This window comes from Saccopteryx bilineata, chromosome 1 (assembly GCF_036850765.1).
Source record: "Saccopteryx bilineata isolate mSacBil1 chromosome 1, mSacBil1_pri_phased_curated, whole genome shotgun sequence".
NCBI lineage: Eukaryota > Metazoa > Chordata > Mammalia > Chiroptera > Emballonuridae > Saccopteryx > Saccopteryx bilineata.
The window spans coordinates 216,563,193-216,851,550 of NC_089490.1; the positions used below are offsets into that span (position 1 = coordinate 216,563,193).

The window sequence follows — 288,358 nt, forward strand, 5'->3', positions numbered from 1 at the left end:
CCCTCAGAAATCTTCTGATATCAAAGGAATCAAGGAACTGATTCTCATGTAGCCTCCTTATGGTCCTCAAATAGGCAGCTGACCATCAGATGAAGGACTGGGGAATATAGAAGGGAAAACTCCAGACAATATAGGGGAGGAAAGACAGACGCGGTTGGAGTGGGGTCTCCAGAGCCCCGCTATCGCCAGTGGCTGGGCTTGACCAGCCTTTGCAGGCATCTCCTCCACACTCCTAGCCCAGAGTGACAGGGAATGCTAAGAATCCTCTCGGCTCCTGCCTCCCCTCTCTGGAGCATTCCAAGTGCTGGGTTTTTTCCTCTTGAAATATCAGTAGTAGCATGAGAGAGGAGTCCACTGTGGGGTCCCACAGGCGCCCTCCCCAGCACACCTACCAAGCTGACGGATGAGTGGGAAAGATGCCGGCCATGACCACCCCGCCCCAGCTGGGACAGGCAGCGTTTCCTCTGAGCCTCCCTTTGTGATGAGGTCACAAACGTCTCAGCAACAGAGACACCGGCTGGGTCAGCCTGGGAGGATGGAGGGGCCCGGGCTGGGAGGATGGGCTGCAGGAAGTGTGTGCTGCACTGAGACCCCTCTGTGCCTGCCCAGCCATCAAGGGAAATTCTGATGAGAGCTGTGCTTCACTGTGCTGTGTTCCTAGTCCCCAGCACTGGGCAGCAACCCCTCGGTCCCCAGCACTGGGCAGTGACCCGGTCTCCAGCATAGCACTGGCTCAGTCTATGTGGGTGGAACTACCATGTGCTGGCCTATAGAAGGAGCCCACACAGAGAGGTACAGCCATTAGACAAGAAACCCCAAACCCCTGGGGTTCTCAGCTTTGCCCCAACAGCCGTGACTTTGGGTCAGCCCTGGCCTCAGTTATCTGACCACCAGGGCTTCAGAGGCACCTGACACTCATTCAATCTGCTGAAAGCAAGAGTTGAAAGAAGGTGTGAGATTACACCTCCCAACATGTCCGTGACTATGTGTTAAGTGAATGGGGGGAAATAGCTAAAGGGACGATTGTGAGGCTAAAACTTTTCTCCTGTATGAGTTTTGTCACCTAATGAAGCTCACTTCTCACTGGGATGTTTTTTGAGCATAGAAGTGTTTACTCACTTTGAGTCTTATGCACAATGTCTGACATAGAGTGGATGTTCAATAAATGTTCACTGAATTTTTTAAATCAATGGGATGATGTCATAGAGCCAGAAAGTAGAATGGTGGTTGCCAGGGGCTGGGGGAAGCGAATGGGGAGTTGCTTTTAATGGAGACAGAGTTTCAGTCTGGGAAGGTGAAGAAAATTCTATGGCTGGATGGCGGTGACTGGTGCATAACATTGCGCATACACTTAACACCACTGAGCTGAACACTTAAAAATGGCCAAGTTGATAAATTTTATGTTGTATGTATCTTACCACAACTGAAAAATGAAATTTAAAAAAGAAATTGGTGGATTATGGGTCAACAACAGAATGACCCATACAGGCTGCCAGGGTACAGGATCTTAGATTAAAAAAGGCCAAAAGCCTGACCAGGCGGTGGCGCAGTGGATAGAGTGTCGGACTGAGATGCAGAGGACCCAGGTTCGAGACCCCGAGGTTGCCAGCTTGAGCGCGGGCTCATCTGGTTTGAGCAAAAAAAAAAAAAGCTCACCAGCTTGGACCCAAGGTTACTGGCTCAAGCAAGGGGTCACTCGGTCTGCTGAAGGCCCGCGGTCAAGGCACATATGAGAAAGCAATCAATCGAGAAACTGATGAAAAAACGGCCAAAAAACTCTGCAACTCTCCATCAAGGGCTGTGATCTGTTTCCCCACACCTGAATACAGGGTGGACTATCCCTTAATTTGACCAGCAGAACAAAGTGGAAGTGACACTGTGTGGTTTTCACTCCTGAGTGTTGAGAGGCCTATAGGCTCCCACTTCTGGCCCAGGGAGCTCTTATACCACACGTGTGGCACAGCTGACGGCCAGCGCCAATTGGACAGAGAAGTGAGGTTATCTCGGAGCAGCCAGCTCCCCTCAGGCTGTCAGATGACATATGAGCTACCCAGGAAAGGCCAGCATAACACCCACTGAGCCCGCAGAGCCCTGCCCCGATGGCTGACCCACAGAATCAGAATCACAAGCAAAAAACATGGCTCGCCTGATCTCTGGTGGCGCAGTGGATAAAGCGTCGACGTGGGAACACTGAGGTCGCTGGTTCAAAACCCTGTACTTGTCTGGTCAAGGCATATATGGGAGTAGATGCTTCCTACTCCTCCCCCCTTTCTCTCTCTCTCTCTCTCTCTCTCTCTCTCTCCTCTCTCACTCTCTCTCTCCTCTCTAAAATGAATTAAAAAAATTAAAAAAAAAAAAACACAAAAATAACCCAACATGGCCCTTCTCGGCCAGAAGCTGCGGGGCAGGCTGTTATGACAACAGGTTACTGATGGGGTGAGGATGGCATCTACTGGGAGAACAAGCCACAGGCTCTGAGTCTCCAGTCTGCACCTAGAGATCTGGTCACTTGTACTGGCTAAAGCCACCTCCTGTTTGCAGCTGTTCAATGAGCTCTCCAAAGGGGTTCTGATCAATCTGTAAATCCTAAGGCAGAGAGTGACAAAGTCCAGGATGCTCCAACCCTAAGCCTGAGAGGCATGCATGGGGGGCTTTCTAGAACTTGCCGTTGACTCATGAGGGCAGAGGAGGAGGTAAGCTCCCCCTTGCCCTCGAAGGCTCTCCACAAGGCTCGCTCACTAAACAACACAAGTCTGACCTTGAGGGTTTGAACCAAAACATGAGGACACTTAGTGAGCCCAACATCTGTGAAATAAGCTGCTTCTCCTTGAAAGGGAACAGGAAGTGGACCAGAGAAGTCCAACCCACAAAGACTGTGCTTTTTGCTACACAAGGACACAAGTGAAAATAGGTGACATACTTACTTGATTTTATCAAACCTTCTCAATTCACCAGGTCCCCATGGGACCCAGCTGGTATTTGTGGACAATGACCACCAGCCATGATCCACACTGGCCTGTGTTACCATCCTGTTCTCAAGACCTTTCCTAGGCACTTTCCTAGGCACTTGTCCCCCACACTGGCCCAAGGAGCTAAGCCCCATGTCAGCAGCTGCCCTAAACACCATCCCATCTCTGTCCCTGGAACGTCATCTACACAGAGTTAAAAACAGATGGAAGTAGGCAGTTTTACCAGTAGCTGATTCTGGGACATTTAACCAGGCAAATTCTTGAGAGAGCAGACATTCTCATGGGGCAAACGATGGACTTAGGCCTTAGGATATACATGTTCAGTACGGTTCTGACTTCTCTGTGTCTCCATCGCTGTGAAATCAGACAGAGGGCCTGCCCAGCCCAGGACCTGTGCTGCTTCCTGGGTCGCTGCACCAAGGCTGCCACTCCCGCAGCTGAGCACCTGTTTGCCTGTTACCCCTAGATCTCACCTACAGGGCCTGTCCTCTCAGTTACCCATTCAGAGGGTCCATACAAAAGGAAATCAAAGACCATGGCTGAACGCCAATGTGATTGCCTACTTTACGTGGCACCAGACAAGGATTTTCTGCTGGATTTAGGAGTTGTAGTCATTCCAGGCTGCTCCCTGACATCCTTCATCGCTTCTTCCCCTCCCCATCAGCCACTCCTTCAACTAGCATCCAGATCCCTAGGGGGACTCCAGCTTCCAGATACCCACTGTCCCTCATTCTGCCTCTACATGGAGCTAGGTTTCTAAGCTACAGTGGAAATAAAAAAATAGCATGGTCCTGGCCAGCTGGCTCAGTGGAGCTTTGGCCTAGTATATGGACATCCTGGGTTCAATTCCATGGTCAGAGCACACAAGAAAGTGACCATCTGCTTCTCTCCCTCTTCCTCAATCCTTTCTTCTCTCCCTCTTACCCTCTTGTAGTCAGTAGCTTGATTGGTTCATGGCCCCCTGGCGCTAATGATGGCTCCACTGGAGCACATTAGCCTCAGGCACTAAAAATAGCTCTGTTGACTCAAGCATGGGCCCCAGACAGGGTTTCTGGGTAGATCCCAGGGAGCACATGCAGAAGTCTGTCTCTCTATCTCCCCTCTTCTCACTTAAAAAAAAAAAAAAAAGATAAAAAAAAACCACGCAGGATGTGTATGTTTGCACCTTTGTTTTTAAGCTGTGTGGGTCCCAGCAGAGCAATCCACTAAAGGCAGAGACACCTGTGCTCACAAGGGGAACACATTCGTCTGCATACTCTCAAAGCACCGTGTCCTCTCAAACCACCTCTGAACCAGACGTGAGGATCGCCTCAACTTTCACACACCTCTTTATCCCAAGGCCACTCACTTCGCTGCAGGCAGTCAGCAATCACTTCTTATGATTTATAATATTTATATTATTATTATGTAAATGCTAACTCTGTGCAACAATGCCAGCTGTCCTTACCCAGCTAAACCCTCATCCAATATTTCATTTTAAGACACAAGCTCCCATGTGAGGACCTCTTGCAGATTCTCGTTGCTTCGCCCCACTCAGACCCACCCCCACCCTGCTCTAAAGTGCCCTGGATGCCCATTTCTACTGAGATGAGAAACTGGAAACAAGAGAAAAACCAACAAGAGAATCCTCCCCTTCAACTCGTGCCCAGGAGCCCCGAGCTGACTGGAAGCCTAAGCCCTATTCCAGGCTTGAAGTCCTCCTCATGGTCTCTGTTATGCAAAGAACCCTCCACCACACAGCACTGAGTGTTCTAGAATTCAGAGAGTCCTGGGCTTTTTCCTCCTTTTCCTTGGTGAGAGACACTGCCTTCTGGTCATTTTGCTGCTTATGAATGCACTTCTACTAGGGCAACCAGGGAGGATGTGGGAATGAATAAAGATCAATCAAGCTGGATACTCATAGGCAACCCTGCCAACAACAATAATAAATTGTGATCGCCTGGGAGACCAGAGTAAGCGTTGGCGATCACCTTGGGTTGAATCAGCTAATCCATGCACATGTGCATCGCTGGCGATTTCCACTCCAGATGGTAAAAAGTGCATCTTCCTTTCTCCCTCACCCTCCGGACTCTTGCACCTTAGAGCTGACTCTTCCAGGCATTTGCATTGGATATACAATCTTGTCTTTGCCACTGTCTCTCCTGAATCAACTTCCTGTCCCTGTTGCCTTCTGATTTCATTTTAAGAAAAGCAGCTGTTACCTTCTCCTCCCCAACCTAAAAATAATTTTTTAAAAGCTCCACTCCCAGCTTTGCCTTATGAAGCATCCCCACCAAGGCACCAAGTGCTGCTGGGCGGGAGCAGAAGCAGAGAATGGCCGACAGGCTGAGCCTGGGCCCCAGACATCACACAGCAGTGTGCTAACTCATCACCAGCCCCTCCCCACCTTCCTCCTTTTCCACCAACAGTGGGGCCACTGCCTTCAAAGTTCATCATAAGAAAAACATATAACTCAAATCTTTTTTAAAGGACAAGCAAATCTAAATTTAATCCAACTTACCCTTGTTTCCCAGGAGAAAGGGGCAGAATGCTCATCTTGCCAAGTTATGTCCTGAAATGAAAATTTAAGAAATCTGAAATCCAAACCTGAACACCCATGCAAACATCCCCCCATGGCCTTGAGGGAACAAAAATTGAGGACAAATTCTTACTTCTGGCTGGACATAAGCCTGATGTTTTGATGCTCTACAGAGAATGTGCTGACCTTCACAGTCGGGCTGGACCCTACCTTTCCAGCTGAGGCTGCCAGGCAAGCTCCTCCCTGGCCAGACAGAGATCCGTGATGGCCTAGGAGGCCCCATGATGGACTCGATGGTAGGGATGTTGAATAGAAGGGGAAGGGGGCTTTAGGGTTCAGGACTCAGAATGATGAACCAAGGGGCCACAGGAAGATGATTAGCCTTTTGAGCCTCAGTTTCCATGTTTGTCAAAGGAGAATCATTCTCCCCTTGCATGGTTGCTGTGAGGACTAAATGGGGTAACATAATAAAAGAACACCAGCAACGGTCTGCCATTAGCTGATACATCTGAGCCCCTCCTCCTCCCATATGCCTACCAGAGATCTGAAAGGCATCAATCAACAAAATCAATGATGAAAACACCAATTTAATGCAAGTGCCTAAATATAACGAGAATTCTGATAACACTCCACACCCTCACCAAGTAGAACATGATGGAAAGAGCCCTGTGGAACAGTCATTGAGAATGTGACCTTGGATCCATTATGTCTGCTCCCTGAGCTAAACAATGACAGGAAAATGGCTTTTCCTTGGTGACCCCTCTAACCCACCAGCTATCTTCCTGTGCTAGCAAATGTCCCATCTGTGCCCAGCTTATATTGGGCGGCATATTTTCTACACCAAAAGTTGGGATATATTGGGTGAGACAAACTGTAATAAGATAAAATATTTTACGTTGAGACTGTTCTTTCATAAAGCACCCCAGGTAAATTATGTCTCCCCACTTTCCAGAGGTTCTCCCTGCCCCAGAGTTAGGTTCACTGACTCTTCCCCCTCTATGAGACAAACCCGTCCTGCAGACACGCCTACTTCCTTCATAGTTCCCACCTAACCTACCCTCTTGTCTGCATGTGTGCTATCTCTTGTGGTTGTCAGGCAAAACTTTAAAAATGTAAGGGAGCTGGGCCACTGCCCTCCCATTTGGAATTTCAGTTAAACCTAAGTTATTTTCAATTTACAAACTCTGTCCCTCCAAAAATGGAAATGGGCTGCCTGGAGGAATGTGAGCTAAACTTTGTGACCAGCAGAGGCTGTGGGCTCCTGCATCCTGTCCCTGTGTGTGTGTGGTGGGGGTGGGGGGAGGGCAGTTGAGCTACATGACCTAAGGTCACTACCGTTTTATGATCTCAGGACCCCGTAAGTTCCTCTCAGAAGTAATAAAACTAGATGAGCTTTGTTGTCAGCTGGGAAAAATGAAGGCGGATGATGCAATGTAAGCATCATTTAATGTTGATTTGGACTTGACAAAAAGTAAAGGGATGTCACTGGACCAGTGTGTTCCTCTAGCCAGAGGTGGGACAGCCCAAGGGCCACCTTAGTGGACAGAGGAAGTGTGTACAGGCAGGAAAGGACACAAGAGTGCTGGCCAAGAACAGAGCACACTGGAGCTGAACTCCTCTTATCATGTAACATGATTCCTCTTCAAAATATTATGTGGCCCTGGCTGGTTGGCTCAGTGGATAGAGCATTGGCCTGATGTGTGGATGTCCAGGGTTCAATCACCAGTCAGGGAACACAGGAGAAGCAACCATCTGATTCTCTTCTCCTTCCTCTCCCCCTTCTCTCTCTCTTCCCGTCCCACAGCCAGTGGCTCAATTGGTTCAAGTGTAGGCCCTAGCACTGAGGATAGCTCGGTAGATTCAAGCATCGGCCCCAGACAGGGTTGTAGGATGGATCCCAGTAGGGGTGCACGCAGGAGTCTGTCTCTACTCCCCTACTCTCACTTAAAATAATAATAATAATAATAATAATAATAATGCAACCTGAGTCTCTTTGAAATCTGCAAAGGTTAAAATAAGAATTTTGGCCTTGGAAGGTGAATGAATTCAAGCTAAGCAACAAAGATGCAGTCTGGGACCTGGTAAACCAGCCATCCCCAGTGGTCACAGCAGCCCATATGAGCAGACATGCCAAGAAGGTCAGACACAGAGAGAGGGTCACTCTGTGATTTCTCCCCAATTTGGTGTCAAGTCAATAATCTTTTGTTTGCTCCAGCAAGAAACTGAGTCAAGGGGCAAATTCCTTAGGTTTCTGCAATTCTGAGCTCATAAAAAATAATAAAACACTTAACAAAAATAAACATGCCAAACAAAAATGTGATTGAAGCTCTGATGTCAGCCACTGGCCGCACACCCCAGCCACAAAAAGCATAGGAGGCGGGAACAGGCTCTCCGGGAAGCAGGATGCAAAGTGCCATCAGAACTGCAGTGTACACACACATACTGCTTTCTTTCTTCTAATCTGTTTATGGTACGTAACCATAAATAGGCAACCAAAACATGGTTGGGCACATGTTTGTGGACAATCACATGTGTTTTCTGTAGGGTTCCTTTGAAGGCTCTCCCACCTGCCTCCCTGGCGCCAAAGATCTGAAACTAAGCCGCCAAATATGTCTGCTCTTGGCCAGAGTGGTCATCTTCAGTGTTAAATTCCGTTCCACAGGAGACGTCCCAACCAGAGACAACACCGAATCTCTGGACACAGTTCCTTCTCTGAAGCACAGTACAGGACAAAAACCAGAGAGCAAGTCATAGAGGGCCATGGGAGACACAGCTCTGGCCAAGTATCAGATGCCAGTGTGCACGTGGCAGGCTCTGGGGGCCCCCATGTGACTCTAATGACCTAGGATGGACACATGGCAAGTATCTTTCCTAACTGTCCAGAGGCCTTGTCTGGGACATGTTCACCCAACGCAATGTCACTTCACTTCTTAAAAGAAACAGTATTTTCTTAAAAGTGAGAATAGATATTCCCTGCTCACACCCTTAGAATGCATATTTGCAGGAATTTCCAGCATTTACGCCTCTATTACTTGATAAAAACAGATCCCAGGGAGTTTAAGATCTTTCTGGGCCCAGACATTTTTACTTTTGGAGGCTGCAACCAGTGGTGAGCGGAAGTAGGCCTGTACCCATTCATCAATGACTGTGGCATTGTTGGCAAAGCACTAAATGTACACATAAAAATGGTTAAAATGGTATAGTTTGTTATGTATATTTTACCACAATAAAAAAAAGTCTGAAAAGGCTACATCCTGTCTAATTCCAACTTTATCACACTCTGGAAAAGGTCAAATTACAGAGGCAGTAAAAAGACCAGTGGTGGCCAGGAGTTAAAGGGAGGCAGAGCACAGAGCATTTTTTTTTTTTAAATAAATTTTTATTAATGGTAATGGGATGACATTAATAAATCAGGGTACATATATTCAAAGAAAACATGTCTAGGTTATTTTGTCATTAACTTACGTTGCGTACCCCTCGCCCAAAGTCAGATTGTCCTCCGCCACCCTCTATCTAGTTCTCTGTGCCCCTCCCCCTCCCCCTAACTCTCTCCCTCCCTCCCTCCCATGTCCTCCCTCCCCCCACCCCTGGTAACCACCACACTCTTGTCCATGTCTCTTAGTCTCATTTTTATGTTCCACCAATGTATGGAATCATGTAGTTCTTGTTTTTTTCTGATTTACTTATTTCACTCCTTATAATGTTATCAAGATCCCACCATTTTGCTGTAAATGATCTGATGTCATCATTTCTTATGGCTGAGTAGTATTCCATAGTGTATATGTGCCACATCTTCTTTATCCAGTCTTCTATTGAAGGGCTTTTTGGTTGTTTCCATGTCTTGGCCACTGTGAACAGTGCTGCAATGAACATGGGGCTACATGTGTCTTCACGTATCAATGTTTCTGAGGTTTTGGGGTATATACCCAGTAGAGGGATTGCTGGGTCATAAGGTAGTTCTATTTGCAGTTTTTTGAGGAACCACCATACTTTCCTCCATAATGGTTGTACTACTTTACAGTCTCACCAACAGTGAATGAGGGTTCCTTTTTCTCCACAGCCTCTCCAACATTTGCTATTACCCGTCTTGTTGATAATAACTAATCTAACAGGGGTGAGGTGGTATCTCATTGTAGTTTTGATTTGCATTTCTCTAATAACTAATGAAGCTGAGCATCTTTTCATATATCTGTTGGCCATTTGTATCTCTTCCTGGGAGAAGTGTCTGTTCATGTCCGCACAGAGCATTTTTAAGGGCAGAGGGATACACTGTACCATACTATAATCATGGGTACTTCTCTCAAATCCATAGAGTATTTACTACCAAGAGGAAACCCAACGTAAACCATAGATTCTGGGAAATACTGCTGGTGTCACTGTGGGTTCACCCACTGTGACAGAGGCACCACTCAGGTTGGGGAGGCCGATAGTGGGGGAGTCTGTGCCTCTATGGAGGGGGGGAGGTAGATCAGAATTCTCTATACTTTCTACTGTTTTGCAAAGAACCTAAAACTGCTCTAAAAAATGAAAACATTTTTTCTTTTTTTAAAATTTTTTTTAAAATTTATTCTTTTTTTTTTTTTTTTTTTTTTTAGAGAGGAGAGGGAGAGACAGAGGGAGAGAGAGAGAGGAGAGACAGAGAGAGAGAAAGGGGGGAGGAGCTGGAAGCATCAACTCCCATATGTGCCTTGACCAGGCCAGCCCAGGGTTTTGAACTGGCGACCTCAGCATTTCCAGGTCGATGCTTTATCCACTGCGCCACCACAGGTCAGGCCGAAAACATATTTTCAAAAAAGTATGTACCCCTGGAAAGAAACGCCACAAAGGTAATAAATAGTCAAAGCTCATCATTTCTTAACTAATAATACATTTTGTGATCATCCATGCTCCTGAGGTTGTTTGCATCTGCTGCTTCCGCAAGATGAAGAGTACATCTGACACTACACAGTGGTGTCACACACGGCACCTCTGGGTGGCTCTGAGTCAGGACATCACCTGGGGCTTGATGGGCAACCCAGCAAGTGCTACAATGCAGGGCTGCTTTCCTGCCTCCCCCATTTCCACCACACCTCTGCTGCAGCCAGTATACCCACAATCTGCATTAAATACAACTTCTGCAATTCAATTTTTAAAGCACTTTGGCAATTTTGCTTTTGAAATGATTTGGTTACAAGTAATTCCTCTATAATTTTGGCTATGATTTCTGTGTAAAAGTCACGACTTTTCCAAAAGTATTCTAAAGAGAGAGATTCTGGCCTAACCAGGCGGTGGCGCAGTGGATAGAGCATTGGACTGGGATGCGGAAGACTCAGGTTCGAGACCCAGAGGTTGCCAGCTTGAGCGCGGGCTCATCTGGCTTGAGCAAAGCTCACCAGCTTACCAGCTTGGACCCAAGGTTGCTGGCTCGAGCAAGGGGTTACTCAGTCTGCTGAAGGCCCACGGTCAAGGCACATATGAGGAAAGCAATCAATGAACAACTAAGGTGTTGCAACGAAAAACTGATGATTGATGCTTCTCATCTCTCTTCGTTCCTGTCTGTCTGTCCCTCTCTCTGACTCTCTCTCTCTCTCTGTAAAAAAATAAATAAAAAATAAATACATGTTATCTTGTGTCATCTACCCTTTAAAAAAAAAAGAGAGACCTCTGGACTGAACATTGATTTCAAATGTGGTGAAACTGTATAAATATTCACTTTTCCTTTTGATGAGCTTGATTAGAGATTACTGAGCATTTCTTTTTTTTTTATAACTTTCTTTCCGGTTTTAGGGCCCAATGGGTGTTACTGCTGCGTCTCAAGCATGTGGAACAGAGGCAGCACCTGCGGACGTCTGTCTGCACTGTGTGTCCCTCAGGGCCCTTCTGTAATCAGCCCGAACAAACTGCGCCTCCCTGCAGATGCCCTCTCTAGGACACACAGGTATCTAGAGGGTATGGCTCTTTTCAGGTCCTTACTGGACTTGGGTTCACACTGGACTGTCCAGGACACCAGATTCAAGACTTTTGGAAGAGGTCCCCTGGCCTCACAGTTCCCAGGTGTGGCTGCAGATCTGAACTGCCGAGAGTACTATTTCAAGAGGCAGAACCTGTGGGTCCTACCGAACTTAGTTTCACAAAACCCTAGATATTATCCCTAGATAATTCTTATGTAGCCGTTCCACTGGGCAGCATACCTTAGTCCACTGGGCAGGTCAGTCTTTCAAAAGATGCTGACTCCTTCTTCACACTGGGAACACCTAGCCACATGGCCACTCAGGCTGTGCTTGCTGACCACCAGGGCTGAGGGTCTACCTCTGTCTGCCCAGGCCACGCCCCATGCAGAGGTGCCCTGGATCAATATTACTAGATGGTCTTCATCATCCCCAAATAGGGACCTCTCCTAAACCAGCCCTGGTCTAGGCTGCTCTCACACACCCACTCTGGAGCAGGGAAACCATGTCTGTGGCATTAGTATGATCAATACCGCAAGTAAACAGTCTCCTAGCATGCAGCAAGGTTCCAGAATAATGAGAACCATAGCTAAAGTTTCTTTTATTTTTCTTGGCATTCAAAGACTAAAGAAAAACTATGACAACTGCTGCTGACCTATATAATAGGTATGGAACCATAAACAGTCAACACTCTATCCATTAGACTCAGATGTGGTGCTTTGTCTGTTAAATCTCATCTCTCACCAGGAGGGCTGAGCTTCTAAAAGTTAAAAACCCAACCATGAAATGGACTGGATTTTTCTTTAGTGATTCAGAAACAGCATGAAGATCCAGGTACATGGCAAGGTGCTCACTGGAACTATAAATTGTCACTATACTCCTGTTTCTGGTTGACAGATGGTAGCATCTTGGCTTAAAGGGAAGATTTCAACTGTAAAATACCATACGCTAGAGAAATTAGAAATAAGGCAGAGCCTGTGGAATGGGACAGACACTCCCCTACATTGCTGACTGTCATCCTTGACTGAGGACAGGTGGCCTGGGCCTCCTGGCACATCCAGCAGGGAGCACATTCTTCGTGTGGGTGGTAATCATATTCTCTGATATTCAGTCCACAACAAAAGCCTGCATAGTGACGTTTATAGCTGCTTTATTCGTAATCGCCAAAACTTGGGAACAACAGATGTGTTTTGGTAAGTGAATGGATAAATTGTGGTACATCAAATAATGGAGTATTATTCATCACTAAAAAGAAGTGAGCTATCAAGACAATAGTCTGCCTATGGAAGAGAGATGGAAGAACCTTACATGCATATTACTAAGTGAAAGAAGCCAATCTGAAAGGCCACATACTGTATGATTCCAACTATCACATTCCGGAAAAGGCAAAACAATGGAAAGAATAAAAGGATCAGTGGTTGCCAGGGGTTGAGGGAGGGAGATGGACAGGCAGAGCACAGAGGATGCTCAGGGCAGTGAAATACTCTGTTTGATACTATCATGGTGGATACCTGTCATTGTCCATTTGTCCAAAGCCACTGACTGTACGACACCATGAGTGAACCTAATATATATGGACTTGGGGGACAACGATGTCTTGGTGAGGGTTCATCAGCTGCAACAATGGTACCCTCCGGTAGGAGGTACTGGTCGTGGTGGAGCTGTGCTCAGACAGGGGGTGTATAGAAACTCTCCACTTTCTGCTCAATTTTACTGTGAACCTAAAACCGCTTTAAAAAATTAAGTCTACTAAAAAATAAAAAGGAGTGGTGAGCAGGGAAGAAGAATCATTAAAATATGCTCTTACCAACTGCTCATTCTTAGGGACTAATACCATTTACATTATTTATGAAGTCGATGATTTTCTCTTTTGATGTGTCGTATATTTAACTCTGCTGATCAGAGGGCTTCCAAAAATGAGTACAGAACTGCACTTCCAGCAGCAGAGCAGCGGCTGGGACTGAGCTGCTGGCAGCTTCTACCAGGAACACAGACTCTGAACCAGCCTGCACAGACCACAGCAGCGAAGTGGAGCCACTGTGGTGACAGGGGAGCCCAGGGGGCAGTGGGGGAGAAGTCTAAGGAAATTAACAGAAACACAAGTAGGAAGTTTGAACAGGTCTGGTTTTCATGTATATTTTTGAAAGTTGGATATTTTTTCCAGAACTAAGGGAAATCTCTTGCTTAGAGTATCAAGTGACTCCTGTCAATGAAAGAGTGACTCCAGACCAGTCAGCTTGCTTTCAACTCTGTCCCTCCCTGCGTGCCAGTGAACTAGTCACTTAATTTCTCTGCCAAACCTGTTCCCTGGCAGCCACAGGAGCCAGGGAGGGGGCGTGTGTTGCTGCCTTAGCTCTCAGGGCTCAGGTAGTTCAACCCCATTTCTCCAGGGAGTCCCAGGGAGCAAGCAAAGCACCTGCCAGGTGCTGCTTCCGGCCAAAGACCATCAGTGTGAAGGGAGCCTCGGGGCAGGCCAGCAGCTGCCCCCCCCTCCCCCCTGCAGCCTGTGCAACTGGATCTGGACGCCAAGCCACATCTTTAACTCCTGTCCGGGGCCAGGGCTCAGAACCCAAGGTCAGGGACACAAAAAGCCACGTCCACTCTGTCATCTTTTCTAAAAAACACACAACTCTGCCAGACAGAGGTGGGAACCATAGTTGTACATTCCACCTCCCTTAAAAAGACAAGTCCATAATATCGAAAAGGAACTCTCAAATTTCCTTTTAGTTTTTCTCCCTCAAGGAAAAGGACGAGCTGCCGAGGCTGAAAGAAGAGGAGACCTCACGGGCCTTCCTCCATCGGGAAGCCAAAGATCCAGCCACACTCAGATGTGACCAAGATTTCATACTGGAGGAAAGTCCTGGAAGGATATTAGTAACTGCTTTCTAATGCTGCTTCTGCATTGTTTGCGAATTTTCACAGTAATCAACAGGAACATCATTTTATAAATGTTGTAATAACTTAGTTTGTTTCAGAAAAACAAACATGGGGGCTGGCTGGGAGGCAGGTGCTTTGCAGGCGAGTGGATGCAGCCAGGTGAGCTGGCGCAAGGGATTCCACACTGACACCCAGGGGCCGCCCCGGGAGCAAGGGTCCTTCAGAGTCCTGCCAAGGAAGAGCAGCCTCAGGCAGTGCCACAGGTGTGCGGAGTCAGGGAGGCCAGGCCTCAGCCCCAGAAAAGGATGTGAAGGCCACAAGCAGTAAGAGAGTGCCAATGAGTCCTTGGATTCCTGCAGGAGGAGATGCAGTTGGGGACATTTACAAGAGCAGCTGGTCATACTGCGCTGTTGAAGAGAGGGCAGAATTGTCAGGTTCCAGAGCCTCAATACTCTGCATTACTGCACGCAAAATCCAGGTCGGGCTGCTCCTACCCAGACCCATCTGCATTACACTGAACTTGGAAGAGGTAGGTCACAAAAATTAGGGGATATTTCAAAATAATTATGAAGCAATAAAATATCCCCCCTGATTTTTGAGAGTAGTATATATATTTATACACCAAGTGCCCAATTTCCAGGGTCACCTGCTTATGGCCCATATGGAATGGAGAATATGGCCAGAGCTCAGAACCCTATAACCAACTCTCCCCAACACACTCAGATCCTACTACATCGGTAGCAAGGACTTTGGAAGGGGGGGCAGGGGGCAGAGTGCAACACATTCCTAAAAATTCAGTGGGGTTTTTTTTCCTTCCTTGATCACACACGAAGCACCAGAAGCAGACTAGGGTGATCTCTAAACCCTTCTAAAATGCAAACTTTCCATCTCCCAAAGTAGCCATACCCCAAACTTTACCGCTGGGGGAAGAAAGCAGCAATCTAAAAACAAGAGGCCACACCACACTGTTAAAAGCATCTATTTGCAAACATGCATTAATGTTCTACCAGGCACCTGATCAATGTCTGTGTCTGTGCCTGAGAAACCTTGAGAGCTACTCATTTCCCAGGGGGAGGACCACATCCTCGAGGGCAATGCCTTGCTGCCTTGTGGCTGTGTGGCCAGGACTGGGTTCCAGGGATGGGGCTCTGTGCATCTCTGCTTTTGCTAAGGCAGAAGCACTCTGAGGGTGGACAGGAGAGATGATGGGGGACAGCAGGAGCTGGTGGCCTTGCCCTGAAGCTGTACTGAGATCATATGTTCCCATGGGGCATTTTTAAAGGAGCAGATGAAGATTTACGGAAAGGCTAAGCACCTCTAAGCTAAAATGCCTCTAGTTTTTAACATAACTGGTTTTGAGAAATACTTGCTCAACTGATTCCCAAGGACATAAGAACTGAAAGAAATGATAGGTTCCCTCCCGGCTTCAATGCAAGACAGCCAGCCCCCCTCTGCATCAGGGTAGCCATCCAGCAGGGGTAATCTAGGCCCTGGTCCTCTCCCTTTGTGACAGAGAAGCAAATACGAGCACACAGATGCACCCGTCCTATGCAGAGTGGCACTATCACAGAGGTAATCAACCACAGTGTGTGCACTGAGCCCGGGCCATACTCACGGCCACCAAGAGCTATGACCATCAATACACAATCAAATCTCTAGTCATTGGTCCTGCAATGCATAAGAATGACTAGGTGATGGTCACATTTGGAAGCTATATTTGCACAATCTCACTTAAAATGCTGCCATGTAAAATACAAAAATGTTACTGGCAATGGGGGAGTGGTATTCAAAGAAACTGGCAATGTCCTTGGTCCTCATGGTAGCTAAAAGGGGACACAATCTGAGGCTGGTGTGATTGTGGGTCAGGAGGCAGGCCACACCACACTGCAGACAGAACAAACCCAGTTTCAAATATATGCCCTGAGGCATATAATCCAAGTCCATAAAAATCCAGCTACTTTTCACATAGCCAACTCGAGGTTTAGCAACAGCAGGAATTTATTTACTGATAGTCAGTAGGGAACTGGAGGGCGCTAGGGAGCACTCTTTATTCTATGTGGCCCTGGACCATATCAGAAGACAGATCAAGTGGGGAGGGACCAAGTGCCCTAGTTGATCTAATTTAATGCCCTTTAGGACAAACCTGGGGCATTTGTCAGGGCTGATCTGTCCAGTAGCCTACCCAGCGGTCACCTACCACTTGTCCTTATCCATCACCTTTTGTGCCTGGGCACCAGCCCTCCTCCATGAATAGCCCTCCTCGTGGGCATGAGAGCACCAGCTCCACTTTGGTGCCAACCTTTTGCCAGGTTAGGGAGTACACTTTAAACTCCCTAAACCACAGAGCCACTACAGGCAAAAATACAGCCTGGACAATGTTCCATGTGCCTCTCCTCAAATTAGTGTCTCTGTCTTTCTGCCACCTGTGCTGAGGTTGGTCAGAGGCATAAGTGTACTCTCTGCCCCTTTTGCAAAGTTGAGTTCATTTCTGAAAAACAGGGCTAATTTGGTCTGGAAGGGCAGGCAGGTACCACAGTGAACAGTTACGTTTGTTTTTAAATCACATGGGATATACAAATTCAGAAACAGCTCAACGTGGCACTCAGTTAAGGAATTAAGAGTACTAAATGAACTTGGCCACATCTTTCTTACCAGTAACAGTTGGCCCTTATATGGCATGGGCTTTAGATGATGAGCAGGCCTGTGGGTATTAGCCAGACACCAAACAAAGGAAAACTGTCACTTGCCAACATTTTTAAGTACAATACTTACAGGTTTGTTTCCTCTCATATTTATTTCTGAATGACTTTTCCCAAGAGGAGCTGCCTGCATTTTCATCACCCAAGTCTGAGTACAAACCCTTCAACGTTTTTAGAGGGATGCATATTTGCACACTGAAAACGTTTCAGCTCTAGAAATGCACTTTATACTCTCATCCTTCTAGTTTACCACACCCTCTTTTTCCTGGCAAAGCCTTCGGAGTTTAAAGTCTGATGGAGATTTTTCTTTTGATATTGTCATAATAAGTCAATATTGGCAGCATATTTCTGCCCTTCACATTTCCCTCACATTAAAGTGGGCTTATGACCACAAATACTTTGTATTAAGTACATGGCTCAGTGCAACCAAGCCTGAAAATCAGATTTAAACCTCATTCTTAACTAGAATTCCTTCCACAGCCCACAACTTCCTCGGAAAAACTCTCCAAGCCCAGCTCCTCCTCCATGCAACCTCACAATCTTAATGCACGAACTTAAGGATTTCACTTCTTGCTCCTTTTGACTTCACTCCTCATGACAAAAATTGAGTTACAAAGGCCAAATAAGTACAGTGCAAAATCTAATGGCACAGAGCAGATTTTAGCTAAATATATTTTCAAGAAAAAAACCAAGTTTCTGAGCAGCATAGGAACAATCAGGCCCTTGTGACTTAGTAAGGGTCATTCCTGAAGTTTTCTTGTAGAGTTTGTGTGTCTTCCTTCAGAATGACCACCCTCTAAAAGTCTGAGTACACGCACAGTGTCTAGGTTTGGGTCTCAGGCATGCTCTTATATGTACCAAGTCTTGCTAGAACTCACTGAAATGTATATTGGGGCAACCATGCTCACCCCAAAACAAAGCTGTACATCGTGGTCACTAGGAAAACATCCTAGAGCTTTGGGTTTCGCCTCCTTATCTTGGAAGGCACCTCTTCCTTCTCGTTATCTTGCTTGGCAATTTCACTCTCCCCATAGAGTTCACAAATATTAATATGTAGAATTTGCTGAGTGCCTTCCTTGGCAGGCATGGGGTGGGTATTATTAGTCCAGGTCTATACCGCGGGAAACTGAGCCTCTAAAACAGGGGTCGGTAACCTTTTTGGCTGAGAGAGCCATGAATGCCACATATTTTAAAATATACTTCCGTGAGAGCCATACAACAACCCGGGTACGTTACACATTATCCAATAAAAATTTGGTGTTCTCCCGAGGACAGCTGTGATTGGCTCCAGCCACCAGCAATCATGAGCGGTAGGAAATGAATGGATTTAATACATGAGAATGTTTTATATTTTTAACGTTATTATTATTTTTAATTAAAGATTAGTCTGCGAGCCAGATGCAGCCATCAAAAGAGCCACATGTGGCTCGCTAGTCATAGGTTCCCGGACCCTGTTCTAAAAGGTTAAGTCACCCACCGCCACACACTTAGGGGTAGAGTGGATTAGAAACCACTTGTCTGGTTTAAGATTCCTGCTGTTTCCACTTTGGCCGGCCTCGCTAAAAGCAGCTGCCTTCAGCGCCGGGGCATCGCTGAAAGCGGTGCGGCCCAGCGGAGCGGGTCTCCATAGGGGGAGTGGGGTCTTTAAAGACCTCCTCCTCTCGCTGATTCTCCCCAAACATCCAGGGAACCCCCACCCCGACCTTCGGTTCCAGGAAACCCCCTCCTATCCACTCCCACTCCTGCGCCCTCTCCTCTCCATCCTCCGCTACCGCGACCCGCGTGGCGGCCCCACACAGGCAGGTGCCGCCAGCCGGAAGCCTCGGGGCACAGGGCACCGGGAGGGCGAGGGTCCTGGCCCCTCCCGCGCCTACCTCGTCTCCGAAGCGCACCACCTTCTGGCCCGTGGGCCCGCGCAGGCCTGGGAAGCGCACGAGCTCCTCGGGGTCTCCGGGTTCGCGGGGCGCCGGGGCTCCGGGACCTACCAGGCACCGGTCGATGATCTCGTCCTGCTGCGCGGGCGGCAGCCGCGCCCACTCGGGCCCGTACTTCTCGCGGATCTTCTCCTTGTCCTGCATGATCTTCCTAGCCATGGGGCTCAGCGACGAGAAGTAGGTGAAGCGCTTCCGCTCCCTCTCGTCCAGAGGCCGGTTCCCGCTCATGACCGCCGAGCGCGAGGCCGCGATCGCCGCCGCCATGGACGCCATACCCCGCCGGCCGCCGCTCCCTGCCCGCCCCTCCCCGCGCCCCCTACCCCGCAGCCCGGGGCCACCCCGCCCCCGCCCCGCCCCGATCCGCCCCCGAGCGCGGCGCCCTTCCGCTTCGGAGCCCCGCCCCTCACGGCCCCCACCTCCAGGAGTTAGTCTCCTGCGCTCCCATCCCCGGAGCCACGGCCCCCACCCCGGGGGCCCCGTCTCCCGGGCCCGCCACCCTCGCAATCCCACCCTTCACGACCCGAACCCCCGGGAACTCCGCCCCACACTTTCCACACCCCCACTCCTGGGAACCCCGCCCCCCTCACTTCTCCCCTTGCTACACCCTGCAGCTTCTGGCGTCGAGCGGACCCGCCCGCGTGGGTTCCCGCGGTGCCTCCACTTCCCAGGCTCCCCTTGGCCAGTTCAGAAGGTGGGTGGCACGTCCCCAAGTCCGTGCCCCGCGGTCTGACGGGATTGCCGGTGGTGACCACCATAGCGCCACGTGGGCACTTGTTTGACAAAGGAAACTTTTCTAGGTCTAATGTGTCTAAGAAAGCCTGACATCTCGGGACCCAGCCGCCTGCCGACTGCTCCTCTCCTGTCCCTTTCCCTGATGGGCCATCTTTTTCCTTCCTTTGAGTCGACCCAAGACACCGGGCCGTTGTCCCTGGCGACGTGAGCCGACAGAGGAGGGGTGGGCGGTGGGCAGCGAGGAGGCCAAAGGGAGGACCTGGGGAGACTGGACAAGTGTAGGAGTGTTAAAAGAAAATCAATACCCGCCCTTCTTAAGGAGACAGAGAAATAAAGTACCAGGTAGCTCATAATGTCAGGAGTTTGGAACAGCAGGGCCAGCACGCCTGTGCTGCGTTTTGCCAGTGCGGAGGAAGAGATCGTCTCAGAGATGCCGCGTGGCATTTCCTTTCTCAGATACCACAGAAGAAATGACAAGATTTATTTTAGAATCTCGGAAACCGGAACTCTCAGCAGGTAGATGTTTGCAAACAGACTGAAGAGGAGTGGCAAGTTTTCATAGGCAGAGAAGCAACTTCCCAACAGTAGGGGCTGTGTTGGTCATTTTGAAGTGTGCCCCAGATAACAAAAATTAAAGTTATACAGAGCCCTTATCGCTTTACTATCTGACCCATTTGAAGAAGACTGTAACAGGTCTCAGAAGAGAATTAAGTATCCACTCTTAAAACAACTGCATTTCAGCTGTTACTTCACCTTCAAAGTAACACTTGGATAATTCTGAACACAATTGTAGAAATAACTTGCAAAGTTCTATTTTAAACGTGAAATAGCCTTATTATTTTCTGGCCCAAATTTTCTAAGAAAACATTTTTGGAATGTCATGAATGTGACAAGCTCTATACTAAAAGACGTTGCTATCAACAGTGTTAGCAGCATGATATACTGAAACCCCACCAGTTGAGTAACCTGGATTGCACAGTATGTGAAGGGACTATGTATGAAGCCACAGGTGAGAAGAGCTTTTTGGTATTATTATTCTCTATTTAAGTTGCTATCTGGGCTCAGTGCACTAACCCTGAGTCCCACTGATTAGTACTGAGTCATTTTTTTAACATGTATTATTGAGATTTAATTAACATCTTCTAACTTGCTTTGAAATTCACATAGGAAAGGTTCTGTGCTGTTACAAACCTTGTCTCGTGTGTTTTTTGTTTGTTTGTTTTTGGTTTGAGAGAAAAATGAGAAGCATCAAATTGTAGTTGCATCACTTTTGTTGTTCACTGATTATTTCTCATATTTGACCAGGCTGTATGAGTCACTGGTTCACTCAAACCAAACCAGTGACCCCTTGCTCAAGCCAGCAACCTTGGGCTCAAGCCAGCAACTTCTAGGCTTAAGCCAGCGACCTTGGGATCATGTTGGTGATCCTCCACTCATGCCAGCACCTCAGGGTTTCAAGCCTAGGTCCTCAGTGTCCCAGGTCGACGTTCAGTACACACCACACCACCACCGGTCAGGCTACCTCCCGTGGTTTTTAAGGCAGTTGCAAAAAATTGTTGCTTTCAAAACAGCACAACTCAATTAAGTTTTTCAGATCGAATATAATTGATTGCCAGAGAAGTCATAATATAAATATGATTTGACATAATTCAAGGATATCAGCCAAAGTGTGTCAAGTTCATCGTCTGGAAGATAAAGAGTAACTAAAAGAAAACTATTTCCAGATTATAAGAAACTCAGGGAATTAAATGGCTCTGACAGATAACTTGGCTGAAATTGGGGAGAAATGAATACACATATTCACGTACCCCAGGGAAGAAATAAAAATAGACAAATTCCAAATATATAATAAGGTAAAAGAGTGGGATAGCTCTAGTGTTAAGAATTATAAAAATTGGTATGAATGAGCCATTTTAAAATGGAGTCAGAGCTGCTATCCCCGGACTGCCTTGTACATCCTAGTCCTTAACCCCTTGGAATGTTAAAACTGGACAAAATAGCTTTGGACTGGGCCTGAAGCAGCATTATTATATATCCTAAGCACCTGTAAGCAAAAGTAACAACAGAGTACCAGAAACCAGGAGGAGGAGTTGCAGTGTTCTCTTCTGAGCGTGAAGCCGGCTCTTGGTGTTACTTGTGCAACTGCTTTTTGCCATTGATGATCGTTCTTCTCTTCCTTTGGGAGAGTAAGAGGGAGAGAACGCAGTCTGAGTGGGGGGGGAAAAAAGTAACAAGAAAGCAAGTATCCTGACTACCAGACTGAAAGTTAAAAACATTCCTTAAAATTGTTACATTAGCATAGTGGTTTGCAAACTGCTGCTTGGCTCGGGAGCCACATGCGGCTCTTTGGCCCCTTGATTGTGGCTCTCTTACAAAACACCAGGTGCAGGCGTGCAGTTATGCGCGGGAGTGTCAGTAGGTCCTAATTAAGTTAATAACAATGTACTGACCTATACAGTTTAAGTTTAAAAAATTTGGCTCTCAAAAGAAATTTCAGTTGTACTGTTGATATTTGGCTCTGTTGACTAATGAGTTTGCCCACCACTGGGTTAGCATATCTACACCAGTGGTGGGACTCAGCCGGTTCGCGCCGGTTCAGCAGAACCGATACCTAATTTTTTGTTGAGTTCAGCGAACGGGTTGTTAAAATGGCGCTTGTAATTGGAGTTCTCTCTAAGGTGGGTGCTTGGGCAGCTGTCCAATGTGGAAATCACAAATCTACATTCCTTACTCTTTTTTAATCTTCATCTGTGCTGTTGTTTTCTAATTACCATACTACTGTTCATTCTGTCCATAGATGAAAAAAAAAATTGATGAACTATGCTTATAATATTTATTCATTTCATAAAACTCATTATACCTTTGATGAAATACTATATTTTAATTTCCTCGCGTTTGTTACTTCAGTAAACAAACATATAATGTAAAGAGAAAAAAGTGACCTGACGGGGGAGGGGGGGGTGGCACAGTGGATAAAGCGTCAGACTGGGATGTAGAGGACCCAGGTTCGAGACCCTGAGGTCACCAGCTTGAGCGCAGGCCCATCTGGTTTGAGCAAAGCTCACCAGCTTGAACCCAAGGTCGCTGGCTTGAGCAAGGGGTTACTCGGTCTGCTAAAGGCCCACGATCAAGGCACATATGAGAAATCAGTCAATGAACAACTAAGGTGTTAAAACAAAAAACTGATGATTGATGCTTCTCATCTCTCTCCGTTCCTGTCTGTCCTTATCTATCCCTCTCTCTGACTGTCGCTCTGTCTGTAAAAAATAAAATTAAAGTTAAATTAATAAAAAAGTGCCAAACAACCAGGGCATGACAAGCTGTCATTGGAAATATCTTAACAGTTTTATTGTTTTTTGTCAAGTATTATTTCATGTTTTCATTAACATTTTAAAACTCTTATAACATAATCTAGTTTTGTGTACCTCTTTAATTGTTCTTATTTAAGTATTAAATGCATGAAATAGTAAACTACCTTTTGGTATATCATTTTTTATACTTAAAACGGTCATTAGGGCAGAGAACTGGTTGTTAAATTATTTGAATCCCACCACTGATCTACACCAATATAAAGGCCTTCCTTCTATTGATGTAATTGTTACCCTTCTCTTCCTCATAAATCCCCCTTGCTTTGGCCTCCTAATTAAACCACTATTTGTGTTTCTGCCTTAATTAGTGCTGCGTGAATAGCTATTCTTTTGGTTCTCAAACAAATGTTTGTAACCTTTCACTTTGGCTTTTTAGTTTTAGGTTAACAGTGCCTTCTTAAGCAAGAATTTGGTTGGAGGCAGCCTGCCTTGTCCTTCTTTTTGGATTTGATTTAGCCAGTGGACTCTATTCACAAAATGAAGAAACTGGCATGTGGTCCCTGACTCTCTGTAATGTTGTACAACCTTGCAGCTGTCCACAAAGCATCCTGTATTCATCACTTCACTGAGGCACTTCATTGAAGTTCTCAAACTTTTTGAAGTTGGGACACATTTGAAATCCTACAAATAATTGTAGGCGCTCTATATACAAATTTCTGAGAAATATGTTATAATAATTAAGTCAACTATTAAAGAAAAAATATAAAGTCCAAGCATGCTTTTATGGTAATTAAATGAAATAAATATGACAAAATTAAATTTATTCTGACATTAAAAAACATTTTTATGTTATATTTTTTGAGTTATGCTTTTTAGAATTTGTAAAAAAAAAGGGGTTAAAAAATAAAAAAACAGGCCCTGGCCGATTGGCTCAGCAGTAGAGCGTCGGCCTGGCGTGCGGGGGACCCGGGTTCGATTCCCGGCCAGGGCACATAGGAGAAGCGCCCATTTGCTTCTCCACCCCCCCCTCCTTTCTGTCTCTCTCTTTCCCTCCCGCAGCCAAGGCTCCATTGGAGCAAAGATGGCCTGGGCGCTGGGGATGGCTCCTTGGCCTCTGCCCCAGGCGCTAGAGTGGCTCTGGTCGTGGCAGAGCGACGCCCCAGAGGGGCAGAGCATCGCCCCCTGGTGGGCAGAGCATCACCCCTGGTGGGCGTGCTGGGTGGATCCCGGTCGGGCGCAAGCGGGAGTCTGTCTGACTGTCTCTCCCCGTTTCCAGCTTCAGAAAAAAAATACAAAAAAAAAAAAAAAAACCAACAAAAAGTTATCTTTTTTTTTATATATAAATACATTCTTAGTAAGATTTAGTAAATTCAGCAGGTCCTCGCGCGAATGTGTTAAGTTTTTTCATTCTTGTGTTTATGAGAAACATGAGCCTAATGTGTCCAAGTGATTTCTTCAATGTTTGGGCATATATCTGAAAGGCAAACTCTCATTTCCTCGTCAATACATTGAAGAATTTCTCTCTTTTTACTCTTAATTGTGTTGAGTGCAGAACCCCCCCCCACACACACACACACACACACACATATCATCTTAACTTGACACCAAACAAAGGATAGAAGAAACTTGCCTCCAGTCTTTCCGGGGAACATGGAGGGTAGTGTAAACAATCCAGCACTACAGCTTAACAGCCATTTGCAACCTAATCAGGCAAGTGAGGTGGTGGGTTGGGCAGACTGTCAGCTTACAGCCAATTCCCCACACCTCTGCCCCCCAAAAATCTAAACTCCAAAAACCCGGTTGGTTTTTTGGTCCCCAACAGGCACATATTTCTCTGGAACACCATAGGGTGCACCTGGAAATCTTCTAGGGCTCATACTTTGAGAACCACTGCATTAAGCACTATGGAGAGAGGAGAAAAGCTGTGAGATGGAGAGAATACAGGGTTATATTTACTAGATCTGTTGGTGATGGGCAATTGGTAGTCCACACCAGGTTGGCTCTTTAGGAAGGTTGTGTTGGTTCCTGAAATGCTTTTCTGAGAAAATAGGGAGATACCACAACTAGTGCCTTTAATAAAACTGTCTCTGATGTATTGGATTGTGGCGTTCTTCCTGTACAGGTGTCAGTTCAGTAATTTTTCTCAGAATTATTCTTGGGTCCCCACTAGAATGTAAACCCCATGACAGGGAGAACCATATCTGTCTTGTTCACTGTTGGGAGCAAGAATGCTTGATTCAGAGAAAGGGCTCAACAATTATTTGTTGAATGAATTATGAATGAATGAGTGAGTGTTACAGAGTTTGCATTATTATCCCCTTTTTACAGATAAGGAAACTGAGGCATCAAAGGAAAAATCTCACCTGAGGTTATCACCCTTCATAGTCTGAGATGGAATTGAGATTCAGACAACAGCAGTTTCTTTCATTTGGTAAGCCTTTAACATTAATTTACGTATCTAAGGTTAATTATTGGCTGATTAATGATTAATGGGGTTCACGGCTATAATTTTTTAAAAATTGATTTTAGAGAAGAAGGGAGAGAGAGAGAGAGAGAGAGAGAGAGAGAGAAATAATACACCTGCCGCTCTACCCATCCCCACACCCAGTGGTTGACTGTTGTACGTGCCCCTACTGGGGACTGAACCTGCAACCTTGGTGCTTTGGAACAATGCTCCAACCAACTGAGCCACTTGGCCAGGGCTATGGCTATAATTTATTAAAGCTTTAATATTCTTCATTGGTGAAACACACCTCTGAATACACAAGATGATAACCAATACTTCCATTACACATCTGACAGCTTAGCTAACAGTTGCTATCCTAGAACCCCTCTCTCTAGCTCAGCCCCATTTTTTAAAACCTAAGGAGAGAGACACAAATAGCAAGGCTATCCCCCATGGTAGGTTGCCCTGAAGCACCTCTGGAGACCTGGGGGCTGACAGATTTGATGGCTTGGGGGAAAAGCCCAGAGGCAATGGAATGGGATGTGCTTGAAGTGGGGCATTGTCACCATGCATCTGCCCACCCCAGAGGTAGGCCAAGGGGCTTACACAAAGCTTCTGCTAAATACCTGTCTGAGCTTTCGTTTCTTAGTCTTTAAGATGAGAATGACTACACCAACTTCTAAGGTAGCATGTCAAATGAGAGAGAGGTGGCACCAGGGACAGACCCTCCCTGGGTCCATGTTGGTGAACCAGCCTCTCTCACGTCACACCCACTTGGCTCTGCGTGTGGTGTAGTTATCGTATTTACCCACATGCAAGGTCCCCTGGTGTTTATGAATGCTATTTCAGGACTCTCATCTTCTTAGTTGAAGATCAGAGAAGGGCTCCTTCTCTTTCTGCTGCCCATCCACACAGCTGAATGTCATGTGGGCTCTCAGTACAAAATGTCTGCTGAATGAATTTGTCTTCCCAAATAGTTTGTGATCCCAGCCCCAAACAGAGATACCCTGCAAGATAATGGAAAACCACAGGGTAAACTTTCCAGCCCTAGTCTCAGAGCCGAGTGACTGAGTGACCGGCTCTAACATTTGCCAGCCAGTTGCTAAAGTGAATGGTGAAATTCTAGGCATGGGGGCAAACAGATGACTGGGGAAGGCCATCTCTTGGTGACATGGCTGGGCCGTCTGCTGGTGGATAAAGCCATCCTTCCTTATAGACACTTCTCTTTGGATGCAGGCAGACTTCCTGAGGATGATGATTCTTCCCTACATCTGTTACTGGTTATTCCAGATGCTGCCCGGACTTCACTACCACACCCAGAGAGGATGAGCAGTGGCCAAGAGTGAACCTGGTTTATTTAGAAGACCAGATGGTACATGGTGTGATTGGAGGGCCATGTTAATGACCAAGACAGAGAAAGAAGGGAAAGACAAGATGATTTTACAGATTTACTATTGGAAGAAAAATATGCTTTGAATATTTTGAGGGGTGGAGTAATTTTTTCCAACTGTAGCAAGAAGACAACCATGGTCTGTCACAAAGTCTGAGCAGGTAGGAGGAACTCCCTATGTCTAAGAATCATCTTCAAGCAAAATGGCCTATGTGAGGCTCAGAAGTGGACTCTTCTGTCCACTGAAATCATAGTTTAGTAGCAAAGGTAACTGGCTTAGCTGCTCTATGAAAAATGCTAAGAGGCCTCTTGAAAACAACAACAAAAATCTTCTATCTGCCTAAATTTTTACATTCAGTAAAGCTGCTGAGAGTTTTAGTCCTCTAAAAATATAAACAACTCTAGAAGCAATTACTCATTTTTCCCCTTCACCTGAAATTCCCACCCCACAATCGCCAAATAGAGAAACCCCATTGTTAAGACCTGGCTCAAATGCCTCCATGAAGTCCTCATGATCACCTGCACCTGAAAGAAGGTAGGTAGGCACAATCGAGACAGTTTATCTCCTTTAGAGTTTGAGCTCAGATGGACTTCGCTGTCCTTGGAAGAACAATGCCAGCATTTTTTACTTACATGTGTTATGGGTTCGGTGTTGTGTCCTCTCAAATCTGTAAGTTGAAGCCCTACTCCCCAATGTGACAGTATTTGGAGGTAGGAGCTTTATGAGAAGAGATGAGCTAGCTTGCCTCTCACACTGCTCTCCACCATGTGTGGAAACATCTGCCTGAAAACTGGGAAGGAGACACTCACCACAGCAGGTCTGCCAGCACCTTGATCTTGGACTTCCCAATTTCCAGAACTGTGAGAAATGCAGGTTAATGTCACCCAGTAGGCCAACCAGACTAAGACAATGTGGAAATGGCTTTAAAGTCATGTAAAATCTTGGAGAGAAAGGGACATAAAAATGTTCGGTGAGAAGAGGGTCTAAAAGTATGTGGCAATGATTTACTGATTGAGAAATAAAGGAATTACTCTCTCCTCCTCTAAACAATCTGTTCTTGACTTCTAAACACTCCCAGATGTGGCATGCACATTTCTTTCCTCTGTTCATCTCTTCAGGCTGCCGTGACATATATTAAATGAGCTCCTGGCTCTCAGCTTGTGAATGTCTCCATTTTGAGATCTGTGATAGGCATCCCGGCTCCCCAAGGAGTTTAGTGGAATCCGCCAGAGCTCTGTGCTCAACAGTAAGCAGGAGTCCATTCCCTTACCTCTACCATCAGCTAAACTCAGGTACTTGGGGAAAACTGTGCAATTATAAAGACTGACTTTTGGGGATCTTAATATATTCATTCTAGTGTCCCTGCTTGGATTTAATCTATATCTTCAAATTGTTTTAACCTGAAATACCAACAAAATGCCAAAATGACATAAAGAATGGAAAAAACTATAGAAATATGAAAATTTTTTAAGTTTCTGGGATTGTATTTTATTTTTTTAATTTCTGTGAAAAGAGTTTGTGTAATAGATACATTAAAATCATCAAGGACTGTGAGTCATCTACATTTCCAAACAGAGGGATTGATGCTACTGACCACTGAGAATATGAAATGTGTGTGCTAGTGTCAGTGACCTTGACCCCTGTCTACCTCAAGCCACTCTGGCAAATCACCCTGCATACTTCTGCCAGCCTCCTCCTCCTTCACAAGCACTCAGGTCAGGTTGGTGTCTCCCTTTGTGTTAACACTTTAGGTCTAAACTCTCTCACTGGTCACCCTCCCTCCCTCCCAGCACATCACCAAAGCCTCGACTAGGTGAGTCCATCCCCAGTTAGCTCTGTGCCCATCCGTTCATTTCGCTAGAGAGCCTTTCTTCCTTGCGTCCACCTATCCAAATTCTACTTATTCTTGTAAGTTTGGTTTAAATGCCATCCTGCTGACCTTTACTGCATCTCCTCTCATTTAAATTGTGGTGGCTGTAGCATCCATGGCTACTATCACAATAGAGAGCACACCATAGTAGGTATTGCCTGTGTCATAAGGGCAATAGCAAAGTGGCTCCAACAATAGCTGAGTGACTCCAAGGAGGTTATATGGTGGCTACTCGCCCACCTGCAGATAAGCTGTCCCCAGGGAGCCTCCCCATCCTCTCCTCCCCTGTCCTTTCTCCCTTCTGGTCTAGGACCTGCAGGCTATCACCCTCCACAAAGCCAATATGAACTCCTTATGACCCCTAAAAGAATTGTGGGGCTTGAAACCCCAGAAATATGGAGAGCTCTGATTAAGCTGTTTTGGAAACATAAAATAGAGACCAGAGGAGTCAAGTAAACTACATTTCAGAAATATTAGTTATGTTCCTATGTCAACCGCCAGTAGCTAAATGGAATCAACTATTGCATGGTCTCTACACTACTTTAATCCAGAGTCAGTCAAAGTCAAGCTTCCTGTGTGTCTTCTTTCACAAATGTTCAGCTATACCTTGCTTATTGATTGGAAGGATTAATATGTTAAAATGGCCTTACTACTAAAAGCAATATACAAGTTCAATACAATCCCTATTAAAGTAGCAATGGCATTCTTCTCAGAATTAGAACAACTAATCCTAAAATGTATATGGAACCACAAAGCTCCCAAAGAGCCACAGAAATCTTGAGGAAAAACAAAGTGGGAGGTATCATGCTCCCTGATATCACTGACCCTCGGTGCCATATCTAGGGCATGTCTGCAGGCTCAGGAAGCTGAGACCATGGGAACAGAAGCTCGCTGTGGATATAAGGCCTAACGTGGGCAGGGCTGTGTGGTGCATAGGATTATTCTAGGAGAGCCAGGGATTTGCATCTTGTGAGGGACCAAAGCTGCCCCTCTGTGTCAAGGTGACAAAGATTCTTTGCTTGACCAGACTTTAGTCAGACTCCTGGAACATTTCATAGGCCCATCTGTGCACTTTATAAAACCAAGTTTCAGCAAGAACCCTAAGTCAATTGAACTACAAACTCCTACCTTCAGTATCTGATCACCTGGATATCTATCTACGTAGATTCCTCATCCCCTACCACCCCCCAGGTGACATTTGACCCCGTCTTCAGCAAGAAACCCTGTTGCGTCTGTTTAGCCAGACCCTCCCTTGCCCCTGATATTTTCTCTCAGTAATTTTCCTCTGCCGCCCTCACCCTGTTCCTTGGCTGGGAAGACCCATTTGCCCAGCAATATTCAGAATTGAGCCCATCTCTATACTGAGGTGTCTTTCCCTCTATTGCAATAGTCTTAAATAAAGTCTGGTTCACCACTCTGATCGCTGTCATTTCTGGTTCTTCTTGGACATAGGCCAAGTACTGTCTGTCCACCCAGGAAACTTCTTCGTGTCCTCTGTGGCTCTGGTCCTGGTGCCGCTCTCCTCTCCTAGGCCACTGAGCTGCGCTGCTGTCCTGGATTTGTCTCCACTTTTTTACCATCCCTTCCTCCTCTGTTTTCTTCTTCTCTTCTAAGGCCCAAGCCTGGTGTCCTCTCATCATCTTCTCTGCCAGCATTACCAAGAGCACAGACTGCCCATCTTCTAGCATTTTCCAAATGTGCTCCTCACAGTTCCCAGGAAGAGTAATGCTGTTCCTTTAGACAGTCTGCTTTTTCACCCAGCTCTCAGAGGTTGCTGATTTTGAGGACTTGTGAGCTACTTTTTAGTGTCAAAGGGAGAATAAAGTAAGGATCATTTGGGATTTCCTTGCAGCACAAGAAGGTTTGGAAGGGGAGAGAGAAGGAGCTCAGATGATGGGGAGGGAGGTGGTGAGAGGAGCCATAGGGCTTCCCACCACAATTTGTGTCTGTGCTGTGTGTTTGTAGAATAAAGCCCCAATGTGGTCTCTCCCTCCAGTCCAGGAAAAGGCACCACATACACAGCCAGCCTCTCACTCATGGCCAGAACAGGAGCACTGATAGAGGGTCGTATACCGTATGGCTAAGCTGCTAGAAGTTACAAGTCAGGGTAATAAACTGTTAAAAGATTATATACTATAGCCTCCTAACTTGAAAAAAATATATACTTTCATAAAGACGTAGAAGGCCAGGTTTGAATTTAAAAGTTCCAGAATCCTTGGAGTTCCACCTGAATTGGTGGTATAGGGTGGCAGAGCCCAGATACCTACTCCCTTCCCTGTCAGGAAAGACAAGGGCTATCCCCTGAGACAACTTTGGATCCTTATCAACAGGAGAAGGAGAGGGCAGGGACTTAACTTTGCATAAAAACCTTATTCTTATTTACTGTGCTTTTCCTGGCAACCACCCATAACTTTTCTCTCACATACCTTTCTTTCTTTTGTCTTTAGCTGAAGATGGTATTTAAGCCAGAGTTCTAAGCCACCTCAGAAAGTCACTCCTTTTTCCCTGGATATCTCCTCCCTGTGTATACAGGAAGGAGATATCCTTGTTTGTTTTTCTTTTGCTATTCTGTTGTTTATTACAGTAGTGGGGCTCAGTCAAGAACTCACAAGAGAAAACAATTATTTTTCCTCCCTTAGTTTCAATTCTTCCTTGTTTGCCTTTTATAGAAGTAGTGTTTAAAAATTCATCTCCCCTCCTCAATGGCTTCTAAATGCAAGCCAACTACATTATGTAGTTCTGGAAATAAGAGGGAACAATCTATTCCTTTGTTGGAAGAAAAGAATTGTATTTTATTATTGTTGGATTTTTGTAGAGATGGTTTATCAGATTTCAGTATAGCATCTTCCTAAGGGATTTTTTTTTTAATTGAGGTATAAGGGATTTTTAAGGGTAATTTCAACTATGCTCAGTATCTTATACGTGGCCCTCTATAGTAAGGACTGATTTTTAGAAACTGTATCAGAATAGGAGGACCCAGGAGAGCTACTGGAGATTTGTGAGACCAGGTAAGAGGCTGTCATTTCTATAACATAATGGGGGTGGGCATCTCAAGTAGGATAGTTGCAGTAGAACTGGGAAGACACAGACATCAGAAATCACAAAGAAATACTTGACAGACTTGGAAATGGGTTAAACATTAAGGACAAGGAAAAGGAAGTGGTAAGAGCCAACAAGTTTTGAGCTTGGGTAACTCAGAGAATGATGGGGCAAAGGGCAGAAATTAAGAATCAGAGGCAAGAACTAATTGATGGGGGAAGGATTTGAAGAGTTTGCCTACACACAAGTTGACTCTGAGGAGCTGGTGGCACATGCAGGAACAAAGGTTTAATAGCCAACTGAAATGCATGGTTAGAGTTGACAGGGAAGCTAGAAATTGCATAGAGATGATGGTTGAAACTATAAAGAGACATAGTCAGTGAAGAACAGTAGGAATAGAAAAAGGCCTAAAACAGAACCATGGATCCAACTGGGACATGAGAGGGCCAGGGCTACAGAGAATGAATCAGGAATGGGAAATGTGGGGTAGGGACCTGCCCTCTTCCACCATCCTGGGAATGCTACCGAATGATCTCTCCAAATATATCTAATCCAGTCATTCCTATGCTTTAAAATCTACCTTCAGAGGATGAGTCCTAATTTCTTAGTACAATGGCAAGACTGTTTGCCTATGGCTCCCCATCTATAAGCCATCCCAAGCTTGCCAAGCACTTTCACATCTGATTATTTTCTCTCAATTTTACTACTGGGAAGTCCTTCTATCCTACCTGGCAAGTTCCTACTCACACTCCAAGGTCCAACACACTCATCTTCTCTGGGTAGCCATCCCCCACCTACCAACTCCAAGCACAGATAATTAGGTCCTTGAATATGTCACAGCACTTGTGACTTTGTTCTTTTATAATTGTCACCATTTTGTATTATTATTTATGTGTTCTTTCTGAATCACACTTGAGATTGAACAATCCAGAATAGGGAAGCAAGAAAAGACACTTAATAAGAAAGCAGACAGAACAGAGCCGAAGCCAGCACAACACTAGGACCATAAATAAAGAGAAAGCATCGAATCAGAAGCTAAGACAGAACTGAAGACCAACAGTAGGTGACAGAGGAACACAGTCTAGAACTAGTAGATCTGGAAGCAGCAGAATTTGGACTTGGGAATCACAGTGATGTAGTTGGTGGGAGAGACTCCTTGGAGTCCTCCTTGACCTTCCAGAAATTCCATCCTCATGATATTGAGAACTGAATGAGACCTGACACACTAGTCTCTCCTAAGATTTAATAACATACTTTTCTAACTCATCTTGACTCTTTTCCTGATTTTTCCAGATATGATCACATCTCCAAGATTCCTAGTAAGGTCTGTGTCCAAACCTTCTATAGGATAGACATTGCTTCCAGCAATGAATGGTTCTATTCTCTTTTTGAACCTTCAAGTGCTAGTTAAGTAAAGGTTGAAGGTCTGTGTAACTTGACCTCTCCCTCATGAGATGCAGGAGCCCGCGAAAGAGTGCATAGCGGATGGAACAGCAAATCAATGTTTCTCTCTCTCATCAATAAATAAATTTTAAAAAATTAACTTTGATCATAAAAGTAGTGTCAACAAAAATATTTTAAAAATAGAGAAGATACAAACACAATATAACTATGTGAACATTGTGATTTGTACACTGGTCTGTTCTCCATGCATATGTATATATACGAAAAATAATTTTCATTATATAATAAAAGGTATTATTATTATTATTATATAATAAAAAATAAATTTATACTGTAACTTGCCCTTTTCACTTAATTATATCATGAACATTTTTCTAATTTTGTGAATGTAATTTTAATAATATAGTATTCCAAAATAAGGGAATTCATAATTTATTCAACCAAATCTATGTTGGGATTTTATAAGTGGCAAAAGGAAGGTCCTGAGGAGAACTCATTTTTCCTGGAACTTGACTTCTCTCTTCCCCAGAGGCTGGGCCTGGTTCTGTACCTGTGACACCATCTTTCTGGCAACAGGGCAGATTTTCTACTTAGGAATCTGAAAGTAGGATTGAGACACGGGTCAGATGATCTCTGAGCAGCAGAGATTGGGAGACTCCGATTCTTCAAAGCATGGTTGTGAGGAAGAGAACACAAACAGCCTGGTTTCCCTCTGGCCACCCCCTCATTTCAGGTCCTTTCCTGAGGCCTGGCTGTAATAAGCGGGACAGGTCTGTCTTTGTAGGAAACACCCTTTTGGCCTAAGTTATCTTGTACAGGTTTCTGTTTCTTGCCACCTAAAGGGTTCTACATAACAATAAAGAAGTAAATACTTTTAAGGAACCTGGTATGAATTATAAAGCTTGCTTCCAGAAAAGCCATGTCTACATTTTAAGTGTCCTGAATTTGGGTACAGAGGCTGTTTACTGGCTAGAGCTCTTGCTGGGAAGCAAGTCACATTTAGTACTATTAGGAGCCACCAAAGCGAATGTGGCAAACATTCATTTGCAAGAAATCAATAAGCCTTAGCCTGAACTTACAGGGCACATGCTGTCGTCTTCGTTGATGCATATAGTCACAAGACCCAGAGTACAAATCGAATATTCCTTTTAAAAAGCAGGCTGAGGCTAGGGTAATTTTCCTGACTAATTTAAAACAGAGAACTGTTCCTGTAATTGTGGTGATTCAAGCCCATTTGCAAAGAGATAGCAGACCCAGGGGTCTGTTGCTGTTATCTAAACTCATTTTAGCACTAAATGTTAAATCCTCCTTTCCTGGTACGAGATCTCCCCAGAGAAACAGAAAAGTGGAGGCAGGTTTCTGCTGAGCCTGTGAATGTTTGATAGTCATACCCATAGTATGGACTACAGACAGATATTACTGCCCTGCTGTTCCTGAGTCCTCACGTTCCCACCTTCTAGGAACTGCTCTTAATTCGCATCTACCTTCTCATGATTTCTAATCAGCTGTTTGTTTAGTTGCTGAGCACTCTGACTTTATGCAAAGCAGACTAAGGGAAGATAAAGACCCTTATTAATAAGGGTCTGGCACGAACTTACAAGTCAGGCTGCTTCTTCACATCCCTTTGAAAAGAGGCTCCTCTGCAGTTGTCAGCCAAGTGACACCTAGCAAGCAGCCTCCATTTTACAACAGATAATGAGTCTGTCTATAGCCCAAGGTTAGCAAAAGTTGGTGGATGCCTTCCCCCCCCACCTTAAAATTAGTTTGTTTATAACGCTTCCACACCAAATTAATGCACGTACATTGAGAGTAGAAGTTTCTGTCAGTACATGGCCTGAATCATTTGTCTACACTTGAGGGAAGAGCTCCCCCATGCTCTGCAGGGTGTCTTATTGAACCTCCCTACCAAGCTCTTTTCAAAGAAGCACATCAGATGCCAGTGGCCCACATCTCTCACCCTCTGACACAGCCCCTTTCCCTTGACCATAACTGCTGATTTCTTCCCAGGATACCATATTTCCCCATGTATAAGATGCACGTTTTCGAAAAATTTAGGATATAAAAACTGGGGTGCGTCTTAAACAGTGGTTGTAGATTTTTTTACTTGCATTTCCTACTTTTTTGCACTTGATTTTGCGCTCACTGTTGAAGATAGTGATTCGTCATCAGACACAGATGAGGACAAGCTAATGGTGATGAGGAGTGATGAGGGGTTGTATGCATTTTATGAATAAAACTTGAGTTCAATATCTTTATGTAATACATTTTTTCCCCAAATTTCGGGCCCCCAAATTAAGGTGCGTCTTATATTAATACATGGAGAAATACAGTAGTTGTTGAAGCTGGTAAAGACCCAGGCTCTGGAGCAGACTGCCAAGGTTCAAATCCTGGCTCAGCCATCTGCTGGTTGTGTGATCTTAGGTAAGTTTCTTATTTTCTCCTCCATTTTTCCACTGGTGCTCTTTCATTTCCCACTCTACATGTCTCACATAAGGGTTAGATGAGATACTACAAGGAAGTGCCCAGCACAGTGCTGGTCAATGTAAATGCTCCACTACACTAAGCAATTGTCATCGTTCACTTCTGTATCTTCTGATTCAGCTGTGAGTGGGCAGAGACCATATCTTTTTCAATTGTGTTCCCCAATATTTAGCTCAGTGCTGGCCCACCTTGTTCCTTTTTCCTTATGTTGGACGGCCACTTACAACCCTGAGAAAGGAGGATATAGAAAGGGCTCATAGCCTAGGCTCTTTCTCATCTGTTAGGTTGACATCATGTCCCTTGTTCCCTACATAATAGTCTGAGAATCATCTTTTTGCCATGGTCACAAATGTTTTCCCTAGACAAAAATTAACTATCGACATTTATGACTGAGAAAGTCAGCTATGTAGTGAGCTATAAGGCTGAAGCTATGGCATCAAAAGCATGGTTCTACAAGATCTGTTCTCTAATGATGCAAATTGCTACAGATATCGCCATAAGCAAGAAGAAATAGTAGAGAAACATATATGCATAGTAAAAATATAAAGAGATGCATGGAGCCCTGGCTGGGTAGCTCAGTTGGTTAGAGCATTGTTCCGATACGTCAAGGTTGTGTGTTCAATCACCAATCAGGGCACATACAAGAATCAAACAATGAATGCATAAATAAGTGGAACAACAAACTGATGTTTCTCTCTCTCCCCCTTCCTCTCCCTCTAAAATCAATAAAGAGATGCATAGGTATATGACCTAAAGATTTTAGTTCAAGGTTACCTCCTGGGGATGGAAGGGCTGCTGATGAGATTAGGGAAGAGTCCATGGAGGGCTTCCACTGCATTGGTGATGTTTCCTTAAGCCAGGTGGGGTCACCAAGGTGTTTGTGTATCATTTTTATACTCATTGTGTGTTTCCAATATTTTTTAATAAATTGAAAACAATAGCCAGAGATCATGAAGGCTGTTCATAAAAGAAATATAAATGGTCAATAAACACAAGATGAGATGTTAAAGTTGGGGGGAGGGGGTAGAGAGATAGAGACAGAGATAGACATTGAGGTGGAGAAAGAGATCAAGCAGGAAGAAACCCTAGACAACGCAGATAACAGCTCACCAACATGAGCAGGCAGCTCTGCAGGGATGGCTAGCTCTTTCCTTGTTCTTCTGGAAGGACTGAGCATGCAAGGTGATGACTCAGATGCACAGATGCCTCTAACTCCTTGCCGGGGTCCAGCCCCGGGGGGAATCCAGGGGTCCCACAGGAGGAGACGGCGTCGGCAAAATCGAGTGAGAGAGCCGAATTCTTTTCTTTCTCTTTATTCTCTCATTAGCATTTACTGCCAGGCATCTCTGCCAATGGCTGGTCTAACTTTACTTTTTATGCACACACACTAAGTTACAATCACATGGTATTTTGAATACATCATTGTTTTAGTTTCACTATGGTTACATATTTCCAGATAATAGTTAATTCATATCTATAAGCTACAAATCAGGTGGTAAGTCATTCAAAGTACAGTTATACAATAACTTGAATAGTAATAACAATATTGGTACAAACTTCTAAAAGATTAGTACTAATTAATAACTATTTTACTGTTGTTGTGAGTCAAGGGCGCAGAGAGAGAGAGCAGATGAAATCATCAAGGACTAGCAAAGGACCACCGCTTGCTCAGGCAAATAGCCTTGAGTTCATGTAGTGTCCTAATTCTTTTTTCACTAGACTACAAAAGGCTTGTTATTTAAGAAACTGACATAGCATTAAGAGTAACTTTTACTTAAAGATACATAGAGTGCACCTGCAAGATAGCTAGTAGCAACATAATATCAGAAGGCATTAATTGCTATTGCTGCTATGAATCCTACCACATTCCTCTCCTTATTCTTGGAAAATACAAAAATCTCATGAGAATGTTTTACTGAGAAAAGCCCAGCAACTGCCTTCAGTCACAAAACAAGTCTTTTAACAAAACATTCTTTACTTGCTAGCTCGCTCCCATCTAAGGCCATGCAACGGGCCACTCCACTACACCTTACCTAAGATTCTAATGTCTAGTTAAACTTTATTTATTAACTATATTTATACACTAGTTAAGTTCTAACTTTGTTCCTTCTAACATAATTAATAAGAAGAAATTCTACAAACTTAACCCTTTATGAGGGATATCATGGCCAGCCTCTTATGTTTATGAGCCTAGTTCAAGGGGCTTACAGGCTTTTCTGTGGAACTTACACCTTCTGTCTCATTTCCAAAGAAATTACTATGAATCTACAGGGAAAGCACGGTACTATTATCCCTGTGCCATAAATAATAGCACACACCCAGAAAAGGGGGGATATAAGGCCAGATTAATTCAAAAAGTCAAAGGGGGAAATATCGTTGTGCCTTTCCTTTGCGGTGACTTTGTCACCCCGCAGCCATTGGTCTTCACTGCGATGACTTTGTCAACCAGCAGCCATTGGTCTTCTCTGCTGTGACTTTGTCAGCCAGCAGTTGTGGGTCTTCTCTGCTGTGACCTTGTCAGCCAGCAGTCGTTGATTGGCTCCTGACAACTCCTGACATTAAAGACAGAGGGGGGGGGCTTTGAAGGGCTTTCCTAAGAGTGCTGAGTTTTGCTTGCCTTCTTGGAGGAAGGGGGGGAAAAAGAAAAGTTTCAACTATGTCATTATTTCTGGCCCTTATGCCCAACACAGAATGGTTTGAGGCGAGTCAGACCAGAACTGCATTATTCTTCTGGCCAGATTTTCTGTGGTTAGTTCCCCTGCACGTGGGATTCAAAGTGCAGAGGCTGTTTAAGAAAGGATTTTGTCGGGGTAAAAGCCTTTGTGGTTATACCAGATGTGCATGAAAAGGAGAAACTATTTTAATTTGGCTCTGATTTTTTTTCTGAAAGAATCTTCCCAAACTGGCTAATTAGAGATGATTTAAGAATTTGTTAGTTGGCTCACTACACAAAAAATAAATGTTTTAAAGCTGGAAGAAACTCTGTGGATCATGCTGTTCCATACTTTTCATTTTCCAGGTAAGTTAAGGGCAGAGAGATTAAGTGACTTGCTTAATGGTAGATGGTGGGGCTGGTTTGGAACCCAGGTCTCCTGGCTGGACACTTTGCAGCCTTTCATGAACCTTCCTCAGTTCTAGACCAGCCTCGGGGGATTCCTGGCTATGGACTCTCACAGGTTCCTCTGCCAGGGACCAGAGGACATAAGCATGTCCCACTTTCTTCTCCTGACTACATGCACATGAGACACCTACTCCAAGGCTGGCCTGGCGGATGAGGTGACCCAAGTTCATTGTTGGAAAGGCAGACGGGATGTGGATTTTCCCACATTAGCACTTAGTGCAATAACAAACTCTTAGTGCAGGATTACACATCTAATAAAAGAGGTATATTCCAAAATGCCAAATAACAACTTTGAGGTTTATGTCACCTGGACTAATGGGGATGTTTTATCTGCTGTGGGGTCTTCCTCGGGCAGAGTTCTGCCCTCCCCTGTGCCCTGCCTTCTGTTCCTAGCAGATTTCTCAGGCTGTATTGTGATGACGTGGCTTGTACCCCTGGGACTGGGAGCTACTTCGGGACAGGGTTTCTGTCTCACTCACTGTGCCCCAGGTTGTGGAACACTGCCCGGCCTCTAGTGGTTGCTTGAACCAAATAATGGCTGGATGGGTCTGAGATGATGGCACCACGTCGGCCAAACAGGAATATCACTTAACTCTCACACTCACCGAGCAAAAAACCATTTCCAATCAGGGGCACTGTGTCAACTGCCATCTAAGCCAGAATGCCTGAGAATGAAACGGGCCCTAATAATAATTACAATGGGACAATGGGCATAAATTGAGACTATTCTGAGCAAACTGGGGTGTATGGCCATCCTTTTTGTAACCTAATTTACCTCTAAAAATTATGCTCAATAAAAAAACAGATTAATTTAGTAAATGAATGAATTGAAACCACTAAGAGAGGTCTGCTGAACTTATTAATTACATTCTATCAAAACGTATTGGACAAGTTGGGGATGATCAGCCCAGAATTGCCCATCCCTTTTTTATTGTTGCTACCATGTGACTCCACCCAATGGCCACAAGTGGTGGATCTAAGTGGTCATCTGACCTAAGCTGGCCCAATCAGAGTTTTTTCCTGGAGATTCTGGGACTAGAACTGAGAGTATGGACTCTCTTTGTGCCAGATGCAGTTTGGTGCCTGGGGTAGTCTTGCACCACCAAGTGGGCAGTGTGGTCTGCAGACAGTGGGAGGAGCAGAAGTGAGCACAGACACAGGCCCCTCCAGCCCAGCCCTAATACTTTCAGAGCCTGGAGCAAGGGCACAAACAGAAGCTCACATACCAGAAATCAAATGTTGGGAAGTTATTGTGATAAGGCAGGGGTCCCCAAACTTTTTACACAGGGGGCCAGTTCACTGTCCCTCAGACCGTTGAAGGGCCAGACTATAAAAAAAACTATAAACAAATCCCTATGCACACTGCATATATCTTATTTTAAAGTAAAAAAACAGGAACAAATACAATATTTAAAATAAAGAACAAGTAAATTTAAATCAATGAACTGACCAGTATTTCAATGGGAACTATGGGCCTGCTTTTGGCTAATGAGATGGTCAATGTCCGGTTCCATATTTGTCACAAAGTGATATGACGTGTGCGTCCCACGTCACCGAAAGTAGTACTGTACATGAGCGCCGCCACCACATACAGTACTCCAGGAGTACTGTACTACAGTACTACAGTACTACATACTCTCACTGACCACCAATGAAAGATGTGCCCCTTCCGGAAGTGTGGCGGGGGCCGGATAAATCGCCTCAGGGGGCCCGCATGTGGTCTGCAGGCCGTAGTTTGGGGACCACTGTGATAAGGGGTCAAGGAACTACAAAACTGTTGATACTGGTATTTCAAAAATAATAGCCAGGCCCTCCCTTATCCCTCCTTCCTGAGGAGAGAAAAAAAAAAAAACAAGAGAAAGAGATTAAAGGGGCAAAAGTTATTAGTAGTTAATCATAGTTTAACTACTAGAGTTCTCTGGAAAGACTGATGCCACATGCTAGACAGAGCAAAGAAGGTAGAACTTATCTGAAAATCCCTTCCTCTTCTCCTATTTTGAAAGCCTTTAGGAGACAATGTTTACATATTTTAATTAAAAATTCCTTTAACTCTTCCTCCGCTCCTGGAGTCTTGAGAGTGACGTATACCTCTAGACCAGTGTTTTTCAACCAGTGTGCCGTGGGGAAATTAAACATGGGTCCCCAAACTATGGCCTGCGGGCCGGATACAGCCTGCGGAGGCTATTTATCCAGCCCACCGCCAGCCGCCTCTATCCGAACATAAACATTCCCCTCACAATCCCTCCAGCTATCAGCAACAGGAAGAGTGGAGGCACAGGGAACGCTCACTGACCAATCACCTTCTAGGATTCATCCCGACCACTAGTGATGAACCAATAGTAGGCCACTTCTCATCCACACCCAGGAAGGTCTACGCTCGGGCTGCTGTGCACTTGTCATTGTGTTCTGCAGCGAGTAGTTGAAGCTGCTACTCCTCCCCATGGTCCCGATTTCTAATCCTGGTCAGGACTGGAGGTAAACGTTGCCACCACTAGATGAAGCCTCAGCCTCAGCTGGTTATGTCTATCCTGACAGTGTATATAGATATTTGACCTTTTTCTTTTTAAAAGAGGCCCCTGCAGAGGGTGATATACAATGCATCACAATGTTATCTAACTTTAAAGCTAAAGTTTGCTGATCTTCTTTTGGATAATTTTTGGTTATCTGTTGCCAAGGAGTTCCCCATTCTGGCCAATAAAGCTATTTTGACATTGCTCCCGTTTTCAACCACATATCTATGTGAGCTGAGCTTCTCAAGCTTGACTGCGATAAAAACTAAAAACAGAGACTGAGAACTGTTGAGGAAGAGCTTCGTGTGTGTCTTTCTACCATTCCTGCCAGGATATCCCTTTTGTGTTCATCGAAACAGGCCCAGGTTTCACACTAAGAGAGTATAAATACATTTAGAAACTATATTATTAACTATATGTATAATATGTACTGTGTTAGAGTGTCATTTTGGTAGGTGGTGTGCCCCAGGATTTTGTAAATGTAAAAAATGTGCTGTGGCTCAAAAAAGGTTGGAAATCACTGCTCTAGACAAAGGGATCACGAGCCCACTCCCCTTGCTTAAAAAACCAGCATTCTGTAACATTTTATATGCTTTCTAATAATCATCCCTTCTGAAATTCTTTATATGTATAAAACTTGAACACTAAACAAGCGGGGACTAGCTTACTAGGTTTCCTAATAAGTAGCCCCAACACTTTTAGCACAGGTAATTTCATTTAGCTTCTCTCCTTATCCTAAGCTAACCATTTCATTTCCCACTCTTGTGGTGACAGGGACGGGTACACTAGAAGATTCGGGAATGTCTTTGATATATAAAACATTTACCACTACTGTGTTGATATGTAAAATATTTATCACTACTGTTATCTTGTGGTTTTGATGTGTAGGAATGTTTTACCATCCTCTAGATCAGGGGTCCCCAAACTTTTTACATAGGGGGCCAGTTCACTGTCCCTCAGACCGTTGGAGGGCCGGACTATAAAAAAAACTATGGACAAATGTCGGGAGCCGATCAACAACTGCTGGCTGACAAGGTCACAGCAGGAGAAGACCCACAACTGCTGGCTGACAAGGTCACAGCAGAAGATCAAAAATTGCTGATTGACAAAGTCACAGCAGAGAAGACCAATGGCTGCGGGTTGACGAAGTCACCCAAAGGAGAGACACAACGATACTTCCCCCTTTGACTTTTTGAATTAATCTGGCCTTATATCCCCCCTTTTTCTGGGTGTGTGCTATTATTTATGGCACAGGGATAATAGTACCATGCTTTCTCTGTAGATTTGTAGTGATTCCTTTGGAAATGAGACAGAGGGTGTGAGTTCCACAGAAAAGCCTGTGGGCCCCTTCAGCTGGGCTCATAGACACAAGAGGCTGGCTATGATATCCCTCATAAAGGGTTAAGTCTGTAGGAGAATTCCTTCTTAATCATGTTAGAAAGAATAGATTGTGACTTGTGACTAGGTAGGAGGCAGTGGCTGTGCACAGAGCACCTCTCGGCCTTCACTTAATTCAACATTTTTCCTCCCTAGCCTTTTCATGTGATAAGAGTAGAGAAACATTCCTTTCTTCTTGCTTATTTGATCTGTAGATAGTGGTACACTCTGAGAAGAATAGAGTTAGAACTTAACTCGTGTTGAAATATAATAAATAAGTAATATTTGACTAAACAATAGTATCTTAGGTAAGGTATTGTAGAATGGCCCATTGTGTGGCCCAGGATGAGAGCGCAGTCGGCAAGAAAAGAATGTTTTACTAAGAGAATTGTCTTTTGACTAAAGGCAATTGCTAGGCTTTCTCAATGAGATGTTCTCATGAGATTTATATACTTTCCAAGATTTTTTGATAATGAGAGGAATGTAGGGAAATCCATAGAAGTAATAACAGTTAATGTCTTCTAAAATTATGTTGCTACTAGGCTATCTTGCAAGTGCACTCTGTATATCTTTGGGTGAAAGCTATTCTTAATGTTATGTCAATTTCTTTATAGGCAAGCCTTTTAGAATCTTGTGAGAAAAAGTAGGACACTGCTTAAACTCAAAGCCATTTACCTGAGCAAGCGGTGGTCCATTGTTAGTCCTTAATGATTTCGTCTGCTAATCTCTCTCTGCCCCTTAACTCACAACAGCAGTAAAGTTAGTTAACTATTAGTACTAATACTTTAAAAGCTTTTACCGATGTTGTTATCGCTATTCAAGTTATTTTGTAGTTTGAATGATTTGCTACCTGGTTTGTAATTTATAGAGATAAATTAACTGCTATCCGGAAACATGTAAACATAGTGAAATAGAAGCAATGATTAATACCATGTAATTGTAACTCAGTGTGTGTGTATAAAAAGGGAGCTATACTAGCATTTGGCGGAGAGATACCTGGCAGTAAATGCTAACCAGAGAATAAAGAGAACGAAAAGAATCCGGCTCTTTCACTCGATTTCGCCGACGCCGTCTCCTCCTGTGGAACCCCTGGATTCCCCCCCAGGGCTGGACCCCGGCAGACAAATCCCTATGCACACTGCACATATCTTATTTTAAAGTAAAAGAACAAAACGGGAACAAATACAATTTTTAAAATAAAGAACAAGTAAATTTAAATCAACAAACTGACCAGTATTTCCATGGGAACGAGGCTCCTCTCACTGACCACCAATGAAAGAGGTGCCCCTTCCAGAAGTGCGGCAGGGGCCGGATAAATGGCCTCGGGGGGCCGCATGTGGCCCGCAGGCCGTAGTTTGGGGACCCCTGCTCTAGATAAATGTTGTAAGCTTGTTAGTAAATGACTTTAATACCTTTGCTCCCCCTCCTTTTCCCCCCAACCAGTATGTGACCATGTCTATATAACCAGCCTCAGAGCTATGCTGCATGATTTGGGTGAGCTATACCCCATGTATGCCTTGTTGGCTTAATATTAATATTAATAAAAGCTCCTCCTAAAATTTCTTCTGCAACTTACCTTGGTGTCTCTACGTAACCTGTGGACTACACTACTCGATAACATTATAATAACCATTGTCAATTATGACATGTTCTGTCCTCCTATCTTAATAGATTTCATAACAACAAAAGTGGATAAATATGTGTAAGAGTATAGGCTTTATATTTCAAAGTTGGCAAAAAGTAACATTAACTGAATTTAATCATTATCACACATGTCTGGGTGTTCTCATAGGCCCTGAAGTCTGCCTGAGTAATAATGAAAACCATGTCTCATAAATTATTAATTCCATAAAATTATCAATTCCATAAAATTATGCCTCTTGCCTCTATTTTAGCAAAATCATTAAGGTTGTTATAGTCAGGATTTTCACCTAATTTGTGCTCTAGTAATGATACAAAGGATTAAAAAATAAGATGTAACTGTAGTAATATATATAAAATTTGAACATATTTTCATGCCATATGATGTAAATGTAAAGTGTTTTAATTTGTTTCTGAAAGTTTTTATTCTAAATGTTTGATATCTATAAAATCAAAGACAATACACAAATTATAATTTATATATCAAACTTCTTTAAATCAAGCTTTTTCCTTTAGTTTTAAAATATTTTAATTTTAAATATAAAAATTATTTGCAATTCTAACATTCATCTAGTTGCCAGTATAAAGAATTGTGTTATCAGAACTTCTAAACTAACCATTCCAAGAATAGAAAAAGGGCCCTGGCCAGTTGGCTCAATGGTAGAGCATCCACATGGCATGTGGAAGTCCTGGGCTTGAGTCCTAGTCAGGGCACACAGGAGAAGTGACCATCTGTTTCTCCAGCCCTCCTCCTTCCCCCTTCTCTATCTCTTCCCCTCCTGAAGCCAGTGACACATTGGTTCAAGCATTGGCCCCAGGCATTGGGGATAGCTCCATGGAGCCTCTGCCTCAGGCACTAAAAATAGCTCCGTTTGCGAGCACAGCCCCAGATAGGCAAAGCATCAGCCCCAGATGGGGGTTGCTGGGTGGATCCCAGTCAGGGCATATGCAAGAGTCTGTCTCTCACCTCTTCTCACAAAAAGAAAAGAAAAGAAAAGAAAAAGTACAGATAGTTTCCAAAATCCTGAAGAGGAAAAAAATAATTACAAAAACAATTAGCTCAAAAGAATAGGGGGAAAAAGAGGAAAAGAAAAACCTGGAATAATGTTGGAGTACATATTAAGGCATCAATTCTGATTTTATATGTACATTGGTCTCAAGATAGATAAAGCAAAGTTGACAGAACACAAGTAAAATATAGACCTACCTATCTTAATAGTTACCATGTGTACCTGTTACATATGCCACACCTGTTGATAAGAACATGTGGACCTGGGACACAAAGCAAGTGAAAGAACACTTAGCACTACTGGGAAGGCACCTCACTGTGTAGGACTCCATAGCACTGACACTATGTGAGGCAGAGAATCTGAGAAGATAGCTTTTTACCAAAGGCATTTTGTTTTCATTTTCTTTTTTCAAAGATTTTATTTTCTCATTTTAGAGAGGGGAGAGAGAAAGAGAGAAGAGGGGTGGGCAGGAAGCATCAACTCCCATCTGTGCCTTGACCAGGCAAGCCCAGAATTTCCAACCGGTGATTTTAGCATTCCAGGTTGATGCTTTATCCACTGTGCCACCGCAGGTCAGGCTATCTAAGGCGTTTTGATTGCTCAAAAAAATCTTAGAAACACACATGAGTAAGCTCAATACTTTCTGGTCTCCTCATGTGACTAGACGTTAGAAAATGTGGGTCCACTCAAGGGGAATTGGCCTGAGTTTCTCTAGGAGAGCTGGACCTGGGCTACCATGTGCGTGTTAGCCATGTGAGGATGTCGATTCTGCTGATTCAGAGGTGGAGAAAGGAGATACAGAAAGGGAGATCAGATGGACACATATGGGGATAGATGGATGAAGATTGTTTGCAAAAGTCATGATTTTACTAGTAAGTAAAGGCACATAAGATGCTGGTGTTCATAGACAATAAGCTGTTTAAATCACAAATACAATGTCATTTGTTATGACAGAAAAATTTTTGAAAAATACATATTTTTGGAGGCAAAAAGACTGCAACGAGTCTGAGAAAATACACCATGTTTCTTATTGGATTAATCCAAATAAAAGCTCATTTATTGCCGACATAAAACTAAAGGGAAGGTAAAATATTGAATGACAAGCAGATTTTGTAATGTAATGAAAAAAAGTTATAAGAAAGAGTGAACCAACATGATGCTCAAAGGAGATAAAAAGGCCACTGGTAAAGGTTTATTGAATAGTCGCAGGAAAGAGGGTAGTGGGTTTTAGTTCACTTGGTTCAATGGCATACTGAAACTGCCTTAAAGAACTACTATAATCTTTGTTATATTTCTATAAAATTTGATACATATTTACATATACATACATACATATATTTAAATGAACTTCTGGGTGCTGGTAATGCTATTGCTTTATCTAGATGATTTTATAGGTTATAAAGGTGTTATGGGACCCTGACCAGGTGGTGGCACAGTGGATAGGGTGTCAACCTGGGATGCTGAGGACGCAGGTTCAAAACCCTGAGGTCGCCAGCTTGAGCGTAGGGTCACCAGCTTGAGCATGAAATCGTAGACATGATCCCATGGTCATGATCTTCAGCCCAAATTCGCTGGCTTGAAGCCCAAGGTGGCTGGCTTGAGCCCCCCAGTCTAGGCACGTATGAGAAGCAACCAATGAACAACTAAAGTGATGCAACTACAAGTTGATGCTTCTCATCTTTCTCCCTTGTCTGTCCGTCTCTTTCACACACACACACACACACACACACACACAAATACATTTTAACAGTGTTAACTGATTCTCCAACTCATGTTATTCTTTGATGTTGCATGTATTTTTATACTTTAAACCAGGGGTAGTCAACCTTTTTATACCTACCGCCCACTTTTGTATCTCTGTTAGTAGTAAAATTTTCTAACTGCCCACCGGTTCCACAGTAATGGTGATTTATAAAGTAGGGAAGTAACTTTTCTTTATAAAATTTATAAAGCAGAGTTACAGCAAGTTAAAGCATATAATAATAACTTACCAAGTACTTTGTCGGATTTTTGCTGTTTGGCAGAAAAATCTTTATAAAACAACTTACTATAGTTAAATCTATCTTTTCATTTATACTTTGGTTGCTCTGCTACCGCCCACCATGAAAGCTGAAATGCCCACTAGTGGGCAGTAGGGACCAGGTTGACTACCACTGCTTTAAACCCTTGTGAAGTGGATGGATAGCTAACACATATATATTTACATGAAGCAGAAGGTGCTATATTCACCTGAAAAGTTATTTCTACACCAGACTGGTAATTTAAGAGTTATTTTGCATGTCAAAATTGTTCTAGACCTATTAAGTCTACTAACTAAAAGACTGATTCAGAATCTATTTTCAGACAGAGGTATATTATTTTAAATTCTGAGCTTCATAAATGACAATTCTTAGTCTTAGTTGAGATTCTAAGTCTTAACAAATTTATTCATTCTTGGCTGATCTCTAGAGTGGCACTAAATAACAAGTTGATTTTTTATGGCTCCTGTGACACTAGATCCTCTAATAACATGGTGGCATCTGGTAGATGGCTGGAAGCAATCAGTCCACTCGCCAACATGCTCCATTGGTCACACTGAGTAAGTGGAAGTATACTTTGGGGTTAGGGCCCAGGGTGCTGGAGCCAGTCCCCACTGGCCTCCCCAACAGTCTTCACTGAGTTCTCACTTCAAGACGACAAGCCCCCGGCAGTATTCAAGAGCTGTGACAGGCCCTGGCCGGTTGGCTCAGTGGTAGAGCGTCGGCCTGGAGTGCAGGAGTCCCGGGTTCGATTCCTGGCCAGGGCACACCGGAGAAGCGCCCATCTACTTCTCCATCCCTCCCCCTCTTCTTCTTCTCTGTCTCTCTCTTCCCCTCCCGCAGCCAAGGCTCCATTGGAGCAAAGTTGGCCCGGGTGCTGAGGATGGCTCTATGGCCTCTGCCTCAGGCGCTAGAATGGCTCTGGTCGCAGCAGAGCAATGCCCCAGATGGGCAGAGCATCGCCCCCTGGTGGGCATGCCGGGTGGATCCTGGTTGGGTGCATACTGGAGTCTGTCTGACTGCCTCCCCATTTCCAACTTCAGAAAAATACAAAAAAAAAAAAAAAAAAAAAAAAAAAAGCTGTGACAGGTAAGTCAGTCCCTGTCCATCTGAGTCATCAAGGTGGAAATAACGCTAGCCCTAACTCACAGGGCTCTTGAGAGGGTTAAGTGAGGTAACACTGTATGTACAACACTTAGAAAAATGCCAAGAGTAAGTGCTCAAAAAAGTTAGCTCCCAAAGAGCCCCTCCCCCTAAGAGAGATGGCAGTAGGCCTTGCAGAGAAGGCCCAAGCGAGCATGTCACCAGGAACAGAGGAGAGGTGGCTGACAGGGGAGCCATCAGCCCAGCGCTGTGTACTCAGTGGGGAGCCCGGTGGGCAGACAGGGGCTCTGGAGTGTTGAAAGGCCAGCAGACTGGGCAGAGGTGGCAGCATGGATGGGGCCTGCGCTCTGTGGAGCAGCATCTCCACCAGGAGAGGAGCCTGCAGCAATGGGTGCAAAGCAGTGTGAGCCAAACCTGGATGTTTGAGGGTGGCGGCAACCAGGACCCAGGGCTGCAGGCAGCGGAGGACCCGGCTCTGGGAATCAGGCTGTCCCTGAAAGGTGAAAAAGAGCCTGTTTGGCTGGGAACTCAAGGTTGTTTAAAACTGGAAATGTCTGACTCACCTTGACCTGGCACAGATGAAAATTTCTAGTACCAGTAGAAATCGGAGCTTATAAATTTATTCAATCATAGAGAAATTATTATATTACTGTCAGATATATCTGCAGACCCAACTTTTGTAAACTGTTAACTGGTAAAATTTAGGCTTGCAAATTGTAGGACTAAGTGATTTTATATTTCTGGGCACATAGTCTGAAGAAAAGGGCTACCCTAATTCTAATCAAAACTAATTAATATTCAAGAACATACTTGATTTCACAATGGTACTTGGGGAATGAGGGGGAAAGTCTCCTGGGAAGCCATATTATTCTAGTTTGACATTTCTCAGATGTGGCTCCTAGCCCTCCTGCATGTGACTATCACAGATGCTGGCGAATGCAGGCCCCAGACCTAGCCCAGGCCCCCAGAATCTGTAACAGGTGAACACTTCTCAAGCTGATGCTGCGAGACTTTCTTTCTCTTTCCTCTCTCCCATTGTCTCCCTGTACCACTGCCAAACTCTTGTGATTTTTATCCTAAACCCCTTAAAACCTCATCTCTTAAAACCACAGGACTCCCACTCCCATTTCTTTCTGACACAGAAGTGTGGAGGGGGCTGTCTCTGTTTCCAGGGTAACAGCATCATCCAATAGAACTTTCTGCCATGATGGGAAGGCTCTGCATCTGCCCTGGCAGCATGGAAGCCCCAGCCACAGGTGGCTGCTGAGCACTTGGAGTGGAGCTAGTGCAAACGAGGAACAAGTATTTATATCCAATTTTAATTAATTTTAAGTAGCTTGCGATGTGGGCTGACAGTGATGAAACCATCTGGGATATTTTAGAGGTATACCGGACCAGATAGGAGGATGACGAACACGGTGGTGGTGATTTGGAAACTAGGGGAGGGCCAGTTTCTCTTAAGGAGGCCAGTTGGGTTTCTGGCGGGGGCTTCTGGGTGGAGGGTGCCTTTATGAAATAGGGATGAGTGGGAAAACAAACGGACTTTGGAGCAAGGCCCTGCCAGCTCAATTATGGATACCTTCAGATATGTTCATGGACACGGCCCAGGCTTGGTTGGTACACACTGCCTTTCTTTAGGTGGTTTTCCTCATCTTTGCTCTGATCCATGCAAATCTTCCTTCCAAATTATTGGGAGGCAAGTATCAGAGAGTTGGAGGTTAGTCTCCTGTCCCTCAGTTACTTTCCACACAGAAAGTTCCTAGTTTACAAGCAAGTTTTATCTAGAGGATCTTTTTACAGCCTTATAAAAGTTTGAATGTCTTGATTCATAGGAGTAATTCTACAAACAGAGCTTAATTTAGGAACTCAGACAAGTCCATTATATCACATTTATAATAATAATAAACACCAGAACATAATTTGGGATTATGTCCATGAAAAACTTACTCTAAAGCCTAACTAGGAACTCCCTTGGCTGTGCTATCCCATATAATAGTCACTCACTACACATGGCTATCTGAATTTAAATGAATTAAAACTAAATTAAAAGTTCAGTTCTACAGTCACACTAGCCCCATTTTAAGCCACCAGGAGCTGCCTGTGGCTGTCTGGTGGCTGCTGTACCAGAAAGGCAGATATAAAACAGTCCATCGTCACAGAAAGTTCCAGTCAACAGCTCCGAGATAACTGTAAGGTTCCTGTGGACAGCTAAGCTTTGGTGAGCTGATGGTGCAAAAGGCACGGGCTGTGGTTAGAGCGTGTAGATGACAGGAAGAGTGGTAAGGGGTGAGGTGGGCTTGGCAGGAGACAGGTTTTCTTTCAGGGCAGTGAGAAGCCCTGAGGGTGGAGCAGCAGCAGTTAATCAAGTCAGAGACAAGCAGTGGTCCCAGGAAGATAACAGAGGTCATGCTGGGAAGGGAGCCGAGGAGAAGTGAAGTGATGGGAGATGGTGCCCTGAAGTAGGGAGAGAGGTGCCAGCTAATGGGCTGTATTTGTCCAAGAGAGAAAGATCTGGATCCTGGATGACATTTCTGGATTCATTCATGGTCCCCCCTGACACACATTTCAAATTCTCTAGAGGGTAGAGGGGTCCTAGACTCATAACTAGTAGGCAAAGAGTTATCTGAAGGATTTCTAATAATGATAGTTTGAGAACCAAAACGCACATGCACCATCAGACCAACCTGCGAAGCATCTGGCCTGGGCAGAAATGCTCCTCCAACGTGCTGTGTCCAGTCTTCACCACTGAGCAGGGGATGAGGGGGGTGTCAGGACAGTCCTGACTTGGTGCCATGAAATCAGAAGGATAAGGGCAGCTAACAACATCAAAACCATACACAGACAAAAGAAACAAAGGCGTGTTTCCTCAGAGACCAGAAGGTTTTAAAATGAAATTTTAGGCCTTGGAAGGTTGGCTCAGCAGAACATCGGCCCAGTGTGTAGAAGTCCCAGGTTCGATTCCCAGTCAGGACACACAGAAGAAGCAACCATCTGCTTCTCTACCCTTACCCCTCCTCTTTCTCTTTCTTTCCCTCTCCCACAACCATGGCTTGAATGGTTCAATGGAGTTGGCCCCGGGGCTGAGGACTGCTCCATGGCCTCACCTCAGGTGTTAAAATGGCTCGGTTGCCAGCTATAAAGTAGTCCCAGATGGACAGAACATAACCCCCTAGTGGGTTTGCTAGGTGGATCCTGGTCAGTGCACATGTGGGAGTCTCTCTCTGCCTCCCTGCCTCTCATTTAATATAAAAAAAATTTTAATGTTAAGGATAGAAGCAAGCCTAATTCTAATTTTTAAAAAAGAAACAAATTAAGAAAAAACTTTCAATAGAGGACAACTTGTATGATGAAATGCTGGTTGATTTTTAGGTTGTAATTTTTCAATTCAGTAGAGGACGTGATAAGAGAGCTTTAAACACTATGGTATAAGAATAAATTCCAAACTTGAGACTCTCGAGAATGGAACTGGAACACCTGAAGGCCGGACCTCCCCAGTCGCCAAACAGCACTGATTGTAATATTTTGTTCATACCACAGTCAACTTGGCTGAGTATTTGGGATTTGGGGCAGAAGATGGAATGTTCTCCTAGAATACCTTGCAATCATAGAATTAAGCATTTCGGCATTTCTAATGACAAGATAATGACATTACTTGCATGAGGAGAAACTAGGCTATTTATATAAAAACTAAAATGAGGTCACTTGGAATTGGTAAACTAAGTTTTCAAGGAAAATATATTCTAATTCTGGGGTTTAGACATATTGTCATCTTTTAGAAAAAGCAGATAATTTATTTGGACCATTTCATTAATTGAAAAACGGGCATCTCACAATTTAAATTTTAAAGACTTGGTGATAAAGTGAGGAAAAGTCCTTGATAAAATTGAAGGATTTGAGCCCTGGCTGGATAGCTTGGTTGGTTAGAGCACAGAGGTTGCTGGTTCAATCCTTGGTCAAAGCACATACAGGAACAGATCTATGTTCCTGCCTCTGTCTCTCTCACACTTCCTCTCTCTCTAAAATCAATAAATTAAAAAAAAATTGAGGGATCTGACTTTAAGATAATAAGCAAAAAGAGGAAGAAGTAAAAAAAAACCTCATTCCTTTCCACTTTCTTTAACCTCTGCACCCCTGCCTTGCTTTGCAATCCCATAGAGCCTATAGGAGGCAGTCCTCTGTGGTTTTATGGTCCTTAGAGGACAGAAATGTACAGACACAAGGAGATTCTGTACCATAAAGTGCTAAGTTTTCTGAGTCTTGAGAAGAGCCTGAATTTGAATTGTTGGTCTCCCAGACTATGGTCAGGCAGGTAGGTCTTGGGGTCAGAGAGGACCAGCTGGAATGTTAGCACCCAGTCTTCAACAGCTGGGTGACCTTGGAGTAGGAACTTCCCAGAGCCTCAGGTCCCTCACCTGCTGGATGAAAATAACCACACTTGCCTTTCATGAGTGCAGCCTTCCTCTTAGGAGCAAAGTGACCCATGAATGTGAAGTCTGTGTATAAAATGAGATGTGCCTGACAATTTATACCATTCTCTCCTTCTCTGCTGGTTATCAAAAGAGATGAGAACACTAGCCATATCTCGGTGGCCGTTTTGAAGCCTATGTCAGTACCCAGAATGACATATGTCCAAAGGGCAAGTCCCACCTGGTTAAATGCTGCTTTCTACCCAGCCTTCCAGATAATCAGGTGAACGTCAAGCGTTATTAAATCCCCAAGAGCACAGATACCTTGAGGAATCTGACACAGAAACTAAGTAACAGAAAGCAATTAACAGTTTAACTCTTTAACAACAACAAAAACAAACAAAAAAAAAAGAAAATGATTTGGAAATGGCAATAGTTTAATGAACCCATTTTACTCAAGGTCATTTTACCCTGTCTGAAAAAAAAAAGAATTTTCTGAATGCTCTTATACCTGAAAGTGAAACTAGTTCACAAAATAAAAACATAATCCAGTGTCAAAAAAACAGCGATGCAGAGAAATCACCCGTTTATTTTTCCAACAGAGAGGAAAATAAAAAAAGAACAGGGTTCAATAATTCAGTGTTTGGGTCACTGGGAAATACTGTCTGCATCATTCAGTGTCCTGGCCGTGGGCTCCACGTGACACGGACACCTGCGGACGTTCATTCCCCAGTTCCGGTAAAGCCAAGAGCCTGCACGTGAAGATCGTTGAAAACAAGACTCCCCATCACAATGTGCATAAAAAGAAGGTCTTGGGGGGAAAAAAAATGCAGATCTTTAAAGGAATGAAAATACTCTTGTTCTGTCGTTGGTGTTCCATTTAGTTACTAATTTTTGGTTTTTGAAGTAAACTTACTTTGCTGTGAGGAAGGAGCTGCCCTCCTGAACAGTATAGCCTTTTTTCCCTCAAAAACCTGCTTTCATGATTTCTGTGATGGTTCAGAAAGTTAAGAAAATGATTTCAAGTATTCAATTCCTATCAAAAATTGGTATCAAAAGTAATAAAGGACCTAATTTCTTTATAATTCCACATTTTAAAAAATAACTTAAGCAAAAGGTCCGGCCCTGTACTTGTATAAACACCGCAGTGTGACTAGAGTTTCTTAAGACAACGTGGAGAGGAGTCAGTGTTTAGCACCTCGATCATTGATCTTAACGTCGGGAACGTCTCTGATACTGACGGAAGGATCTTATAAGAAGGTGAAATACTGAAAGAGAAAAACACAAAGAAGGGGTGTGAGCAGTAACACAATTTTACCCAAAAAAGCTTATGTTATGTATGTTATATACTGCTCACAAAAATTAATAGATATTTCAAAATGAATATGAAGTGATAAGAAAAAGCATTTTTTTTTATTAAACAACATCAGAAAAGCAAACGACAAGTCAAAGAAAGTTGTTCAATTATACAAATAAGACGCAAAACCAACTTTTATTTCATTCGTGAAAGTGCACCAAACAAAAGGCTGAAAGTTGCGCCCTGCTGGTTGGCTCAGTGGTAGAGCGTCAGCCTAGCGTGTGGAAGTCCCCAGCTCAATTCCTAGCCAGGGCACACCGGAGAAGCACCCCTCTGCTTCTCCACCTTTCCCCCTCTCCTTCCTCTCTATCCCTCTCTTCTCTTCCTGCAGCCAAGGCTCCACTGGAGCAAAGCTGGCCGAGGCACTGAAGACAGCTCCATGGCCTCTGCCTATGATGCTAGAATGGCTCTGGTTGCAACAGAACAACGCCCCAGATGGGCACAGCATCAGCCCCTGGTGGGCATGCTGGGTGGATCCCAGTTGGGTGCATGCTGGAATCTGTCTGTCTGTCTGTCTGCCTCCCCCCTGCAAAAACAAAAAAAGGCTGAAAGTACTGGAGTATCTGCACATTCCCTTATCCCCTAATTTTTGTGAGCAGTGTATTTATTCCTACTGTAATAGTCACTTCCCAACACCCCACATATACAATGTCAGACAATTATGACAAAAACAAGGAGGAACTGTGAGCAGAACAGATCCTCTACCAGGGGCCCCCAAACTTTTTACACAGGGGGCCAGTTCATTGTCCCTCAGACTGTTGGAGGGCCAGACTATAAAAAAAACTATGAATAAATCCCTATGCACACTGCACATATCTTATTTTAAAGTAAAAAAACAAAACAAGAACAAATACAATATTTAAAATAAAGAACAAGTAAATTTAAATAAAAAAAAAACTGACCAGTATTTCAACGGGAACTATGGGCCTGCTTTTGGCTAATGAGATGGTCAATGTCTGGTTCCATTATTTGTCACTGCTAGCCATAACAAGTGATATGACGTGCTTCTGGAGCCGTGAAGCGTGCGTCCCGCATCACCGAAAGTAGTACTGTACTTGAGCAATGCTGTGCTTTGCAGTGCCGCCACATACAGTACTCCAGGAGCACAGGATGCATTACTGACCACCAATGAAAGAGGTGCCCCGCCTTGGCCGGTTGGCTCAGTGGTAGAGCGTCGGCCTGGCATGCAGAAGTCCCGGGTTTGATTCCCGGCTAGGGCACACAGGAGAAGCGCCCATCTGCTTCTCCCCCCCTCCCCCCCTCCTTCCTCTCTGTCTCTCTCTTCCCCTCCCGCAGCTGAGGCTCCATTGGAGCAAAGATGGCCTGGGCACTGGGGATGGCTCCTCAGCCTCTGCCCCAGGTGCTAGAATGGCTCTGGTTGCAACAGAGTGACGCCCCGGAGGGGCAGAGCATCGCCCCCTGGTGAGCAGAGCGTCGCCCCCTGGTGGGCGTGCTGGGTGGATCCAGTCGGGCGCATGCGGGAGTCTGTCTGACTGTCTCTCCCTGTTTTCAGCTTCAGAAAAATACAAAAAAAAAAAAAAGAAAGAAAGAGGTGCCCCTTTCGGAAGTGCGGCGGAGGCCGGATAAATGGCCTCAAGGGACCGCAGTTTGGGGACCTCTGCTCTAGGCAGTGGGCTGAGGTAGCAGAAGACTCATGTTATGAGCTGCTTACAAGTTCAACCATAGTCTTTGGGGGAAAAAATTAAACTGATTGCATGTGACTGTTATGTACACATGCCCCATGGGCGTGCCTGTTGGACTCGGAGTCAGAAGACACGGGTTTCAGGCGCAGCCTCATTCCTTATTGGCTTTAGTCATTTCTCTAAGATCACTCCCCTTGCCTGTAGCAATAGGGACAGTATTACTCACAGAGCTACAGTGAGTGTGGAATGAGATCATATATATCAAGGGATGGTGTGAAATGTTAACTGCACAATGTAAGGTGGTGGTGGTATTCTTTCCTTAAAGAACTGTTGAAAGATTAACACTGTAAAATTACGTAAGAAACAGAAGGAAGACCTCTGACCTCATGGCCCTTTTATGAAAGCATGTGTGAAGTGGTAAACCTGCAACAAGAATATGGTGGGGAAAGGTGTACCTGCTAGAAATTTTTATATAAAAGCTAATGGAATATTTCAAGTTGAACAGGAGTGTACTACAGACATGAACTTCTCTGTTTTCAACAGAGTACAAATTACCCAGCAATTTTTAGAGTGGTTGCTAAGCCAGATAGATGTGAAAAAAAAAAAAAACCATGGAGAAGGAGCAGAAATAAATAAGGTCAAATAGTGAAACTTCTTAGCGAGAGAGACAGACAGAGGAAAGAGATGAGAAGCATCAACTCATAGTTGCGTCACTTTAGTTGTTCACTGACTGCTTCTCATACATGCCTTGATCAGGGGACTCTAGCCAAGCCAGGGACCCCTTGTTCAAGCCAGTGACCTTGGGCTCAAGCCAGCGACCTTAGGATCATGTTGATGATCCCACACTCAAGCCTGCAACCTCAGGGTTTTGGGCCTGGGTCCTCAGCATTCCAGGTCAATGCTCTATCCACTGCACCACCACCAGTTAGGGTAAACTTTCTTATCTTTATTATATGCAGCTTAAGTGTCTGTCGGTCGCCGATAGCTTATTGGTTGCTTGCGTAACTATACTAGCCAATGGGGTGAAGTTGCCACGGCATTCAAATAGTCCCGCCTTCTGGCATGCCACCTCACAAATTGAGGTTAAAGATTGGAGCAATTATTATGCTGTTAAGAAATCTTAACACCAGAAGGGGTCTTTGCAATGGTACAAGACTAGAGGTTCTCCAATTGAAAAATAATGTCATAATAGCTAAGTCTTTGACTGGCTCCTCTAAAGGTGAAATACATGTCATTCCAAGAATTGATTTGGCTCCATCTCAAACAGGGTTGCCGTTTCAATTGAGATGTAGACAATTTCCTGTAAAACTTGCCTTTGCTATGACCATCAATAAGTCTCAGGGCCAAACGCTTAAGCGTGTTGGCATTTTTTTACCTGAGCCTGCATTTGGACACGGTCAACTTTATGTTGCCTGTTCAAGAGTTCGTGAAAGAACGGACATAAAATTAAAAATAATTGATGGTCCTCTGCAAGGCGAGCTTAAAAATGATGGAAAGATCTACACAAGAAATGTTGTGTACAAAGAGATCTTTGACATGTGAATTAACATTTTATTATTTAAATCACCTTTATTTATTGAGCTAGCGGTGGCTCTTAAGAAATGTACTGCCAGTAGTTTCCTTCATTGCACTCTACTTTAAGCAATTAAGCAAGTAGAAGGGGGAAACCCCGTGGGGCAGTAAGCAAAGGGGCGTCCTCGCCGCCTGCCCTGGGTAATTCAGTTTGAATTAGCAGACACCTTTGCACAAATCATTTTAATTACAATTTATAATATCTAGAACAGCGGTCATTTCGTATGACCGCCGGGCTTTCTAGTTCTTTATTAAATATTAGAACATCTGTGAGATTAATTTCATCCCAACTTTACACACTCCTCTGTGATGCTTTTGGAAACAAGAACCAGGGAAGACTACAGTCAGCTGGACTCCCCTCACAGAAATAGTCAGGGGTCATTTCTGGTTCGCGATGACTGACTCACACGTACTCTCACCTAAATCAGAACAAAGTCCCACCTTCTCAGAGTCTAGCGGGAGTCAAGTGTGGCTGGCCATGCACACTTTCCTGGGAGAAGTCTGCAATGGGTCAGTTCAGTTTTTTTGTTTGTTTGTTTTTCAGAGACAGAGAGAGAGTCAGAGAGAGGGATAGTAGACAGGGAAAGACAGACAGGAACAGAGAGATGAGAAGCATCAATCATTAGTTTTTCGTAGCGCATTGCGACACCTTAGTTGTTCATTGATTGCTTTCTCATATCTGCCTTGACCACGGGCCTTCAGCAGACCGAGTAACCCCTTGCTCAAGCCAGCGACCTTGGGTCCAAGCTGGTGAGCTTTTTGCTCAAACCAGATGAGCCTGTGCTCAAGCTGGCGACCTCGGGGTCTCGAACCTGGGTCCTCTGCATCCCAGTCCGACGCTCTATCCACTGCGCCACCGCCTGGTCAGACAGGTCAGCTCAGTTTTCAAGTTCACTCCTGAAGAGTAAACCCAACAGTTTGAAATAAAGGGTAAGTTAGCCACGAGAAATGAGTACTGATTATATAAAAATAAGACATCTGCAACTTCCTTTCACCTACTAGTGTATTTTTTTTATTCATTATTCACTTGTGTCCATACACTCACCCTTTAAGGAGTCTTACACAACAACAAAATATTTTAACCTTTAAATTCATGGTGTAATAGCAACTCAGAAAAATGAGTACAATTCCAGTTTCTCAAATAGCTCTAAAAGTAGTCCTTTTCCTCCCTCCCTATCTGCAATATCTTTGCTGACCCCATCAAGTACTGACCTTTTCAAGTTCATCCAGCTTTTAGCAATTTTGCTGAAGGCCTCTGAACCAGGGGCTGTCATAGCTTCAAAGTCAACTAACTGGAAAAAAAAAATAAAGAAATTTAGGAATGCTATTAAATACAGAGGAGAAAAGCTTACTCTGACATCTGTTTGACTCAAATACTTAACACAAAAACTCAGATTGGAATTTAAACACAACCCACCGTTTTCCTTTCCCAGTTCAACGTACCTTCCCTTTGGGAATCTTCCCAGCTACTTCTTTTCCACTTGCCATCAACGCTCCCACGATCACTGAGTAAGCTATCACACTATCCAAATAAAGAACAATTACCAATCAGTCCACCTATAGTTACCGAGCTCACCGGGGATTTCCCATCATAAAAGATGAAATTTAATTTCTTTTAAGAATTCTTTGGGACATGAAACAGAAGATTACTTTCATTTGGTTTAAAAAGTATTTACTAATTTACTACTAAAAAGAGTATCTACTGATTTATTAATTTAAGAGTAAATGTGACCAAGAATATTCTAAAGAAAATAAGGGCTTCTTTTAATCAGGACATTTCTTTCCACTTAAGTTTTTCGATTCTTGTGAAATAATAAATTAGAGAATGTCTGTTTGTATTTTTAACAACTTCATGAGGCTTGGCTTTAACATGCATATCTATAACACACTTTGTAAGTGCACACAGATTAATTTTATCATTTAAGTGTTAAACAACGTTGGCTTCAGGGAAGCAAAGCCGCACTCATGCCCCTAGGTACTAACAGACTATGAAAAGTGATACACTGTATCAATTTCCTTTTGGCACATAACAGGCTCACTCTTGATTCTGACATCTTTATTACACACCGATGTGTGCCCCTGTGCAAGGCGTCCCAGGACCAAGATAATGAGACACCGCCTGCCTCCGACGAAAAGGACAGCTGGAGCGCAGGCAGAGCCCACACCCATGCGCAGCGAGTTGTGCCCAGGGCTCACCCACCAGGCTCACCTCACAGCAGGTGCTTGGCATTTTCCAGGGCCTGGGGCAGGGCAAGAGGCAGAGAGGGTGGGATATGAAGACATGAGGAAAGGCAGGGAGGTGTGGTGGAGGGAAGACCTTCTGTTGCACAGGGCAGATAAAGGAGGGTGGTGGCGAGGCCAGGGTAAACCAGGGTGGGACCAGGATGGGCACTGTACATGACAGCAGTGTGTGTGAACTTGAGCCAGCTGGCACACAGGACTGGGGGCACAGCGTGTGGAAGGAGGAAAGCCCGGAAGCGGGAGGCTCGTTAAAAAGGTTGTGCCAGGAGATAAGGGTCTGAACCATGGCAGTAGAAGGGAAAGAGAGAACTGAGGGTTAGGGGCAGAATCCACAGGGTCTAGCGCCTGAACAGAAGCAGGAACAGAGGGAAAGAGACGAGGGTGACAGCAGCACGACTTCCTTCACTGTCAGAGCTGCCAGCAGGCACCCAGAGTTGTTGAGGACCATGATGACTGCCGGGTGTGCACAGCGCCAGGGCAAGTGCCAGTGGCGGGTGAACGGTGCCACGTCCTGCCTTACACGCATCGTATACTCTGTGCACATGGCTACCGATAACTTGCTGATATTACAATATTTATGTGCCTATTTTGTTTTCATGCCTTTTTAATATTGTAATAAAACTTACTACTACATTTAGGTGAGATTTACTTTTAAAGTATTACTAAAGATGTACAAGTATATTATATTATTATTTTTTTGACAAAGAGCGAGTCAGAGAGAGGGGCAGATAGGGACAGACAGACAGGAAGGGACAGAGATGAGAAACATCAATTCTTTGTTGCAACTCCTTAGTGTTCAGTGATTACGTTCTCAAATGTGCCTTGACTGGGGGGCTACAGCAGAGTGAGTGACCCCTTGCTCAAGCCAGCGACCTTGGGCTTCAAGCCAGCGACCTTTGGGCTCCAGCCAGTAACCATGGGGCCATGTCTATGATCCCACACTCAAGCTAGTGACCCCACGCTCAAGCTGGTGAACCCGTGTTCAAGCTGGATAAGCCCACACTCAAGCTGGCGACCTCGGAGTTTTGAACCCGAGTCCCTGCATCCCTGTCCAATGCTCTATCCACTGTGCCACTGCCTGGTCAGGTTACAGGTATATTATTGTAGCCACCACATCTTAAATTAAAATACAATGCGTCCGTAAAGTCATGGTGCACTTTTGACCGGTCACAGGAAAGCAACAAAAGACTATAGAAAAGTGAAATCTGCACCAAATAAAAGGAACACCCTCCCAGTTTCTGTAGGATGATGTGGCAGCATGTGCACATGTGCAGATGATGACGTAACACCGTGTATACAGTGGAGCAGCCCATGGCCATGGCAGTTGAGATGTGGACAGTACAGAGGAAAGTTCAGTGTGTTCTGTGGCTCGCTAAATTCAAATCTGTGACCAAAGTGCAGCGTGAATATCAGTGTGTTTATAACAAAGTGCCACCACATAGGAATAACATTACTCGGATAAGCAGTTGAAAGAAACCAGCAGTTTGGTGGAGAAACCCCATTCTGGTAGGCCATCAGTCAAGTGACGAGTCTGCAGAGGCTATACGGGATAGCTACCTAAGGAGCCCTAAAAAATCTGTGCGTGAGCCCACATCGAACTGCACTGAATAGGTATGAAACTGGGAGAGTTTTCCATTTATTTGGTGAAGATTTCACATTTCTATCGTCTTTTGTTGCTTTCCTGTGACCGGTCAAAAGTGCACCATGACTTTACAGACACACTGTACATACCAGCAACAGCTTGCATGCTGACGCGACTCACTGTGCAGGCACAGGGTAAAGGAGTAAAAAGACAACGTGCTGACACCTCTTTCGTGTCAATGACAGCTACAGAATGCCTGAGGGATTCATAACAAGCCAGAATTTATTCACAGTAATAAAGATAATATGGAATGGCCAATGACTCAAAATATAAAACAGTAGGGCTAGAGGTCAATTAGTGGCCAAATACTGAGGGAGAGGGGCAAAGAAAGCAGGGTGACAGTCTGGGCAAGTGTCAAAATGAAAGGACAGGGAGCAGGACGTTGCACACGTGTCTTCAGTGCACACTCCCTGAAGGAACGAGCCTGCGCCTGCAGAACGCAAGTATCATACATAGCATCAGAACTGTCCTTCATGATGCTTTTGAGGATGCGGTAGATCAAGGAAATAATTTTGGGGTAGATTTTGAAATAAAAGGTGGGGGACTTCTTGTCATTGCTTGGGGTACTTTTGTACCCACACTTACAACAGGAAGTATAAGCAAAACCAGATAAACCAATCATGTTTTCAGTGTAAATAAAACCTCTTAAATGATAGGACATCACTCACCTGGATCCTCGAGAGAGTGGCATTAAATTATAAAAGTAATAAACTAAGGATAAGATTAAGTTGCAAACAGCATCCGCCTCCTAGAAGAAAAGACACATGCTCATGACCTTAAACACTAGATTGTAAACTAGGTTTCATCGGGACAAGACACAGAAGCATCACTACATCAGGAGGAGGACTTCCACATTCCTCTCTCACAAGAACCTACTCTCTCACTCTTGAATACTTAATACTCTTCTGTACTGTTTTGCTAATGAAAGGGAACATACAGTCTAGTCTAGAGTGGTTTCTTCCCAGCTGTTTTTAAAACTGTTAACTTTTCTGATAAACATAAAGAGCTCAGTTTCCTTGAATGTTATCTGCAATGTCAAAATAGACATTGAGATTAAAATAAAACAAAGCACTTATTAATATCAATTAGGCTTTCTACAAGCCCCCACAGATTTAGGTGATAAATATGCTTAATTACATATAAAAACTTAGTTACTTAAATATATGAATTCACTGAATAATGCATAGCACCTTCCTGGGGCCATGGGGACCCATTCCAGAACGCGGATGGAGTGCCCACCAGACTCTCAGCACAGTGACAGCTGCAGTCACAAAGGTGACATGTCAGATCCCACCTCCAAGGGGCCCCCTTGAGTCAGGGTGGGCACTGGAGGGACAAGATCACAGACCATAAGGAAAAGAAAGTCATTTTCATTATGGACCAAATTTTTTACTGAAATCGTGGCAAAGCCCAAATTTATGATAATATCATGTACAATAAATTTCTTTCCCCTCCCCAGTTACTGTAGGTAACACCTATGGGAACTATTTTGGTAAGATATTAAAAACTGTAGGTACAATGAAGCTGATCTCAAGCATAAAACATATAATCCCAATGGAAGGGCAGAGGCTTTAAAAAGTTTAGAGTCACAGGAAGCATAGGCAAAAGGAAACCAAACACCTACCCCAAACTCAGAGGAAAGGATGAGAATTTTCCCTTTTGCTGTTAGATCTTTATAAAGTGCATCTATTTCAGCGTGATATAATTGTGTTCTCTCTTCTGTGGTTTGCGTTTCCACAGAAAATAGTATGTTGCCAATCCTAAAAACACAAGAAGGGGTTAGAGGCCCCAGGCAAGCGTGTCAAAGGCATATGTTACACAACTGACAGAGCCCAGCACAGCAAGTAAAACAGGAAGCAAAGAGCAAGCTGAAGTGGCCAAGACACACCGAGCTCAGACCTCGCCTTGCTAACTACTCACAGATGAGGCATAGGCCACAAGTATGCAATCTATTTTTCAAAAATCATGGTATTTTGCTCAGTCTAACCACATGTTCTTATTATATAAGCTTAAGCTATTACAGAAGGAAACTACATATAGTTTTAAAACTATTTTTAATGCCCAATAAACATTTTATCAGACAGCTGCCTACTATGATTGGGGATCAGAGGAAAGAACTGAGCGCAGGAAGTTCAAGGAGTCCGCTGTTTCCTTCTTTCTCTTTTCTCTTCTTTTTTTCTCCCCCCCCTCTTTTTTAAAGCTTCTGCTGCATGTTTAGCTCCACGAAACTGTGGAGGATGCACAATAGGTATTTATTGTACAACATCCATAAAAGTGCTGAACATGGCCCTTAGATCCTAGAAAGAAGATGGCACAGCAGCTGTTTTTTGAGGAAGGGAAGCAGAAACGAGGCCACAGACTACTAGGAGACAGTGCTCAGGCCAAAGCACTGTTCATTGGGGTTCAAAAGAGGGAGATCAGATCCAACTTAAAAGACATGGAAGAACACAGGAAATGCTTTATGGAAGAAGAGGCCTGAACTTGGGTCTTGAAGATCAAGACAGGATTGACAGAGGCTCAGAGAGTAAGCAGTCCAGCTGAATTGGCAGGACAGGTTCCAACTGGAAAGTGGTTCAGGTAAAGCAGGAAATATGGGTCAAGGTCACATTATGGAAGGCCTGGCAGGAGAGTAGGCTTTGGGACCAACAAGCAATGGCAAGGTATGGACTGGGGAGTAATTTTTCAAGCTGGGGACACACCCAGTGGAGTGGAGCCTTAGGAATACCAGGGAAGCACTGGGAACCCACTAGGAGATGGGCAATGTAGACATCAGCATGGGCCCATGCGAGGGGTTTGAGGCCCTGGGCAAGCGAGCCAGAGGATGGGTGACACAGTGTGGAAAGATGCTACATATCAGGGGGAAGGAACTTTGCCTACTCTTACTCAGTAATTCATTTCTACCAGAGAATTCAATCTGAGAATACCTCTATCTATAACACTGGTGAGTGAAAAGGGAGGAAATAATTTTACATTGACAGCAAACCCTGGAATTCCTTTTGGGGGGAGAATGACCTTTATTGGGAAAGTACTTTGATAATTTGGTGGCTTGCAGTAGAGATGGAACCTCAAGGACATGGAAAGGTCACAAAATGTGGAAGCTGCCACACTAGGGTTTACTCAGGAAGGCCTGTTAAGTTTTGCCATGGAACCTCACAACGGGCTCCTGTGGTTTGAGAGTAAAAACCGAGGAAAAAGCCAGAACCCATGAGGCAGGGGGCCAGAGAACAAGAGTCAGAGCCTCGCCCTGAGCAGGCAGAAATCACCAGGCCTGCAGGTTGAGTGTGGGTGGGTGGGTGGGAGTGTGGGGGCAGGAAGGTTCAAGGCGAGTCCACTCAAAATTCAAGGAATATGAAGGCTCCTAGATGAAGCTTGGATTTTATTTATTTACTTATTTATTTATTTAGTATTTTTCTGAAGTGAGAAGTGGGGAGGCAGAGAGATACACTCCTGCATGCGCCCAACCAGTATCCACCCAGCATGCTCACTAGGGGGCCTGGGCTCTGCCCATCTGGGGCATTGCTTCTTTGCAACTGCAGCCATTCCAGCGCCTGAGGTGGAAGCCATGGAGCTGTCCTCAGTGCCCAAGCCAACTTTGCCCCAATGGAGTCTTGGCTGCGGGAGGGGAAGAGAGAGGTAGAGAGAAAGGAGAGGGGAAAGGGGGAAGAAGCAGATGGGTGCTTCTCCTGGGTGCCCTGGCCGGGAATCAAACCTGGGACATCTACACACTGGGCTGACTCTCTACCACTAAGCCTACCAGCCAGGGCCTTGGATTTTAGATATAGTTAATAAAAAGGTTTCCTATGGTGCCATTTATAAAGTGAAAAAATAGGAAACACTGTAAATGGTTAATAACACACACAAAAAAAAACAGTAGAAGAAACTACATCTATAAAGTGGAATACTATGCAATTATTAAAAATGCTTACAGGAACAGGACATGGTGAAATGTCATAAAGTCATGGGAAGGGAATAAAGAAACACATTATAAAACACTATAATATAATCTCAGTTTCTGAATAATGGTTTATTTTTTAATCTTTCCTTATCTGTGTATTCTAAATTTTGTACATTAAGACCACATTAGTCTCTCATATACATTAAAACCTGTATTAAAAAATAAACTTACAATGGCCTTCAATCTGCCGGCCAATCTGCCAATTTCACATCTTTTTTTTTTCATTTTACTAGTAGAAGCCTTTCCCACAATGAACTTTGAGAACTCAGAAGAATATTTTCCACAAATCACATTAGACATTATATTTACTATCCAGAAAGCGGTTAGATTTGGCCGATGGAATACTGAAAATGTAATGTGAAAAAAGTCACTGTTATAGCTACACATGGGGCCATGTTTCGATCTCAGGATACAACGAAAGCCTGCAATGCAGGCAGCTTCTGACAACAGCCACCTTCGCCCCACATTCAGGAAGCATACGTACTTGTCTCCAGTAATAGTGATTGTGAATCCATCATATTCCTTCCCTTGGTCTTTGAGGCTGGGGACTTTTGTGTTCACAGTGAACCCATCCTTCGTTTTAGTATTAAACTGCTTTCAGGGAAAAAAAAAATTCACGTTTCTAATGTAAAATTCACTGTAAATCCCCAACTGCTACAGTGCAGTGCTGACTCCAACTTCCATGTTTTTAGAAAGGGTCTCAGAAGTCGCTGATGCAAGGGACCCAGCAATTAGGGACAGATGACACCTCTGCCTGTCCCCAGACCCCAACACAAACTCTACATCCAACTTCCACTCGGCATGGCCCGTAAGTTGGAGGTCACAGAGGACCTCAGTACCACAGGCTCCAGGCCCCTGGACTGGACAGGGTGCTGCTTATTTCTGGAGCTCCTTCTGGGTTTCCTCTCACATTCATCTTAAATGGCAGCAACTCTGACTCTTAGCAAAAGAGTTGACCCAACATCCTATATATAACTCAAAGAAATGCTGTGTTCATGCTGTGTGTTCCTTCCATGCAGAGTCTGATTGCTCTGAAATGTTCACTATTATATTTGCCGACTGAGGGATTTCAGACACACACTGCAACTTTGCAGACCACAGACAAGTATACTGCAGGAATGACACCAAGCTCAGCACGGCCCTCAGGGGTGACGTGTGGGAATGCAGTTTCAGATGCTCGACTATCAGCTGCCCTGAGTAAGTGCAGTCTGGTATGCTTTTCTTTCTAAACATACTCACATATAAAACACTAAAATCCTTAAGCTGATTTTGTATCCTGCCCAATATATACTGCTCACAAAACTTAGAGGGTATTTCAAAATGAATATGAAGCGATAAAATATCCCCTAAATTTTGTGAGCAGTGCAGTACCATTAAATGCCTATGATGCTCACAGGAAAGCTAACGATTAAAAACTAGACCGTGCCAGTGTCTTCCTGTGTGGTGCATCCCAGTGTCTTCCTGTGTGGTGAAGCCGTTCTGCCCTCTGGGGGGCATTTGGTGGATTTACAGCAGAGTTTGGTGGCTACTGTGATTAGGTGAGTGGGAGCCAAGACTACCTGATGGCCCATTGAACTTTCTGCAGACAGAGTTCCTATCTGTAACAATCATTACACCAAGGCCTGGAACTCCTGTTACACTTACACACTAAATACTTGTTAAGAGTTTTAATGCACACTGAATTTTCCACCATTGCAGACAGCACACAAATTAAGGGAAAGAATGTATCATATTGTTTGGAATTTAACTGAGTGTGGTTTACCATTTCAGAAAACCATGTCACCAATGAGACCATAGCTCATGATACCTGCACCACTGTCATTTTACATATAGATCTCAATTGTGTTTCACGAAAATGTGCCTGAATGCTGGCATGCTGAATGTACACTATTCTATCCCAACCTACTTACACTTTAGAATTCCTTTACGGTACTACGTTGACTTTTAAAGAGTTGAGTGAGGAGTGTTCTGTAAATTTCATCTTAGCACAGCAAAGGGGACATCTGAACATGTTTACTGAGTTAATACATGGGATTGAGAAGACTGAGAACCACTCCTCGAGTTATCAGACCCTTGCGATAACCCCTGAGGTTGATCTGCGGAATCAGCTCCTAAGCAGGTAGGAGCCAGAGACCCAGTCTGGGAAATAGGCTCTCCTAAGCCTGGCAAGGCAGATGTGGACTTGGTACTGTCTTAGCTCATGGCTTGGACACAACCTGATGTTTCCTGGTTATTCCTTAGAAATGGATACTCTTCGTTCATCCATATAAATTTCTTAAATTTTATTTGATGTAAATCAGTCTTGTCTACTATAGCTGCAAGGAGAATGTTTATTCGTTTTATATCAAAGTCTAAATCTATCTGCTATTCACAGATTTTGGGGGAGTTATATTCATTAGTGGATAAAAAGCTCAAAATTCTTAATGGATTATATTTTAAAACAATACAATTTGTCCCCTGAAGTCTCCTTTCCTTGAATTCAAACAGTTCTGACGCTGTTGTGGCCACATCCACTCTTCCTTTCATCATTTGCCGGACACACCTTTCGCCCTTCCTCTTTCTAAATGTCATTATGTTGTAAGTGTCTCCTGGACTATAACTTTTTCTTTTCCACGTGAGAGGAGGGGAGATAGAGAGACAAACTCCCTCATACACCCTGACCAGGATGTACCTGGCAACCCCTGTCTGGGGCTAATGATCTGCCCATTTGGTGCCATATTCACAACTGAGCTATTTAGCACCTGAGGCGAGGCCACAGAGCCATCCTCAGTGCCCAGAGCCGATGTGCTAGAACCAATCAAGCCACGGCTGCAGGAGAGAAAATGTGAGAGAGAGAGAAGGGGTGGAGAAGCAGATGGTTGCTTCTCCTGTGTACCCTGACCGGGTATCAAACCCAGGACATCCATACACCAGGACAACACTCTACCACTGAGCCAACTGGCCAGGGCCTCCTGGACTTTCAAAACCAATCTAAGAATCTCAGTCTTTCAACAAAGGGATCGATTATTAATGACACGTTGAGATTTGACACTGCCATTACAGAATTTCCTACATGTTATTTTTTCCCTCGTCTTCTTGTAAGCTTTCCTTGGAATTGACTTTGTTTTCTTTATTCCATTTCCCTGCCTTCCAGAGATTTAGAAGAGGATACACCCTATCTGAATTCTTTCAGTGTTTACCTTTAAATTTTTAATACAATTGGTTAACACCTGAAAATGGCTGCCTTACATTTTGTCCTGTTTTATCATTGTTACATGTGGAAGGGCAGTTGAGTGCTAGTTACTCCTCTGTGACCAGAAGCAGGATTCCACTGTCTGCAATTTTAAGTTTCCTTCTGTTTCTGATATCACTACTTCCTCACAGATTTGCTTCTTATGTTTGAGCCCAATGCCTATGTTTTATTTTATTTTGGTTATTATTCAGTATGTTTATGTTAGCGTATTTGGGTAGTGTACTAAACTTTAAAACACTTACAGGATAGCCTGGCCAGGCAGTGGCGCAGTGGATAGAGCGTCGGACTGGGATGCAGAGGACCCAGGTTCGAGACTCCGAGGTCGCCAGCTTGAGTGTGGGCTCATCTGGTTTGAGCAAAAAGCTCACCAGCTTGGACCCAAGGTCGCTGGCTCGAGCAAGGGGTTACTCAGTCTGCTGAAGGCCCGCGGTCAAGGCACATATGAGAAAGCAATCAATGAACAACTAAGGTGTTGCAACGGGCAATGAAAAACTAATGATTGATGCTTCTCATCTCTCCATTCCTGTCTGTCTGTCCCTATCTATCCCTCTCTCTGTCTCTGTAAAAAAATAAATAAAAAAAAAAATAAAAACACTTACGGGATAATATTAATAAACATGGTATTTAATAACTAAAAAAGTACTGTAGTTTTATTTTTTCCTAAAAACATACTGCAATTAAAAAAAAAGGTACTGTGATTGATGTTAAACTTACCTTCATAATTGGAAGAAGGTCTTCTACTTTGTGCACCTTTTCTAGAGCTTCTCTGACTTCCAACAAGCCTTTAGGGTTATTAGCTCTGAAAAAGGGGGAGAGATGGAACTAAAATTACCGTATTTTCCCATGTATAAGACACACTTTTTTTTGAAAAATTTGGGGTCTATAAACTGGATGCATCTTATACAGTGGTTGTAGATTTTTTTTACTAGCATTTTGTGCTTATTCACAGGAATGAATTTTATGAGGAATAGAATCTGAGTTCAATAACGTTTTGTACTACTTTTTTTTTTCAAATTTCAGGCCTCAAAATTAAGGTGCGTCTTATACATGGGGAAACACAGTAATACAGAAATGTCATAATTACACTATCACCTCTAATTTAAATAAATCATCCTTAATTATGATGGCTCAATATTCAAAATGATGGGCCAGAACTAAAGTTTCTAAATAATGGGATGGTTTAATCCTAAAGAGGGCTAGGCTACCAATGAGAATTAAGGAAAGGGGCAGCAGCTCAGCTAGCAGGTAAAAGAGGGAAAAGCAGAATGGACAGACATCCTGTTTGGTCATCAAGCCTGATACTCCTCTTCCAACTCTGAAATTAGAAGTAGATGTCTTTTTCTTCTAAAGCTGCTCACATGGAAGTACCCTGCTAGGTTTTTGTATCAATTTTATATATTCACTTGGTGATAATGGACCACTCAGAATTCTTTTTTTCTCCAGTGTTATGTTCAGTTATATCTATTTTATCTCCCTACCTTTCACTTTAGAGAGAACGAATATTAAGGATGAAACCTCTTATAAAAAATGTCGAAGAAACATCCAGCCTCTTAGAAGAAAGAGACTTAAGTCACAATATTGTATATAAGATCAAACACATTCAGCTGAGGTCCGTGGATTTTGTTAAGTTATTATTAAAGAGAAGATGGTAAGACATTATGAAAGGATTTATGATTCCAAATATGTTGTAAAAATCTGATACGTTGTTTAGTTGGTCAACAGGCTTAGTCTTCAAGTTTCATAAATATAACAAATATATTAAATCATTACTAAGAAAAAAATTAGAGGATTACCCATGATAAATAAGAATTCTATCTTTAATAAAATGAAGAATTTTCTCAAAATATTCCAGGTATCTCATGTTAATCACCTGACCCCTGTAAGAAAAACAATTAAGAATTTTTACAAAAGAATATATTCCAAACAATCTCTAATTTCCAAGTTTATTCAAAAGAACAGCAAGAAAATAATGCAGCATAAAAGATTGGAATATTCACTTGTTTGCAACCAACAAATAGAGAGAAGCAAAGGATGGTCTTAGCAAGACTGTGCCTCAGCTCATGGGGCTTACACTGGTGGGAAAGGTACCAGACTCAGCCCCAGAGATGCCAAAATCCTCCAGTGCTTAAATGAGCTCAGACTTTCATGCTAGTTTCCCCCTATGGGTCCTTTCACTTTTTTTGCAACATGCCTTCTGCCCCTTAGTTCTCCTGACAGCATTCTCCTCTGATCTTCTGCCCGCTACCCGAAGCCTGATTTCTCACATTTCTATGTCCCTCCCCCAATTTTAAAACTCTCTCCAAGAACTTCCTGTACAGTCAACATGCTAAGGTACACATCCGACTGACACACACATGGACAAGAGAATGTATACACCTGACTGGTGTATACATGTACATGTACACATCCGACTGACACACACACACGGACAAGAGAATGTACACACCTGACTAGTGTGTACATGTACGTGTATATATCCAACCGACATACACATGCACAAGAAAATGTGCACAGCCTATAGGTATACAATATACACACACCCAACTGCTCAACTGCTCCCCGGACTCCCCCCAAAGCTCAAGTTCATAACAGTAGTACAGGAATCCACTCTCCTGCACTCCCCCAGCAATACCCTCCCCCAACCATGTCCACCCACTTTTTGTCCAGTTGCTACGGGGCTATTGGGACGCCCATGACCTGAGCCAGAGATGGAACGCTCCTGTGGTTCTATGCATCCCCATGTCTAACCCTCCATCAGCGCTCCTCAGACTACCTCTGCAATATCCTCTCTTCCCTCCAACTCACCCCCACACTGCACTCCAGACAGCAGTACTTGCTCACCAGAGCTATTACACCACTCTAACCACTTCCTTTCCCTCCTGGGCGCTGCCCTTTCTCACCCATCCTGCTACCCACAGCCAAAGTGATCCCCTGATTGTGCAAATGTGTTTCTGTCACTCCTCTGTTCACAATCTCTGAAGAGCTCACCATCACTTTCAGGGGAAAAAAATGCCTTCCCATGGAGTAGAAAGTGAGTCATACTTTGGGAAAAAAGTTACTTATAGTTTGGCCTCTTTTAGGCCTTGATTGTGGGTACCCCTTAATTGCAAACTAGTCACTATCACGATAAATTAGTCTTTTCCGACTGTGCCCAAATTGCTGTGGGTCCATGCCTCAATCACCTCTCTGTAATTCCAGTCTTTCCAAACAGCTCGGGACCACCTGAAGGCTGGTCAGTGCCCTTTTCTGTGTCCCCAGTATCTACACATGACCATCACATCTGAATACATCATACAGTTGTCACTGTCTGTCTCCTGCACTACGCTATGCACTTTCTGAAGTCAGAACTTACTATGTTTCTTAATCACCACCATGCAGCGCAGCACATGGACAGTGAACTTCAAAGAAAGCTAGTTGAGTTTCTCTATAAATGTCACAAACGACTCCATAAGAAACAAAAATATACAAGTCACAAGGGGAAAAATTATTTTCTAGATTAAAAAAAATCTATAAATGACATTTCCATTAAACTTAAATGTCAAAAGTATATAGAGTATTGCTTTCTGGATGCAAATTTTTGTATCTAGAAGTATTTTAGATATGACATTACTACCATATTTGCAGAATTTACCTATAATTAAATTCAATGGGTGATGTCCTTTATGATTTGTTCATCAGGTACTGAAGGGTGGCTGAGCACAGGAGGGGAGGTAAAAAGGTGAGCACTGCGCCCGCCTTCCTAAGCTGCAGAGCCTCTGGGCGGAAAGGAAAAGCCCCCAGTAGGCGTGGCCTGCAGTGTTACTGATCCAAACCCTGTGTGTGCTGGGGGGTTGGAGGGGGCAGCCCTTCCCCCACAACTGGCATGCAATATATCATGATAGTACAATAAATGTCACGTTCTCCATCCACCTAATAACTTTCTCTCATGTTTTAGGACTTGTTAAAATTAGACATTCTAGGCCCTGGCCGGTTGGCTCAGTGGTAGAGCGTCAGCCTGGCGTGCAGGAGTTCCAGGTTCGATTCCCACACAGGAGAAGCGCCCATCTGCTTCTCCACCCCTCCCCCTCTCCGTCCTCTCTGTCTCTCTCTTCCCCTCCCACAGCCAAGGCTCCACTGGAGCAAAGATGACCCGGGCGCTGAGGATGGCTCTGTGGCCTCTGCCTCAGGCACTAGGATGGCTCTGGATGCAACAGAGCGACGCCCCAGAGGGGCAGAGCATCGCCCCCTTGTGGGCATGCCGGGTGAATCCCAGTGAGGCACATGTGGGAGTCTAACTGCCTCCCCGTTTCCAGCTTCGGAAAAATGCAAACCCCTCCCCCCCCCAAATTGACATTCTAGGCACTCTACCCTTCCTCAAGTTCTGCATCAAAACAGAGCCGGAAGCGTGCGGAGGACCCGGGTTCGATTCCCGGCCAGGGCACACAGGAGAAGCGCACATTTGCTTCTCCACCCCTCCGCCGCGCTTTCCTCTCTGTCTCTCTCTTCCCCTCCCGCAGCCAAGGCTCCATTGGAGCAAAGATGGCCCGGGCGCTGGGGATGGCTCTGTGGCCTCTACCTCAGGCGCTAGAGTGGCTCTGGTCGCAACATGGCGACGCCCAGGATGGGCAGAGCATCGCCCCCTGGTGGGCAGAGCGTCGCCCCTGGTGGGCGTGCCGGGTGGATCCCGGTCGGGCGCATGCGGGAGTCTGTCTGACTGTCTCTCCCCGTTTCCAGCTTCAGAAAAATGAAAAAAAAACAAAAAACAAAAAACAAACAAACAAACAAAAAAAAAACAGAGCCGGAAAAGGGGCAGGGCAGGTGCAGCGCTCCCCTCTGCAGCTGGACCACTGAGCAGAGCGCGGGCACTAGCTGCAGGGCAAAGCGAATCTGAGGCCCTCGTGGAAGTCACCAGGAACAGAGCAATGCCCCCCCACCCTTGTCTCCAGGCCCATTGATATAGGATAAACTCCTATGACAACAACCAAGATGCACAGAGGGTCATACCTGATTAAATTGATGTGGTTGTTAAAACCTCTGCTGAGACTTCGTGCTGGCATCTGATCCAACCACAGCACTGGCTGGTCGGGGTCAGCAATCCTATAAAACAGAGCTTGTTAAAGATGAAGACCTTTTACAACCTAAAAAGGTTCAAGAGCATAAAAAATATAAAGACATCTTTGCAAAAGTGGGGTGAAAGCAATTGCTCAGACTGTTATATCTACAAACATGAAACACAAACCTGCAAATTCCAAATAGGTGTCCCAACTGGGCCAAGGAGGAAGTCAACAGAGGTTTACTAGTAGAGCAGTATTTTCTCATGAAAATGACTATCATCAGTTATCTAAACTATAGCTGGTTATCAGACACTTCAAATATCATATAAAGGGGTGTACACTGAATTCATTCAAAGGTAACACAGGTAATGAAAGGCTCTTTCAAAGAGACTGCTTTTCTTAAAATACTTCTTTTAAAAACGTGTTTGTTTTTGTAAACATTAATGGAGTGTATTTCACGAATTTGTGTGTCATTCTTGTGCAGGGGCCATGCTAATCTTCTATGTATCGTTCCAATTTTAGTATATGTGCTGCTGAAGCAAGCACGATGGAGTGTATCTCAAAGAATAATGATGCCAGCAATTTCTGACAAACTTTAGAGAGGAAAATATAATGCACAAGGCTTACTGTTAGTAAATAAAACAGATTTTAAAACCTGTAAGGTTTTAAAAAGGTGATGTTATTTTACAATGATTAGATCTAGTTTTTTTCCTTCACTTAAATGTAGTTACCGTCTCCACTTCACTGCGATGTCAAACATGTCCCTCCACTGCATTAGGCGTGTTTTTCCATTCATTCGGACCTTTGAGTTGGTCCACGTCCTCTGGACAGCCTGCATGACTTCCAGTGCTGCTAAGCCCATGGCTACCAGAAAGAAGCGTTGAGAAAACCGAGACTGTAAGTACACATTACAGGGACAGATTTGCAGTGAGTCTCGAGGATCACTTCAGTCATTATATAGCTGACCCATGAACAATGCAAGTTTAGGGACACTGACCACTGCATAGTAAGAAACCCAGGTACAACTTTAGATTCCCCCTAAATTAACTACTATTAGCCTACTGTTGATCAAAAGTCTTACTGATAACATAAGTAGTTGATCAACACATACTTTGTATGTAATGTGTATTACAGATTATTCTTAGAATAAAGTAAGCTCAAGAAAAGAAAATATTAAAATCATAAGGAACAGAAAAGACTTTTACAGTGAGTTTACACTGTAAAACTGTGAGTTTACACCGTCTGTTTACAAGGCAACTTTGTGAGCACCTATATCAATATTGTCTCACGTGATATAATGTATATGCTATACGTATCACTAACTCTAGACATCAAAAATGAAAAGCTCATGCCTGACCAGGTGGTGGCACAGTGGATAGAGCATCCACTAGGGATGGAGAGGACTCAGATTCAAAACCTTGAGGTTGCCAGGGTGAGCATGGGTTTACCTGGCTTTAGTACAAGCTCATCAGCTTGAGTATGGAATCATAGACATGACCGCAAGATTGTGTTGGCTTAAGCCCAATGAGCAAGGGGTCACTGGCTTGGCTGGAGCCTCCCGGTCAAGGCACATATGAGAAGACAATCAACGAACAAGGTGCCACGTGAAGAATTGATGCTTCTCATCTCTCTCCCTTCCTGTCTGTCTGTCCCTATGTGTCGCTGTCTCTATCACACACACACACACACACACACACACACACACACACACACACACAAAAGAAATAAAGAAAGAAAAACTCGTGAAAAAAATTTATATTATTTGCAGGCATAATGATTCATGCACTGATAAGGAAGAGTCAACAGTATGATTGCTTTATGGTAGCCTCGTGTAAACCAGGCAATTGTATCACAGTCGAAAGGAAACCTGTATAAAGTTTTCTAACATATTTACTGAAAAAAAATCAATGCATATGTGGACCTGTAGGCCAATTCTATAAAAAACGAATGACAAGTATTGGTGATTTAATAAGACCAAATGTACATTACAACCACAATGGCCCTACTAAAATGAAAATCTATCAGAGGAAGCTAGAGATACCCCCGAGGTTGCCCCCTCCCAACTCTGCTCCCTACTGAAGCACCTGGGGGTTCAAATTCTCCATCACGCCTACAGTTAAGGAAACAGCTCCCATGGATGAGCTGTCTGACCTATACAGTCACACCTTCACGCCTAGACTCTGTATTTATATCCACACTACAGCAACAGCACAAAGGCAATGCTGGAAGCAGCCTTCTTTCAGAACTCAGATGAATTAATCTACACACTTCTGTAATGGTCACATGGAGATTTGAATAAGCACAACACATGATATTTTTAAAAAGCACATCATTTAGCAACTCTTGCTCTTCTGTCAGAAAGATCTTCAGTTTCCGATAGTTTCCAAATACCTCTGTGTATTCTCTTGTTTGGCAGGAAACCAGGTGTTTCATATTGCATCAGTGATCCCAAACGGTCAGCTACACAAATCAGCTCCTGTACCTCAGACTTGTAACTCTCAAATGTCTGATGTAACACGTCTCTGGAAGAAACATTATGTACATAATAAAGATTTTTACAACCCACATAGGGTAATCAAATTTCACTTGAAAAGCAGTCACTTCCTCCACTGGAAAACTAATCAAGAGCCTATGACTACTTGATTTCTACTCCAGTGCTCTGCACCCAACCACACACAAAGTAACAGAGGCATCCAGAGAGTATACACACAATTACTGTCACATGCTTGTTATTAACACTGGGAACTGGTTTGCAATTCAGACTATTACTTGCTCTGTAAACTTCTCCAGATACATAACCTGCATGGACTGCCTTCTTCAACAGCAACCAAACCCCTGCACTATATCCATCACCCTTCTCACGATTATAGCAGGTATATATACTTGGAATGGTATGTGTGACCACTACTGTTTAGCTGTCAATCTGTTACAACAGGGGTAGTCAATCTTTTTATACCTACTGCCCACTTTTGTATCTCTGTTAGTAGTAAAATTTTCTAACACCCACCAGTTGTAGTAATGGTGATTTATAAAGTAGGGAAGTAACTTTACTTTATAAAATTTATAAAGCAGACTTACAGCAACTTAAAGCATATAATAATAATTACATGCCAAGTACTTTATGTCAGATTTTCGCTAAGTTTGGCAGAATAAATCTTTATAAAACAACTTACTATAGTTAAATCTATCTTTTTATTTATACTTTGGTTGCTCTGCTATCGCCCACCATGAAAGCTGGAATGCCCACTAGTGGGCGGTAGGGACCAGGTTGACTACCACTGTGCTAGAAGTTGTCATAACAAAAATTGCAATTCTAAGTACAAGTTGTGTTTGAGGTCCTGAAAACCACCCTTAGGTCGTTATTTACCAGGAGGACTCACAGGAGTTGGCTGTCATTTATTATGGCAAAAGGACACAAGCACCAATCATCAAAGGTGATCTGCCTGATTATCTTTCATAATCTCCCTGTTTGATTGTGATTTCTTTATAATTGTTTTTTCTTCATAGTTTTTAAAATACTTCATTTGGAGTTATTTCAGAGTCCGTATTCAACAATTCAAATTATCTGAAGTCCTTGAGGGTCTAAGTCTATTTGTTGTTTCTGTTGATTCTCACATTAATGACCTTATTCTGTGGGAATACTTGGCCTAAACTGGCACTAATTCCTTCCTAGGAAGAACTTGTATTTGCTGCTAAGATTCTGGGCATGCCTCCACACAGCATCATTTTAGCCCTTGAAGTTCACAAAACCCTCCTGCCTATGCCTCCAGGATCCCATTGCAGTAGCTGTTAGATGCACTCACCCCTCAGGACACTTTTGTCCTTTTAAACTTGCTAACCTTTTACCACCCTGGTTTGAAAACACTTTCTTTCTTTTTAGAGAGTGAAAGTTGATCTTTAGAAATTTTTCTTAATTTTTAAGGCACTGCAGACTGCCAGGAATCAGTATCTACTCTAGACCTAACTGTTTTGTGATGGGATAACTTTTTGGCATTTCCATTTTGTCATACTGCTGCAGTAGTTAGCCAGCAGTGTATTCTCAGACCTCGCTTATGTTAATCATTTTATTTTAAGAGTGTAACATGGCAAAGACTGCCAATAAGTGCTAGCACATCTGAAAATTGACAATTGCCCAAAATGAGCAGGGAAGATCGGGCTAGAAGAAATGGAAATACCCCAAAATAAGTTTCATAGTACTTTATTAACTAAAAGAAACATCTGCAGACATGTCAAATCCAAAAATAAATTAATCTGAAACATGAATTGAAAGCCATTTATCAATTAGTTGTTATCATGACAAACTTACAATTTGTACTTGAAAACAGTCACGTGAAGTACTTACTTTATGTGGGGCTGCAACCCAGGCTGCTCTTCATAGTCGTCTATGAGGAAGGGCAGACTTTTCGCCCAGTGGTCCTTAAAGCTTCCTGGCAGGTCCACATCGACGTTATACTCCGTAAGGGGCGTGTCAAGGTGTGCGTGAAGGTACCGAGAGTACTCTGCAGACAGGAAGTGAGACCTGACACACCCACATACTGCTGAAGAAACATTTTTTATGGCTAGTTGCCATTCAAACACTTTGTAACAAACTGTTATTTAATTACAAGAATTCTAAATAGAGACTCAAAATTTTATTAAGTCACTCTAGTTCTATGATAATCGGAGTAACCTGCCACTGACTTGAAGTCACCTGGGTGAAATACAAGTCAGTCAATGTGGACTACTTTGGCTAAATTTTAGCCACCTTTCCATGAACTGCACCAAAGAGCTCATTTTTCAATTCCAGAGTCTGGGACTCCAAGTTCAGTCAGACTGAGTCTGGTTCTCTGCCAATTGAAAGAAGATGAACTGCCTACATATATGATTTCATCAACTGACTGATCAGCCGCTGCTTATCACTAAAGCAGTGTAGGATAAACCTCCAGGAGACAGAGTGCCCTATCCTTCAGTCTACAGTTCACAAATCCAAGTTCTCTGAATCCAGGAAAAGAGAGGGAACTGTAATTTAGAGTACAGAGCTGTGTTGCCCAACAGGTAGCTCCCAGCTACCTAGCTATTGAATACTTAACATAGGGGTAGGGTGAGAAACTAAATTTAATTTTTTTATTTAATTTGAATTAATTTAAACTTAAAAATATATTTGATTCAATTATTAGAAAACTTCAAGATGTTTGGAAGAGCTAGATTCATACATATATGAATCTACTTTTTCAACTTTTAATTTTATGAAATCTAGCCTGACCGGTGGTGATACAGTTGATAAGAGTGTCAACCTGGGACACTGAGGACCCAGGTTCAAAACCTTGAGGTTGCTGGCTTGAGCACAAGCTCATCCAGCTTGAGCGCAAGCTTATCTGCTTAGCCTGAGGCCAGCAGCTTAAGCCCAAAGGTTGCTGGCTTGAAACCTATGGCTGCTGGCTTGAGTCTAAGGCTGCTGGCTTGAGCAAGGGGTCTCTGGCTCGGCTGGAGCCCCCTGGTCAAGGCATATATGAGAAGCAATAAAATAAATAACTTAAAGTGCTGAAATTATGAGTTGATATTTCTCATTTCTCCCTTCCTGTCTCTCCCTCTTTCTCTCTCTCCCTCTAGCTAAAAAAAAAAAAAATTTAAATTTAGAACAAGTATAGCCAATGAAAATTTAGTGTCCTCCTGACCAGACAGTGCAGACAGTGGCACAGTGGATAGAGTGTCAGACTGGGATGCAGAGGACCCAAGTTAGAAATCCTGAGGTCACTGGCTTGAGCGTGTGATCATAGATATGACCCCATGGTCACTGGACTGAGCCCAAAGGTTGCTGGCTTGAAGCCCAAGTTCACTGGCTTGAGCAAGGGGTCACTGGCTTGGCTGGAGCTCCCTGGTCAAGGCACATATGAGAAAGCAATCAATCAATGAACAGTTAAGGTGCAACAATGAAAAACTGGTGTTTCTCACCTCTCTCCCTTCCTGTCTGTCTGTCCCTATCTGTCCCTCTCTCTTTTACTCTGTGTCTGTCACAAAAAAGAAAGAGAATTTAGTGACCACATTGAGATGTAGTATAAGTATAAACTACACAGCAGATTTTGAAGACTTAGAACAAAAAGGTAAAATGCCGAATAAATAGTGTCCCCAAATTAATTTTATGTTGAACTAACATTGTGGATACACTGAATTAAATAAAATGTGCTGTTCAAATTCATTCTACCTGTTTGTTTTTACTTTTTTAATGTGGCTACTGGAAATTTCAAATGATATACATAGTTTATAATATTTTTCAGTCAGACAATACTGGTATGGAGGGCTAATGAAACAAAAGAGAAGAAATGGAAACTAAAACTTTGGGCTTTATATGAAAACAAAAACATCTTTACACATGGCAGTGAAAAGGTAAGACTGTGACTATTAAAGGGGTAACTCAAAGATTTGCTTTCCCCTCATTCTAATTTCATTTCTCCAAACTAGGTGAGAATTCTGATATAAAAGAAAGATAGCTCAGAGATGCCACCTTCATATTTTGTGTAAAAACCTCAGGAAAGGTTACTTTCCTGTCGCTCCTGTATCTTTAGGTAAGAGATAGTACATGAATAACCAGATGACCGTCACTTTGAGTTCAAACTATGTTTTTCAGACTTAACTAAATGTCTTTTTTTACTTTAGAAAGAAAATATATAGAAGATGGCAGAAAAAGCACTGAATTGGTCCTTAGAAGACATGGAGTCCATTTAGTCCCGATCCCACCACTAACTGAGGGGTGGCTGTGGACAGGTCACCTCGCCCCTTGGACCTTGCTGTCTCATGGAACGCAACAGAGATAATACAATTTCCACAGCCTCGCAAGTTAAAAGTCTACAGTTCTGCAATGTTCTGTCTTACCTCGGAGGTATCTCACTTTAAGGTACTCTGGGCTGGCCTTCTGACCTGGGAGAGGGTCGTTTAGCATAACTTTAGTTTGTGCCTTTATTCCTTCATAAAACTGTCCCATTGCCACGTGGCTGAGTCCTTTCATGTACTGGCACACCTCGTTATAGGGCTCCAGCTGCAGACACCTCTGCGGCACCGAAGGAGAAAATGCCGTGTTAGTATCAATACAACAAGAAAACTCTCAAGTGCTTAATTCTTTCATCTGGAATTAGAAAATTCCCTCCGGGCTAAATCAGACCAAATGCATGCTCTGTAAATGAGTCTATTGGACAAGGCAGTGGTTTTTCTCTCCTTTTGTGGAGGCATAAACACTATTCTTACCATTCTGCCCATTCATTCCACTGACTCCGTTGGAAAACAATCCAAGACCTGCAGTGACCATCTCCCTGAGGGACACCCACCTTGAAGTTCTTCAGGGCTTCCTGCAAGCTGCCATGGTGATAGAGCATCATGCCCCGGAGTTGGAGGGTCTGCACATGGTTCTGGTTGAGCAGCAGGGCCTTCTGAAAGCTCTCGGTGGCTGCTTCAAAATTGCCCAATTCTCTAGGGATTTGACAATAGTCATGAGCACAGTGGACACTTTAATAAATGTGCATAATAAGTTATCTCCAGAATATTCCATCTGTTAGTGAGATACCTTGGTGTGGGGCTTCCTTTTTAATTTTACCACTTTACCAACTTGTAGCCTGTGACACACCATCTCGTTTACTTTTTCTAGATCTCACCAGATTATAGGAAAACCAGAGCTCTTGACAGTCTTTGGGGGAAATTAATTTATGACTTATTCATGAGCTCTAACCCTTAAAAAACTGTGTATAAATTTTAGTATTTACATAGAAACATGTATTTCTCCTTCAGAAAAGAATGTAATGTGTTATAATCATAGAGGTTTAGCATCTGAATCAAATTCATAAGCTTAAAATTGTCTATTTTTCTGTCACCAAAGTTACTTTATTTAAAGTTTAGTATATTGCTATATAATTTAAAATTCTGAAAAAAGAAGTTTAGACTTGTGATCATTTCAGAGTAGAAATGGTTATTACTGACCAACCATTTTACATATTAAAATGTTTTCAAATAATAAAGTACCTTCAAAATATCCAATATATGTCAATTTCCTATAAATAATGACTACTTTTTAAAATGTAACAGCTTGTACTTACACAGCACTTTACTATTTACTGGGTGCTTTTTATGTAGTTTCAATTTTATTCCCAACAACTGCATGGGACAGGAAGGATAAATATCACCCCTTAAACCTAAAGCAAATCCAAATACACTTTCTTTCTTTCTTTTTTTTTTTTTTCATTTTTCTGAAGCTGGAAACAGGGAGAGACAGTCAGAAGACTCCCACATGCGCCCGACCGGGATCCACCCGGCACGCCCACCAGGGGCGATGCTCTGCCCACCAGGGGGCGATGCTCTGCCCATCCTGGGCGTCGCCATATTGCGACCAGAGCCACTCTAACGCCTGAGGCAGAGGCCACAGAACCATCCCCAGCGCCCGGGCCATCTTTGCTCCAATGGAGCCTCGGCTGCGGAGGGGAAGAGAGAGACAGAGAAGAAAGCGTGGCGGAGGGGTGGAGAAGCAAATGGGCGCTTCTCCTATATGCCCTGGCCGGGAATCGAACCCGGGTCCTCTGCACGCTAGGCCGACACTCTACCGCTGAGCCAACCGGCCAGGGCCAAATACACTTTCTTCAAGTCAGGATGACAGATGACAGAGCTTCTCTAGCTGTCCCATCAGTTAAATAAGATCTCAAATTTAATCTTTCCCAAATAAGGTATCTAACAGAATTTTGAAGGGAATTTCTGTTAATATCTTTCTTTTCTAACTTGTATAATCACTCTGAATAAGTCAGAGCACATATATTTTTTCAAAGCCAGAGTAGGAGTAGCTAGCTCTACTTCCCCCCTGGAGCCAGGAAGCCAGGGGCTAGGCAGAAGTACTCATTCCTGATAGACCAGGGGTCGGGAACCTTTTTGGCTGAGAGAGCCATGAATGCCACATATTTTAAAATGTAATTCCGTGAAAGCCATACAACAACCTGTGTACGTTACGCATTATCCAATAAAAATTTGGTGTTGTCTCAGAGGACAGCTGTGATTGGCTCCAGCCACCCACAACCATGAATATGAGCGGTAGGAAATAAATGGATTGTAATACATGAGAATGTTTTATATTTTTAACATTATTTTTTTTATTAAAGATTTGTCTGCAAGCCAGATGCAGCCATCAAAAGAGCCACATCTGGCTTGCGAGCCATAGGTTCCCAACCCCTATGATAGAGAGTATCAGAATTTTAACATTTCCACCTGTCTATTCAAGGAATCCTCAGACAGATCAATGTGATGTGAGTATTAACCTTAGTTATGGCCTAAAAAAAAAAAAAAAAAAAAAAAAAGCAACATCTATAATGCAATAGCTAATGATGTCGCTATTCTAAACAATAGCCCAGGGAAGACTCACATTTTGTAGACTATATACACAAACTAAAGTTGTTTTAAGAGATTAATAATACACATCATGCTATCTCCTCTGATACATGGGTTTCATTTCTATTCCGGAGAAGATGCCTTTGCAATTCAGAATGACTTCTTCTGGCTAAGACACGCAACTTCACTTAGATATCAGTATCATGTGAGGTTCTCTTGCTTCCCCACACTTAACCAGTGTTCTTCAATCACTGGTCCACCAGAAACTGTGTCAGTCCACGGAAGAGTTACCACCCTGATGCTTTATGAAGAGTATAGACACCAATGATCTTAGTTGAATTTGCTTATGCTCAGGCTGATTTCTGCCATAGCACTCCCTGTATTTTTACAGGTCCCCAAGTGCAAAAAGGTTGAGAACCACTGCTCTAAAACCCTCCCTCCTCCCCAACTGTTATTACTCGACTTACCTATAGGCCTGCCCCAGACTTTTATACGCATCGATAAAATCAACTTTCTGCTTCAAAGCTTCTTTGAAGGATTCAATAGCTTCCTATAAAAGCATATAGTAAATTATTTCATTTGCATAACTGTTAAAATGGAGCTTCACTTAAATCATTAAAGGACTTATATATTATACATGATCTCACAGAGACTTTTTTAGTAGGAGGACTTTTTAAAAAAAGAAAGAGAAAGTACAATAAACTATGAATCTGCAGGATTCAATTTCCATTACTATGATCAACAGCAGAGCCTTAAGTCTCTCCCTCTCAAAATGGGAAAACAGTTTCTCATTGTCCTTTTCATCAGTCTAATGATATCCCCGCAATTTCCATTACTATGATCAACAGCAGAGCCTTAAGTCTCTCCCTCTCAAAATGGGAAAACAGTTTCTCATTGTCCTTTTCATCAGTCTAATGATATCCCCTTCTTATTAATATAATTTCTTTAATTAATAAAAGCCCCATGGAACAAACCAAGGCCTAATGGCTGTGTGAGATAACTCAAAATGGTTATAACTAGCAGCAATAAAAGAGAACCAACAAAAGAGGGAAAAAAGCAAGCCCAAGGTGAACCTTGTTTACAAAACAAGCAAATAGGCTGGGAGATTGGCTATCTGAAGGACCCCCGGACCTCCGAGGAAAAAGAAATAGTGTAACAAAATAAAACAGAAAATGTACAGTTGGGGGCTCTGGGGCCTTGCGTCTACCAGCACAAAGCCAGGTCTGCGGCTAGGGGCAAGGGAGTAGGGAGGCCATGGGGGCAGTGGGCTTCGGGGACGAGCCCAGAGGAAACAGAGCAGGCCTGGCCACTGCAGGATTCACCTTGTGAAAACCACTCACATTATGCACCATTCTGTTTCAGAATCAACATCCCAGGCTTAAACCAGTGAATGTATTTTCCATTATGATTATTTACTTTAACAAAAATTAGGAAGACATTTCCCACAGTTCCCAAGGGAAAGATGTAACTTAATTAAGTTAATGGCTACAAAGTATCATGATCTCTAATAGCTTCAGTGGGAAAGACTATAAAACTTCTGTGACAATCACTTCATACCTGATTAGAAAGTTCACAGCAGAAAACTACTAAAGGATGTCACATGCCTTGCACATAGTAGGCGCACTCAATAAATACTCAATGATTTGGTAGGCACACAAAAGCATTTTGCAAAAGTAGTACAACCCTAATTCTTTTCAAAATGTTATTTAATCCCTGCTTCTTGATTGTCTCAGGAGTCGGGGATGGGGGTAGCAGGGCAAGAGAGGCTGGCTCTTTAAAATTCTTCAGAGGCAACAGTAGGACTGCACCTGCTCCTTAAGGAACCCAACTGAATACTGTTTGGTAGAATGATGACAACAGGTAAATTTTAATATTTGAGAACTGTTAAAGGCCTGTTAAAGGCCACTGTTAGTTGGGCTTCCTGTTGTGGTATAGTCCTATATTTAAAAAACTTTTACAACTATATTTTTAATTCAACAAACATGTATTGAGCGCCTACGATGTGCCAGGGTGGTGTGAGGCACAGGGAAGACAAAGATGAGCAAGTCATTATCTCTGTCCTCTAAGAACTTATAGTCAAGTTAGAAAGCTAATAATGTCTAACCAAGTTATTAGAATGTGAACTAAGAACTACAATAGAGTAAAAGTCTCTGGGAATAAAGAGAAAGAAATCACTAACCGAGCCTGGGGATACAGAACAGACTCCACCAAGGAAGTGACAGCTGAGCTGGGTCTCAGAGACTGAGAAGGAACTTGGTAAAGACAGAGGCCTCGTGGACAGGAAAGGGGACTGCGCAGCGGCAGTGTGCACAGAATCGGGAGGTATGGGTCAGCGGGAGTGCAGGCTGCATGGGCAGGAGTGGTGGAGAGGGAAGGGGTGGGAACCAGGCCAGTGTGGTCAGTTGGGCCCAGACAGGGAAGGGCCCTGACATGCTCTGCAGGCTGGCCAGTCCCAGCAAGCAATGCGGACTCGGGTCTGCAGGCAGGGGTGTGACCTCACAGACTAGACTCTCTAGAGAGGATCACCACTGTGCAACAATAAAGCAGACAGACTGGAAAGGGGAGAGAACAGAGCCCAAGGAGGGGGTGCTGTGGGATCCAGGCAAGAGATAATGAAACTCGAACTGAGAGAGAGCCTCAGGAGAAAAAAGAAGGGTCCAATTTGGGAGACATCTGTAAAGGCCAACTAAGACAGAACTGGGTGGGTGGCTGTTTGAGGCTAGGGGACAAAGGGGAAGGGAGGGTGTTAACCTATGTGATGTGAGGAGGAGCAGGAGGAAGGACAGCAGCGGGGGTTATGAGGCCAGCTGAGGCATATTAAGTCTGGAGTGTTTGTGGACGTCTGGTGGAGATGCCCGGGGACATCTGTTGTCCACTGCACTTACAGCATGCTCGGACGCCACAGTTCTTCAAAGTCTGATTTCTCTTCAGCTTTTAAGAGGCTTTGGTTTCAGGGTTCCTGTCTAATCACTGCACAGCTCTCTACCTCATTCTGCCAAAGAGGGGATATAGCAGAATCAAGATTTTAAGCCATTGGGAACAAAGAAACTACGTTTGAATGAATCAATCTCTAAGCATATGAACTGGCTCTGAATTCATTCATGTAGCGGATGCAAGCATCATCATTCTGTGTGGCCACCGTCCCTACTAGCTGGTGGCAGCCATTAGTGAGGCTGCTCACTGTCACCAAGAGACCAATCTCAGGTCACTATCGGAGTGAAGGCCAATAAAAATATGTGCTCAGAATACATAGTTTTTGAAATATCCTTGTAACATAGATAAAACAGGGAGAATTCGATAAAAAAAAGTTTGCTGGGTTTTTTCCCCTCGGAAAATCCAAAATGTCTGAAACATCTGCTGAATCGGGCAGCTCTGGAATCTGTCATGTAATATTGCCTAATGTATTTCTATTGTATTATATCATAAAATAAATAAGGAATCATCCACTTAATTAAACTATTGTTGATCTGGAGAGACATGTCAGGATATAAAGATAGCGCAACTCATTGGTCCATTTAATACTGTGTCTCTCTAATTAAGAAGAGAAGCAGAGATAGCTAAACTAAGCTTATTAATTTAATTAAGGCATTTCACCTCTGACTCAGATCTCCAATCTGTGTAACTGGGACACCCTCTGCTCCTTTTATACTTCGTGATGATGCCGCTGGGCTCAATGAGACAATATGTAAACACGCTGACCTCCTTGGACAGCAGATCCATAAAAGTGCAAAGAAAAGTTCCCATCTCTTACACACACTGACCTTGTGTTTATGAGCATGGTTAAAAGGAGAAAGGACCAAATCATTTTGGTAAGATTGGTTTTCCGAGGGGCTTCTAAAATTCAGACCATGAAAGCACTGTTCCTAGGTTCTCATCATGTGGATTTAGAATAAAACAGACTGAATTTTAGTCCTTGTCCAATCAGTAGTTAGTGCCTTTGTTATAGCTCTTTCCTGAAAAATTCTCATTTCAAAATAACACAAGAGCCTTGTCTACCTGCCTAAATCTGACTTTATAGTTAAAAGTGAAATCATTGTTTTGCAGTTGTTTACTTTAAAAAATATTTTTAACTTAATACTAACAGTTGGTATTTTTTATATTCAACTCTTTTTCTCTCCATGACCTTTTCAAGGGATAGCCTTTGAATATAGTGCTGTGATTCTGAATTTCAATTTATGGTGACTGAGAGAAGATGAGAGAAACAGAGGGCAGGTACAAGTAACTGGAAAAATCCACTCGGCAGCTGCTCAAAGTGCATTTTAGGCCTGACCTGTGGTGGTGCAGTGGATAAACCGTCGACCTGGAAATGCTGAGGTCGCCGGTTCGAAACCCTGGGCTTGCCTGGTCAAGGCACATATGGGAGTTGGTGCTTCCAGCTCCTCCCCCTGTCTTTCTCTCCTCTCTGTCTCTCTCTCTCTCTCTCCTCTCTAAAATGAATAAATAAAAAAAATTAAAAAAAAAAAAAAAAAGAAGCAAAGTGCATTTTAAATGATTGCTCTCAGAGCCCACGACTGCCAGTAGGAGCCCAGACGGATGAGACAGAGGCCTTGTTAGGACTTCCTCCACGTACCTGAAAAAGGTAGTGTAGGAAATGAAATTTTCTGCAGTGTAGGAAATGAAATTTTCAAAATTCCTTTTGGTTTGGTTTTTAGTGGATGAGAGTTACTATTTTTTTTTTTTAGTATACAAAACAGATTAAATTAAAATTTCACATGTAAAGTAATCCATTATAATTAATACCTGACTCATGTTTACAACTTATTATAAAGTACTTTTCACACATTATTTTATTTAATTCTCACAATCACTTCAAGAGGCAGAAAGCAGGATCACCCCTACTCAATAGATGTAGGAGGGGCTGAAAGAATTTAAGTAACCTGTCCAGTAGTGCAGTTCAAGATTCACAGCAAGAGCTCTAACCAAGGCCTTCCAACTCCAAATTCATTGCTCTGTCCTTGAAATTCATGTATCCCACTAATACTTATTGAGCACCTACTATCTGACAGGCACTGTCTATAACACAGAGAGTTTATAACATGTGGCCTTCTTAAAGGTAAACCTCCCCACCCTGACTGTATGTAATAAAATCATGTTCTTTCTGCCAGAATACCTTTCCCTACCACAGGGGTCCCCAAACTTTTTACACAGGGGGCCAGTTCACCGTCCCTCAGACCGTTGGAGGGCCGGACTATAAAAAAAAACTATGAACAAATCCCTATGCACACTGCACATATCTTATTTTAAAGTAAAAAAACAAAACAGGAAGAAATACAATATTAAAAATAACAAACAAGTAAATTTAAATCAACAAACTGACCAGTATTTCAATGGGAACTATGCTCCTCTCACTGACCACCTATGAAAGAGGTGCCCCTTCCAGAAGTGCGGCAGGGGCCAGATAAATGGCCTCAGCGGGCCGCATATGGCCCGCAGGCCGTAGTTTGGGGACCCCTGCCCTACCACATGCTACTGACACCATCCACAGCTTTCAACCTTCTCAGTGAAGACTCTCTTGGCCTCCTAGTCAGAATGAAGTGTTTTTCAGCTGTACAGACTACCTGTCTTCAATCGGGCAGACCTGATGTGTCCTGTACAAGAGTGCCTACTGTGTGCCAGGCCGTGGGGACAGAGAGGCGAAGGCCAGAAACCCAGAGCTCTGCCCTTGGCTCGCAGCCATGTTTCTGGCCTGCTCGCTTCTGGCATAAGAAAGCCTACTGCACAACAGGCTCTCAACATGTGCTCCAAGAACGCAGACTGAAGGGCAGGAAAAAGGGACAAGATGGAGGTAGTATTTCCGCCTGACACTTTGAGTCAGTTAAGATGACACCTTTCCTGTTTCCCTCAAGCCCTCCTCCCAAGAGCAGTCTTCAAGAGATAGCAATGTGATCCATGAATCACAGAGATAGCCCCAAACTGCTCCTGGGGGAACCCAACTAAGTATCACCACCTCTGACCTGGAACACTATCAATGTCTCTCAGTCCTCGGCCACCATTGTGTCAGAATCCACTTTCTAAATGACAGATTTGACCTCAACTCTGTATTTTCCCGCAAATCTAGGTTTTACAGCTCATCAGGGCCTACAAATTAAAGTAAAAAATGCGTAGCATAGTACGCTAGACTTTTTAGGTCCTCCCTTGCACCCCCTTTCAGGGCCTATCTCCCTCACACGCCCCACATTTGGCTACCACACGGACTGGCTGAATTTCCATGTTCCTCTGTCTCCCCTCAGTTTTCCTCTCCGCCTCAGCTCCTTTCTTCCCCCACCAACCCTACTTCATCATCAAGGTCCTGGACAAAGTCGACTTGTTCTCTGGAACTTTCTCCAACTTTAAATGAATCTTTTTTATCTGTTTCCAAAGCACTTTGTTCATATTACTTTCTTTAGTGTATTTACCATACGGTAGGTCACACGGAGAAGAGAACTTTGCAAACTGCATCCCTTGTATGTGTAAAGCATCATTTCTCCCTCCTCTCACCTTTTTTCCACTCCTCTTCTGCACGCCCTCCAAGTACCTGCCAAATAGTAGGAGCTCAATAAATATGTCCACTCAAACTACTTTCTGCAATAAACCAGATATACTTGAGACATCATTTGGGCACACGCCAAACTAAATTCTACTAAATTCTTCCCACCCACAAAAGAAAAAGCAGGATCATTAGACTGTACACGTAATGCACAACACTTTCACCTTCAAAAGTCCTCTGTGAAAGAAAGTTAAACCTTTGTATAGCATAGCTATAGGCTGGTTTTTGTTCAGTTCTAAGGACTGCTGAAAGTCTTCATGGGCTGTTGCATAGTCCTACAAAAAGCAGAGTGGAAAAAATAAAGTAGTATTCACTAGATATTTGAACATTTCCTACTTCTGATTGGTAGAGAAAATAATCCCAGTCTATTCTGTGCCCTTTTTAACTTAAAGGAAACATTTCATGACTTATAAATATTATAAGTGGAATTCTTATATTGGTTGTCGAAATAATTAATTTTCTTAAGAAATTGATGGGAAACATTCACAAAGCTTTAATTTAAGCAGTTTCAACTATAAAAAGAATATTATTTTAAATTATATTTAAGTCATTAACTGTTACAGAAACTTTAAAAACTATTTTCTGGTACTAATATTGTATTGAATACCTCTAAAATAATTATGTTATAGTCAACCTTCAAATGTATTATGCTGAGGTTTTAAAAATATTTCTTCTTTTGCATTAGGAAAATTAGTATAAAAATTACATAACCCCCAAAAGATAACTGTGGCATCATAAATACCACTGTAAGGATAAAAGATAATCCTGTTAGATTTGGGTCACCTACAGAGAGAAGCCACAGTCAGAGAAGCCATATTAGTTCAGGTCATAGTTCTTGGGTTTTAATAGCCAAAGGAATTCAAGTTTAATAATCACATTGATAATAGGCATACCTGCTTCCCTATGCTGACATTTGCAAGAAAGATTAAAGTATAATCTATGAACCAAATTTCTCTTCTGTTTCTCTCTTTCTTTTTTCCCTCTAGTCTGGAATCAGTTACTGCTGATAGCTCAAGCAAGACAATGTGTTTTTCGTATTTAGTATTTCTCTGTGGGTTCAATTTTAGTTAAAAAAAAGATGTTCTCATAACTACCTGTCTTACATTATCAACATATTACTATACAGCTTGAAACCTGAATCTACAGCAACATTTTGAAGTAGAAGAAAAAGTGAAATCTTTACCATCATGAAAGGAAATGTTTCAAGGCAAAAATTACAAACCTCTGATATGAAGTACAGGGTCCCCCGATGTCGGTACAACCGTGCAGAGGGCTGGAGTTGAATAGCTTTAGTAAGATCATTCACTGCCTCATTAATTCGTCCCAAAGGGGATAGAATCTATAAACCCAAAATGTAATAGGGAAGAAAATTTCCAATGATCAGACTTAAAATTGCCAACGTTCAGCACACCCCACTCAGTCCTACTCTCTCCACAGACTAGAATCCTTGACCCCATGTGCTAAGCAGTGAGGTTCAAAGGCAACAGGCTGAAAGGCACTCCTCTGTCCAGCCAATGGGGAGGCTAAGGAACTTTGACTGAAGCAATTGCCTTGTAATTGTTCCATTTCTGGGTTATCACAGATGTCGCTTTTCTTTCTTTTCTTTTTTCTTTTTTGTGACAGAAACAGAGAGAAGGACAGATAGGGACAGACAGACAAGAAGGGAGAGGGATGAGAAGCATCAATTCTTTGTTATGGTTCCTTAGTTGTTCATTGATTGCTTTCTCATATGTGCCTTGACTGTGGGGCTACAGCAGACCGAGTAACCCCTTGCTCGAGCCAGTGACCTTGGGTCCAAGTTGGTGAGCTTTGCTCAAACCAGATGAGCCCATGCTCAAGCTGGCGACCTTAGGGTCTTGAACCTGGGTCCTCTGTGTCCCAGTCTGAAGCTCTACCCATTGCGCCACCGCCTGGACAGGCAGATGTCACTTTTCTTGAAATGTGACCTTAATCTATAATTTCACTTTCAGATCAAAATTTGGCATGTCAGTATAAATCTGAAAGAACACTTGGAACCAATGAAACAGAGAAATTGTTGGACACAGAGAGAGCCCTCCATGGTCTATAGCTGTCTCCAAAGGTAGTAAATGCTACATGACTATTTCTAAGATTGCAGCAGGTGTTTTGGAAGCCCTATAGCATTAATTCTTAACTCAACAGTCATCTGAAAAGCAGGGGAAGAAATACCTGTCTGGAAAGCTCTTTGACCCATCAACTAGTTGTGTCTGGGCAACAGAGAAGCTAGTTCAGAATGCAAAAGTACACCAAAAACACTAAGAAAATCCCAAACGGGCATCAGTATTCATGCAATCAAGCTCAAGCATTTTCTCCTCAACAAATGTTCTTAAATTAGGGTTGATTTTCTTCTTATAATCTAGGTCATTTAAATCAAGTTTTACCAACTAGTTTCCTATTCTACAGAAACTTCAAAGCAGTAACAGAGAGAGGATTCAAACAGGCACATCACGAGTGACAAGAACGATAGCTCAGAAAGAGGAAAGAAACAAAATGTATGCCTGATAACTCAAAAAGCACAGTGGTCTGGGGTTATATTCTTAGAAGAATTGACATCCCTACCTACTCTGTTAACCACTAGGTACATAACTGAGTTATCACAACCCAGCACAGTAATCAACAGGTAGGATCATGACCCGAGCCACTAAAAATGTTTCATTATGGTCATGAGACATAGACTACTTCAGAAAGTAAGATTTCTCAAAATAGTCTCTGATATATATAAATGGTATGCTATACTTTAGCTGGAAAAAAAAGGAGGGGATAATATTTTAGAGATAATCGAAGACTACTTTTCTAAGTACCAATATCATTTCTGGGTATACAGTTAGTTTTTTTATTCACTATACAAAATTTTTAAATCTGCTGAACAAGTCCTCTTCTAAGTGAATGTAGACATTAAATTCATGCTTTATTCATAAAGGTTTCAAGAGAACATCCAAGTGATGGAGAGATAAAGCATCAGCAACCCTCCCCGGGGGAGGGTTGAACACAAATTTGCCACCACACAATTGCCCTGGGCACCAGCAGGCATCTGGGAAGTCACAAGCCTCAGGATTACAGCCCAACACAGACCAGGGATAATAAATGTTATAATAACTGAGAAAGAAAAGCAAATCCCCAATAAAACATAAAATTCTCTTTAAGAATGTGAAATATTATTTAAGACACTTTAATTTTGAGAGCAAAAACATCACACATAGTTTTGAATTACTAAAACACTTAAGTGCTTCCCTGCTAAGTTTCCTCTCCCAGAAGAGGAGAGAAAAGTAACTTTTTCCTTTCGTTCAACTATGAAATCCCATTTGATTAGATGATTAAAAGTTGTTTTATTCAGGTTAAATACATTAAACTCTAATTAAAGCATTTACATGGTGCAGTAAAATATGTACAACATGAAACCTGATAGTTTGCTACTAGTCTATGAACACAGAAAAATGAATGCATTTCATTTAAAAACATTCAAAGTGATGCCTTCACACATACTCTTTTCTCTGATTTAAACACCACTCCCCACCTTGTCCCCCAGGATGTGGTATCTGATCTGTCTCCAATCATCTCCTCAGGGACACCTTGGCAAGGCCTGCAACACCCCTTTCCTGTCGATATGTCACCCAGAAACCTGGCAGGCCAAGGCCACGCCTTTCTGGTCCTGAAAAGCATCTCCCCTTAGTGTCTGCTCTTATGGGTACTACCTGGAATTTCCACATTACTTCTTTGTCTCCAAGTCATGTTCCTTCAAGATCTAGCTACAGTCACCCTTACCGGAGCTATGACTCCATGTAGACAGGTCTAGCTCATAAGAATTATAGATAAGCGCGCGCACGCGCACACACACACACGCACTTGCTTCTAAAGGCTATAAATTTCATTTTGACCACACTGTCATATTAAGTTTTGCTAAGGTATATCATATATACAATAAATATCATGCGTAATATACTTTTCAATGAATACTGATAGTAATACTTGTCATAAATGTATATTTTAATGCTAACTGTTACTATTATATTTTAAATCAGGAATATCATTCGGCCCACAGTTTTCTAATAATTTCAACCATGTTTAAAAGCATTGAGTACCTAGGAGGAAAACACAATAAGGATAAGGGAGCTTTAAAATTTACAAGTAATAAAATAAGAGGAAAAAAAAATCTGAAATTCAATGAATCCAATAAGGACAGAGGGAATAAGAAAACCACACTCACTTCTGCTCGTTGCTCAAATACCTCTGGGCGATCTGGTTCCAAGGAAATTACTCGGCTCAGTTCAAACAGAGCAAGTTCAGCATTCTTAATGTCCTTGAAAAGGCATTAGCTTAGTATGAGACACACTGTTACTCAAAACCAGGTGGAACAGATTTTCTGAAATAATAATTTAGTAATGCTATAACTACTTATTTAGAAATAAATATGAATTCAGCTTCTGTACGACATGTCTGCCAAGTTAAGTAAGTCATATTACCATTGTTAAACTTACTCAAGTCTACCTACTATCAACAGAATGCTGGACCTGACCACCTGGCACAAGTTCCACAGATGATAGAATATTTCTTAAATTTAACCTATTTAAACACTGAATCAATGTATTTCAAGATATGAGAATGTGGAGACCTGCAGGCAAAAAAATGTGGATACCAGTTGGCTGCCCAGTGGGAATGTGGGAACAGAAGGGGCCAAGTCAGTCAATCAATCCCTTAAGCCTACACATTTCACTGCAAGAAGTCTAGATAGGTTCTCTTTAAAATTTGCACATTACTTTTACATTAAAAATATGAACATGCTACTTTTATATTAAAAATGCATTCATGATATAAGTAAATTTCATGTCCAGATGTAAAATTAAGAGAGATGAGAATTCACAAGCAGCTTATCTTTGACCTCTACTAGGGAAACTTCAGTCATTTGCTGATGTTCTGAACGTAACACTGTTACTGTCCTAGATGCCTGTCATTCCAAAATCTGAGTTCACTCTCAGTCCTCTCTATCAGAAGTATACTAATATCATGGAATTTCTCCAGTATGCCAGCACCCAATTAGTACAATTTTTTTCAATGGCAAAGATACAAAAGTGATGTTTCTCCCTCAAAGAATAATTCCATTTGAATGTTTTTCATACACAGGAAGAGAACAACAAAAAACTTTACATATAATGTTCTGGACTGAGCGTGTGGAGATCTGACCCTTAGACTATTTCATTATTTACTATGTAATCTCAGGAAGGCTTTATTTTTATATCATGATGCTTTTGTTAAGCAAAATATATTTATATTACTACCTTCTTCATGCATTCTTCAGAGAACTAAGGAAAACAGGGGTATAGAGTTACACCTATCTGAGAAAAGTATGCATAAGAAATAAATCTCATCAAAAAAAGAACTTTTTGTTCTTTAATTAACCTTTAAGAATTGTAAAAAGAACTCAAATTCCAAGTCCTACTGTACTGATTATGCCCAGTCTCTGCTTTTACCAATGAGTACTTTGTAGGAACTCAGTTAAGGTCTTATGCTTTTCTTGGTCTATGTCCAGTTCATCACAAAATAAAGTTTAAGCTGACAAAGACTGTCCTTTCAGAGTAGAAAATATGGCAAAATCAACCTCAGAAGATCCGGGTAGAAATTCCCAGTTCACCACTTCCCAGTCATCTACTTGACCTTGAGTAAATCCCCTGCAGCCACCTGTTCACTGGTGACCTGGGACAGCACCACTGAGTGTCCCACTAGAGCTCAACAAACAGTGAGCGGTTCTACCAAACCCTGGTCCAAGTCAGGTCATGTAGGCACTACGGGAAGTATAACTAGTCCATACTCACATGTAGGCCCTTCTTTCCATAGGCTATCCCTCGGCCATAAATTGCACTAACCAGATCAGGCTCCTCCTAGTCAGACCAAAACAGAAACACGTCAAAAACTATAAACAAAACAAGTCAGTTTCTGCTTAAAGCACGTTAACGCCACAAGTGACAGCTCTGCTTTAAGCTACCATGCTCCTAAATCGATACACAGTCCCCAACCAGGAAAGTCTGTATTCTTAAAGCTCACGACATGCAGTACACGTTGTGCATTAAAAAATACTAAAATAAAGAGAACCAACAATACTGAGTGCTAGTGCCTTTCACACAGAGGTTAAAATGAAACCCTCTCGACAACTCCATGACTAGCAGCATCAGCAAGCAAATCTTACAGAGAAAACGGAGGCTCAAAGAATAAACAGATGTGAGTACCCAACTGGGGAATACCCATCAGAGTTAGTCTCCTTTTGTATAATCAAGAAATAATCTGGAAGGAAAAGGCCCCCTCTGTGCCAGCACAGTGACGAACAAGACACTAGTTGGCACCAGTGTGTTGGGGATGAACAGTCCTTTATACTAATGGTCAGACCCTTTTTGCAAGCTGCTCTCGGGTGAACTGAATGAAATACCTCTCAGGCCCAAGGACAGAGCCTGCTGCCTGGCCATCAGCCCCTACACAGTCAGTGCTATGAACTGCCCACTTGCTGGGCGACATGCCTTCCAAATGTACGTAGCCTCTGTAGTTTTGACCTCATCTCTGAATTCTTCCCAGTATATTTAAGAAAGAAGAGTCAACAGCTTGTGGCTATACAATTCAGGGTGCAACTCCTGACACTGCTAAAGAATTTAACAGAACTGTACCGGACCAGGTACTTTACAGGCTAATCTACTGTTCAGTTCAAATTTGAGAGGGGGTGCCTGCCAGTATTGCAGAAAAAGACACAAGAATTTCAATGATCAGAACATAGAAAAGATAAAGGAGATGCCATGCATTGGAAAAAAAAAAAAGGCCACCTTAAACAAAATGAGGCCCATCTACATCATGTGGCAAACGGGTGAATGGCTGGCTGCCCCGGGGAGCAGACTGGCCTCATTCTGTAGGGGAAACTGGAAGGAACACTTAGGGGAAACAATTACAGATCTCTAGCTTCTCTTTGAAAATTAAAAGATTCAACAAAGACAGCCCACAGGACAAAACAACAACTAGCTCTAAGTATTGGCTGCCTCTTCAGATGAGGGGTGTAGATTCATCAGGCCACCCGGGGCCTCCACGTCACATCATTACACTTGCTCATTCAAGGCACCTCCCTGCCTTGCATAGAGTTTTGGATTTGTAATTTAAAACTTATATGTAACCAGCATGAAAGGATGCCCATGCCATTTGCTAAATGGGAAAAAAAATGTACAAGTGGCAGCTACTTCCTGTAACTGACATGTGATTGTGTGGGTCAGTACTTCACTGAGGAAAAGCTCTCCTGATAGTGAAAGTGATTTTCTCTCAGTGGGGGGGGATTACTACACATGCCCTCATTCTACTTAATATACTTGCAATTGTTAATAACAATTCCTTTCAATTGTTTAAAACAAATATGTATACATTTATAAACAGAAAAAAATATTTTAAGTACTATGCATTCTAGAAAATTGCATTATCAATAGAACATGCATTTAAATAAATAGTAAACAGAAAATTTAGTATAGGTTACAGAAACTTAGAAAATAAAGAAAAGCACAAAGAAGAAAGGGAAGGGCACCCTATCACCCTTTGAACACTAACATATCCTCCCGTCTTACAGAAAGGCAGAGCACACAGTTTGGCCACAGAGGCTATAGGTCAGAGCGAGAGGGGCAGCAGGGAAAACCTACCCATTGAGAAACTAAGGTCAGACTGCCTTCATGTTTTCCCATAGCAATAATCCCTGCCAGAGGATAAAACCGTCCAACAACAGCACCTCAGCCAGGCTGGGACAGGGGGCTGGGAACCCACATAGCTTATTCCCCATGATGACCTTCTCCAGTGGGAGGAAAACCTACTCAGATTTGCAATATCTCCAAATGATACTATCCGAGAAATATTTCTCCTAAAACTGAGAAAATTTTCATACCAGATGATCATTAGGTCAATCAGTAAAAGGTGTATTTAAATAGTTATTCTGCTTGTGTGACTATCATCTCCATGGTCAGCCATTCTGAAGTGATCCTCCTCTCCCCACCCAACACATCCACTCATGGAATCCTGCAAGTTTCACCTCCTGAATACTTCTGGTGTCTCCCTTTCTCAACCCAGCAGCCACTGGCTGCCCTAGTGAAGCCTTCCTCCCTCACCTAGGCTACTGCAACTGCCTAACCATTTTCCTATTTCCACCCTCTGCAGACTCACACAAAGAGTTACCTATCTAACACTGAAGTCTGACCATGTCACTCTCTTGGCTGAAATTATTCATTGGCTCTGAACACCTATAACAGCGACATTCACATTTTACTCTAGTCGACAGTAAGAAATACATTTTACATTGCAACCCAATACACACATACATATGTACATCACACACACACACACACACACACACACACACAATCAGAAACAGAAGTTCCATTAAGTCACATCCAGACATCCATACACAGTATAATCTAATGTTTTCCAATCTAATATATTTCATTTTTTAAAAAAGTGCTAGTTTTCATGTACCAATTAATTTCAGGCCCTTCAGGTGGCAAAAAAGCAATTTGAAAAATTAAGAGGTCACATCTAAATCCCTTTTCAGAAAATACTGATCAGTTTCCTGCCTTCCTGTCAGCCCCATCTTTCACTGCCCCCTCCCCCAACTCACACTCTAAAAGCCAGCACTGTAGAATAGATCCCTGGACAAATCAGGCTCTGCCAAGCTTAGTGCCTCTTCAAGCAATACCTGCCTGGAATGCCCACTCACTGCCTCTGTGTCCACGAAAGCCCTTCTATCCCTCAGTCTAAGCTCAACCATTCCTGACTCCTCCCAGTCTCCCCTAGGAAACAAACATGCTCCTTCTCCTTGTTCTCTACTATACATCATATGAACATTAGTCATTCATTCAGTATATATTTACTCAGGACCTGCCTATCTGCTAGAAATGCCATGGTAAGCAAAAACCAATACAGAAGGCAACAGATTCTTTCCTTCTCGAAACAGAGACAAAGAACCTCAAATATAAATGTTACATGTTGGCCCTGGCCGGTTGGCTCAGTGGTAGAGCGTCGGCCTGGGTGCAGGAGTCCCGGGTTTGATTCCCAGCCAGGGCACACAGGAGAAGCGCCCATCTACTTCTCCACCCCTCCCCCTCTCCTTCCTCTCTGTCTCTCTCTTCCCCTCCCGCAGCCGAGGCTCCATGGGAGCAAAGTTGGCCCGGGTGCTGAGGATGGCTCCATGGCCTCTGCTTCAGGTGCTAGAATGGCTCTGGTTGCAACAGAGCAATGCCCCAGATGGGCAGAACATCGCCCCCTGGTCGGCATGCCGGGTGGATCCCGGTCGGGCGCATGCGGGAGTCTGTCTGACTGCCTCCCCGTTTCCAACTTCAGAAAAATACAAAAGTAAAAATAAGGCCCTGGCCGGTTGGCTCAGTGGTAGAGCGTCGGCCTGGCGTGCAGGGGTCCCGGGTTCGATTCCCGGCCAGGGCACACAGGAGAAGCGCCCATCTGCTTCTCCACCCCTCCCCCTCTCCTTCCTCTCTGTCTCTCTCTTCCCCTCCCACAGCGAGGCTCCATTGGAGCAAGGATGGCCCGGTGCTGTGGATGGCTCCTTGGCCTCTGCCCCAGGCGCCAGAGTGGCTCTGGTCGCGGCAGAGCGACGCCCCGGAGGGGCAGAGCGTCGCCCCCTGGTGGGCGTGCCAGGTGGATCCCGGTCGGGCGCATGCGGGAGTCTGTCTCTTCCCGTTTCCAGCTTCAGAAAGATTAAAAAAAAAAAAAAAAAAGCAAAAAATAAAAAAAATTAAAAAAAATAAATAAATGTAGTTACATCTTCAATTAGTGCTAGAGAATAAGTGGTACTTTTGGAAAATGCATAAGGAGCTAGACAAGGTTAAGAAAGATTCCCTATGGAGAAGACACCTGGGCTGAGGTCTGTCAGGCTGAGACTGCTGGACTAAAGGGAACTGACTGCAAAAGTATCCGCTGGAAACAGGGAGCGTGGTATCTGTTACAAGACGAGGATGGAGAGGTAGGTTAGGGACCTTATTAAATACTTTTATCTTTAACCTAAAAGCAACAGCAAAGTATGTGTCTGCTTAAAGTATATGTGTAGGCATGGTGTGCATGTGTGTGGGTATGTGGAATGTATGACAAGGCAGGAGATGACAGCCACATCAGCCATCTGGTAGATGATAGTGGCTTGGCCAGGGTTTGGGCAGAGCCAGGAGAAGCAGAGGGACATAGGAGATACTTAGGAGGTATACAGGTAGAGTTGGTGTGTGGAGCATGTGGCCTCATGAAGCCAGTGGAGGGGGGGTCCGTTCATTGAGTGGACAACACTAAAATATTACCAGAGATTCTTCCACAGTGTGGATGGGAGTACGTGGAGGGATCAGGGAAGAACATGCAGTTGGTTTGGAACCTTTGAGTTGAAGATGCATTTCAGACCTCCAAGAGAATATAACTGCATTAAAGTAATTCTCTTATTACATCACTATTTTCCATTTATACCCTTGTCTCCCCAATGGAATACCATATCCTCAAGGGCATGTCATTCCATATTTGGGTTTGTGGCATGTGAAAAGTGATAAGCCTTAATACATGACAGCAATTATTAGCAACAAACACTATCCATATACAATGCAGCTAAGAAAATCTTAATGGATAGCAATGGCTATCAGATCAAAGTCAGCCTGGCTTGCCCTGTTTATCTCACATATGGCTAGCAAAATGGAGTACACTGATGGAAAGGCCAGACCTGGGGCTCATTAAGAACAGCTGTACAGCAGATAGTGAATGGCTTCTGGTGGGCCACCCGCTATCAGAGCTTTTACCTCTTTTGGGGGGCAATAAAAACTTCTAAACTTTTAAAAACTAGCCATTCAAACGTCTGCAACAGTTGAAATATGTAAACACTGGCAACTTCCTGAACTGGGTTATTATTTTGGTTCTTGGGATTTCACAGTGGCCCCCACTGGCCGAGGGCTGCAATGGCCCCAATGGAGTCCCTCCTAGCCCTCACCAGGAATCCCCCCCACGTCTATCCCTTACTACCTTACTACAGCAGTGCCTAATGATCAGTACCATCAATGACAGTTAAAATAATAAAGTCAATCAAAAATAAGATCTATTATTTAATTTAGAAACCTTTAATACTAGACTATAACCATGATCACAACCACAATAATTATATATCCTTCTACGCTTTTGGAGGAAATTTCTAAAGAAGAAAAACTAGACTAAATTGAAAGGCTCTATTCAATTTAGATTCTGTCTATAATTTTTTCCAACAGCATAGAAGGATGTATAATTATTGTAGTCATTATCATAGTTACACTCCAGTATTTAGTGTTCCTAAATTAAATAATAGCTTTTATTTGTTTTTTTGATTAATCAACTTTATTAATTTAGCAATCATTGGCTTTGGGTGTAAACAATAAGTCAAAACTCTTTATAAAATGTCATAATAAATTATATTTTTCAAATAAAAATCAATGTTTATTTCTAAAACTAAGTTGGGCTCAGAATATCAATTTTTCAAAGTATTTTTGAATATATAAGTTCTAATAATATTTATATTTTATAGGATTTTCAGATTTTAAATAGAAACGAATATTTCCATCTTCTAATATTACTTACATCATGCAAATATAAAATCATGGTATAATAAGATAGTTACTTTATTGGAATAATGTCCACTTATATGTCTCAATTCTTAAAAAATTAATTTTAAAGAATCCATAAAGGTCTAACTTAATATCTTCATCACATTACTTATATAGTGACTTCAAATTTTATAAATATTTATTTCTCCAACACAAGGCTGGATTTTTTTAATTAAAACTCAAGTTACTGGGTCAAAGACAAACAAGTAAAAAAAGTCACTACACAGTAATGTAACAAGGATGAAGTTTTGGCTAAGTTGTAGACACATATATGTATTTGCATAAAGGATCTTTATGGAATGTTTTAAATTTTTTATGCTAATATAAAATAAGAAACAAAGTCCTTTAATAAGTTCAGTTCCACCAGAATCAGATCACAATCTGATGAGCTCAAGATCACACAATTCATAGCAATGGCCAACTGCCTCATGCAGTTGTCACAGCACTGATGATCCCCAGCCTTGCATGGGGACCAAAGAAGAACAGGAATCAGGAAGTGGTTCCACTTCTCAAGAACATGTGGCTGATGAACCAGCACATGTGCTCTGTGGAGACAGGCAGAGCTGTGAAGCCTTGAGATTGTGCTCAGTTATAAACCCTGGGGCTTGAGGAATGTTTCTTCCCTTATAGATAAATCAAACAAACCAGATTTGGATAAATATTCAAACAAACACTCTGAAACAACAAAGATGATAAAACATCTAAATTTGTTCCCTGATTGTGCAGCTAAGACAACAAGAAGGGATAAAAGTTCTATATCAAAAGGTCATTCTGGACTTTACACAGCCCTCATGCATAGATCCAAATTTCACATTTAATGACATGTAAAAATGGTGATTCTAATAAAATCCGAGTCCCCGGGGCCTCATTGGTTCTCAGCTTCCTATCACTGGAATCAGTATGAATCCATGCTCTGAGGCTTCATACTGGAGCTCATGGGCTGTCCACAACAAACTCTGTTAAGAGTCAATGAACTCAGTAAATCCAAAAGGTATGTGTGTGACAGTTATTTCTGCAGATCTGTTATAGGACTTTTAATGTGTTAAAAATCAGAGTGTTTGCAAATGTGGAAGGTCTTGTGAGGAACAGGTACAGCACATGATGACAATGATTATCCAACTCTCCAGGGACACATAGTTCACCCCTAACTTGGACAGTGAAAGGCACCGCACACACTGGAAGAAACACTTCACGACTGCTCTGAGTACTGAATACACAAAGGTATTGTTGGGATAAAAACCAGTCTCATTACTGCAAGATATAGTGCCCCTGCATGTACCAATAAAAGAAAAGAAAGAGCAGTTAGATTCAAAGAACAATTATACTTTTAAGATACTATTTAAAGAGACTAAATTATATAAACTCTGATTCACTGAGAAGAGGAATTTTGGAGCAATTGCTATTAACAATTGCTACCACCTACTTGTACAGTTTCTTGATGAAACTGACTATCAAGAATTTGAAGAAATCAACCAAAAACTCTTACTTTCAAACAGAAAGCCTAATATGGAAAAGTTCTGTCCAGAATAGCAGGAACAAGTTTCTTATTGGGATGGTAAAAAGATTTTTAGCATTCAATATCAAATCTTTGTCATGGTCTTATACTATAAAGACAATGTGACAAATGTCACTAAGCCCTATATGAAATTTAAATTTGATCCGGTTTGATGTAGTGTGCCATGCAAATGTGGTTTTCCACACATGGCATGATGTGAAAAAGCTGGGAGGCACCAGACAAACAGTAAGAGAGAAATCACCAAGAGAAGCACCAGCAAGAGAGCCCAAGGCACTCGCACTCCATATAACAATGTTATAGATGGCTGTGGGCAGTGTCTGAACATATCACTGCTCCTCAGCCCCACTCCTGCCCCATCAATTGCCTGAATCACCAGAAAACCAATCCCACACATTCACCAAGAAAAATTTCCCCGGTGAAACAATCCACTGTATCACAGATTGACAAATATTCTCTATTAAATTTAATATATTAATATCTTTTCTCAGCACAAAGAAAAACTTACTTTCTGAACACAGAAGAGAAATATGTTTTGTAACAATCAACAGACAAATACAAAGGCATGTTATAGAGTCATTAAAAGCATAAGATTGTAGAGAAACAATGAAAAAACATTTTACTTAACTAAGTGAAAACACAACTAAAGAAAACTAAGTGAAAACACATGATCAGATTATAAAACACAAATGCATACTTTGAAAAAGTCATGAATAAAAAACTTGAATGGTAGAGGGGCAAAATTGGAAATATTTTATGATTTAAAAGTTTTTTATTTAACATCGTTTGCTATATTGCCTTCAACTACAGTGATAACATTTTCCAAAAGTTGAATGAGTTGATAATACATCTGCAAGCTCATACTGTTTTCTGCTGTTGGTCACCATAAGTTAGTTCAAATCTGCTCCTATAAATGTATCAGAACCTCTTTTTCAAACCAGCAACAAGTGTTAACTGTGTAAAAGTGTTTGCTTACCTTTTTATGAATATTGCTATGTTAAACAGAAAGGTGATTTTAAAACTATTTATACTCTACCCTTTGTACTTTAAACACCACTGAAGAATAGTATTCCATATGACCACACAAATACATGGCCCCTTGAGGGCTTTAAAGTAATAACTAAAAAATATCTCATAGACTTTTTTTGAGAGCAAAGATAGAATTATTAACATAACTAAATCTATGTTTAAAAAAAGGAAAACAAAAGCACAGCAAAAATTTCAAAAATTACTGTATTAGCACAGATAAATAAGCCAGAACGGTGCTTTGAGAAGCTAAAATTTACTGAGCTCTTACTACGTGCCAGGCACTGGGTTCTAAGTACTATACAGGATATTTTATTTAAACCTAACAAGAATATTTTTGAAGGTAGTTATTATTATCCCCATTATCCAGGAGGTTAAATTAACTTGTTAGCAAGCTGCTTACTGGATTAGAACCTGGGTATCTCTAACTCTAACATCCATGTTTTCTGCACTGTTTTCTACTGGATAGACAGATCATCAATTGATAATGGTCAAGTAGCTACAAAAATAGTTTTAAAATGATAGGACATTTAAAGCCAATAATGTCAGGCTCCATGAAGGGCCCTTAGCAACTCTTATAAAAGTGTAGTTTAGCATTTTACTTTAACTAGATGTGAATGCAGCTATCAATCACCAAAGGCCCAATGCTTCTACTTAAGAGTCTTGTATTTAAAGTGAGAAACAAATCTGTGACTGGAACTTAACCACGGAGAACAATTCCCTCCTGACAAGTAAACATCTGGAGCTCCAAGAATTATAGTGCCTACAACTCATGGGATATATCATGGTAGAGAGGAAAGTAGACAGACTGAAGCTAATGACTGTCTTTTTAAACTTGCATCTGAAGCCCACTCTGCCACCTGGCGGTGGGGAGACTGTAAGCAGATTGCCCGACCTCCTTAGAGCTTGTTTTCCTCACTGAAAGCAATACTGTGAAGACTAAATGAGGGAGGGCACAGGGCCTGTGCCAAGAAAGTGCTCACAGTCAGTGCTGGTTTCCTTGATTTTCATATATGATCTTAAAATAGATGGTTTATTATAGCACTTAAACTGCATATCAGTCCATATTTTTATGACTATAAGCTTAAAATTACATAATTAAAAAGAAAAATTACCTGCAGCATTGTCGAGAAATGTCTTATTGCTTCATCATAGAGACCACTGCCAATCAACACATAAGCAATAGCTATGAAACAAAATACAAAAATATTAAAGGACAGAATAAAAGATCTCAGACTAGAAACAGTAACTAAATTCTTTACTGAATCTTAAAAGGCAGCTCTAAGGACTAAAAGCAGTTAAAGAAAACCTAGAAGTTAATAAGAGGTAATTGAATTCCTCTACCACTCAGCACTTACTAATCAGTCTTCTGGTTTTATCTAGATTTAAATTATTAAAGCCATCTATAAAACATCTGTCTACAAGAAGTAATTATCTTTTTCTAAGTTCATTGTTCACTTTCAAATACCAAATAGCCTGTACGATGTTTCCTACCTACATGTCAAAAGAGCTAGCAATAAGCCTAAATGATATCCCTATAATATAGCAATGTGATTTTACTGTGAAGGTTATGAGAAATACCCAAACAGCATCACAAATCTCGATTCCTGGTGGTGCTAAATTTACTACCAATAACCTAATGAAAACAAAAAATAGAAGCTCAAATTAGTATATATTAATGTAATACTTAACTGCAAATAATTTACACCACTGCAATGAAATGGTAGCCTTTTTTCTACCTCTCCTATCCAAAATATAGTAAAAATATATACTACTCAAAATATACACTAATGAGTGAATAGTTTTGATCAAATTGTTCAGGTAAGTGGTATTTTGAAATTAGAGACACGGTGACCTCTTAAAACATGACAATATTTTAACTAAACTTTTTCATCTGTCCTAAAAACAATAAACTTTAATATTATATATTACATTTCCATCTCTAATAATTGCCCTGGCACCATACATCCCCAAATATACCTGAAATAAAAGATTCCTCATTCAATGTAATGCTATAGTGATCACATTTCTTTTTTTTTTTTTACTCAAATAAAGATTCATTTTAATTTTTTTTAATCTTATTTTTATTAATTTTAGTGCAGTGACATCGATAAATCAGGGTATATATGTTAAGAGAAAACATCTCCAGATTATTTTGACATTTGATTATGTTGCATACCCCTCACCCAAAGTCAAATTGTCTTCCATCAGTGATCACAAAACAGCTGTATTGTAGCTCTCTGGTTCTAGGATCTTACAGGTGTTCAAGAACATGGGCAACTAACACTTCTACTGTCAGTAAGAGCTTAAATTTGCTGACAGTTAAAAGTAGAAAAACAGTTAAATGCAGTGGAAACATTAAATGTAGAAACTTATATTATCTTTATAACTAATTTGAGAAAGTAAAGTTTCAAACATTGAGCATCATTATAATATAGGAGCTTCTGAGGGCATTCTTCAAAAAAAAAAGGCTGTTTTAATCCTAATTTCTTTGAAAAGCTCTACTTATTAAGGTCACACTCATATTCAGAATTATAATGGGTACTATTCAGATAGTTGTATCAGATAATAAAATAACCAAAGACTTCCTTGGTGGGGGCCAGTCATGTAAGCAGTTAAAACAACAACCAATAGGCCCTGGCCAGTTGGCTCAGTGGTGGAGCGTCAGCTGGCGTGCAGGAGTCCCGGGTTTGATTCCTGGCCAGGGCACACAGGGGAGGCGCCCATCTGCTTCTCCACCCCTCCCCCTCTTCTTCCTCTCTGTCTCTCTCTTCCCCTCCCACAGCCGAGGCTCCATTGGAGCAAAAGATGGCCCGGGCCCTGGGGATGGCTCCTTGGCCTCTGCCCCAGGTGCTGGAGTGGCTCTGGTCGCAACAGAGCGATGCCCCGGAGGGGCAGAGCGTCGCCCCTGGTGGGCGTGCCAGGTGGATCCCGGTCGGGCTCATGCAGGAGTCTATCTGACTGTCTCTCCCGGTTTCCAGCTTCAGAAAAAAAAAATAAATAAATAAAAAATAAAATAAAACAACAACCAATAAAAATAGTTACATGTATGAACACTTAATAAATGCAAGGCACAGTCCTGGGCACTGACACGTATTAACTCATCTACTCCTTAACTGCAGTGAGGCAGGTACTAGTATTATCCCCACCTGCAGACAAGCATAAACTGTCCAAAGACAAGGTGCAGTGAGTGAGACAAAGAAACCAGGCTCCAAACCAACATGCTCCCGGGAATTCATCAAGGCGGTACTGGTCTGGACTGCAAAACGGTTTGAATTCTTTGATGATTATGTGAACAGAAACTGAAACATAAACTTGTACCTTCTGAATGCCGGAAGATGATGACATATTGGAAAGCCAGGAAGTGGGCTCAGATGCTGGCTCTACCTCTCGGTGGCCATGTGATCAGGGGACCTCAATCACTTGTCATTACTCACTAGGGTTTGCTTAACAAGACTGAAGAAAATTTTCTTAGATTCCTTTCAGATCTAAATTTTTAGAATTTCCTACCTATCTTCCAATGATCAGTGAATATCTGCTGAGTGAACAATGAGTAAGTGACCCATAGAAACAAGTACAATTTCAGGAAGTAAATATTGTACTGAGTGGCACATTCAAGTTGTCCATGTCTAGGTGCTGAATTCCACTCAAATAAAACCAATTGCAGCTCTCAGATCTCTCCACGTAAAAGTACAAATTTTGCGGGATGCGGCCAATGAATGAATGTACAACCAAGTGAAACAACAAATAAATGCTTCTTTCTTTCTCCTCTCCTTCCTCTATGATCTCTAAAATCAATTAAAAAAACTTTAAAAAAATTAAGTGAACTTTTTTTTTTAAGAGATAGAGAGACAGAGAGAGGGACAGATAGGGACAGACAGACAGACAGGAACAAAGAGAGATGAGAAGCATTAATCATCCATTTTTCGTTGTGACACTTTAGTTGTTCATTGATTGCTTTCTCATATGTGCCTTGACCGTGGTGCTACAGCAGACCGAGTAACCCCTTGCTCGAGCCAGCGACCCTGGGTCCAAGCTGGTGAGCTTTGCTCAAACCAGATGAGCCCGCGCTCAAGCTGGTGACCTTGCATCCTGGTCCGATGCTCTATCCACTGCACCACCGCCTGGTCAGGCTAAAAGTGAACATTTCTTTGGGAAAAAAACAAAAATTATTAAAACCTTACACAAATATAAGTAACTATTAGGACCTAAATTTTCTTACGGAGTCTAAAGACATAAAGCAAAAACTGAGCTACTGGGAATTCTCATAAAGATCGTCACTAACCAGCAACTCCACATGTCCTGGCAATATGCTGATAGACATCATTTTTCCAAGGAAAAACTACTGTGCTACAAAACATCCTTGGTAAGCTCAAAACCTTGGTAAGACCACTCCAGGGTCTACCAAGATTATTCTTAGCACACACAACAGGCCTAACACATAGTAGGGCATTATTTATTATCGAATAAATGAATACAAGGCTTAACAGAATCAAAGGACTTCAGAAAAGTCCAAATCTGATGTCTTAAAGGGTAATTAATTGTCAAAGCCTACTCAAAGAATATCATCAAAAATTGATTAATACTCTCAAAGTAGTCAACTGTCAATTTTCTGCGGTAACAGAGGGAAAGAGCCAATACAGGGGCGCTCAGTCATAGAAAATGCGTGTGGCTGCAGAAAGAATAAAATGATCATGTGTAAATTAGAAAAGTTTTTCCGTAGGTGTTTAGAGTGAGCACATGTTCACAAGAAGTATGTCCAGTTGCCCTGTTCAGTCCCACATCCAATTCTGTTTCCACTCCTTCAAATCTGAGCTGACCAGGGGTGAGAAGACACCCTAAAAGCATATCAGACACAGGTAAAATCAGCCTGTTTTAAAACATGCCACAAACAAGCTAAACTGCACATCCCACTTGCAGATCTGAATAAACTCAACTTTTCTTTTTTTTTCTTTTTTTTGTATTTTTCTGTAGTTGGAAACGGGGAGGCAGTCAGACAGACTCCCGCATGCACCCTACTGGGATCCACCCGGCACGCCCACCAGGGGGCGATGCTCTGCCCATCTGGGGTCGCTCCGCCACAATCAGAGCCATTCTAGCGCCTGAGGCAGAGGCCACAGAGCCATCCTCAGCGCCCGGGCCAACTTTGCTCCAATGGAGCCTTGGCTGAGGGAGGGGAAGAGAGAGACAGAGAGGAAGGAGAGGGGGAGGGGTGGAGAAGCAGATGGGTGCTTCTCCTGTATGCCCTGGCCAGGAATCGAACCTGGGACTCCCACACGCCAGGCCGACGCTCTACCACTGAGCCAATCAGCCAGGGCTTAAACTCAACTTTTCTATACTCACATTCTTAGAACCAACAGTGACTGACCATTCTCATGAGTAAAATTAGCCTACACCTATTTTATTACACAGAAGATGAACATACGTATGACTCTCGTCTGCTTTTAATTTTATATAGTTCACACAAATAACTGTTTGATAAATTGCTACTCGTAAGAACTCATTATCATAATCATTAGTTTAATTATTAATTTCTATAGAAACACAGAGCTGGAACAGCCCTTCCCGGTCAGCCCATCCAGACCTTTTATGACATGATCCATGGACCCACACAACATCAAACCACTCACACTGGCACAGCCCGGTTCTGTCAGGCTCTATGCTCCTTCTGCCTCACCACCCTGCCCACGTGCTTTGCACTGAATCACAAATTCGAGGTACATACCACAGGAAAAGCCCCTGACTCAAATCTCACCTAACTCTTCATTGGTGCTCTCATTATCAGTAGCAAACGGGAATCTCTTCTGTTCTGCAATAGACTTGGCTTGGCTCTGAAATAAAAAAGACAAACATACATTTTAGTTTATCACACACATGAAGAGAAAACATAATAAAAACCTATATTTGAAAAATTAAAGCTACCTCTGGTTAAAACACAAGTACAAAGATAGAGGTTAGAGAGCATCGCAGCTTAGGAGTCACAGTTCTAACGTTACCCAGACGGAATGAAACATCTGAGAATTCTACCAGTAGGGGAATATTTCACACTTTATTTCCTCCAGTAAAACCTTGATGACTAGTGAGAAGCTAAACCAGCCCTTTCTTGTTTTTCTTTTAGGCTGGGAGCTTCCGCACATGGGATTCAGGGAAGGTTTCTTAAGCAGCACGTCAGGTCCTGGCCGGTTGGCTAATTGGTAGAGTGTCAGCCCGGTGTGTGGAAGTCCTGGGTTTGATTTCCAGTCAGGGTACACAAAAGAAGTGAATGTCTGCTTTTACACCCTTCCCATTTCCCCTTCTCTCTCTCTTCTCTTACTGCAGCCATGGCTTAAATGGTTCGAGCAAGTTGGCCCTGGGTCCTAAGGATGACTCCACAGCCTCGCCTCAGGCTCTGAAATAGCTCAGTTGCCGAGCAACGGAACAGCAGTCCCAGATGGGCAAAGCATCACCCTGTAGGGGGCTTGCTGTGTGGACGTTGGTCATGGAGTATGCAGGAATCTGTCTCTCTGCCTCTCTGCCTCCTCATCTCTCACTTAATTAAAAAAAAATTAAAATAAGAAGCAGCACATTTAACACATGAGTGAATCACATACAGCCATGTGTGACCAGACACAAATCCTCCTTTTTTGTCGGATGACTAAGGACAAGCATACAGATGCAAAAGCTGTTTCTGCTTAATAAACTGCTTAGAGCCAAGAAAAGGAGGCTATGGATAATTCTTTTAATACTTGAAAAGTCATTAATTTCATCAGCATTCAGTGAGAATCTATCATTTGTCAAGGCTTGGTGCAAATATATGGGAAAAGAACACAAATGAAATCCCGTGAAAAGAAGAAATCACTTAACAAGCAACATCAAGAGTATACTGAAGAGGATTTCTGATTTAAAACTTTTTTTTACTACATTAAAAATAAAACCAGTAACAGAAGTAGGCAGGGGTAGTACAGTTGGGACAAATTCAGTTCTTGATCAAAAAGAACAAGAGAATAAAGAATAAATAATCTAACTCCCATATTTTTAACCTAGGAAAAGTGCAAGGCCAAGATTGGTGGGCTTTCTCTCATAGGTTACTAACCAGTGCCATCTTAAACTGGAAATGCAACCAGTAGCAAATATCTGAATTACTATCAGTCATAAGCTCCCTCATAACTCTAAGAATCTAATCGCCTACCCAAGGTAGGGATTATCCAACTGCTACTAACTGTAGCAATGGCCAACTCACTACTTTATAAGATAGCCCAGTCTGGTCTTGGACAAGCCTAATTCAAAAGATTTTCCATATCAATTTGACCCCTATACAATGAGACAAAATCAGTTGATCTCTTGTTTGTAACTTCTAGTTGCAAACTCCCTTCCTTAGTTTGCAACTTCTATTTTCAGTAGTTATTACAGGAAAAGGCAAAGCTTTGCTTGAAAAAGTGTATCCTAAAGTGAAACTTTAAACAAAAGAAGAAAACAATATCTATGCAGCTGTTGAAGGAAAAAGCCTGGAGAAAAAAAAATATGTTAACCTTGGGCACTGAAAGAATAACTGAGCTCCATAGAATTAAGTGTGAACAGCAGGCAGAGCCTCCACCTGGAGGCAGTGAGGCCGGAAGAACACACATGCTAATGGGGACAGATGGACACAGACGATGCCTGGCAGGGCCCTCATCTGGACTAGAGAGGTCTCCTATACAGTTTCATTGGTACCAAAAAAAAAAAAAAGGCCCTGTCCGGTTGGCTCAGTGGTAGAGTGTTGGACGGGTGTGTGGCTGTCCCAGGTTTGATTCTTGGTCAGCGCACACAGAAGCACCCATCTGCTTCTCCACCCCTCCTCTCACTTTTCTCTCTCTATCTCTCTCTTCCTTTCCTGCAGCCATTTCTCAATTGGAGCAAGTTGGCCCTGGGCACTGAGGATGACTCCATGGCCTCTGCCTCAGGCACTAAAAAATGGCTCCAGTTGCAACAGAGCAAGGGTCCTAGATGGGCAGAACATCACCCACTAGTGGGCTTGCCAGGTGGATCATGGTCAGGGCACATGCAGGAGTCTGTCTCTGCCTCCTCTCTTCTCACTAAAAAAAAAAAAAAAAAAAAAAAAAAAAAAAAAAAAAAAGACAGCCAAAGACTGGTAAAATAAGATCATACTACAATCAATATACTTTCAAGTACATAAGACCCCTAGAAATAAGCCTCATTTATTCCTTGACAGTGAAATGTCCTAGGTCCAGAGTTTGATTCCTGGTCAGCACACACAGAATCAACCATCCAATTCATAAGTCATAATAAGTCAATGTGACCAAGTATCAGACGAACTACCTTCATCTTATACACATAAAACCACTTATCTCAACTTCTAGTTGATAAACAGAGGAGACCTCCACCTATGGGACTGTATCACAAAAACAGAAGTCATGGGTAGAAGATGCGTACCAGGATCTTTTCGGTGTTGAGGGAAAGCAGGGAGTCGCAGTGTGGTGATCCTCTGGACTCGCAGTCTGAGTCGTGGAAGTTCAGGAAGGATGACTCTGAAAAGCAAACGTTCCTTGTTATTCTCCTCACCTTGAATTGATGGCTCTTAGGTGCTAAACTATGAATTGGAATGTTAGAATCCTCAAAACCGCCTGACCAGGTGGTGGCGCAGTGGATGGAGCGTCGGACTGGGATATGAAAGGACCCAGGTTCGAGACCCCAAGGTCGCCAGCTTGAGCGTGGGCTCATCTGGCTTGAGCAAAGAGCTCACCAGCTTGGACCCACGGTCACTGGCTCTAGCAGGGGGTTACTCGGTCTGCTGAAGGCCCACGGTCAAGGCACATGTGAGAAAGCAATCAATGAACAACTAAGAAGTCGCAACGCGCAATGAGAAACTGATGATTGATGCTTCTCATCTCTCTCCGTTCCTGTCTGTCTGTCCCTGTCTATCTCTGCCTCTGTAAAAAAAAAAAAAAAAAAAAAAAGAATTCTCAAAACCAAAATAAGGACGAATGTGTATTCCACCTTCATAACTGTGTTAATGTTTTACAGTTCCCAAGTATTGTGCACACCCACTCGTGACTGCCCTCACAACCATTCTGGAAATGATCAAAGCCAGCTAGACTTTTCAGATGCTGAAATGAGGTTTAGCTACATTGGAACAAGAGGGCAAAAACAGTACTAGTCCAACACTAATCTCATTGTGCACATGGAATCAATACAGATGCTAAGAGCCTTCCATTAGCTCTCTCCTATCTGCAGCATTTACCAAATCAGGCCAGGAAGATCTAATGTTAAAAGATACACACTAAAGATCTAGTACCACAAATACAAATAACTCCTAAAATTCAACAAGAAAGACAACCCAATTAAAAAAGACGGTCAAAGGTCCTGAATAGGCAATTTTCCAAAGAATATATAAAAATGGCTGTTGCATTCATGAAAAGATACTCTACACATCATTATTGGTCAAGGAATGCAAATTAAACCATGAGGTACCACATCACACCCACTAGGATGGCTATAATTCATTTGGAAATGAAAAAAATCTCAAGTGTTGGCAAGGATTAGAGAAATTAGAAGCCTTGTGCATAGCTGATGGGGATGGAAAATGTTATGGCTACTGTGGCAAACTGTGGTAGTTCCTGAGAAAGTTAAACATAGAATTAGTGTATGATTCCATCACTCCACTCCTAGGTATATACTCAAGAGAACTGAAAACAGGAACTCAAGAACATGTGCACACATGTTCACAGCAGCACTATTCACAATAGCCAAAAGGAGGAAACAGCCCCAAAGTCCACCAACACATATACAAACTGAAGTATACACACACTGGGGTATTATTCAGTCTTTCAAAACAAGAATGAGATACTGATACGTATTACAACATAGGAGAACCACCTAACAAAAATTAAGTGAAAGAAGTCAGAGACAAAAGGTCACATACTGTATGATTCCACTAATATGAAATGTCCAGAACAGGTAAATCCATAGAAACAGAATGCACACTGCTGGTTGAAGGAGGAAATAGGGAAAAACAGCTTAATGCAGAAGGGGGTTAACTTTGGAGTGAAGTGAATTTTTGGGGGTGACTGCACAATACTGTGAATGTACTAAATGCCACTAAATTGTTCACTTAAAAATGATTAATTTTATGTTATGTAAATTCTGCCTCAATATATTATTTAGCCTGGCCTGTGATAGCTCAGTGCATAAAGTGTCACCCTGGACATGCTGAGGTTGCTGGTTCAAACCCCTGGGCTTACCCGGTCAAGGCACATACAACAAGCAACCAATGAACAACTATAAGCTGATACTTCTCACTTCCCCCTCTCTGTAAAATAAATAAAATATTTTTTAAGAAATGGAAAATGAATTATTTAAAAATGTATATGCTCTAACTCAGTAGTCATAAATGAGCATCAAATTACACTCAAGGAACTATGTGAGCAATTTAGCTAAATTCTCATGTGTGTCGGTCTTAACAACAGGAATCAGGACATGACATATCAAAGGAACCTAGAGTAGGGAGCAGCCACTGAAGTTGGCATGTTTCATTTCACAAGGCACAGGCAGGGCTGAAAAGGATAGGTAGGTTTAGACTGGGCTACAGAGAGGGAATGGATACATCAGCTAGAACGAGGGAAGTACACAAAAGTACAAAGGCAAGAACACGCTGAGGGGCAGTGAGCAGACAACCCTGGCTAGAGGTGGGAGTTGGTGCTGGAAAACAAAGTGAGGTTGGGAGGTGAGTAGTCAGACTGAGAAAGTCCTGGTCCCAAGAGCTGGGCTTTATTTAGTCTGACAGGAATGAAGAAACACTAACGGTTGTTGGTAATTGCTGAAGGATAGTGACACAATAAAGACATTTTGGAAGTATTTATATATTAATTTAAAACCTGCTTCTACCTTGTAAAAAAGCTAACATGTAAGACCTTACCATATGCTAAGCACAGTGCTAAGCATTGCATATACAATGCCTTATTCTATTCCAAAATCCCTCTTCTTTGTGGAATTAATTTTGGTTTCAATAAATAAATTACCTATATAATTTTAAGTGGCTGCTCAGTACTCTACTGCATGAAACTTAATCATATTTCAATCATTGGATAATTGAGATGCCCTTTCTTTTCTCCTTAATTTAAGTATAAGTATCCTTGACTTATATTTTTGCCAATTTACCCAATTAGACAATTAAATTAAATTCTAACAAATATCACTTCTGAGGCAATGGATTTTAAAAACAGTTTTAAGATCTTTTTTCATATATGTTGCTCCATTTCCCTCCCAGGTAGTGATAACTCCATTCCCACTGGCAATGTCCGAGAAGGTCTACTTCCTTCTATCAAAGTACTGGCATTCTCTTTATTTTTCTCACTCTGAGAATAGTATTAATAAGATTAAACTTTTGGTTTATTAGCCATTTATAAATTGCTTATATCCTTTGCTCATTTTTAAGTCATCTGAATCTATTCCAGCATAAGATACAGAGAATTTCTAATTATTCGTTTTCCAAATAGCTGGTTATCTTAGCATCACTTATTAAATTACCAATTTGAATGCAACCTATATAATACATTACAGTCACTGGGGTATGTCAAGACCTTTGTTGTTGTTTTTTTTAAGGAATCTTTGAGGTTTATATTGAACTTCTGCAGTAGCTCCAACAGATACCGTACTTCCCCATGTATAAGACATACCCCTTTTTCGAAAAACTTGGGGTCTAAAAACTGGGTGTGTTTTATATAGCGGTTGTAGGTTTTTTTTTTTACTTGCATTTCCTGCATTTTCACACTTGTTTTTGCACTCATTGTTGAAGACAGTGATTCGTCATCAGACACAGATGAGGACAAGCTAATGGATGGGAGTTTTGACACTGATAAGGAGTTGTATGAATTTTATGATGAACAAAACTTGAGTTCAATACTTTTACATAATACAATATTTTCCAAATTTCAGGCCCCAAAATTAAGGTGTATCTTATACATCGGGGGATCTTATACATGGGGAAATATGGTAACAGTCCATTCTCCACATAGACATTTACTTTTTAAAAAATGGAGTAATTCATGCTTATTGTAGAAAACATATAAAAATCCCCAAACATGAGGGGGGGGGGCGACAAGATGGCCATGGAGTATGCAGCCGTTCCAACTCCTACCCCCCAGAACCAAAGTGGGTTACAACTTAATTTTGAGAACAGTCATCTTGTAAGACCAACTTTGGACTAAACTAAGAGGATTTTATAGCCAAGGACCACCACAGAAGCCACACTGAGACTGGTAGGAAAGGCGGAGATGCGGAAAGGGCTGCCCTGCTCCCAGGAATGAGCAGCGGCCCAGAGAGATTCTCACGGCAGGGAGGGTTGCCCAGAGAGTTGTAGATCCTCGGCCCCAAGACCGGAGCCCCAGCCTACATCCCTGGAGCCTAGAAGAGGTGTACGGACTGTATTTAGCTGAGAAAAGAGCCTAGATACTGTTTCCAAGAAGGAGACAGAACTCTCAGACTCCGGCTCTGTCTTAAAGCCACCACACAGAAAACCTTGCTCACAGCCACCTACCAGGGGCTACAGGAGCGGGAAGTGCTGATAGAACTAGAGTTGCCAGAGGAGAGGATAATCTTGGAGGAACAGGGGGAGACATTTTGAGGGAAAGCCACCCTAACCCCTAGGCTGAGTCATTCCCCAAATCTAAAGTGAACATTTTTCCTGGGGGCAGCAACACCAGCAAAGGGAAGAATTTACCCCGCCCACCAGAGGCTCTCCTGCTCCAGTCAGAAAAAAGAGGCATTTAGAAGCAGGCAGCACGTTAGGAATACAGAAAGTGAGTGCTAAGGTCTGAGCTAAACCCCCCCCCCCCCCATGCTGCTGAGTACTCATCAGGGACCCGCGGTCTGGTGGCTCCGGGGCACAGCTGCAGGGGCTGAGGTGGTCCGAAAGGGTGCGCAGGAGCATGCCTGTAGAGGTGGAAGCCACAGCAACCGTGGCCCAGCGCTCCTGCGCAAGCTCACCCACGGCGCAAGCCCACCCTCAGCAGTGGAGGCCTGGACGACCACAGAGGTGGTCCAAGTGGGTGCATGCAAGCCCACCTGGGGAGGTGGAAGCCAAGGTGGGAGGTGGAAGCCAAGGTGGGAGGTCCAGGCTCGGGCATGAGCCTACCTACGGGCAGCAGAGGCCCCGCGGACTGTGGAGGCAGTCAGAGCAGGTGCGTGCAAGCCCACGCATGTAGGCAGAGGCCACAGGAGCACGTGTGCGAGCCCAACCATGGCACAAGCCTGCCCTCAGTGGCGGAAGCTGGGGCAACTGCGGAGAGGGTCCAAGCAGGCTGTGAGCCCCAGCATAGGCCTGGGTGACTACCGAGGCAGGCTAGTGCCAGCAGCGCCCAAGCCTGAACACAGCAGTTATGGCAGGTGGGCGGACAAACCACACATGGAAACACAGAGGCCACACCCACTGGGCTACTGTGACCACCCTTCTGAGTGCTGAAAAGTTAGAAAACAAAACAAAATAAATAAATCTCTGGATAGAATGACACCTGAGGTTAAGGGGCAAGCCATATCCAATACCATACCTAATTACTAAACAAGTAATCAGCAATAAGAGACAGCAGAAAGCAGATCTCAGGGGAATGTGAACTTTTAAATGAACTTCTCCCAGGCCAAGAGTAAGATAAAAGCCAGACTAGGAGTGCAGCTGATATTTACAAGGGCACCTGGGCCCAGCAGCCACAAAATCTGGATTGCCTGTAGCTCCAAAAAGGTTGATAAGAGCCAGTCATAGGCAGTAACCCCCCCCCACACACACACACACACTGATCTGCACCAGACTCTGGCCAGGGAGGTCCAGGGCAGGCACACCCAGAGGTCAGGTATGGAGAGCATCAGTTCAGGAACTAATAAATCCTTGTTAGAGTGGTAGCTTAAGGAAAGGCTCCTCACACATGACCCAGTTAAGAATAGAAAACGTCGACAGGAATAGCAAAATGAACAGTGACAGCAGATAAGTAGCCCACAGCAGATTACAAACAACAGCTGATGCCAACCCAAGAAAACCTAGAAACAACACAACTGAAAATTGGAGGCAGACAATACCAACCCTAGACTCAGCTAGCTACACAAACAATACATGCAAAGGAGGAGTCTATACACAGACAAAATGGGAAGACAGAGAAATGCAATCCAAATGAATCAACAAGAGAAATCCCCAGAAAAAGAACTGAATGAGATGGAAATAACCAAATTAATGGATGCAGAGTTTAAAATAACGATTGTTAGGATGTTCAAAGATATTAGAGCAACAATGGATGGACATAATGAGCACCTAAATAAAGAGATAACATGCATCAAAAAGGACACTGAAATTATAAAAAGAACCAGTCAGAAATGACAAACACAATATCAGAAATGAAGGCTACTCTAAAAGGAATTAAAAGCAGGCTGGATGAAGCACAGAATCGAATCAGTGATTTAGAGGACAAGGTAAGTGAAAGCACAGAAGCAGAACAGCAAAAAGAAAAGAAGATAAAAAAGTCTGAGGAAATGCTAAGAGAACTCTGAGACAACATGAAAAGAAACAACACCCACATAATAGGGGTTCCTGAAGGAGAAGAGAAAGAACGAGGGATAGAGAACCTGATTGAAGAAATCATAGCTAAAAACTTCCCTAAATTAATGCAGGAAAATGTCAACACAATTCAAGAAGCACAGAGAATCCCACTAAAGAGGAACCCAAAGACACCTACACCAAAACACATCATAATTAAAATACCAAAGCTAAGAGATATAGAAAGAATACTAAAAGCTGCAAGAAAAAAGCAGTCAATCACCTACAAAGGAGCTCCCATAAGGATGACATCCGACTTTTCAACAGAAACACTTGAGGCCAGAAGGGAATGGCAAGAAATATTCAAAGTAATGCAGAACAAGAACCTACAACACCAAGACTTCTTTATCCAGCAAGGCTATTGTTTAAAATCGAAGGATAAATAAAAGCCTTCCCAGACAAAAAAATCAAGGAATTCATTACAACCAAACAAATGCTGCAAGAAATGTTAAGGGGCCTGTTGTAAATAGAACAAAGGGGGGGGGGGGAATCTAGTAAAAGAGGAATTTAGATTTAAAGAATAAAATGTAAAATGGCAATAAACAACTTTATATCAATAATAAACTTAAATGTAAATGGATTAAATGCTCCAAAAGACATGGGGTAGCTGCATGGATAAGAAAACATAACCCGCACATATGCTGTCTACCAGAAACACACCTTAAAACAAAAATACACATTGACTGAAAGTAAAGGGATGGAAAAAATATTTCATGCAAATGAAAATGAAAACAAAAAGATGGGGTAGCAATACTTATATCTGACAAAATGGACTTTAAAACAAAGGCTATAGTAAGGAATAAAGAAGGTCACTACATAATGATAAAGGAAGCAATCCAACAGGAAGATATAACCATTCTAAATATCTATGTGTTGCCTGACCAGGCGGTGGCGCAGTGGATGAGTGTCGAACTGGGATGCAGAAGGACCCAGGTTCAAGACCCTGAGGTCACCAGCTTGAGTGCGAGCTCATCTGGTTTGAGCAAGGCTCACCAGCTTGAGCCCAAGGTCGCTGGCTCGAGCAAGGGGTCACTTGGTCTGCTGTAGCCCCGGTGGTCAAGGCACATATGAGAAACCAATCAATGAACAACTAAGGAACAGCAACGAAGAATTGATGTTTCTCATCTCTCTCCCTTCCCTTCCTGTCTGTCTGTCCCTATCTGTCCCTCTCTCTGTCTTTGCCAAAAAAAAAAAAAATTTAAATACCTATATGCCTAATATAGGAGCACCTAAATATATAAAGCAAATTTTGATGGATATAAAGGGCGAGATCAACAGCAATACTATAATAACAGGGGATTTCAATCCCCCACTAACTTCACTGGATAGATACTCAAGAAAGAAAATTAACAAAGAAACAGCAGACCTAAAGGACACATTAGATCAACTGGATTTAATAGATATCTTCAGAACCTTTCATCCTAAAACAGCAGAATATACATTCTTTTCAAGTACTCATGGTACATTCTCTAGGATAGACCAGATGTTAGGACACAAAACGAGTCTCAATAAATTCAAGAAGACTGAAATCATATCAAGCATCTTCTCTGATCACAATAGCATGAAACTAGAAATCAACCACAACAGAAAAACTGAAAAACACTCAAACACTTGGAAACTAAATAGCATGTTATTAAATAACAAATGGGTTAACAATGAGATCAATGAAGAAATCAAAAATTTCCTTGAAACAAATGAAAATGAACATACAACAACTCAAAATTTATGGGACACAGCAAAAACAATCCTGAGAGGGAAGTTCAGAGCATTACCGGTATACCTTAAGAAGGCAGAAAAAGCTCAAATAAACAACTTAACCCTGAATCTAAAAGAACTAGAAAAAGAACAGCAAGTAAAGCCCAGAGGAAGTAGAAGGAAGGAAATAATAAAGCTCAGAGCAGAAATAAATGAGATAGAGGCTAAAAAAAATATATAGAGGATCAATGAAACCAACAGCTGGTTCTTTGAAAGGGTAAACAAGATCAATGAACCTTTAACCAAACTCACCAAGAAAAAGAGAGAGGACTCAAATAAAATTAGAAATGAGAGTGGAGAAGTAACAACTGACACAACAGAAATACAAAGGATTGTAAGAAAATACTATGAAGAACTGTATGCCAAGAAATTAGACAACGAAGGTGCAATGGAAAAATTCCTTAAAACATATAATCTTTCAAAAATCAATCTGGAAGAATCAGAAAACCTAAACAAACAGAATACAGCAAATGAGATTGAAACAGTTATCAAAAAACTCCCAACAAACAAAAGCTCTGGGCCAGATGGCTTCACAGGCAAATTCTACCCAATATTTAAACAACTAACTCCTGTCCTTTCCAGCTATTTCAAAAAATTCAAGAGGAGGGAGAACTTCCAAGCTCCTTTTATGAGGCGAGCATAATTCTGATTCCAAAGTCAGGCAAAGACAATACAAAGAAAGAAAACTATAGGCCAATATCCTTGATGAATTTAGATGCTAAAATTCTCAACATAATATTAGCAAATAGGATTCAGCAATACATGAAAAAAAATCATACATCACGATCAAGTGGGATTTATTCTGGGGAGGCAAGGCTGGTACAATATTCACAAATGAATCAATGTGATTCATCATATAAACAAAAGGAAGGAGAAAAATCACATAATAATGTCAATAGATGCAGAAAAAGCATTTGATAAAATCCAGCACCCATTTATGATCAAAACTCTCAGCAAAGTGGGAATACAGGGAACATACCTCAACATGATAAAGGCCGTCTATGACAAACTCACAGCCAACATCATACTCAAAAATTAAAAGCAATCACCTTAAGATCAGCAACAAGACAGGGGTGCCCCCTTTCACCACCAGGAGTGGTCAACATAGTTCTGGAAGTCCTAGCCACAGCAATCAGACAAGAAGAATAAAAAGCATTCAAATTGGAAAAGAAGAAGTAAAACTATCATTATTTGCTGATATGATACTGTACATAGAAAACGCTAAAGTCTCAAAAACCAACTGGACCTGATAAATGAATTCAGCAAGGTGGCAGGATATAACATTACTATTCAGAAATCAGAGGCATTTTTATACACTAACAATGAACTGTCTGAAAGAGAAATTAAGGAAACAATCCCCTTCACTATAGTAACAACAAAAAAAGAAAGTACCTAGGAGTAAATTTAACTAAAGAGGTTAAAAATTTGTACTCAGAAAATTATAAAACATTGATAAAAGGAATCAAGGAAGATACAAACAAGTGGAAGCATATACTGTGTTCATGTATAGAAGGAATAAACATTATTAAAATGTCTGTATTACCCAAAGCAATCTATAAATTCAATGCAATCCTATTAAAATACCAATGGCATACTTCTAAGATATAGAACAAATATTCCAAAAATTTATATGGAACCAAAAAAAGAACACGAATAGCCCCAACAATCTTGAAAAAGACAAATAAAGTGGGTGGTATCACACTTCCTGATATCAAGTTATACTAGAAGGCCACTGTACTCAAAACAGCTTGGTACTGGCATAAGAACAGGCATATAGATCAATGGAACAGAACAGAGAACCCAGAAATACACCCACACCTTTATGGACAATTGATATTTGACAAAGGAGGTAAGAGCATACAATGGAGTAAAGACAGTCTCTTTAACAAATGGTGTTGGGAAAATTGGACAGCTACCTGCAAAAAAAATGAAACTGGACCACCAACTTACCCCATTCTCAAAAATAAACTCAAAATGGATAAGACTTAAATATAAGTTGTGAAACCATAAGCATCTTAGAAGAAAACATAGGCAGTAAGCTCTCTGACATCTCTCGCAGCAATATATTTGCTGATTTATCTCCACAGGCAAGTGAAATAAAGGACAGGATGAACAAATGGGACCGTATCAAACCAAAAAGCTTCTGCACAGCAAAAGACACCATGAACAAAATAAAAAGACAAACCACACAATGAGAGAACATATTCAACAATATGTCTGATAAGGGGTTAATAACCAAAATATATAAAGAACTTGTAAAATTCAACACTAGGAAGATAAACAATCCAATCAAAAAATGGGCAAAAGAAATAAATACATACTTCTCCAAAGAGGACATATAGATGCAAATAGGCAGATGAAAAAATGTTCAACATCACTAATCATTAGAGAAATGCAAATTAAAACCACAATGAGATACTTCACACTGGTCAGAATGGCGCTCATTAACAAAACAGCACATAATAAGTGCTGGCAAGGATGTGGAGAAAAGGGAGCCCTCCTCCACTGCTGGGGGGAATGCAGACTGGTGCAGCCACAGTGGAAAATAGTATGGAGATTTTTCAAAAAATAAAAATGGAACTGCCTTTTGATCCAGCCATTCCACTTTTAGGAATATATCCTAAGAACACCAAATCACTGATTCAAAAGAAGAAATGCACCGTCATGTTTATGGCAGCATTGTTTACAATAGCCAAGATCTGGAAACAGCCCAAGTGTCTGTCAGTGGACGAGTGGATTAAAAAGCAGTGGTACAGGCCCTGGCCGGTTGGTTCAGCGGTAGAGCGTCGGCCTGGAGTGCGGGGGACCCAGCTTCGATTCCCGGCCAGGGCACATAGGAGAAGCGCCCGTTTGCTTCTCCACCCCCCCTTCCTCTCTGTCTCTCTCTTCCCCTCCCGCAGCAAGGCTCCATTGGAGAAAAGATGGCCCGGGCGCTGGGAATGGCTCCTTGGTCTCTTCCCCAGGCGCTAGAGTGGCTCTGGTCGCGGCAGAGCGACGCCCTGGAGGGGCAGAGCATCCCCCCCTGGTGGGCGTGCCGGGTGGATCCCCATCGGGCGCATGCGGGAGTCTGTCTGACTGTCTCTCCCCGTTTCCAGCTTCAGGAAAAAAAAAAAAAAAAAAAAGCAGTGGTACATATATACAATGGAATACTATGCGGCCATGAAAAAGCGGAAATATTACCTTTTGCAACAACATGGATGGACCAGGAAACTATTATGTTAAGTGAAATAAGCCAGGCAGAGAAAGAAAAATATCATATGACCTCATTCATTTGAGGAATCCAATGAACAATGTGAACTGAGGAACGAAATAAAGGCAGAGGCAGGATCAAAGGGACCAGAGGGAAAGCTGACAGAGGAAAAGGGGATAAGACGATGGGATCAGAGAAGGGAAAGAGATTGGTGAAATTATATATACATAATACAGCGTTATAGAGAGCAGAAAGGCAGATCCTGGAGGGAAAAGGGGGGTGTTGGGGTGAGGGGGTATGGGGGATGTTGAGGGGAACACAGTTGTGGGAAAAGATGTATTCGGTGGGACACTTGAATCTATGTAAACACAATAAATTAAAATCAATTTTTAAAAAAAGAAAAATCCCCAAACATAAATAAAAGTCATTTAGAATACCTAGGTCCTTTAAGATCCACTGTGAGCATTTTGGTGTCTGTAATTAAGAGTGATAATTCTGAAATCAGGCAGCCTAGGTTTGAGTTCCTTTCCTCTGCCAACTTACTGGCTCTTGTCACTGGTTTGGGCTCTTTGATCTCCCGTTTATTTGTAAAACAGAGTCAATAACAGTATCCATCTCACAGAAAGGGTTGTGAGGTTTAAATAAGGAAACTGAACAAGAGACATTGTTTTGTAACCTGCCTTTCCAAGTTAGCAATGTAAATAATTTGCCATGGGATTAAATTTTCTTCTACATTATTTAAATTTAAGGTAGTGAGATTTATCATTTTTAATATTTTTAAATAAAATTTCAATTCTCTACAATAAACTTGCATTTTGTTGTCTCTAAACTTTCTAGTCCCTTCTCATGATGTTTAATCTGATTTCGGTGTCACATTGTTTCAATTACTGTGACCTTACAAGAAAAGCATCCATTTAATGTAAAGCCAAGGCTCAATAATTTTTTTTCAAAAACTTGGAAAAAAACATTGGATAAACATTCTTCAGATAAACTCCAGCCATTCAATAAATCTCCAAAAAAAAAAAAACAAAAAACATATCCCTCTATGATTTTTACTGCAAATATATTAAAATTGTAAATTAATGAGGAATACTTGACCTCTTTACAAAATTGAATCTATTTATTCAACTCTTTTATTAACCCATATGAAATGTTGTATTTTTTTTTTTTTTTTTGTATTTTTCCGAAGTTGGAAACAGGGAGGCAGTCAGACAGACTCCTGCATGCACCCGACCGGGATCCACCTGGCACGCCCACCAGGGGGCGATGCTCTGCCCATCTTGGGGCGTCGCTCTGCCGCAACCAGAGCCATCCTAGCGCCTGAGGCAGAGGCCACAGAGCCATCCTCAGTGCTCGGGCCAACTTTGCTCCAATGGAGCCTTGGCTGCGGGAGGGGAAGAGAGAGACAGAGAGGAAGGAGAGGGGGAGGGGTGGAGAAGCAGATGGGCGCTTCTCCTGTATGCCCTGGCCAGGAATCGAACCTGGGACTCCTGCACGCCAGGCTGACGCTCTACCACTGAACCAACCAGCCAGGGCCGGAATGTAATTTTTATATAAAATTTAGACATTCAAGTTTGTTGTGATTTTAAAAAATTGGTTGACCGTAATCACTGATCACTACATATTTGTTGAGCATGTACCGTGTCCCAGTCACTGCCTCAGCCTCAATGGCTGTCAAAACCAGAAATGACCCTTCCTTATATACAGGGATATGGTTCACTGGGAAAAACTGACAGTCACACAAAGAAATATAATATGACAATAGCTTATGGTCTATGAGTTAGAGCACACTGCTCTATCTATTGCACCACCACCTGGTCAGGTTCATTTAACATTTTTAAACATCCAGTTGGAAGCTTCTGTATGTGCTATAGGTTGAGATTGATGTATTTTACAACATAAAGATTTTATTCTTTTACCAAAAAATTCAAATCAGGAAAGCTGGCTGACTTTATCAAGTGTTTTTGGATATTTCTTTTAGATAATCATATGATTTTTCTCCCTTGACCTCTTAAGGTGGTTAATCCAATTTTTTTAAAAAGCTGAACCATCTTCGTACTTCTAGAATAAATTAATCGATCAAGGCAGTATTCTCTTAATTGCCTGCTGGCTTAAGTATACTAACATTTTACTTAGTTTTATAAGTATGTTATAGTCCTCCCCTCATTGTATTAGATTCTGACATCAGTATTTTTCTGTCATTTAAAAAAAAACCATAGTTTGAGTTGTAATTCGAGTTGTCTAGAACAAGAAATATTTTTTAATGTAAAAATAGTTAACTCATTATGGCTTTGATTATTTTACAATAACCGAACCAGCTATATTTGAATGGTGTAGATTTCCATGGAATTAGGAAAAGCATTTCCCTTCTTGCTTAGGTCATACAAGTAAAATTTAATGGTAATTACTACAGAAATAGTCTCAAAGCACATCAGAGAATCTCATTTTTTTCTTCTACATCATCTTCCTGGACATTTCTTTATTGCTTCACATTTAAACCTTATTAGCAGAGATTTCTACACAGTTTTATCTTAATTTTGAAGGCTATAAGAAAAGGTTTATTTTGGCTTTTCGTGCCTCTCTTGTGCACACATCCCCCATTCACAGTGTACATCTGCATCTACACTCCTATGTACACATAAGCCTTATCAGGTTTATCTATTTTATTCTTTTTACATTTTATTCTTTTTAAAGAACCTATTTACCAATTCTGTTGCTGCTATGTGTTTCATTTATTCTAGGTTGGTTCTCTTTAATCCTTTCAATACCCTTTATTTCTCATCTTGGTTCTCAAGTGAAGTCTCCAGTTCATTTATCATTTATTCCCTTTCTTCTTTAGTACTAAGAAGCCATGGAAGGCTTAAGCAGGAAGCAGGATCCCTGGCAGGTGTGTGAGAAGACAGGACTGGAGACCAGAGCAGGGAGGCCAGGTGGGAGGCCGTGGCCAGTTAAATGAGAAGAGTCCAAACAAAGGCTGAGTCCACTGGGCTGAAACGGAGGGTCACAGTCTAAAGAGATAAATGAAATCAAAACAACAGAGCTTTGAGAAAAATTAGGCATGGCATGTGGGGAAAGGCACTGGCTTCTGGTTCACATAGCTAGAAAATGATTGGTGCCATTAACTAAAATCGAAGGTTTAAAAAAAATACTTGAAGGACAAGAGTAAAGAGGAACAAATATATGGTGACCGAAGATGATTTGACTCTGGGTGATGGGCACACAACCCAATCAACAGTTCAAATGCTATAGAGATGTTTGCCTGAAATCTATGTGTTCTTATGGACCAATGTCACCCCATTAAAGTTATTTTTAAAAATAAATAAATAATGGGAAAATGAATTTGAGGGAAGAGCTACCTTTGGGTTTAGGTCAGCAGCCTGTGATAAGCTGAACTGCAAATGATCCTGCATGTAGTTAGGAAATTCCAGACAGGTAAGAGCTGTTGATCTGAATTTATAATCATTACCTTAGGCTCACTATACACATGGGGGGAAAGCTCCATGTTAACTGACACATTCTAGGTCAAAAAATGAAGAAATTAGAAAAACCAAGACTTGCCACATCTGTACTTGAGGACACCACATCAATAAAGGTCCAGGATACATTTGCCACCACTCCCTCTGCCAATGCTGGGTGCCAGTAATAAATGGCTTAGGTACCACAATGCCATCCAACTTCGTTTCTCCACTCCTCACTCACAGCTAACTTTACAAAGAACAGTTTGGTGATGAGACAAGAACCAGGAGACTCGGAAAGTTTTCTTTATCGCTTACCTCTCCCTTAACTGCCTAAAAGAATTCAGATGAAGAGCCTGTGGCAGCAGGAAGAGAGCTAACAGCCGATATAGCTACAAAGAGTACAAGCCAAGTGTCCTGAACTGGAAGAGACTCTGCAAAATCTGTTAGTTCAAATTCCTGTGTCTCTTTGTGCTTGGCATGGCAAGCATTTCTCTGCCAAACATCTGTTCTTCCCATCTCCCTGAGAAATGCCATCTTGCCCTCTGAAGTCCCAGACTGCTGCCCCTTTCTCCTTAGCTCAGGATGGCATAAGTCTCCACTGCCTGACCGCCTGTCAGGCATCTAGCTAGCTTCATGGAGCCCCACATACGTACAGACAAAATTAAATTTCTTCTCCTGTTAATCTGTCTAGTGTCAATTTAAATCTTATGTCAGCCAGAAAAGCCTAGAAGGGTAGAGGAGAAATGTTTCCTCCCAGCAGAGCTGAATAATAGGTTTAAGAGAGCACTGGAGACATGGAGGCCGATCATATAAATATCTCCTTTAAGGAATTCTGTTGTAACAGGAAGCAGAAAGATGTCTGTCCTATCTTTGTTGCTTGTTTTTTCAAGATGGGGGCTGTTACATCCACATGTATGCTGATGGAAGATGAGGGAGTAATAAGCTGTGCACAGAGTGCACTGAAGGTAAAAGCTGCAGGATGCTGCTAGAATGGTGGGGAATGTGCAAGTTCTTTATTGGTCAAATAACAGGAGGGCATTATTTCCTGGTAAGAAGAAGGTGGCACTAGAAGCAGCGAGTATTTGTCATGCATTCATGTCCACCAGTGAAAACAGAAAGCTTGCAAACAGTAAACCCATAGCCAATCCTGAAGGAAAACGTTTTGTAAGAATTCAGCAGGTGCTGGCTTTGGCTGGTTGGCTCAGCGGTAGAACGTTGGCCTGGCGTGTGGAAGTCCCGGGTTCAATTTCCAGCCAGAGCACACAGGAGAAGTGCCCATTTGCCTCTCTACCCTTTCCCCTCTCCTTTCTAACTCTCTCTTCCCTTCCCACAGCCAAGGCTCCACTGGAGCAAAGTTGGCCCGGGTGCTGAGGATGGTTCCACGGCCTCCGTCTCAGGCACTAGAATGGCTCTGGTTGCAAAGGGGCAACGCCCCAGAGGGGCAGAGCATTGTCCCCTGGTGGGCATGCCGGTGGATCCTGGTGGGGCTCATGCGGGAGTCTATCTGACTGCGTCCCCACTTCTAACTTCAGAAAAATACAAAAAAAAAATCAGCAGGTGCTAGGCTGTGCTCATCACCTGATCACCTCACACTTGTTATAATAGCCTGCAGAGTTTACCTCAGCCAACCTGTGGGTCGCGACTCCGGCGGGGTCGCGACCCACAGGTTGAGAAGCACTGGTTTACCTGGAAACAAGGATAACTGAGCTTTTTCTATAGACAGGTCAGAACCTGGAAGTCAGGCGCCAGATATTTCTTGACAATTCTAGTCCCTAGGTATAGGATAACCTGGGAAGAACAGACAGCATTACTGTAGCAAAGGAGCTACCTAAAGGCCAAGCAGCTGTTGTGTACCATCAACCTGCACTGCCTTTGCTTTTTATCGACCTCTACATTTGTAAGACAACCACAGTTTAGGACACTGAACATTACCTTGCCCCATGCAAGGTAACATTAGAATGTAATAACAGAAAAATTTCACCTCTGAAGAATTTATAGCCTGACCAGGCAGTGGCGCAGTGGATAGAGTGCCGGACTGGATGCAGAGGACCCAGGTTCGAGACCCTGAGGTCGCCAGCTTGAGCGTGGGCTCATCTGGTTTGAGCAAAAGCTCATCAGCTTGGACCCAAGGTCACTGGCTTGAGCAAGGAGTTAGTCTGCTGAAGGCCCACGGTCAAGGCACATATAAGAAAGCAATCAGGCCCTGGCCGGTTTGCTCAGTGGTAGAGCGTCGGCCTGGTGTGCAGGAGTCCCAGGTTCGATTCCTGGCCAGGGTACACAGGAGAAGCCCCGATCTGCTTCTCTACCCCTTCCCCTCTCCTTCCTCTCTGTCTCTCTCTTCCCCTCCCGCAGCCAAGGCTCCATTGGAGCAAAGTTGGCCCAGGCGCTGAGGATGGCTTCACGGCCTCTGCCTCAGGCACTAGAATGGCTCTGGTTACAGCAGAGCAATGCTCCAGATGGGCAGAGCATTGCCCCCTGGTGGGCATGCCGGGTGGATCCCGGTCGGACGCATGTGGGAGTCTGTCTGACTGCTACCTCGTTTCCAGCTTCGGGGAAAAAAAAAAAAAGAAAAAAAGCAGTCAATGAACAACTAAGGAGTCGCAACAAAAAACTGATAATTGATGCTTCTCATCTCTCTCCGTTCCTGTCTGTCTGTCTGTCCCTGTCTATCCCTCTTTCTGACTCTCTCTCTGTCCCTGTAAAAAAAATTTATGTGCTTCTTTTATTCCAATAAAATATTATTCATTGGCACCTAAGAGGTGAAAGTTACCAAAAAACAACCTGAAGCCTGACCAGTGGTGGCACCTGGAACACTGAGGTCAGTTTGAAGCCTCAAAGTCACTGGCTCTGAGTGCGGCTCATCAGCATGGAGCAGGAAATCGTCCACATGACCCCAAAGCTCACCAGCTTGAGCTCAAAGGTAACTGGCTTGAGCAAGTGAACACTGGCTTGCCCTGGTCAAGGCATGTTCAAGAAGCAATCAATACACAACTAAAGTGAAAGCAACTATGAGTTGATGCTTCTCACCCTCTCTCTCCTTTCCTGTCTTTCCAGCCAAAAAAACAAAAACAAAATAAAACAAACAAAACCAAACTGAAAAGGATCTGCAAGGCCACCTTAAAGAGACAGAATGGCTTTTCAACAAAACGTGGTTGTAACCTGATCTAAGTTGTATTAATCCACATAAAAATATTAACATGTAATGGGCTGTATAAAAGAAAAGGAGTTGGTCAGCTGCACAGAAGGGAAAAAGAGGCATGCAAGCAAATTAACTGGTGCCAACGCTAAAACAGAAGAGGGTGGAGGGTGCCGTGGCCAACCAACAGCAGCTGGCCTCGTTCACAGAGGCTGTTACTTATCCTGAGTTGTACACTGGGTCAAAAACGTATCAGATGCCTGACGGGGCACATATTTTTAAAAACTGAGAACTTTCTCATAAACCCATACATACTGTCAAATGTTTACTGGGAAAGCTGAAGCATTTCTGACAAGGGAACACATAGTCACTCACAATATCCCAAACACAAGAGGGAAAGTCACAAGGGACATCAACTGGTTGGTCTTTCATGTAGAAGAGGCAATGAGCAAAAAGGATGGGCCATCTGAGACAGGATTCCCCGTGTGTCAGGAAAGAAGGCCAGCACCACTGCACCACGCTGGTTCCTGAATCAGAAATAAAGCCATACCAAGCATTTCAAATGAACTTAGGATAACATGGAATGAGAAATCTTAAAGAAAAGATTAGCAAGCTTAAAAACAGATGTATGTCACTTATTGATGGGGGTTCCTTCTGGTTACACAGTTGTTCAATTTGTGAAAATTTATGGAGCTGTATACTGGCAACACATTCATTTTCTGCATAATTTCATATTTCAATAAAAAGTTTTCTTTAAAAAAAGGTAACAAAAGAAAAATTTTGAAAAGCATTAAACTAAAGTGGAAAGTATAAAAATTCTGCTATTTCAATAAACTTTGGGAATGTTCTACCTGCAGAGAATAAGACCAAAATAAAGCTAAGATGACCTCCTTAAAACATCACATTGTGAAAAGGGGAAGCTTTAAAAGTTGGTCATTCAGCCATTATTAAGTGTGATGAAGTCAAGCCATGTCTACACACTGCAGAAGACTTCCTGAAAAGTTTCTATACAGCAAGTGCTCTGCCACTTCTGGTCGTCACCTTCCCTTCCCTGTAGGGTAGATGCTAAAACCCACACCATGTCGCCATGTATCGTTTGCCCTTATTCAAAGGGAAAGAAAGTTAACCCTCATCATCCACAGCTGAACATGTCTACCAGTGCACAGATCTAAAGGTGCATGTCAATCTTTTTTTTTTTTTTTTGTGAATGTCATTCTTAATGACATCAGCTCTGTATGAAAAAGCTAATGGGTGTGCAAATGCCATGGCCTAGCATCTTCTCAGGCTCACACTACAAGAAGCGAGTACTCAACCCATAGGACTTGCTGAAAGACGCAGCTCAGTCAGGACCAGAGGCGATGCCACTGTGGCTAGAGCTGGGCAAGAAAACAGTATATGACTTTCTGCATCACTCTGTACCTCAGTCCTGCGTTACTTTACACTGGCAAGAGCTTTGCCACAAAACTACATATGATAAAAATACAGGAAATCAGGGCCAAGGCAAAAAAGGACTAAGCAAATACACTAATAGTAAGGGTTACCACAGTTGCCATGACTAAGCATAAATTGTGGTTCTTTAACTTCCTCGTAGCCAGAAGAAAAAAAGGAAGAAGTCCTTATAAAAGTTCCCCTCTGATTCCTTATTACCACTGCGGCATTGCAGTGATTTAAGTGCTGTGAGAAATCAGACAGACCTCATTTATTTAAATGACTGATTCCTCAATTAAGAAAGATACTATACATACTGACAATATTTAAGTCTTACGGACTGTCAAAAACAGAGCTAGATTGCTAGTTACTTCCTTATTTTTTTGCAGTTAACTCCCAAACCAGACAGACAGACACTAAAGCTCTTTCCTCCACAAAGAACTATGGGGAAATAACCTCAAATCTGGGGTGATTAATTTCAACAAAAAAAAATTATTTCAGGTTGTAAATTACTCACTGAACTTGACTGAGGCACTAAACATGGATAGTCACCAGTTAGAAGGAGCTTATTTGAAAACTCAAATATAAAGACAAAGTATGAGACTACCTCACTTAGAAACAGAAGAAAAGTCTCAAGAAGGTAAGAAAAAGAACAAAAAAATCACAAAAATTCACTGTTCTTATTAATACTGTATTTTATTTCTTTTACTGATTTCAGTGAGAGAGGGAGAGAAAGGAACACTGATCTGTTCCTGTATGTGCCCTGTCTAGGGATGGAACCGGCAACCTCTACTGCACAATAAAAATGTCTACTTTGGGAGGATGCTCTAGCCAACTGAGCTATCCAGCCAGGGCAATACTACATTTTCAAAGAAGAAAAACAAAAGGTTTCTTTTTCTTTTTTTAAACAATTAGATTTTAATGTATCAACTCTGTAACATTTGGGTGTCAGATATCCTAACATCTCTCCAAATCTCACTCTTTCCAAGTCCCTGCCCAGGTCACCTCTCAAGGGTATGTCCCACACTGCTCTTTATTCTTCAACATGCTTGTCACTAGGTTATTGTACACTGCCTTCTCTCCACCACCAGGGCACAGGCTGCCTGCAAGGAACTCAGTCACTGTGGGGCAACCCCAGGGTCTTAGAACAGAGTGATATCTAGTGGCACACAAAAAGCTTTAAAAAAAAAAGCTTTTCAGTGAAAGAGCAGACCCATTCTAGCTCTAGAGGTCAAAATATTAGGGTCAGTAAATTATTAGGCAAAATATTAGGGAAGCATCCTTTCCCATATATAGTTATAAAATTCTAGAAGTTATTTAAGAATACAACCTTCAACAAACAGTATAGGATTTTATCATTAATATTAGTAAGAAATTACACTAATATGCAAATATTACTGAGATAAGGCATAACCAGTCCAGAGGCTAGGTTCAACTCCTGCTCGACTCGACTGTGTAACCTCTCCTAAGTTCCCTTTGCCTCAGTTTCACCTTAGATAAAGTGGGGATAAAAACAGTACTGGCTTCATACTGTGAGGATACAATAAAAATGTGCACAGTGTTTACAAATTTAAAACTGAGGGAAAGAGTTGGGGGCAAATTTCTGTTCACTATCTCTTCTCACAATTCCAAACTAATAACAGGGCAAAAATAACAAGGAAAATTTATTTTTATTTGAAAAATATGTACATTACAGTGTTAATTTTTTTTAAGAGTAAGGTTATTTTCACTACAGGAAAAGAGACAATAAGTTTGTGGTTATATATATTTTGCAAATAAAAAGCGTAATGTAAAAATGTGCACTTTTAAAAAATGATCTGGAAGTAAGGGCCTACGGACAGTCAAGCTCAAGTGGAGACTCCAGCACCAGGGTTCACCCACACTTGCCATCTCCGCAGTTGGGCCTCAGTGGGGTCTGCCCACTGACATCTAGCTGCTTCTGGGGCCTGGAAGCCACTTGCTGGTGGTCCACACAGCATGGCCAGCCACTGCCAGTGCGCTATTCAGCCCGATGGGCTCCCACCAGCTGCTGTCTTTGGCCCTACAATCACTGGGTTTCTGTCCTAAAGAAATACATAGACAGCCCATCAGCAGTGTTCATATTTAGACCCAAGCACGCATCAGCTCATCCCTCTGGATCTGAAAGCTGTGGGAAGGCTTCTGAAAAGTGGCTGTACTCCTGTGTCTGCCCTTTGTACAGGGACTGGCTTTACACAAAGAGGCTTGTGGATGCCCAGGCCAGCGTGTGCCAACATTATGGTGAGGTCAGGTCTGTATGATTCTGAAGAACTGAGTAGTTCTGGATCCTGGCACTAATGTAAACCCTTATGTTGATCACATATTAGCTCTACATACAGAGGATGAGCCCCTCAAGCTGCAATATGGTTAATTGTAAATCCTGAATTTGTTCCTATATCTGTTCCTCTTAGGACAGAGAGGGGCTAGGATAGGTTTCACAGGGTCCAGTTTCTACTTGCTTGTCCAGGATAAGGAGGAAGAAATGAGACATTTCAGGAATCTCCACAACAAGGTCACATACTACAGCCAGTAAAGCCATGGGAAACAGCTAGAGCCCCAAGGAGCACAAGCAGTTGCCTCTGGGAATTATCTACAAAGGCTGACGAAGAGTGGCAAAGCCACTTTAGCGCCTGTCAGCAGCTCCTGGGACATGTGTGTCAGCCAGGGAGGCTGTCTGAAAGACTTGTGCCACTCAACTGCAACAGTACATTTTAAATTCCAAGGTAAGGAAGAGAAGTATTACATGGGGGAGATAGAAAGAAAACTCGAACATTTCAATAAATTATGCTTAAAGCCTCACCCTATGTGTTCATCCTCTGAAGCAGAGGACATTAGGTAATGGGGTCCATAAGTGAAGGAATGGGGGAATGGACAGGATGATTCCTCCAAATGCCTTGTTTATGAAAACCTGCATCTTTATCTGGGAGGAAAAGCGCAATACAGGTCAGAGCAGGCTCAAATGAGGACTTACACACTGCATAAGCGTGATGCCACAGAGCGGAATGAGCCATCTGGATCAATAATATTGTTGTAAGGTACCAAAAAGCTGAAAATTGATATTGATATTCTGGGAGGAAAGGTCAGGCTCCCCTGTCCCGTCCCTCCTTTAGGGAGGGAGAAGAATGTAGAAGTTTCTGGCTTACAAGAACAATGGGTCATTCAGTTTCAAATCTAAAATAAAGGTTAACCTAGAAACTTCTCTTTCAATAGGAGACAGAATTTACATATCACCTTGTACTGATTGTAGTTTCTCCCCCTCCCTGGAATCTTGAGGGTAAAATACCTCTAGGCTAGTGAGGGAAGATGAACCCTGAAAGATTTGTAAACATCTTTGATTGTGTTACCTTAAAAGTCTTAATATCTCTGTGTATCCCCTAAACAAATGTTGCCAGTTGTACCATGATGTCATGCTCTCCCCCACCCCGTGATCAGGGGTATATAAGCAGCCCCTGAACTATTTTTGGGACTCCACAATTTGGGCTTGCAGATGCCTGTCGGCATATTAAAATTTCCTCCTCTAATAAAACTCTTCAAAATTCATCTGGACTGGGTGTCTCTACATGAACTCGATGAAATGAGGTACAGTGCCTTTCAGACTCTGGAATACGGTACTTTATAACAGTATCAATTGATTTCATAGTGCAACTCAATTTGTATCTTCCATTGCCCAGAATCTGGGTCTCCTATAGCCAATCTAGGAGGGAAGGGGAAATGAAGATTTACACAATACATTCTATTTGCTAGTAAAAGCTGTAGGTGTGCTTTCCTACCTACAACCACTTAGTGTTGAAGATAGTTTTATCTGGAACCTAACCACCTGAGCTTTACAGCTGTGGGACCTCAGGAAAGTGATGGTGTCACTATGCCTGGGTTTCATTTGAGACAAGGAGCTACTTACTATTCAATGAGGTAGTTACGGGGTTCTGATGCAGGGGTCTCCAAACTTTTTACACAGGGGGCCAGTTCACTGTCCCTCAGACCATTGGAGGGCTGCCAAATACAGTGGTCCTCTCACTGAACACCAATGAAAGAGGTGCCCCTTCCAGAAGTGCAGTGGGGGCTGGATAAATGGCCTCAGGGGGCCACATTGTGGCCCGCGGGCTGTAGTTTGGGGACGCCTGGCAGAGGCTAATCAACCTGAAGCCCTTACAACAGCATGGAGCACACAGCAAGCACTTGATATATATTAGATATTTCTCATTTTCTTCAAAGCACTCTTGTGAAGAAAATCCTATAATTAGGCAATAGTGTCTCCAATTTCCAGAAGAGGCAATTCTGCAAAGAGAGGCAATTGGAGTCACAGAAAGCGACAAAGGTAAAAAGCCATTCTTGTTTCCATTATGCAATGCTGGCCCTGTTTTTCATGCTGTTACTAGCCAAGGCCTGCTACACAATACACTAGTCACATACCCCTCAGTGAGTGAGACTTCCTCAAGGAAGCCAGACTGTGCTAAAAGGAAATCAGAGTGTGCTAATCTTGGTATCTCATCAGCTAAAAAATACTATTGTCTTCCAGGTACATAAAATAAAGAACACCAGAACACCGCTGTCAGGCCATAAAAGCAGCATCATAAAAGTGAGTTGGGTGGAACCAGACCTTTTAAAGGGAGCCTTAAGGCAATTCACATGCGGGAAGGAGGAAGGGGGAAGGAAAGGGGGAAGGGGAGAGGAGGGAAGGGAGGGGGGGAACTGAAGGGTGAAAACACCCACTACAGAACTTCAAAACAAATAGGTACACAGGTATCCTGCCCCTACCGCATCTGTCTTCACTTATTAAACTGAGGCCACCAACACCCAATCTTAATGAATGAGCTGACCCAGTTCCACTACGCACACAGTTCTGACACACTTACACAGGCTCAAGGCTTGCAGGGCCCTTTTTACCTTCTGGGAAACACCTGACAGATCACATGTCAGTCTTAACCGGAAGCAAGATATCAACATGCAGAAAAAACGGGCTGGCCCTTTTGGTCCTTTCTTTCTTCCAGGGATCGTATTTTTAGATGCTGTGTTTAATACAAGCCATCAGTCCAGGAACCTGATTTCCAGGCCTAACATGAGCCAGACATCCTTGCTCCTCCGTCTGTCAGTCCCTCCCTCGTCCCCACGGCACACGCAGAGGCCGGGGCGGGGACAGGGGCTGCCCCGGCCACCTGCCATGTCCTCCACCACTCTTTCGACAGTTGCTAGGACTCCGGAGAGGCCGCCCTGGTCCGGGAGCATGCTGTCAGCTCTTTCCTCTGTTCCCCGGCCTCCCTAAGACAGCGCCTAAGGGGGAAGGCGTTCAGCGGCGAGGGTGCGGGCGGCGGCCAGCGGCCCCGGCGTGACCACTCGCGGAGCCGGCTCGCGCAGGCACACGCCGCGTCCGGCGCCAGAGAGGCCCGGCGGGCTGCATGTCCGTCCCCGGGCCCGCAGCCTCCATGGCCCCGCCGGCCCCGCCAGCCCCGCGGCGACCCGGACGCCCGCCTGCCGCCGCCCACTCACCGCCGCACTCGGCCGAGTACTGATCTCCCCAGTCCGCAGACTGCGTGCTGCAGCCTCCGCCCGCCGGGGCCTCCTGCTGCTGCCGGTGCTGCAGCTCCTGATTGAGCAGGGACAGCGGCGTGTAGTGCTCGGTGGCCAGGGCGCCCAGGCGCGGCCCGGCGGGCAAGACCCCCAGCAGCAGCAGCACCAGGACACGCCGGGCAGCGCCTGCGGCGGCCACAGCGCCTCCCCAGCAGCAGCAGCAGCAGCAGCAGAAGCACCAGCAGCCGGCAGGTGCCATCTTCCCGCAAGGCGCATGTGCGGCAGCCCTCGCCGAGCGCAGCGGCCTCCCAAACTGCACTTGCGGCGGGCAGGTGGGCGATGGAGAGAGGGTGGAGGGAAAAAAAAAAATTGACATTGCCTTTCGGGAGTTGTAGTCCCAACTGGGCCAACTTCGGGGCCCCTTTTGAGTCTCGGGACTACGAGTTCCAGCGAGCACCGCGCGGCGCAAACTTTCAGCTCCTGCGTCCGACGTCTTGGCTGCCACTGAAGAGGAAGTTCTGGGCCTTAGTTGAGTGGAAATGAGCGCTGGTGGGCGGGGTGGGCAACGGCGCCGCAAGAGGAATTCTGCGCGGGTGACCGCAAACAAGGGGAACACCGAGTATGTGTCAGCGACAACTCCTGCTGTTCCTGCTTCGGCCACCTGCACGTACAGGTGTATCGAATGCAATCAAGAGGCCAAGGAGTTGTACCGAGACTATAAGCATGGCGTGCTGAAGATAACCATCTGCGTGAGTTGTCAGGTGTGAGGTGTCTTTGGGGAGAAAACGGCCTGGCGAGATTTGAGGACCAGTTTTTTTGTTTGTTTGTTTGTTTTTTGGATGATAAAAGTTGAGTGTCAGGATCTTCTAGTCCAGTCTTCATTTGGGTGTTTGACAGACCCACCTTTGTATGAGTACCGATAGTGATAGCTCACTGCCGTACCTTGCTGTTCTCCTATCCGTCAGGTTTGCTGGTGAGACCCAACCCGGCGAACGGGTTCTCGGCCGGAGTTGGATGTCTTGTTGGGCGGAGAAATTTAAAGATAGGATTGGGTTGCCATCTGGGTTCACACCAAAGCTATTTTGTTTAGCCTCCCCTTGATAGACAAGGGTTACCGTTCTTACCCTCCATAACCCATATTAAATGCACTATGCTAGACGTTGGTGTACAAAAACCAAAAATGGAGTAAGAATTATGCTCTCAAGGTGTTCAGTCTATTTATAGAGAATGAGAAATTTAAAAAGTGACAAAACTGAGGACATTGGCAAAGAACCTGTCACATAATAGGCAGTCAATAAGTTCTTGTCCCGTTTCTGATCTGGTGATTAGAAAAATGGCCTCTAGTTATATTATACAAGGGAGTAGACAAAGTGAATGTGTACCTATTTAATCTGTTGTCAACTGTTAAAATTACTCAGGTTCTTGCACCCGTAATTTATGTTTTCAAATGGTTTCCCTCACATGGAAAAATTTCAACCCTGGTTAAATCCAAAATATTGTCTGATCTGTTCCTACACCTTTGCAGCTGTACCTTGTTGGGTAAAATTTTACCTTAACATTCATGAGCCCTAACCTCATATAGGCCCGTTATGTCATTAGTCCATTCACATTCCCAGTGTTCTGAACAGTCAAAAAATGCCTACTCTGCCCTCAAGTTTCCCATATATTCTCTCCTGCTTCACGAATAAAACAGGAGAACATACAGCACCTTTGCAACCACATAAACCCAGTACTAGCATTTGTTACTCATATGCTCTGTCTTCCATCCTGTTACTGAGGCTGAACCATTGGAATGCCTGTCTAAAGGCAATGTCTCTACTTGTGCTCTGGCTCCTGTCCTCTCCATTTACTGAAGGATATCCCTGTATTAGTACCCTTCTGCTCTCTGCTGGGTCATTCTCACCAACATCAGTACAGTACTATTATTTCTTTAAAAAATAAATTCTTGACCCCACTTCCTCCTTTATCCTGCTTTTTTTTCTCTCTCCCTGCCCTTTGACAGCAAAACTCCTTTAAGAGATGTTTGTACATGCTATCTTTATTCCCCTCCTAGTTTCTCTTGAACCTCCTTCAGACTTTTTTTCCACCCACCCTTTTATTAGAAACTTATTCTTGCTAAGGTCACCACTGACTCTCACTTTGCTGGTCCGTTTTCAGTTAACTATCAGCAGGATTGACCTCATTACTTTCCTCCTCCTGGAGAAGCCAGATGCACTTGCCAGAACATGCTTCTCTAGGTTTCTTCTTATCTCACTGGCCGTTTTCTCTGACTCTCCTTTCTGGTTCTGTCTTGCCTCCCTGCTTGCTAACCCCAGGGCTCAGTTCTTGGGCCTTGTTCTGGTTACTCTCTTTCCTTTGAAGAGCCCCTTCTGGCTCATGGCCTTAAATACCATCTATATTTGACAGCCTCCCCTCCAAATTGAAGTATACTCCAGCCTGAACCTCTCTGCCTTGAACTCTAAACTTAAGTAATCTAACTTTTCCATTTGAAGTTTAATAGTCATCTCAAACTTTGACAGTTCATGGAAAATACCATTTTAGTTCCTAAGACAAAAAAAAAAAAAACAACACCCAGAGTCACCCTTGATTTTCTCTCACATTCCTTATTTAGTTGCTCAGAAAATCCTGTTTGTTTTATTTTCAAATTATGTTCAGAACCCACCACCTCTGTTGCTACAACATGGTCCAAGCTGCCATCTTGTCTCAACTCGACTATTATCATAACTTTAAACAGGTGTTCCTGTGTCACCCTTGCACCTCTTCAGTCTCTTCACACAGCAACCAGACTAATTTTTTAAAACATAAATTACATGATATAATTCCTTTGGTAAAACCAAAGATTATGTCTATTTTATTCATTAATATACCTGGATCACTCAAGACTGCCTGACACATAGTAGGTACTTGATAATTATTGAATGAATGAACCATTTCTAGGTTTTTATAGTCATATACTTTGCCATTCTGCATGAGGCAGAGAACACTAAGTTATGTGTGGTCTAAACTTAATGACCTTTGGACTGGTCCAATTAAATGGTTCATCTGAAAGATGACAGTGACATAGCAGTAAATATAACCTTTTGTCCAAAGAAAAACTGTTATCTATATGCTATCTATGTGCATCAAAGTAATCTTTTATAATATAAAATAATTTTTGCTTTTCAAAATTTCTGGCTTTGTTAACAAAATCCCTTTCCCAATCATCAGCTTCTCTATAATTTTATTTATGGAAAAATAAGATAATTATTGGACAGCTGTGTAGGTCAACAGCTACACCCTTTCCCCACACACACCAGTGCACACTCTTACCCAGGAGATATATTTTAGAGTTATATTTGGAATGATGAGTAGTGGTGCAGTACATTATGGATTCAATATTGTACACAGTTATTCCCTAATGAGACAATATGTAACGTCCTTGCTCTTATGCTAATGCATAATAGCATCACACAGGAAATTCATTTAGTTACTGCTACACTCTGAAAATTATAACAAAATAATCTTCATAAGCTTTCCAAGTCCTGGGATTAAAAAATAAAAAGCTTTTAGACATCAAGATATTGTTGTGAAAAATTACCCAAAGTTTCTTGGTGGTATTACTGCCAGTAACTCATACATACTTTGGTCTCTTCCCTGCATATCTAGAGTCAGCAGTACAGTCAGCCTGATCTCCCATCTCTACTTTTATCTTAAGCTCCCTTTCCTTTGCTCTTGTTTTTCTGGGGCCATTCCTCCCAGCTTGCCTTTGTTTCCCTAATTTTCCTCCATCCGGTGGAAGAATGCCTCTTGCTTTTAGCTATTCTCTCTGCTTCAGCTTTTCACAGTTTATGATAATTATGCTTAGTACTTTTAATATTCTGTAGCACCTGGCTTATTAAGGGCTCAGATATTTGATAAATTTATTATGATAACAAAACAGGACTCTTTTGCGATGGTCCTAAGTGTCAGTTCCATTCTGTACTGCAGTATCAGCTAACACTTCAGATACTGGATGAACAGATGAGTAAGACTACCCTACTCTTGAAGAGCTTAAAAAAATTTTTTTTAAGTGAAAGCAGGGGAGGCAGAAAGACAGACTCCCACATGTACACGCAAACCAGGATCCCCCATCAAACCCCTTATGGGTGATGAAGAGCTTAAAATCTAGTGGTTCCACTTTTAACATATGTGTTTGCATACTGTAGAGCTAAAACTAACAGATCTGAAAATGAGTGGGAATAGGGATGGTCCTAGAAAAGATGGAAAGGAAGAAGCAGCAAGAATATTCATGAAAAAAATCAGCCAATTTATATTCTTTCAGAGAGGTGATTCATTAGGGAATTGGAGAACACAGCAGAAGAAAATAAGTCATGTCCATGTTAAGACAGCGGTGGTGGAAGCACTGTTGGAGTTCCCAGGGTACGCATGGTCCCTGTGCTGTAGCAGGCTTTTAGGGGACAAATTTCTCTTTCAGGATACTTGTCTATTAAGTAGCAAATTATATGAAATGGAACGATTTTGCCAAAACAACAACAAAAAAATCCTGAAAAACTTATATACTGAATTTAGCTATCTCCCAATAGGATGTTTTACTTTGTTGTTTGTATGTATGGTTTAACACCTTATGCTCAAGGTGAAGGAAGCTCTCAAGAAAAAAAAAAACAAATAATACAGTCAAAACAAGGAAAGATTAGGCCTAAACCAGTAGGGAGGGCACTAGCAGACTTTAATGAATTCTCAATGCAATGGAAGATGGGCATAGCACGTAACGTCTCACATAATACCAGAAGCTGCCTCTTCTATTTGGGACATATCACCCTGTGCTCATGCCATTATAGCACTTAAAGTGGCATGTTTGTCTTCCCCTTCTAAACTGTGAGGTCTTTGAGGATAGAGACTTGGGTCTCAAGGTGAATATGTAGCACCTTGGAAGTGCCCAGTCCACAGAAATGGCTAAAGAGTGTTATTTTGAATAGTCACTCCAAAAGCATTTGTCACACAAGTGATTGCAAAAGGAATAACTGTGCTGCTGTCTCCTGCTGCTGGTTTTTGCTTACCTCCTTCTAAAAATTGTCCAGATCCCATCGCAGACTTGTGATGTGTCTGAAGATGGGTTTTAGAGAACTTGCAAAGGACAGAGAGAGGACCCTTAACCAGTTAGCAGTTTCATTTTAAAATAAGTAGCATCTCTGGTCTTCCATTGTCATTCATTGAAGAGAGGAGGTGTTCTCCATGTGGGTAGTACATGGAGGTAATCTAGAAAACAGCTCTTTGTCCTGAATATAGAATTTCTGATTTTGTGACTTCTGTTTAAACACTGGCTTACTCTTTGCTCAGCTAAAAAGCTGCAAGCTTATTAACCTCTTATGCCTCAGCTTTATTAGGTGGATTTAAATTTGAGGCACTGGCACATCTCTCTTCATTGGTTCACTTGATGGCTGAAAAAACATACCCACATCTTGTAATGAATGAAGTGGAGAAACTGTAACTTGGAAGTGAATCTGATCCTTCCTTACATTTGGAGTGCAGGGTTAATATTTCAGTGCACTTCATGTTCCTTTTACACTTTGGTGTAATTAAAAGGCCATCCTTGTATGTTTGCATACCCATCACTTCTCTTTCATCCTCTCAAAAGTTTCAAAATGTTTTGTGGTTGAATTATAGACGTTATTGATGTACCTTTGTAACTAATACTGTTTCAAGTTCATTTCTAATGAGTTTGTTCCTATACACGTACATTTTATATGTTCTAATAGTGTTGGGATTTGACAGCATTGTAATTACATGTCCAAAAAAACCCCCCTACATTTAATGGGAATTGCTGAGAGCCCAGGAAGCCTTGATTTGGATAACCTGGAACCAGGCTGCATAACCCAGCTCCTCTCACACAGCCTGGCATTCTCTGTTACTACTGTAGCAGAGACATACTCTTAACTTTCCCGGAAGGAAAAACAGCCTTCTCCCGGTACCTGCAGCCCTGGAATGTTGGCACTGTGCCCTATTCTTTACCCACTTGTAGCTCTCAGAAGCTCTGGGTGCAGGATTACTTTTCTGAATCCTTTTCTCCAAATCACTTTTCAAGAACCACGAAGTTGGGGGTCATCTGGCCAACAGGCTGTTTAATTTATCAATTAAAGTAGATTATAAACTCATAGCCATTCCTACAAATTGAATGTAGAATTTTCTGGGATTCTTTTATGCTAAAATCAGTCTTTAAATCAAATAATCTTTTTAGCTTCTTAAATATGAGATTAAAAGATTAATATTCTATCCCAGAAAATTATATTTAGTCCGGTTTGAAACTATGTCTTGTATTGATGAACAGTTTATATCAGGGTTCCCCAAACTGCGGCCCCCTGAGGCCATTTATCCGGCCGCGCTGCGCTTCCAGAAGGGGCACTTCTTTCATTGGTGGTCAGTGAGTACTGTATGTGGTGGTGCAGCAAAGCGCGGTGTCACTCACATGTAGTACTACTTCCGGTGACGCGGAATGCACGGGTCACAGCTCCGGAAGCGTGTCGTATCACTTGTTACGGCTAGCAGTGACAAACATGGAACTGGACATTGACCATCTCATTAGCCAAAAGCAGGCCCATAGTTCCCATTGAAATACTGGTCAGTTTGCTGATTTAAATTTACTTGTTCTTTATTTTAAATATTGTATTTGTTCCCATTTTGCTTTTACTTTTTTTTTTTTTGTATTTTTCTGATGTTGGAAAGGGAAGGCAGTCAGACAGACTCTCGCATGCGCCCAACCAGGATCCACCCGGCACGCCCACCAGGGGGTGATGCTCTGCCCATCTTGGGGCGTTGCTCTGTTGCAACCAGAGCCATTCTAGTGCCTGAGGCAGAGGCCATGGAGCCATCCTCAGCGCCCAGGCCAACTTTGCTCCAATGGAGCCTTGGCTGCGGGAGGGGAAGAGAGAGACAGAGGAAGGAGAGGGGGAGGGGTAGAGAAGCAGATGGGCGCTTCTCCTGTGTGCCCTGGCCAGGAATCGAACCCAGGACTCCTGCACACCAGGCCGACGCTCTACCACTGAGCCAACCGGCCAGGGCTGTTTTTTTACTTTAAAATAAGATGTGTGCAGTGTGCATAGGGATTTGTTCATAGTTATTTTTATAGTCTGGCCCTCCCAATGGTCTGAGGGACAGTGAAGCCCCCTGTGTAAAAAGTTTGAGGACCCCTGGTTTATATCTCAATGGAAGTTTATTTAAATAAATGCTGATATGGCCTTACTGTGATACAAGGTACTCTGCTGTTTTGAAACCCTTAAGATTTCAGAATGTATGAATTTGCTTGTTCTAATATTATTTTGCATTATTTCAGAAATCCTGCCACAAACCTGTAGACAAATATATCGAATATGATCCTGTTATAATTTTGATTAATGCTATTTTATGCAAAGCCCAGGCCTACAGGCATATTCTTTTCAATACTAAAATAAATGTAAGTGGTGATAATTTTTTTATTTTCTAAATTTACTTGATACTTTTGCATATTAAATGAATTACAGTAATTTTGAATCAAATTAAAGAACATTTTATTTTAAAAATCCTATTGAGGGTGGGTTTTTTACTTGACAATGTGTGGAAGTTTTTAGAAATAAGCAATAAGTTTTGTTTCTTTTTTAATACGCAGTGTTTAGTGAATATTTAATGATCACTGGTAGGAAACTGACAAGCCATAATCCGGATTGCCTTTTAGTTGGTTACCTGTTGAAACAGACATCAAATATCCTGGTAGGGAGAGAATACACCTGTAAGAAATACATTAACATTAAAATAAAAATATCTGAAAATGTAATTTATTGCATTTTGTACTCTGCTCTTGGGGAATGCATGAGGTGAATAACAACGTTGAACTTAATCAGAGAAGTCCTAATTTATAAAGTTGGATTTTTCAACATACATAGTTAGTGTTTTGAATTGTGAATTCTTTAATAGTTTGGGTTGGACTGACAAGTAAAATACAGGACATCCAATTAAATTTGAAGATCATATAAACAAGTAATTTTTAGTGTATGTCCCATGGAGCACACATATACAAAATATATGTGTGTGTATGTGTGTAGGTGTGTGTATCTGTTGTTTATCTGAAATTCATATTTAACTGGTGTCCTGTATTTTTACTTGCTAAATCTGGCAACTCTAAGTTTGGGATAACATGGACAGCAATAGTGACATTTATTTATTCCTGGGTCCCTCCCCCAAGTTAAATAATCAGGGCAGTTTTTAAACTGAATTACTACAGCATTGATTCTCAAACTTTGCTACACATTGAGATCTCCTGGAAGGGAGGGAGGGGGCACTGGTTAATCCTTCCAAGTCAAAGCCACAACCCAAACCACAGAAATCAGAATCTTTGGGAATGGAATCCTAGTGTCAGTATTTCTCAAACCTCCCAGGTGATTCCACGGTGCAGCCAAAACCAATGTGCCCGCTGAGCTCCACCAATGACTGTCCCTGGACTGCGGTGGGTCTGCACACCTGTTTCTACTTTGTATCGATAAAGTTCAACCCTTAGGAGAAAAAGGAAAAAAAAAACAATTCTTGTTGCCTAGTATTTTGTTTTCGCTAAAATTTCACACCCTTTAGAATTTCCAGCTGATTTGTACCTTTTACTTGCTGTCTTTGAATATATTATTAATTATACTCATCCAGCTTAGAGACATTTTTTTAACGTTTCCATTGATTGATAGAGAGGAAGGAGGGGGGGAGAAAGAGAGAGAGAGAGAGAGAGGGAGGAAGGGGAAGAGAGAGAGGAATGAAGAGAAAGAGAAGCATCAACTCCTGGCTGTTCCACTTAGTTGTACCATTTAGTTGTGTACTCAGTGATTGCTTCTCATATGTGCCCTGACCAGGGATCGAACCCATGATCTCCGAATGCCAGAATGACACTTTATCCACTGGGCACTGGCCAAGGCCTATAGGCATTTTTTTTTAAATTCATGTTCCAACTAATAGTTTCTCATGCAGTATCATGGAACCTTCAGATTAAATCTTTTCTCTTTTGCTACTTTCACCTACCCATAAGGCACATAAATTTCGTGCTTGATTCTGTCTATAGGACAAATGTTGAAATTTTAATGGAGGCTGAACTACTATTTAAAGTTGTTATTCTTAGCTAGGGGTTCACATTCAGGTTCCCCCTCCCTCAAGAACGGTTTCAAAGTATGCATATCAGAATGTCTTCCAAAGACCCTTAATCAAGATTGGGGCCTAGACATTGGTGTTTTGAAAAATCTCCCCATTGCTAATTGAGAACCACTGGTTGATAGATTGAATACAAGTGCACACCTAAATGGGCAGTTCTGAATTTGAAAAGCTACTAGATACGGCATTTTTCAAACCCTCAAATACATACTATGTCTGTACCTATTGGTATTAAGTACAATTAAGTACTCTTTTACTTAATTGAATGGCAGTGTCTTTTTTGACTACCAGATGCATGGAAAACTCTGCATATTTTGTTTGCTCTGTGAAGCATACCTGAGGTGGTGGCAGCTTCAAGATTCAAGCCAGAACACCGATCCTGATGACTTTATCAGATATGCTAAGGAGTGGGATTTCTATAGAATGTTTGCAATTGCTTCTCTAGGTAGGAACAAGCCATGCTTTCTGTTCTTAGTTAACTAGTACTTGCTCTTATAACTAAAAATAAGGTGTATGGTAAGAGAAGCTAGTTAATCTAAGACTTGAGACTTAACTTTCAGTTCTACTACTAACCTGCTAAGTGAATTTGTCAAATTATTTGCTTTCTTTTTTGTTCCCACACATGTGGTATTGAAATACCATCAGATTAAATGGTCTTTATCCATCTGATGGATATTATCAGATTAGTTTCATAAAATATTTTGAGACATAATATTGTTGATAAATCCCTAAATTTAAGTTCTAATTTTCCAATTTGAAAATGACCTGGGCCTCATCTTTATTAAAACAGATTGATAATTACCAGATATTAGCCAATGTGTTGTCCTAATGCAATGTATTAAGGGAAAACTTATTTGGCTGCATACAGGGAAATTGACTACTATCCAAAATTCTTTTAAGATCTGGAATAGCATGCTATTCTTCAGATTTGAATTCATAACTTAGGTCAGAAGTGTTGCATTCATTTCTGTGACTGTTTAATTACTTACAGGTTTCCATGCTTCTCTGCTTCTAGAATTCTTTATCGTGAAACATTATAATCCACTCCAATGTCATTTCTGGACCGTCTGCCCTCTTTTATCCTCTTCTCTATCTGCCCTCACTCCCTTAGTCCTCTCATTCAGCCCCATAGTTTTTTTTTTTCTTTGTATTTTTTTGAAGCTGGAAACGGGGAGAGACAGCCAGACAGACTCCCGCATGTGCCCTACCGGGATCCACCCGGCACGCCCACCAGGGGCAACACGTCGCCCCACCCACCAGGGGGCGATGCTCCGCCCCGCCGGGAGCAGAGCCACTCCAGCGCCCGGGGCACAGGCCAAGGAGCCATCCCCAGCGCCCAGGCCATCCCCGCTCTAATGGAGCCTCGGCTGCGGGAGGGGAAGAGAGAGACAGAGAGGAAGGGGGGGGGGGTGGAGAAGCAAATGGGCGCCTCTCCTATGTGCCCTGGCCGGGAACCGAACCCGGGTCCCCCGCACGCCAGGCCGACGTTCCACTGCTGAGCCAACCGGCCAGGGCTCACCCCCATAGTTTTAAAATTCATCTAATATGCTGAAAAATCCCAAATGTACACAAAAATATACTTGAACACATCACCTAAGCTGAAACTAATATAATTTTAAGCTTTAAAACAAAGCCTCGCCTGACCAGGCGATGGCGCAGTAGATAGAGGATCGGACTGGGATGCAGAAGGATCTAGGGTCGAGACCCCAAGGTCACCAGCTGAGCGCGGGCTCATCTGGTTTGAGCAAAAAGCTCACCAGCTTGAACCCAAGGTCGCTGGCTCCAGCAAGGGGTTACTCGGTCTGCTGAAGGCCTACGGTCAAGGCACATATGAGAAAGCAATCAATGAACACTAAGAAGTCGCAATGTGCAACGAGAAACTAATGATTGATGCTTCTCATCTCTCTCCGTTCCTGTCTGTCCCTGTCTATCTCTGCCTCTGTAAAAAAAACAAAAAAAAAAAAAAAACAAAGCCTCTTAAAATTTCTAAAGATAAACTGCTTTATGAACTCTGCTTATGAATACTTTCTGAAAGGATAAAAAATTTGCACTCAAAGTTTGTTGAAATCAGGAAGAGACATTTTTAATGTAGGTCACAGAGCATTCACAATTTTGTATAATGGGCACTCAATAAATAATGGAAGAATGAAAGAAAAAAGTCTTCCTATGTATCTTAAGACGAGCCCATTATTCAGATTTAAAACCCTCCATTCTTCTGTTTATTCTTTTTTTTTTTTTAATTTTTCGATTGATTCAAGAGAGGAAGGGGTGGGAAGAGAGAGAAAGAGAAGCATCAACTCATTGTTTCACTTACTTCCATTTACTTCTGTACTCATTGATTGCTTCTTGTATATGCTCTGATCTGGGGTTGAACCCATGACCTCTGGCACACTGGGTTGATGCTTTAGCCACTGAATCACCCAGCCAGACCCTCTTCTGTTTATTCTTTTTGTGAAGATCTCCAGCACTTTACGATGGTCAGATAGAATCTTACTTCCAAGAAGGAACTTCAGAAAATTGATGATATCTCTGATGGAGTTTCCTTTTTTTTTTCAGTGAATGATGAAATACTGTGTGAAAGAATTGTTGAAATATATTTCTGAAATCACACCCGCAGGATTTGACATAAAAAAAAAAAAGGAAAGGAGAAAAAAATAATCTTGATAAAGCACTTCTTAATGAAGTCAGATAATGTTATATTTGGGGGTTGTGGCTTATTTGTTTTATTGGAGATATGGGGTTTTTGTATTGGGAATTCATGTTTTTGTTTCCCATTTCCTTCTTAGAACAAGTTGCCTTTTTTATTGGCATTTTTACCTTTCTATGGGTAGAACGACCCATCACAAGGAAAAAGAAACCCGACTTCATTTTGCTGCTGAAAGCATTGTTGTTATCTAGCTACGGGAAGCTCTTGCTGATCCCCGCTGTTATCTGGGAGCACGAGTACACACCGCTGTGCCTGAGACTCATTAAAGTATTTGTCCTTACATCAAACTTTCAGGCAATAAGAGGTATGTTTGGGTTTTATTCTGTCCTCTCAGCTTTCTGCACATACAAAAGCTGATAGCCTTATTTCTAGATCACAGTTTTTATGTAATCCATTAAACACTGGAAATCTTTTTTTTTCTTTTTCTTTTTTTAAGTAAAAGGAGGGGTGATAGATTCCTGCATGTGCCCTTACCAGGATCTGCCCAGTAACCCCCATCCGGGCCAATGCTGAAATCAGCTGAGCTATTTTTAGTGCCTGAGGCTGACATGCAAGGAGCAGCCAAATCATCCTTAGCGCCCAGGGCCACGCTTGAACCAGTCAAGCCACTGCCTATGGAAGGAAAGAGGGGGAGAAGAGGGAGAAGGCAGGGGAGAGAAGCGGATGGTCACTACTCTTGTATGCCCTGACTGGAAATCTAACCCAGGATGTCCATATGCCAGGCCAATGTTCAATCCACTGAGTCAATTGGCCAGAGTCTGGAAATCTTTATAGAATATGACAGTGCCTAACATTTCTATAGTGCTTTGTACATGGCGTATTTAATATGTGTTCAATTTAACCACAGACTATTTTGTTTTCAAAATGTTTTTATATGCATTGTCTCTCTCCTGTGAAGTTAGCAGGGTAGACTTTATTACCTCCATTTTATGATGATTTGTCCAAATTTATGTGGTTGGGCAGTTGGCAAGCCAGGACAATTCCTGCTATAGAGATAAGCCACCCTGTGAATCTTCATTTTCCTACACATTGTGAGAAGTGCTATTAAATGAACTATTACCTGAGACTTTTTATCATAAAGCTCATCATCTTGTCATCTGTAAAACTGAGAGTATCAATTTTTTTCTGCTATTCTCTTTATGACCTTAGAATCTCTGTTTTCCCTTTGATATGAATGGGAATCAGTCTTGATTTCAGAAGTGTCTTTGTTATAAGCAAAATCTTTGGTTCTCTCAAAAAAAGTTGAGAAAGTGGAAGTATAGGTAGCAGCATAGATTAATAAGAACAAAGAGAGGTTTTCTAAAAACAGCTTTACAGAACAATTCCATTCATTCCACATAATTTACATATTATTTAATAATTACAGTACCATGTAATTAAACTCTGGAGAGCTTATTTGTTGCCTTTTCTTCTCTAGTGACACTGAACACCAGCCGGAAGCTCTCCTTTGTGGCCATCATGAGTGGCCTACTGCTGGAGAGCACCATGGTCTACTTCTTCAGGAGGATGGAGTGGGATATTGGAAGTGACTGTGTCATCTATAAATCTCAAGACTTCTGAAAAGGTACACAAGCACCTTGGTGTTCCTGCATTCAGACAGGTATCCTTCCCCAATTAGACAGATGTCATTGTAAATAAATAGGGCCCTTATATAACCATCCCCTGGCTCTGATTGCCTCTAGGACATTAGTACATGTCTCTCAGGGTCCTTCATTTTTGTCATCCTCAGTGACATCTATGTGTTTCTTGCATCTAGAGGCCTAATCTTACAATTTCTCTTAATACCTCCACTTCAACTCACCCCTATGAGGTTCTCAGACTCTGAAGCCTGTCCCATTCACAACTTCTACCCTTTCCAACAGTTCTTCTCCCTCCCTCACACTATTCCTGCTTTTTGCTGCCATTTTTACGTCTACTCCTATGACCTCTAATTTCTACTTCTGACCAGCCTCACCGCTCTTTTAACCACACCTGCAACCTACAGGCAGCTATTGAGCTAATCTCCATTAGTCCCTTGAAATCCATCAGTTTCTTGCCCATCTATCAGACATACTTGTTAGTGCTGTTCATGTGAGTCTCACCATCTGTTTTCTCTGTAAATCATGGTGAGAGTTGCTTGCACTGGCCATCCCTGCATAGGTACAGAACCCCAGCTGGCCCTCTGTTCTGTGGTCAACTTTAGGGAACCTCCTAGCAAACGTCCCGAAAGCAGTTGTTCTGAAATCCTCCCCATGCTCCGTACTCCTGTGTCTGCGCTCACTTGGCTGAGAACCGAGGCTGTCACAAACTCCTAGTGCTTCCTTCTTCACGTTGGAGCTTCCCTGGCTGGTGTCTCCCTGCCTCCTTTCCTCCCTGCTGGCTCTGAGCGTGCCCAGCTTCCCATAGGCATCCTCCATCCATCCTGTCTGTCCAAGTCAAACTTCTGGGTCACAGCAGTCTTTGTCAGGATGTAGGATTCTGGTGTGGACGCTGGCCGGGAGGTGGGCTGGGGGTGCGGGGAGCATAGAAACAGAACAAAGTGGGCTGCGACCGACCGGGGTCCCTGGGAAGGAAGGCATCCTTGGTCACTCTTTCCTTGCCCATCACATGGTCCTTGTAGATGCGGCTCCAGACCTTCTCCACTTCCCCTAAAACACAGTCCTCCACTCCTGTTGCCCCAATCCACCTCCATGCAGAATCCTTTCCTGATAGCTTTTTTCTGGAAATGTCCCTTGTCAGATATAGCACAGAGCCCAGCTCAGCCCTTATCATCTGCTTCAAAGTGACACCTCCCTCACTGGCCTTCAGCTCTTACTGGTGCCACATAAGTCCTCGTGGGGCACCACTTTGGTGGCCCTCCAGACCTCTCATCATTTCTGTTGCCGACACAGGAGCTTCTAGTCTCTTCCTGAGCAATGTCCTTTCATTTTCTTTAAGCTTTCACATCGTCCTCTATAATCTGGTCCTAATTTCTTCTCCACAGATCTGTCCCTGCCCATGTTCTCCGCTAGTCTCCTCATCTCAAACATGGGTCTGTGCTCTCCCTGGGCCTGGAGTGGCCTTTTCTCAAATACAGCCATCTTTGCTTCTCAGTGGTATGAAGACTTTCTCAAAACTCAAGTCTGTAGTGCTCGCTCCTTCGTCAACCACCCAGTGTCCAACACCAGGCCCAGGGCCAGCCCAGCAGTGGTCGTGTGTGCTGGGTCTCCTGAGACAGTCCGGTGGCAGACACTTTGCCCCCATATGGTTTCTGGTTAGGGAAATAAGGTGACCTTCCTTTAACAGCCATCTGAAACCTTTATCCTCCATTATGTTTATACCTGTTCCTGTTTCATACTGAAATTCCATGTGCTTGTGCCTGACTCCCCTTAACTGGTTAAAGTCTGGTGCCAGGAGCAACCATGACTGAGGTTACTCTGTCTCCTACAGTGCAGGGCCTGCCCTAATAAGTATTGTTGATTTGATTTCAGCAGAATGTGCCATTCCAAATCCAGAGTTTTATTCTTTACTGTGTGTGGCATGACCAGCTGCATCTGAAAAGGAGAGGATACAAATACAACCAAGCTCCTCAATTTTTCTGTTGAATAAAATGAAGCAAAGATTTGGATGTACTTCCAGAAAAAGTTGTTATGGTTATGGCATTGGAAACCCCAACCCTACTACCCGTCATCCCACAGCCCCACATGCAGGAAAGAGGTAAACCACACATAGATACAGACACATACAGAAAATCTCACACAAACACTATGGGGACTGACATCTGCAGTAAGTGAAAATTTCTACCTTATAGACCACTTCAGGTAAGCATTTAAATTAAGAGAGGAACGTGCATTCATGAGTCACACATAAAAATCTGTTTCATTCCTGTGGCATGCTTATAGCTTTTAATTTAAATGTTAAGTTACTGGCTTTAAATAATACCTTTAAAATAATATTTTGTATTATTACTGTAGGAACACTTTTCTCAATAAAGTCAGAATAAACAGAGCTTTTATAAAGTTACAATTCTGCATCTTCCCTTTAACTAAGTTACCTGTCAAATTGGCTGATCCAGAAACAAATAACTAAAAATTGAATTGTACACTTTATAAGGGGAAATTCTATCTCAATGAAGCTGTTCTTAAATAAACATTACCTTTCCCCCTGTCTCTCTCCCTGTTTCACTCATTATTCATTTATTCATTGAAGAGATACTACTAAGCACCTGCTCTGTGTGTGTCAGAAACTGTGGACACAGTGGGAATAAGACACGCCCCTGAGCAGTGATGAATTTAGAAATATGAGGAGTTAATTGCAGTACAATGTGATAAGTGCTTTGAAGGGGAAGCAGAGGGTCCTAGGGAAGCACAGAGTACGAACACCTATTCCAGGCTGAGAAGTTGAGAAAAGGGAAGGAAGGGAGATTCCCAGCACCCCTGGTAGAACAGCAATGCACTGGCAACCCCAGAGGGCAGAAAGCCAGGGAGTGTGGACCATGGGAGTTTTCACAGCGATGCTAGTAAGTCACCTGAAGGTCAGGTTATGGAGGGCCTCTTGGGAAGTAATTTATCCCAAGGATAATGAAACCAACAGAGTTAAAGAGAAGCATCCAAAATGAAAACAAAACCAATCGAGATATCACAGAACAGCCACAGGATGTTGGTCACCAGATGGAGCCTGTAAATGTTAAGGTTCAAGGGAGAAAACATGGTTCAGAGGCATTCAACCAAAAGGAAAAGGTCAACTGAAAAACAAGGAGTAGGCCCTGGCCAGTTGGCTCAGCAGTAGAGTGCCAGCCTGGCATGTGGAAGTCCTGGGTTCAAGTCCCAGTCAGGGCACACAGGAGAAGCAACCATCTGATTCTCCACCCCTCCCCTGCTCTCTCTCTCACTCTCTCTCTCTCTCTCTCTCTCTCTTTTTCCTTCTTTCCCCTTCCCGCAGCCATGGCTTGAATGGTTCAAGCCAGTTGACTCTGGGTGCTGAGGATGGCTCCATGGCCTCACCTCAGGCGCTAAAATAGCTTGGCTACAGAGCAGCAGCCCAGACAGGCAGAGCATCGCCTGGTATGGGGCTTGCTGGGTGGATTCCAGTCAGGGCACATGCAGGAGTCTGTCTCTGCCTCCCCACCTCAAAAAAAAAAAAAAAAAAAAGACGTAATATACTGATCATAACTTTTAAATCTTTGATCTTTAACTCAGATAAGTGAGTTATAAATGCATATTCCATACATCTCCAGTCTTTCTTGATCACTATAAAGGCATTTGTTAATCTTTTTTTAAAAAAAGCAAGTGTTAGATGCCCCTTGGTGGCAGTGAGGTGCCATGAGCAGTAGTTAGCTCGGCCATGGCATGTCTGGTGGAGGAAGCTCATCTGGTCCAGCTCTGATCTTAGACTCCATTCAGTGTATTATTTACTCCATCACTCCTTAGAGCAAGAAAAGAAAGGGTGAGACCAGGAAGGAGGCGGAGAGGCTGCCTCCCACTGGCCAGTAGGGCCACTTGAAAAAAGTGACCAGTTCTTGCACTGCCCACCCCAGCGGCTCTTCTTCTCCTTGTACTGTCAGGGGCTCTACATTCTCAACAGTTTAGGAAAATTTTCAGAGATACAAAAAAGTTGTACAATGAAAACACATACCCACCACCTATACTTTATAATTCTTAAATTTTGCCCTGACTTAAAAAAAAAGTTTAAATACATATATGTTTCTGAGAAGCAGAGCTGCTCAGTGATACTGGGAAGTTAGAAGGTAGTGGTGGTGCTTGTTCCTAGAATAATCTGTGTCTTCCAGGCCAACCCTCTCCTGCCCCCCAAACTGAGATGTGGTCTTATCAACAAAAGTATTTATATGAAAATTCACTTGAAGGTATAAAATTCAAATCCCTTTTAGTTATCCCTATTTTCTACTGAAAAGCACCATGCCCTCAGCCATCCTAGAAAACGTGCCTCATTGTCACAGACGTGGGTCACACAGTGGCTACATGACAGAGGCCACTGGTGGCTCTTCAGTTTTCAACATAGCCAAGAGCCAGAAGTACTCAATTTGTGAGAGCACTGTACAGACATGAATAAGGCACATGAGAAATGGACAAGTGGTCTTTTGTTTAAAGATTTTCTATCAGAGTGTTGGAGCCCTTTGAGCTAACTTTGGAGGAAAACATCATAGTGTATATATGAGCCAAAGAAAGAATATTTTTAGATATTTACAAGACAAAAAACTGACTAAAATGTATTTAAAGTATTTTTAAAATTACAGTCTTATATGAAGAAACAAGCTTAGAGTGGTTAAGTGGTTTTCAGCTTCTTTATATTTGGGGACCAATGCAAATAGGAGAATTATTTCAGGGACCACTAAGGCAGAAATCACTGAGCATAAGCGAATTCGACTAAGATCATTGGGTCTATAATCTTCATACAATACCAGGGTGGTTAATGCTCAGGGACAGGCATGAAATTTCTATGAAACTGACTACTTCTCACCTCCAAAAGTGGGAGGATAAGTTTGTTTTAAACTACCAAGCATGTGATCAGTTGTTATAGCATTTGAGGGAAACTAACATATATTTGTATGAACTTTATATTTCCCACCCCCACCCCCAAGCTATTTCTATGTCACGATGGGATATCATCTTTGAATCTGCTGGGCGAATATGCTGTGCTAACCCTTTCAACACAACAGGATTTAGGATGCATGTCCTGACGGGCTCTCGGAGTCGACTTTAGTTGACAGGCATCTTCTAGGATTATCATGAGGATTAATGAGTTAATAATTATAAAGCCCTTAAAATAGGTCCAGGCATAAAGTAACAGTATATAAATACTTGTTAAATAGGAATAAACAATCCTGTTTTGGATACTGAGCTTTTGTGATGCTCTTCCTCTATGGGTCCATCAGGACCCAGAGAACATTTTAAATTCAGTCTTGGGTTAAGACATTTCCCTTTAGCTTGTGTTCCCAACTGTATAATGAAAGGGTGCTGTTAGATGTGTTAGATCTCAAAAGGATACAACACAACTTGAAAGGCTCACAGCTGACCCACAGAGGGAAGAATGAAATAAATTGCTCGTGTTCTCCTACAGCTTCTTCCCTCAAAGACAAAGGACTAATACTCGAACCTGGTTTTAGTCATCTGAGTTCCCTACTTATTTAAAACTCTCTTGTTCTTCATTTCTAACTGAATCTGAACAGTAAATGATCCCCTTTTCTTAACAAGGGAAAATAGACACAGGAGTCCTCCATTTGACTAGGAGTAGGGGCCAAGGTTTTAGTGCAAATTCTTTCACTAGATGCTCATGTGACCTTGAGCAAATCCCTTAACCCAGTGTTTTTCAACCGCCAGTCTACACACCAGTCCACCAGAGATGCTACCTATATGCATCGTGGCAGTTCTGGAGGAGCGGGGGGGGGGGGGGGGGGGGCAGGAAAGCGCTGCTCAGAACCAGAAGGCCCCGGCCTGAACCAGGGGCAGGCTCCACACCCAGCAACATGAGCCCGTTCCCAGAGCACTGGGTCTCATGCCATCCTGGGGGCTGGGGGCCTAGGCGCTGGACAGGCAGTCCTTTGGCTGCTGCAGCCCTCTGAGTAGCAGTATTGGCCCGGCTGACGTGAATCCGTGTTTCCTGAACTTTGTGCACAAGACTCTGGTGCATCTTATCAAGATGCAAGGCCTCTTTCAGTAGGTCTGCCTGGGGAGATGGTCCCTCTTTAACATGTTTCCAGTGCTGCGTATGCTATGGACCACATTTTGAACACTAGATCTCAACTACATTGCATCAGAGTCACCTGGAGGTCTCTATAACCATACACATGCCCAGGCCTCACTGCTTAGTAAGTAAATCAGAACAAGGCTGGCGGCCCCGATCCAGGCTCAGTATGTTCAGGGGTGAGAGCAGCAGACTTGTTTCAGCTCATAGTTAAGCAGGGGCCCAGCCTCAGAGGAACAGGTTTCTAAAAATGATCAGACTTCTCCGGTTTTACCACTTTCCATTTCTTGTCCCCACTGAGCTTGTCACATGCTGAAGCTACCCTTACTTAGCTACACTTCCTTTTTTTTTTTTTTTGTATTTTTCTGAAGCTGGAAACGGGGAGAGACAGTCAGACAGACTCCGGCATGTGCCCGACCGGGATCCACCCCACACGCCCACCAGGGGGCGATGCTCTGCCCCTCCGGGGTGTCGCTCTGCTGCGACCAGAGCCACTCTAGCACCTGGGGCAGAGGCCAAGGAGCCATCCCCAGCGCCCAGGCCATCTTTGCTCCAATGGAGCCTTGGCTGCGGGAGGGGAAGAGAGAGACAAAGAGGAAGGGGGGGGATGGAGAAGCAAATGGGCGCTTCTCCTGTGTGCCCTGGCTGGGAATCGAACCCGGGTCCCCCGCACGCCAGGCCGACGCTCTACCGCTGAGCCAACCGGCCACGGCCTAGCTACACTTTCAACACAGGAAATAAGCAGGAATGTGCTTCACTCTCTGCACCTCACCCCAGTTCCTGACACAGGGTTGTGTACACAGCAGGCTGTCAACAAGCCAGCGCATGAGGATGTTTTACTTCCTCTCTCTGACCCGAAAGAGGCACTAATAAGCAGTGCCTTCTTCAAGAGGAAGAAGAGGAGCAAGGGGTCTGCAGTATTCAATGGCGAACAGCCCTGAGACCTCACCGTAAACAGCCCATTGCAGACACAACACTTCCAAGAAGCCAATAGAGTAAAGCTTCTTTCAAATTCTTCACAGTGAGAAAACAAACTGTAATTTTCTCTCTATATTTGAAGAGATTCAGCGCATTCACATTATGAAAACTGACGATTCTGAATTCAGACCAAAATAATACACAACCACAAACACAGAGTTCAATGTTTTATCCTCATTTTTAACCTACAAAGTGTAACATGTTCATAAAGGATTTTAATAAATATATTAAGGCTTAAGGTGATCACTGTTGTGAGTGAAGAAGAGGATTCACCTTGTAACATACTAATTTAACATTCAGATTCTTTTAAAATGCTGTCTGCCACCTCACAGCGAATGACATGAACCGTGAGCCTGCCCAGTTTCCCTCTACTCAATATAGCTTCATATCCTCTTCATATCCTGTAGCTAATGGGCAGAGAGTTACATAATTTTTGACAAGTTAAAAGAATGCAGTTGATTGATGTGACCTGCCATGTTCACTCTTTCAGTAAAAAGCTTTGAGCCACCCGGACAGTTAGTAATAGATTACAAATAAATAAAGCTCAACCAAGAGGCTCAGCAAACAGCTGAGAAGGCTGCCGCAGGCTGAGGAAGGGAGCGGCATTACAATGTTAGCTTTACTACATCACCAACTGGAGACCGACCCCACGACAGAGGGTGTGGACCATCTACCACCTGTCAGGACATAACAGAAGTCGTTCCCCCGGACACACCGTGAAGATCTTCTCAGTATCCTTGTGTCACATTCTCACTCTGAGTCCTGGCAGCAGTACCTCGGTACCAGCGTGTCAAGGACATCGCTGAGCACCTCTAAATCACCTAAGCGGAAATGGAAACAGGGCCTTCAAACAGACTGCCACCAGGTGTCCACCAAGAGCTCCCTGCCTATAGAACTAGCTGCACTGGTCCCAGGTGCATGGGGACCGCCCCCAGTGGAGGAGCAGAGGCGCCTCCTTGCAAGAGAAGCAAACTCTGAGAGTGTGTCCAAGAGTAGCCTCCTTCCAAAGACCCTCTAGATGGACTCCAGAATCCAGTTGCTGCTAGAGAGGGGAGAGGTGGGTGGTAACAGGTCCCTCGGAGGGCCTCGTTCCCTCCCATCATGGAGTGAGTTCTGCTCCTGGAAATAGTCCTCCTCGTCATCGAAGAAGCCATTCTCCAGGGCATACGTGCCATCTGGGCTGGACGCTGCCTGGCATGCTCCCTTGTATTCCTGAATAGACTCGTAGAGGCTGTAGAGTTGGCAGAGCAAGGACATGTCCAGCTGTCGAAGGCCAACCTTGAAAGAAGGGGTAGAGGCAGAAACGAGGTCAGCACTGGGTTTCACTTTAGTGGAACATACAGTCCCCGCCTGCTCAAGCCAGCACATTCCTCCCACACAACCATGACTTAGAACGCCACTCAGGTGCTCTGGGAGGCCAGTGTTGAAATCCCCTAAATGTGTGATTCCCATGCTTCAGACATTACTCTGCGTGTCAGGGAAGGGTCACACCTATAGGCATGGGCCCCAGCCTGCAGTTTACCTGGCACACTCTGTGACACAACAGCACTGCACATTCTGGTGGCCCCAGCCGGTCCCACTTTGGATGCTATGCTCAATTCAGAGAAGACCCTGCTGTGAGAGTCACTGTCAGCTCCCTGCCCCATAGAGCCCCCATCCTCTGACCAGCTCAGCCTCCAGGCTCTAAAGAGAAGTGGTCCAACTCCCTCTCCTCCTGCCAGGGTCAGTCTTCCACTGAAATGATGGTGGGATCAGTCCCCGAGCAAGCGCCTAAGCCCAGCAGGATGGGGGCCTTTAAGAGTCTCCTGGAGACTATTTTTATAAGTGTGACAGAACAAAGACCAACCAATTAAAAGTCATATATTCTGTTTATCTTCAAGGTCCTCCCTTCCCCACAGCCCATCCCACAAAAGAGCCTAGTCAGGACAGAAAATGCGCCATTTCCATCAGTCACAGAGAAGGGTTCATCTACGTGGGCATGCCAGCATAGCTGACACTTTCCTCAGCATGACCATGGGATCTTGTTAACCACACAGATTCAGATTCAGAAAGTCTGGGGCCACCAGTGACAGTGACCCTGAGCAATGCTGCCAGGAAGAAACTCTAAACAAGATGCCAGGAGACCTGCCTTCTGCCCTTGAGCAAGCCATATATCACTTCTATGCCTGGGTTGATGACAAAACAGAATAATTTCACCTGACCAGGCGGTGGTGCAGCAGATAGAGCGTCAGACTGGGATGTGGAGTACCCGGGTTCGAGACCCCTAGGTTGCCAGCTTGAGCGCGGGCTCATCTGGTTTGAGCAAAGCTCACCAGCTTGGACCCGGGGCACTGGCTCAAGCAAGGGGTTATTTGGTCTGCTGAAGGCCCACGGTCAAGGCACATATGAGAAAGCAATCAATAAACAACTAAGGTGTCACAACGAAAAACTGATGATTGATGCTTCTCATCTCTCTCCGTTCCTGTCTGTCCCTGTCTATACCTCTCTCTGACTCTCTCTCTGTCTCTATTAAAAAATAATAATAATTTCTCGTACAGGGCTATTGGGAGCATTAAATGAAATATCATCATTTTAATGAGCAGTCATGGAACACTTCCTAAATCCCAAGGCCTGGGTTAAAGAACTGCAGAGGCATGGAAACACGGAAACATACACACAGGGAAACGGAGAAAATGTCAGAGGATTCAGTCTTTACAATTACCCAGCAATGAGCTCTTCCACTTAAGATGGCCTGACTGTCACATGAGGGAAGCTGGGGCCCTGGAAAGAAAGGTTCATCTTGTCACAAGACTGGGTGTTAAATTCCAGGTTACCCTTCAAACTCTTCAAACACTGTAAATCATTAAGCAAGCACTGTCTCTCTCTCTCCACTACATGTTGCTAACATGCTCAGCCGAAGACTTCAAAATACAGAGGCAAGTTCTTTGGTTTCTGTAGCTATTCCTCATTATTCTAGAATACCTGCTACCCCAAAACTCCTAAAAGGAGTTTTGTCCCCCAAGTAAGGGATATGGTCTCCAAGCCCAGCTCTACCACTTTCAATGGCTTTGTTTAGGCCCCTGCACTCAACCTGCTTATAAAATGAGGGAGGTAGATACGGCCAGCTCAAATGCTGACTAAGTGTAGTAAACCACTGATTCTTTGTCCTAAACAAGTGGCATGCGTCTAGGGGAGAGTTGCCTGAGCTGTTCTTAGAGGGCAGACCTGGCTCCATGGCATCCTATTCACCAAAGTACACAGGCAAACCAAGAGATGCCCAGGCTGCCACAAGGACACATCCAGGGGTCAGACACCATCACTCTGGTTCCCGATTAGAGTTTGAATGTGCGTGTGTGTGTGTGATAATCAGGATTGGAAAAGTGGGTACCTGACATTTGTGTTTTAAAAATGACTCAGACAATTCTGATGCCATTCCAATGAAGAGCCAGTGTTGACACAAAATACCTTTCTGTCTTTCCTGGGCCACTTACACTCATTCTCCTGTGAGCACTGAGTTTCAAGACAAACAGGCAGAATAGCAGGAAGAACGCAGGCTCTGGAATCACCAGCCTGGGTTCAAATACTGGCACTGCCCCCTTCCCCCCGAACCCCCAGACAAATCGTTCAACTCCTAAGAAAAGCAACAGACAGCCGCTTCTCTCATAGGTGTCAATGTTATTTTTATTCTTCTTCTCCACTCTGTTAACCTGCAGAATGTCACCTCAAGAAGGAATGGCAGGGAGCCTGACCAGGCGGTGGCGCAGTGGATAGAGCATCGGACTGGGATGCAGAGGACCCAGGTTCGAGACCCCGAGGTCACCAGCTTGAGTGCAGGCTCATCTGGTTTGAGCAAAAGCTCACCAGCTTGGATTCAAGGTCGCTGGCTTGAGCAAGGGGTTACTCGGTCTGCTGTAGCCCCACGGTCAAGGCACATATGAGAAAGCAGTCAATGAACAACTAAGGTGTCACAATGAAAAACTGATGATTGATGCTTCTCATCTCTTCATTCCTGTCTGTCTGTCCCTGACTATCCCTCTCTCTGACTCTCTCTCTGTCTCTGTAAAAAAAAAAAAAAAAAAAAGAATGGCAGGGACAGACCTGTCAGGCATCAGGGCCCCGTGGGCCGCCACGTACCTCCCTTCCCTTTCAACACCGAACCTGAAGTAGAACCACCTGGTCACCTTCAGTACAGGCCGCCAGTGCAGCTGGATAAGATGAAAACCACCCAGTGAGCCTGCCCCGTGAGTGGTGACTAAAGACTCTCAAATAGGAAAGGACCTCGATGTCCTTATTCAAACCCCCAAAGGAGGACCTTCCAGACCAGTTCATTCAAGTGTAATTACTCTTTGTACAAAGTCCAGGATCTGCCACATGTAGGTTCTAGAGACCACCTCATGCCAGGTGTAACTGTTGCATATATAAACCTAATGTCTCTCTTTCATAACCACCTTTTAAATACTGGAAGATAGTTTTGATTCTATTCCTCTAGCCCTTGAGGAAAACTATCTGTGTTCTCCAGCTAATAGCCTCAGCTCCTTCAGCTGTTCAGGAGGACGATCTGGTCCGTTAACCATCCAGACCTTCCCTCTGGACTCGCTCCAGTTTTCCAGGAGTCCTCTCCAGTATCCAGATCTGAATATGGTAACCAAGCTACAGATTCTGACTCAGCCTGTCTTTTCTTGGATTTATTACAAGAAATATAAACTTTAATAACATTAGTCATACCCTCCCAGAGTCAAACCAATATTTGCTCAAAGAGCCATAGAAAAGATTTGGAATCCTAGAGCTCATTCTACTGAATCACTCTAATACCAGTAGGTTGCTTGGGTAATCCCAAGACTGTCTCCCATGTTGGGAAGGAATAGTGGAACAAGACATGAGTGGCAGGGGGCAGCATGCCATTGGACCCGCTCCGACTTTCACCTTCTGGAACCTGGGCCCCATGGCTCCACAATCCTCACTGGTTTCCAAGGCTCTGACTTGCCATGATGTCGTACTGCCCCAAGACAACATGGTCCCAAAGCTATTCCTTTTAGGTGCATTTCCAGTGTCCCAGACCTACCAGGCCAGAGTGGGAACCTGTCCTGGACCCTCTGTGTTGCAGCAGCCGGTGACTCACAAACCTGCCTTGTCACTGGGCGGAACGCTGGCCTAGAAACGGCGGTCTGGCCCGCCTAGGAACACAGCTGGTCTGGCACACACCTACCACCCAACCCAACAGATGCCAGGCATTTAGACTGATTCAACAGAGCTTTAAACAAACGTACATGCACACACACGCCTACACACCTCTCAACTTCTCTGCTTTCTTTAGGCACTAAACTTCCTTGAATTGACCAGAAACCCTCCAAATGAGCTAGAAGGACATGAGGTAAACAACTATATGAACAAACGTAGCCTCCCAGCCAGGATACCTCTGCCTTGGCTGTGCAAGTGTAAACACTTGCACTTGAACTTTCTAATGGGAAATGGCAAATCCCTAGATGGCATTCTGTAGCCTATTCTCCCCTACCTGCACCTCATGCAATGGGTCAGGTTGAGGTCCCCTCACCCAGGTTGCTCCCCCATCTGTTCCCACTGTACCTGTTAAAGCCTTTTTGCTCACCTGGCCCACACCAGGCTCTCCTCAACTCTGTGGACTTTGATTGGCTCAGCAATACATGTCCCTGACCACACCTCCTCTGCCTGTACCATGGCATTTATTATTCTTTGCCTTATATGACAGTTTGCACATGGGTCTTCTTTCTCCTAATGGAGGATGTATAGCCAGTAGCCACGGCCATCACAGCTGCCAGGCAGGTGCAGGTTCCCATTAGATTCGGACAGACGGTAAAGAAACTGTGGAGCCGAAAACTGGTGAGCTATTCCTTTATTCTAGCCTCACACCCGGCCAGCGAGTAAACACAAATATATGGGGCACCAAAACCCACTCACACATTCTTCAATTCCACAACCAGGAGAATCCTTTCCAGTTTTTCCTAGAATCAAAGCCCCCCCCCCCCAGTCTCAGTCCCCTCTGGTTCCCTATCTTCTCTCTGCACAAACTGGCTTCTTCTTCAGCCCCCTACCATCTTGGCTGCCTTCTCTGCAAAAATATGGCCTCCTGCCCTGGCTAATTGGCTCAGTGGTAGAGCGCTGGCCTAGCGTGCAGGAGTCCCGGTTCGATTCCCAGCCAGGGCACATAGGAGAGGCGCCCATCTGCTTCTCCACCTCTCCCCCTCTCCTTTCTCTCTGTCTCTTTCTTCCCCTCCCGCAGCCAAGGCTCCATTAGAGCAAAAAGTTGGCCTGGGCGCTAAGGATGACTCCATGGCCTCTGCCTCAGGCGCTAGAATGGCTCTGGTTGCAACAGAGCAATGCCCCAGATAGGCAGAGAGCATCGCCCCCTGGTGGGCATGCTCTGTTATTATTTATTCAGTAAACCGTTGGTGAGGATCTACTATTAATATATGCCAGGTCAGGTGCAAGCGGGAGTCTGTCTGACTGCCTCTCCATTTCCAACTTCAGAAAAATACACACACAAAAAAATAATATATATATATATATATATATATATATATATATATATATATATATATATGGCCTCCTTCTCCTTCCCTTCTTCTTCTTCTTAAAACTTTTAGGTGTGAAACCCCTTTTCCAGCACACATTAGCATGACAATGGCCTTTCCCAGGTAATTAGCCTTTTCACAGATCACAAGATCACATATCTGGGTAGCGGCCATTTTTAACAATAAAAGTGAGCAAAATCAAGTAACACAAATTTTACAAACTTATTTGCCCAACAGAGGACAAGCCTGTGATGTAGCAATACACTTCTGTGGGATCCCCAGAAGCCAGCACAGAGCCTTGCAGAGCAGACACTCAGGGGGACACCTGGATGGAGAAACCTAAGACCCCCTCCCCAGGGAACCTGTGGCTGCAGAAGCCGCTGGCAGTGGGGTCGTGCTGGGATCGGCAGTCATTTGGCTATGTCCCTTAGGCAGCCTCAGAGGCAGCAGACTGAACAGGTTGGCCTTTGTGCCCAGGCACTCCAAGGTACCCCTGAGGAAAGCCTTAGACTACATGGTTTTAACTACATCATTGAAAAAAACCCCACCTCTTGACAACTGGTGGTAGCGCAGTGGATAGAGCATTGACCTGGGATGCTGAGGACCCAGTTTCAAAACTCTGAGGTCACCACCTCAACTGCAGGCTCATTTGGCTTGAGCACAGGTTCGCCAGCTTGAAAGCGGGTTACCAGCCTGAGCAACGGATTATCAACATGACCCCATGGTCGCTGGCTTGAGCCTCCCAGTCAAGGCATGTAGGAGAAGCAATCAATGAACAACTAACATGCTGCAACTATGAGTTGGTGCTTCTCAAATCTCTCCCTTCCTGTCTTTCCTCTCTCTCTCACAAGAAAAAAAAAAAAAAAGAGAGAGAAAACAAAACTTGCCGGATGGGAGCAAAAAGCACAAAACCAGATTTCCTCCTAGTTGAGCTGTGTGTGCTGGGAGATTTCAGCCCAGAAATCAGTCTCTCAACACTGAAGTATGAACGTCGGATGTAGGAAGGGGACTGACAGACCATCCAAGAAAACTAACCTGCAGAGTAATGCTTCAGGCACCCACTAACTCCCACCACTGTCCCTAATCTACCAGCACAGGGAGCCTGTCATCTCAGTAACGTGTCCCCACATGTCCCTGAAGGACAGCTGATCCCCTCATTCACAGCTGGATTCAGAAAATACAGCTCTTTTTTGAAAAGCACACATGGGAAAAACTCAGGCTCATTTTACAAAAATCCAGAATTCTGAGACCCTGTGATTTTCAGCCCCTACTCTAGACCTTTAAGACAAGAACCCATCCATCCACTCACTTTCTGAACTGGCAACGTGGTTCCTTCCTCTCTCTATCTGGGCTTCCTGCTTCCTTCTTGATCTTTCTCTTGTCTTTTCCCACAGAGCTCCCTGCACCCACCCGCGGCACACGCAGGCGCTCACCAACATGCCACCAACAATGGGCCAACAACCCAGAACTACCCTTGAAGTGATTTCAAAACTTCACAATAGGGCTAGCCGCAGACATACACCTCAGAAAGGGCGGTGGTTCCGTCGGGTTTCGGGTCACAATGTCTTTGGAGGTTGCTGTGGGGAAGGGAGTTCTTCCTAACTTTTAAAAAATCACAATAGAAATATTAGCACTAGAAAACAAGGCTTAGAAGATGAAGCAAACCTTTTAAGGGAAATTTTGTTGATTCTAAACAGAAGACAAATACCATATGATCTTATTTATATGTGGAATCTAATGAACACAATAAACTGATGAACAAAACAGAAATAGAGGCAGGGACACATGGAACAGACTGACAGCTGTCAGAGGGGTGGGGGGACTGGATGAAAGAAGGGAAAGGGATTAAACGAAAAACATATATATAACAGACACAGTCAACAGCGCAGTGATAGCCAGAGGGAAAGGGGGAGGGGACCTTTGGAGGTTGGGATAAAAGGTGTGGGGGGATAAAAGGTGTGGGGGGAATAGCAACAGTAAGAGATGATGCTAGGGGCAGAGGGCACACGATGTGGTGTGCAGATGGTGGTTTGTTGAGTTGTGCACTTGAAACCTATATAGTTTTGCAAACTAATGTCATCCCAATAATTTCATTAAAAAAAAGTATCATTAAAAACTTTAAGGTACTTAAAAAAAAAATTGCCTGACTGGTGGTGGTAGAGTGGATAGAGAGCATCACCTAGGATGTTGAGGTCCTAAGTTCAAAACCCTGTGGTCTCTGGTTTATGCACAGATTCACCAGCTTGAGTGTGGCATTAGCGGCTTGAACATGGGATCATTGACAAGAACCCATGATCAAGCCCCTTTTGGGCTTGAGCCCAAAGGTCACTAGTTTGAAGCCCAAGTTTGCTGACTTGAGCCCACAGTTGCTGGCTTGAGCAAGGGGTCACTGGCTTGACTTGAAGCCCCCTCCCCCCATCAAGGCACATATAAGAAGCAATCAATGAGCCTGACCAGGCAGTGGTGCAGTGGATACAGTGTCAGACTTGGATGAGGAGGACCCAGGTTTGAGACCCCGAGGTCGCCAGCTTGAGCGCAGGCTCATCTGGTTTAACAAAGCTCATCAGCTTGGACCCAAGGTTGCTGGCTCGAGTAAGGGGTTACTCGGTCTGCTGTAGCCCCACGGTCAAGGAACATATGAGAAAGCAATCAATGAACAACTAAGGTGTCGCAATGAAAAACTGATGATTGATGCTTCTCATCTCTCTCCGTTCCTGTCTGTTCCTATCTATCCCTCTCTCTGACCCTCTGAGGACACCCTTGTTCTCTCAAACCTAAATTCCTGTTCGTACCAACGCAGCCCGTTTCCTCTTGTCCTCTCCTAGACACAGATGAAGAAAAGCCATCTACCATTTTCTTTGAGAAATGTCTTTGTACATTCTTTTACATTTTTTCTCCAATTAGAGAAACAAAATATCCTAATATATTAAAATTAAAGGGGTCATAATTCTATGAGCCTGTCTTCCCTAATTCCACGTTCTAAAGCAGCAATCTTCAAATATTTTGGTATTGGGGCTTTATACTGTTAAAAATCACTGAGGATCCAAAAAACTCTTGTTTAAAACTACCAATATTTACCCTAAGAGAAATTAAAACTGAGAAATTTGATTAACCCATTTAAAAACAATAATATACCCATTGCATAATAACATAACATTTTTATGAATAATAACATTTTGTAAATCTTTTAAATGTTGGGCTTATCTACTTCTGCATTTGATCCTTTGTGGTATATTGTTTGGTTGAAGTAAACGAAGAAAATCTGTCCTCACACAGATATGAATGAAAAAGAGCACTTAAAAGACTTTGAGATAACTGTGGTTATTCTTATTTGACTCTCTCTTTTAGTTGGCTGCAGTATGGAACTATGAACTTTTCATAGTTACTTTAAATCCATCAGTCTTACACTTTAAATGGAGCTTTTAACCATGCAGGACTGTAGTATCAAGCATTATTTATGTGGAAAACTGATTTACTGAATTATGCAGATATTCCAAAGGTTTATAAATTTCCTACAGTTTATATATATGTGTATATATATATGTATATACACACACATGTACATATATATATATATATGCTTTTTGTTTGTTTTTGAGAGAGAGAGACAGAGAGATAGGAAGGGAGAGAGATGAGAAGCATCAACCCATAGTTGTGGCACTTTAGTTGTTCATTGACCGCTTCTCATATGTGCCTTGACCGCGGTTCCAACCAACCCAGTGACCCCTTGCTCAAGCCAGCAACCTTGGACTCAAGCCAGAAACCTTGGGCTTCATTCAAGCCAGTGACCTTTGGGCTCAAGCCAGCGACCATGGAATCATGTCTATAATCCCACGCTAAGCTGGAAACCCCACGCTCAAGCCAAATGAGCACACTCAAGCCCGCAACCTCAGGGTTTTGAACCTGGATCCTCAGCATCCCAGGTTGATGCTCTATCCAGGGCACCACCACCAGTCAGGCTCCTAAGTAATATTTTAAAAAATTATATTTGTCAATATGACTACCACATAATTATGGACTCCAAAAGGATCTAGGGATTCCTAGATGTCCCCAGACCAAGAACCACTATTTTAAAGGTATCCACTTTTACCAGTTTAGTATATGTCCCTGAAGATACTATGCATATCTAATTTGTTTTTTAGCTATTGTTACCACTTATACAAATGTATATATGTGTTGTTTTATAACTTTTTTCACATTATAAACATCTGCCCTTATATATGGTTACCACATTCTTTTCCACAATCATATAGTATTCTGTCACTATTATATATTATATAATGCTATTATATATGACAGCAACACCTTCATTTACAAGTACTGTTATTTACTTGTGTGACTATTTTTGTAAGATAAATGAAATTGCAGGAAAGAAGGCAGAGAAGGGAAATGGGGTGCTTTCCTTCTAATCCTTCCCCAGTCCTGGGGCCACAAGCAGCAGACCATTCATCAAGGATTTGTATCCAAGGCCTAATGGTTTGTTCCCAAAGATGGGAGTGCTAGCATGGATGCTGCTGGTGCTGAAAGTCAGGTGGAACAGGAGGAAAAAGACAAGTTATTAATAACATCTTGGATCTCAACACATGTTTGAAGGTTAGCTTGTATTCTGTTGTTTTCCTGAATGACATTCTGTTAGAGTAGGTGCAGCCCTGGCCAGGTAGCTAAATTGGTTAAAGCATCGTCCCAATACACCAAGGCTACAGGTTTGATCCCCGGTCAGGGTACAGACAAGAATCAAACTGAATGCATAAATAAGTGGAACCACATGTCGATGTTTCTCTCTCTCTCTCTTTACCCACCTTCTTTAAAATCAATAAATTAAAAAAAAATTAAAAAGGGCAGTTAAGGAGGAAAATCTGAAGCTAAAAGTCAGAAAACCAAGTTCTCAGACTGTGGGGTGGTCAGCAATGGGAGATGGTCAAATGAGGAACCCAAACCTGGGAACTTTGGTTAGAGCTGCCCACACTTATGCGCCAAAAGAAACTTCCCAGGAGCCCTTGGGAAAGAAGCGACCATCTGCCAGCCAGTGAGATTTCACCACGTCATATTAGCTCGACCACCCTAGACAAGACCCTTTAAATATCCTCCACATGGGTCACCCTATGCAACTTCCCTGGCCTCCATATCCCCAGGACCAGGGAACTTCGTCGAGCGGGAAGCACTCTGTACTCAATAAAGCCTTTACTATTCCATATTCCACACTCTGTGGCTACGGCCCCTTCCTTCTTCCTCGGTGGGGAAAAATACCTTTACATTTTGGTGCCAAAAACCCAGGAGGAGTTGAAGTCCACAAGGACCGCTCCTCTCCCCTTCCCCTCTGAGAAAGAACCAGGATCTCTGACCTTCCACCCACTTCAACGCATGGTGTGGTAAGTCCCCTACCTCCAGCCTCCCCTCAGTTCTTTCTGCCAAGAATCCCTGTCCGAAACCGCAGCTGTGTCAGGCACCTCTTTCTGTTCCGAGTGCGTGTGTGCCCGTGGAGACGTCCTGAGCACACCCACTTTACCTTATCCGTGGCCAGAGCTTGAGTTGCGGGACGCCAATGCTCATCTCTGACCACTCCGAGAACTGAAGATGGCCGTAGAGACACAGGAATCTAAACCTAATCCAAAAACACTCCTGGAGTGCCTTATCCGAAATCTCTCCCTCCCTAAAGAAGAAGAAACTGTTCTTCTCCACTGTGGCCAGGCCACAGAACCCACTAGATAATCAAACCAGGTAGCCTCCTGAAGGAACTTTCGGTTTTAACACCCTCACCAATTTAACTATCGCCAAAAGAACTGTGAACTGGTTGGAGATCCCTTACATACAGGGCGCTCCTGTCCTAATCTCTGTGCCACCAGTTCTACACACAGGCCCTTTTTCCGGCCAGAGAAACTTCACCTAAAACCTCTGTTCCTAATCTTTCCTCCTTCGCCTGACTCCCAACTCTCTCCCCCTCCTGCCTGACCCCCAGGGGCACCCCTCTCTCAGGACCCCTCTCTGGTCCCTCTGCGGACCTCTTTGCTTGGGTCTCTTCCCTCTGAGAGCCTCCTCCCCTCCCTTTTCTCATTCACCTGCAATTACCAGTCTCTCTTTCTTCTCCCCTGCCGGCTAGGGGCCCCTCCCTTCTCCACTGTGTTCTTAAGCCCCTCCTTTGTCAGGCCATTCTCAGCCTGCCACTGGCTCCTATACCAGTTTGCAGGACCCCAAGGCCCAACCCCAATTTTCTTACGGGAAGTTCTGGCCCTGTCCTACCTCTGGCTCTGGCGTTTTCTGCCAGATCTGGGTGCCGGGCTCCCCAGGAACCCACTTCCTCCTCTTATTCTAACCCCTAAACCGCCATCCAGGACCTGTGAACATGGCATTTAAAGTTTTTAATGGTCACGGCTAGTAGGAACAGGCCAAGACTGTTCGCCAGGCCCGCATGCAGCAGAAGATAACACTCCAAACCCAGACTCTTGTGGCAGCCCTGAGGCTGCCAGAGCAACAGGGGCAAGACACAGAAAGTGCCCAACCCAAGTCCAAGCCACAGTAAAGATCCCCACCAGCAGCTTGCTTTAAATGTGGCAAGCAGGGTCACTGATAACGGCAGGGCCCCTGCCAGCGGCTGCCTACTGAGCCCTGCCCTAATTGCAAACAGCCCAGTCACTGGTGGAGCTATTGCCCCCTTTGGGCAACAGGCTTTTCCTCAGCGTCTCTACGTGGAGGACAAGCTGCCCAGATGGGAGGCCAGTCCAGCCAGATGGGCCCATCGCTCGAACTCCTGGGACTGATGCCCTGGACTTGGAGACCCTCATTAGCCTCACCAAACCCCAGGGTAATGCCACAGAAACGGGTAAGTCCATCTCATTTCCTGTGGACATGGGGGCTACCTCCTCTGTTTTGCCACCACACTCTAGACCTCTAGTTCCCTCACAGGTTTCGGTTTTGGGAATGGATGGGACCCCTTCTTTTCCCCTTCTTATGACACTCCTGATGTGCAGTTTGGACGGAATCCCCTTTTCACACTCATTCTTAGTTATACCATCGTGCCCTGTACCCCTCCTTGGTCGGGACATTCTACACAGTCTTGGAACCACTATCCAGCTAACAGCATCTTCCCACCTACTCCTACTATTCCTCAATACTAAGTGCTCCCCCATAATCAATGCTACCCTCATTTCTAACCATGTCTCTCACCTCAAGCTTAACCTCATGCAGGATCGCTAGCAGTTTGGAACCACTGGGCCCTACCTGTCTCCAGCTCACCAAAAGGCTGGACCCTGCAGATCCCCCTATTACTCCTCTTTTTTTAAATCCTAACAGGACCGCATCCTCGAAGTTTCTCCAGTCACGGTCTAACAAATGTTCCTCCCAACTCCCCTTAAAACCACCACCTTCCGATCTCCCCTCCCCACGACGCCCCTAATCAGCAGGAAGTAGCCAGATGAATAAGCGGCGCCCCTAATTAACACAAAAAGATCGGAATGTGGGGTGGTCAGCAATGGGGGACAGTCACTTGAAGAACCCAGACCTGGGAACTCAGCTAGAATCACCCACATCCAAGCACGCCAAAAGAAATTTCCCAGGAGCCCTTGGGAAAGAAGTGACCATCTGTCAGCCAGTGAGATTTCACCACGTCATATTAGCTCGACCATCCTAGACGGGACCCTTTAAATATCCTCCACATGGGTCACCCTATGCGACTTCCCTGGCCTCCATGTCCCCAGAACCAGGGAGCCTTGTCGGGCGGGAAGCGCTCTGTATTCAATAAAGCCTTTACTATTCCACACTTTGTGGCTACGGCCCCTTCCTTCTTCCTTGGCGGGGGAAAATACCTTACACAGACAATACATAGAAAACTTTATGTCAGCACCTAGTGTTTTCCAGAAAACTGACAGAAAAAGCTAAAGAAAGTGGTTGGTGTCCATTCTGTTTTACGCTATTTATTTCCCCACAGCCTCACCACCATTATGATCATTTGTTTAAATCTTTGTTGGTCCTTTAGGTAGAACATGATACCCTGTTGTTTTAATTTGCGTATCTGTGCTTATAAGGGATGTTAAAATAGCTTGTCATTTCTCTTTAACTATGTTGAACTTGGTTATTTTATCTCCAATTCTAAGCACAGTCAACAATATAATAAAACACCCTCTTTCCACATTCTCTAGTCTCTATATGTAGTTCCCGGTAATCTTCCTCAGCCCAGCCCCTCTGGCTGGGGCCCCGGTGTCAGCGGGGGTCATCCTCACCTGGAGAACACTGGTCAGAGGACAGAGGCCCTCCCTTCTCCACTCCCCCACCCACCTGGCCAAGGACAGCACCTCCCTCCCCAATCTTAAAGACAGGATCCTCATGCCTGCAAAACTAGGTCAGCCCACGGCTCTTAGGGCTGGTCAAGGAAGTGAACAGAAAGTGCTCATAAAAACTAAAAAGGGACTTTGTGTGATGGGTATGCAACATAATTGAATGACAAGATAACCTGGACATGTTTTCTTTGAATATATATACCCTGATTTATTGATGTCACCCCATTAAAATTAATAAAAATTTATTTATAAAAAACAAACAAAAAACTAAAAAGGCCACAGTCTTAAAAAAAATTTCTGTAGAGCCCTAAGGAAAGCCAAAGGTTTTTATGTTTCCAAAGTTCTTGAGACATCTGTTAACTGTGAAGGAATGAGCCACGGGATAGGAGCAACCCAACCAGCTCTGCCTACTTATCACTTGAAAACATCTGGAACACGCGGGCAAAAAATGGGTGATTAGGAGGCGGAAGCTCTGAAGAATAAAGTTGGGCAAGAGGAATAGATATCTGACCCAGCCAGTCCCAGGGCTGGTTTCCTGTTCATGGAGTCTGTGGTCTGCCCAGGATCGTGAAAAACTACACTTTTCAAACTGGGTTCTGAAGTTTCCATGGAGTTAGGTGGGCCTTTCAGGAGCAAAAGCACAAATCATTCAACTGCTGCTCGGTGGGAGTGAACGCACCAGGGCTGCAGCCCTCTTCTCGAGCACACTCTGGGCATCCTTGCCCAACTGGCCTCTAAAATCTAGAGGAATGCTAGACCAGGGCTCCGAGCTGGCACTAGCTGGTTCAAAATCCTTTATAAATGGGGAGGTACCCTATGTGTCAGCAGCTGGGGCACTTTCACATTCAATTTAACAGACAAGTGACTTTAACCAAAAGTGGAGGGAGGCAGAAGGGTGTGCTATTGTAAGATACTTATAAGTCAGGAAAAATATTAATTTACAGTCTCTAGAAATAGATACAATAATAGCTAAATATGAAATGGTATGAAAAAATATCTTTAAGTCCTTTATATCTTCAAATCTTGGGGGTGTAGGTAATGTAAGGTCGGTGGATAGAGGGTTGGTCACGTGGGTAACTCAGGCCCGCCCACTTTGGCTAGGACTGCCCACAATCAAGCCCGCCAAAGGAAGCTTCCCAGGAACCATTTGGAAAGAAGCGGTCGTCTGCCAGCCAGTGAAATTTCACCACGTCATAGTAGCTCCACCTCCCTAGTGGGACCCTTTAAATATCTGCCACGCGGTTTAATCTTTGCAACTTGCCTAGCCTCCATTTTCTCCATCTTTCTTTCCTCGGGGCCAGGGAACCTTGCCGGGCAGGGTGTGCGCTCTGTACTCAATAAAGCCGTTTATTATTCCACACTTTGCGGCTCCGAGCCCTCTTCCTTCCTTCTCGGCGGGAAAAAAAATACCTTACAGGTAACATCAAAGGTGAATGAAACCAGAGCCTGACCTGTGGTGGCGCAGTGGATAAAGCATCGACCTGGAAATGCTGAGGTCGCCGGTTCGAAACCCTGGGCTTGCCTGGTCAAGGCACATATGGGAGTTGATGCTTCCAGCTCCTCCCCCTTCTCTCTCTCTGTCTCTCCTCTCTCTCTCTGTCTCTCCTCTCTAAAATGAATAAAAATAAAAATTTAAGAAAAAAAAAAGGTGAATGAAACCAGACCAGTGACCCCATAGACATACACATGGTTTCACATGCACAAACTATTATAGAGACTTACTTAGTTTTTTTCTTTTTTGGCATAGATACTGGGATGGGGGCAAGTACTGCATGGGGTAATTATAGTCTAAAATTTTTAAGAACTACTGTGGACAGTCTGATTGTTGATGAACGGAGCTCAGTAGCAAATCTGTACCATTCTTCCTTCTCTGTTCCTAATGCCTTGCACAAAGTGGGTCTACAACAAGTATAGCTGTGCACATGTCCTCAGGGGCACCACGTACCCTTCTCTAAGAAGGCCCTGAACTTCGCCCATGTGATTTTATGACAGAACAAACTTCTTCTGCAGGTGCCGTAAGGACCCAGAAGCACATGAGGGGAAGAGAATTATACTGCTATACCAAAGGGGCCCTTCGTGGCACTTAATTCTCATATTCCATTAGGGGATCTGGAGCCTAAAGTAGTGAAGTAAGTGGCTTGCCAAAATTATATCATAATTTCATAACCGAATTCAAACTCTTGATGCTCAAGAGTTCCCCAACTCTTAAAGAGCTTGTTAAAAGTAGAATCTCCCAGATTCTGATCCTGGAATGATAGGAAGGGGCCTGGTAATCTGCATATAAGAGCAGCCTGAGAGATTCCAGGGCTGGTGGTCCATCCTCTGAACACCACTAGGATAAAGAATGCTGGTGGGAAGGCAGCATTAAAGGCCACTGGATATCCCTAGGCTCCAATGATCCACATCAAGAACACTGCATTGGGAGCTAAGGCTCTCATTTCAGATGGCGTTTCACAGGCCTGATTTGCAGCTGGATTTTTAACATAATCCTCTGAAAGACCACAACCTCCTCACTTAAGACACTGGTTTCACGTGTAGGAAAAGAACTGCACTCTGCTGGGATGTGCGCTATTCAAACTAATGCATGGCTCCTGGAATAGATAGAGTTCAATGGACAAGCTCATCAGGCACGTGGCTATCAATTAAAATGCAGAGAAGCTAAGTAGTGTTGGTCTCACATTCAAACATTTTCCCTCAGATTAAATTCTTCACTCAGAAGTCATTTTTTCTCAGATTTAATTATTTGCTCAAATCACTGCACTTCAGGAACTCAAAAGTTCTGTGTGGGCGACTTCCCACTTGTGCACAGGTGTATGACCAAAATAATTGTTTAGTAGTTTGAAGAATAAAAATAAGTATATAAGCGAAGCAAAGAGGTTCTGTGTCAAAGCTATTAGAACCTGTTGCTGCTGATTTGGGAAGTGGAATCCAAGAATTGCCAGTGATGCCGCCTCTCCAAGGTCTCCTGCCTGCAAGTCTGAGGCTCTCTGTCTGCCTCTGCACTTTTGTGTGCCTATTTTGGGTATCTAAGCCTGATGTGCTAATGTCACCAGGCTGCTGTGCGGGACAGTCTATGTTGACATCTGTGTGAAGAAAGGTGTGGCGTAGGAGATCTGAGAGTCAAGGGTCTCCTTCAATCACATGCAAGGATTTGACATGCCTACCAAGATCTGAAGTAAAGTTAGCTTGTCAACTTAGGTAAAAATCTTTCAAACTATATGGTCCTCTGGGCAAAGTATTTTTATATAGAAAGAGGTCTGTGGTAGATATGCAGTACTTTGGCTGTCCAGGACTCTGCAAACTATCCTTTCTTTGGAGAATCTCTAGCCTCCTACATGGTCACACCATCTTAGTGAAATATGATTCTGCCCTCAGTCACAATAAGCTCGCTCATGCTGGCAAGGTTACTTGAGCTGGACACACCGGTATCCTTCCTCACAGTCTATCCAAACTGGAACAAAGAAGTGTGGCCAAGACAGTGGGGAAACTGAGAAGCCATGTTCCAAAATGTAGAGAAAAATTAAAGGGGGTGGGGGGACCACAGAGTGGCCTTCCTGGGTTCTCCAGCAGCCCTGTTCTAGTTTGTCTCTGCATATATCCGGCCCTGCAACAAGACTCTTTCCAAGAGCTAGTTCAGGTTGAGTTTCTATTCTACTACCATAACATAATCTTTGGTCATGAACATGAGAAGTGTTCTATTGCTATAAAGATGCCCACATGTCCCAGATGGGAAATGCTCTTTAACACCTAATGGTTCCTAGGCAACTTTATGTCCTCTACAGCACTGTACACCTGATATACACCCAAAATAGTCTCTAATGTTTAAAAAGAAAAAACCCAACAAACTCAGCTTCTTGTTTTAGTAGACTTTTTCGGGCCTATACAGTAATAACCCACCTGAGTGACCCTCACAGCTTTGCAATGGACCCATTGGGGGCGGGGGGACTCATAGCTGTACAGAATTTCAGAGGAGGGACAGGAAGTGCTGAAACTATCACTCTTAAAGCAGAGTAGGGTGTCCCCACCAATCACAGGACAGAACCTCTGCCCACACAAGCTCCCTCTGCCCTCACATTCCCTGGACACCAGCTTCCCCAGGTTTCATGCTCACTATCCTTCAATCCATTCCCTCTAGGCCAGAATAGCTCCTCTAAGTCTCCAGCTTCACATTCTCAAATGTTTAACATACTCTTCCACTGATGTAATGGCAAACCACCTTCACCCTAAAGCAGCCTCTCTTCCTGACTCCCCCACTGCTGCAAGAAGTCCTACATCCCCAATGATAGATTATCAAGGTTATCAACACCATATAATGGCATACTATGCAGTGGCTGGAGACATTATAATATACATAGTGACCTGAAAAATGTTTGCAATATGTGCCCCCCCAAAACAAACCAGAATGTATAATGTAATCCGCACATGAGTGAGTGAGTGTGTGTGTGTGTGTGTGTGTACATATCCATGCAGGCAGTATAATGCAGTGGTTAAATAGGCCTTTGGAGCTGGACATATCTGGTTGAATGTATGACCATAGGGGAGGTACCTAAATTTTGAGTAACTTTTTAAAAAATACAGACTTTGAATATCTATCTTATGGAGAAGTAAAAAAGATGATGTATAGACAACATAGACATTGTGTTTACAAAGGAGGAATCCCAAAATATTAACAGTGAGTATCTCTAGGTGCTAGGACTGTGTATAATTATTTTCAAAAATGTTTTATTAGTTTTGGGAAGAGAGAAATATTGACTTGTTCCATTTATTTATGCATTAATTGGTTGATTCTTGTATGTGCTCTGATCCTGGATAGAACTTACAACCTTGGCATATCGGGAACGATGTTCTAACCAACTGAGCTACCTAGCCAGGACTGTGAGTAATTTCGAACTGTTTTGCTTCACTGTATTTTCATAAAAAGCTAAAGGCACCCCCGATTCCATTCCATCACTTTCCCCAACTCTAATATTTAATCAGCAATTCCTCCAGATTCCACTTCAGAAAAGCACCCCTATAAGGTTGTTGTTCCACATTTATAGGTCCTCACACTGTTGGAAGTTCTCACCTCTTCTGTGCACACCTGGAGCATCTCGTGCTCCCTCCTCCTACACCCTGCTTTCAAATACATGCCTCAAACTCCAACTCGGTGCCATGCTACTACTTCCTGAGGATTTCCACCACCCTTGCCCTACTGTCAGACCATCTGGATCTCAAAGTGTTAACTTGCCTCCCCACGCTTTGGGGGAGGGGGGCAGTTCCTGCTTGCTGTTACTGTCCTATGGCCCTTTTCCCTTGTAAAATCCTGTTGCCTTCGGAGGTCCCCAGTGCCCGCTGCTAGAAGTCAGCCCTATTTCTGTGCTTGCACAGGACTTTTTAAAATGGGGACTAATCACATTCTGCCATGAATTCTAGCTGCATCCGTTCACACATATTTGACCTCAGGCCTTCAAAGTAAATAGATCAACACACACCATTCTGAAATAATTTAGGAATGAACTCCCAGTTAACTCACAAGGCCTCCAATGGGAGCCTCAACTTGAGGTGACAGCCCAGACCCCAGCCCCGTAAAAAGCCTAAAGAGGACAGTACTTCCAAAGACCCTGTAACATTTCTCAAAGGGACTTGTCAAGGCCTGTAGCCCTATCTTTTCTTTATCTCAGCTAATTATCAAACAGACCTATCCTGGCTGTTTATTTTCCCTGCGCTTCAAAGAAACTCTGCGAGAGGTCTGGCCCAAAGCAAAATTACAAGATTGGGGCTGTACTTGAGTAGCACCAGGAGGGACCTGGAAAATTACTTTCCAGGCAAGGCACACTGCCTTCCAAGCCACCACAGCATGACTTAAGAGCCTGTTTATAAACCAGAGTCACAACAGGAGTGGCACTGAGGTCTTCCTGTCTCTGTTCTCCTAAGAAATTTAGGGGTGGTGGTGGTTATCTTCCTATTAAACCCCCACATTTACCCTACATCCAAGTTCATACTGTCAACATACTAGGCACAAGTTTATCTAATTCAAATGCAGCAGTGGTTTCTATTAATGTTTATTAATAAATAAAAATGGCTGATTCGGAATCTAAGTCATTCTGGAAGAAGCTTAAAGAATCCTCTGAGAGAATTGAAAATCAGGTCAAAGCTAGATGCAGAGTGGAGAGATAATATCTAATTGATTAGAAAGTGTTAAGGCTGCTTTTCTAGATTTGTTTTCAGAGCAGATACACTTCTTTAAAAAGAAAAATGCATAAATTGAATTTTTCTAAACAATATTTAATTTTGCCTATTTAAAAGATTCTTATGATAAATATTTTGGCAAATTTATTCTTGGGGGGGCAGGTTTCATATACAGTATTAGATTTCCTAAACACAGAAAGTATTTACTTGTGCCGGGAGGGGGAAAGGACCGGCAGTAGGTGAAAAAGGGGCAGCCAGGGGGGTCATGGCCAGCAAGAGGGTTAAAATGGAGGCAGTTTTTTCTGTTCTGGGCTAGCCTGGCCTAAGCCCGGAGAAGAAAGCTGGGAAAAGGGTCACCGACACCTAAATCCTTGCCCTTGCCCTGCTTTTGGCGTTACCCTGAATCGTGTGTCCTGGTCCACAAATACCTAATGTACCTCTCCAGGACTGGGGAAAACTAAGCCCTACAATTTGGGGCCCAGACACAACCCGAAGACCCGCACGGGCTCCCCCCAGACGGGAGCACACAGCTGCCGGGCGCAGAGAGGGGTTAGGGACGCCTTCGCCTCCACCACCATCTGCCGCGGCCTCTCTCGAGGTAATCGGATTCTGCACGCGCCGCCTGGGGGACGGGGGAGGGGGAGAGGGCTGCTCCAATCTGCTCTCTACACTCGCTCGGACCAAGCTGTCCTCCCAGGGTAGGAAAACCCCATCGCACACCGTTCTTCACCCCGGGGCGCAGTGAGAGCAGTTCCCAGACCTGAGAAGTCTGCTGCTCTCCGAGGGGGGTGACAAAGCCGCCTCCCGCCGCCGAAGTTTCCGAGCCAGCGGGATAGCGCGCGGCGGGTTTTCGAAAGCTGCCCTTTGTGACTGGGGACCGCCCCCCCCCCACCGGCGATGGTCCAATCGTGGGCACAGAAAGAGCAAGTAAAAGGGGTAATTGAGAGGACAGTGCCCATCTTTCCGCGCCGGCTCCTGAGGCGAAAAGCCAGAGGGGCGGGTGGGCGCGGGGACTTCCGGAGCAGAGCCCGGGTCCCGCGAACCGGCCCGAACGGGAAGACTCCCGCCCAGCCTGCGGAGCCCCCTTACCATCTCCTTGCGGAGCAGGGCTAGCGCGGCGTCCAGGTTGGGCGGCTTAATGGTCAGCGCCGCGCTCCGGGCTCCGCCGCCGCCCGCGCCCCCCCGGCTCAGCTCGTCCTGGATGCGCGATTTTTGCGCGTACAGCCGCTCCAGGTGCCGCCAGCCCCCCGCCGCGCCACCACCCGACGCCGAGTGCAGCAGCCCGCTCAGGCTCTTGGGCAGTGGGGGCAGCCCGTCCACCCGCAGCCCCCGCGTCACGCCCGGCGCCCCCCGCGCCGCTTCAGCCCCGCTCATCGCGCTGACCCCGGCCACGCGACCGCCCGCCGCTGTTGAGCCAAGGATCCCCCCGGGCGCCCCCTTCCCGGAGGCGCCCCACCCACTTCCCGCCCCGCCCCGCGCCCTCGCCACGTCGAGCTCCACCCGCCCGGCTTACTTCCAAGCCCGCCCACTTGCCCCGACCCGCCCCCACCCCTGTGTTCATCCTGGTGCCTGGCTTTCTTCTAACGCCACCCCCTTATCCTCTGCCCCCCGCCCCCCGGTGCGCGTCCCAGCTCCGTGTCTGCCTCGGTTCTGTGTCCGCCTTCGCTCACCTCCAGCCTCTCGGGGGACTCCCCCTCTCACCAGCCCACGCTCCCAGCGGGACCGAGCCCTGCTCCGGCTGCTCCACTCCCGGCCAGGTTGGCTCCCGGACTAGCACTGAAAGCTGTTCGTGGTGACGGAGGGGGTCCCACTTCTGATGCGCTGGATGAGACCGACTGGTCCTGGGGGTCGGGGGGAAGATGCTCCCGCTCGGGGCTGGCAGGACGGCGGAGAAAAAGTCGGGGGCAGTGCTGGCGATCCTGCCTGCGGTCGCCGTCCCCGAGGCCAAAATCCAATGGGCGGGACCCGCCTCCCCGCGAGGGCGGAATCCAGACTCACCGCGGGGAGGACTGGGACAGCCAGACACCCGCAAGCCACTCGTTCGCTTAGGCGCGCGGGCCTTTTCAGTAAATGGCACGTCCAGCCGCAGGGACAGCAGCCAAGAAGAGCGCCAGGTCCACTTTGGGACTTAAGAGCCAACGTGCCTTTCAGCCTGTCCTTGAACGCACGAGCAATTCCAAATGGAAATGTTAGTAAAGAAGAGAAAAGGATTAAATCTCCGAAAGTATCCATCAACTCTGAGGCAGAAATAACTCTCCCGACTCACACACCTTAGAGGGAGAGACTAGAGAAACAGGCTCTCCCCCTTCTAGGAAAAATGACAATGACAGCTACAACCAGATGAGAGACAGAAGAAGTCAGGAAGTAAAGACCAGTTTGCAGACACAGCCCTACCGCATATAAATACCAATGCCATACACTCAGAGTGCCCACTGGTTATTGGTTTTAATTATTAAACGGATTCAATTGTTCTAAATACATTCAATAGGATCATAAAATGCAAAGTGTTCTGACACTTCATACAGCGAAGGTAACAAGCCCTGCACTTTTGGCAGGGGGCTTTCCCTGTCCAATTACCGCCCACAGAGCCCACCCTAGAACCCTTGTTTTTAACGTTGGCAGATGTCTCCCCCAGCCCCTTGCAATTGGATGAGAGGGACAATGAGAAGCCCCAGCTCAAGCAGTGTGAGTTAAGGACATCAGGTAGGCTTCCCATCTCACCCACGGCCCAGATTTTCCACCTCATCAGGTGCCTCCCCTTCCACTAATCACCTAGTCACATTTCCGGATTTCAGGTATTCCTTCATTCGCCTATTAAAACAGTGGGTGTCTTTGGGAGAGTGACAGCTTTGCTTGTGTAAGGGAGTAAGGGAGAGGAGGGGACAGAAGCATTTTGATCTTTCTTTCACACCCCGGCGGAAGTCCTTTAATCCCATTGGTCATGTTGCTGGCTGAGCAAACGTGAATTCCAGAGATCACAGGAAGTTAGTGGTGGGAGGCTTGGCTAACCATGGTGCAATGAGAAAAGAAGTCATTTCAAAGTATCAGGACACTGAAATCATTTTAAAGCACATACTTGTGAGGATAATGGATAACATAAAGGATAAAAAGGATGAGGGCCAGCTAGATAGCAACATGAGGTCCCTGATGGCAGGACATGAGGGACAGTTTGATGCCAACTACACAATTTTAAAAGCAGGCTCTGCATTCTGAGAGACACTCAATGAGGTGAACATACTGAAATAGACATCTTTATATCAACAAATAACAAGTCAGTGTAAATGGTAATTTCTATAGAATTTCTGTGTTACTGATTAAGACTTTATTTGTATAAACCAAAAATATAATTAGGCTAAAGCCCACCAAATGTTGTGACACCATGGGAAGTGTCAGTGCCTTTTAAGGTTCATGCTTGTACTGGGAATGAAGTAATAAGTAACTTGTGAAAGTATGTGTATTGCTTTAATTCAATTTCAAAACAACAATATTGTGATCTCAAACCAGAAGCCCAGCTATTTTCTATGCAGCCAAATCACTTTTCTTTTCTTTTTTCTTTTTTTTTCTTATCTCTTCGTTTGGTTTGGTTTGGTTGTTCACATAGGCTCTTGGAAGTCAGAAAATACAGACTTCTGATCCAGTGCTCTATTCATTAACTCACACCTGTTCTTCAACTTGGTAGATCAAGGATGGGAACATGAACCTTGGGGCACAGACCTCAAAGTGTCAGGAGTCTAAAGCATCTAAAGCAGTGTTTTTCAACCGGAAGTGCACTGTGAACTTGTGACCTTTCAAAGACTCATTGAGAAGCATTCTCATCTTCATCCTGTCCTTCCACTGATGCAGCTTCATCTTCATTCCACCTCTACTCCCTACCCAGTTGGTGTGTGCTTTCTGGAACATTGCAGTGTGTGTGCATGTGTGCGTGTGTGCGTGTGTGTGTGTGTGTGTGTGTGTTTATAATTCTAAAAGTTTCATAACTCAGGTTGTTAAAAGAATAGAAAGAACCTGAAAATGCACATTAAATGTCCTAATACCTTTCTTGTTAGAGTTAATGACCTTCAACTCCGGTAACTTTGGAGAAGTCTTTCTTGTCCACAATAGTCATTTTTCACTTGTTGCAGTAACAACTTAGAATACTTTGAAAGCAATTGTGCAATGTATTTGGCCTAAATTTTAGCAAATGTATTTCATTGTAGATTCTTTTACATTATTTTAAAATTGTTGTTTTGTCACCTCAATGTTAGTCAAGGACCAGGGCAAGGCTTTTTTTGTAGCTGCTATATAGCACCTGGTGCAATGCTAGGCACCTAGTGAAATTTTTTTTTAAGAATTTAGGCAAAGCGGTGCAACGCCTGGCCCCCATCCTGAGTGGCCACTACCAGCCACCAGATTTCCAGAGGCACCAGGCTCTTTTGAGCTCCTCCCCCACCTCCTCCTCTCTCCCTGTCCCTCTCCTCACCCCACCCCATAGACTGGGCATGCTGTAGCAAGCAGAAGCAGTTCTTTGCCGGGGTCCAGCCCTGGGAAAGAGCCAGGGGTCCCACAGGAGGAAAAAGCGTCGGTGAAATCGAGTGAGAGAGCCAAATTCTTTTCTTTCTCTTTATTCTCTAGTTAGCATTTACTGCCATGCATCTGTGCCAAATGCTAGTACAGCTCCTTTTTTATACACACACACCAAGTTACAATTACATGGTATTAATCATTGCTTCTGTTTCACTATGTTTACATGTTTCCAGATAACAGTTAATTTATATCTATAAACTACAAATCAGGTGGCGAATCATTCAAAGTACAATTAAAAAATAACTTGAATAGCAATAACATCAGTAAAAGCTTTTAAAGGATTAGTACTAACTAATAACTCAACTTTACTGTTGTTGTGAGTCAAGGGGCAGAGAGAGATTAACAGACAAAATCATTAGGGATTAGCAAAGGACCACCGCTTGCTCAAGCAAATGGCCTTGAGTTTATGCAGTGTCCTAACTTTTCTCACAAGATAACAAAAGGCTTGCCCATTAAGAAATTGACATAACATTAAGAGTAACTTTTACTTAAAGATATATAGAGTGCACTCGCAAGATAGCTTAGTAGCAACATAATTTCAGAAGACATTAATTGCTATTGCTTCTATGGATGCCCTCCCATACCTCTCATTATCTGAAGAAAGAATTTTTGGGGAGGTATACAAACCTCATGAGAGTGTCTCACTGAGAAAGCCCAGCAACTGCCTTTAGTCATAAAACAATTCTCTTAGCAAAACATTCTTTTCTTGCTGACTGCGTTCCCATCCCCGGCCATGCAACGGGCCATTCCATAACACCTTACCTAAGATTCTATGTCTAGTTAAACTTTATTTATTTATTTATTTATTTTTTTCATTTTTTTTCTGAAGCTGGAAACAGGGAGAGACAGTCAGACAGACTCCCGCATGCGCCAACCGGGATCCACCCGGCACGCCCTCCAGGAGCGATGCTCTGCCCACCAGGGCGCGATGCTCTGCCCATCCTGGGCGTCGCCATGTTGCGACCAGAGCCATTCTAGTGCCTGAGGCAGAGGCCACAGAGCCATCCCCAGCGCCCGGGCCATCTTTGCTCTAATGGAGCCTTGGCTGCGGGAGGGGAAGAGAGAGACAGAGAGGAAAGCACGGCGGAGTGGTGGAGAAGCAAATGGGCGCTTCTCCTGTGTGCCCTGGCCGGGAATCGAACCCGGGTCCTCCGCACGCTAGGCCGACGCTCTACCGCTGAGCCAACCGGCCAGGGCAAACTTTATTTATTTACTATATTCACACACTAGTAAATTCTAACTATATTCTTCTTAGAGTGTTCCACTATTTGCAGATCAAATAAGCAAAAAGAAAGGAAAGTTTCTCTACTCTATCACATGAAAAGGCTAGGGAGAAAAAATGATGAATTAAGTGAAGGCCGAAAGGTGCTCTGCACAGCCACTGCCTTCTACCCATACACAAGTCACAATCTATTCTTTCTAACATAATTAAGAAGAAATTCTCCTGCAAACTTAACCTTTTACGAGGGATATCATAGCCAGCCTCTTATATCCATGAGCCCAGTTCAAGGGGCTTACAGGCTTTTCTGTGGAACTTACACCTTCTGTCTCATTTCCAAAGAAATTACTACAAATCTACAGGGAAAGCACGGTACTATTATCCCTGTGCCACAAATAATAGCACACACCCAGAAAAAGGGGGGATATAAGGCCAGATTAATTCAAAAGATTAAAGGGGGAAGTATCGTTGTGCCTTTCCTTGCGGTGACTTTGTCAACCCGCAGCTGTTGGTCTTTACTGCGGTGACTCTATCTTCTTTTGCTGTGACTTTGTCAACCAGCAGTTGTGGATCTTCTCCTGCTGTTACCTAGTTAGCCAACATTAGTGGATTGGCTCCCGACAGTTCTTTTTTTTTTTTTTTTTTATCAAAACAGCAAAATACCAAAAAGGAAATTGAGGGAGCCCAGCTCTTTCCTACTCAAGCCACACATGAGCCTTCCTGACACCCATAACCGTGTGCATTACACCACATGAAAAATAAACAATAAACAGCCATAAAAAAAGAAAAAATAAGAATATATGATTAGAGGTAAGTTCTTGAGTATCTACTATGTGTTAGTCACTGTGCTAAATTCTACAACAATCCTTTGAGCAGTACAAACATTCATGTATGTCCTTGTGCCGTCTGACCAGAGTATGATTGTACATGTACTTCTTCAAACTCTGGGCTGGAGCAGTAGGAGACAGCCTTCAGTCGGAGACAGCCTTCGTCTTTCAGGGTGTCACTTACCAAAGCCAGTCCCTGCAACAGCCTCAAACGATAAGCCACAACGAAAATGCTTCGTATGTCAGCACACTACAAGAAGGGAGCGTGAACGGAGGGACCCAAGGGTGATGTGCATTGAATGTAACAAACCACTTTGCCTGCACCCACGTTTTGAGAAATACCACAGTTTGAAAACATTTTAAATCTAAGAAATAAATAAAAATACCTATAAATTGTCCTAAGAATATCATCATATGTGAGTACATATTTGAGATTTGCTAATAACAATACTTCTTTATTTACAGATGGGAGGTACAAGAGAATTGCATGAGATAACAAAAATTTTTATTTTAAAAATGTGTAAGGCAACATTAAAAATGGCAAATGTATGTTCTTGTTGTTTCCATATATTGATTATCAAACAAACATGATTTTAAGTTAATAAAACTGTAACTGGAACTAATTTCATTTTTTGAAAAATAAAACTCACTCCTGGGGATCAGCGAGCATGAAAAAAACTCACTACTCAAAGGGATAAACACAAAGATGGATGAGGTTCAAGTCCATGACTTCACCACTTTATTTAGAGAGGTCACAATGTCACAGAAGTAGAAATCAAACATTGTGGCAGTCCCAGCAGAGACCAGTTTCTTCTGGGTTTCAAACAAGGCCCATCAGAAATGGATTCACTTAAATAGTGCTTGAAGGCTAAGTAGACTTTGATTAAGTGCAGCCAGACCAGCAAGGGTGAGAATAGTTGCAATTGGTTGGAAGGTGAGCTGCCTTTGGGCGACAAGAGGCAGAAAGACTAGAACAGTAGCTTCCACATCAGATCAGGCAGTGTTTCAAACTGAGTACTGAAAAGTTTGGATTCTATTTCTTAGGCAATGGGGTGCATTTTGAAGCAACACAATCTGAGCTTTAGAAAAATCATTCTGGGCCCTGGCCAGTTCACTCAGTGGTAGAGCATTGGCCCAGCATATGGAAGTCCCAGGTTCGATTCCCGGTCAGGGAACACGGAACGACCATCTGCTTCTCCACCCCTCCCCCTACCCTCTCTATCTTTCCACCCCACAGCTATAGCTTGAAATGGTTCAAGCAAGTTGGTCCCAGGGGCTGAGGATGGCTGCAGGGTCTCACCTCAGGCACTAAAGTAGCTCAGTTGTTGAACAGCAGAGCAGCAGCCCCAGATGGGCAGAATATTGCCCAGTAGGGAACTTGCCAGGTAGATCCCAGTCAGGGAATATGTGAGAGTCTGTCTCTGCTTTCCCACCTCTCACTTAATAAAAAAAGAAAAATCATTCTGGTACTTGTGCAATGGATAGGTTGGGGATGGAGACAGAGACTAGAGCTGTGATGGTGAACCTGTTTGTAAAAACTGTCCACTTTGTGCTGGCGAGGATGTGGAGAAAAGGGAACCCTCCTACACTGCTGGTGAGAATGCAGACTGGTGCAGCCACTGTGGAAAACAGTACGGAGATTCCTCAAGAAATTAAAAATCGAACTGCCTTTTGACCCAGCTATATACCACTGTTAGGAATATACACCAAGAACACCACAGCACTGTTTGAAAAGAAGAAATGCACCCCCATGTTTATGGCAGCATTGTTCACAATAGTGAAGATCTGGAAACAGCCCAAGTGTCCATCAGAGGACGAGTGGATTAAAAAGCTTTGGTATATATATACTATGGAATACTACTCAGCCATAAGAAATGGTGACATCGGATCTTTTACAACAACATGGATGGACCTTGATAACATTATACTTAGCAAAATAAATCAGAAAAAACTAAGAACTATATGATTCCATACATAGGTGGGACATAAAAATGAGACTCAGAGACATGGACAACAGTGTTGGGGTTACAGGGTGGGGGGGAGGAGAGGGAGGGGGATAGGGGAGGGCACAAAGAAAACCAGTTAGAAGGTGACGGAAGACAATTTTATTAATGTCACCCCATCAAAATTAATCAAAAAAAAAAAGAATGTATCTCATGGCTAATTCAGGCAGTTAGAAGAATAATATAAGGATGCTAATTAGACATGGACAAGAGTGTGGTGGTTACGGGGGGCGGGGGGAGGGAAGGAGGGAGAGGGGGAGGGGGTGGGGGAGGGGCACAAAGAAAACTAGATAGAAGGTGATGGAGGAAAATCTGACTTTGGGTGATGGGTATGCAACAGTATTGAATGACAAGATAACTTGGACATGTTTTCTTTGAATATATGTACCCTGATTTATTGATGTCACCCCATTAAAATAAAAATTTATTTATTAAAATAAATAAAAGAATACCAAAAATATTTCATAAGTAGCAAGAAATGTTGAGAGAAATTTTAACAGAATAAAGTTAGAAAGATGGACTGTGAAAAAAAAATACAACAACAACAACAGCAAAACTGTCCACTTTGGCCTGACCTGTGGTGGCGCAGTGGATAAAGTGTCGACCTGGAACACTGAGGTCGCCAGTTCAAAACCCTGGGCTTGCCCAGTCAAGGCACATTTGGGAGTTGATGCTTCCTGCTCCTCCCCCTTCTCTCTCTCTCTCTCTCTCTCTCTCTCTGTCTCACTTCTCTAAAATGAATAAATAAATAAAAATAATTCAAAAAAATACAAAATAAATAAAAATAAAAAAGAATAAAAACTGCCCACTTTTGCAGTGCTGGTCAACCTGGTCCTTCCCGCCCACTAGTGGGTGTTCCATGTTTCATGGTGGGTGGTAGCGGAGCAACCAAATGGCAGTGTGATTGGCCCACCATGAAAGCTGGACCACCCACTAGTGGGTGGGAGGGACCAGGTTGGCCAGCACTGCAAAAGTGGGCGGTTTTTATAAAAAGGTTCGCCATCACAGGACTAGAGACAGGGAGAGGAGTTGAGAGGCTAATGCATCTTTGAATGGAGAGGACATGAAGGCCTGAATGGGGCAGCAGAAAGCAAAGGTTAGAAAACAGAAACAACTCATTTACTTTATAAAGCACTTTTTCATAGATTTTCCTCACTGACCCCACAAACTCTGAGAGATGAGTATCACTCAGATGAATGAATGAGGAAGCTCATCAAAGGTTGTTGATTTGCCCAATTTGCTTAGCTAATAAGCAATGGGACATCACCACAGGTCTTGTCTTCTTATTAAGGAGATACCAGGGGCAGAATCCAGGTAACTGGTTGTGTAAAAGCCAACCAGAGATTGCACTGAGAGGTGATGGTCAAAAAACCCTTGAAATGGATGAGATCATAAGGTAGAGAGATCTCAACCAGAATTAGAAACACTTTGACTCAATAGCCCATTGAAGTAATAAAAAAATAAAAAAAAGGCAAAAGAGACTGCAGAAACCTAGAAATTTTTGTAAATAAATTAAAACATTTGGGAAGAGCCTGATCAGTGGTGACACAGTGGATACAGCATTGACCCAGGATGCTGAGGACCCAGGTTTGAAACCCCGAGGTTACCGGCTTGAGCACGGGCTCATCCTCTTTGAATGCAGGCTCATTGGCTCGAGCATGGGGTCATGGATATGATCCCATGGTCATTGGCTTGAAGCCCAAGGTCACTGACTTAAGCCCAAGGTCACTGTCTTGAGCAAGGGGTCACTGGCTCAACTGGAGGCCCCTGGGTATATGTGAGAAGCAATTAATGAACAACTAAGGTGCCACAACTACAAATTGATGCTTCTCATCTGCCCGCCTATCTCTCTCTCTGTCTCTAAAAAAAAGTTAAAAACACATTTGGGAAGAATCTGCCACAAGCTTTATTTCCTTAAGTGTAAGAGCAGACACCTAGCTAAGGAGGCTTGACTGGACCAGACAAAGCTCTTTGGGAGATGAGAAGAATGGAGGGATTTAAACAGTCACAACTCTGGTAGAAGAGGAGTTGGGAAAGTGGAGTAGACTAAAATTCCAGAAGTATTTGTGAAAAACAAGGCAAGAGGAGACTAAAATTGATAGACAAGCTAGTGGGAAGGGAAAAAGCACTAAGAGGAGGGAAAAAAAATGCTTGTATTATTATCACACATTCCTATTTCTCTCCCTCCCTCCTTTTTTCCCTTCCCCTTTAATGTTTTATGCCAGGCAATGAGCCTGATTCAAAGATATGTCAGTTACTCTGAGAGCATGAATAAATAGTTTTAAGAACATGGTAATTATTTTTGTTAATAAAGTATCAGCCTCTCCTTAAACATCTGAAATGATTTGAAGGTCATACTTGGTAAAAACCTGCCATTCCAATTTCAGATCTTTCTAATTTTAGAAGTAATTGTCCTGCATGGTGGCTCCTAATGAAGATGTGTTATTTCATCTTAACAGAAGTCCTTATTTAGTTTTAAAAAATGCCTCTTCTAGAGAGCATTTTTACTATTTTTTAAAGACTTTCTTCATTTTAGAGAGAGAGAGAGGGAGAGGGAGAGAAAGAGAGAAGGGAGAGGAGCAAGAAGCATCAACTCCTATATGTGCCTTGACTAGGCAAGCCCAGGGTTTTGAACTGGCAACCTCAGCATTCCAGGTTGATGCTTTACCCACTGTGCCACCACAGGTTAGGCTAGAAAGCATTTTCTTTTTTTCTTTTTTCTTTTTTGCATTTTTCCAAAGCTGGAAACGGAGAGGCAGTCAGACAGACTCCCGCATGCGCCCGACCGGGATCCACCCGGCACACTCACCAGGGGCGATGCTCTGCCCCTCTGGGGCATTGCTCTGTTGCATCCAGAGCCATCCTAGCGCCTGAGGCAGAGGCCACAGAACCATCCTCAACGCCCGGGCCAACTTTGCTCCCATGGAGCCTCAGCTGCGGGAGGGGAAGAGAGAGACAGAGAGGAAGGACAGGAGGAGGGGTGGAGAAGCAGATGGGCACTTCTCCTGGGTGCCCTGGCCGGGAATCAAACCTGGGACTCCTGCACGCCAGACCGACGCTCTACCACTGAGCCAACCGGCCAGGGCAGAAAGCATTTTCAACCGTTACTATCCTGGTTAAACACTGTTCTCTGAAGTCATCTGCATGGCTGTTTTTCCTCCCAGGGAAGCACCTATCACATCCTGAGATATCCCTTCTTCCAGTTAAATTGTTAACCTCCTGCAGATCCTACAGCTCTTCTTGAAGATATGGTTTTGATTTACCCTAATCACTCTCCTCCAGACACCTACTGTTTGTCAGTATTTTTCTTTAAAGTTAGAGTTCATATGTACATTATTTTTTGCTCCATAAGATACACCTCCCCCTCCCCAAAGTGGAGAGGAAAATGCCCATGCATCTTATGGAGTGAAAAATACGGTATTTTATTAAAATTTAAAAAAAAAATTTTTTTTTACAGAGACAGAGAGTGAGTCATACAGGGACAGACAGATATGAACGGAGATGAGAAGCATCAATCATTAGTTTTTCATTGCGCATTGCAACACCTTAGTTGTTCATTGATTGCTTTCTCATATGTGCCTTGACCGCAGGCCTTCAGCAGACTGAGTAACCCCTTGCTGGAGCCAGTGACCTTGGGTTCAAGCTGGTGAGCTTTTGCTCAATCCAGATGAGCCCGCGCTCAAGCTGGTGACCATGGAGTCTCGAACCTGGGTCCTCTGCATCCCAGTCTGACGCTCTATCCACTGTGCCACCACCTGGTCAGGCTTATTAAATATTTTAACACACCATTTGGTTCAGAATATTTTTTTCTTATTTTCCTCCTTCAAACCCTAGGTGTGTCTTATGGTCAGGTACATCTTATGGAGTGAAAAATACAGTAAGTAAAAAATTCCACATGTATTTGATCAGTTTTCAATAGTTTGGGACTATTTCCTCCACCTTCCTATTTTCCTACTTCTTTTGAAGCTTAAAATCAAAATTGGGAATTGACACATCATACTTTGGAATAATAATGAATTTTAATTCAACTTTAGTTTTAACCATTTTTAAGTAAGTAGCACAAGGGAATAATAGGCTAGCTTCTTAAGTGTTAAGATAAATATATGTTTGTGTAGGCCTAGGACATTTCTGGAAAAACATGTAAGAAAGTGGCTGGCTCTACACTTCTAGGGAATGGGAAAGGAAGGTTCTGAGAGGGAGAGTTTAAATCTTTTTCTTTACACCTTTTTGTACTATTTGCATTTTACATTAAATATGGAATAAAAAGCATGATTACAATTTTATCCTTTTTTAAAATTTTTATTGATTTTAATTTATTGTGTTTACATAAATTCAAGTGTCCCACCGAATACAATTTTATTCTTAACTATATTTAGTCAATGAATAATTAAATGCCTCTTTTTATATGTGCTACAGTTAAGTTGAAAACTTATTTTTTGTGTAGCTGGATTTTTTAACCTAAGTGTAACATTTTGAATAACACGTATTGAATTTCATCTTGTTTTATTCAACCACTTGGACCACATCAGGGAAAAACTTTTTGAACTTGGTTCTTTAACTTAATACCTATATTTCCTAGAAATATCTCATCTGCTAAATTAATAAGTATACCACTTAAGGTGATTATAATAGTTGTAAAATCTAATATTTCTAAGGGCCTAATATGTCTGTGTACTGGGGTAACTGTCTTGTTTACTCTTCATGACATTCCTTTGAGGGTGGCATGATTGTACCCATTTGTGGATGATGGAACCAGAGTTAAGAGAAAAAAATTAACTTGCTCACATTCACACATGTCATCGTGGTAGAGCTGAGATTTGAAATTAAGGGCTGACTCAGAGCCGGTATTCTTTTTGTTTTTTAAATGTGATAAACACATAACATGCAATCCATCTTTTTTTTTTCTTAAGTAAGAAGTGGGAAGTCAGAGAGACAGACTCTCACATGCACCCTTACCAGGATCCACACAGCAAGCCCCCTATGGGATGGTGCTCTGACCATCTGGGGCCGTCACTCCATTGCTTGGTAACTGAGCTATTTTAGTGCTTGAGGCGAGGCCATGGAGCCATCCTCAGTGCCGGAGCCAACTTGCTCCAAACATTCAAGCCATGGCTATGGGAGAAGAAGAGAGAAGAGAGAGGAGGAAGGGTAGAGAAGCAGATGGTCTCTTCTCCTGTGTGCCCTGACCAGGAATCAAACCCCAGATATCCACATCCTGGGCTGATGCTCTACCACTGAGCCAACCAGCCAGGGCCACAACCCACCTCTTAATACACATTTAATTGCACAGTACAATATGTTTAACTATATGTACCTTGCTAAGCAGTGTTCTTAACTACAGAGTATCCAACTATTCAATGAAAAATGATAAACAGAACAGGGTCAAGTACAGAAAGTTGTGCCAGAGACCCTCTTCCAGTATGACAACTGTTGACTCACATTTCTTGTGTACATTATTCTGTTGCTCAACAGTATAGTATGTCAAGAGCTAAGTGTGCTCAAAACTGAGCTTCCCAATGTGATAGCCACTAGCCCCACAGGGCTACTAAGCACTTGACATGTGGCCAGTCCAAAGTGAGATGCACTGTAGGTACAAAATACACACTAAATCCCAAACACTTAGTATGAAAGAAAGCACTGAGATATCTCACTAACAGTTGTTTATGTTAAAATAATATTTTGGATATATTTGGTTAAATAAAATGTTATTAAAATTAATTTTACCTCTTTATTTTTTATAAATATTTTTTATAAAAATAATTTTTATAAATTATTTTTTAGTGGTTTTTTATAAGACCACTAAAAAACTTATTACATATGAGGCTTGCATTTGTGGCTGCTGTTATATTTGTACTAGACAGTGCTGGCCTAAAATAAGTCCTGGACCCTCATGGGCTTACAATTCAGATATACATATTAATACATAAAAGAGTTAAAAACAATGGAAAGCATTATTGAATAATGTAAGTATTGAAACAGAGTGCTACAAACTCCAGGAGTTCACAATGGAAACCATCACTAGAGAAAGGCCTTGTAGAGGAAACTGGACTTCTCTAGGTCTTCAAGGAGTTAAAGAAACAGGCTTTCTAGGACGTAGGCCAAAATGAGTGACACCTTGGAGATGAAATGTAGACCTGTGAGCAAGAATGAGGATGACAACTGGGGTAGAGCAGGTAATGGAAGCCCAGGAAACCAAAGAGTACAGATGGGATGGATTATCAGCTATCAACCCCAATCTGGGGCTCTTGGACTTACTCTTCGACATAAAGGAAGCATAGATATTTTGGGGACATGAATGATGAAATCTGTAGGTTGGATTTTTTTTCCATGAAAAAGACCCACATATTTATTACTAAACCAACCTATTATTGCAGAAACATAGAAACAAAGTGAAAATTCATCCCCCCCCTAAAAAAACACATGTGCAACTGTCCAAATGGTGATTATATTTTCCATGTGATGTGTTAAAATGCTAGTGACCCTAAAACAGCCTAAATATGCGTGCCATCTCCTATGTGATCCCTTACGGACAGTCCTTGGTTCTTCCTCCGTATCTCCTCTTGGAGTTGTATCCGATTTTATTACCAGTTTTTATCTGAATCCTTTGGAATAGGATGATTCTACTATCATTTCTGGGCCAGGAATTGCATGACCCTTAAAGTCTCGTGAGAAGACATGGTGAGGAACAGTCAACCACACACACTACAGTAAAAGAGAAGAAGAGATAGGGAAATCTGTGTTTTAGAGTGTTAACATGGCCAAGGTTCAGAATGGGTAGAATGGAGAAGGGGAGGAATTGACACACTGAAAAAAAAGAAAACAACTATCAGGAAGCTCATTTTAGTCCGTGCAGGAGATACAACTGGCACCAGACCAAGGTCCTAGCTATGAGGATGGAGAAGTGTAAAAGATATTTAAAAAATAAAATAGTACTTGATGACTGGTTGTGAATAGAGATTTGAGAATTATCTTCAGAGCCTAGCTAGCTCTGCCTGCTTTCTTTTTTATCCTGAATACATGAGAGTGGAAAGTATGACTATCGTGGTTGCTGGGACTGTCACACACAATAAAAGCCGTTCACTTGGCAAGATTAAAACAACCCATTCAAAAGCCCCGTAAAAACCACCAGCGTTTCCAAGAATCCTCTGGTCAGAACACTGCAAATCCTGTCCTGATATCGGCATCACTGAAACCAAAATCATGGAGCTCCCCAAATTGGCCCTGCTCACTGTTTAAATGAATATCAAATAATGGGGTTAAAATTCACTGGGCAGAAAGTGGAGGAGGACTGAGCTCTCAGAACACACTTGCTGGAATCCACACAAAGAGCAAAGGAGAGCTGGCATGTAAGCAGAACTGGAGCCTCAGACAGAACTAATTCAGACAAAGTCATCAGTGTTCCCAGCAGGCATTGGAGTGAGAGTGAAAGGTATTCTATTTAGCTCTACAAGTTCACCAAACTGAAGGGTTGAGTGGTGCAGGCCAGCAAATAGGTTACTACTTTTTTTATTTTGCTGGTGGGAAGTTTGGTACCAAGGTTTAATTGATCATTTTTATAGATTTATGTACTCTGGGAAAATTTCTTACCAATTATTTGAAAATAACTTTAAATAATGGTTTAACTATCATGTTTCCTGGATACCTTGAGATCTACCCTACTTATTTATTGATTTCCCTTTAATGACTATTCACTTATTTTTTTAATTTACTACTACTTATTAAACATTTACTATGGCCCAACCACTGTGTTATGTGATAGGAATACCAATAAACAATTTCTGTCCCCAAGAAGCACAGAAGGCCAACACATAAGCTCAGCCATTATCTAAATAATTGGTCCCATGACTGAACTACAGGGGTGGACAAGCCCAGTTCCCTGGGAGCAATGGCAGGACACTGAAGGCTCAGACAGGACAGCGACATGATCAAGTTTTGTAATCCATTCTCATTACTCATGAGTTCTGGATTTGTGAGTTTGCCTACTTGCTAAAATTTATGTGTGACCTCAAAATTGATACTGTGGTACTTTTGAGTTTATTTGTGGGCATGTACAGCGAAGTGAACACACAGTCCCTTTGGTGCCTTTGCTTTGTGCCCGATTCCTGCCCTGGCTGTTGGGGGATTTCCGTGCCTTGGGTAGAAAGCTCCCTGTGTCAGGGAGCTTTGCTGTCAGGTCTGTGACACCCACTAGCCAGGCCAGTTCCTAGGCCTGCTGGAGGACAGCGGAGACCCTGTGCTTCTAGGTGTCAGTTTATCTTGTAAACTAATGCTCTTGGAGAACAAGTGGCCCTGTGAGTTGAATGTATTACTTCCTTTTACACATGTAGAACCCTTTTTAAGCTACACGATGGCAAAAGTTGTGCTTTGCTCACCATCAAACCACCCTCAGCACCTAGTACATTGCAAAGCACTTGATAGGTCTTGGGAAAGGTTTGTAGAGTCAATCTTAAAAGTGGGACTTTAAAGCTAGTGAGAAAGAAAGGTGATGTCATGTCAGGTGCAGCGGGGAAAGGATGCCAGGGGGACAAGGAGGACTTTTCTTTATCCCTTAAATTGCCACTACCAATTTCCATCATGGAGCTGGGACTTTGATGCCTTGTTCTCTGTATCCCCAGGGCCAGATTCGAACCTGGCACCTAGAAGCCACTTAGAAATTATTTGTTGAATAAACTATCTCTTGATTTTGCTCGGTAACTCTCCCAGGTTTGGTAAGAGATATAAGGAGGATTCCGCATCAGTCCCCCACTAAGCAAACTTCTACTCTCCAGTATCAGCAACCTCTCTCAGAAAGTGAATGCTCTAACTTCAAATTTTTATGTTAGGACTTCTGGCTCTGGCCATGTGGGGTCACTGTACCAGAGTTGCTCTCTCACATTAAACAGCTGGAAAACGGAACAAAATCTAGGTAACATCTGTTTTCAGATATTGAACAACAGGTCTCAAGGGACTGCAGTCCCCCTGATGGAGGAGTGGGAATCCCAAATGAGGTGGGTCAGGACCGCCCTTGCTTTCTGTCTGGAGGCACTTTCCAAAACCCAGGCAGGACAGAAAAGACAAACTGAAATTTGGAGAGGCAGAGGCAACTGGGACTCCTTGAGCAACACGTCAGAGAGAGCTAAGCCAAGCGGTCCAGAAATCTGCATGAGGCTACCCTGAAGTCTTTGTTGAACACCTACCTAGCTGCACAGGCACGGGATGCAATGGCAAAGAACTACTGGTAAAGAGCTGTCGGCCAAACAATCACAACAATCACCTGAGCATCCATGGGGCTGAGGGACACTGAGTTCCGACACGCCACAGGGAAGCACCCAGGGAATACCCAGTGCAGTCAGGGGAGAAACCAAAGGTTAACTTCCCTGTAGATAGTAGGACTGTACTAGCTCTAGGTAACTGCATATGTTGCATTGAAATTAACCAGTATTCCAAGAAGGCGCTTACTTCTTAGGACAATGAAAAGTCCTGTTTCTATTTTTCTTAATGTTCAATCATACAGCTTAACTATTTTCTACATGTTCAGAGCTCCCATAGACAACCTGACACAACCAGTCTGAGAGTTAAAGTTAGCAATTTATGCATTTTATTATGAAAATAGATAAAATTAGAGCTTATCGAAAGAAGGATAATTTTAATAACTTCTGTTTGTGCAACACTGAATGCTTTTTAAAATAAAACACAGCCTGATCTGTGGTGGCACAGTGAGTAAAGCATTGATCTGGAACGCTGAGGTCAAGATTCAAAGCCCCAGGGTCAAGGCACACAGGGAAGCAACCAATAAACAGCTGCAGTGAAGCAACTACTTCTCCCTCCACCCTCCACTCTCTGTAAAATCAATAAATAAAATAACTATGTATTTATTTATAGAAATGTAAAATATAAATTAAAATTAATTTTAAGTGACATTATAGATAACACAAAGAAGAAAATAAAAATATAACCATTCTTTGTTCTGTGGATTTTAAAAAAAAATTTATTCATTTTTAGAGAGGAGAGAGAGAGACAGAGGGGGAGGAGCTGGAAGCATCAACTCCCATATGTGCCTTGACCAGGTAAGCCCAGGGTTTTGAACCAGCAACCTCAGCATTTCCAGGTCAACACTTTATCCACTGCACCACCACAGGTCAGGCTGTTCTGTGGGCTTTTTAAGAGCACTTTCCCTTACATTATCTCATGTTCTCATCACACCAACTGATTAGCAGAGGAGTGCAGATTTTTATTCACATTTTACAGATGAGATTAAATGCCTTGCCTGAGGACACTCTGCTTAATGGCCAGGAGACCAGATCTGGGCTCAGACACTGTGACTACAGGTGCTTCTAAGCTCTGGGTGCTGTAGTTTCCAATGAACTGTTCCCAAACAGTTTTCAATTAGATTTTCTAGTAAGGTAGAAAAGAGGTCAAGAAAACAGTTCAAGCATAATCAGTAAATTCTTTTTTTATTGACTTTAGAAAGACACAGAGAGGAAGTGGGGAGAAAAGAGAAAGAAAGAGAGAGCGAAGCATTCATTCTTGGTTCCACTTAGCTGTGCATTCATTGGTTGCTTCCCATGAGTGCCATGATCGGGGATGAACTAAGAGGGGTCCCCAAACTAAGGCCCGCGGGCCACATGCGGCTCCCTGAGGCCATTTATCCGGCCCCCGCTGCACTTCCGGAAAGGGCACCTCTTTCATTGGTGGTCAGTGAGAGGAGCATAGTTCCCATTGAAATACTGGTCAGTTTGTTGATTTAAATTTACTTGTTCTTTATTTTAAATATTGTATTTGTTCCCTTTTTGTTTTTTTACTTTAAAATAAAATATGTGCAGTGTGCATAGGGATTTGTTCATAGTTTTTTTTTTTTTTTTTTTTTTTTTACAGAGACAGAATCAGAGAGAGGGATAGACAAGGACAGACAGACAGGAACGGAGAGATGAGAAGCATCAATCAGTTTTTCATTGCGCATTGCAACACCTTAGTTGTTCATTGATTGCTTTCTCATATATGCCTTGACCGCGGGCCTTTAGCAGACCGAGTAACCCCTTGCTTGAGCCAGCGACCTTGGGTCCAAGCTGGTGAGCTTTTTGCTCAAACAAGATGAGCCTGCGCTCAAGTTGGCGACCTCCGGGTCTTGAACCTGGGTCCTCAGCATCCCAGTCCGACGCTGTATCCACTGCACCACTGCCTGGTCAGGCTCATAGTTTTTTTTATAGTCTGGCCCTCCAATGGTCTGAGGGACAGTGAACTGGCCCCCTGTCTAAAAAGTTTAGGGACCCCTGAACTACAACTTGGTGTGTCAGGCGACACTAGAACCAACTGAGCTAACCAGCCAGGGCCAATAAATAATATTTTTAAGCTTAAATAGTTAAGGGAAACCTTTCAGGAAGGTAAAATAAAACAAAAACAAAACAAACATTCAGGAGTTATTTTAGCCTGAATCAAAGAAGCAGCTGGGTTTCTTGTCACTTTCAGGTAGTAGATTTTGTGAGAGAGAGCGGAGGACATCCTAATTGACATGCCACACACTGACCAAGTAGAGTTCCATTTGGTGAGAGAGCAAGGTAGCCCAGAAAAATAATTACACTGGGATAATTGGAAGATGCAACTAAGTAAATGGGGAGGGTGTATGAAATTTTATAAATCTAAGAAGAATAAAGAATTCTCCTAAATCTACTGGGGTTTTTTTTCTTTTTTAAGCTGATGCTTTGAAATTTTTTAGTTGTTATTTTGGTCATTCTTGCTTTTGAGAGTAGCTGACCTCCTTCCCAGACTTTGACTTGTCTTTTTAGGTACTTAGAGCCTAAAGCACTCTCTGGAATTGTAAGGTTGCCCTATCAGCCAGAGAAGTAGCAGCAGAGGAAGTCAAATTTACACAGGAGGCAAAAAGGTTTGTTTTCTGCCTCATCCTCACCCTGTTTGCCCTTCTCATTTCAAGATAAATTTTCTGCTTAAACAAAAAACAAAAAGCAAACAAACAAAGGGCCAGCAACTTGATACTAGATTCAGTGTTTACACCTAAGAAGGGAAATGGGAGGGATCACCTATTCTTGGACAATGGGATCCTCCCTGCTTGGGTTCAGGATCCCCATGCTTCACTCCCACCATGCTTCCATTTCTAAGTGGAATTTCTGTTGAGGGTAAGTGGTGTCTTTGTTTCCAAAGCATTCTAAATTATGGACTATCCAAAATGCATATCAGCTTACCATGCATATATTAACCCTCTTATCTTGAGCCATCTAACAAGGCCTGGTGTGAGCACAGTAAATGCTGCTATCTGGGCAGATTTTGCTGCTACCAAGAGATTGTCAGGGTCCAACACAGGTTGCACCAAAACATCTCACAATGGCATATTGATTACTTTGAATTAAATTACTTGACCAGCAGCCAGTGCCAGAAGGGAACTTAACCCTCCAATGTCTCTCTGAATGCAGGAAATAAATCTCCCACTTGAAAGGTGTCCTCCCCACACCTAGAAACACCCTTAATTACTAGAGTAAACAACTAGCCAAAGCGTCTGTATAAACAAACCTTGTCTCTTTTCCGATTTACTGTCTTGTTGAAATTCCTTATTAATGAATACCCAAATCTTGCTTGGGTTCTTGTCCAATGAGCACTACCACTTTTTCATCTTGTCAATGCTTCACAAATTTATTGCTTCTCTAATGGTTTGAAGAGATGCTTAGTTTGGACAGTTCTTTGAGCTTCATTTTATGCTCTGAGCATTTTAGTATGATTCCCTGTGCACATGTATTAAATTGGGTTTTTTTCCAGTTGACCAGGTCTTATGTCAATTTCATTATTTTATTATTAGTTCAGCTGTAAGAACTGAAGAAGGGTAGAGGGGTGAATCCTTCCCTCTCCAACAAGATCGTGTCCCAGAGCTAAAGAAAGTTTGTTATAAGGTTTTCTCTCACTTCAGTCTGATGATGTGGTCCATCAACCATCAAGATTAAGTCTTCATTTTTCTAAAGTTTCTGATAAATCTATTCATTCATGAACAGAGGTTAGTTTCCCCTTCTTCAGGTAATAGGAGTATCAGGATTCAAGGTATTACACTGATGAATGAAAATATGCAAGGAAGGAAATAACAAGATTTCATGTGTGACAGTCCTAGTTGCTGAGAAATATTGCATATTTTTAACAAGTAACAAAAATTGTCCAGCATAAGGGGCCATATTATCTAAAGGAGACCCTAAAACCCAGGTGCAGAACAAACTTGGAAGACTCACACTTCTCAATTTTAAACTACAATAAAGCTTCAGTAATCAAAACTCTGAGGAACTGACATAAGGACAGACATATGGACAAATAAAATAGAACTGATGGCCCCAAAATAAATTCTCAAATCCATGATTAATTTGTTTTCCACATAGGTGCCAACACCATTTAATGACAAAAGAACAATCTTTTTAGCAAATGATACTGGGAAAACAGTACATCCACATGCAAAAGAATAAAGTCAGGCCTGACCAGGCGGTGGTGCAGTCTATAGAGTGTCAGACTGGGATGCAGAGGACTCAGGTTCAAGACCCTGAGGTCACCAGCTTGAGCGTGGGCTCATCTGGTTTGAGCAAAGCTCACCAGCTTGGACCCAAGGTCACTGGTTTGAGCAAGGGGTTACTCAGTCTGCTGTAGCCCCCCGGTCTAAGCACATATGAGAAAGCAATCAATGAACAACTAAGGTGTTGCAATGAAAAACTAATGATTGATGCTTCTCATCTCTCTCCATTCCTGTCTGTACCTATCTATCCCTTTTTCTCTGTTTCTGTAAAAGAAAAAAAAAAAGAATAAAGTTGGGCTCTACCTTACACCACACACACAAAGTAATTCAAAATTAATCAAAGAAAACCATAACTTGGATCAAGGACTTAAATTTAAGAGCTAAAATTATAAAACTCTTAAAAATAAATATAGGGAAGATCTCCATAACCTTCGATTTGGCAATTTTTTTTTAAATTAGAGAGAGAGACAGGGAGGGAAAGAGAGAGGGAGAAGAGAAATGAGAAACATCAACTCATAGTTGTTTTACTTTAGTTCTTCATTGCTTTTCATACATGCTTTTACAGGGAGGATGTAGCTCAAGCCAAACCAGTGACGCCTTGCCTTGCTCAAGCCAGTGATCTTGGGCTTCAAGCAAGCAACTTTGGGCTCAACCCAGTGACCTTGGGACCATGTCTACGATCCCATGCTGAAGCTGGTGACTCTTTACTCAAGTTGGCAAGCCCATGTTCAACCTGACCAGCCTGCACTGAAGCAGCAACCTCGGGGTTCTGAATAGTGTCCTCAGTTGACACTCTATTCACTGTGCCACTACTGGTAAAAATAACAATGTATTCTTAAGTATGACACCAAAAGAAAAAGAATAATTGTACTTCATCAAAACTGGAAATGTTGTGCATCAAAGGACACTATCAAGAGACCTAAAATACAACCCAGAGAATGGGAGAAAATATTTACAAATTATATACTTGATAAGGCTTAATATTCAGAATATGTAAAGAACTTCGTTTCAACAACAAAAAAGACAAACAATCCAATCTAAAAATGGGCAAAAGACTTTCTCCAAAGATATGCAAGTTGAAAATTAGCACATGATAGTGTGCTGGATATAAGGACCAAGAGACGATCAGAAAATAAGCAGGGCACTAATGGAACAGGGAACTTAAGGGTTATAGCAGATCCTGCTCCTGTTCTGTTAGGAGTAACATGCCCAAGGTCATTCAAGAAGCAGAGACAGATAGGGACTCTGAGAGGCTGAGAGAGAAGAAAAAAAAAAGAAAAAGAGACAAACATTTGCATTCTATTGGTTAAAAGACCCTTATCAGAAGTTTAGGTTTGGAATTCGCCAATGAGCTAGACCCCAGCCCCTGTTGCTATGCTATGTGCAGCCCCCTTAGCAAATAGGTTACTGCCACATCTGCTTCTGTATTAGGCTTGCTTGCTTAGCTTATAAAAAGATTTAGCTGTGAGCGCTAGGTGCGATTCCCATCTGTAGCTCCTTGTGAGCATGGTGTCTCTGGACACCTTGGGAATTTGCCCCTGCACAGGTAAAACTGGCCAATAAAGTTACATCTATACTCCTGAAAGTCTCCGACATTTGTTCTTGTACCTGGTGGATGCTACATCTCTGGGGGCTCGCCTGGGATTTCCCTTGGTGCAGGTTTTGGTTGGAGACCAGAGGGACAGCTCGAGTTGAGTAAGTACTCTTTGAGGATCCTCATTTGGTTTTGTTTTTGAGCTCTGGAGCATATAAACTTGAAGTAGTAGGTGGGACGCCGCTGGTAACCTACCCAGGGCTTTCAGAACAGGATGCCATTTTCTGAAAGGAATTGTTAACTCTAGGAATTAACTCTAGAAGTGACCGGTCACATTAGGAATTTCTGTGCTGCGCTGCGCTGCGTTTTGTCTGTGTGCGAATGCCTGAATTGAGTGTGAGACAATCTTTTACTCTAGCCTTTTTTTGCTTATTGGTTGGGGTATTTTGATAATTGTTTTGTTAATTCTTGAAGATTTAGAAGCAGACAAAGCGGGATACAGAAGAATGGGAAACAAGAGTCTGTACCCGGTTCTCCACTTGATGGCCTGCTAAACAACTTTTCTGATTTTCAGAAAAGAGCCCAGGGGTACAGAGGGCCACCTCTGGACTGAGAGACCCTCCAGACCTTGAGTCAGTTAGAATGGCCCGCCTTCAACGTAGGGTGGCCCACTGAGGGAACTTTTGATCTTCCTATTGTGTTTGCTGTCCGAGCTATTATCTACCAGGTGCCCCATCCAGACCAATATTTGTATATAGATGTGTGGGTTGATATTGCCACAGATAAGCCAGGGTATATCAGAAAGTACATAAAGAATGGCAAGAGAGAGAGAAGGGCAATATGTGTTACTGCAAGTAACCAGAGGGCAGGGAAAGGCAGTAGGAAGGAAAAGGAGAAGACCAATTCCCCGGTACAGTCCACTGTACCGTCATCTAGAATTTACCCTGTCTTGCCTGAACCGCTGGAGGATCCCTTAGACCCAGTAAATTTCCCTCCTCTCTATTGGCGGCAGGGAGAACCTGATTCCACGCAGCAGGACGTAAGTGGATTTTTGAGTCCACCACACACCCGAGGAGGGGCGATATATTCGCCTTCTCCTTCGGTAGGAGACGCCGCCATCTTGCCTTTGTCTCCTGCAGGAGGTGCCGAGGGGAGCCGGCCATTTTACCGCTCCGGGAAGCGCCGCCGGCACCAGATGCTGGTCTACGAGCGCCTCCTTGCTTCATCTATGTGCCTTTTTCCACCAGTGATTTCTACAATTGGAAGCAGGAAAATCCTCCTTTTTCTGAGAAACCACAGGGACTAATATCCTTGCTTGAGACAGTTTTTAGGACCCACCAGCCAACGTGGGATGACTGCCAACAGGTCTTACAAACTCTTTTTACTACAGAAGAAATAGAATAATGAGAGAAGCAGCAAAGGCAGTTTTAGAGGACAGGGGAACGGATGGGGAAGTCGAGAATGTCCTTCCCAAACAGCCCCCAACCTGGGACCCGAATACCTCAGGGGGAAGGGAAGCACTCTTCCAGTACCGCCAGGCTCTGTTGTGGGGTTTAAAAGCAGCAGCCAGTAGACCCACTAATTTCAGTAAGGTAAGTGAGGTTATCCAGGTAAGGGAAGAATCCCCCGCCGCATTTTTAGAGTGGCTAATGGAGGCCTACCGGGTTTATACCTCTATAGATCCAGAAGCTGAGGAGAATCGCAGGTTAGTAAATATAGCTTTTGTGATGCAAGCTGCATCAGACATTAGGAAGAAGCTTCAGAAATTAGAAGGATTTGAAGGGAAAAATAGAAGTGAGCTAATTGAAATAGCTCAGAAAGTATATATAAATAGGGATGACTCAGAACTAGGGAGAGCAGCTGTCAAGATCCTCATTGCAGCTCATAAGTCAGAGAAGAAGGGAAAAGGAGAGCAGCAAAAGGGCAAAGAGAAAGGTCAACCACGGAAGCAAATAGGCAAGGACCAGTGTGCCTATTGCAAGGAGAAAGGACACTGGAGGAGAGATTGCCCAAAGTTACGGGTTAACAGTCAGAAGCTAAAGCAAGATCCAGAGGTCTTGCTCCAAACCTTGGACTGACGGGGCCAGGGCTCCATTTCTGTCAGCTCCCAGGAGCCCATGGTCACCCTAACAGTCGAAGGAAAGCCAATAGACTTCCTGGTTGACACGGGAGCCACCTATTCAGTTTTAAAGAAGCCACAAGGACACATACAAAAAGAAAATACAAAAATAATAGGGGTAATGGGAAAAGCAGTAGCTTATCCACGGACCACCGCAAGAATCACAAATTTAGGTAGAGACACTATTACTCACTCATTTCTAGTTATTCCAGATTGTCCTTATCCTCTCATGGGCCGAGATCTCTTGCAGAAACTTCAAGCCATGATAACCTTTAAGCAAGAGGACAGCAGTTCCCAGGAGGGGAAGGAAAAAGTCAGTCTCGAGATAACGGTGCCCATATCTGAAGAATACTTGATGGCAGTCCTACAGGAAGGTAAGGACGAAGTCATCGGGTTCCCAGAGGAAATACAGGAAAAGGTGCCAGGGGTGTGGGCAGAAACCAACCCACCAGGCTTAGCTGCTCATCAGCCACCTGTCATAGTGCAGTTGCTGAGCACTGCTAGCCCCGTGCGGGTAAGGCAATATCCCATACCAGCATGAACTAAGCAGGGCATAGCACAGCATCTGAAGCGCTTACTAGTGGCGGATATCCTCCGGGAATGCCAGTCAGCCTGGAACACACCTTTGCTTCCAGTCCAGAAACCTGGGACCCAGGACTATCACCCGGTGCAAGATCTGCGAGAAGTAAACGCCTGGGTAGAGACTATTCACCCAACGGTGCCAAATCCCTACACTTTGCTAAGTTCATTACCCCCTACTTGTACATATTATTCAGTACCGGACTTGAAGGATGCTTTCTTTTGCATTCCATTGGCCCCCAAGAGTCAGGAGATATTTGCTTTTGAATGGAATGATCCGGAAAATGGACTAGTGGGACAGTATACATGGACCAGGCTTCCTCAAGGGTTTAAGAATTCTCCCACTATCTTTATTTATTTATTTTTTTTAATTTTTTACAGAAACAGAGTGAGTCAGAGAGAGGGATAGACAGGGACAGACAGACAGGAATGGAGAGATGAGAAGCATCAATCATTAGTTTTTCATTGCGCATTGCAACACCTTAGTTGTTCATTGATTGCTTTCTCATATGTGCCTTGACCGCAGGCCTTCAGCAGACCGAGTAACCCCTTGCTGGAGCCAGCAACCTTGGGTTCAAGCTGGTGGGCTTTTTGCTCAAACCAGATGAGCCCGCGCTCAAGCTGGCGACCTCGGGGTCTCGAACCTGGGTCCTCTGCATCCCAGTCCGACGCTCTATCCACTGTGCCACCGCCTGGTCAGGCATCTCCCACTATCTTTAATGAAGCTTTGTGTAAGGACTTGCAGGGGTTTCAAGCTGCCCACCCTTTAACTGTGTTGCTCCAATATGTGGATGACCTCCTCATCGCTGCAGCCGAAGAAGAGCAATGTAAGACGGCCACCTTAGCCCTACTCCAGGATCTCCAGCAGATGGGGTATCGAGTCTCTGCCAAGAAGGCCCAGATTGTCACCCAAACTGTAAGTTACTTGGGATATAACTTACAAGGGAGACAAAGGACATTATCCAGTCAAAGGATTCAAACTGTGTTGCAGATCCCAGAACCCACTAACAAAAGGCAAGTGCGAGAATTTCTGGGAGCAGTAGGATATTGCAGACTCTGGATATTAGGATTTGCAGAGCTGGCCAGGCCCTTCCACGAATTGACGCAGGGCAAAGAAGAACAGTTTATTTGGACAGACAAGGAAAAGAAGGCTTTCCAGGCACTGAAGGAGGCCCTAGTAGCTGCCCCAGCATACCAGATATGGCCAAACCTTTCCAGTTGTACATTGCTGAGAAGGGAGGGATAACCTTGGGAATCCTCAGCCAAGAGCTTGGGCCATGAAAGAGGCCTGTAGCATACCTATCCAGGAAGCTAGACCCTGTAGCGTCTGGCTGCCCAACCTGTTTAAGGGCACTTGCTATTACCTCAATCCTAGTTAAGGAGGCCAACAAACTGACATTGGGTCAGGACATCCAGGTTATTGGAGAACACTATCTAGAACAAGTGCTGCGTGCCCCACTGGATAGGTGGCTCTCCAATGCTCGATTGACACAGTACCGAGCACAGTTATTGAATCCCCCAGCAGTGCAGTTCTTGAAGACGGCAGTCTTAAATCCTGCCACCTTGCTACCGTTGCCAGATCCATCAGTGGTCCATGACTGCAGACAGATATTGGACACTGTCACAGGGCCAGACCGGACCTCAGGGACCAGGCCTATGAGAAGGCAGACCTCATGCTGTTCACTGATGGAAGAAGTTATGTCCGAGATGGACAAAGATATGCAGGAGCAGCTGTAACTACCCAGGACAGTGTCTTATGGCAGAGAGCATTACCAAAATGTACTTCTGCACAGCAAGCAGAGCTAATTGGACTTACACAAGCCCTCCAGATAGCTGAGGGCAAAGTGGCCAACATTTACACGGACAGCAGGTACGCCTTTGCCACTGCTCACATTCATGGTGCCATTTACAAAGAACAAGGCTTGCTAACGGCAGGGGGAAAAGAAATTAAGAATAAAACTGAGATTTTAGCCCTGCTCGATGCCATTTGGCTTCCCTCTAAAGTAGCCATAACTCATTGCAAAGGACATCAAAAGGGGGACTCTCCAATTATTCAAGGAAACCGTTTTTGCTGACATTGTTGCCAGAGAAGCTGCAAAAGAAGGAACTGCAGACATTCTACTGCTTTTGCCTCAACTTGTGCTGCCTCCCAACCCTAAGTATACTCCTGAGGAAGAGCAAGAGGGAAAGCAATTAGGGGGTAAAAGAAATAAGCAGGGGTGGATAGAACTACCTGACATTAGACTCTACCTACCCCAGGGAGTTATAGGAGAGATTGCAAAGGAAATCCATGCAAGTTCCCATCTAGGGCAAAATAAGATAGAACAACTAATTAAGAAGTACTACAGGGGACCCCAGATTAGGGATATCATGCAACCCATAATTTCTAGATGTAAGGCTTGTGCTAAGGTCAATGCTATAAACAAGAAGCTCCCCCCTTTAGTTAAATATAGGGGAAAGTGCCCAGGAGAGTTATGGGAAATAGATTTCACAGAAATGACTCCAGGAAAGGCAGGATATAAGTATCTACTGGTGTTAATAGATACTTTTACAGGATGGACGGAAGCCTTTCCCACCAAGGGTGAAACTGCTTCCACAGTTTGCAAGATCCTGCTAAGAGAGATCATCCCTAGATATGGAATTCCTATAGCCATAGGATCTGACAATGGACCAGCTTTCATCTCTAAGATTTCCCAGGAATTAGCTACGAGGCTAGGAATTGATTGGAAATTGCATTGTATTTACAGACCTCAGAGTTCAGGACAAGTAGAATGAATAAATAGGACATTAAAGGAAACTCTAATTAAATTAAGAGAGGAGACCGGCGAAAACTGGGTAGAGTTACTCCCTTTTGCCCTGTTCCGAGTTAGGTGTACACCTAACACTAATAGATGGACCCCCTATGAGCTTATGTTTGGACAACCCGTTCCACTGGTACCCCAGCTCACCAGAGAGGAAATAGAGATGTCTAATCATACTTTCCTCAAGTCCCTACAGGCATTGCAGCAGATTCGGAGAGAAGTAAGGGAGCTGCGGGAACAGAGAGCTGCAGCATTGGAAGACAACACCCAGAGGTTGTCGCCACCGGACCCTGGACAGTGGGTTTGGGTTCTCAATCACCATCGAGGGAACCTAGAGGCGCGGTGGCAAGGACCATTCCAGGTGTTGCTCAGTACCCCTTCTGCAGTCCGGATAGCAGAAAAGCCCTATTGGATCCATCTCTCCCACGTGAAATCAGCCCAACCACCTGACGAAGGATCCTGGAGATGGCAAGTCAAACAGACCCCTGGAGAGCCTCTAAAGCTCACCTTCTCCTCCACTTAGGACTGATGACTTTTTATTATTTACCCAGCAAGGGACTAGAGTTGCAGGAATGGGTTTTAATCAGGACAGCAGATGGCGCAGTTATAGCACAGAATAACACCTGGGATAGTAGCACCTCCATAACACTCCAAGCTGATTTATCAAAATTTTTTGAAGAAAAATTCTGTGATTCACCAGCTGCTTGGAGACATTCTGATTCAGCCAGGAGCCTGCTCTTAGATAACTGGCCTAGCTCATACACTGCAGGTAGTAAGTGTGCACCTCATGTTAAAAATAGGGCTTTATGGTATACTCCACACTATGCCTGCCCTGAACCCTCTTCCGGACAGCGCCGAATTTGCGGGTCTCACTCAGATTATTTTTGTAAAGCGTGGGGTTGTGAAACACTTGTCAGTGAATTTCAATGGAGTCCACCGAAACCAGACCCAGATATAAGTCTCTTTCGATTAGGAACTAGATTAGGGGGAAGAAGGCCCAATGATGGTTGGGATGAAGACTGTGCTAAAGATAATTGTAACCCTACTATCATTACTATTAAGAAGCCTAAAGACCCAAGTTGGAATTCAGAAAAAACCTGGGGGCTAAGATTATATGTAACTGGACATGATCCTGGTACCTTTTTCACCATTAGAAAGCTTCCTACAAAGAACAGACCTTTCCTAATAGGAGTAGGGAACGGGCTGCCACCTAGGCCCCCTGTCAGCCTCCCAGCAGCACTCACTCTGGCAGCACCAAAACTCCCGGACAGTAAGACAGGCCTAGACCAGAGCGGAGCTACCACGACTCCTACTGTAGACTCTTTCCCAATAGAACCAGAGGAGCAGGACCATAAATTGCCTTTTTACACTCCCAGCCTGTTACTGGAAAGACCACACCACCAAGAGACGTATGCCCTAGATTTATTGGATAAGGTATTCCCCTACTTTAACAAGACACAACCTGAAATTACAGAATCTTGTTGGCTTTGCCTTAGTCCCAGACCCCCTTTTCTATGTAGGGCTTGGAGCCAACACCTTGAGGGAAGGGGAACTGACTCCTACTACAGTAACCCTTATGAGGGACCGGAACCAGGATCAGATAAAAGATTGTGTCTCAGAAGGATCTCTCACTTTAGCAGAGTTCCACGGGAAAGGAACCTGCTACCTCTTAGCAAATTTCACCTTAGGTAATTCCAATTACAGTGACTATTGCCTTAACCAAGAAACCCTACTCACCACCCTAGAGGACCCGAAAGTGATGAAGGCACCTGAAGGACTATGGTTTGTGTGTACTCAAGGCATCTTCAAGTGTATAGTCCCCACTCATCCTGAACTTTGTGTAAGTGCTTACATTATTCCACAGGTATATCTGTATGGGGGAAATCCTGAATTCCTTGTTGCTCCCCCGAGGCGGGCAAAAACAAGCTCCACTTCTTATCCCTATCATAGCTACCATAGGAATTGTAGGGTCAGCAGCAGTAGGGACAGCATCCCTCATTCAAGGGGAACTTACCCTCAGACAGCTATCCAAGACATTCTCCAAAGATATTGCGCTTCTCCAAAACCAGGTAATATACCTCGAGAAGCAAATAGACTCCCTAGCCGAGGTAGCTCTTCAGAATAGGAGAGGACTAGACCTCCTCCTCCTTGAGCAAGGAGGACTGTGTGCTGCTCTAAGAGAAGAATGCTGTTTTTATGCTAACCACTCTGGAGTGTTTAGAGAGAATATAAAGATACTTGCAAACAGATTAGAAAATAGGAACTTAGAAGAAAATGACCCAGGATGGTATGCCTCTATGTTCAGAACCTCCCCTTGGCTAACCACTCTTATATCTACAATTGCTGGGCCATTACTGATACTTTTGTTAGCTCTCACTATTGGGCCTGTAGTTATTAATAAACTCCTTACATTTATTAAGGAAAGAATCGAGACTGTAAAAGTGATGGTTCTGTCTCAACCTACCTACACCATCCTTCCTTTTGATGAAGAATCAAGGGTTTGATTTATGCCCTAATAGGAGTAGGGAATGTAAGGACCAAGAGAAGATCAGAAAATAAGCAGGGCACTAATAGAACAGGGAACTTAAGGGTTACAGGCAGGTCCTGCTCCTGTTCTGTTAGGAATAACATGCCCAAGGTCGTTCAAGAAGCAGAGACAGATAGGGACTCTGGGAGGCTGAGAGAGAAGAAAAAAAAAGAAAAAGAGACAAACATTTGCATTCTATTGGTTAAAAGACCCTTATCAGAAGTTTAGGTTTGGAATTCGCCAATGAGCTAGACCCCAGCCCCTGTTGCTATGCTATGTGCAGCCCCCTTAGCAAATAGGTTACTGCCACATCTGCTTCTGTATTAGGCTTGCTTGCTTAGCTTATAAAAAGATTTAGCTGTGAGCGCTAGGTGCGATTCCCATCTGCAGCTTCTTGTGATCACAGTGTCTCTGGACACCTCAGGAATTTGCCCCTGCGCAGGTAAAACTGGCCAATAAAGTTACATCTATACTCCTGAAAGTCTCCGACGTTTGTTCTTGTACCCGGTGGATGCTACACTGGATACCTTAAGTCATTAGGGAAATGCAAATCAAAACCATAATGAGCTACCACTTTACTCCTACTAGGTGGCTACAAATTAAAAAAACAAACAAACAGATAAAAAGCGTTGATAAAGATATGGAGAAATTAGAACACTCATATATTGCTGGTGAGAATGTAAAATGGTGCAACTTCTCTGGGAAGTGGTTCCTCAAAGACTTAAACATAGAGTTACTATATGACATAACAATTCCACTCCTACCTATATACCCAAAGAATTGGAAACAGAGTTTTAAACAATACACAAAGATGTACATCATTGCTCATAGCAGCATTAGTCACAATAACCAGAAATAGAAACAACCCAAGTGTTCATCAATAAATGAACAAATAAACAAAATGTGGTGTGTACAATGGAATGTTGCTCAGTCATAAGAAGGATTAAAGTTCTGACACATACTACAACAAAGATTAACCATAAAAACATGCTAAATGAAATAAGCCAGGCACAAAAGGACAAATAGTCTATGATTCCACTTATATGATATCTCTAAGTCATAGAGACAGAAAATAGAATAGAGGTACCAGGAGCTGGGGGTATGGGGAGAATGAAGAGTTATTGCTCAGTGGTTACAGAGTTTCTGTTTGGGATGATGAAAGGGTTTTAGAAATAGTGGTGATTGTTGCACAACACAGTAGATGTAATTATTATTATTGAAGTATACATTTAAAAATTGTTAAAATGGAAATTTTTATGTTTTATATATATTTTATGTTTCTTCTTATATATATACATATGTATATGTATTTTTTTGGTAATACATGTGTGTGTGTATACTTATAACCAGAAACATAAGAGGTGAATGAAGTTTGGCTACTTTGGCTGCTGCGGTGATTGCACTTGATGGGTAAAGCAGCTTTGCCACCAGATCAAAAAAGATATTATAGCCCTGGCCGGTTGGCTCAGCGGTAGAGCGTCGGCCTGGCGTGTGGGGGACCCGGGTTCGATTCCTGGCCAGGGCACATAGTAGAAGCGCCCATTTGCTTCTCCACCCCCCACCCTCTCCTTCCTCTCTGTCTCTCTCTTCCCCTCCTGCAGCCAAGGCTCCATTGGAGCAAAGATGGCCCGGGCGCTGGGGATGGCTCCCTGGCCGCTGCCCCAGGTGCTAGAGTGGCTCTGGTCGCGGCAGAGCGATGCCCCAGAGGGGCAGATCATCGCCCCCTGGTGGGCAGAGCGTTGCCCCTGGTGGGCGTGCCGGGTGGATCCCGGTTGGGCGGATGTGGGAGTCTGTCTGACTGTCTCTCCCCGTTTCCAGCTTCAGAAAAATACAATAAAAAAAAATATTATAGAAAGTCATTCTCCTCTGATGATCCCCAAGAAGTTGAGTCTCATGTACAAATATGTAAAAAGGCTTATGATAGGGAGGGCAAAAGGGGTGAAATGCTAATAGAAAGAGACTTTGCATGGGGCATGGGGGGCATGATGTCGGGGGTTGTGGTTGTTATATTGAGTGGGACACTTGAAACCATGTCAACACAATAAATTAGAGGAGATGACGTCAGAGTAATGGCGGGGTAGGAAGCGATACCGATAAATCTCCCCCAAAACTCAACAAGATCTTCAACCAGAAACAGAAAAACCTATACTTGGAGCTTCCAGATGCTTCGCAATACACCCAAAGGTATGATTGAGTGAAAAATTGGCTAAATATAGAACCAAACCCCGAAGGAAATAGGGAGTAAGAAGTGCTCCGCCTTCCTCACTAACCTAAACAGGGCGGCTTTCTCTGGTAACTGTGAATATAGAAACTGAGGCGGGCAAAGGGGGTGAATAGATCCAGGCCGCCGTGGCACAAACGGCCGAACCAGGCTGTAGCACGCAGATCCAAGCCAAGGAAAATCTGATCCTGTGGCAACCCGGGCAATACAAGCTAACACTCGTGCCAAACCCAAACAAAGAAAGACAAGCGGAGCGGCCATTTTACCCGGTCTCCTGGTCGGTGCGCAGTTAGTGGGCGAGAATTTCTTCCTAGGCCCCGAGAGTGGGTGCCCGTGTTGCCCCACAGAGAGGCAGGGTCAGAGGGCAGGGTCTGTGGGCCAAGGGCAGAGTCTCTGGGCAGCCCCAGCGCCCTGGGAAAGCCGCGCACGGGAGGGAGCGAGAACTAATTCCAACGGTGGAAATTTTCCGTGCTGGGGGGTTTTTCACTCAGAGGGAAACGCGGCTGGCCTCATATCGTGGTCTGCGCGCGCAGCTAGGGAGTGAGCGATTCCTCCGAGTGCCTCGGCAGTGCGCGCCCGTGTTATCGCACAGAGGGGCAGAGTCAGGGGCCTTTGTGTGGGCCAAAGCGGAATCTCGAGCCGCCCCAGCGCCTTGCAAAAGCCGCGCACGGGGACGGGGACGGAGCGAGACTCAATTCCAACGCTGCAACTTTTCCCTGCGGTTAGGGGTTTCACTCAGAGCGTGAGACTGCTGGCCGGATATCCTGGTCGCAGACAGTGAGTGAGAGTTTCCTCCAAGCGCCCCGGAAGTGGGCGCCCGCTTGTGTTACCGGACAGAGTGGCAGAGCCAGAGGTCTTTGAGTGGGCGGAAAGCCCACCTGATTATGCTAGCAGCTCTGACTGACTGAGCCTTACCCAGAGCCCTGTGCTGAGTGGAAATAGAGTGGGGAGTTGCCAGCTCTTTGAGCCTCTTACTATCCAGGCAGAGGCAGCAGCAACCCCATAGCTGGATTATCAGGCTACTAATTGAGGAAGGAAAGACTAGGAGAAAGGCTCCAGGAACACGGACTCTCTCACGGTTGGAGCCTATAAATGCTAATGAGCTTCGACTGCCAACAAGAGTAAAGCACAATACATGACATTGCCATAGAGACTTATCAACTGCAAACCTCTACCTGAGCGTGCCAAAGGGGCAGAACCCGGGGTACAGAGTCACCGACCAGGAAGAGGGAGAGAAAAGAAAAAGCTAGAAGATAACCTCTCAAAATCAAGAATAATCTGCAGACTTTATAACCTATCCCATTTTATTATATTTGTTCATTTGTTTCTCTTATCTTCATTCTTGATACTTTTTTTTCCTCCTCCAATTTGGCCGATTAACTCTCTACCGGTCTTACTCTCTCCTCTCCTTGAACTACACTACCCATAAGTGTTACATCTCCCATTATCTTTTCTCTTCTCTTCCTTTCTCTCTATGAGGGTTGCACTCCAAAACCCTTAACTCTCTCTCTCTCTCTCTCTCCTTTCTTTTTTCTTCTTTTAGTGGTTCCCTCTTTTTTTCTCTCTCTCTCTTTCTTTTCTCCCTCTATATTAGTTTCTTCCTTTCTCCTTTACATTTCCTCTCATTCAAACCTCAATAACAAACAAATTATCTTATCTGGGACTCAAACCTATGTTTGTGGCATTTTGGGGGGTTTTTACTTCACCTTTTTAACTCACTAGCAGTGCTCCCATCCCTGGCTCTCCATATTATCTAGTTCTTGTTCCACTAAATACAATAGTAATTTTTTAATTTGTCCCCCCATTTTTCCGTTTTCCTCTTATTCCTCTCATCATAACTCTTAGACAACCAACACCTAAAAGCAAATCATTTTATTCTTGACCCAAATTTTTTCCTTATTTGCTTTCTGTGGGTCCATACGCTCTTTTTTTTTCTTTTTTCTTTTCCTTTTTTTTTTTTTTCTTTTTTTTTTTTTTTGGCCCTTCATTACTTTTCCCCAATTCAGGCCCTCCATCACAGGCATTGTTTGTTATAATTCACAGTCCACCACAAGATTTTCTTAAGAAAGAGGGGAGAGGAGAGGAGAGGAAAAAAGGAGGGGGGGAATAATTTCCTTTTTTTTTAATTTTTATTTTATTTTATTTTTCTTTATTTCATTATTAATTTTTTTTAAAAAAAACAACTCTTTTCGATTTTTTATTTTTTTTATTTTTTAAACTTTTTATTCTTTATTAAATCTCATTAATACTATCAACAAAACACAATAAATTAAAAATAAAAAAATTTTTAAAAAGGTTTGTGGGGAGAGACAAGATGGCGCTGGAGTAGGCGAACGTACCAGCATCTACCTCCCAGAACCAATGTGGATTACAAACTAATTTTATGAACTATCAACTGGAAAAACCAACTTTGGACTAAACTAAAAGGACTCTTCAACCCAGGAACGCTGAAGAAGCCACCCAGAGACTGGTAGGAAAAGCGGAAACGCGGAGAGGGCTGCCCGGCTTCTCGGAGCGAACGGCAGCAGGGAGAGACTCGCGTGGCGGGAAGTGAGTTTAGCAGAGGGGAAAGGGCCCTGAGCCCCAGGAACAAAGCCCCAGCCTGCAGCCCCAGAGCCCAGAAGAAGCATAAGGACAGTATTTAGCTGGAAACAAGTCAGGATACTGTTTGTGAGAGAGTCTGATTTCTCAGACCCAGGATCCTTCTTAAAGGGACCACGCAGAACATCTCTCTCACAAACACTCACCCGGGGCTCCTGGAGACGGAGGGAGAGGGGAGAGAACCACAGTAACAGGAAGAGAGTGCAATCTAGGAGGCATAGGGAGAAACATTTTTGGGAGATAGCCACTCTAACCCCTGGGACGAGTCACTCCCCAAAGCTGAAGTGAATATTTCCCCCGGAAACAGCAATACCAGCAAAGGGAAACAGGAGAGCAGCCAAACAAGCTCCCCCGCGGCATTCAGAGCAGAGTCACATAGAAGGAGGGAGCTTTTGGGTCTATGGTAGTGAGTCTTAGGGTCCGAGCTGCAACGCCCCCACCCACACGGCTGAGGGCGCACCAGAGAGCGGGCAGCAGCGGGAGACAAAAGCGCGGTTCTGCTGGCAGGGGCGGAAGCCGGCTGGCCACCAGTGGGCTCAGGTGTGAGCTCAATCTTGCCCGGCTAGGGAGAAGGGGGCGTGCAAAAGCGGCTAAGCTCAGCTGCCGGCAGCCTGTAATCCAGCCTCCGGGAGAAGGGCGGGAAACCCAGAAAGGGTAGAAACCAGCCCCGGAGCAAGGGCAGAGGAGCACATCCCTGCCCCGCCTGTGCAACCCAGGCTTGCGGTCTGACTTGGTAGCAGGCTCCTCCCGCGGGGGTGGAGCCAAAAGCCCAGAAGAGGCGGAGTTCCGCTACGAAGCTGAGCTTGGGCACGCAGCCTTTCCTGGTGGTAGAGCCAAGGCTAGCAGCTGTTCCTTGAGTGGGATCATCCTGCAAAGGCAGGGCGAAAGCTCAGAAACAGGCGGAGACCCGCAGCTGAGCAAAGGTGCTCGCCAGTGCCCTCAGGACTGAGCATAACATCACACACGGGGGCGGGGCAAAGGCCAAGGCCACCAACCCTTGTGCACCCGAGCACGTGATCACAGCCACTCTCATGAAGAGAAAATGCGGAGGCAGAGAAATACAACAAAAATAAACCAAGAGAAATACCCAGAAAAGGACCTAAGTGAATCAGATATAACCAAATTACCAGATGCAGAGTTTAAAATAACGATTGTTAGGATGCTCAAAGATATTAGAACCACCATAGATGGCCATTATGAAAACCTAAATAAAGAGATAACAAATATAAAAAAGGACATTGAAATAATAAAAAAGAATCAGACAGAAATGACAAATACAATATCTGAAATAAAGAATACAATGGAAGGAATTAAAAGCAGATGGATGAAGCAGAGAATCGAATCAGTGAGTTAGAGGACACAATAAATAAAGGCATGGAAGCAGAGCAGAAAAAAGAAAAGAGACTCAAAAAGTCTGAGGAAACTCTAAGAGAGCTCTGTGACAACATGAAGAGAAATAACATCCGCATCATAGGGGTTCCTGAAGAAGAAGAGAAAGAACAAGGGATAGAGACTTTGTTCAAACATATTATAGCAGAAAACTTCCCCCAATTAAGGCAGGAAAATATTTCACATGTTCAGGAAGCACAGAGAACTCCATTAAGGAGAAACCCAAAGAAACCAACACCAAGACACATCATAATTAAATTACCAAAGCTAAATGATAAAGAGAAAATATTAAAAGGTGCTAGAGAAAAAAAGACAATGACCTACAAAGGAGCCCCCATAAGGATGACTTCTGACTTCTCAACAGAAACACTTGAGGCCAGAAGGGAATGGCAAGAAATATTCAAAGTAATGCAGAACAAGAACCTACAACCAAGACTACTTTATCCAGCAAGGCTATCATTTAAAATTGAAGGAGAAATAAAAAGCTTTACAGACAAAAAAAAACTAAAGGATTTCACTACAACCAAACCAAGGCTGCAAGAAATGCTAAGGGACCTGTTGTAAACAGATCAAAGGAAAAGAAGAATATAGCAAAAGAGAAAAACAGTTTTAAAGAAAAAAAATGGCAATAAACAATTACATATCAGTAATAACCTTAAATGTTAATGGATTAAATGATCCGATCAAGAGACATAGGGTAGCTGCGTGGATAAGAAAACAGGACCCATACATATGCTGTCTACAAGAGACACACCTTAAATCAAAAGATGCACACAGACTGAAGATGAAAGGATGGAAAAAAATATTTCACGCAAATGGAAATGAAAAAAAAGCTGGGGTAGCAATACTTATATCAGACAAAATGGACTTTAGAACAAAGACCATAGTTAGAGATAAAGAAGGTCACTACATAATGATAAAGGGAGCAATACAAAAGGAAGATATAACCATTATAAATATCTACGCACCTAATATAGGAGCACCTAAATATATAAAGCAGACTTTGATAGACTTAAAGGGCGAGATCAACAGCAATACTATAATAGTAGGAGATTTCAATACCCCATTAACATCATTAGATAGGTCCTCAAGAAAGAAAATTAACAAAGAAACAGCAGACTTAAAGGACATATTAGATGAACTCGATTTAATAAATATCTTCAGAACCTCTCACCCTAAAAGAGCAGAATATACATTCTTTTCAAGTGCTCATGGGACATTCTCTAGAATAGACCACATGTTAGGGCACAAAAGCGGGCTCAACAAATTTAAGAAGATTGAAATCATATCGAACACTTTCTCTGATCACAATGGCATTAAACTAGAAATCAACCACAATAGAAAAATTGAAAAACATTCAAACACTTGGAAACTAAATAGCACGTTATTAAACAATGAATGGGTTAACATTGAGATCAAAGAAGAAATTAAAAAATTCCTAGAAACAAACGATAATGAGCATACATCAACTCAAAATTTATGGGACACAGCCAAAGCAGTCCTGAGAGGGAAGTTTATAGCATTACAGGCATACCTCAAGAAGCTAGAAAAAGCTCAAATTAACAACTTAACCCTGCATCTAAAAGAACTAGAAAAAGAACAGCAAGTAAAGCCCAGAGCTAGTAGAAGGAAGAAAATAATAAAGATCAGAGCAGAAATAAGTGACATAGAGGCTAAAGAAACAATACAGAGGATCAATGAAACGAGGAGCTGGTTCTTTGAAAAGGTAAACAAGATCGATGAACCCTTAACAAGACTCACCAAGAAAAAAAGAGAGAGGACTCAAATAAATAAAATTAGAAACGAGAGTGGAGAAATAACAACTGACACAACAGAAATACAAAATATTGTAAGAAAATACTATGAAGAACTGTACGCCAAAAAACTAGACAACTTAGATGAAATGGACAAATTCCTTGAATCATATAATCTTCCAAAAATCAATCTGGAAGAATCAGAAAACCTAAACAGACCAATTACAACAAATGAGATTGAAACAGCTATCAAAAAACTCCCAAAAAAGAAAAGTCCTGGGCCTGATGGCTTCACAAGTGAATTCTACCAAATATTCAAAGAAGAACTAACTCCTATCCTTCTCAAACTATTTCAAAAAATTCAAGAGGAAGGAAGACTTCCAAACTCCTTTTATGAGGCGAGCATAATTCTGATTCCAAAACCAGGCAAAGACAACACAAAAAAAGAAAATTATAGGCCAATATCCCTGATGAACTTAGATGCAAAAATCCTCAATAAAATATTAGCAAACCGGATCCAGCAATATATGGAAAAAATCATACACCATGATCAAGTAGGATTTATTCTTGGGAGGCAAGGCTGGTACAATATTCGCAAATCAATCAATGTGATTCATCACATAAACAAAAGAAAGGAGAAAAACCACATGATAATTTCAATAGATGCAGAAAAAACATTTGATAAAGTCCAGCACCCATTCATGATCAAAACTCTCAGCAAAGTGTGAATACAGGGAACATACCTCACCATGATAAAGGCCATCTATGACAAACCCACAGCCAACATAATACTCAATGGGCAAAAATTAAAAGCTATCCCCTTAAGATCAGGAACAAGGCAGGGTTGCCCCCTTTCACCACTCTTATTCAACATAGTTCTGGAAGTCCTTGCCACAGCAATCAGACAAGAAAAAGAAATAAAAGGCATCCAAATTGGAAAAGAAGAAGTAAAACTATCATTATTTGCAGATGACATGATATTGTATATAGAAAACCCTAAAGTTTCAGTCAAAAAACTACTAGACCTGATAAAAGAATTTGGCAAGGTGGCAGGATATAAAATCAATACTCAGAAATCAGAGGCATTTTTATACACTAATAATGAACTGTCAGAAAGAGAAATCAGGGAATCAATCCCCTTTACCATTGCAACCAAAAAAATAAAGTACCTAGGAATAAATCTAACCAAGGAGATTAAAGACTTGTACTCAGAAAATTATAAAACATTGATAAAAGAAATCAGGGAAGATACGAATAAGTGGAGGCATATACCGTGCTCATGATTAGGAAGAATAAACATCATTAAAATGTCTATATTACCCAAGCAATTTATAAATTCAATGCAATACCAATGAAAATACCAATGACTTACTTCAAAGACATAGAACACATATTCCAAAAATTTATATGGAACCAAAAAAGAACACGAATAGCCTCAGCAATCCTGAAAAGGAAGAAAAAAGCGGGAGGGATCACACTTCCAGATATCAAGTTATATTATAAGGCCATTGTACTCAAAACAGCATGGTACTGGCATAAGAACAGGCACATAGATCAATGGAACAGAACAGAGAACTCAGAAATAAACCCACAGCTCTATGGACAACTGATATTTGACAAAGGAGGTAAGACAATACAATGGAGTAAAGACAGCCTCTTCAACAAATGGTGTTGGGAAAACTGGACAGCTACCTGCAAAAAAATGAAACTAGACCACCAACTTACACCACTCACAAAAATAAACTCAAAATGGATAAAAGACTTGAATGTAAGCCATGAAACCATAAGCATTTTAGAAGAAAACATAGGCAGTAAGCTCTCTGACATCTCTCGCAGCAATATATTTGCTGATTTGTCTCCACAGGCAAGTGAAATAAAAGACAGAATAAACAAATGGGACTTTATGAAACTAAAAAGCTTCTGCACAGCTAAAGACAATAAGAACAGAATAAAAAGACAAACTACACAATGGGAGAATATATTTGACATAGTGTCTGATAAGGGGTTAATAACCAAAATTTATAAAGAACTTGTAAAACTTAATACCAGGAAGACAAACAATCCAATCCAAAAATGGGCAAAAGAAATGAATAGGCATTTCTCCAAAGAGGACACACAGATGGCCAATAGGCATATGAAAAAATGTTCAACATCATTAATGATTAGAGAAATGCAAATTAAAACCACAATGAGATATCACCTCACACCAGTCAGAATGGCGCTCATCAATAAAACAACACAGAATAAGTGCTGGTGAGGATGTGGAGAAAAGGGAACCCTCCTGCACTGCTGGTGGGAATGCAGACTGGTGCAGCCACTGTGGAAAACAGTATGGAGATACCTCAAGAAATTAAAAATCGAACTGCCTTTTGACCCAGCTATACCACTTTTAGGAATATACCCCAAGAACACCATAGCACTGTCTGAAAAGAAGAAATGCACCCCCATGTTTATGGCAGCATTTTTCACAATAGCAAAGATTTGGAAACAGCCCAAGTGTCCATCAGAGGATGAGTGGATTAAAAAGCTTTGGTATATATATACTATGGAATACTACTCAGCCATAAGAAATGATGACATAGGATCTTTTACAACAACATGGTTGGGCTTTGATAACATTATACTGAGTGAAAGAAGTAAATCAGAAAAAACTAAGAACTATATGTTTCCACACATAGGTGGGACATAAAGATGAGACTCAGAGACATGAACAACAGTGTTGGGGTTACAGGGTGGGGGGAGGAGAGGGAGGGGGTTGGGGGAGGGGAGGGGCACAAAGATCATGGCTTTTCAGCATTGGCCATATTCCCCCCTTAATCTATAGACAGACAGCAAATATTTACGTATGGTGTTCCCACTATAAAGACTGCTGTCTTAGGGACAAATGCTGACAAACTATTTCAGCAGTTCCTCCTTCTTCAAAGTCTTATATGTAAACATAGAGCTCCATGTTTCATAGGACATACTCAAGCTCACTCCATGCTGCCTGGTGCTTTAGCACAAGGGAATGCCCCCCCCCCCTTTTTTTTTTTTTGTATTTTTTTTTGTATTTTTTTTGTATTTTTTCTTTTATTTATTTATTTTTTGTATATTTCTGAGGATGGGGATGGGGGGAGGCAAGCAGACAGACTCCTGCATGTGCCTGACTGGGATCCACCTGGCATGCCTACTGGGGGGAATGCTCTGCCCATCTGGGATGTTGCTCTGTTACAACCGGAGTCATTCTAGCAACTGGGGTGGAGGCCATGGGGCCATCCTTAGTGCCCAGGGTGGATTTGCTCTGGTGGAGCCTTGGCTGTGGGCGGGAGGAGAGGGACCAGGAGGGGGGAGAGGGGGAGGGGTGGAGAGGTAGATGGGCGCTTCTCCTGTGTGCTCTGGCCGGGAATCGAACCCGGGAATCCTGCACACCAGGCCAATGACTCCGACGGGTCTACCATATCATGCTTTTAACTTAAAAAAAAAAAAATTACATTTCTTTTGAAAGCTGATGAACAGGAGACACCAAATCTACCTTCTTTATTAGATCTAGCTAATAACACTGTTCTGTCTTTTTTCCAAATCGCTCCAGATATATGGAAAAGATTTATATAGGCGGATGGGGATCCTCAAACCCCTCAGCGAGATCTTCTGAGAATGGCTTTTAAGATACCTAGAGGCAGAAAAAGCCCAATAGAGATCAGGGGGAACTACCAGCTTTTAGGATACACCCTTAAAGGCTCCAGCACCCCAAAGGGGTCTCATAGGATGCCATCTGGGTCCTGCTTCAATAGTGGAAAGGAAGGTCATTGAGCTAAAGCCTGCCAGGCTTACACACCTCTGCTGTGAGGAAACAGGGACACTGGAAGGTGGGCTTCCCCCTCGCTCCTCTAAGGGAGGGTTCAGTCTCTTCCAGGCCTGCTCCAGCCACCTATGACCTAACCTTGCCCAGAATGCTGGGGTTTGGCACTGAAGGCTGAAGGTGCCCAGGGCCGTCGACCCCATCTACGACACTGTGGACGAGCCTAGGGTATTTCTTCCAAGAAGCAGGTAAACTGATCTCATTTGCACAAGGGCCACTTAACTATGTTTTGCCTGAATAGTCAGGTTCTTTATTCTTCCCTCAAAGATCTCTGTTGTGGGTGTTGATAGTCCTATTTTCTGCTGCTTTGCTTAATATATAGTGATTCCTTTATTCCTCCTACCTCAATGCCCCACTCATATTTCAGGCTGGGACCTACTCTTAATTTAGAGCTCTCTTTCCTCCTTTTGCCAACTTGTATTATGAATTTACCTTTGCCACCCAGCTTAGTGTATCCCAAGGTTCTCTTTACCAGGCCACAGTCACAGAGCTCCAGGGAAAAGCAACCTGGTCTCAACTCTCCAGGCAGAGGAGAACAGAAGCTCCATATCCACGCATGCTGCAAATGGCTTTTTCCAGTCTACCTGAATCATTACCGGCTAGAAGCAGCGGTCATTGGGACTTGGACATGAGCTGCAAAGTATAGAATGGTGACAACAATTCCAGTGCCATACGGACTTTTCCTGTGGGGAACTTTCCTGGACTCCTGCTCCCTGTGACAGCTCCTAACAGACTGAACTGTGGTTGGGTTGCATTTTTCAGGGATTTGGCATGGTGAGGGGGCCAACTTGGACTTGGGGAACATGTTAAGGACAGTACTCATTTATGGATTCTTGCTGTATTGGCCAAGAGTTTGCTTAAAGGCTTTTAATCACTGTAAAAAAAATAGAGGACTAGATGAAGAAGATGGGGCACATATACACCATGGTATATTATTCAGCTAGGAGAAATGGTGACATTGGATCACTTATAGCGGAATGGTGGAGTCTTGGTAGCATTGTGCGGAGTGAAATAAGCGAATCAGAAAAAAACAGGAACTGCAGGATTCCATACATTAGTGGGACATAAAAGCGAGACTGAGAGGCATGAACAGGAGTGTGGTGGCTAAGGGGGGTGGGGGGAGGGAAGGAGGGAGAGGGGGAGGGGAGGGGGAGGGGTACAGAGAGAACTGGATGGAGGGTGGCAGAGGACGATCTCTCTTTGGGTGATGGGTATGCAACATAACTAAATGACAAGATAACCTGGAAATGTTTTCTTTGAATGTATGTACCCTGATTTATTGATGTCACCACATTAAAATAAAAATTTATTTATATATATAAAAAAAAAAAAAGGTTTGTGATAATTAGAAAGGCACAGAGTGGGAGACAGTTGGGGGGCTAATTTTAACTCATAAAAGGCTCATTCATGTTTGGATTCTGTAAAGCCAGTAGCCATGGCCACCATCAGAGCCGCCTGGCCCATGCAGGTTCAAATTTGATTTGGACAGACCAGGGGTTGGGAACCTATGGCTCGCGAGCCAGATGTGGCTCTTTTGATGGCTGCATCTGGCTCGCAGACAAATCTTTAATAAAAAAATAAAAACATTAAAAATATAAAGCATCCTCATGTATTACAATCCATTCATTTCCTATCGCTCATGTTCATGGTTGCGGGTGGCTAGAGCCAATCACAGCTGTCCTCCAGGACAACACCAAATTTTTATTGGATAATGTATAACGTACACGGGTCGTTGTGAGGTCAGAAACTTCCCTCCTTTTAATCAAGTAGTCAGCTAGCTAATTGCAGAAACCCTTTTGACGAAGAAGATGGCTAAAAGAAAAACAGATGAGTAGTATCGTACTTTTCAGCAGGAATGGACAGAGGAATTCGCCTTTGTGGAGAGAGCAGGTTCTGCAGTGTATCTAATATGCAATGATAAAATTGCATCGATGAATTGGTCAAATATAAAGCGGCATTTCGACAGACGCCATACTACATTTGCAATGAGATATCCAGTGGGGGACAGCAGGAAGAAAGCATGTCAAGAGCTGCTGTGGCCCTGGCCGGTTGGCTCAGCGGTAGAGCGTCGGCCTAGCGTGCGGAGGACCCGGGTTCGATTCCCGGCCAGGGCACACAGGAGAAGCGCCCATTTGCTTCTCCACCCCTCCGCCGCGCTTTCCTCTCTGTCTCTCTCTTCCCCCTCCCGCAGCCAAGGCTCCATTGGAGCAAAGATGGCCCGGGCGCTGGGGATGGCTCTGTGGCCTCTGCCTCAGGCGCTAGAGTGGCTCTGGTCGCAACATGGCGACGCCCAGGATGGGCAGAGCATCGCCCCCTGGTGGGCAGAGCGTCGCCCCAGGTGGGCGTGCCGGGTGGATCCCGGTCGGGCGCATGCGGGAGTCTGTCAGACTGTCTCTCCCTGTTTCCAGCTTCAGAAAAATGAAAAAAAAAAAAAAAAAAAAAAGAGCTGCTGTGCAGAGTGCAAGCTAGTCTGAGCAACTCCGTGTTTTGACCCAACAAGGTGACTGGAATTCAGCTAGCTTTGCTGGTGCTTTTGCAATTGTGAGAAATGGAAAGCCATTCACAGATGGGGAGTATGCCAAAACATTCATGCTTGATGTTGCCAATGAACTTTTTGACAACTTTTCAGATATAGACAAGATAATCAAATGAATAAAAGACATGCCTCTGTCGGTAAGAACTGTTCACGACCATACCATCATGATGGCAAATCAAATTGAGGCAACACAAGTAAAGGACATAAATGAAGCACCATTCTTTTCTCACGCTTTGGATGAGTCACCAGACGTAAGCCCAGTTCAGCGTGATTGGAAGTTAAGCTGTCGGTGACACACTACATGAGGAAAGTCTTGCTGTTTTGCCTACAAAAGAGACAACAAGGGATGAGGATTTATTCAAGTCTTTCACTGGGTTCGCTAAAGAAAAAATCTACCGATGGATAAACTTATTTCAGTGTGTACTGATGGTGCTCCGTGCATGGTGGGGAAAAACAGAGGATTCATAGCACTTCTTCGTGAACATGAAAAGAGACCCATCCTAAGTTTTCACTGCATCCTACATCAGGAGGTGCTTTGTGCTCAGATGTGTGGTGAGCAGCTTGGTGAGGTGATGTCACTGGTCATTCGGGTGGTCAACTTGATTGTTGCCCGAGCTTTAAATGATTGCCAGTTTAAAACACTGCTGGATGAAGTTGGGAATAATTATCCTGGTCTGCTTCTGCACAGCAATGTGCGTTGGTTGTCAAGAAGGAAGGTGCTCATCCATTTCGTGGCTTATCTGAGTGAAATCTGGACTTCTCTTAAAATGAAAAATGTCGAGCATCCTGAGTTAGCTAACACTGAGTGGCTCCTGAAGTTCTACTATCTCATGAACATGACTGAACATCTGAACCAGCTCAATGTGAAAATGCAAGGCATTGAAAATACAGTCTTATCCCTTCAACAAGCAGTGTTTGCATTTGAAAAGAAGCTGGAACTCTTCATCACTGACATTGAAACAGGTCGTTTACTACACTTTGAAAAACTGGGAGAGTTTAAAGATGCATGCACAGCACGTGACGCTGCTCAACTTCTTGACCTCCAGCAGCTAGCAGGCTTCACATCTAATCTCCTGCAGTCGTTCAAAGTGCACTTTAGAGAATTTTGTGAGTGTACTCGTCTTTTTAAGTTTATCACCCAACCACACGAGTGTGCAGTGGGCAGCGCCGACCTGAGTTACATCCTTGGTGTCTCTGTCAGAGATTTTGAGCTACAAGCTGCTGACCTGCAGGCCTCAGACATGTGGGTGAATAAGTTCAAGTCACTGAATGAAGATTTAGAAAGACTTGCACGACAGCAAGCAGAGTTGGTGAGCAAACACAAGTGGGGAGAAATGAAAAAACTTCAACCGCGGACCAGCCGATTTTCAAAACTTGGAACGCGCTTCTCATCCCATACCACATACTGCAGTGTGTGAGTATTGCTGTACTGACAATGTTTGGCTCTACGTATGCATGTGAGCAGTCTTTCTCACATCTAAAGAACGTTAAGACCAACCTATGATCACGTTTAACGGATGGAAGTCTCAACGCCTGCATGAAGCTTAAGTTCACCAAGTATTAACCAGACTAGAAAGCCATCAGCAAAACCATGCGGCACCAGAAGTTGCATTAATGGTAAGAAGTACTTTATTCATCATTGGTTAGCAACAGCATAACAACGTTATTAAAAAGAATTCAGAGACTTATTGTACTTTAAAAGTGTTGGTCTTACATAAAATGCACACATTTACTTGTATTTAGTGTTAAACATATTGTACAGATCTCATGAAATTACATTTTAAAATATATGGCGTTCATGGCTCACTCAGCCAAAAAGGTTCCCAACTCCTGAGACAGATGGTAATGAAACAATGGAGCCAAGCTAATGGTGGGTCATTAGCTTTAATCCTAGCTTGCACCCAGTGGGCAAGAAATACACACAGTGGGAAAACATTTCCCTTTCCATTCAGGGCTCTCAAAGCCACTGACTTATCTGAGTTTCCTAGAATCAAAGGTTTTTACCTCACCAGCCTTATTCACTTCTGTTCCCCATCTCTTTCTCTCTGCACAAACTCTGCACAAGCTGGCTTCTCCTTCAGCCCTCCACCATCTTGGCTGCTTCTCCTTTCCTTCTTGTGGCCTTTCTCTGCTCTCCTGCTATATATAGTGTAGAAATCCAAACCTTTAATCCAATATACAAATAAGGAAGTCTCTGATACAAAGTCACTTATCTGAGGCATTATGGGATTCCTCATGAGAGTGCACCACCCCCTAACATGCAACAGTCAAGGGCAGTCGTCCCCAACCTTTTTTGGGCCACGGACCGGTTTAATGTCAGAAAATATTTTCACGGACCAGCCTTTAGGGTGGGATGGATAAATGTATCACGTGACTGAGACAAGCGTCAAGAGTGAGTCTTAGACGGATGTATCAGAGGAAATCTAGTCATTTTTTAAAAATAAAACATCGTTCAGACTTAAATATAAATAAAACAGAAATAATGTAAGTTATTTATTCTTTCTCTGTGGACCGGTACCAAATGGCCCACGGACAGGTACCGGTCCACAGCCTGGGGTTGGGGACCACTGGTCAAGGGTGTAGGGAAAAGTTTTGTCTTATTTTTTTTGTTTTTATTTAAATTAATTTAAATGGGATGACATTAATAAATCAGGGTACATATGTTCAGAGTTATTTTGACATTTAATTATGTTGCATACCCATCACCCAAAGTCAAAGTGTCTTCTGTCACCTTCTATCTGGTTTTCTTTGTGCTCCTCCCCTCCCCCCACCTGAAAAACGTAGCCTTAAAACTAAGCCTTAGGCTATAAGGATCCTGTCTGCTTACAGCCTGTCCCCTACATCCAATGCAAACTATAAGCAAGCAAACATATACATCATATTTGTAAACTTATTTGACCCACAGATTCCCAGTGAAGAGGTTACCAAGGACTTGGTTAAGTCGTCTACTGCCCCAGCAATTTCCAACAGGCTGCAGTAGCCAGTGAAACCAGGAACCCTCCTATTTGCTTCTTAGTTCACAGCCTGGGGGAGCTGTGAAGGTCCTGCAGTATGTCAAAGGCAGGGGACTTACATCCTTAGGATAAACCAGGGCTCAGAAAATGAATTTTGCTTTGACAAAACGGTAATTTTTCTTTGGAAACCTATGTCCTTTCTGAGCTAAAATAGTAAAACTTATGTAATCAATCTTAGAGCTCACCTCATCTTAGGACACATCTAAGGGTCATTATATACTGGAGAGTAGAATGTAGGGAAATGGAAGGTCCTTGAGACCTTGGCTAGAGACTTGTGAAGAGTAGGAATGGGACCCAGTGAGCTCTTGAGGCTTAACAGTTCAGGTATGTTGTTAATTTCCCAGGAGAATGTAAACAGGGGTTGACCATTTTTATCTAAAGGGGCCCTAAGCGAAGCAGAATGCAAATCTACAACTGTAAAATATTCAGCTTTAGGAGGCACCAATATGAAATTAGGTCTGGGTTTGGTAACTACAGGGAAACAAGGACTGACTTCTGTATTTGTGGCCTTGAAATTGTTAAACAAAAACCTTCATGGAAGAAATCTCTTCCGAAGGAAAGGATTTACTGAGCCATCTGTTAGCCAGAAAAGAGACCAGGTCCTGGGGCGTGCAATCTATACCATCAGCAATAGGGCTGGGTGGAAAAGGTCAGCACGTCTGTTGTCCTAGAGCTGACAGGGCTCTTCTATACAATGAGTTTGGGAGAAAAAAAAATGTAAGTTGTTTTGAAAGAATTTACATCTGCTACAGATAAAAGGAGTAGGTGAAGGTGAAATGGGGCTAGTTCTGGGCTAGGTGCAGAGTTCATAAGAAAAAAATTCTTGCTAAAAAATAAGGAGGATATAACAATAATGCCAAATATAAAACAAACAACACAGACTCAAAATATGGAATTGACAATATTGAATGGAGAACTTGACAGATCTACAATCAGAATATGTCACTCTCTCAGAAATGAATAGATCATGGAGTCAAAACTTACAAGAATAGGCCCTGGTCGGTTTGCTCAGTGGATAGAGCATCGGACCAGTGTGCAGATGTCCCGGGTTTGATCCCCAGTTAGGGGACACATGAGAAATGGCTATCTGCACCTTTTCCTCTCCGTCTTCTCTCTCTCTCTCTCTCTCTCTCTCTCTCTCTCTCTCTCTCTGTCTCTTGCAGCCAGTGGCTCTGTTGGTCCAAGCATCAACCTCAGGCACTTTGAATAGCTTGGTTGATTTGAGCATCGGCCCAATATGGGGATTGCCAGGTGGATCTTGGTTGGGTTGCATTTGGGAGTCTGTCTCTGCCTCCCTTCCTCTCATTTAAAAAAATTGTAAGAATATAAAATTTTTATTTTTTTATATTTTTTGTACTTTTCTGAAGTGAGAAGTGGGGAAGCAGACAGATTCACTCCCACATGCGCCCGACCGGGATCCACCCAGCACGCCCACCAGAGGGTGATGCTCGGCCTCTCTGGGGCATTGCTCTGCTGCAATCAGAGCCATTCTAGTGCCTGAGGCAAAGGCAATGGAGCCATCCTCAGCGCCTGGGCTAACTTTGCTCCAATGGAGCCTGAAGCACCAAATCATAATGAAATTAAATTGCATCCAACAATAGTAAGATATTTTAATGTTATTCAAGTAAAAAATTTAAATTTAGAGTCCATTGAGGGTAAAACTTCTGAAATTTTGTCAAACCATCTATACAGAGTAATAAATGAAAACAATTTGAAATCCAAAGATGTTGCACTCACAGCTGATAATACAAATTTTTGTGGGTGAAGACGCAAAGGGGTGACTAATGTGTATGTAAAATTACAAAAGTTACTCCAAAAGAAAATACTAGGAATAAGTTGTAATGCACATATTTTGTCAAATGCAATCAATACAGCGTCATGTGCCATGTCAATTGATGTAGAAGTAATAATAACTACAATTTATTTACATTTTAGTCATTTTACCATTCATGTTGCTACTTTAAAACAATTTTTTTGAGAATGTGAGCACTATTTTTTAAATTTATTTATTCATTTTTAGAGAGGAGAGAGAGAGGGAGAGAGAGAGACAGAGGGGGAGAGAGAGGAGAGAGAGAAGAGAGAGACAGAGAGAGAGAGACAGAGGGAGAGAAGGGGGTAGGAGCTGGAAGCATCAACTCCCATATGTGCCTTGACCAGGCAAGCCCAGGGTTTCAAACTGGCAACCTCAGCATTTCCAGGTCGATGCTTTATCCACTGCACCACCACAGGTCAGGCTTTAAAACAATTTTGTGAAGAAGCAAATATTGAATACAAAACACTTTTAGGATATTCAAAAGTTAGACAGTTTGCTCTAACACCTGCTATAGAGCATGTTCTACAATTATTTGAGCCTCTCCATTCATATTTTTTAAGTTTAGACAAATGTCCTAAAATCCTGGAATCATTATTTAATAATAAAATATCTGAGATATTAATGTATTTTGTACATAATTAAGCATCTATTTTTCACAAAACAATTCAAAAGATTGAAGGTGAACACATTTCAGCTATGGAAGTTAGTCTTATTTTGAATGACTTTATCCTTTAATATAAATCTCGTTTTGAAGAAAAATTTCTTCCTTTAATTATAAAAAGAAAATTGTCAGACTTAGAGGAATCAAATCCAGGCATAACAGAAAAGTTTATCAAAGAAGTGCAGAATTTTTACCAGACATGTTTTCAATATATCAAAGAATGGTCTGAAACAAACATCACGGGAAACAACAGTTTTCAATGGTGTATTTTATTTCATCACAAGTATATTGGACAGGTAATGAATCTTTTTTTTTTAATTTTTTTAAATTTTATTTATTGATTTTACAGAGAGAGGGGGGAGAGAACAAGAAGTATCAAGTCATAGTTGCTTCACTTTAGTTGTTCATTGATTGCTTGTTGTATGTGCCTTGACCGGGCAAGCCCAGGGTTTTGAACCGGCAACCTCCAAAAGCATTCCAAGTCAATGCTTTATCCACCGAGCCACCACAGGTCAGGCCAGGTAATGAATCTTGTCTTGAGTTTTTATCTAAAGAAATGCCAGACATCAAAATAGAAGACAATTGTCTCTTTGAAGAAATTAGAAGACTGAATGTATATTTAAATTCTGAAAAATTAATACAATGGGAAAATGAACAAGTCAAAATTGATAAAAGATGAGTGCAAATATTCAGCCATTTAAAAAATGAACATATTCCATGTGAAAATTTATTTATTCTTTTTCAATTTACATTGTGCTGCCCTGGAACTAATGCAGCAGTTGAAAGAGTTTTTTCAATTGCTAATGATTTTTGAACAAATGAGAAATCGAGATTGAATGTTGATACTCTAGCTGCAGCACTTGCCGTAAAATTCAATATGAAAGATATTTCTTGTTCAGATATTTCCAATATATTGTTACAAGATGATACATTGATAAAACATATTCATTCAATGGAAAAGTACTTATTTAGATAATATTCTTACAATTATTATTATAATTTTTCTTACAATTATTAAAAATTAATAAGCATGTAAACATAATTACAATATAAAATATTACAAATGTTTTTATTATGCATTTATCATATTATAGTGTATTATTGTTGCAATGAATAAAATGTTTCTTTTATTTATGATATTGTTTTCTTCAATTTGTTTTTGTCCTCTTTTTCATTGTAAAAATGTTGGTCACCTCAGTTAAAGAATATACTTTCAAATGCTGTCTGAAGGTATGACAAAGCCTGTTCTTTTTTTCTCCTTCTTCTTTTCCAAGTGAGAGGAGGGGAGATAGAGAAGCAAACTCCCACATGCGCCCCAACGGGGATCCAGCCAGCAACCCTCATCTGGGGCTGGTTCTCTGCCCATCTAGGGCCATGCTTGCAACTGAGCTATTTTTAATGCCTGAGGAACAGGCTCCACAGAGCTATTCTCAGCGCCTGGGCTGATGAACTCAAACAAATCAAGCCAGGGCTGCAGGAGGGGAAGGTAGAGAGAAAGAGAGAAGGGGGGAGGGAAAGGGTGGAGAAGCAGATGGTTGCTCCTTCTGTGTGCCCTGACCCAGAATTGATCCTGGGACATCTGCACGCTGAGTTGATACTCTACCACTGAGCCAACCACCCAAAGCCAAAAAAGCCTGTTCTGAAGTTTCCAATGGACTTATCCTTTACTTGCAAGACTGACTCAGAACCCATTTTGTTTTTCATTGAATAGATCTGGAACAGCTCCTGGGAGATCTGTCCAACACCAACAGCTTTTCTAAATCCCTCTGGCTTCCTTTGCCATTTTAAGTCACCCTCAGGTCTTCTCATTCTGCCTTTTCAATCCAATTTTTTTTTTTTTGCAGCTGAGGTCCCTGCTAACCTATGAACTAGGTGATATTAATCCTATGGGTCCTGGGTAATGTATCAGGAGACTCTTCTAAACTGCTCTGTAGATTTCACTCCATCCTGTCTAATTTTTCCCTAGTCTTTGGAAAGACTTCAGCCATGGCTCTCAGCTCAAAGCAAGAAGAATGGGGCTTAACATCAACAGAAAAAGGTGACAATGAAATAAAAACCGGAAAGGATTTTCTCTGTTCTGAGGAAAGATTCATTGAAAAAGAGCATTGACTCTTGGAGTTTCTGATTGGAGTTTGTTCAGGAGAGCAGGGGGCAGACCAGGGGAGAGAGCAGAGCTAAGAGTTGGAGGAGCACAGAATGCAAAAAGAGGAAGAGTAAAAATAAAGACTATTAGTGCTGAGTTGAATTAAGGGATTAAAAAAAGGAGATAGTTTACATTTTTTACACTTTTCTTTGACTCACCTAAGGAATCACTTAAGAAATCAGTTTTAGAATATGAATTTTTTTTGTACACCTTCTCATACCAATAAAAAATGCAGAACATTGGATGTGTGGAAATGTTTCCTTTTTTTTTCTAAGGCCTTTCTCAGTAAACAATTTTGTTTCTATGAGAAGTTCCCTAAAATGGCTAGTGTCATGTTAAATGGCCCTTGATGAAATTATGCCATTTAGGAAGATAAGAACACAAATATGAATTATGGCATGAATACTGATTAGAAGTAGGAATGTGCCCTGGAGGGGAGGGGACTGAAACACTGCACTAGAGTCTTGGAATAGTCAGTCTAAAGGGGTCTCAAACTCGTGGCCCGCGGGCCGCATGCAGCCCGCCGAACAATTTTGTGTGGCCCGCAGACTAATCCACAGGCTTACTTAATTTTATCCAAAATATTTTGAACTTCGTGGATTAGTCTGCGGGCCGCGCAAAATTGTTCGGTCCACAGGCTTACTTAATTTTATCCAAAATATTTTGAACTTCGTGGATTAGTCTGCGGGCCGCACAAAATTGTTCGGCGGGTCGCATGTGGCCCGCGGGCTGCGAGTTTGAGACCCCTACCCGAGCTCCTGGCTGAGCTATAAAACTACAAAGCCCTAAATATTTGCATTCCCAGGGGGTGGAAAATGTGCAGAGGCGATCTCTCCCAGAACCAGTCTCATGGAGAAAACAAGGTAGGACTGAAGAAAGCTCTCATAAGGATTAAAAAAAAACTTTAGTGAGGTATAGATTTTATTATAAAATTCATCCATAATAAGTATACAATTTGATCATTATTAGTAAATAGCAAGGTTGCTCAACCACCAGTGCAATCCAACTATAGCACATTTCATCACTCTAAAGAGCAACTTTGGGCCATTTGCCATTGATTTTGTCCCCACTCCCAATCCTGGTAACCACTAATTTACTTTCTGTTTCTGTGCATTTTCTTATTCTGGACACTTTCTATGAATGGAATCATACAATATATGATCTTTTGGGTCTGACTTCTTATAGTTAGCATAGTGTTTTCGGTTCATTTCATAGGTTTTGATGAAGATGAAGTTTGTCCAAAGGATATTGGTCTAAAAAGAAACCTTCTCAACATCTTAGTCCTCATGCCCAGCTTGAAGAAGGGACTTACTGGGGCCTGTCCTGGCCTTGTCCCTGTGAACTTTCTTCTTATAAGCATGGAACAGATATGAAGGATAAAGACAGAGACGGCCTTTGTTAGTGTTAAGGCAGATTTCTGCCATGGTTGATGTTTTTGCAAATCTGATTAGATAACGAAAAGATTTCTAAAAAGTGTTTAATCCTAGGAAGCAAAATACACTCAGCTTTGGTGGAGCTCAACAAAAAGAAATCAGAGTCAATATTACCCTGACACACAATAAGTGCTAAATAAATGTTGGCTTTTATCATGCATTCATTCAACATATATTGAATGTCTATAATATATAAAGCTCAATGTTGAGATAAAACTAGATCTAGTAATAAAAGAGAGATAACCAATATATAATTGAGAGTGTGATCAGTGCTATGACAGGAGGAAGCAACTAAAATGAGGGCAAGCAGACTGATAATGGTGCCATTGTACGACCAGGAACAATATAGGTGGAGGAGCAGATTTTGACGGAAGGTAATAGTTCTTATTTGGGTCATGTCAAGTTTGAGTTACCTGTGAGAAAATTAACTGGAAAAGTGTAGTACTCAGAAATGTCTGGGGTCTGGTTCAGATGAGAAATGCCAGCTGGGGAATTAGGCATGGGAGAAATAAGCATGGATATTAGGTGAAGCCAGGTAGGATGTGTAAGGTGAGAATAGAATGTTAATGACAAAAGCTGGCTCAGTCGTCAAGGCAGAAGTGTTTTGGGTAATTGATTTCCTAGACAATGGTCTAGAGAATTGATCTTTCATTATTATGTGCAGAAGTGAGTTACATGTCTTTACTTCAATAAAATTAAGAATTTCTTCTTAGGGCAGGTCATGAGGGGAAAAAATTGTTTTTAGATGAGAGGAGAGGAGATATAGAGACAGACTCTAGCATGCACCCTGACTAGGATCCACCTGGCAACCCCACTGGGGCTGATGCTTGAGTACTGAGCTATTTTTAGCAGCTGAGGCTGATCTGTTCCAGTAGAGGTATGCTCAGTGCCCGGGGCCACACTCGAACCAATCAAGCCAATGGCTGTGGTAGGAGAAGAGGAAGAGAAGTAGGGGAGAAGCAGATGGTCAGTTCTCTTGTGTATCCTGACAGAGAATCAAACCCAGAATGTCCATACACTAAGCTGATGCTCGATCCACTGAGCCACTGACCAGGGCTGAGAAATTTTTATATATTAGTAAATAATCATAATGCTACCTTATATGACCCTTACTTAAAGACTTTTTTTGTAAGGTCTTTTGTATTTATTTATTTATTGAATTAATTGGGGTGACACTGGTTAATAAAACTATATAGGTTTCAGGTGTACAATTCTGTATCATCTGTATTTATATTGTGTGTTCACCACTCAAAGTCAAGTCTCCTTCTGTTATTATTTATCACTCTTTTACCTGTTCTACCTCCCACCATCCCCATGTAAGATTTTATAAACCTAAATAGAACAGTCTCATTAAGAAAGAAAAAAAATTGGCCCTGGCCGGATGGCTCAGCGGTAGAGCATCGGCCTGGCGTGCGGGGGACCCAGGTTCGATTCCCGGCCAGGGCACATAGGAGAAGCGCCCATTTGCTTCTCCATCCCCCTCCTCCTTCCTCTCTGTCTCTCTCTTCCCCTCCTGCAGCCGAGGCTCCATTGGAGCAAAGATGGCCTGGGCGCTGGGGATGGCTCCTTGGCCTCTGCCCCAGGTGCTAGAGTGGCTCTGGTCGCAGCAGAGCGATGCCCCGGAGGGGCAGAGCATCGCCCCCTGGTGGGCAGAGCGTCGCCCCTGGTGGGCGTGCCGGGTGGATCCCAGTCGGGTGCATGCGGGAGTCTGTCTGACTGTCTCTCCCCGTTTCCAGCTTCAGAAAAGAAATATAAATAAATAAATAAATAAAAAGAAAGAAAAAAATTAACAGCCCCTGACATGAGAGAATATGCTGCTCAAGGACATTTGAGTCATACTCATAAGTGACAACCTCTTAGTCCAGAAACCCATTAAATGGTCTTCTCCATGCACTTATAAGTCTTACGTGCGAAAAGGATGTATTTATCCTTTATTCATCACCTCTGTGCATTTATTTAGGAAGTCCTACAATATCAGTAATTAAACAGTCGTTGAGAAAATGCTTCTCATGGTTTACCATAGACAGAGTTTCCCATAATATAATATAGTGTGTCCGTGAAGTCATGGTGCACTTTTGACCGGTCACAGGAAAGAACAAAAGACGATAGAAATGTGAAATCTGCACCAAATAAAAGGAAAACTCTCCCAGTTTCATACCTATTCAGTGCAATTCGATGTGGGCTCATGCACAGATTTTTTAGGGCTCCTTAGGAAGCTATCCCGTATAGCCTCTACAGACTCGTCACTGACTGATGGCCTACCAGAACGGGGTTTCTCCACCAAACTGCCGGTTTCCTGCTTATCCCACCGAGTAATGTTATTCTTAGGTGGTAGTGCTTCGTTATAAATGTGCCAATATTCACTTTGCACTTTGGTCACGAATTCGAATTTAGCAAGCCACAGAGCACACTGAACTTTCCTCTGTACTGTCCACATCTCGACTGGCATGGCCGTGGGCTGCTCCGCTGTATACACAATGTTACGTCATCATCTGCACATGCGCACATGCTGCCACACCATCCTTCAGAAACTGGGAGGGTTTTCCTTTTATTTGGTGCATATTTCAGATTTCTATCGTCTTTTGTTGCTTTCCTGTGACCGGTCAAAAGTGCAACATGACTTCATGGACACACTGTATTTAAGACAGCAAGTTCCCATCGGACAGGCCAGAGAATCCTCAACTGGCATATGCAGAGGTGTTCAAATGCTTTTTCCTTCAGCCTTTTAGAGTGTTCTTTCTATTGGAAAGGGTTAAAAATCAAAACAACAGTGCCATTTTTACTGAACATTATGGGCTCAATTGTATCCCCCCCAAATTCATATGTTGAAGTCCTACCCCAGTACTTCAGAATGAGATTGTATTTGGAAATAAGTCTTTAAAGAGGTAATTAAGTATTTTAAAATTGAATTGATTGGGATTAACAAAATTATACAGGTTCCAGGTACACAATTCTACAACACATCTTCTGCATACAGTATTGTGTGTTCATGTCCCACCCCCAAGTCAAGTGTCCATTCACCACCATAAAGAGGTAGTTAAGTTTTTTTTTAATACTTTATTTATTCATTATAGAGAGGAGAGAGAGAGAGAGAGAGAGAGAAGGGGGGAGGAGCAGGAAGCATCAACTCCCATATGTGCCTTGACCAGGTAAGCCCAGGGTTTTGAACTGGCGACCTCAGTGTTTCCAGGTTGACACTTGATCCACTGCGCCACCACAGGTCGGGCAAGGTAGTTAAGTTTTAATGAGGTCATTAGGGTGGGCCCTAATCCACTATGAGTGGTGTCCTTATAAGAAGAGGAACTTTGGGCACAGATATACACATACATTGAGAAGACCATGTGACACAAGGAGAAGACAGCCACCTACCAGGAGAAAGGCTCCAGGAGAAACCAAACCTGCCAACACCTTGACCTCAGACTTCTGGCCTCTGGAACTAGGAGGAAATCTCTGTTGTTTGAGCTACCCAGTCTGTCATACTTTGTGTTGGCAGTCCCAGCAGACTAATACACCAAAAGCCAGTAGTTTCTTTCTCTACATGGTGTAAGCCAATGCATGGCTGGGTGTATATAGAGAAAGCCAGTCTGCAGTATTTTCATGGTAGGAGCCATAACATGGATGCCACCTTAGAAAGAGCTGCCCTGATTGCAGTGTGATTACGACCATTGCAAAGACCATTCAATCCAGGGAAAAGACAAGGCTGCTTTCAGGGGAAGACAGGAAACCGTAACCCGAACCCCATCTGTGCGGGGACACAAATAGAAGCAAGATGTGTGTGCAGTGCGCCTTGCCTTCTGCTTGTGGTTTTTTGTTTTTTTTTTTGGTCAAAACTCAGTAACTTGGCACAATCTCAGTGTGCCATTTATAAGCCATTGCTGGCAACAGGGAAGGCAGGCTTCCAAGGCAGGTGGGGGCCAGGGGCAGGGTGGTGGGTAAGGGCCCAAGATGCTCACTGCCAGCTGTGTCCACAGGTCTTTGTTTGAAAAGATGCTATTTCTCTAGTCAGTGTTTGCTGAAAGGATCACTGTTTATCTCTGTCCTGGTAAGATTAATGCCCTCTCAGGAGGAAGTGGGAAGCAGCAGTTTTAAATCACTTGCCCTTCTCTCTTTGGATTTGTTTTCTATGGGAAAATCTAGTGACTTGATGTTGAAAAATATATACATGGTTGTGGTTCTCTTGATTGTAACATAATTTCTTCTCTATATGGTTTGTAATTTTGAACTATTTTTTTTTCCTTTTTCTTGTTTTTCTCCTCTTTTCTCCCTCCCTCTCTTCCTGCCTCCTTCCCACCCTCCCTTATTATACAGGGCTATCTCCAACATGCTTATTACAAGACACAGGTAACAGTTCCCAGCTCAGCCTTATCTTGCTGCATTATCTGTTAACCCCAATCTTGCCCATTGAGGGGGTGGGGTCCCCTTAATGCAGGATTGGACTGGAATGTCGCTCTTGGCCCACTCAAAGGCACAGAAATCATTCACCTACCATTGATAATGAGCAAGGGAGTTGGAGGGGGCAGTTGCTAAGGAATATTTATCAAGTGTCCCCTTTCTCCTGCTCTGACCAGCTCTGTCCTGGGTGATGTCCAGGTCTAATCTGGCCTTATGCCCTTACCTGACTCTTCAGGTCCAATTTTTCTCCTGTTTGTGCTCAGGCATGTCTGTCTTTGCTTCTTCCCAGGGTGGGGGAGGGGGTGTCCGTGTGTCTCTGATCATCTGTCCTATAACTAGGCGAAGGGCCAGCTATGGAGAAAAAGCCCCAGGGACTGCCCCGCCCCGTGCTCCCTGAAGGACTAGGTCTGCAAATGTGGACCTTGTTACATAAGGAAATCCTTCAAGAGACCGGAAGGGGACCTAGGAGGAAAGGGTGTCTCCACCATTGTGCCTAACAAATAAAGGAGGCAGTGCCAGAGGAAGGGTGCTGTTAGACCTCAGGGACCAGTGAGCAATTTCCAGGAGGAGCTGAGCTGGAAAATCAGCTCCTTAGAATCAGACACTCTGGGTCTGAATCCTCCTCCAGCCACATGCTGACTGTGGAAATGTCATATGAAAGTGGAAGCCATTTGACACTGTGTAAAATCCTCAGTGCCACCATCCATGCATCTGAATGAAGGGTGCTGTGAGTGCCCGGCCTCAGAGGGCTGGTCAAAGCAGGGCCGGACCCAGGGAGACCTCCACCCTGATTCCTGTGGGCTACTGCAGGGAATGTGTACACAAAACTCTATCCATCTAGGGCTTGAGGACGGTGGTTCAACTGCTTGTCAGGGGAGAATACCCAAAGTCTAGTAGGTAAGTCTGGCCCCTACCTGGCCCAGAAGCTGGGACTCTCGATGGTGTCAGGATCTTAACCTTCAATTTTATACCAGTAGAGAGAAAACATTGTTTCAGGGTGTCTTGCAGCAGACTTACTGTTGAACCAAACCAGAGGATGTTTGGGGTCTGCGAGTTCCATCTAGTGGTCCTTCTGCATGGAGTGGGCTGGTGGGGAATGATGAGATCTGGGGTCCTGGACAGACCCTCTCTTTGCCCCTTGGTGAGGCTGATGCTGTAACCTTCACCGGTACCTGCGAGTCTGCTCCTCATGGCCTAGAGGCCAGGAAGAGCCCAGGGATGACCTGGGACCCCAAGGCCCCTTAATGGAAGCATCCTGTGCTGGTGTAGTGGTTTCAAAGCTGTGTTTGCAGAAGCCCCTGGGGCTCCAAGGTAGCCCCTCAAAGGAGCCCTAACAGAGAAAACGAGGAGTGGCCGGAAGCACCCCTCTCCTGCTTCAACAGAACAGCCACATCATATTCTCTTTTCTATGTATATTGGTCTCTGGAAAAGATTGTATTTCAGTAAAGACTGTAGTTAAGGTTCTTTGGTTGACAGCCATGGAAACCATCAGGCTAATAAGCAAAAAGCGGGTAGGGGAAGTGTGTGGGCTCCACAGGAGGAAGCCACCTCTGAAGGTCTCTATGCTGCTGGATGAAAAGAACTTAGACCTTTGCTCCATCATAACTTCATTCCTCTCAAGTGTGTAAGGCCATGGGTTGTGATAGGCAGTCCCTGGTAGGGCACGTCTATGGGCCCCTGGCCTCTGTGGGAGAGGCCATGAGGCCACATCAACCTGCATGTGCCAGCAAGCAGGTTGAAAAGAATGGTCAAAAAAGCAGGGAACTGCTCACTCTGAGCTCTCCAACCCTCTGGAGATGTGGCAGGATAGCTGGCTCCAGCTGCCAACTGTGCATGTGTCGTGGCTGTCCAGATGTGCAGGAGTAAGTGCTTACCAGACAGGCCAACAGGTCCTCTCTGTCTTCTGAGGCCCTCCCTTAGGGACCACTGGTTACTTCTTCTACTCCAGTGCTGCCTTCAGAGTCTCCATCTGACCTCCCAAGAGCCCATGCCTTAACATGCATGACCTTCTTCTTATAAGACAGGAAAGGGAGGTGGCCTGGGGCGCAGAGAAGATGGTGAAAGGGCAAGATGATAAAGAAAGAAAACACGTGGTCACTATCAGCTGCAGAAAACATCATCACAAAAGACAAAAATGTGACTGTGGCTTTCTGGAAGTTGCATCAACACCCCACAGAGGGTGAGAAGGACCTAGAACATGGTCCAGATTGAGGCGGCCATAGCACGAAAGCCCAGAATGCCCAATGTGCATTCGGTACCTGCAGTCAGCTCAGATCCTGCCCAGGGACAAGCCTGGAAGGCTTTCAGCAGAATTTGCTTCATTTTTAATGAAGTAATAACTTTGAAGACATAATAACAAAAACTCAGCATTACCATAGCCCCTTTGTTGTCGCTCTAACCTCTTTTCTCTTGATTCCTGACTCCTCAATCAAGCTTGACCAGACTCACAGACCTTCTCCACAGGTGTTCTTCACTGGGCAGGAAATGGGAGGGTGCTGTTTCTGGATCTCTCCAGAAATGTGAGGAGTAGCCACAATTTCACTTCAGTCGCCACCTGATTTCCAGACTCATGTAGAACCTCTTGCAGGTCCATTCAGGTGTGTTTAGGAATCTCAGCAGTAGTGATCATTAACCCTTTTTGCCCTGTTTGACCACATGTTGAGAACACTTGCACATTGTTACCAACTCTGCTGGGTTGAGGACCCAAACCAAGGTCCTTTTCTGCCCAGTGCCATTTGCACCAATGGAACGAGACTGAGTTTGGTAAAGCAGAGAAGAAACTTTATTCTTTGATCACAGAATGGAGAAGGGAGAGCTCATGCTCTAATGACATCTTCCCCTTTGTATCTATAGGCTTTGGCATGGGGTGAGGCATATATAGTTCTTCATCTTTGCACTCGACCTTTCTGCCCACAATGCCTGGTCGCCATTTCTGTTTTTGTGCTGGCACCTTGGTCTTTGGTAGGAAACCCTGTTCAATTTCTGTAAGTGAGCATAGCTCTTGAAATGGTTCAGGTATAAAGAAACATTCGGATTTTTGGATGACAGCCCAGTGACAATATGGCAGATAGTCTGAGGCACATATGCACACAGACAACTCACTCCCAACTGGGGCCAAAGAAACCACAGACTAGGCCCTAAGTGACTTTCCACAGTAGGATCTGGAAACTCTGATACAAAGAATTCAAGTAGGGGAAAATATCTCTCGTAAGCCAAAGCTTTGGCTCCTGGTTATTGGGGCACCTGTGCCAGCTGCTCCCTGGCACCCAGAGCAGCATCACCACAAGGGCCCCTCAGTGTCTGTCTGGGGGAAGGAATAGCATTGCGTTCCACACATGATGCTCTCAATCCAGGTCTGCATTTAACTGCCAGGCCTGAGGCATCAGGAAAAGTGTTCCCCAGGTTCACTCTAGTTCACTGGTCCCCAACCTTTTTTGGGCCACGGACCAGTTTAATGTCAGAAAATATTTTCACGGACCGGCCTGTAGGGTGGGATGGATAAATGTATCACGTGACCGAGACAAGTGTCAAGAGTGAGTCTTAGACGGATATAACAGAGGGAATCTGGTCATTTTAAAAAAATAAAACATCGTTCAGACTTAAATATAAATAAAACGGAAATAATGTAAGTTATTTATTCTTCCTCTGCGGACCAGTACCAAATGGCCCACCGACCGGTACTGGTCTGTGGCCAGGGGATTGGGGACCACTGCTCTAGTTCATTTGCCTGGAAGCCCAAGGCTAGCAAGCTAGGCCCAGGGGTTAATTGTATCTCTCCAGGTGGGGTCAGATGAGGGCTTCCTCAGAGCTTTTCTGAATCAGGAGAGGAGCAAACATTTAAGTGCACTTCAGTCCCATTAAGAAGTGTTTAGTGTAACTGCAAAAAAAAAAAAAAAAGCTTTAAGGACAAAGATGTTACCAAACATCTTGTGGCAAGACTACAGCTGCTTGCTATTTTTGCATGAAATAATGTAAACTCAGGGTCCTCAGTAGCCTTCATTGTCCCAATGAGCCACCTTTCACCTGTGGGCCTGCCCAGAGGTCTAACCCTCCATGGACTAGGGTAGTTTAATATTTATCTATTGGATATTTGAACTTTTACTTACCCAAATTCTATGCTGTGACAAAGAAGATTTAAACAAGGACTAAGAACTGGGTGGTAAGAAGGTGGTAGAAATAATCTGACACCCAGATTATTTAGAAATAGAAATAGTCAGAAACTCAGATTATCATCCAACCACTCACCCACTCAGTGACCTCTGCTTCTTCAGCTGGAAAATGAAGAATTTGGGTTTCCAGCTCCAATACTCAATGATGGGAGATGAGAAGCCAAATGACCAGAGTAAAAACTGGAATATAATCTGAGAAATCTCTGTCCCAATGTGGAGGCCTCTTGGCATCTGGAACCTCAGAATGTTTTTCAATTTTCCAAAGCAAAAAAGATGCAGCTTGAGTGAAAATATATGGCTTGGAGCTGTAACCCATCCCCCAGTACAAAAAAAAAAGTCTTATTCCCACCAGATGTGTGTATAGATGTGTATATATACGTACATACATAATATACACATCATCCTTCTGGAATGATACAAGCAGAGAGAATTTCTGTGATTTATTCTGTTCCAATAAGCCTTGGAAAAGAGAAAACAGCTGCTCCTTTTAAAAGATTATTCTATACAAATCACTGTTAATAAATAAGCTTTAAAATTTGCAGAAGCCCTCTGTTTGTGACTGTATATAGAGAAAATGTCTTTAAGAAAGTTATCAAGGGGGACACCAGTGGGAGAGACGCAGAGAACTCCAGTAGTGATGACGAGCGGTCTCTCCTGAAGCAGCCTGAAGTGGGGCGACAAGAAGCATTTCTGAAGTCTCCCCCCTCAAAACAGCAAGGCTATGTCCCTTCATCTGAGTGGGTCCAAGAAGTAACATTGGCCCTTTTCATGAGAAGTGGCAGGATGGAAAGTCCGGCTGGGAAGTCTTTGCTGCAGGTAAACACAGACTTGAAGAGCCAGTCTGGGTCTTTTGAGAACAAAATTAGGGGTGGCGAAATGACTTCCTCAGCTGAACAACGGTACCTCCTCTTCAAATGGGAGATTCGGTCCCTCGACTTGACTCCTCAGTGTGGAGACACGAAGAGATGGGTCTGAATGTCAGTGAAGTCAGAAAAAAAAAATCAAGAAGTATGTGTCGTTTTCTGAGCAGCTCATTAGGGGAGAGGAGGTGGAGAAGCCCCCTGGACTGGTGGAAAAGGACGAAGGTAATTCCTGGGACCTAAGGAGTGAAGGGACTGCCGCCAGCGATGTGCCTGACAGAGAGTCTCCCCACACAGAGGACTCTGAGGGGGGAGTTGTGACTGAACCCAGCCCACTGAATTCTGGTGTGCCAGCTGCCATGGCCAATGCTCTTCCCCTCCCCTCTGTTGAGAGCGGCTCAGAAGGCCCAGTGAGTGAGGCAAGCCCAGAAAAAGACACTCTACTCCTTACGATTGAGGGAGGAGATCACCTTATGGCTGAAAATCAGAGCAAAGCCAGCGATCACAAAGGTCTATTGTCTGAGCCCCTGGGTGACCTTCAGTCTGCCTCAGATGTTAAATCTCCAGTCATGGCTGATCTGGACTTAACTCTTCCTTCCATTCCTGAAGTAACATCAGATGATGAGAGAGTAGATGAGGTGGAAGATGACAGAGAGACAGTGAAGATGGTACCTGTGGAAGTAAGAGCTTATTTCTTGAACACGTTACCTGCCCGTCCTCAGGAGGTGCTGAGTGGCGAGGCCGATGGGTTGGCAGTGCCTGCAGACAGCCCGTGTGACCTCAGCTCGAAAGCACCCGAAGCAGCTAGTAGGGCTTCTGCAGAGCAGACGACAGCTTTATGAATTCACAAACCATATCTTGGCAAGAGCTTGCACTTGGCCACACAGCTGCCAGGCCCTGGTGGTGGCGAGGAGGAGACACTGATGGGAAATGGGAGGCTCAGTCAGCCTCCTGACGCAGCCCCGGGCACCCCTACCCCCAGCTCCTCCTTTTCTGAGCCCTCTCCTACCACGCACTCTTTCCCTAGCTCTCCACACTCTGACACTCACCACACCAGTACAGCAGAATCTCAAAAACAAGCAACAGCAGAGGGCCTCCCTGGACAGTTCTGGCAAGAGGGAGCTGCTCCTTCAGGCCTGGGTCTCACCCTCGGAGACACAGTCTCAGCTGGATCTGGGTCAGCCAAGCACAGACTTCATCCTGTGAAGCCAATGAACACAACAGCCACCAAGATTGCTAACTCCAGCTTGGGAACTGCTACTGTCATCAGTGAGAACTTGATCAATGATGCTATTATGAAGAAATATACCCCCTTGGACCCTGCCTTTGCTTATGCACAGCAAACCCATGATGAGCTGATCCAGTTGGTCCTCAAACAGAAGGAAACAATAAGCAAGAAGGAGTTCCAGGTTCATGAGCTGGAGGACTACATTGACAATCTTCTAGTCAGGGTCATGGAAGAAACCCCCAACATCCTCCGAGTTCCGGCTCAGGTTGGCAAAAAGGCAGGGAAGATGTGAATGGCCAGCATGTGACACCAAGACTTTTTTGTGAGTTTATTTTCATCTCCTCTTGCAGTCAAGGACCCCATATGCCTGATAAGCAGCATATAGACTCTAAGGCACCATCTCCCTTGCATGTTATCTGGAAAGAGTCTATTCTACCAATTGAAACCAGGTTAATTATTACAACGGATATTTCACTATATGTTCCCAGGTTTTTATTTTTAAATGCCACTGTGCCTTATCTTGTAAATATTTTATGCCCTGACCAAAGACATCATAACAGCTGATCCTGGCCCAGAAATTCATACAGCACCAGGGGTATTAATGTATTTTAACATGGGCTTTCCTTTCTTTGATATTGAAATTATAAAATATGTATCCCCTAGTCATTAAAACTCGGGGTGAGATGAGAAGGTGCTGTGTTACACATACTTTGTTGGCTTTTGTGTAGCTCAGGTGTGGCTCTTTGGCTGCAGATTCTAAATTTTGATATCACATTAACTTCCCGGGCTTTTAGACTTAGTCTTATTTTGACTAGAGCAGAGGAGTTTAGGGAAAGCCTCTGAGTATGCCTTTTAGATTATGAACAACTTGCTTTTTCTAAACACCAACTTTCATTACTCTCTAGCCTTAAATTATGCTCTGTGTAGAGCCTGACCAGGCGGTGGCACAGTGGATAGAGTGTCTGACTGGGATGCGGAGTACCCAGGTTCGAGACCTGAGGTTGCCAGCTTGAGCGCGGGCTCATCTGGTTCAAGCAAAGCTCACCAGCTTGGACCTAAGGTCGCTGGCTTGAGCAAGGGGTTACTCAGTCTGCTGAAGGCCCATGGTCAAGGCACATACGAGAAAGCAATCAATGAACAACTAAGGTGTTGCAACAACAAAACTGATGATTGATGCTTCTCATCTGTCTTTGTTCTTGTCTGTCTGTCCCTATCTATCCCTTTCTCTGTCTCTGTAAAAAAAAAAAATGCTCTGTGTAGATAGATCCCCTGAGACACAGAACAGGGGAATGAGAGTGACTGTACCAATTAGGGGGAGTAGGTCCAAGTCCCTTCTCACATGGCAGCTGGGTTCTTGCTGACTAGAATGGCTTAGTCAGTGCCTTGATAAGGGATTGGGTGACCCAAGCACTTACTAAAATGGTGCCACCAAGTATGGAATGATTTTAGTAGGATTCCTGTGGCCTTTTCCCCCTGTGCCTAGACACCCTGGATTCCTTGGCAGCTCTTCCTGGCAATTTCCCCCCTTGTTATAAAATTATAAAGAGCAAAATGATATTAATTTGGGATTGCCATATTTTTAAAACTAGATTAATAGATATATTTTTAACAATTAGGACACTTGCCCTCTTCTTAATTAATAGTACCAGTTCAGCTTCAGGTTATTTCACTGTCAGTAATCTTAATATTGATATTAGAATGTGTTTGTATTATTCATTTTTTCCTCCTGGTTGTGACAGAATCTCATCAAATCTTGACCTTTCTTTTCAGGGAGGAGTATCATCGACCAATGAGGTGGGTAGGGTGGCAATAACAGCAGGTATTACATTGGGAATCTCTTCCTGTGTTCTTGTTATATTGAGGTTAAGAGGCAAGATTGTTGGCAGCAGAATTCCTTTTCAGGAATCACGTTTGCTGCAACCTTAGTTATATTGGAGCACTTTAATCTGAAGGATGATACTGTAACTTGATTTATCGAATTAGCCTTTAATTATCTATAGCTATTTTATTTAATACTCTCCTACAGTACCAGGGACCACTGTAAACATCTCAGATGACTTGTATTTTTGTAGTGCTATGAAATTTATTTACATACCTACAAAGAGAACTGTATACTCACTTGAACTCTGAAAATGTACATGTATATATTTGTTCTACAACATGTTTTTTACTTGATATAAATATGTTTTGACTGTGCAGTGGGGGACCCGTGTGCTCTGAATGATTTCTCCTTTGAGAAGCTGGTGCAGAGACCAGCACTGTCCAGATGGGGTGGTTGGTCTGGAGATTGCTGCTAGGACCTCAGGTGTGTACCTCCGTCAGTATTGAAGAGGGATGTCTGGGTGGAGTAGTGGATTCCTGTGCTCTGAAATGCCACTTGGGAACTCTGGAGAATGAAGAACAATTTACTTCAAGGGTGTCTGATTTCTACCACTGCTGAAAAAAAATTCAGTTTTTAGCATTCCTTGTACCTCTCAAAGTAGATAGCCTGAGGGTCATTAGTTAACAACTGTTCTCCAGGACTCTACTTAGAATCTAAGAAAAGCATTAGCCTGCTCTGAGCCATTAGCAGGGCTTGGAGAATTGGACTGCTGGACTTCTATACCTGGCATATGTCTGGAAACCTGTGCCCATCTATACAAGAATTGGGACTTGCCTCTAGCTGCTATGAATGATAGCCTAACTGATGGGCCCTGGGAGGTGGCTGTGTTCTGGAGAAACAGGCAGCTCTCTTCTTGGCCTTATCTAACTGCCTCCAGAAAGAACAGCCAGTACTTCAGGGAAGCATCAGATTAAATACCAAACACCTTGCAATGAATTTCAATTGGAGGTCAGCTCCATGAAAAAAAAAAAATCATTTGCTTGGTTGTTTCATATCGTCTCATTCCTTGGACTTTGGCAGGTGTGTTAGCCTTGGACTTATGCTGGTATGTTAAGCTCATCGGGGTAGCAGAATGAAGGAGCAAGAAAGTCTGCCCTTGGCTGTGAGGAACAGCTGTTGACCTGAGTGGAGAGGTGTGTGTGTGTATGCAGGTACCAGTGAGGTACTGTGTGTGGTTCCAACTTTGCTAACCGTGGTAGCTCCAAAGGCCATTGAGGGAGGAGGGTCCATGACACTCAGCCATGTACTGTATTGAAGGCCATTGGCAATTTAATGTTAAATTAGGCGGGATCTTTTCTCACTGGGTCCCTTCTCTCAACTGACTCTTTTTTCTTTTCTTAAAACTACTAATTAATAATCCCCCAAGGCTGAAAGATTAATTGCCTTAGGTGAAGAACGTACTCTAGTATCCGCACCAACCTCAACTCTGTGGTTTCTTGGTATCTAGTATGTGGACTACTAACTTGGCCTTTTCCTCCCTCGGACTCTTGAAGGATCGCCTAGTGTTTTTGGATTTATGTTATTTTCTGCTTTGTAACTTTGGGAATTTTTAATTTCTCTGATTTTGTTCTTAAGAAGTAACCTAAAATTTCCTACAACACACACACACACACACACACACACACACACACACACAAAATTTCCTACAACACTAAATAAAATGGTACTACCTTTCAAAAAAAAAAAGAAAGTTATCAAGTTAGGCCCTGGCCAGTTGGCTCAGTGGTAGAGTGTCAGCCCAGCATGTGGAAGTCCCAGGTTTGATTCCCAGTCAGGGCACACAGGAGAAACACCCATCTGCTTCTCCATCCTTCCCCCTCTCCTTCCTCTCTGTCTCTCTCTTCCTCTCCCACAGCCAAGGTTCCATTTGAGGAAAGTTGGCCTGGGTGCTGAGGATGGTTCCATGGCCTCCACCTCAGGTGCTAGAATGGCTCTGATTACAGCAGAGCAATGCCCCAGAGGGGCCGAGCATCACCCTCTGTGAGCATGCTGGGTGCATGTGGGAGTCTGTCTGACTGCCTCTCCACTTCTAACTTCAGAAAAATACAATATATATATATATATATTTACAATATATATATATATATAAAGAAAGTTATCAAGTTAAAATAAGGTGTCTTTAAAAGAATAAATTAGAGCACAAACACACACAGACGAAAGACCATGTGAAGACACAGGGAAGAGACAGCCATCTGCCAGCCCAGGATAGAGGTCTCAGAAGGAACCAACCCAGCTGACACCTTGACCTTGAACTTACAGCCTCCAGAACTGTGAGGAAATAAATTTCTGTTTAAGCCACCCAGTTTGTGGTACTTTGTTATGACTGCCTAAGCAGATTAGTACACATAGGTATCCATTCATCTATTCATTCATTTATTCAAAGACAAGATATATAGAACATATTGTGTCAAGCCTGAGCAAGATCTTGGAGCTACAGAATAAAATATAATCACTGTTTTCAAATATGGCTATAGGTTAGTGAAGAAGACAGATACACATATAAGTGTTAGTATTGAAGAATTTTATTTATTTTATTTACTTGCATCTGCATTATTTTGAAAATTATTTCAAAAGTATAAACAGGCCCTGGCTGGTTGGCTCAGTGGTAGCGCATCAGCCTAGTGTGTGGATGTTCCGGGTTTGATTCCTTGTCAGGGCACTTAGGAGAAGTGACCATCTGCTTCTCCAACTCTCCTCGTCCCCTTTCTCTTCCCCTCTTGCAGCCATGGCTCAATTGGTTCCAGTGCACTGAGGATGGCATCCCAGGCACTGATGATGGCTCCATGGAGCCTCTGCCTCAGGTGCTAAAAATAGCTTGGTTGTGAGCATGACCCCAGATGGGCAGAGCATCGGTTTTCAGGTGGATCCCAGTCAGGGCACATGCAGGAGTCTGTCTCTCTATCTCCCCTCCTCTCACTTGGAAAAGAAGGGGGGGGGAGAGTATAAATAGAGTATTGTGAAGGCTAGGAGGATTAACCTGGAGGAGTTTAGAAAAGCTTCCCAAGGATGGATCTGACAGAGTAGTCAGGGCCATGTGATAACTGTCATGGGCCTGGGTACTGTGGCCTTTGTGGGCTCCTTCCTAAAAGTTCGTCTATATCTCTTAACTTTAAAAGAAATTAAAACATTTTCATGGGCCTCTAAAAGTTCTGTGGATTCTAGGCACAGTGATTTATATGCTTGAAGGAGAAGTCAGCCCTGGAGATGAGGGAAAAGAAACTATGTAGGAACTCAAGGACAGGAGACAGTGCAACACATATGTATTATAAAATTGCAAGGTCACTAGGGTGAGATAGATACAAGGGAGCTAAGGGAAGGAGAAGAGATTGAAGGGGCAGGCCTGAACCAGCTGAGGAAGGTCTGGAACATTACTTTAAGGTCAGTGCTTATCAACCAGCTCTCTGGAGAAAAAAAAAGCCCTGATTTGTAGTGTTTGCCAATTTCCTGGGTGTAAATACTTCTCCTATGGCTAATTTCCAGCTGCTCCTGGCATCACTGGGGAGTTGGGAAGGAACACATGCCATCCGCCCCTGCAAGCCAGGCAGGTTACAGTGCATCCTGCACTAGGGCAGTGAGGAGTGATCTTGTCGCCAGGAGTGGAGAGCCTTTAAATAGGGGATTTATATAACCAGATTTTTATTTTAAATCACTCTGTGTCTCTGTAGAATTCATTTGGTTGCAAATAACTGAAAAGCCAACTAAAATTAGTTTAAACTATTAGAAAATCTACTGACTCATGTAATAAGAAGTCCAGAGGTGACACAGCTCCTCAAATCCAGAAACTGAAGATGTCCTCTCTGTCTCTCCACTCTGCTCTCCACAGTGCTTGCTTCACTCTAAGCTGCTTCTTCTAGTGCTTGGAGAATGGCCGCTAGTACCAACAGAGACTAAATGCTTCCTTATTCACATCTGCAGGTGGCTTCCCATTGCCCTTTAAGAATAAGAAGCAATTTTCTAGAGCCTTTCCTCAAATCTTTCTTCCTGCCACCCGAAGCAGAATCAATCACACACCTATTCTTAACCAGTGCTGACAAGGGGCTGAAACACCCCTTGTATATAAATGATCAATTCCTGGGACTAGAGTCAGTTTTCCCTGATGTACAGGGGCTGTAGGGGGAGGGGAGCATACCCAAACAAAACTGAGATTCTGACAAGAAGAAAGAAGTGGGTAATGTCATTGGAAAGGAAAAGGATACTAATGAATCCTGAGTAGGCAACTGACAATTGTATTATACTTCACTTTGTTAAGAGCATGGTGGTGGGTCAGGTCCAGGAGAGATGGATGCTAATAAAGACCCCTTTTGTAATTGACAGGGTAAGAGATGACAAATGCTTGAATTCAAACAGTGATCAGGAAGAGGGTGGAGAGGAGATGAATTCAGGGAATATCAGAGGTATAATTAACAGAACTCAGAACCTGACTAGAAGGAGGAGAAACAATAAAAGATATCCTTATGTAGAATTGTACACTTGAAACCTATATAATTTTATTAACCAGTGTCACCCCAATAAATCAATAAAAAAATTTTTATTGTTTTCTCATACGTGCATTGACCGGGGAGCTCCATCCAAGCGAGTGACTGCCCCTGTTCAAGCCAGCAACCTTGGGCTCAAACAAGCAACCTTGGGCTCATGCCATTATCCCATGCTCAAGCCAGTGACTCTGCGCTCAAGCTGGTGAGCCCTCACTCAAGCTCGTGACCTCTGGTTTTTTTTTTTTATTATTCATTTTAGAGAGGAGAGAGAGAGAGAAAGAGAGAGAGAGAGAAGGGGTGGAGGAGCAGGAAGCATCAACTCCCATATATGTCCTGACCAGGCAAACCCAGGGTTTCAAACTGGTGACCTCAGTGTTTCCAGGTCAATGCTTTATCCACTGTGCCATCACAGGTCAGGCTCAATAAAATTTTTTAAAGAACATCCTTAGCAGTTCACGAAGACACTAACCAAGACAGAGAACATGGACAAACACAACAAAAGATTGAGATGAGGCATTCAGAATTGCATATTTTGATTATACATTTGAGAAGAGATGTCCAGTATCAATTTCAAAAATGGGGGATTGGAACTCAGATGTTGAGGCAGGAACCAGGGAGAAACATGAGTTCTAATTACAGAGGGGCTGCTGATGTGCTAGACCTGGACATCGTTTCCTTGAGAAATGTAGCCTGAGCCAAGAGGGGGTGAGATAGGAAATTCGTTAAATATCAACATTTAGTGATGTGGTGGAGGAAATGATACAAGGAATAACCCAAATCTTGGGTTGGGACTCGCTAGTATAAGAAATCTAGATGAGGTTGCTTGGAATTTCACATTCCAAGTTCCTGTGAGCTGTTCCATTTCTGCAAGTTTCCAGGGAGTCTCTCCTGGCTGCTTCTAGCTCCTAGAATCTGTACCCTGAGGTGTTCCCATGAGCCACTGGAGAATTCAACACCTCCAGTTCCCAGCCCCAGATCACAAGCAAGTAACAAGAACATAGATTTCATTGAAGATTGAGAAAGGGATATGGCCGAGGTTTAAAATCTATATAGCAGTAAACACTTCTGTTCTCCTAAACTCCTACTGGGATTCACCATTATAGCCCCAGTTCCTGGGTGTGACAAGAGCTCTATTTTCGAAACAAGTGAATTAATGAATTAAGGATATTCCTTCTGTCCCTCCTCCACACCAGGCTTTAGATTTCTCTGCCTCCTACAGAGATCCCATCCCACTTTGGCCTCCAACCTTCAGAGTTACTGCTACACTGTGCAAATTCAGGTTCTCTGGCTTGAACTCTCACCTTTGCAATCACAAACTCATCAAGCTGCTTAACAGAGCTAAGACCTTCTTTTCTACCACATCATAATCCCTCCTTAGAGATAATTTGTGGTTTTTAAAAAGCAAAATATATTTTTTGATTACCAAAGTAAAAGAGAAACTAATGTAATGCACTATAGGCCACTCTTATTGATTAATGAAAGGACCAATCATAAATTTTGTCAGAATAAAGAGCTCTGTGTGTGTGTGACCATAATTTATCAGAAAGACAAAAAGCAGGTGCTCTCAACCTTGGCTGCACACTGAAACTTCCCAGGAAGCCCTAAGCCCTGGGTACCCAGACCTCGTTTCAGAGTCTCTGCAACTGAGATCCAGGCACCTGCAGAGGCTGAGACACATGAGTGCAGCCAAGAGATGGTGAAGGGAGGGAGGCCTCTGTGGAGAAAGACGTCATAACAAAAATGAAGTGGTGGGACTATGGGTCTTCTCTGCAGTATTCAATTTGGGATTTGTCCATTTTTGAATGTAGACATGATCCTGAGCCTCCTCCTAGCCATTCTGTTCTCTTTCATTGGGCTTTCTCACAAGCCCACAGCTTCAGTTACACTTACCCAGAATTCTCTCTAGTCTCTAGCATCTGCCTAGTCATCTTCATTTATCCCAGAGCCTACCAGATATCTCTATCTGGGTGGACAAAGGTACATCAGATCCCACTAATCCTCCCTTATTGATCTTAACTCAATAAATATTAGTATTAGCAGATTGGGTTGCAGCCGTGGAAGTAAGGAGTGGTCTTCACTTCTCTTTTCTTGATACCTTCAGCATTCCCTCATCTCAATATTCTATCACTGAAGCCTGCTGGTTCCATTAAATTTTGCTTTGTCTCCATCTAGTGTCACTAACCATCATTCCAGCAACATTACCAGTTTATTTCACATTGACTCTTACCCAGTTTCATTTTCTTCTCCACACTAACCAGAGTAACCACCTGAAAAGGCAAATCTACTAATACCACTCCCCTGGTTACAACCCTTCAGTGACTTCCCATTGCTCTATGGGCAAAGAGCAAAACCTACGATGGCTCTCAGGGCCTTCTGTGAGCTGAGTGTGCCTGCCTTCAGTCTCATCTCACTCTCCCCCTCCTAATGGTATCAGCCACATTGACTTTTTCCAATTCTTCCCTACCTCAGGGCCTTTGTACATTCTGTTCTCTCTGCCTGGAAGGTTTCTGCTCTTCCACCCTGAGATCTTTCACCTCCATGTGTCCTTCATATTTCAGCTCAAACATCACTTCTGCAAGGAAACTCCAATGATCCCCTAAACTAGGTGAAACTCCCTTTCTTCAGTTTACCAGAGTTTGTAACCATATATTCGTGCTATTATTTAATGAATGTCTTCCTCCCCACAGCTTCAAACTCCATGAAGGCAAGAGCTATCTGTGCTCATAAAAGAAAGAAGAGAATTCCAAATGGTGTATGGCACCTGGACTATATCACATATAGAAGAGAGAGTAGATATCATAGGTGTTCAATGCAAAGAATACAAATAAAGCAAGTATCCATAACAATCTGACCTTGCTAAATAAAACCTGACCTGGGCCTTAGGTTTCCTGTGCTCCTCTTCAATCAGCCACTGTCCCACGCTGACTCTGACATTTGCATTTGCCAGTCCTTGGCCATATTCACTTAACAAATACTCACTGAAAAACTATTATGTCCATACTGGAGCAAAACTGAAGCAAACAGAAATCCTTGCTCTCAGGCAGCATGTTGTCTAGTTGGGAAAGAGATTCCTATATTGGTAAGTTTTATCTGTTTGTTAACTTATTTATTTTTCTTTTATTTTGTATTTACTTTTGAGAGAGAAGTGGGGGAGAAACATTGATTTATTCTTCCACTTATTTATGCATTCATTAGTTGATTCTTGTATGTGCCCTTCCCGGGGATTGACCCTCAACCTTGGCATATCAGGACAATGTGCTAACTGAGCTAACTAGCCAGGGCTTATCTGTTTGTTAATTTATAAAAATAAAGCCACATTGTATGTATGCTGTGACTTTTATTCACTTAGCATTAAGATTCATCCATCTGCAGTTACTAATTTTTACTGTGAAATATTCCATTGTGTGCATATGCTATAATGTATCCATTGCTCTGTTTGATGAAAAGTTGAGGATGTTACAAAACATGTTGCTGGCTCTTGGTGAACATATGCATGAAGTCTTTCAGGGTACATTCTAAGAGTAGAATGCCAAGTGCATATACAATTGTATTAAATAATGTCACACTGTTTTCCAAAGTGGTTTTTCCTGTTAACATTCCCACCAACAATGTATATGAGGATGTTTTGGTTCCAAATTCTTGTCAACACTTTATAAAATATACTTTTTAAAGAAATACAGTGCATGCAACAAAGGATCTCACTGTGGTTTTAATTTATGTGTTCCTGTTGGTTATTGAGATTGAGTAACTTTTGTTCATTTTTCTTTTGGGTTATCTTTTTCTTATTGATGCATAGGAATTCTTGATATAGTCTAATCTCTAACCCTTTGCCAATAATATAGGTTGCAAATATTTTCTACCAGCCTACAGCTTGTCTTTTCCCTCTCTATATGATGTCTCTTGATGAACAGAAATTCTTATTTTTAATGAGTTGAATGTATCAGTATTTCCTTTTTCTCTTTCTTTCTTTCTTCCTTTTTTTTTTTTTTTTTACCGAGACAGAGAGAGAGTCAGAGAGAGGGATAAACAGGGACAGACAGACAGGAACGGAGACAGATGAGAAGTATTAATCACTAGTTTTTCATTGCGCATTGCAACACCTTAGTCGTTCATTGATTGCTTTCTCATATGTGCCTTGACCGTGGGCCTTCAGCAGACCAAGTAACCCCTTGCTCAAGCCAGCGACCTTGAGTCCAAGCTGGTGAGCTTTGCTCAAACCAGATGAGCCCGCGCTCAAGCTGGCAACCTTGGAGTCTCGAACCTGGGTCTTCTGCATCCCAGTTGAATGCACTATCCACTGCGCCACTGCCTGGTCAGGTTCAATATTTCCTTTTTTATTCATATTTTTTGTAAAACATTTTTTGCCCTAGTTAGAGGTCATTAGAATATTTTAAGATATTATCTTATAGAACTTTTACAATTTTTAAGACTTTAATCAGGCCCTGGCCGGTGGTTCAGTGGATAGAGCATTGGCCTGGCATATGGACCTCCTAGGTTCAATTCTTGGTTAGGACACACAGGAGAAGCAACTATCTGCTTCTTCTCCCTGCCCCACCCCATCTTCCTCTTCTTTCCCTCTTCCCCTCCCACAGCCATGGCTTGATTGATTCTAGCACATCAGCCCTGGTGCTGAGGATGGCTCCCTGGAGCCTCTGCCTCAGGCACTAAAAATAGTTCAATTGCAAGCATGGCCCTAGATGGGGCTCTGCCCAGGTGTCTGGTTGTCACTAACCTGGATGGAGGAAATCACTGATTTCTTTCTGTAGCAGTGACTGATCTTTGCATTCAGTGGCTGTGAAATCCATGCTCCTCTAATTATAGGCAGACGTGATTGTTGGTATCTTCTGCTTAGATTTCAGAATGCATGGGAAGGGGTCTCCCAGCCAGCTCTGTGACCATAGCACCGAATTCCAAGTAGATAGATCCCTCTTCCTCAGGGACAAAGACTGTTCTGTTTGGGGACCAATGGGAAGTAGGCATGCTATTCACACATTTCTCGAGTCTTTATTAAGTATCATGCAGGGATCTTATTTAAAACGGAATGGAGTATAGGCACGAGGGAAGCCACTCATATGGAAAAGAGACCAAGGGGCCATGCAGATTTTGTGGAAGTGGCAGGTAAGGAAATTACATGCCCCAGGATCAAACTCTGGCTTCCCAGGTTACTAGCTCCATAAATTGGTATTTCATTGCTCCTTGTTTTTTAGCATTCATTAACTGCCTTTCTTTTTCCATCTATAAAATGGTATAATAATGCTTACTTTGCAGTTGGTGAAATTAGTTTAGAAAATGCAGCTGAAATTGTTCAGTAGGTGTTTAGTGATAGTTATCACTCTTAGAGCATTTATAAGATCGAAGTCTGATTTATAGACAAAAACACATAGACACATTGTTTGACAATTCCAAATTTAGCTGCTGAAATGAAGGAAAGTAAATGTCTGAGGGAAGTCATTTTCTTTCTTGACCATGTTTCTTTAAAAAAGAGAAGAAAAAGCCTATATAGGTCACGATGTGTGGAATAATTGCTGAGTGTTACTAAAGGGCTGGAAATAGAAGTGTCCAGTTATCTGGTCACGTTCACAATAGAGGCAGTTAAGCACTCCCTTACGGGAGAGTGTCTTGACACTAACTCAGGATGGCGCAGGGCTCAGTCTAGAGAACCCAGTTTCTCACTTGTTTGCTCCCTGGCCCTGGAAGGAAAGAGCTTCAGAAATAAAATCACTAAAGCATCACATGATTTTCTTTACTTCTCTTCACATAAAACCTCCTACCTGGGTGATCTGACCTCAGATCTAAGAAACAAGCATCCAAGAGGGTGACACTGGTGGGCGCTTAGGCAGCAGACATCATCAGCCTTCAAGGGCATCATAAAGGTGGACACAGGCAAAGCTCTTCCTTATTGATAAAACAAACAAACAATAAACATCCAAACAAGTCACCGGGCATGGTGGCTTACAAGCCCCCACTCTTCTCTCCTACACTCGGAATGTTTCCAGGTGTCCCGGCTCCCTGCAGCTAGAGCCAGCCCCGCGGTTCTGGTCCAGTTCGTGCTGCTCCCAGGTCTGGCGGCTGGCGACATCCTGCTGGCCTCCATCCTGGGCTCCCATTCAGGCAGAAATTCCATTAGACTTCCCTGGGATTGTGCTGGCCGCTGGCCGGTATTGTGCCCAGCTGAATGGGCCTAGCTGCTCGGTGGCATTTGATTGATTCGAGTCTAGTGGAGACCTTTTCAAACCCCATTTCCTTTGGAAAGCAACTTGGAAAATCACTTTAGTTGTGTGTGTGTGTACGTGTGCATGTGTGTATTTGAATATGTGTGTGTATATGTGTACCTCACAGACTCCAATTCACTCTTCAAGTACAATATCTATCGAATTTAATTGAAGTCAGCTAATTTGAATTTCATGTGGGGATCTCCAGAGGTAAGGAAAAAAATAAATCCCACACCCCTGGAATTTTAATGGAAGAGTGTTCCAGACCTTTTCATGTCTAAAATATACTAAAAGTACTCAGCATTTTACCTTGGATCAAATATTCTTCAAAGTCAGCAAGTTTAGCAAATTTCCATGCTGCCCAAAGGGTTTCCAACCCCGGAAGCTCAGTGCTATGCCCACACCTTCCAGGCAAGTTTAAAAAGTGCAGCTTCACCCAACAGGATGTCAGATAAAAAGACCAACTGTGCACTTGCCCTGGGTATGCCCACAAACAAGGCCTGGCGATTCTGGACTTCCATAGGCTGAACTACAGCCAGGGTGACAAGGGTCATGAAGAAAGTTGCATCTGTGTGATCCAGTTAGAAAGTCAAATCAGCCATCAGAGACACACCTACAGTCATCGGGTCCGTTAGTTCAGGTGTCTTTTGTATAAGGGTAAATGGTTCTCGGTGGTCTAGTTATTTTCTTTCCACACCAGGCTTGGGGATTTCTTATGGAATAATAAAGATGTGAGGACACAAAGCACACTCATCCCAGTTTGTGGCTCAGTTCATGGCACCACTAGACAGTGAGTTAAGAAATTCATTTCATTATTTTATAATTTTTATATAGTGTAGTCTTTTTCATACACTGTTCTCAGTTGAGGATGTCCTTTTCTACTACCCAGTTCCTACTCAGTTAGGTTTCAGTGACACTTGTGGGGACCTCACAAAGGAAACTCTCAGGATGTATAGGGAGGGCACCATTTGAGAGAGAAACAAGTGAAAAACTAATATACCAATGACAAAATAAGCCACCTGCCCCTCAAGAGAGGGTTTCTATGATACTAGAGAAACCAGGAGAACTTCAAGCTTAGTGGGATAAGTAGGTCAGATATTCAGAACTGGAATATAGCCTGACCTGTGGTGGCGCAGTGGATAAAGCGTCAACCTGGAAACACTGAGGTTGCCGGTTCAAAACCCTGGGCTTGCCTGGTCAAGGCGCATATGGGAGTTGATGCTTCCTGCTCCTCCCCCCTTCTCTCTCTCTCTCTCTCTCCTCTCTATAATGAATAAATAAAATCTAAAAAAAAAAAAGAACTGGAATATAACTGTAAATATGCAGCTGAACCTATCTTGTCAGCCACATATTTGAACACAAGACACACTAATATGGGTAATCTGCTCATGGAACCTGAAAAAAATGGGAAGGCAGAGTGTCAAAATGTGGGTTTTCCTGATTTTTCAGTTGACTTTATACTCCAGAAGATATGGAGTTAGACCCTCTAACATTTTTTCTTCACAGTCACACTTCATCACACATTTCCTTCAGTCTTTATTGGTTAAGTCAATATAGATCGTTTCATTATTATTTGCATGTAAATATTTACAATTAAGTTAGTTGTATACTATGATACATTTCCTGTGTGTCTGTTTTTCCTGGAGTTGATAATTGCCTTACATTTTATTTGCTTAGTTTCTAATGCACCTTTCACCTTAAAGATCTCTGACAGAATTAAAAAAAATTAAAATAGTATGGTGGCCTAACCCCCACAAGACATCCTTTCTAGAGCCTTCTGTCCTTTTGCTAGTTTAGTCTGTACTCTCTAGGCTTGATGTACTGTCGTTGTTCTAGGATTCTCTTCTTCAGGAAAATCTAAGAATTCCTTTCCCCTCCCTCCTTTTAGAGTCTTTATTTTCTGAACACCCCATCTACCTCTTTCTTTGCTTACTAACTGGTTTTGGTGAAGAACATCATCCAGTAGTTTTCCAGGGTAGCTGAGATTTAAATTTTCTGAGACCTCACCTCACAATGCTTGAAAATGCCTTTCATCTATCTACATTTTTACTATGTAATAATATTAATGTGACTGCATTTTTTTTCTTTTGTTCTTTTTTTTTTTTTTTTTTTTTTTTTTTTTTTTTTTTTTTACAGAGACAGAGAGAGTCAGAGAGAGGGACAGATAGGCAGGAACGGAGAGAAATGAGAAGTATCAATCATCAGTTTTTTGTTGTGACATCTTATTTGTTCATTGATTGCTTTCTCATATGTGTCTTGACCGTGGGCCTTCAGCAGACTGAGTAACCCCTTGCTTGAGCCAGCAACCTTGGGTCCAAGCTGGTGAGCTTTGCTCAAACCAGATGAGCCTGCGCTCAAGCTGGCGACCTCCAGTCTCGATCAAGTAGCTAGCTGACTACTTGATTAAAAGGAGGGAAGTTAAAAGATCCTGGGTCTTCCGCAACCCAGTTCAACGCTCTATCCACTGCGCCACCGCCTGGTCAGGCTAATGTGACTGCATTTAGAATTTCAGTATGAAAATAAATCTCCCAGAATTCTAAAGGCTTCCTTTCATTGTCTTCTACCTGCTGGAGGTACTGTCAAGAAGGTCAGTGCCTCCGTCTTTCATGTTATAGACCTTTCTGAGACATCTGATCATTCTTGTTTATTCCTACTTTAAAAATGACACCCCAAAATCTTGGTTTAAAAGCTTTGTGTGCATGGGTAGGAATGTTTGACTCTTGGGTTTACCGGTAGGGCAGGGGTTGGGAACCTATGGCTCGCGAGCCAGATGTGGCTCTTTTGATGGCTGCATCTGGCTCACAGACAAATCTTTAATAAAAAAAATAATAATGTTAAAAATATAAAACATTCTCATGTATTACAATCCATTCATTTCCTATCGCTCATGTTCATGTTTGCGGGTGGCTGGAGCCAATCACAGCTGTCCTCCAGGACAACACCAAATTTGTATTGGACAATGCCTAACGTACACGGGTCGTTGTGAGGTCAGGAAGTAAACTTCCCTCCTTTTAATCAAGTAGTCAGCTAGCTAATTGCAGAAACACTTTTGACAAAGAAGATGGCTAAAGGAAAAAAAGGCTAAAGGCTAAAAAAATTAAAAAACAGTTTGCTGTTTAAAAACTATTCTTTTTCATTTTGCAAGAACTAGTTCAAAGTATGCACACTGAAATCCTAGACAGATGAAAATGCTGAGTTTGAGACTTTTTGGGGGTAGGGGAAGGGAGATACAGCCTTTAAACTTCATGACAGTAGGTCTTTTCAATTCTGTTTTGCACATTAATCACATCCTTGCTTCTTAACACATAAATACTAGGAAAATCCAAATTAATTTTGGTAATAACCCAGGCAACACAAATTGTGACTAATAAACAAAATGTGGTCCTCCTGCAGAATGGACAGAGGAATTCGTCTTTGTGGAGAGAGCAGGTTCTGTAGTATGTCTAATATGCAATGATAAAATTGCATTGATGAAACGGTCAAATATAAAGCACTTTGACACACGCCATACTACATTTGCATCGAAATATCCAGCGGGGGACAGCAGGAAGAAAGCATGTCAAGAGCTACTATGCAGAGTGCAAGCTAGTCAGAGCAACTTTGTGTTTGGACCCAACAAGGTGACTGGAATTCAGCTAGCTTTGTTGGTGCTTTAGCAATTGTGAGAAACGGAAAGCCATTCACAGATGGGGACTATGCCAAAGCATTCATGCTTGATGTTGCCAATGAACTTTTTGACAACTTTTCGGATAAAGACAAGATAATCCAATGAATAAAAGACATGCCTCTGTCGGTAAGAACTGCTCACGATCATACATACCATCATGATGGCAAATCAAATTGAGGCAACACAAGTAAAGGACATAAATGCAGCACCATTCTTTTCTCTCACTTTGGATGAGTCAACAGACATAAGCCATTTATCCCAGTTCAGCGTGATTGCAAGGTATGCTGTTGGTGACACACTACGTGAGGAAAGTCTTGCTGTTTTGCCTATGAAAGAGACAACAAGAGGGGAGGATTTATTCAAGTCCTACACTGAGTTTGCTAAAGAAAAAAATCTACTGATGGATAAACTTATTTTGGTGTGTACTGATGGTGCTCCGTGCATGGTGGGGAAAAACAGAGGATTCATAGCACTTCTTCGTGAACATGGAAAGAGACCCATCCTAAGTTTTCACTGCATCCTACATCAGGAGGCGCTTTGTGCTTAGATGTGTGGTGAGCAGCTTGGTGAGGTGATGTCACTGGTCATTCGGGTGGTCAACTTGATTGTTGCCTGAGCTTTAAATGATTGCCAGTTTAAAACACTGCTGGATGAAGTTGGGAATAATTATCCTGGTCTGCTTCTGCACAGCAATGTGCATTGGTTGTCAAGAGGGAAGGTACTCAGCCATTTCGTGGCTTGTCTGAGCAAAATCCGGACTTTTCTTGAAATGAAAAATGTCAAGCATCCTGAGTTAGCTAACACTGAGTGGTTCCTGAAGTTCTACTATCTCATGGACATGACTGAACATCTGAACCAGCTTAATGTGAAAATGCAAGGCATTGAAAATACAGTCTTATCCCTTCAACAAGCAGTGTTTGCATTTGAAAACAAGCTGGAACTCTTCATTGCTGACATTGAAACAGGTCGTTTACTACACTTTGAAAAACTGGGAGAGTTTAAAGATGCGTGCACAGTAAGTGACCCTGCTCAACATCTTGATCTCCAGCAGCTAGAGGGCTTCACATCTAATCTCCTGTAGTCATTGAAAGTGTGCTTTGGAGAATTTTGGGAGCGCACTTGTCTTTTTAAGTTCATCACTCATCCACACGAGTGTGCAGTGGACAGCGCCGACCTGAGTTACACCCCCGGTGTCTTCGTTAGAAATTTTGAGCTACAAGCTGCTGACCTGAAGGCCTCTGACATGTGGGTGAATAAGTTCAAGTCACTGAATGAAGATTTGGAAAGACTTGCACGACAGCAAGCAGAGTTGGCGAGCAAACGCAAGTGGGGAGAAATGACAAAACTTCAATCCGCGGACCAGCTGATTGTCAAAACTTGGAACGTGCTTCCCATCACATACCATACACTGCAGCGTGTGAGTATTGCTGTACTGACAATGTTTGGCTCTACGTATGCATGTGAGCAGTCTTTATCACATCTAAAGAATGTTAAGACCAACCTACGATCACGTTTAACGGATGGAAGTCTCAACGCCTGCATGAAGCTTAACCTCACCACATATCAACCAGACTACAAAGCCATCGGCATAACCATGCAGCACCAGAGTCGCATTAATGGTAAGAAGTACTTTATTCATCATTGGTTAGCAACAGCATAACAACGTTATTAAAAAGAATTCAGAGACTTATTGCACTTTAAAAGTATTGGTCTTACATAAAATGCACACATTTACTTGTATTTAGTGTTAATCATATTGTATGGCTCTCACGAAATTACATTTTAAAATATGTGGCGTTCATGACTCTCTCAGCCAAAAAGGTTCCCGAACTCTGCTGTAGGGTGATCAGGTGTGAAGGGCTTTGTAGGAAAACCCCCAAATGCCACTTTTTTTTTTCTCCTTGGGCTCATCAATTTCCCTCCAATCCCCTGCTTATTAATATTCTGAACACAGGTTAGGCAGGAAAATGAGGTCAGAGGAGTTCCCACCCAGCACATGCACTTTCAATTATGCCCCCATGTTCAGTTGTACCTGGTGTTTCCACATTCAAAGGAGAGAGCAGGCTTCCAGTTTTCTGCCTGGACAGGGAGGAGCAGCTATTAACTATACAATGAAAGACAGAGGATCCTGAAGTATAACTACTCCTTTTAATTACTTAAGGAGTTTACCTCATACCTCTGTTTTCAGAAGCATCTAGGACCTACAATCTGTGCTGTTGGGGGTTGCAGTTTGAATTAGTTTGCTGCTTCTTGTCTTCTGCACCTGTCCTTATTCCCCATTCTGTGGTCACAAGCCTGCCCTGACTTCTAAGTCAAGAGCCCCTTGTCTATGTGCTTTCTGGCTTCCAAATGATATCCATGTTACCCAACTGCTGTCATTTCTTTCCCACTGTGGAGTCAAGTTTTAATACTTTCTGCAATTTTAGCAGGGTATAGGAGGAAGCAAAGATAAATGTATATGTTTAATTGGTCATGCATAAATGGAAGTCTTTTTATATGTTTATCTGCTATTTTAATTTCTTTTTTGTGATTTAACTATTAGTCATGTTCTTTATCAGTACGATTATTTATTAATGTTTCTTTACATAGAAAAGAATATATAATTATTTTAAATATATTGTACTTTCATTTCAATGATAACTTTTACACTTGATTTTAACCAAATGGCCAAGAAGCAATCGTCAATAATCTTTTAAAAATACAAATATATTCTGGGTTATCTGGTGGACCAGCTTGTAAATGAGTGCTGTAAAGAAGTTTTAATGTCTGCATTTGTGTTTGTGACGTTTGTGAACTGAACCCAAATGGTATCATGACATACTCTTTGAAGGAAGGATGTATAACAGCTTGAACAAGTAGTAGAATTGAATTGGCCCCAGCATATGATAATATAAACATGCTGCTTATAAAGAGCCTGCTTTTGCCCTTGCCAGTTGGCTCAGTGGTAGAGCGTCGGCCTGGCATGGAAGGGTTTCCGGGTTCAATTCCCGGCCAGGGCACACAGGAGATGCACCCATCTGCTTCTCCACCCCTCCCCCTCTCCTTTCTCTTTGTCTCTCTCTTCCCTTCCCACAGCCAAGGCTCCATTGGAGCAAGGTTGGCCCAGGCGCTGGGGATGGCTCCATGGCCTCTGCCTCAGGTGCTAGAGTGGCTCTGGTAGCAACAGAGCAATGCCTCAGATGGGTAGAGCATCGCCCCCTAGTGGGCACGCCAGGTGGATCCCAGTCGGGCGCATGCAGGAGTCTGTCTGACTGCCTCCCTATTTCCAACTTCAGAAAAATACAAAATAAATAAATAAAGAGCCTGGTTTCTGGCAGGCAGTGGCATCTTCATATTTCAGAGAAGTTGTACGGAGTGTCCTATGTTTACATGCAGCACGTAAAGCAGTTTATCTACAGTCAGGAATGTTCCTCTTCCCAGTTCCAGTGGAAATTGAGTTAGAGCATATTTAATGTAGGTTTAAGTCATGCTACACTGCTAATCTTACCTTCCAATGAACAAATTGGCTGTATAGAATCATAAAGAAGATTGCTTATTGGTAAAATTTTAATTAAGTTTAAGTTCTAATTTCCCAGGACTTTCAAAAACAGCTGATTTATGTAGTTTTGTACAATGCATGAACAACCACCTTTATTGGCATTCATGTTTTTAAAGTCAAATATGGAAACAGATGAAATGTTGAAACATTCCCAAGAAGCCATCTTTCCACCAGAGATCTCGCCAAACTGACATCTATCACATTATAATAGATTATTCAGTTTTACTCGTTTTGAAGTTTGGAGGTATTTAATTTGTAGATGTATGTATGGTCAGTTCTCAAAAAAACAGAACCAATAAGATGTGTGTGTGTGTGTGCGTGTGTGTGTGGAGAGAGAGAAAGAGACAGAGAGAAAGATTGTAAGGAACTGACTCACATGATTATTGGAGCTGGTGATTCTAAAATCTTCAGAGCAAAGCCAGCAGGCTGGGGACCCAGGGAAGAGTCAGTGGTGAGCTCAAGTCCAAAGGCTGGCTGTCTGGAGGCGGAATTGCCTCTTTCTCCAGATAATTTAGTCTTTTTCTCTTAAAGCCTTCAACTGGATGGATAAGCCCAACCACATGATGGAGGGTGATCTGCTTTTTTTCAAAGTCTACTGATCTAAGTATTAACCTCTGCTAAAAATACTTTCATTGCGACATTTAGACTGGAGTTTGACTAAATGTATAGGCACTATGGCTTAGCCAAGTTGACACATAAAATTGAATACCGCAACTTATCTTGGTTTTAAAGTTGTACAAAAACTATAAGGACTAGGACTTCAAATCTTGTTTTAAACACATATTTTAAAAGTATTATAGTAATGACAATTTAATTCAGCACTTGGTGGAGCAGGGGTGGGAGAGTCTGTATATTTTCTTTCCTTTAAAAACGTTTGAACTATCCTCAAGTTAAAATCCTGTTAAAATTTTTTCCTCAAAAAACTAAAACTCAATCTTCCATGAAAGATTAATTCTGCCCCTGCTCCCAAAACAGTGACAGAACATGTTGGTACCTCCATCAAAAGCCAAGTATGTGTTCTGTTTTTTTTCTCTTGACATTTAGTACAAGGCTCTCTAGGTCTTTCTTGTTAAAAGATTTTATTTCACCAGGAACTGCATTATTCCATATGTAGGTGGGATATAAAAGCGAGACTAAGAGACATTGATAAGAGTGTGGTGGTTACGGGGGGGGGGGGAGAGGGAAAGGGGGAGGGGGAGGGGTACAAAGAAAACTAGATAGAAGGTGACAGAGGACAATCTGACTTTGGGTGATGGGTATGCAACATAACTGAATGACAAGATAACCTGGACATGTTTTCTTTGAATATATGTACCCTGATTTATTGATGTCACCCCATTAAAAAAATAAAATTATATAAAAAATATTTTATTTCATTGATTTGGTTTTTGTGGTGATTTTAATAACAACATTATAAACTAATCTACGATGATCTCTGATAATAGCGGCTATGATATAACCTGAAAAACCAGCATTGTGACCAAGAGTTAAGATATATTGAGGGCAGTGGTGTGTGTGTGTGTATATATATATATATATATATATATATATATATATATGAAGTTCATGTGTATTTAGCAAAAGATTTTATACAATATGATCCTTTTCCTTCTGTCCCTGAATCCCTGAATAACAAATACATCCCAGGAATGTCATCTCATGCAGAAAAGAGAACTGAACTAACAATTTCATCAAAATGGAAAAATCAGATGAATCAAAAAATTTCATCTCGTGAGCAGAGAGTTGATTTATTAAGCAAACCTGGACTTACTGCCTTAAAATCTTCAGTTAGCTATATTTCCTGTTGGGAGTTCTCATATTTCATCTATTAATAGAACATGGCAGCAGATAGAGTAGCTTTTTAATTAGGTCATTCCTGAGCTTGCATGACTTATTTTCTTTGAATCTTTGCCATTTTTTACTTCAGATTTGGTCTCTTTGTGATGATGATGAAACATGACAGAATCATACCAGGCTTCCACAAGCTTCCCTCACTGCCTTCTTTCTTTCTCTTTCTCTCTCTCTCTCTTCTCTTCTCATTCTCCCCTCCTCTCTCTCTTCCTCTCTTTCTCCTCTCTTTCTCACAAATGCTCTTTCTCTCCTCTGTCTCTTCCACTCTTTCTCTCTCTCCCTCTCTCTCCCGTTCTCTCTTTTGTCATATGTACACTTGCTCTTTCAAAACCTCTTGCAAAGACCAGGCAGTGGGAAACTTCCATTTTATGTTTAGACCACAGATCGGGTCTCACCTTTGGTCCCTCTCCCTTGTGGGACTCACTGTCCCAACTGGATTTGGCTTCTGTCTGGTTCTCCTTTGGCTATTTACTTTCTTTCCTGAACTTTATAACTGATGATAAGGGAGTGAGGGCATGTGACAGGAGGTAGATGAAAGACTAAAATGTTGAAAGCACACTAATAGTGTCCGCATCCTCCTTACAAAGCTGACTCTACAATAGTGTCTTCTAGCTTTTGAAGGAAAGTTCTTCTTAGTGTAGCCATTGTGGAAAATAGTATAGCAGTTACTTAAAATTTAAGCGAGGAATTTCAGTATGATCTAGCAATTTCACTTCTAGATATATGCCTAAAAGAACTTAAAGCAGAAACTCAGATATTTGTACACCCATGTTCATAACACCATTAGTCACAATAGCCAAAAGGTGGAAACAGCCCATGTGTCTATTGACAGATGAATGAATAAAATGTAATATACCTCATTACAGAATATTACTCAATCATGAAGGAAAAGAAATTCTGACACAGGATACAACATGGATGAACTTTGAGGATCTTATGCTAAGTGTTATAAGCCATTCCTAAAAAGATAAACCGAATGATTACACTTATATGAAATGTCTAGAGTAGCCACATTCATAGAGACATAAAGTAGAATGATTGCTTCAAAAGGCTGGGAAGAGGAGCATTAGGGAATTAGTGTTTAATAGGGATAAGTTTCAGTTTGGGATGAATAAAAAGTTTTGGAAAAACTGCCATTAAGATTTTGACAGGAATTGCATTGGGTAGTATTGACATCTGATAATATTAAGCTTTTCAATTCATGAATATGGGATATCTTTCTATTTATTGATGTCTTCCTTAAATTTTTAAGCAATATTTTGCAGTTTTCAGTGTGCAAGTGTAACTTAACCTCTTTAGTTAATTCCTAAGTGTTTCATTTTGGATGCTGGTGCAAATGGAATTGTTTTCTTAATTTTCTTTATGGATTTTTTTCTTGTTATTGTGTAGAAATGCAATTGTTTTTGTTTGTTGATTTTTGTATCCTGCAACCTTTCTGAATTTAGGTAGTTTCCTTCTATCCCTAGTTTGCTGAGTGTTTTTTATCATGTCAGTTTTTGTCAAATGCTTTTTCTGCATCAGTTAGGATGATCTGTGTTTTTATTTTCCCCTCATTCTCTCTCTCTCTCTCTCTTTTCTTTTACAGAGACAGAAAGATAGTCAGAGAGAGGGACAGATAGGGACAGACAGACAGGAACAGAGATAGATGAGAAGCATCAATCATTAGTTTTCCGTTGTGACACCTTAGTTGTTCATTGATTGCTTTCTCATATGTGCCTAGACTGTGGGCCTTCAGCAGACCGAGTAACCCCTTGCTCGAGCCAACAACCTTGGGTCCAAGCTGGTGAGCTTTGCTCAAACCAGATGAGCTTGTGCTCAAGCTGGCGAGCTCAGGGTCTCAAACCTGGGTCCTCCACATCCCAGTCTGACGCTCTATCCACTGCGCCACTACCTGGTCAGGCTCCCCTCATTCTCTTAGTGTGGTATGTTACATTGATTTTGTATGTTGAACAGTCCTAGCTTTCCAAGAATAAATCCCATTTGGTCATGGTGTCTAATTCTTTTAAAATGTTGTTGAATTATGTTTGCTAGTATTTTGTTAAGGATCTACCTCAGTTTTTACAGATGAGGAATTAAACCCTGAAGAAATAAGACCATTTCTCCATATCCTGTCATCTAATAAGTGATCAGATGGGCATAAACCGAAGCCTGTCTGCTTTCAGAATCCATGCCATTTTCATTATGCTGGGCTGCTTCTCATTACTCCACAGTAGAATAAGGAAAGTATAGTGTGGACTAGCAAACACTGTCTCTGTGACTTTACAAGGGAAAGAAAAAATTAACCATTTCTGAACCTCAGTATGCACATCTGTAAAATATGACAATACCTACTTTCCAGAGTTCTTTGTAATATTTAGATAAGGGACGTAATAAGTTGTTTGTTTTTTTTTTTTTTGGCACATATTTATATACTTTTTTTATTCATTTTTTTTTAGAGAGGAGAGGGAGAGACAGAGAGAGAAAGAGGAGAGACAGAGAGAGAGAAGAGGGGGAGGAGCTGGAAGCATCAACTCCCATATGTGCCTTGACCAGGCAAGCCCAGGGTTTCGAACCGGCGACCTCAGCATTTCCAGGTCGACGCTTTATCCACTGCGCCACCATAGGTCAGGCCATAAGTTTTTAATTAATGGTAGCAAGTATGGCTCTCACTCTTTGTGTTGGGACTTCCATCTCAAACGCAACTTGGTTCTCCATCTTAGACAGAGGCTTCATGTGCAGCCTTTTGAACAAATTATTGTTTTCTGTTCTTCGCTATAAGTATTCCAGAAGCATTAAAGACTTCAACAAGTTGTCTTGTGACTTCATGTTCTGACCACCACGGAGGTTTTCATTTCCCTTATGATTTATCTGTTCCTTTTTGCAGTTCCCTTCTAACTACCTTTAGCCATTGACATTTCAAATATCCTTGTCTTTTGGTTCCCCTTCATGACTTCAATACATGTCTTGAATTCTTTTTCTTTGTTTTCTTCTTTTTTGGCAAGTGTGGGACCAGAGGATTGTTAGTGGAGATACCTGGCATTTTTTAAGAGTGTTTCCACCCATTTATCACAATATCTTCATGCAGATGAGTTCTGGACCAGGATGCAACAGGGTAACTGGGATTCATGCTGGTGGTAATGAGATTCTTTCCAAAACACCCTAATGGAAAAAGGAAGAAAAAATGGGCAAATACTCAAATTATGCTGTTGGCTTTCTGGCTACGCTTTTTCACTTAACAAGAATTTGTCTCTTTCCTTGGAAATGAGAAGCACAAAATAAGAATCCTGAGAATTCCCTCACAGTGTGGGTTGGGGAAGGATTTGTGTGCTGCCCAAAGGGGACACAGAGAATGGAGCTGTGTGCTGACCACAGGGATATGGAGGATGGGGCTGTGAGCTGACCACAGGGGGACACAGGGGGACACAGGGGAAGGATCTATATACTGACCAGAGGGGACATGGGGGATGAGGTCATGTGCCAACCAGAGGGGATATGGGGGATGAGGCCCTGAGCTGACCACAGGGACACGAGGGATTGGCTATGAGCTGACCACAGGGAACAGGAGAGGGAGCTGTGTGTTGACCACAGGGGACAGGGGATGGGACTGCGTGCTGACCATGTAGAGCAGGTTATAACTCTCTACAAGGGGTGTAGTCAGAATGTCTGTGAACTTCACTTTCGATGCAGGAACATCACAGAGAACTAAGCTCCACAAGCTGAAGTTTATGTGGTGTTTTCTACCCAAAGGCCCAAAGCCCTCAGTAAAGCTATAAATACCAGAATCCCTTCATCTGTGAAACACAGCCCATCCTCGACCCTGTTTCAATGGCCCAAAGCCAGGACATGCAGTCACGTGTGTCTGGTGAAAGAGGCCTTTATGAGCCTGCCACTGCTGGAGCCCAGAAGGAAGGCTGAGTGGAATGTACTGGAATGCTGGCAACAGGCAGGAGCAGATTCTGGGACCAATCTGCTTAGTGGTTCCAGTGGGGTTGAGTTCTAATCTCTGGCATGTGTGAGACTACAGGCTGCCTGGTCAACCGAGATCCTGGACTGGTCCACTGTCAGGAGGAGTGACATGGAGAAGGGATTCCCTCTGCCCAGGTCCTGCTCCAGAAAGAAGAGGGGGGAGGTACTGTCTTCTTGAAGGTCAGGCGTCCGCAGCCCTTGCTGTTGCATGACACCCTTCCAAGCCTTCTTTCCTCCTAAACCGTGTCCCAGCCTCCCCCTTGTGTTCAAGAGTGTAGGTGATCCACAGGCCCAGAAAGCCAGTGCCTCATCTTGCACTGGTTCCATGACAAGTATTGTTTAGGACCCACCAGTGTCACAGGGTCGCAGGTGCCTGAGCCTCTGGGGATGGAGTGGTGAACACGACTAACATGGTTTCTGCCCTCCAGACATACTATCTGGTCATGGAGCAAACCACCGAAAAGCAAATCAACAGAAAGCAAGAAAATTGCAGCTCATAAGAAGTTCTTTAAAGAAAAAACAGAGGGGCCCTGACTGGGTAGCTCAGTGGGTTAGAGCATCGTCCCAGAACACCAAGGTTGCTGGTTTGATGCCCATTCAGGGCACATAAGAGAAGCGACCAATGAATGCACAACTAAGTGGAACAACAAATGTTTGCTTCTCTCTCTCTTTCTCTCCTATCTCTCTCTCTCCCTCCCTCCTTCCCTGTCTCCCTCCCTTCTTCTTCTCTAAAATCAATCAATTAAAGAAAAGAAAAAGACAGAAAAGGGAATTAGCAGTAAGGAGGCAGGACTGTGCTCCTAATATGGGTGGGCAGAGAAGGCTCTGCAGGAGCGGGGGATGTGTGGAGCATTCTCAGCAGCGGGAATCTCAGGTGCAAGGGCAGGAGGCAGGAAAGGGCTTGCAGTGTTCTGGGGGCAGCAAGGAGTCCAGCAGGGCTGGGTCTGATGAGCAAAGCAGGACATGTGATGACATTTGAGAGTCAGCACCAGTTGTGTCCTCATAGGACATGTAGCCCTGGTGAGAAGTTAGATTTTATTGGGAAAGCAGGAGAAATAATAAAAGGACCTTAAGCAGTGATCGGAGTGACACTGTGCGTGTGTGTGTTTTCCATCACAGTGGCTGCTGGATGGAGAATGGAAAATGGAGGCAAGAAGGAAGTAAGGGTGGTCAGTGGAGAGGGTACAGGAAGAGTCCAGGCGAAGGCGGTGGCAGCCTGGCTCCAGGCGTCAAGATGAAGCTGGGGGTGAGTGTGCCAATTTAAGATGTTTTATAAGCAGAACCAACAGGACTTGGTGCTGAACTGGGATGGGAGAGAAAGGTGAGGAATCCAAGGTGAGTGCTGGTTTTTTTTCCTTAAGCAACTTTCTGATGTGGAAAAGCCTAGAGAAAGGACTATAATCTGAGCAAAGCAGTAACAAAGGACAGGGCAGCTTTGGGAGGAAAGAAGAACTAAAAGCTATCAGTGGATGAGTGTCCCTACCCATCCCAACCTAACCCTTTCCCGTCCTCCAGGGCACCTGGGCTGAGCTGCTCCACTGGGAATGTGCTCTCTCTTTCTGTCCACCCTTGGGAGGCTTTTCCCTCCCTTCTTCTCTACCAAAGGCTCCTTCCCAGAGTGCTCTCTTTCCACTCTTCCAGGGCGAGGAGGGGACCTGCTGGTACTTCTGCATCTTGGGGTCTTGTTCACTTGCTTTCAAACCCTCAGCACTCAGACAGGCTAACCATCCAGTGCAGAATGGAGAAGGAGGGGAATAAACCAGGGCCAGAGGAGCTAATCCTGCACAGAAAAAGCCTCCATATGTATAGCTACCAGCAGAGTGGGACCAAGAGACCCAGTAGGTATGGAAAAGTCCAGCCCTGCGACTGAGGGATAAAAACCAGCAATGGCAAGGTCAAGTTACAGCATCCTGTGGTTCTGAGTGATGGTCTTATTGGAAGAACACTAGTGAACAGTCACAAGAACAGGGGGTGGAGTCCAACCCCAAGGCAAAAGAAAAGAGGATAAGCAAAAGCTAGACTGGACTGAAGTCCAGATATACTGACTGGGCCAACCCAACAGAAGACAGCTAGGTTTTCTCCTTGGTCTCCAAAGGTGCCACGCCCCCAGGCCACAGTACCCCAGACCCCTCCGTCAGGTTTGTCCAAGCTCCCATTTACTGGATGCCAGGTTCTGCAGCAGACAGTGACTTCATGCATGCTCACAACCACCCGGGACGTAAGCGCTACCAGTGTTCTACATGTGGACACTTGGACCCAGAAGTTGGTTGGGGCCTCCAAGCTGGTAAGTGGTGGAGTTGGGGCAGGATCTCAGGTACGTCTTACTCCAGAATCCTTACCCTTTCCACTGCAACACCTTACCTTGGCCAACTTAGCTCAGGACTGGGCAGGGCTCATTGTGTAGGCTGAAGCATTAGTGACAACACCTGTGGGGACCTTAGGGACAGTAGGGCCTGGCAGAGCAGCAATATGCAGCTCACCATTCAAATGCTCCCAAGTCTGGTCATAGTCCCTGTCCTGTTCCTTCCTCTGTGCTCTGCAGGAGGGAATCGTATCAATAGCCTTTGGTCCCCCAACACCTAAATCCCAAATCTTTCTGCTGCTTTATAGCTCAGAAAAGATCTGTCACGCACTTCTGTGGGATTGAAGGGCCAACCCCACCCCAGAGCCCTTCCTATGGGGCCTGGTTCTAGTCTGCTGGGTCCTTTGTGTCTTTCTCATTTTCACAGGAGCCTTGTCTTGTACCCAGACCAGAGCTTCTCAAACTTTCACCTGCTAGCACATTTTAAAAAAATGATATGGCTTTCTCACTATCACTCCTCCATTTAGGTTCCCTTCTTCTCTGTTTTGTTGGGAACAGAATCTCAGAATGACCCAGCTTTGCATTCTCACATTTCCATGCTCTTCAACTCTGTGTATTGAAAATAGCATCTGCCTCCTTTCCCCCTTTACCCCCTCCCCCATTCCATTATTTCCTTTGAATCAGAGACTCTTTGATGCATTATTTATGCAAAATATCTAGCACATGTCTGGCATATGGTAGACATTCAAAACATGTTAGCTTGGACCCCCTGTCTTATCCTAACATATGTAGCAGGAAAATAACTAGATTACATGGCAACAATATATTCAAGATTTTCTGGGACAATCCCAAATTTAAATAATTTTACCCTGTTCAAAAAGGCAACAATTTAAATGTGTAATTTCATGAAATTTTATTTTTTATGCTATTATAAATAGTATCTTTTACAATTTCCATTTCCAATTGTTTATTGATAGTATATAGAAATTGATAGACTTTTTTTTTTTCAGAGACAGAGAGTCAAAGAGAGGGATAGATAGGGACAGACAGACAGGAACAGAGAGAGATGAGAAGCATCGATTATCAGTTTTTCATTGTGACATCTTACTTGTTAATTGATTGCTTTCTCATATGTGCCTAGACTGTGGGGCTACAGCAGACCGAGTAAACCCTTGCTCGAGCCAGCGACCTTGGGTCCAAGCTAGTGAGCTTTGCTCAAGCCAGATGAGCCCACGCTCAAGCTGGAGACCTCAGGGTCTCGAACCTGGGTCCTCAGCATCCCAGTCCGATGCTCTATCCATTGTGCCACCACCTGGTCAGGCCGAAATTTCATTTTTAAAGAAAGATTTGCTTAAGTGTTGCAGCAGACAGAATTCTGCGATGGCCACTGGAATTCCTGCTCCTGCATCTGCGTGTGTGCATGTGCCCTGCGTAACCTTTGTCACTATGTATATAGTGCTTCTCACTCTTTAATTGCTAAGTTATACAGCACAGTTGACTGTGAAACAGAGAGATTACCCAAGTGTGCCTGATTTTTTTCACATAAGCCCTTTATTTTTTTTTAAGGTTTTATTTATTCATTATAGAGAGGGGAGAGAGAGAGAGAGAGAAGGGGGAGGAGCAAGAAGCATCAACTCCCATATGTGCCTTGACCAGGTAAGCCCAGGGTTTTGAACCAGCAACCTCAGCGTTTCCAGGTTGACGCTTTTTTTTTTTTTTTTTAATAAATTTTTATTAATGGTAATGGGATGACATTAATAAATCAGGGTACATATATTCAAAGAAAACATGTCTAGGTTATTTTGTCATCAAATTATGTTGCAAACCCCTCGCCCAAAGTCAGATTGTCCTCCGTCACCCTCTATCTAGTTCTCTGTGCCCCTTCCCCTCCCCCTAACTCTCTCCCTCCCTCCCTCCCATGTCCTCCCTCCCCCCCCACCCTTGGTAACCACCACACTCTTGTCCATGTCTCTTAGTCTCATTTTTATGTTCCACCAATGTATGGAATCATGTAGTTCTTGTTTTTTTCTGATTTGCTTATTTCACTCCTTATAATGTTATCAAGATCCCACCATTTTGCTGTAAATGATCTGATGTCATCATTTCTTATGGCTGAGTAGTATTCCATAGTGTATATGTGCCACATCTTCTTTATCCAGTCTTCTATTGAAGGGCTTTTTGGTTGTTTCCATGTCTTGGCCACTGTGAACAGTGCTGCAATGAACATGGGGCTACATGTGTCTTCACGTATCAATGTTTCTGAGGTTTTGGGGTATATACCCAGTAGAGGGATTGCTGGGTCATAAGGTAGTTCTATTTGCAGTTTTTTGAGGAACCACCATACTTTCCTCCATAATGGTTGTACTACTTTACAGTCCCACCAACAGTGAATGAGGGTTCCTTTTTCTCCACAGCCTCTCCAACATTTGCTATTACCCGTCTTGTTGATAATAGCTAATCTAACAGGAGTGAGGTGGTATCTCATTGTAGTTTTGATTTGCATTTCTCTAATAACTAATGAAGCTGAGCATCTTTTCATATATCTGTTGGCCATTTGTATCTCTTCCTGGGAGAAGTGTCTGTTCATGTCCTCTTCCCATTTTTTTATTGGATTGTTTGTTTGTTTGTTGTTGAGTTTTATGAGTTCTTTGTAAATTTTGGATATTAGGCCCTTATCTGAGCTATCGTTTGAAAATATCAGTTCCCATATAGTTGGCTGTCTGTTTATTTTGATATCAGTTTCTCTTGCTGAGAAAAACTTTTAATTCTGATGTAGTCCCATTCATTTATCTTTGCCTTCACTTCTCTTGCCATTGGAGTCAAGTTCATAAAATGTTCTTTAAAACCCAGGTCCATGATTTTAGTACCTATGTCTTCTTCTATGTACTTTATTGTTTCAGGTCTTATATTTAGGTCTTTGATCCATTTTGAATTAATTTTAGTACACGGGGACAGGCTGTAGTCGAGTTTCATTCTTTTGCATGTGGCTTTCCAGTTTTCCCAACACCATTTGTTGAAGAGGCTTTCTTTTCTCCATTGTGTGTTGTTGGCCCCTTTATCAAAGATTATTTGACCATATATATGTGGTTTTATTTCTGGGCTTTCTATTCTGTTCCATTGGTCTGAGTGTCTATTTTTTTGCCAATACCATGCTGTTTTGATTATCGTGGCCCTATAATATAGTTTAAAGTCAGGTATTGTAATGCCCCCAGCTTCATTCTTTTTCCTTAGGATTGTTTTGGCTATTCGGGGTTTTTTATAGTTCCATATAAATCTGATGATTTTTTGTTCCAGTTCTTTAAAAAATGTCATAGGGATTTTGATGGGAATTGCATTAAATTTGTATATTGCTTTGGGTAATATGGCCATTTTGATTATATTTATTCTTCCTATCCAAGAACAAGGAATATTTTTCCATCTCATTGTATCTTTTTCGATTTCCCTTAACAATGCTTTGTAATTTTCATTATATAGGTCCTTTACGTTCTTTGTTATGTTTATTCCTAGGTATTTTATTTTTTTTGTTGCAATCGTGAAGGGGATTATTTTTTTGATTTCGTTTTCTAATATTTCATTGTTGGCATATAGAAAGGCTATGGACTTTTGTATGTTAATTTTGTATCCTGCGACCTTACTGTATTGGTTTATTGTTTCTAATAATCTTTTTGTGGAGTCCTTCGGGTTTTCGATGTATAGGATCATATCATCAGCAAAAAGTGATAGCTTTACTTCTTCTTTTCCGATATGGATGCCTTTTATTTCTTTGTCTTGTCTGATTGCTCTGGCCAGAACTTCTAGCACCACGTTGAATAAGAGTGGAGAGAGTGGACAACCCTGTCTTGTTCCTGATTTAAGGTAGAAAGTCCTCAGTTTTATGCCGTTTAATAGGATGTTGGCTGATGGTTTATCATATATGGCCTTTATCATGTTGAGATATTTTCCTTCTATACCCATTTTGTTGAGAGTCTTAAACATAAAATTGTGTTGTATTTTATCAAAAGCCTTTTCTGCATCTATTGATAAGATCATGTGGTTTTTGTTCTTTGTTTTGTTGATATGGTGTATTACGTTAACCGTTTTGCGTATGTTGAACCATCCTTGAGATTCTGGGATGAATCCCACTTGATCATGATGTATTATTTTTTTAATATGTTGTTGTATTCGGTTTGCCAGTATTTTGTTTAGTATTTTAGCATCTGTATTCATTAGAGATATTGGTCTGTAGTTTTCTTTCTTTGTGCCATCCTTGCCAGGTTTTGGTATGAGGGTTATGTTGGCCTCATAAAATGTGTTTGGAAGTATTGCTTCTTCTTCAATTTTTTGGAAGACTTTGAGTAGAATAGGAACCAAGTCTTCTTTGAATGTTTGATAGAATTCACTAGTATAACCGTCTGGGCCTGGACTTTTATTTTTGGGGAGATTTTTAATAGTTTTTTCTATTTCCTCCCTGCTGATTGGTCTGTTTAGGCTTTCTGCTTCTTCATGACTCAGTCTAGGAAGGTTGTATTGTTCTAGGAATTTATCCATTTCTTCTAGATTGTTGTATTTGGTGGCATATAATTTTTCATAGTATTCTACAATAATTCTTTGTATTTCTATGATGTCTGTGGTGATCTCTCCTCTTTCATTTTGGATTTTATTTATTTGAGTCCTGTGTCTTTTTTCCTTGGTGAGTCTTGCCAAGGGTTTGTCAATTTTGTTGATCTTTTCAAAGAACCAGCTCCTTGTTTTATTGATTTTTTCTATAGTTTTTCTGTTCTCTATTTCATTTATTTCTGCTCTGATTTTTATTATCTCCTTTCTTCGGCTGGTTTTGGGTTGTCTTTGTTCTTCTTTTTCTAGTTCCTTAAGGTGTGAAGTTAAGTGGTTTACTTCGGCTCTCTCTTGTTTGTTCATATAGGCCTGAAGTGATATGAACTTTCCTCTTATTACTGCTTTTGCTGCATCCCAGAGATTCTGATATGTCGTATTTTCATTTTCATTTGTCTGTATATATCTTTTGATTTCTGCACTTATTTCTTCTTTGACCCATTCATTTTTTAGAAGTATGTTGTTTAGTTTCCACATTTTTGTGGGTTTTTCCCCCTCTTTTTTGCAGTTGAATTCTAGTTTCAAGGCTTTATGATCAGAAAATATGCTTGGTACAATTTCAATTTTTCTAAATTTGCTGATATTGTCTTTGTGGCCCAACATATGGTCAATTCTTGAGAATGTTCCATGTACACTAGAGAAAAATGTATACTCTTTCGCTTTGGGATGAAGTGTCCTATAGATGTCTATCATATCCAGGTGTTCTAGTATTTCGTTTAAGGCCACTATATCTTTATTGATTCTCTGTTTGGATGACCGATCTAGAACCGTCAGCGGTGTATTGAGGTCTCCAAGTATGATTGTATTTTTGTTAGTTTTTGTTTTAAGGTCAATAAGTAGCTGTCTTATATATTTTGGTGCTCCTTGGTTTGGTGCATATATATTAAGGATTGTTATGTCTTCTTGATTCAACTTCCCCTTAATCATTATGAAATGACCATTTTTGTCTCTGAGTACTTTTTCTGTCTTGTAGTCAGCATTATTTGATATGAGTATTGCTACGCCTGCTTTTTTTTGGGTGTTGTTTGCTTGGAGTATTGTTTTCCAGCCTTTCACTTTGAATTTGTTTTTATCCTTGTTGCTTAGATGTGTTTCTTGTAGGCAGCATATATAGTTGGATTTTCTTTTTTAATCCATTCTGCTACTCTGTGTCTTTTTATTGGTAAGTTTAATCCATTTACATTTAGTGTAATTATTGACACTTGTGGGTTCCCTACTGCCATTTTATAAATTGCTTTCTGTTAGTTTTGTATCTAGTTTGATTCTTCTCTTTTGTTTTTCTATCATTTGTTTTTGTTTGTTTGTGTTCCATACTTCTTTCCTCTGTTGCTACCTTTTTTAAGTCAAGTGTTTTTGTGGTGGTTTTTTTAAGGGTGGTTACCATTAAGTAATGAAAAGGGTACCTACCATATTCATTGTAGTACCCTATCTTATAAGTATTTCTGCACTTCATCATCCTTTGCTACTGTTAATCTCCATCCTCTCCCCCCTTTTTTTCCTTTGTTGTCACAGTTTAAGTTTGGTTTTATTGTGTTCTTGGTGGAGCTGTTACTTGTGGTGTTGTTTTCTTTTGTTCTTTGAATCTGGTTGGAAAACCCCCCTTAGTATTTCCTGGAGTGGGGGCTTTCTGTTGATAAATTCTCTCATCTTTTCTGTATTTGTGAATGTTTTTATATCTCCTTCATACTTGAAGGATAGCTTTGATGGGTATAGTATTCTTGGCTGAAAGTTCCTCTCTTTCAGGGCTTTAAATATTGGGGTCCACTCTCTTCTAGCTTGTAGAGTTTCTGCTGAGAAATCTGATGATAATCTAATAGGCCTTCCTTTATATGTTGTACTCTTCTTTTCCCTGGCTGCCTTGAGAATTTTTTCTTTGTCATTGGTTTGTGTCATCTTTATTATGATGTGCCTTGGAGTGGGTTTGTTGGGGTTAAGAAAACTTGGTGTTCTGTTTGCTTCTTGAATTTGAGGCTTTAGTTCCTTCCACAGGCTTGGGAAGTTCTCGTCTATTATTTGTTTGAGTATATTCTCCATTCCATTTTCTTTCTCTTCTCCCTCTGATATACCTATTATTCTTATGTTATTCTTTCTGATGGAGTCAGACAATTCCTGTAGGGCTTTCTCATTTTTTATTATTTTTGAGTCTCTTTCTTCTTCTCTCTGTTGTGCCTCAAGTTGTTTGTCTTCTATTTCACTAATCCTATCTTCAATCTGGGCTGTTCTGTTAGCTAAGCTTGTTACCTCGTTTTTCAGCTCGTGAATTGAGTTTTTCATTTCTGTTTGATTTGTTTTTATAGTTTCAATTTCCTTGGTAATATATTCTTTGTGTTCATTGAGTTGTTTTCTGATCTCCCTATATTGCCTTTCTGTGTTTTCTTGTATATCTCTGAGTATTTTTAAGATTTCTAGTTTAAATTCTCTGTCATTTAGCTCCAAGGCTTCCAATATGTTAAGTCTTTTCTCCATAGATTTTTCCACATCTATTTGTGTTACCTCTCTTTCTTTTGTATCCATAATATTCGATTTTCTCTTTCTTATCGGCATCTGAGGGTGGTCTTATTGATAGCACTAATTAGAATTAATAAAGAGTAAAAAGAAAAAAAAAAAAAAAAAGGGTAAAACACCCCACAAAAAAAACAGTAATAATTTATTATTTCCCCCTTTTTTTCTCTCTTCTCTTTCCCTCCTCTCCCCTCCTCAGGGAAATATCGTGCCTATAATGGAGGGCCTGATTTGGGGTGAAGAGTTCAAGGGGCAAAAAAAGGGAGTAGGGACCTACTAAATGCAAAAAAAAAAAAAAAAAGGAAGAAAATCTTAGACAAGCATAAGATGATTTGCTTGTAAGTGATGGTCAACTAAGAGATATAATGAGAGGGATAAGAGGGAATCAGAAAAAAGGACCAAAAAAGAATAATAAAGAAGAAAAAATAAAAATAATAAGTAAAAATCTGTTGTATTAAGTGGAGCGAAGACTAAATACAATGGAGACCTTGGGTTGGGAGGACCCAAAATGCCACAAAAATAAACAAACAAGAGAAAAAAAATATAAAAACAAAAGCAAAAAAGAGAAATAAAGCCAAAAAAAAGCCTTGAGTCCCAAATTAACTAATTTGTTCGTGATTGAGGATTATATGGGAGGAAAGTAAAATGAGAAAAGAAAAAACGAATAGAAAGGAAAAAAATAAGAAAAAGAGAAAAACGAAGGAAGAAATAAAATAGGAGGAGAAAAAAACAAAATAAAGCAAGACAAAAAAAAAACAAAAGAGGAGAGAGTGAGAGTTAAGTGTTTTGGAGTATAACCTTAAAGGAGGGTGAGGATGAAGAAGAAAAATAAAATGCAACACTCATGGGTAGTGTAGTTCAAGAAAGGGGAAGCATAAGATGGGCAGAGAATAGAAGGACCGAGGTGGAGGAAATAAAGGCAAAAAGATAGAAGAAACAAACAACAACAACAACAACAACAAAAAATTAGTGGATCAAGTTGCAAAGTCTGTGGGTTTTTCTTGATTTTGAGAGGTTAACTTCTTCCTTTTTCTTTTCTCTCCCTCTTCCTAGTCGGTGACTCTGTACCCCAGGCTCTGCCCCTGTGTCACTCTTAGGTAGGGATTTGCAGTTGATGGGATTCTATGGCAATGTCATATAATTGGCTTTAGTCTTGCTGGAAGTAAAGGCTTGTTGGCGTTTGCAGGGTCCAACGATGTGAGAGTTTGCTTTCCTGGATTCTCTCTCCTAGTCCCCCCTTTCTGAATTAGCAGCCTGGTGATCCAGCTATAAGGCTGCAACTGCTTCTGCCTGGGGAGTAAGAGGCTCAAAGAGCTGGGAAATCCCCACTCTATCCCCACTCAGTGCAAGGCTTTGGGAAAGGCTCTGACAGTCAGGGCCTCCAGTGTAATCAGGCGGGGGTGGGAGTCAATTGTTGTCAAGGTGACTGTTCAGCGCCTATCATTTAGTTGGACCTCTCAACCCAGGCTTTCCACACTTTGTAGCCTGTTTTTGCAGGGAAGAAGAGGCACTAGTCTCTGCTTACGACTAGTGTAGTATAGACCTTATTATCTGCCAAGTCCTTCTTGTTAGCGTTTATCCCTGAATATGGAGGCTCTATCAATCAGAAGTTGCCCCCGCCCCTTTAGCGAGAGGCACTAAAAAATATCACGCCTCTTGTCTTGGATCGCTGAACTGAGAGAGATCTTATCAATTAGAACCGAGGGTGCGCAGATTTTATGGGTTAAGCTAATTTCAGTGATTGGGTCGCAGCTGTGTTTCCGAAGGTATTTTAGGCTGCCTGCGCGCGCCCCTCCCCCAACGCTTGATTGTTAGCTTGAATGGCTGGGTGAGGTGCCCCGCCCACGGAGAGAATCTCCCAAGCCTCTCCCGCTCGCCCCGCCGCTGGCGGCTGGACCGCACCAGGCGCAGGATAATGGAGCCCCCTGGGTGTGCGGGCCAGTAGGGCACCCTGGGCGCGCGAATGGGGCGCTCCGGGCACCGGTGGCCGGCGACCCCCACTCGCAGTGTGCGGGCCGCTGGGAACGTCAGCGGTGCTCAACCGGACCGGGCGCGCGCGCGCGGCGGCTCGTGGCGGCCGCTCGCGGTGGCGGTTCGCGGGGGCTCGCGGCTCGCGGTCGGCTGCTCACGGCGGCTTGCGGTTCCCAAGTATATGGGCTGACTCACCGCAGGCGCACTCCCTGGCGGCTTGAATGAGCGTCGCTGCGGTAGCTTCCTCCACACCCTTGTCTCTCAGATTCAAGTGATAACAGTCCTTTTGCTTTCAGTTTGTGTGGAACTCCGGAATGCTCCGAGGATAAATTTTTCTGTTTCTAGTTGATAAATTTGTTGTGATTTAGGGGAGAGCTGTCGGACACGCTTCTCACGGCGCCATTTCCGTGACGTCCTCCAGGTTGACGCTTTATCCACTGCGCCGCCAGAGGTCAGGCCCACATAAGCCCTTTAAAGAAGAGAGGTTGTCTCTGGTGGGTCGCAGAGGAGGAAGTCAGACATTCAACATGACTTTGGCAGCTTGAAGATGGAGAGGACCATGGCACAAGGAGTACAAGTGACCTCTAAGAACAGAAAGATGACCCAGCTGACAACCAGCAAGGAAATAGGAACCTCGGTCCTATCATCACAAGGAACTAAATTCTGTCCATGACCAAGATGAGCTTGAAGGCAGATTTTTCTCCAGAGCATCCAAGCAAGTCCTCAGCTGGGCTGACCTCTTGGTGAGCAGAACTGAGCACCCAGCCACAGCACACTGGGCTTCAGGCTTACAGAATGTGAGCTCAATGGGTGTTTTGTTTTGATTCTGGCTTTTTACCTTTTTAAATTTGTCATTGATTTGAAAGAGAGACAGAGAGAGAGAAAGGAAGGAAGAGAGAGAGAGAAGCCTCACATCGTTGTTCCACTTAATTGTTCAATTTAGTTGTGCACTCACTGATTGCTTCTTATATGTGTCCCGAGCAAAGCAATAACAAGGGACAGAGCAGCTTTGGAAGGAAAGAAGAGCTAAAAGCTATCAGTGGATGAGGGTCCCTACCCATCCCAACCTAACCCCTACCCATCCTCCAGGACACCTGGGCTGAGCTGCTCCACTGGGAATGTGCTCTCTCTATCTGTCCACTCCTGGGAGGTTTTTCCCTCCCTTCTTATATGTGACCGGGGATCAAATCTATGACATCAGGGCACTGGACAATGTATTATTCACTGAGCCAGGGCTCAATGGATGTTTTAAGCTGCTACATTTATGAAGATTTGTTACAGCCATAGAAAAGTAGTACAGGTATAACTTACAGAAAATATAGTAGATTCACTACTTTTCAGTGGTCAGCTCAGTGAGTTTTGATAAATTCAGTCAGTCATGAATGCAACCTCCATCACAATCAACATCAATTACATTTCCGTCACTCCAGAGTTTCCCTTGTGTTTCTCTGCACTCAATTCTCTTCCTCAGTCCAACTCCCTGAACTACCTGTTTTCTGTTCCTGTTATTGTTTTGCCTTTTCTAGAATGTCATATAAATGGGACATATACTAGATAGACAGCCTGTCTGACTTATTGCACCTAATGTAATAATGCTTTTGAGATTCCTCTGTGCTGCTGCATGTATCAGAAATTCATTCTTGTATTGCAAAGTACTTACTATTCCACTGCATGAATGTGTCATGATTCATCTGTTCACCTGCTGATGTATGTCTGGATAGTTTTCAGTTGTTGACAATTTTGAGCAAAACTGCTCTGGACATTTGCATAAAAGTCTGTGTATGTACAGGTATTTTTATTTCTCTTGGTAAACATCTAAGTATAAATGGTATTATATATTGTTTTTAACTTATGAAAAATTGTCAAACTGTTTTTCCAAAATTACTGTTCCACTTGCCTTCTCATTAGAATGTACAAGGGTTTCAGTTTCCCACATTCTCATCAACACTTTGTATTGTCAGACTTTTCCATTTGAACTATTCATGTCAATGTGTAGTAGTATCCCATGAGATTTTGATTGGTATTTCCCTAGTGACTGACATTTTTGAGCGTCTTTTCATTTGCTTATTTGCTATCTGTTTATCTTCCTTGGTGATGGGTCTATGCAAATCATTCACCCATTTTTATTGAACCGTTCTAGATACAAATTGTCTATCAGCTATGCATTTTGCAAACATTTTCTTCCAGTCTGTAGCTTTTCTCTTCATTTCCTTAACAGCATCTTGTAAGGAGCAGAATTTTTCATTTTAATGAGGCCCAATTCCCCAACTTTTCTATGATTTGTGCTTTTTCTATCATAACTAAAAAATTCTTTGCCTAACTGAAGGTCACAGAGCTTTTCTTCTCATTTATAATCAATTTTAAATTAATTTACTATATATGATGCAAAGGAATGCTAAGGATTTGTTTTTTGCTTGTAAATAAGCATCCAGTAGTTCCAGAACCACTTAGTAAAAGACTGTCTCCATTGAATTGTTACTGTATTTTTGCAAAAATAAAAAAATTAATTACATATGTGTGAGGCTATTCTGTTCCTTTTTCTATAATCTATTTTTAAGTCACACTTATTATCTTGGTTACTATTGTCTCATAGTAAGACTTGAAGTTATATTGAGTGAGTCTTTCAGCTTTGTTCTTTTTCAAAACCCTTTTGGCTATTCTATATCTTTCACATTTCCATATAATTTTTTTAAATTAGCTTGTCTATTTCCATGGAAAAACCATCAAGGATTTTGATTGGGATTGTGTTGAGCCTATAGAACATTCTGGGGAGAAATGATAGCTTAACAATATTGAGTTTTCCATTCCATGAACAAAATACAGTGTGTTCGTAAAGTCATGGTGCACTTTTGACCAGCCACAGGAAAGCAACAAAAGACGATAGAAATGTGAAATATGCACCAAATAAAAGGAAAACCCTCCCAGTTTCTGTAGGATGATGTGGCAGCATGTGCGCATGCACAGATGATGACGTAACACCATGTATACAGCGGAGCAGCCCATGGCATGCCAGTCGAGATGTGGACAGTACAGAGGAAAGATCAGTGTGTTCTGTGGCTCGCTAAATTCGAATCCATGACCAAAGTGCAACGTGAATATTGGCGTGTTTATAACGAAGTGCCACCACATAGGAATAACATTACTCAGTAGGATAAGCAGTTGAAGGAAACCGGCAGTTTGGTGGAGAAATCCCGTTCTGGTAGGCCATCAGTCAAGTGACGAGTCTGCAGAGGCTATACGGGATAGCTACCTAAGGAGCCCTAAAAAGTCAGTGTGTGAGCCCGCATCGAACTGCATTGAATAGGTATGAAACTGGGAGAGTTTTCCTTTTATTTGGTGCAGATTTCACATTTCTATTGTCTTTTGTTGCTTTCCTGTGACTGGTCAAAAGTGCACCACGACTTTATGGACACACTGTATATCTCTCCATTTATTTAGTTCACTGATTTCTGTCACCAAGGTTTTATAGTTTTTGGTGTCTAGGTCTTGCACATATTTTGCTAATATTTTCCCAAAGTATTTAATTTGGTGATGCTTATATAATGGTATTTAAATTTTATGTTTAATTACTCATGGTTCTCATATAGAAATACAATTAATATTTGTATCTTGACCACGGCAACATTGCTAAACCCACTTAGTTCTAATAGCTTTTGAATTGATCCCCTGGGCTTTTCTGTGTTGATGATCATGTCATATGCAAATAAAGTTTTACTCTTTTTAATCTATAAGCCTTTAATTTCTTTTCCGGCTTGTTGCACTGACTGGGACCACAAGTGAAATACTGAATAGAAGTGGTGAAAGGTAGTTTCTCTCTTATTCTTTAACTTAAGGGAAACATTCAGTTTTTGGCCATTAGATATGCTGTCAGTTATAGGCTTTCCAACAGATGCACTTTATCAAATTAAGGAAGTTCCTGCTATTCTCAGTTTGCCAAGAGCTTTAATTCATTTTTGTAACTTAAATTTTGTCTCATGCTATTTATTCATCTGTTAATATGACATTAGTTGGGTTTTTTTTTCTCTTTTTTAGTGTCACAATAAGCTGAATTCTATTGATTAATTTTCTAATGTTGAAACAGATTTGCAGTTTGGGAAAAATAACACACTTGGTCATGAAGCACTATCATTTTTATATATTGAAAGATTTGTGTTATTAGAAATTTTTAAGGATTTTTTGGTCTGTAGCTTTCTTTCCCTGTAAGATCTTTGCCTTCTTTCGTCATCAGGGTAGTGCTAGTCTTATAATGTGAGTTTAAAAGTGTGTTGCCTTATGTTGTATTTTCAGGAAAAGCTTATGTAAAATTTTTATTATTTCTTAAAATTTTGGTAGAATTTACCAGTGAAGCCATTTGAGTCTGGAATGTTCTTTGTAAGAAGGTTTTAAATTATGAATTCATGTACTAGAATAATTATACAATGTATACCTATAGAATTATTTAATAGCTCTAGGACTAATCAGATTTTCTATTTCTTCTTAAACAGTTTGTGTCTCTTAAGAAATTTATCCATTTCATCTATACTATTAAACTTATTGGTATAAAATTTTTCATGATAACCTCATTACTATTTTTAAAAAATTTAACTTATTGATTTCAGAGAGAGAGGAAGGGAGAGAGAGAAAGAGACAGTAATATCACTTTGTTCCAGTATGTGCCCTGACTGGGGTAGATCCTGGTTGAGGTGCATGCAGAAGTCTGTCTATCTTCCCTCCTCTCACTTAAATTGAAAGAGAGAGAGAGAGAGAGAGAGAGAGAGAGAGAGAGAAACTGTCTATCTCCCCTCCTCTCACTTAAATTAAAAAAAGAGAGAGAGAGAGAGAGACGAACTCCCACATGCGCCCTGACTGGGATCTACCCAGCAACACCAGTCTGGGGCCAATGCTCTGCCCATCTAGGGTCTGATGCTCACAACTGAGTTAATTTTAGTGCCTGAGGCAGAGGCTCCACAGAACCATCCTCAGTGCCCAGGCCAATGTGCTGAACCAATTGAGCCATGGCCACAGGAGGGAAAGAGAGAGAGAAGGGAGAGGGGGAGGGGTAAAGAAGCAGATGAGTGCTTCTCCTGTGTGCCCTGACCAAGAATTGAATCCAGGACATCCACATGCTGGGCCAATGCTATATACCACTGAGCAAACTGGCCAGGGCTAATAAATAAAATCTTAATAATAATAATTTTTTTAAAACTCTGTAAAATGATTAAGGCTTTCAAAAGATATGGAATCACCAATTTGAACCACAATATCTAGATTTCAAGGAACAAGAATACTCCCAGATTATATTTATTTATTACACATTTAAATTTCTGCCTCCTCTCTTGTCCTGGAAGTTTTATGAAGTAAAAATTACTTTATTTTCTTCACTATAGGTGCCTGACACATAACAGCTATGCAAACATTTCCAAATAAATGATGGTATGAAATCAGAAAACATGGGTTACATTTCAGCCCCACTACTTAGTGGCCATGAAGGCTTGAGCAGTTGCTTAAAGTTTCCCATCCCTTACATTCTCATAAAGTAGTTGGCTCACAATCCCATTTTCAGGGTCATCATGATGATTAAATAGGAAAGTATATGAATCAGGTTAGAATCTCATTTCAAAGACTTAGGGGAAAAGACGTGTAACTTTATTGTCTCTGTAAGTGAAGTTAGTTTCTATTTCAGCCACCTTTCTGCTGGACAATGGAAATTTATTTTATCTCAATTAAATGTTCCCTTAGTCATTTCCAGGCATTTCCTTTTGCCCTTTTCTCCCCGCTGGGGTTAACTTGAGCTCTGGAGGGTGCATTGTGAGAGTGCATATCTCTGTAGTGGGACTAAGGATCTCATTTTATATGCAGTCACTCCTGCACATGTTGACATCTGCTGAGACATCTGGTTTCCAGTTTGGCTTCTGGTCATACAATTCTTGTAGATTATGACTAAAAAGCTACTTTAGGTTTGCCAGTATTCTGGGCAAAAGCTGAGTCACAATAAGCAACCCCCACCCACATATACATATTTTGGTGTTTCTGGAACACTTGTGGGGCATGCAGAGACCTAGCTGTACTCTCTATCTGGACACAACTTACAGCCAATTCAGCCCTACCACCTTTTCAGCCATCCAACCTTCCACGAAGCCTGTGACTTTTCAATCTACTCCTAGAAATGAGGCTCTGATTCCCTCTGCTTTCAGATCCTCGGACTCACTTGAAGAGTATTTGGTCTCTTCTCCTTTCCCACAGGGCCATTATGAGGACAGGGATCCATGATGCCTTCCTAGTGACATACCAATAGTCTAGTTCTCCCTCTGGCTCTACTTCTCTTCCTGTAAGAAGTGTGTTTGATTGATTTTTGTTTTTTATCTGGAGGCAGGAACTGATTCTAACTGATCTTATGCTCTTATAGTCTTCTACAACTATGATTTCTGACAAAAATTATGTGAACTCAGTTATTTAGCTCTCAGATCTTGGCTATATTGAAAATTTGAAAATTAATGTTTTCTCTTAAGATATTAGTTTAGAACCTTATTTGGGAGCTATAAGCCAAGATTCTATTCTTCTCTTTCTCTCAGTTCTACTAAGACAATCAGCCCTTTGCCATGGGTACAGAGTTTCATGGGTACAGTAAGAGAATAAAAAAATATATTTTTATTTCTTTTTTTATTCATTTTAGAGAGGAGAGAGGGAGAGAGAGAGAGACAGAGAGAGAGAGGAGAGAGAGACAGGGGGGAGGAGCTGGAAGCATGAACTCCCATATGTGCCTTGACGAGGCAAGCCCAGGGTTTCAAACCGGTGACCTCAGCATTTCCAGGTCGACGCTTTATCCACTGTGCTACCACAGGTCAGGCTATATTTTTATTTCTTGATGTAAAAAGAAATAATTGTGCCTAACTGGTGGTGACTGAGTGGATATAACATTGACCTGGGATGCTGAAGTCCCAGGTTTGAAACCCTGAAGTCATCAGCTTGAGTGTGGACTCATCCAGCTTGAATGGACTCACAAGCTTGAGTGTGGGGTTACTAGATTGAGTGTGGAATCATGATTCCATGGTCACTGGCTTGAGCCCAAAGGTCACTCACTGGCTTGGGCCCAAGGTCACTGGCTTAAGCAAAGGGTCACTAGCTTAGTTGGAGAACCCCCCCGCCATCAAGGCATGTATGAGAAGCAATCAGTGAACAACTAAAGTGATACAACTACGAATTGATGCTTCTCATCTCTCTCCCTTCCTATCTCTCTCTCTCATTTTTCTCTAAAAAAAGAGAAAAATGATTGATAATAAAAATTATTGAAAATACTTGTTGAAACTATTTTGATTAATATACCAAAATTTTATCTGATTGCCTATATATAAAAAATGGAAAAGTATCAGTTGATTATGATATATAAAGAAATTTACTTTATTTGCATTGTTCCACTAAAGCTTATTAGTTTTTCTAATTTTATTGATTGATTTTAGAGAGAGTAAAGAAGGGAAATATGAAGAGAAACATTGATTTCTTTTGCCCCTTATTTATGCATTCACTGTTTGATTCTTATATATTCCCTCACTGAGGATCAAACCCACAGCTTTGTTGTATCCAGATGATACTCTAACCAACTGAGCTATGCAGCCACGACCACTAAAAGCTTTAAAATCAATGCTCTTAACCTTTAATCTATGCATAGTATGAATATTTTAAAGTCTCTGATTCCTTTGTTTTTTAAAAAAACTCTTGTTCTCTATTTTTAGCAAGTTCATTGCTTCTGTGTTTTCTTTGCTCTGACTGTGTTATCTGCCT

At 43.0% G+C, this 288,358-nt stretch overlaps 5 protein-coding genes, 1 long non-coding RNA gene, 1 other non-coding gene and 2 pseudogenes across 20 annotated transcripts in view; 4 read left to right on the top strand and 5 right to left on the bottom strand.

Annotated features, from left to right (window-relative positions):
* Positions 1-19,228, bottom strand: part of C1H1orf198 (chromosome 1 C1orf198 homolog) — a 37,796-nt gene extending 18,568 nt beyond the window's left edge. For 2 of the 3 annotated variants that reach the window (XM_066235834.1, XM_066235827.1), the window contains exons 1-2: positions 18,865-19,228; positions 5,470-5,520 (exon numbers count right to left, since the gene is read on the bottom strand). In XM_066235834.1, coding sequence (XP_066091931.1) covers positions 5,470-5,520; positions 18,865-19,197 — 384 coding nt within the window. In that variant the 5' untranslated portion in view covers positions 19,198-19,228. The remainder of the gene's footprint in view (positions 1-5,469; positions 5,521-18,864) is intronic. The other variant, XM_066235842.1, reaches the window with a different exon arrangement.
* A 293-nt stretch (positions 19,229-19,521) lies between these two features.
* LOC136320305 (uncharacterized) lies at positions 19,522-28,510 on the top strand. Its single transcript, XR_010728301.1, has 3 exons — positions 19,522-19,615; positions 25,293-25,395; positions 26,647-28,510. It is a non-coding gene; the product is annotated as an uncharacterized lncRNA (long non-coding RNA).
* Positions 21,677-21,872, top strand: LOC136321504 (small nucleolar RNA U3; annotated as a pseudogene).
* Positions 28,511-53,351: 24,841 nt separating the features above from the next.
* Positions 53,352-180,409, bottom strand: TTC13 (tetratricopeptide repeat domain 13). 7 transcript variants are annotated; one of them, XM_066235913.1, is made up of 23 exons: positions 179,638-180,409; positions 111,895-111,989; positions 109,241-109,316; positions 104,601-104,671; positions 95,142-95,207; positions 93,539-93,631; positions 90,539-90,655; positions 89,481-89,591; positions 83,258-83,340; positions 80,756-80,897; positions 80,307-80,481; positions 77,800-77,956; positions 75,849-75,979; positions 74,189-74,321; positions 73,408-73,500; positions 70,218-70,301; positions 69,139-69,223; positions 65,677-65,786; positions 62,862-62,997; positions 61,906-61,985; positions 58,798-58,876; positions 58,567-58,646; positions 53,352-54,050 (listed from the first exon to the last, which is right to left on the bottom strand). In XM_066235913.1, exons 4-23 carry the CDS (start codon positions 104,607-104,609, stop codon positions 53,936-53,938), a joined length of 2,079 nt encoding a protein of 692 aa, XP_066092010.1. In that variant the 5' UTR covers positions 104,610-104,671; positions 109,241-109,316; positions 111,895-111,989; positions 179,638-180,409; the 3' UTR covers positions 53,352-53,935. The 7 variants fall into 7 exon arrangements, with proteins under 7 accessions (XP_066092010.1, XP_066091963.1, XP_066091953.1 ...); XM_066235866.1 differs by lacking the exon at positions 179,638-180,409 and adding an exon at positions 136,506-136,865 and having other exon boundaries at positions 65,677-65,783; XM_066235856.1 differs by lacking the exon at positions 179,638-180,409 and adding an exon at positions 136,506-136,865.
* Positions 73,897-74,003, bottom strand: LOC136321608 (U6 spliceosomal RNA). The gene has a single exon (XR_010728755.1). It is a non-coding gene; the product is annotated as a U6 spliceosomal RNA (small nuclear RNA).
* ARV1 (ARV1 homolog, fatty acid homeostasis modulator) lies at positions 136,938-171,261 on the top strand. Of its 6 annotated transcripts, none has more exons than XM_066235938.1 (6): positions 136,938-137,287; positions 143,833-143,952; positions 145,950-146,103; positions 148,445-148,669; positions 149,783-149,929; positions 170,817-171,261. In XM_066235938.1, the coding sequence occupies exons 1-5, from the start codon at positions 137,066-137,068 to the stop codon at positions 149,923-149,925; spliced, it is 864 nt and encodes a 287-aa protein (XP_066092035.1). In that variant the 5' UTR covers positions 136,938-137,065; the 3' UTR covers positions 149,926-149,929; positions 170,817-171,261. The 6 variants fall into 6 exon arrangements, with proteins under 6 accessions (XP_066092035.1, XP_066092028.1, XP_066092022.1 ...); XM_066235931.1 differs by lacking the exon at positions 170,817-171,261 and adding an exon at positions 151,815-152,490; XM_066235925.1 differs by lacking the exon at positions 170,817-171,261 and adding an exon at positions 151,818-152,490.
* FAM89A (family with sequence similarity 89 member A) lies at positions 157,157-179,415 on the bottom strand. Its single transcript, XM_066235977.1, has 2 exons — positions 179,057-179,415; positions 157,157-158,280 (listed from the first exon to the last, which is right to left on the bottom strand). The coding sequence occupies exons 1-2, from the start codon at positions 179,339-179,341 to the stop codon at positions 158,017-158,019; spliced, it is 549 nt and encodes a 182-aa protein (XP_066092074.1). The 5' UTR covers positions 179,342-179,415; the 3' UTR covers positions 157,157-158,016.
* A 12,693-nt stretch (positions 180,410-193,102) lies between the features above and the next one.
* Positions 193,103-193,256, bottom strand: LOC136319458 (putative ribosomal protein eL39-like 5; annotated as a pseudogene).
* Positions 193,257-207,909: 14,653 nt separating this feature from the next.
* LOC136319459 (rab11 family-interacting protein 1-like) lies at positions 207,910-243,957 on the top strand. The gene is given in 7 exon segments (XM_066252716.1): positions 207,910-207,998; positions 208,241-208,495; positions 242,120-242,472; positions 242,475-242,569; positions 242,572-243,539; positions 243,541-243,593; positions 243,596-243,957. Coding segments are annotated over 7 exon segments (2,175 nt in total).
* Positions 243,958-288,358: the final 44,401 nt, after the last annotated feature.

What these genes read in the sequence shown, in the direction of transcription:
- TTC13 (XM_066235856.1), bottom strand. Translation starts at nt 136,785, where the DNA reads ATGGCACCTGCCGGCTGCTGGTGCTTCTGCTGCTGCTGCTGCTGCTGC. An exon ending in AAGCCCTGAAGAACTTCAAG is followed by an intron (nt 80,482 to 80,755) that starts GTGGGTGTCCCT and finishes TCGGTGCCGCAG; the next exon opens with AGGTGTCTGCAGCTGGAGCC. An exon ending in AAACAAGAGAATACACAGAG is followed by an intron (nt 74,322 to 75,848) that starts GTATTTGGAAAC and finishes TCTTTCTGGTAG; the next exon opens with CCATGGGCTTAGCAGCACTG.
- ARV1 (XM_066235938.1), top strand. Translation starts at nt 137,066, where the DNA reads ATGAGCGCTGGTGGGCGGGGTGGGCAACGGCGCCGCAAGAGGAATTCT. An exon ending in CCATCTGCGTGAGTTGTCAG is followed by an intron (nt 137,288 to 143,832) that starts GTGTGAGGTGTC and finishes GCATTATTTCAG; the next exon opens with AAATCCTGCCACAAACCTGT. An exon ending in TTTTCAATACTAAAATAAAT is followed by an intron (nt 143,953 to 145,949) that starts GTAAGTGGTGAT and finishes TTTGACTACCAG; the next exon opens with ATGCATGGAAAACTCTGCAT.
- FAM89A (XM_066235977.1), bottom strand. Translation starts at nt 179,341, where the DNA reads ATGAGCGGGGCTGAAGCGGCGCGGGGGGCGCCGGGCGTGACGCGGGGG. An exon ending in CCCTGCTCCGCAAGGAGATG is followed by an intron (nt 158,281 to 179,056) that starts GTAAGGGGGCTC and finishes CCTTCTTTCAAG; the next exon opens with GTTGGCCTTCGACAGCTGGA.